Source organism: Sorex araneus, chromosome 5 (assembly GCF_027595985.1).
Source record: "Sorex araneus isolate mSorAra2 chromosome 5, mSorAra2.pri, whole genome shotgun sequence".
In the NCBI taxonomy this organism is placed as follows: domain Eukaryota; kingdom Metazoa; phylum Chordata; class Mammalia; order Eulipotyphla; family Soricidae; genus Sorex; species Sorex araneus.
In genome coordinates, this window is record NC_073306.1 from 188,824,752 (window position 1) to 189,099,499 (window position 274,748).

The 274,748-nt window shown below is 37.2% G+C and overlaps 1 protein-coding gene and 1 pseudogene across 1 annotated transcript in view; both read left to right on the top strand.

Annotated features, from left to right (window-relative positions):
* Positions 1-24,133, top strand: part of ADGRL3 (adhesion G protein-coupled receptor L3) — a 988,077-nt gene extending 963,944 nt beyond the window's left edge. The window contains exon 27 of the mRNA XM_055139577.1: positions 23,985-24,133. Coding sequence (XP_054995552.1) covers positions 23,985-24,064 — 80 coding nt within the window. The 3' untranslated portion in view covers positions 24,065-24,133. The remainder of the gene's footprint in view (positions 1-23,984) is intronic.
* Positions 24,134-115,175: 91,042 nt separating this feature from the next.
* On the top strand, positions 115,176-221,916 carry LOC101554420 (protein lin-7 homolog A-like; annotated as a pseudogene).
* Positions 221,917-274,748: the final 52,832 nt, after the last annotated feature.

The window sequence follows — 274,748 nt, forward strand, 5'->3', positions numbered from 1 at the left end:
GGCTAGTTCTGATTCAGATCTTGAAGGTTGCTCATGGGTATTTGTGGTCCATGAGCTTTCAGGAATTGAGTATATACTGTATACTAAATTAAACAGACCAAACACTGGAAAATAAAATTATTGAGCTGAGGATTTATTCCCTTTAGTCTCCCCCCCCAACGTAGTGTATATCTTTTTAGAAATAAATGATCAATTTACTATGTTATAAAAACCACTTGAATAGCTGGAGAGATATTTCAGTGGTTAACGCATATGAGTTGCATGCAGCCAACCCAAGTACAATTACTTTACTGGTGTCACAGTGACCCACGAGCATTGCTGGGGTCAGGAGACTTGAGGGCCCTGGTAATTCTTAGAGAACTGGGCCAAAAGTTGAATGTAAGGGCTGTTCAGTCCATGTAATACCCTGTAATACTTAGGAGCACCTAGGGTTCCACCCACCAGTGCTTGATGGCTTTTAGGATTGTGGTGCAGGGGATTTGATCTGGGTCAGCTTCATGCAAGGCAAGTCTAACTCCTGTATTATATCTTTGGCTCCTTTTTTGTTAGTTTATTTGTTTTGGGGCCACACTTAGCTATTCTCAGGCTTACTTCTAGCTGTACTCAGGGATCATTCCCAGAGGGGCTCAGGGGGCCATCTGGGGTGCTAGCCAATGAACCCAAGTCAACCACATACAAGGCAAGAAAGCAAGAACCCTGCCCACTGTACTCTTGCTCTGGCCCCCTTACCATTTATTTTTAACAGTGAATAAAATGAGCTTAAAAACATGGTCTATTAAGAATAATATACTGATTCTCCACATTAACATAATATTGCTTTAATCTTTGAGAGCAACTTCTCTTCGTTTTCTATTTTAGAGAACATTAATCATCCTGGTATTTATGCACTTATAATCTCCTCCTACACTATATCCAGCTGTATTTGTAAACTTTCAACTATTATTTTTCATTGATGTTATCGCTTCTTATAGTTTTCCCATATATAGCTCACTGTCAGATATATGACATTAAAATGAAGATAATATTTACTAGGATTCTTGGCATAATAATCATCTGAAGAAATGTAGTTAATGGATGATTTATGATACTTTCCAAGTGAGTAGTCATGTTTGGAAATGTGTCAAGGTTTGGGAGCAATGTAATGAAAGATGAGAGGTGTGACAATATGGTAGTGGGGAAAAAGTGGAAGGAAAAGGAAAATTTTACTGCAAGAGAGTTCTTAAAAAACTACTTATCAGTATAATGGCAAAGCTATGTGATGTTGACCATACTTTCAAGAGAATCCACTATGAAAATTTTCCTAACTGGCTAGTGTTTAAGAATTTGGCCTTTCTTTGAGATAAATTTCTTTGTAGTAAATCTAGGTTTAGACATCTGAAGTCTGTCTGCCTAGTTTGACATTGATTATATCTATTATTTTATCTCTTTTCTCCCCTGAGTTCTTCGTTATTTATCATTTCCACAGTCCAAATCTATTTCCCTGACTCTGTATCACTGCATGGAAATACTATCCAATTTATGACTCATGATAGAATCAAGAGTCATACTTAACATTTGCCTGTTCCCTAATTTTTATAATCAAAGAAGCTTTGTCAAGATTCTTTCTGAAATCTCTCTCAAATTTATCCTCTGTGATCACAATCCTATTGAAATTGCTTTAAATTGGAAAATAAACATCTATATCCTGAACTATGAAACCCCATTCTGACCCTGCCTATCTCCAGAATCTGTCTTGCTGCAATCTATTCATTTTTTTTCCACATTCAAAATCAGAAATGCTTCTGTCACATCTAGACAGACACCTTGAATGACACTGAATTGCTAACTTAAAATTGTTTTTTTTTCTTTTTTTTTCCTCTTTGGATCACACCCGGTGATGTATAGGGGTTACTCCTGGCTGATACACTCAGGAATTACTCCTGGCAGTGCTCGGGGGACCATATGGGATGCTGGGAATCGAACCTGGGTCAGCTGAGTACAAGGCAAACGCCCTATCTGCTGTGCTATCACTCCAGGCCCAGCCAACTCAAAATTTGGATACTTCTGGAGGCACATAAAGCTCATATTGTTACCTAATTTATTGTTGTGGTTTGCACTATGATCCAAAAGAATTCACTTAACTGTGAGGAGAATATAATGTTAAAGGTCTTGGCAGGACTTGGTTGGTCCGGGGGTGGCAAAGAAAATTGTAAGGATTTGGGCCTAGAGGAATAGGAAAGAGTCTTAGAACACCTGGCTCTTCAACCTATAGCCACAAGTTCAAATCTCTGTCCAGGCGGTTACGAACAGTGTCTACAGCTAGGTAGTTTGAGCATGACATTGCAATTATCTTCAGTCTGGCATTTATATTCATTTTTCTGGCTTCACACAGCCAAGTGTGTGTAAGCACCAGAAAGGCGTAAAGCTCCAAGGGAGCACGAGCACCACCACTAAAAGGATCATGCCCGGGATATGTAATTTTGATTTCAGGTGAGTATGTGTGTGAATATCACAACAAATCATCCTAACGGTACAACCGTATCTCAGATAAATTATCCAGCCTCCAGTGAGCATGTGTGCTAGCAGTGCAACTAAAGGTGTGCAAACCTTAGTGAGTGTTGTGATGGATTGTCTGGGCTCTGGAACCTGATGCGTAATCCCAGGTGAGCACCACATCTAAAAGACACTAGCACTGGAGCCAGACATGTGCGCAACCCCAGGTCATTGCAACAATGGCCACCACAATCATGGGAAGGGGTGGGGAGAAAAGATTTCAGAAAAGAATGAGAAGTGAAAAACCTATTTGGGCATAGGGGTGGAGACTGGGAGAAATTTGGAGTTGGGAAACACATATAGAGGGAAAAATAGATCCCGTAATTTTGTCTGAAGTTTGATCTCTCTTCAATTGCTAGACCTCCTTCAGAGTCCTTTATTGGGGAAGGGAGGTGGGAAATTTTCATGGGGTGCTCAGCCCTGGAGACTCTCCCAATGATTCTTGGGTCGTGGATCAGCAATGAGGACATAGGATTAAGAGTTGCTCTGGCAATGTGTTTCTGGGGGTTATCTGGGTTACCTTGGTCATGTTTGGGATCATCCAGGAGACATGCATGCACCAGTGATGACTGGAGAACCCCGTGGTAAGGCTCAAACCTGGGTTAACTATGTACAAGACACGTCCCCCAATCTCTGTATTATCACTCTAGTTCCCTTATTCAAATTAAGTTTTTGTTTGTTTTATGTCCATGTCCTTTGGTTTCCAGGGGATATTCCCCAAACCCTGCTCAGGAATCACACCCAGTAATGCCTGGGAGACCATGTAGTGATCTGCATTGAGTCAAGTCATCCCACATGCAAAACATTCATGTCTGCCCTTTGTGTCATCTTAGTGGTCCTTTTATGTAAAGGACCACTAAGGGCTGTTTACATAAAAGGCTGTTTACATAAAGGGCTGTTTGTAGTGATATTCCTTGGTTCACGAGGCATGAGTGGAATAAAGTAGTTTTGTTGAAAAATTTATTTAAATAGATTATTCGAAAGAAGAAGTTATGATAAATGGGGAGAATAAACTCCTCTGGATTAAGGAAACTTTCTTGTTGCTGATTTTCTGATACTTGGAATTTTATTTGTATAAAGATAACTAAAGTCTATAAATTTATATGTTTTTGTATAAATAAAAGTAATTCTGATTACTAAGGAAGAGGGATATTTTATTAAAAATTAAAAAAGCACATTTAAATAATTGATCATTTGTAATTTGTTTGATCTATACAGAAAGCCGCTAATATATTTTGCAATATTAAACATTGAACCTAGATAAGAAACAAAACAGAATATTAACACTATAATTTAGTATGATTCATTTGCCTGACTTTAGTTTATTTGAAATCTCAGTATCTGCCATTAGTTTAGAAAAAAAAAATAGCATCTGCATGTAGTACCTAATATCTAAGTGAATTGAGATACATTTTCTCAGGAAGTTTTGAAATAAGGAAACCTATGTCCTGTATCATATGTATAGCTCATGTATTCATGATTACAAATGTTTCTTATTAAAATATTATATCAGTGTAAATTATGTGCAATTCCTCTGTTGCCTCATGACTAAATGTGAGGGTTAAATCTGAAGATAAAACAGTTCAAAGTTTCTTCTTCTTCTCCTTCTTTTTTTCCCACTTCTCCTTCTCCTTCTCCTGCCTCTAGTCCTCCTCCTCTTCCTCTTCCTTTTTTCTTTTTCTTCCTTCTCGCCCCACCTTCTCTTCCTCTTTTTCTTCCTCCTCCTCTTCCTCCTCCTCCTTCTTTTCTTCTCCCTCCTCTTCCTCCTCCTCCTGCTTCTGCTTCCTCTTCTTCTTCCTCTCCTGATTCTCTTTCTTTGGCTTCTTTTTTTTTAATATGCTTCTCCTGTTCCTCCTCCTACCCCTTGTCTTCTTTTTTTAAAACAAGATTATTATTAACTAAATATAGAATTATCACTTTTTAGGCTCCAAATTATGGACTTTCACACAATCTTGGCATGTTTCCTATATTGGCTGTACTGTATTAGAGACTAATAGAAATGTATAATTAGTGATTTAAGAAAGGTAATTTCTGAGAGCAACATATGTTTTAAAAGGCATGGGACAGAATGCAAGTGGTGTAAGGACTTTGGATAGGACACTCAGCAAAGGATTTCTAAAAGATAGCATAGGGCTAAGATCTGAATTATCTGAAGGATTCAGCTACATGAACACTGAAAGCAAAAGTATATCTCCCCAAAGGAAAAACAATTGCAAGAAATAGATAGTCTGAGTGATTAAGGGAAAGGAGAAGGCCAATGAGTACCTGAAGGTAGCATGAATTTTAATGTCTGTCTAAGGGTTGGATTGATAGCGCAGCGTGTCGGGCGTTCACCTTACACACTGTCGACCTGGGTTCGATTCCTCTGTCCCTCTCAGAGAGCCCAGCAGGCTACTGAGAGTATCCCGCCCACATAGCAGAGCCTGGCAAGCTACCCATGGCATATTCAATACGCCAAAAACAGTAACAATAAGTGTCACAATAGAGATGTTACTGGTGCCCTCTCGAGCAAATCGATGAGCAACGGGATGACGGTGACTGACAGTGACTGTCTAAGTATAATATAAAATATAAAAAGTATAGTATAAAATAAGTAATGAAACTCATAATTTTAATACTTAGTAAAATACAAATATTCCATTCCATTTTTTATTTGTTTGAATTTTTGAATAGAAAACAATGATCCTCAGATACTCATTGCAAGATCAAGTCATACGCTTATGTAGAATGAGTTTTGTTTTCTCATAAACAAACTTTCATTATAGACACTAACACCAAGGAATTAAATATAAAATTTGATAAGCATAATGAAGTAAGAAATTCCAGTGAGTATTATTTAAGTATTTTTGTTTGGTTACAAATGGAAATACTTTCATTCTGCATCAGTTTACTTAGATAACGAAACTTGCTCACCTGTCTAATGTGACCATTATCTGATGTGTATGTTTTCAAATTTCTTTACTTAGAAGTGTCATTCGTTTTGGCAATCTTTACTTTCAGATCTTAACTGTATCATCAGTAATTAATGGATTACCTTGGCAATTTCAATCCATTAATAACTTGTGCAAGCTTACTGTAGTTTACCAGTGCAGCGTCTAAAGGCAGCAGAAATTGATTTGCAGGCATAGGTGTACTTCAGTCCTGTAGTTATTAGTTCCATTTGTCAGTACAGAGAAATGAAGACTAAGAAAGATTAATTAGGTTTGCCCAGTTACAAAACTTTGGCATGACAGAATCAGAAAAGCAGCCTATGTTTCTTGACACCCAAATCTTAGTTCAGAGTTCTACATAATAGTGCCTTCAGCTAAATGCTAACAGTTTGGTGGATAACAGACTCAATGCAGTGCTTTTTATTGCAACTTTTTAGTAATTAATGACTAGGGAAGCCTACTCTGTTCTTTCTAAGATGTTAAACTGTTTCTCAGTGAGTTCTCAGTCATGAATCTTTGTTCTGTACTTGCCTATATTTCTCGCCCCATTGACTTCACAGCAAGATGGAATACGGGAAAGATGTAAAGCCTCTGCCCTTTTTTCCATTAGTGACAATATTTTTCCAGTTCAGTTGCAGGTTTAAGCATAGGCTCTTTGTTAGCTAATTCATCTAATACCTTACACACAGCCCAAAACATACAAATGCTCCTTAAATCTTCATGTTCTTATTCTATTAATTTCAGAGACAAAGCAATGTGATACTTTTGCCTTTTTTACCTTATATCTTGTTATCAAGAAATATATATGAGGTCTGTAATAACTTACTGGTTGGCTATGTTAGCATGGATTATTGATTAAATTCTGCTCTTTTGTGGGCAACTACTTTTAACACTATTTCTTTCTAGGATTGGATTAGGATTGTTTCATAAATCACATTTGTCTTTGTAATGTGCAGCAATATTTTAAGAAATATAAATAATGGCATTGAAGTCTTTCAGCCAATAATATATAATACACCTAATTAATTTTCTTGCCACATTCCAAAGACAAGTGAAAACTAAAGACTTTTCTTTAAAAAAGTGTATTGAGTATACATGCCATTGTATGTAATTTTTAAAAGGTGCAAGGTGCAAAGTAAAAAAGAAATGTAATAAAATATGTTTTCCTTCGAAAGCAAAAGGATTTTGATAATCAGTTATGAGCCAATTGATACTTCATCTAAATAAGCAATACTTAACATGGGGACAATGTACTGAAGTTTTAATTTAGTATGTGACCTTAAAAATATTAGGTGATTTAATTTTCACAGCAGTTTAAATTTAAATACATGCATTGTGGTTTAACTATATAAAAAATTAGAACGGTCAAGGTTTATTTATTTTCAAAATTTTCACAAATTTGCCATTGTTTTTAACCATGAATTTAAATTATAGTTTTCCATACATGTTTTTGTGCAGCTTTATTTTTTCATGTGATTAAATCATTTCACAATATTTCAGAAAATGAATCAAGCTCATTATATTTTTCAGAACAAACTCTCCTGAATATTATAACCTCTGGTCTTCTTTTGCTTGAAGAACACTTAGTATAACCGTACGCATCTGTTAGAAGGGTGAACATCTAATCTAAGGCATTTTTTCCTCTTTTGATTGATGAACAATTTTTAAAGAATGTAGTTTGTCAAGAAATCATTCTTTTTTCCCTTCCTGAAATCCCTGTTTCAAACCAGTGCAAGCAATTTCCTGCCTGTGATGGCATTTGAGACATGAGATATCCTTGTCTTTGACAGCAAAGGACATTTGTTTTGTTTGAACTGCACTCTTATCACTGACAACAATAAAATTGTCAAGAGTGTTATTTGAAGCATCAAATTCAATAAGAACCGTTGTGTAAGTAAGGGACATTGAAAATAATTTTTTTTCTTAAACAGTGAAACATTTGCTAGAATTTGGGATAGTTATATGTGACATGTTGATTATGGTATAATTACAGCAATATTATTAAAAAAGCCAAGAAGAATATTTTTGTAAATGATGGAGTAGGAAATAAGCTGTTTATGAAGTTATACACCAGGAATCAAAAGAATCATAATAATAGTTTCAAAATGCAATCAAATTTTCATTGAAGCCAAAGTTTAAAATTAAGTATCTGAGGCATCACTGAAAAAAATGATAAAAATTTAGATGATGTAAGATTTCTCTTTTATATGTATATAGTTTTAGAAAATACTGTAAATTGGAAATGATATTGATTAACTCATTTTTTAAAATTTTGGTTGAAGCTTTTATTTTTTTTTCACCTAAGCTAATTTAATAATTCAGTTTTTGTCAGTGAGAGGAAATTTACCTAAATGAGATTTGCTGAAATTTTGTGAAAAGAAGTTTTTCTTTTTTTTTTTTTTTTTTTTGGCGACACAGAGAAGTGCTCAGGGATTACTCTTGGGTCTGCACTCAGGAATCGTTCTGGGAGGGTTTTCGGGACCACATGGGATGGAAGGCATCAAACCAGGTCAGCCCGTGTGCAAAGTAAACACTTGTACTATCATTTGTACTATCACTCTGGTTGCCATAAAAGAAAAGGTTTTTAAGATTCACAACTCTTAAGATTTACAACACACCTGTAATAGCAAAAACTAAAATGGCACATAACCTTAGAGTTTCAGCTGCAATGAAACCCATGGACCTACGAATGAGTTGCTTCATTTAATTAAAATAGTAGTAAATGTGCCATAATATAAGATCCTACACTCAGTGTAGTAGCTGAGTTATTAAAAGAGTCGCATTTTTTTTTACAGCTCATAGAAAAATTCTATCTGGTATTAGTAGTTATAATTAGATTATATTTACTTTACAAGCACACCCACATCACAGTATGTATTTTTCTGGTTTCTTGTTTTGCAAGTTTCCTAAAACATAAGTTTAAAAAACATATCTTGAAATATATAATTAGTAAGCACATGTGATTGACATGAGGCCATATTAAAAAATCTTATTTTAAATACACCACGTGTTCTTGGTATACCATTTAACCAAAGTCAGAGAATTTACACAATATTGCAGTCTTTACAAACACAATTTTAGGTAAGAATTGTTATAGACTTTTTCTTAAACAACTAGAAAATCTCCTGTGAAGTTCAATTTCTTCTGGAGTAATATGTGATTACATGGATTCAAGAATTTTGTTGTTCTGGGGCGACACCCACTAGTGTTCAGGGAATACACCAGCTCTGTGTTCAGGGATCACTCATGGTAGAGCACAGGGACTATATGGTGTGTCAGGGATTGAACTTGGATTGGCCACATGCAAGGCAAACAACATGCTTGCTATACTGTTGCTCTGGTTTCAGAAAAGATAATTCTTAAGAGAAGTGGTATATAATATATTAATTTATTTTCTCTTTGTTCACACACCTAAAATAATACCCAGAGTGGAGCTCATTAATCTTAAAAATCTGCCCAGAGTTACTTTGATGTCTACACTGGAGAAAGGAGAGGAGGGAGACTGTTTAGATTTATCATTACCATTCTCTTACAATTTATACTTTCCTCTTTTTTTCCCCTTATTAGTTCATCTATAAAGAGCATTAGCTCAAGAATAATGGTCAGATTCTTTCATTAATTTTCTAATAAGTTTGAATCAGTTTCCTTGCCATAGACTGAGAAAATTATAGGAGAACATGTAAACCTTTTGGAAATAAAAACTTTACTTTTAAAAATCTTACTGAAAGATATGTTCACTCTAAACTGAAGAAATTTAAAAATTGAAAATTAATAGGTAAATGCATAATTTAGTGTGAAAAACTATAATTTCCCTATAAATTTTAAACAAATGAAATATTAAACTGTTAAAATGTACCTAAAGGAAAATAAATCTTAGACCCATGTACCCTTTGAATCTTTATTTCTCATGTATACACTGGACCGGAGCAATAGCACAGCAGTTAGGGTGTTTGCCTTGCATGCGGTCGACCTGAGTTTGACTTCTCTGTCCTCGGAGAGCCCTCGGAGACACTTGGAGAGCCCTTGGAGAGCCCTTGGAGAGCCTCGAAGAGCCTGGCAAGCTACTGAAAGTATCCCGCCCACACGGCAAAGCCTGGCAAGCTACCTGGGGCGTATTTGATATGCCAAAAACAGTAACAAGAAGTCTCACAATGAGACTTTACTGGTGCCCACTCAGGCAAATCAATGAACCATGGGACGACAGTGCTACAATAAAATAGCACTGATTACATTTGTAGTCACTAACCTAATAATATTGTTTACCAAATATCCCAGATTTCACATGACTTTTCTTTTAAAACAGTATGTACCTGAATCGCCCCATCACCCTATTTATATGTAGAATCAGTCAGCAAAATCTAGAAGCCAAATTATAGAAACACTTCTGCGTATCCAATGAGAATGATGTTGCTTCCCCCAAGCCCCCAGCTCCAGTGGAAGGAAGGAGGCTCCTTGTTGCTCAGTAACAGATCAAGCCTATCAGAGAATATCAGAAATCAACAAATAAGAAGCCATCGTTTACCAAACTTCCAACATTTGAAATAAGATTTTTAGGTGCAATAGAAATATCTATTAAAAACTGATAGGAGTTAATTTGGACTTTTGTCCTTGCAAATGTACCCATATCTTACATCTTACATGAGACTACTTTTCTAAACTGACTTTCTGTGGTTCCCGAATAACCCATTGTGTGTGTGTGTATGTGTGTGTGTGTGTGTGTGTGTGTGTGTGTGTGTGAAATAATGCTGCTTTTTTATGAGGTCAACAGTATATCATGTCTAAGTTTTTCACCAACCTACACGACTTCAGAACTTCTAGAAATCTCCAGGGGCTGCACATACATCTGTTCTGGTCACATCAAGCAGCCATCTGGCTCTAGAATCCTGCTTTCCATTGTGCTCACAGCTTACCATATGTTCTATAGCATGTCATTTCATCCTTTGTCTTAAGACTAAATTTTCTCAAGTGGTTGTTGCTGATTCAAATTGCTTCATTTTAAGTTTGGGCAGAAAGCCAACTTTTCACTTCCTTGTAGAACTTGCTAAGAACAGGTTTTAATGTTTAATAAGATTTTACTGAAAGCTTGGGAACAATAGAAGAGAGAGAGAAAGAACCTTTTTAAGGATGCTCAATAGAGCCACACTCAGCACTAGCCTGCACTGAACAGTTCTTCCTTGTGACTCCTAGATTCTGAAACTTAAAGGTTTTTTGTTGCTGTTGTTGTTGCTATTGTTGTGTGAATTAATGGAATTAAATTCTAATAGAATCTACACATACATAATGTACTCAGGGTTTTCAAATTAAGAGTCTAGACCACCAACCTGTCAACTTGCATCAAGATCCAGTTCATCTTCTTTCAAAGAGAGCAGCTTTGAATAAATTCTAAGCTTATATAGTTTGTACTGATTTTAAATAAATTTATAGTATGTACTGATTTTAAATAAATTTAATATTTATTTTAAATTTAAAATCAGTACAAACTAAGTCAGATATATTCATTTTCCAAGTTTTACAGATTATTTCTCAAAAAGTGTTTACTATAGAGAAAAGTGCTTTCATTCTAGTATTCCCTCTATCATGCATGCTACTTTAAAAGTAAAAAATAACAAAACAGAGTTTTGGTTGGTATGTTATAAGTAGTGACTCCATTCAATTTATCCCTCTTGTGTCTTTTCTAAATTCCTTACCTGGAAACATTGTACACTCACTGCAAGGCCATTTTTCACACATTTATTTTCAGTATCTGCAAATTTCTTTCCATATTCCACTTCTTAATGATCCTTCCTCCTCTTCTCTGGTAATTCCACCAACTCTCCAAGTTCATCTTTTATCTGAAGAAAAGGAGAAGTGACATCAATACTTTTAGTCTATGCTTTGGGGTACATAGATGAAAATCAAAGCAATGAACCTGTAGCAGCAATGGATTTAAATTTAGCTAATAATAATGACACATAGGCATAATTTATCTACTGTAGTGCTTTAAGGCCAAGTTATTTGTGTTTTTATAATTTCTAACAGTTAAAATATATGGTGAAATGCTAGCAATTTTCCTTATTAAATCATTTTTAAGATGCTTTGAACTTATTTAAGATTTCATTTTATAGACTATTTTATGTTTTAATATACTTATAATATTTACATACTAAGTCTTGATTTGCTTTTACTTTACTAATTGAAGTAGCATCTTAATTGCATATGTGTAATATTAAAAAGGACTCTCTAAGTTCCTAGAGAAAGGTAGCTATGATATTTTTATTTTTTTATTTTTATTTTATTTTTTAATTGAATCACCATGTGGAAAATTACAGTCTCAGTTATACAATGCTGAAACAAACATCCCTTCATCAGTACACATATTCCACCACCAAAAAAAATCCCAGTATACCTCCCATTTCCCCCCCACTCCCCCACCCCCCGCCTGTGTAACTGATAAATTTCACTTTACTTTCTCTTTTACTTTGGTTACATTCAATATTTCAAAAAAAAAAACTCACTATTACTGTTAGGAGTTCCCCACTAGAGTCAGACCTGCCGTGAAGAGATATGAGGTTTTGGATTTCTGTATTTTAGCAACTAAGTTCAGGGAAATTTCTTCCAGAAATTGGATCATTGCAAGCGTGGATCTCTCATTAGTGGTCCTCATAATATGGCGGTCGCCACACCCCTCCCCGCCCTGCAAGGAAAAGGCGAGAGAGAAAAACCTTTCCCCTCCTGGGCAGGCATGGGGCCGTGGCTTAGTTCTCAGTCTGGAGACATTCTGCAAGGAGCTGCCAGTACCAAAAGTAGTTTAGCTGGCCTCTGGAATCATGCTCCTGCAGCTGCAGAGAGGCCGCACACGTGCGGGCGCCAGGATCCCATCTCAACAGAGAGCAGAGCCGATATTTTTAAGATATTTTTAAAATGAAGTGGAATACTGGTTAATATCAAAGATTGAGCCCACATGGCAGAGCCTGGCAAGCTCCCCATGGCATATTCAATATGCCAAAAACAGTAACAACAAGTCTCACAATGGAGATGTTACTGATGCCTGCTCGAGCAAAAAGATGAGCAACGGGATGACAGTGATACAGTGACAGTGATCAGAGATTGAAGAGAACCTATTTTGGTGAAAGCAAGGTAAAACTTTTAGACCAAGACAAGACAGTAGTGGGTTTTGGAGAGTACTGGAAGATTATTTGGGAGGTGACAATAATTTATATTTTAAATTTCACTAAGAAATAATGTATTGAAAGAAAAAAAACAGTAAATTCAAAATTTTACTTTGTTATATATAGTATAACTTTTCATTTTATGTATTGATGCTATGGATGGCTTTATCAAGTAAAACAACATAATGTATAAGTTATTCTTTTATAAATTAAGAAATAAAATATATATCGTTGACAATTCTAGAGCTGAAATAGTAGAACTCATGCTGCCACTCATCTAAAATCCAGTGATTCTCCTAGGTTGTCAAAAAAGTTGTTTTGCAAAAGTCATTCAAATTTCTGAAGTAAAACCCAAAGGACAATTACTTAGGAAGTAAATGTACAAGTTTAAGATGTTCTTGTGTAAGAAAATGTTCTGAATAGTTTTTAAATATTTGATGGAAGCTGTAAACCTGTTATGTGAATATTTGAGAAACATTCCTAATTAGTGAAAAAAAAAGCATCAACTTAGAAAAACCAAAAATGATCCTTTACATGGATTGTGAGTGCATGTGTGTGGGGGGGGGGGCAGAAAAGGGGGTGCATGCACATGTTCTTGATCTTGCATTGATTATTTTTCTACTAATGTAGTAGATACCATAAACACAAATACTCTTTACAACTCAGAGAATAACAAACTGGGAGCATATTGTTATTTAAACTTTGTGGCAAATGTTGTTGCAGGTGCCAAGATAGGTGCAAAATTCCCAAATTATCACCTGGTTTGTTTGCAAGAAGCAAAGGTGTCATTCATGTTGCTTAGCGGAAATGTTGTAGCATTGTGATTCTAACACCTACTCTCTGTGCAAGACAAACTCTTAAACTCTTCCATCTGTGCTGATGCTCCATTTCATCGAGAAGGATTTATACCAATTGTACATCTGTGTGGCAGGAGCTAAAAATAGAGGGCTTTTGTAGTTCAGAGATTACAGCCTATTAATATACCCTAATTTAAAAAAAATTAGGAATTATTTTTTCTTTTAGGAGGGACTGGAGAGATTGTATAATGGGTAAGGAATTTGCCATACATCTACCACACCAGTAGTATCATGAGTGATCCCTAAGTGTAACCTATGAGTAAGTCCTGAACACCAACTGGTGTGGCCCCAAGGCACTAAAAAAATAACTTAAATTTAAAACACCCTGCAACTGAATTAATGAAAAATATTCAACTTCATAATTAGACTTAACAAATCATTAATGTGAATACATATACAACAATAAAATTAGACTGTTATTGACATGTTACTGTTTTGCTGACTTACCCTAATACTCAAATTATGGTAATTGGCTATTACCCCTAAGTACTGCCATTCATTTCATACTGAAAGTATTATCTATTGCCTTTTACATGTGTGCCATTTCCTTGGGAAACAAGAAACACAGTGCCTTTCAACATTGGAAAATATTGAACAATATGTAATATCTATGTATATCAATGTGAGTGCTTATTACAGGAACTCTGTATTTGATTGCTCTAACAGCATACGGCTAAAACGGTATATTCATTTCACATCAATATCAAGCCTTTTAAAATTATTTAGATTAAATAAAAATAGCCTATAAATTTACCTACTAGATAACATATTTTTAGATCATTGGGAGAGGAAGTGTTTGGTATTTAAAAACCAACATAATCTGGGCCAGAGCGATAGTACAGTAGGTAGGGCATTTGCTTGCATTCGGTCAATCTGGGTTCAATCCCGGGCACCTGTATGGTCCCCTAAGCACTCCCAGGAGTAATTCCTGATTGTAGAGACAGGAGTAACCCTAAACATTGCTGGGTGTGACCCAAAAAGTAAAAAAGAAAAAAAGAAAAGCACAACAAAAATTAAACCCTCCACATAATTTGTAGGTTGACCATTACAGTCAGCATGAACATATAAATATGTTAATATATTAATTAACATGACACTATGGATTGTGTTGTAAGTTTACAAAAACCTACTTGTTCACAATAGTAACTGAATACTATGACATCACTATAGTCGTGCAATCTTTTAAACGTTTTTTAACCATGATTTGACCGTTTCCTGAGATCTTTTTTCTTCCCCATGAAATCCTTTTTCTTCCCCATGAAAAACTGGCTTTGTAAGTTTCCTGTGTTTTCCTCATTGTTATCCTTCTAATATTCCGTTTCATGCAAGCTCTGTCTCTTGCTATATTTTATGCATTATCTATTTTCAATTGATTATGTAGAACAAAATACATCAATTGTCTGGGTATATAAGAGACAAATATGAAAGTCAGTTCTCTTACTTAAGATCTAAATTTTGTCAGTCCAAACATTTTGAAGCTCCTGGTTTGATTTACATGCTGTTTACATATTTTAGGTCTATAATTTTTTTGTGTTGAAGATGTTAGCACGCATGTGCCATATTAACAGTAAAATATGGCTGTGCCTTTGATTTTTGTCTTGTGACTCATTTCCACTCTGTTGCCACTATGAATGTGTGTAGAAATGTGCTCATGCGTGCTCAAACACACACACACACACACACACACACACAAATAACTCTGGAGTAGGCATGGAGATACCTCTTTTGTCATTCAATATAGAAGAAAACAAAAAAATTATTACTTTCATTAAGGAGCAGTTTGAAGTATGAATTTATTTTCTATGATTTTTTTGGACAACTAATTTGGGAAAGATTGCATTTCTTTATGCTAGCATTTTTCAACCGGTTTTCCTTAGACTTTTGGAATTTTACATTTTCTTTTATAGTAGTTTTATAAATTGATCCCAGTGGAGCTATCTTTTCTAAAGGTAGTCTGCTTCCTTTCAAGCCTGGATCAATGCCACTGAATTCATCCTTTGATGTTAATAATTAAAAAAGAATAAAAGGTCCTTGTGGATTTTTTTAAATATAATTTAAGATTAGTTCCTTTCTTAGTATTAGTAATCTGATAAGATTTACATCAATTATGAAGACAGTTGGAGACTATGTTTCATTTTTTACAGAAATATTACTAAAATTTTCTGTTATCTTTTTGGGCTCAACAGGCACTGTTAAAAAAAGTGGTTGTGGGGAGTTGAGGAGATATATGTGTGTGTGTGTGTGTGTGTGTGTGTATGTGTGTTGGTGCCTTCAATTTAAATTAGAAATGGATATTTACAAAAGATGTTTCAAATAATATTACATAGAAATTAAAACAGAATAAATACATGAGATAATTCTTCAAGTTACTAAAATACAACAAGGATTATGAAAATTAAAATAATTAAATTTAAAATATATGGTATAGTTTAAAAATAGTAACACATAGGTATTTATACATAAAATTTAAACAATTTTATTTTAAATATATAAATGTATACACACATATACAATATTTGTATTTTTTTCGCATCCTACTGATCAGTGCTTTAGGGCAGCTTCTTGCTCATTGCATTGAGGTCACTCCTGGCAGTGTGTGGGGAACCATTTGGTGATTGCGATCAAACTCAGGTCTTGTATATGCAAAGCGTGTGCTTAACCATTTGAGTTATACTTCCAACTCCTGGAAGAAAATTTATTTCATTTGTTTTCTTTTTCTTCATATTATTGTCAAAGTAACCCTAAAATATTTAAGGTTATACTATAACAATGTATCTTAGAAGCAGTGTCTTCAAATTGTACAAATTTTATTGATTATTTTTTGCACATATTATTGAATAAAGGACATCTAAAAAATCAGTGCTTCTAATTTGAGAGTGCATAATAATTACATCAATTCAATATTAGTAAATGATATAAATAATGAAAATGCTAGCATATATAATTAGTTGAAGAAAAAATTCTAATACATATTTTAATCCTACATAAATTTCTGTGAATTTGTTAAGATCGAAATTACTGGTATAAATTAATTTAACCCATTTTTACCTTTAAGTAAGGTAACCATCCTTACAATAATTTGAGCCATTTGTTCAATTTTAGAAAAACAAAATTGAACAGTTCTGAAACCAAGTATTGCTGCTTTGACAGTTATAAGAAAACCATGAAAAGGTTTTAAGTTTGAAGGAAATCAATTCAATTAATATTAAAATTCTTAGTCCCAGAAATTGGGTTGGAAGATGGTTTAGTAGGTATACTACAGGGCTGTGTTTATTTAGGCAGTGCATTGTTTTATTCTTAGAGTATAGGTTTGTTGAAGTGTTTAAGATGGCTGACAAAGATGAGGGATGTTCTATGTCATAACCACTGCCTACAGTCATTAATTAAAATGTGTTTTTTTTTAATTCTGTTAAATTGGGGCTGGAGCGATAGTACAGCAGGTAGAGTATTTGCCTTGCATGCGGCAGACCTGGGTTCGATCCTCTGCATCCCATATGGTACCCCAAATACTGCCAGGAGTAATTCCTGAGTCTAAAGCCAGGAGTAACCCCTGAGCATCACTGGGTGTGACCCCAAAAGCAAATTAATTAATTAATTAATAAAAATTCTGTGAAATTGCCTATGATTGCATTTTAGGACTACTTCCATTCAACCTAAATAAATTTTTGAATGATATTAACTAAGAAAAATAACCCCAGTTGTGTTCCAGGAGTCACCTGCCATGCAAGAGGTGAGTTTGAGCAATGAGCTCAAGACTTTGAGTACACAGCACCTGTACTCTGTGACTTGAACTACCTCCCTAACCCAATAGTTGCGATTCTAAATTTCTTTGATGGTTTTTGGGCCACACCCAGTGCTGCTCAGAAATCGCTCCTGTCTTTACACCAATAATTTCTCTGGGGACCATATGGGATACGGGGGAATTCAACCAAGGCCAGCTGTGTGCGAGGCGAGTTCCTGCCTCATGTTTAATCTCCATTCTCTCCAGTTGTGTTTTTAAGTGCAGTCTAAACTTGGACTTTAGCATGATCTCTGTATATCTGGTATGTTTATGGTGAGACTGCTCTTCAGATGAATTCTGGTTTGGAGGATGTATTCATTTTTTGGGAATGCTATAACCAAATCCTACAAACTGATTTAAACCACGGAAAATTCATCTTCTCCCGGTCTTGGAGCGTGAAAGTGCAAGATTAAGACGCCAGCAAGATTTGTTTTCTCTGAGACATTTCTTCTTGGCTGGCAAATGCCCATCTTATCACTCTGTCCTCATATAGCCTTTTCTCTGGTAACTTTTTGCACATCCTAATTTCCTTGTAGGAACTGCAGTTATATTAAATTAGTTCTTCAACTTATGATCTCATTTAACTGCAACTGTCTCTCTAAATGTAGTCACATTAGGGGTTATAGCTTCATGCATTAATTTAGGAGGACACAGTTCAATCCAGAACAGAGAGTTATGGAGGCTAGATATTTTGAGCAATGAGAAGCACTAAAAACTGTACATAATAGCTGGAGAAACACTATGTAAGAGGCTTTGTGTGGTACTTAAGTCTGCTTGTGATACCTATCAGGAATGGCAGCACCAGCTTAAGTCAGGAATCTGGGAATCATTCTCAACCCTTCACTCTTCAGATATATGATGGATTATCCAATGGATTACCTGGGAGAATAAAATTTCTTCTCTCTGCTTAATATCTGTCTGATCTATCAACTCCTCTTCAGTCTCAGTAGTAATATGCTAATTTATCTCTTGGCTAGATCACTATGGAAACTTTTTAATTAATATTTCTGCCATTCTATCAGTTTTAACTCCTTTAAATTCATTACTACTTTGACATCCAGAATTATCTTTTACATCAATTCTTTGGAGTTCCATTGACCACACGATGGAGTGAAATTATCTGCATGAACAAATTTTGCTTTTGTCTACCCCTATGTCTTGACCTACACCTATTGCTTCACAATTTTCTAGCTAACCTTTAAAACTTTATGTTTTACCAGACTAAACTCGAATTTTCTTTTTTTTTTTTCTGATTGAGTCACACCGGGCGATGCACAGGGGTTACTCCTGGCTCTGCACTCAGGAATTACCACTGGCAGTGCTCAGGGGACCATATGGGATGCTGGGAATTGAATCCGGGTTGGCTGTGTGCATGTGTGCAAGCAAACGCCCTCCCCGCTGTGCTATTGCTCCATTCCCCAAACATGAATTTTCTGAGAAAGATTCTGTTCCCTCATCTCCTGGTACTTTGTACATGCAAAAAATTTTTCCTGGAATCTTCTTTGCCAAGACTCTTAATTATACTTAAAATCTTAATTATTCTGAATTTAAAAGTTTTCCTTAATTTTATTTCATTGAATGTCTTCAATATTTTGATCTTTCGTTATTTTTTCATACTGAAGAATTCGCTAAATTTTTGATTCTGAGAATCAGGTAATCACTTATCATTTTTCTAACTCTGCATCATATGAGAAGATTGAAAAAGGCTGATATAATGTGTATGTTGAATATTTAGATGAGGTGAAAGATTGGTAACCAAAATAACCAAGAAAAGAGAATAAAGGATAGTCTCTGTGACACAGGAAATGCTTGAGGGCTTTGAGGCTGTTTCTATCAAGGTTTTTTTTTTTCTTTTTGGGTCACAGCTGATAATGCACAGGGGTCATTCCTGGCTCTGCACTCAGGAATTACCCCTGGCGGTGCTCAGGGGACCATATGGCATGCTGGGAATCTAACCTGGGTCGGCTGCGTGCAAGGCAAACACACCCGATCCACTATGCTATGGCTCCAGCCCCATCTATCAAGGTTTTTGACTGATACTGCACCTGGTAGCTCTGATGACTAGACTGGGTAGTAGTAGTAGGGTTCTGCAGTAATCTGAGTATGTGCATTTTTATGGAAGAAATGTCTTCCCAAACAGCCATGTTGAAATTCTGTGGAGCTATGAATTAGGACTTTGTTCTCCAAACAAAGAAACTGCAATATGAAAATGAGTGAAGTATGAAAAAGGAACTCACATATAAACACATAGAAAACAGTCCCAGAAAGCCTGTGTTGTGACTGTGTGTCGAAAACAACATTGCTAAGTATATGTTGTTGCTTTCACCAGGATTTGGGACCAACTTTGTAAACACTTAGTTAAAGAGCAAATTTTGGAATAAAAATCCTTTAGCTTAAGATAAGGGCTTTGACAATCTGTACTTCAACACATTCTTGTAGTCTAGCATTTGTTTCTCATGTCTCGTGTTTGCTCAGTTCCTTTATTTATTCGTTTTTAAATAGGGCCCACACACTGTGGTGCTCATCCCTGTCGTAGGAATCAGTTTGGTGCTCAGTCTAGCAGTGCTCTGGGAGCACTCTGATGTACTGGTGTAGCAGGTCATGTGATTCCACAGGTTCTACTCTGGTGCCTAATATACTCGGCATGTTCTTTGCGACTTAAATCATATGCCAGGGTCCATGCTCAGTACTTTAGAAATCTTTATAATATGTTGTTATTGTATCCCTTTTAATATCAGTTGAGCATGTCAAATCCTGGGGGAACTGTATATAAAAGTACTAGGGATAAATAATACAAATTAAGGTTCTTTGATGAGATTTAAGGAACTGCCTTGTTATCCTAAAGGTTAAGTTTATGCTTTGGGCTGTGGGCTAAGATTATGCCCTGTTACTTGAATTTCACTCCTAAAGAGTAAAATCTTTGGTAAACAAAAGATACCTGCCTAGAAGTTATACCTGCCTAGTTAGGAAGAATAGTTTAAATCTTCCTCAAAAAAAAAAAATTAGAGGATCAGGAGCACATTTTAAGTTTCTGTCTTTGTATTACTTTTATAACTACTTTGAAATAAGTAATAAAACATGCATTTTTTAAATAGCCGTTATATAGGGCAATTGGAAATAAGAAAAAAAAATTCTGGATATTATTCTTGTCAACATGCTCACATTTCCTTGAAATGCTCATAATGTGATTTATAAAATGTTAAATCTTACCATGATACTTCTTCTGTTAGAACTGTCACTGTTTTCTCTTTATACCTCGAATAAACTGAAATTAGAAACATGGCTCAAAAGACATTAACTGACTTGGTATTGTATTAAGTCTCCTCTTCCCTCATTGTCCCTCTTTCCTGAAACTTCACTCTTCCAGATATTTGCATGGCTCACACCTTGTATTTACTTTTCTGTTCTTATGTCACTTATTCATAGCTGTTTTCCTTGATCCTGAGATTTAAAACTCATTTTTCTTGTACATGGAAGCCCTGGGTTTAATACCCAGCACTGCACATAGACACACAAATCACTTCTCACTCCGTACACCTAAGTCCATCTCTATCCTTTTCCACTGCCTAATATTTGCAATAGCTCTTATTAATATCAAAACAATTGACTACATTAAAAAATATCCTAACAGAACTCCATAGAAAGACTGCATTTGTTAACGACTCTATCTATATAATATAAACTCAAATATATGGCCAATGAAAGTGTCTCATGTGTTATTTGAATGAATAAAGTTCCAGAGAGACTGCCTGAGAGGTTCATCTCTGATGCCTCAGTCCTCTACATACTAGTAGTTTCTGCACAACAAGAACTGTGTGGATTGACTCAGAAGTCAATTAAAACACTTCTGCAAAATTGTCTTATTCAGATTCCCATTAAATGTATAATTGTTAAAATATCAGTTTTTGTCTTGACAGAAGAAATCTCCCATTGAGCAAGTGAAAGACTCATGTAAACATGTTAATCTCCCAATTTACACATTAAATTCGATCATTAATATTATTTTCTTGAAAATGAATGGATCTTGAATACTTGGGTATAAAATCCATTTTTATACAAACGTTTTGAAATAAATAGAAAGGTTTAATATACATGTGCAAAGCTGTATTTTCATGAAGGATTTCCTAAAATAGAACAGTATACAAAAGGGGCCTATTTGTGCTAAAATACTTCTGATTATCTTAAAGCATGTTTCAAACTTTACAAATACTTTGTCCAGTGTGCCAAGAAAGACAGCCAATTTCAAAAAATAGTTTGAACTAAATGCATACATATGTTAGGTACTACATCACACATTGTTTAAATTGCTTAAACCACATCCCTCTTATTTTAAAGATTGCAAATACTAAGGGAGCATTGAGAATGTTTATTATTTAACAATTCTCTTTTTATCTTGAGAGACAGTACTCAGTATGATGAATTACCTTCTTTATAGAAAATCCATTGCAGAAAAACTCTCTGCAGTAAATACCTGTTAAACTAGAAGGTCTTTAAAATGAATACATGCTGTAATGAGAAAAAGGAATTGAAAGGTGAAACACGGAAAAGTAAAATGCCTGAAACTTGTAAAACCCGATTGACATGTAAAATGTACTTTTTAACTATGTCTGGTTAAAAAAAAAACAAAGATTTAACAGTTGCAATAACATGAAATGCAAATGTCACACTCAGGATGCTTTTGCTGCATGCAATTTAAAAGATTTTAATTCATATGGATAAACTGCAGTTTTCTTAATTGCTTTAAAGAAACCTTAAAGAGCTGATACTGTAAAATTAGTTTGCGGGAAGACAGGATTTATGGATTAGAAATTTTGTGCTGTACCACCAAGCAGTGTTCAAATTGAGTTCTTCCATTTTCCATCCACCCCTCAGAGCAAGTATTATTGAAGAACATGACTCAGAAATATTTCCTTAGTCACCCAGATGCTTCTGGGTGAAAAAATATGTTCTACCGATGCCACTTAAATAAGTTGGTCTTGTGTAAATCTCCTTATTCCTTTGTCCCCTTTCCTTCCCTCCCTCTTCCTTTTTTTTTTTTTTTTTTTTTTTTTTGTGCTCTCTGTTTGTCTGTGTCTGGGACTTGTCTGCCTCCCAGGGAAATGTTCAGATGAGTTACCTCTAAAGTGACTCAGTGACTGTTTTCTTATTCGTCTCAAGTCAGAAGCAGTGGAGTTTGTCAGAGGAAGATGCTGGTGAACTGCTGTAATAAGAGAAGCTCTCCTAACGTGAAGTTTGCAACATAAAAGCACTCCAGGAAGAATGAAATGGCAGCTGGGAACAGCACTTTAGGCCCTGGAAGCAATATAGCAGCTGTTAGTGGACAGCATTCCTCTTAGAGCCGGCTCTGTGATTTTCTTAGCCAGGGACACATCTGCGGGGCATTATGAATCTGCCAGAAGATTAAAAAATTCATTTACACTTATCGAAATGTCTGAAGGAACTATTTGAAGTGTGAGAGTTCTTCGCAAGCTTTTATGAGGAGCCCTTTCGGAAGCAAGAAAAGTCATGTTTTGGGAAGACTGGTTTTAAATTTAAGTTAATTTTTTTTCTCTTTTTTTAGTGCCAGAATAGTAGCATGAATTTTGGCACATTGAAACAGAATTGTAAGATGCAGAATATAGCTTAACAGCATGATGCAGCATTGTTAAAATACATAAATATACTGAAAAAAAATTCTGCATGTGGCTTTTAATCAACTATAAAGGGACATACTCTGCTTTGGGGGCAGGATAAAAATGTAACTAATAGATTAGGATTACACACATATAAATAATCAAGAATCAAGAATTCAGGTCAGAGAGATAGTACAGCAGGTAAGGAACTTGTCTTGCTTGCAGCCAACCTGGTTCAATCCTGGCACCCCATAAGGTCCCGGGGCCACTCCAGGAATGATCCCTGAGCCCAGTCAGGAGTGAGTAAGGCCCTCTTTGTCCCCCTACACACACACACACACACACACACACACACACACACACACACACACACAGACACACACACACATACAGGAGAATGACTAAACAGAAGTGGAGGCCACCTATACCTTTGGGAAATCAGATCCCTTGCTTCGTTCCGACCCATTCACTTGTGACGGTCTGAACAGCAGTGATATTCACTACTGCTTTCCCAAAGAATCTGTCACCGTGGTATTTGGGTACCTATTCACCAGGGAAAGGGCAGTGCTAGATCTTTAGAAGAGTCTTGGATCAAGCTGGGAGTTGACCCTGATACCTGATATCTGGAACCACAAATATTGTCAAGGTCTGTCTCTGAGAGGAGGGATGTCCCCACAACCCGGCAGGCAGGCAGAAAGGGAAGTCCCCGCCCCCTGTGTCCCCCCCCTCACCTTCCCATGGCAATTGAATTCCAGGGGTGTGGTTCAGGCTTTGATGCGGGTTCTTGGGTTGGTGCCTCGTCTTCATAAGGTAAACAGGAAAGAAATGCTAGAATCCAGAAAGTCTTTTTGTTGCTGTTACCGCTGCTGGTCTATTATACTCAACTGTTCACATCTTTTGTTGTTCCCAGCCAGGTACCAGGCGAAAGCGCCAAGGGCTCTTTGCCGCACCAAACTGTTGTTGTTCTTGCTGCTTTTGCAGCCAAGCCAAACTGCTTTAGCTGCATTTGAGAGACAAAAGGATCCATTTTATAATCTTAATCGCTTCTCCTCCCATTTAGGGCTGGAAACTGAACCTGGAGTCTTGAATTTTAACAATTCTTGTCTTATTCTCTTACCCTACAGGACGTGAAGGCCTGCAGAAGTTTTATGCCAGTCACCACGTGGCCAGGCCTAGATCTGAGAAGTACAGACCTGTGCAGTAACGCCACTTAGAAAGGCTTGCTCCCGAATTTCACTGCTGGCTGTCTACTCCTCCTGCACTTGTATTCCCTTGACTAAGAGAATTAAAACTGGCTTTTGGCAAGTGTGTTGTCGTCCTGTTTTTTTTTTTTTTATGCATCAAGATCAAGAACCCACCAACTGAAGAATTTCCCTGCTAACCTTTGTTCAATTTCTTGTCATGTGGGAGTAGTGGAAAGGAGGGAGGAGTGGAGAAGCCGCACATCTGTCTCCTGACTGCAGTTGGGCACTGTAGGGCAGAAGCAGCCTGAACAAGATGTCTGAACTGGCAGGATAAATGACAATAGATTTTCAGACATATCAATGATGCAGGCCAAGGAGATGTTTCACAGGGCACATGCTTTGCATGTGGGAAGCCCTGGTTCTATCCCCAGTACTAAGTTGTTCTGGAAAGAACCTCCTAGCACTAGTAATCTGCCTCCCCCCATCCTCAGTGAATAATAATAACACTAGAACAGATGCTGTATTTGTTGGCGCACGATCTGTGACGCAGCTCTTGAATGTTTACTAAAGAAGGCAGTGACTCGCCAGTAGGAAGGTGGGAACAAATGCAGGACAAAGTCCCAACATCCCAATGAGTTCAGAAGCCATTCTCTGGCTATTAGCACATTAATTCATCCTCTTATGGTTTTGCTTTTCGGGTTATATCTGATGGTGTCAGAGATTGAAGCAAAAACTCCTGCATCAAATCAAGCACTCAGCCTATTGAGTTATCTCCCCCTGCTTTAAAACCACATCCTTTTTCTTTCTTTCTTTCTTTCTTTCTTTCTTTCTTTCTTTCTTTCTTTCTTTCTTTCTTTCTTTCTTTCTTTCTTTCTTTCTTTCTTTCTTTCTTTCTTTCTTTCTTTCTTTCTTTCTTTCTTTCTTTCTTTCTTTCTTTCTTCCTTCCTTCCTTCCTTTCTTTCTCTCTCTCTTTCTTTCTCTCTTTCTCTTTCTTTCTTTCCTCCTTCCCTCCCTCTCTCCCTCTCTTCCTCCCTCCCTCCCTCCTTCCTTCCCTCCCTCCCTCCTTCCTTCCTTCATTCCTTCCTACCTTTCTTTCTTCCTACCTTCCTGCCTTCCTTCCTTTCTTGTAGGATAACATCGCTTCAGGTAGTTTAGGTTTATTGCGTTGTTCTCATCACAGTGCTCCCTTTCCTCTGTGCTTATTTGTAACTTCTTTCTTTGTGCTCTATTGACTTGTGAATATTGTTTTTCTCCTTTCCTCAGTCCAAAAACTCAATCAACATCTAAATATCAGTTGTTTTTTTATGAACACAGTAAGAGATACTGCCTCTGTGGGAGGGCATTCCCTTTTGTTCTCTCTCCTGTTGGATGTTGTAGTTTGCAATAGAGGTATTGAGTGGCCATTATGTTCAGTCTATAGTCTACTTTTGCTACGCAGCTTTCAACCCGAGTGTGTCCCCCCAACATTCTATACTAGGTGTTCCCTTCTCAGTCTCTGCTGCCTAAAAAACCTTATTTATTTTTTATTGAATCAACATGACTAACAAAGTTACAAAGATATTGGTGTCTGCATTTCAACTATATAACGTTTCAACATGAATCCCTTCACCTGTGTCTACCACCCTCCACCAATGCGCCTAGTTTCCCTCCTGGCACTGTCTGCCTGTGGCAGGCACATTTCTCTTCTATGATTGTCTGGGAAGAGAACGCTCTTAAGATCTCTTGGGCACGAAAAGGAAACAGAGACTGGTGGGGCCAGAGCACCTGGTCTGGCCTGTTCTCTTCAGGAACTGGATATGAGGAAGCATGGAGTGGAGGCTGGTGGCTTCCTGTCTCGAGATGGGCCATCAGTCCTGTCTTCCACATGGTGGGGGAGGGGCGGGGAAGTGTGGAGCAGGGTGATCTTTGGTTCCAGGGATTTTGCTATCTCATCAGCTGGTCACCATTTGGTCCTGAGCAAACCTTACATTCCTGCTCTTCATTTCCATTATTTTTGGAAATTTGTTATTTCCCTAAGAAGTGTTCTGTGTATGTATTCCACATATATGATGAAAACATTCTGAGTCTGTTCCTCTACTTTTGACTAATTTTACTCAACAAGATACTCTCCGGATACATCCATGTAGCAGGAAATTGCATGACTTAGTCTTTTCTTATGACCAAGTAGTATTCCATGAGCTTCCGAATGACTTAGGAATGCTATTTCTGGGTCTGGAACCAGAGGGTGCAGAAGCACAATGCAGAAAAGATATCTACATGCCTATGTTCATTGCAGCACTATTCACAATAGGCAAAATCTGGAAATAACACAAATGTCCAAGAGCAGAAGAACATATAAAGAAACCATAGAATATAAGATCACATTCTTGTTATGCTTGTAACTCCATTCTCCACACATCAGATCTTCCCTGTATCCCAAGAACACTTCTCTGATAAGATATTTGAACATTAATCTCCAATATAGGCTCTCCTCCAGGGCATTGGACTGACATGCCACATTTAAGATGGTACCTCCACTCTGTCAGCTTTCACTTACTATTTGCACCCATTTTTATTTATATTGATTTATTATTATTTATTTGCAGTGCTAAAAATGAATTCACATTATTGTTCTCATTCTCCTTATCAGATACTTAGATAATTCAGATAATTTATATAATTCCTTATTCTGATTATAGATAGGTGGTGTGGCTTACTATATTAGCCAGATAGAATAGGTCCCGATCAATAATAGCTACTGCAAAAATGAGCCAATTGGGGTAGGAGAGATAGTACAGAAGATAGGTTGCTTGCTTTGGTCTTGAACATGGTCACCTTGGTTCAATTCACAGCATCTTATCTGGTCTCTAAGCCCAGGCAGGAATGATCCCTGAGTGCAGAGTAAGCCCTGAATCATGCCAATTATGCCCCCTCCCCAACACACACATAAACTAAAGCAAAATAAAATAAAGGTTCGGGGCTGAAGTTATAGTGCAGTAGGTAAGTCTCACATGTAGCTGACCTGGGTTTGATCCCTGGCTCCCATATGGTCCTTTGAGTCCATAAGAATAATCTATGAGCACAGAGAAAGGAGTAAGTTCTAAAAGCTATTGGGTATGTCCCCCAAACCAAATGATAATAAAATGAAAAATAAAAAAATACCAAAAAATCTGGCTGGAGTGATAGCACAGCAGGTAGGGCATTTGCCTTGCACGCAGCCGACCTGGGTTCAATTCCCCCACCCCTCTTGGAGAGCCTGGCAAGCTACCAAGATTATCTTGCTCACATGGCAGAGCCTGGTAACCTACCCATAGCATATCCGATATGCCAAAAACAGTAAAACAGGTCTCACAATGGAGACGTTACTGGGCCTGATCGAGCAAATCGATAACAACAGGATGACAGTGACAGTGACAATGACCAAATAAATGAAGATAAAATATATAAATGAATTTGAAATAGTAAATTTTTTATTTGTTCTATTCAGTTTGTGTTCTTCTATAGATAGGTTGCTTATTCCTTAAAGGGAAATTTAGCTGTTAAATTGCATGTGTGTTTCTTTTTCCCTATCTACTTGGTGTACAGATTTATACAGGATCAAGAAAATGTTTTGAATAATATTAAATAAATTCACAAATAAGAATTTAAGATTATAAAAAGCAGTTTAATCAAGTATTAGACTACTTTTACAATTTACAAAATAAATTATTTTCGATTATGTTACTAATCTGTATTTTCAGTATTCTGGTCTTCCATGCTAGAATTTACTTATACTTTGAAACATAGCATGTTCCCAATTGCTCCCTGGTGGTTAGTGATCATTTTAGAAATGGGCAATGTAATTTTTAACTATCCCAAGATGACATCAATTCAAAATTTTTCTACCTTTTTCACCTTTAAGCATCTTAATAAAACACAGTGTAAGTAGACAGTTATATTTTACTCTACTATGTTATAAAACCCCTAATAATTTTTGGAGTCAAGTAGATTTTTGAAATCATCATAGTGTCTATAGCAATATTAGCATCCATAAAAGTTTTCTTTTTTCACTTAAACTAATTGAACTATTTCACTATATTATATAGACACATTTAAAATACTCTAAAATAACTAAATAATTTAAAATGTAGGACATTAAATCATGAAGTTGGCAGAAAGAAAAAGTAGACACTGGATTTATCTTAAGCTGCTGTGAGTATTACATAAAAGAGATTTAAAAGCTTGAAATAATATTATCTGATCAGAATTGGATGCAACAGCATGAATTAAGACAACTGTGTTATTTTAAATGCATCATCAAAAATTAAGTGAAAGGATGCAATAAGAAAATTAATTTGTCATATTTTTGCCACTGTAGCAATGTGATCTGAAACTTAGGCCATATTATCAAGAAAACGCTCTTAGTAGATCAAAGTTGAGTGAATTAAAGTCGAAATTATTAAAGTGTTACTGTACTCTACCTTATTTTTCCCTTGGATCCAACATAAGAGCTCATTTGAGCTTCAAGATCACTATTAATGGTCATGGTTGTCAACCCAATAACTAGAAACTATATAAGCTTGACTTTAAAATCATGGTTCTTTGGTGAGATTAAGAAATCTGCAAGAATACCTCATTGGTGTTACAGATTAAAGAATTATGTCCCCCAAAGTGCTATGTTCTATTTAAAATCCAATCTGCGATGGAATGGTACCTGATGGTATGGCCTCTGGGAATAATTAAGCCCCAAGAGTTGAACCCTCATATCCTTACGCATGGGATTACTGTCTTTATAAGGGAAACACCAGCAAACTCTCTTGGCCTCCTTTCATGCAAGATTACTCTTAGGAAGAGCTCTCTGTGAATCAGAAAGAAGGCTCCCACCAGACACAAAACCTTTGATGGTGGACATTTTAACCTCTTGATCTGTGAGCAATAAATTCCTGTTTTTTTTTTTTATAAACCACCACTCTGCAGTATTTGTTGCAGTCTATGAGGTCCTCTAAGACACAGCATCAGTTGTTCCCACACTAGAGTTTGCATTCTGTGCTGCATTTTAGATAATAATGGGAAGTGAAAAGTAGATTCTAATGAAGGAAGAGGCTCTGTGCTCTAACCCCTTAACCCCTGAGTGTTAGCATTCAAGACTGGAATAATAAAGCTGACAGATAAGTTTGGGCCACTGAGAATTTAAAGGAGCCATTCTTTCCAAAATTCTGTGTAAAACCTGGCAAAATGCAGCCTTGCAGAGTTCAGTGTGCCATTATGGCATGAGAACAAGAGAAGATAGATGGTTATCAGAGTTGGACATAGGATAATTACAGAGTAAAATTTGCCCAGGACAACCCTGATTTACATCTGCTTTTCAGTAGTGTTTGTCTCCGACAGCATGTCCCAGTTTTGGATGATAAATTAGATGATAACTCTAGCTGTGAGTGGCAAATAGGGTTTGAAGTCGCCCTACCAACATTCCCACAGCAGTAGATGAGATAAGATTGCAGCTGCATTCTACGGTGTTTCAGTCAATTTGAGACACCAGTTGAAGGGCACATATATATGTAGACTGCATTTAACTTGGGACACATAGGTGAAAGGAAAGATGCTGCTGACAACATAAGTTACGCTACATCTCACACAAATGGCAGCATGGTAAACAATGTGACTGTATGTTATGACCTCGATCAAGTGGTTGTCACTTTGGCACTTCCGAATCCCTGGGTGAAAGGAGCAAGGAGAGGCCCTAAAGTGACAGATGATAGCCTGAAATGAATGATTATCTGAGGCTGAATATGACTTACGACTTTGGAAATCACCCAGAATGAAAGTTTGAAACAAGTCCAAACTAAGTGATACTTTAAAAGAAAACAAAAGATATATAGAGATTCAGAATGTACCTACCGCAAGTCACTCTATTCTCGGAGAAATCCTACAGGTCCTCAGAATGACACTGAGATCAAAGGGGTCACTTGCTTAAAGGATCAGAGCTCACTACCATGCATTCATCAGTTTGACACTTTTCCTACTTGTTAAAAGTATTTTATTTGAAGAAAAGACTTTACTATTAAAATAATGGTATCAGAACTTTCTTTATTCCTCTGTTTTTCTCACAACCCATATCTGACTCAAGTCTTACTGTTTCTATTTTCAAATTCTGACATTACCTACTATCCCCACTGTTAGCCATGTTCAAAACCACTATCATTCTCAACTATATGATAGCATTACCTCCAAGTGGTTTCCTTTTGCTCACCTTATTACCTTCTAGTCTATTCTTAACGGAGCAGCTGGAATAATTCTTTAAAGATGATGCATAAAATCAGGTCACTTCAGTGCCCATGACTCTTCAATGGTATCCCAAATAAGTTAGGTCCTATGTTATCGGCCCCATATGGTAACTTATGTCAGTAGGCCCTACATGATCTTTCCCTCTTCCACACTTTCCCTCTGAATTTAATCCATTCTATTCTTTTCTTGTTCTTTCTCTTCAATTTGGCCTCTTGACATCTTTGCTTGTGTAAAATTCTTAATATTTCACTTCATATTTGTAAGTTTTCCATTCACTATGTATCAACCCACTCCCCAAAGCAAATAATAAAGAATTTTAATAAACATAGATCAACAATTTCTAAGAGCATTTTATGACTTTATTTCTGTAATTGTAGGATATTCTCACATGGATGCTTTAAATTCAATTAAATATCTTTTCTAAATGCTGTAAAGACATGAGCAAACTCTTTCCGAAACAATGTCAATTTCTAAAATAACTATTTTGCCTCTTGAACAGGGAAATTTTGGACCATTGATGCCAATACCAGGAAATAGCTAATAAATAACACACACACACATATATATATGTATATATATAAATATTCAACTATCTATGTGTAGAAGAAAAGGATATTATACCATGTAGCACTGTAGCACTGTTGTCCCACTGTTCATCAATTTGCTCAATCGGGCACTAGTAACATCTCCATTGTGAGACTTGTTACTGTTTTTGGCATATTGAATGCGCCGCGGGTAGCTTATCAGGCTCTTCTGTGTGGGCGGGATACTCTCAGTAGCTTACTGGGTTCTTCGAAAGAGACAGAGGAATCAAACACGAGTCGGTTGTGTGCATGGTAAATGCCCTACCTGTTGTGCTATCGCTCTGGTCCTATTTTACCATGTAGCAAAAAATAATAATAATTTTGATGCTGTAAGGGCAATTTTTATTCTCCTATAATCCTGTTCTTATGACTATGACGTGGACGTAAATTCATTCATTTCTAATGAACAGTACATAGGAAATAGAGGGCAATTATTTATTAGACTGCTTATACCAAGTCTATGGCTTCTGCCTTGGGTGCTTTCTCTCTAGACTGCATTGTTCAGTTTGAGGCAAATCCATATAGTGAAACAGAATTTGGGGGGATCATTCATAAGTGAGGCTGGAAGAAATTCCTTTGAGCCCTGCCAACAGCTTTTTGAGTGAGATTGGTCCCAGATCTGAGGACAAAAGACAGCTCTGTGAGTTGGCTCTGAGGTGATGATGGCCCCGGATACTGCATCAGTTGCAGCTTTGATGCAGAGCCCTAAACACCCAGTTATGCTTCCTTAGTCTCTAATCCAGAAACTAAGTATTTACACCCAAGTAGGCAGTTACTAGTAACTATTAGATAATTAATGTTTATGTCATATGATATAATTTTATAGAAATGTTCTATCTAGGGTTAGACTAAATGTAACATTTTTGTTTGTTTGCTTGTCGGGTTTATAGGTTATATCTGGCTTTGCCTAGGGCTCTCCTGGCTTTAGCTTCAGGGATAATTCCTGGTGATGCTGAGGGGACCACGTGTTATGCTGGGAATGGAATCCAGGTCAGCTGCTTGCTTTACTGGTTGTATCATCTTTCTGGCCCACAAAATAAGGCATTATTGCACAAACTATTGCCTGTGTCTTTTAAACTGTTCCCTGTTTTCTAGGTATACATAACATTTTCGTCGGGTATACTAGACTGTTTTGTGCTAACCAGAGAGAAAGAATAATGATCTTGAGAAGAAATGTTATTTTGCGCTGATGTAAATCTGTTAACTGTCGAATTTGGCACATAAAACAAGCATTTGAAGGATGTCAATTAAAAATATGGGCTTTCAGAAAAATAAGTTTCCTCAGTAATTCGCTCAACTTTACTTTGAGTGATAACCTAGAGACAACCAGAGTAAATGATCTAGCCCCTTTTCTAGCATAAGAGAGGTCACTTAGAGGAGATTTTGTTCTGCTCAGATGTGGGATGCTTCAAACCGACAGCCTCAGACAGGCCGGTCAGAAGGCAGCAGCATTGATCTTCATGACTCCCGTTCTTACATTCGAAGCTTACACCAATGCCCTTTGAAATAACATATTTTGATCATTTTGGGCCATCCATGTTGCTGGAGTTGTAATTGGTCCAAGTCCATTGATATCAATCCATCACTTGTGGCCTTGCTAGACTATGTCTCTGGAACATGGAACCTCTAACATCACTGATCTTTTTATTTGTAGAAAGGGACAACTCTTTCAACATTATTTATATAACCAATATCCTTCTGTGGCTCAAAGTAGCAGCTTGTGGCCTCAGCTTGCCTCCAATCTTTTCAGCTTTGCTGTGTATACAGGAGCTTCAGTATTTTTAGTTTGACTATGCTCTCATAGATAAATGTCAAAGTACATTTATATATAGATACACAAGCAGATAAATATATTTAATCATACACACATAGACACAATAGCTTTTTCAACTAAAGGCAGTTTTAACAATTCCATAAGTTAGTAAACTAAATCAAATTATAATTATGATAGACATTTATGTGGCAGAACAATTTATAAGAACATTTGTATAACACCTTAATTTTAAGCTAAAATCAATCTGTTTTGTGACTGCATTAAAATACTGATTAGAAAGTCACCTATTATACATCTAGACACACACAAAAAGGTATACACACCCCTTTTATCTTCAGAAAATGTTTAGGAGTAATATACTGCAAGTTATTCAGGTATTTTATTAAGCATATAATCTTCTAGAATATTTGGTAATAGTTCCCACTTATGGTTATTAGATTATTTCTAATTAGGTGTTGACATATTATTTATACTTACTGTTCTTAGGTTGAGCATTATTGTAATTTCTAGTTTAAACAATGTGTGATAAATCCTCTTGCTTCAAAAAATAGAAGCACTGTGGGGCCAAAGTAGCCAAATAAGGAGAACATACGACTTCATCCTTCTGTTCATTGTAAAATCCACACCCAAACTTGGATTAACCCCAGATATGAACTTAACACCTAAATGAACAAGGGCAGAGGCTTCCCAGGTAAGTTGGAGACTGAGGTTCTGCCTTTCCAAGAAAGAAACACGCTGCAGAACAATAAGACACATAATGAGGAGGAGATTTCTAAGATGCTGTGGATCTTTGTCCTGGGAAGCACGGAAGGTTGTATTGAATACCTTGGACCCGAATCCTAAATCTTATATTTGTAACACGGGAGTAGATGGGAGAAAGGAAAATACAAGAAATAAAAGACAGAATCACCTGCAGGTATCATCTTTCACAACAGTATTTGGGGAAGACTGGATCAGATTTCCAGTTGTCATAAAAGTATAAAAATAAAAGGTTTTGTATAAAAATATAAAATACTTTAGAAATAATATAAAAAGATGATCCAGGATTTTCACTTTTCTGCTCCTATCCAAAGCAACTGAGGATGTGATCTTAAAAAAAAATAGACATATGCAAAATTATGGTCTTTACACTGCTATTTAGAATAGCCAAGATCTGCACATAGCTTAAGTGTTCAACAACAGAGGAAAGGATTAAGAATTGTGATATGTATACATAATAGAATAAAACTCAACTATATAAAATGATGAACTCTTTGTTTTTTGAGAATGAAACTGATGGGGTCATGCTAAATATGTCAGAGGAAGAAACTTAAATGCTGAGTTATGTGTCTGTGTATGCGTGTTGGTATTGTTGTCGTTTAGGTTTTTTTGTTTTGGGGTCACACTGGCTGTGCTCAGGAATTACTCCTGGCTTTGCATTCAGAGATCACTGCTGGCGAGCTCAGTGGACCATATTTCAGGTCAGCAGATGCAAGAGAAGTGCCCTACTATTGCTCTGGTCCCGGTATGGTTATAAGGAACAAAACAATGGTTTATACACTATTCAGTAAAAAAAAAAGCCTTAGACTTGGATTAGAACAGAGGTTTGGGCATATGGTGCCACCAACAGGTCAGCCTGTACCTGTGAGGAAAGCGCACCAGCAGCCTGATGGTGCCTTCAGGCTTCCTGTTACCCCAAAATTGCCACTGTGCCTTTGGCCGGACCCCAACAATTTGGGGCCAAATTTATCAGGAAATTAAATGGCCAAAATGTGGGAGCAACACCCACAAACCATCTCTGGCTCAGCTATATAAGATCATTTATTGGCTTTATTTCAGAGACCCATAAATAAATCTGGAAAAAGATCAAAAACCGCAGTAAATCTCTGACCAGTGCATGCTGAACAGACCGGGCCCACCCAAGAAGAGTCTGCCTGTTTCCACAACCCCAAATCACTGCCATACCCCTGGCCTGACTCTATAGTCTCAGGACAGACCTCACCAAGATATAATCTGCTGAAAATTCAAGTATGAAGTGAATTGTGACTGAAATCTCAAGGCTTCCTCGGGGTCAGAATGGGCTACTCTCCCCACCTCCCTGTAATTTCAGAGTCACATCCACACCCCAAAGCAGCTACTCAATTGAAAAGCTACTCCAGCCTTACTGTCCTGATAAAAATACTGAATGCGCTGAACAAACGGCATGTCCTCTTAGCACCTGTACTGCAAACCATAATGCACAAAAGGAAAAGGAGAGAGAGAGCAAGAAGGAAAGTGCGTCCCATAGAGGGGGCTGTGAGTGGGGCCATGGGGTGGATGTTGGGGGATGGTGGCAGGGAAACAGGGAATATTGGTGGTGGGAAATGTACACTGGTTGAGGGATGGGTGCTGGATCATTTTATAACTGAAACCCAATTGTGAACAGCTTTGTAATGGTCTATCTCACGGATATTCAATTAAATTTTTTTTTTAAAAAGTAATGTGGCGTTCATGCCCAATTCAATCAGCTTAATCAATGGCTGAATAAATAACAGTACTCCTTCATTAAATAAAGAAAAGAAAAAAAGAACAGAGGTTACTGATATGAGGGTCAGAATATTCAATGGAGTTTGGTTGAGAAATTTAGATACTTTGTGGTGGCATGATATGATAACATGGTATGATAACATTGTGCCCTCCAAAATGGAATATATAAACATTTACATTCTTATAAATCAACATTGTTGCTAATAAATAGGTTCAATTTTAATGTATTTATATGCATTATGGTAAATCACTCTAGGACTATATGACTCAACATTCCTGTCACTGTCACTGTCACCGTCAGCTGGTTGCTCATCGATTTGTTTGAGCGGGCACCAGTAATGTCTCTCATTGAGAGACTTATTGTTACTGTTTTTGGCATATCCAATACGCACAGGTAGCTTGCCAGGCTTTGTCACGCGGGCTCAATACTCTCGGATAGCTTGCCGGGCTCTCCGAGAGGGGCGGAGGAATCGAACACGGGTCGGCCCCGTGAAAGGTGAAAGCCCAACCACTGTGCTATGGCTCCAGCCCAACATTCCTAAGATAACTAATTTTTAAAGTATAATGAAACCTATTTGGGAATGAAGAAAGGGAAAAGAAAGAAGTAAAAAGATAAAATGGAAACATACTATTTCATTTATTTAAAAGAAAATTTAAAAATATGTTCATTCTGTCTGGTGTCTATCTAGTAAACTGTTGTGGCTTTTTTGTTTGTTTGTTTTGCTTATAGTATACCTGGCAGTGCTCAGGGCTTACTTCTGTTTCTGCTCTAAGGATCACTCCTTTAGGGCTCAGGGGAAATATGGGTGTCAGGGATAAAATTTGTTCAGCCCTTTGTGGGGTATGTGCCCTACCTGATGGCTTTGTTCTTTCCTGATGACCTGGTGTTCTAGCCCCAACTGTTTTGTTTTTGCAGTTAGTATATACATAATATACCATAGTAATAGCAATTGGTCCCAGAGAGATATATAACTTTGAGAGAGAGGAAAGCAGGACAAAGAGATGACAGAGGGATGGAGAGATTAGATGAAGCATCAGGAGAACTAGAAAATTATCATAAAGAAGTAATATAGCCTAGTCATAGAGCTCTTATTGCTATCAACTAGGAGAAAGACTTTGTGAGATGTTGCAATGAGCATTTGTTCAGTCTTGGAATGGGAGTAAGATGTAAGAACACAGAACACATTCCCTCTTCTAGGACATTTTATTTAGGCCATTTAAAATAAAACTTTACTTTTATCTAATAAAAATTAGATACATTTTAACATCCCTTTTTCATATTAAGTAGTGTTTATATATTAAAATTCACTTGATGACATTAGACTCCTTGTCAGTTGATGTGCATGGTTGAATATAGGCACACAAAAACTAGTAAATAGCTGTTAAATAAAAATAGAGAATCCAAGAAGTATTCCTATATCACCTTTTCCACTGCTCTGTTTATTAAAGCTTTCTTCTGTGTAAGGGCATCTCCATTTGCTAATCTCATGGATTCTTTATCTCCCACTTATAGAGTTGCCTCTATCTCATCTTCCTTCATGTATTCTTCTAAAATCTCTTTTTATACTATTTCCTATATATTTATGCATATATATTTTTTTCAAAATTGAAACCATATAATTTTCCTTCATACTTCAGTGTTGGAATACAGCTCTAAATATTTTAAGCCTAACATTGGTTTGTCCTTTCTCCCTTGCCACAGGGAGCTGAGGTATATTGAGTCACACCCATCACAGTGCTCCCAGTCACTCCCATTCCTTTATCTGTAACCGCTTCTATGCTCTCTTCCCTAACCAGTTAATCAGCTTTTCCCCTAGTCAGATTCTGTTAATTTGTAAGGTCAGATCCTTCTAGAACACTGAACTTGTATTGTAAATTAATATTGCCTTTCTCCTCTCCTTATATCTTTTGAATAGTTTACTTAAAAGAAATGTCATTTTTGTATGGACAAAGGAAGAGAGTGAATATTATGCTTTTGTAACTTGGGAGTAAATTGTCTCCAAACAATCCACACTCTGGAGCATCTTCTTCCTCGACTTAAGCCTCCATTGCCCTTAGTTTCTAGCATCCAAAAATAGGATCCCGACGAGGGACTGAATGGACCCAGGGCAAACTGTGAGCTACCCTGGCATAGAAATGGGCCAGGACAAAGTGCCACGATACTCAACTATAAGTTGAAAAGCATGGTCATGGACAATTGCTTTGATGATCCAAAAGTAGTGACAAGATTAGGACCGTGCTAGGAATAGGAAAGACTAATCTGTAGCCTGAGATTGAGATGACCCTAGGAGAGCAATTCTATAAGCTTAATGTATCTCTTACTCTGTGCATACAAAATGATTATTGTTATGAATGCCTGTATGTTTGTTGGACAAGGAGAGGAGAAACACACCCAGGGGATTCCGCCCTTGGGTGGGTCATCCTGCCGAATGAGTATCTGTCCTAGAAGAAGCATCCCCAGAGGGAAAGACTTTACTCTTATTGATGGCTACCACATCTATGTGTAAGCCCCAACCCCTCATGCTTTGGGATTTAACTAGACTGTAAGAGTGGGCTGGGGATTCTAGAGCCAGGAGGAGAAGGAGAATGAGAGGGCCAGAAGGAGACTGAGGTGGAATTGAGACCAAGAATGATGTAGCATGGGGGAGGAAGAAGCAGAGGAGAATGGATATGGGAATGAAATAAACTGCAGCCGATACCAACCAGCCTGGCCCTCATTTCCTCCTTCATCCTCCCTTCGCCATCAATCTCCTGGGGTGGGGGAAGTGGCATGAGTCTACCGAATGCAGGTGGAGGTGAGAAAGAGAGAGCCACCTAGCTAGGTCCCCTCCTATTTTACTTTTAGTGAATATACACTTCAGTGGCTCCATTTTATCTACAAAGTAAAGTCACTGTATTATGTACACATCTAAGTAGTTGAACTGTGTAAGTCTTGAGGTTCTTGTGTCTTTACAACTGCTCTTTCCTCACTGAGCTTTACATTTTGGCCTATTGATATATTTTTTATACAACTTTAAAACCCAGGAATTTTGAGAAACATAGTGAGGATAATTTCTTTAAGATTGTAGTTAGCTTCCCCCCCCCCCCGCTCCCGTGTGAGTATTTTCAACATGAATGTTTATTTCAGTTTTCATTATATCTATTTGTAGGGGTCACCCTAGTGGTGTGGGGAACAGCATGATTCCTGGCGATGCTTGGTGGTAGTTTGGAGGTCGCTGACCTAGTTCTCGGGGTCAGGGGTTTCTCTCAGGGTCACACTCAATGGGTTCAACGGTACAGGCATGTTTTACCAGCGCTCAAACTCAAGACTTTACATGTGCAAACCTGGTCTACTGTGTATTAATCTAAACTCCTAGGCCGCCTTATTTATGTTTTAACAGTTAATTTCTTTCCATTTTATTTTTTTTGGTTTTTGGATAAACTATTAAGTCACTCAAATAATCTTAAATTTTAATATTTCTATGCACCCAGTAAGTAGAATGAAAACTATGATTGCCAATCTTCTCATCTTAGAGACATAGGCAAGTCAGAAAGGGCTGTGTTTAATGAAGCTATGAAATGTGAAGTAATAAGTTAAGTAGTTCTTAATAATAATTATGACCTACACAGTATGTTACCAATTGGTATTTTATTGTGCTATAAATCTTATAACCAGTTTCCTGCATAAATATAAGTGTGCTATTTAACCCATTTGCTAAAAGCACTTTTCAGATCTGAAGCTAGAGTGAGCAGTTACCGTATCAATCAGAAAACAAAAACACAAAAGCAAACACCCAAACAATGACTTTTATAGTCAGAGGACTTCCTTTTTATACCTCATTTCCTTATTTTATTTGGAGCCAAGATTCAGTTTTTTTTTTCCTGAGCTGATTAAAATATATGTGTACAGATTATATGAATCAAGAGGCGGGGTAAATGCACACGAAGATATAGTATTTGGTATTATATGAATTTAGATCTTTTGAGACACTACAAAGACTTACATGATAGCAAATAGACAATAAGAAACAGAATTAAATTTGTTGACAATGGACATCTCTATGATTTTCTCTTGTAAGTTAAGAGCATGATTTTATTTCAAAATTCTTCCTTGGCTTACCTTCTGTAGCATTTTTTCATGACATTTACATGAACTATGTCTCAAAATTATAGTAAAAAAAGGTTATTTTCATATGGATTAAAAATTGATTTTCTATCTATGGAGATCTTTTGTAAATCAGAATGTCTGCCAAAATCATAAAATGAAAAAGGAGAGGGCCCTGTTGTGTTTGTTTTCATTTCAGTCACTTACTAACCTTGAAATTGCTTGTTGGGTCACGTGCATGTAATGCTATGGTATTCTAGAATATTATTCTGTAACTATTCAACAGAGAATGGGCTGGAGCACAGCAGGTAGAGTGTTTGCCTTGCGTGCAGCCAACCCGGGTTTGATTCCTCCGCCCCTCTTAGAGAGCCTGGCAAGCTATTGAGTGTATCTCGCCACATGGCAGAGCCTGGCAAGCTTCCTGTGGTGTATTCCATATGCCAAAAACAATAACAAGTCTACAATGGAGACGTTACTGGTGCCCACTTGAGCAAATCGATGAGATCTGACAGTGACAGTGACAGTGATTCAAGAGAGTCAGCATAATTCAAACAGCAATGCTCCATAAATGTTACCATGACAAAATTGGAAGAGGGAACAATATTATTCAGCATGCTGTGGACTTTGTTGTAAATAAAGATAAGTTCTTGTCTAGAGAAGCAATGTATGTATTGCACACAAATGCTCTCTAAGCCAACTGAATTAGCTTCCTGATACTTTTGAAGGGAAATTGAGTCTAAAAGGAAAAAAACAACAACTAAAAATGAGTGCACTTGAGTACAATTGAAGTACCTTCTTGCTCCACTCAGAAGATCATGCCTGAACAACTAGATCCCATTCTTTTTCAATTCCTGATATAAAAGCACAAAATAAAGGCCTAGAACAAAATTTAGGCCTGCTTCCTTTCTTAATTGAATAGAAATGTGGTATTGTTTTCTCCAAAGAAGTTAAACATTGAATCCTACTTCATCTGGAGATGCATTTATTATTAAGATTTGTGGAAAAAAAGTTTGAACTAATCTCCCATTTTCATAAAACAGTATGAGTCAAATATTCATCTGAATTTCTATTAAACCACCATGAAAACAGTGTGTTAAATGGGGCAGATATAGATTTCTTCAGATCATTTTGTCTTCCATATTTATAGGAAGATAGCCTTTGTCAGCTCTTCTAGGTTATTTTCCTTTTTATTTTCATTATTTTTTATTAAAATCCATTTTCCCCATCAAACTTTCCTTTCTTTAGTTTTCTTTAGATAAGAATTGATTCTATACCATTTACCCACCGTGAGGTAAAAAATAAGTAAACATAATTAGAAATAATAAAAAGACAAATTAGAAAGTTAGGGGCAGGGATAAAGAAGAAAAATTTTAATGGGGATCCAAAATTGTATAGATTCAGAAATTGCTTTGCTTTCTAAAGGAAACAAAATTCAGTTTACTAATTAATAAATTGTTTTCTCTTCTGCTTGTTTTACTCTTTTAAATTGACTGCCTAGTTATTTCTTATGAATTAAAAATGACTTATATATTACTTTGAGGGTCTTTTATTAACCTCCCAATATATAATAGTGTCCCTTGCAGTTTACACACCCCACCATGTTTTAATTTTTGTGTGTCACCAATGACAATCTGAATATATTTTATTTAAATAAATGTATTCTTTTAACTAATAGAAAAATCTACTTGGACAAGGCTTTTATTTGTGCTTGAATTTTATGTCTCTAATACCAAAGCAATATATGTGTGTGTTTGTGTGTGTGTATGTATTTTTTCCCTCTTCATTGAAAGTTATAATTTAATTAGAGAGTGGAATGAAGTCAGACTGAATAGTGTAATGTAGCTTGTGGGCCATAAATCCAGGTTCAAGGATGACAGAAATTAATATGGCTAAAAATGTTTGGGGGAAGTATCATAGAAGATGTGGGTTTTAAATCTCCTCTGAAGAATAAGCAATGAAAGAAGAGGCATTTTCAGGCTGTGGATCAGAGTGTGCAGAGATACTGGAGTAAGAATTATTTTTAAATGCTATTAAATACTTTATTTCACACCACCCACTCCTAATTTCCTTCATGCAAGAGTGCTGCTTGAAATTGCACTCCTGAAATTTTTATAAACGTGAACGTGAGATCAGACACTTACCACAACGGCTTCCTGAAGATGCTGAGTATAAATGCATCTCTTGTACTCAAGTAAGCACTTAATAAATAGGCCTATGTTCAAAGAAGCCCTGTTTTATTATCAAGACATATTAAGGTAAAAACATTGTGAACAGCATTTGTGGTCTGTGTGGGTTAAAGCTTTCACAGTAGGTAATTTTGACTTCTCTGGATTTTTTCTGGGAAACCTTAAGCACATTTTCATGATATTGTGTCCACAAACTGGCCTAAAAGATTCAGACTACTGATCAGCAGATAGACATTGCCTTTGCTGACCTATAACTTAAAAGCTGATTATCCACTCATAATTTTTTCCATCTGATAAAAATGTTGCATAAAAATGTTTTTTGTCTGATGGGATATTTAATGGCAAGGAGGCCATTAAGAATGAAATTTTTAATATTGGGAATTGACATGTGGCACACCATTTTTTTTTCCTTCTTTGTGAACACCTCAAATAATTTGTCTTGTGTGTTTGTGACTTTGTATGAATTTGTGTAATTAAGTGTATATATTTCTATGTGTGCATGCCTGTTCTTTATCTTCATTCTATTGCCCTATTGATAAGAATCTGTCCTTCTGGGCTTCATAATGTCAAAATAGAATTGGCTGTCTTTATGAACAACTGGCAGAAATGGAAGTCACTAATAAATAAAATGGTGGGACCGAAGCCATAGTACAGCGGTTAGGGCGTTTGCTTTTGCTTTGCACACGGCTGTCGCCAGTTAGATCAATTATCAGTATCCCATATGGTTCCTCCCCTCACCCCACCCGCATAACCTCCAAAACAAAAAAAAAAGAAAAAAAAAAAGAAAGGAACTATTTCTTTCTTCCAGGTCTATTTATAACTCTCAGTTATAAATATAAAAGTTATAAAAGTTATAAATATTGAGCTTGTTGAGATATGTGGATGAGACTTGACTTCTGATAAGATCATGCATATAGCCAAAGATTAAATACACAAGTTGAAGACACCACTTATAGTTCAGATAGATAATCCCACCTTAAGATGTTCTGTGAATGACTATGTATGATGGCAAAATCTATATGCAATTGTATCTAATATAAAAAGGGTATGTTTTATCATGCAGATCAGATGATTTATTAGAAGAAATAAAAAATAGCAAGTTTGCTAGTGTTTAAGACTTATCAGACATATTTTAACAGGAATGTAGTAATTAGTTATACTAGTTGTAAATGATAAAGCAGGATAAATCAAATAACTGATCTAATTATTTTAATTTAGCAAAAAAATTGAAAATGTGTCCATTTTTCTTTCAAAATTAAATTTGTGTAAAATTACACAAATTTAATAAAATTACAAAATAATTATAAATTAAAAATTAGGCCATACCATGAACATTATGTAATTATTTACTGTCTATTGTACTCCTAAAAGATGAGAAATACTATTAGTATTTTTAATATTTAGGCATAAACATAGCATACTTTCTAAATTGTGCTAAAAGATTTACAGACTAAAATATAGAACTGTATTTAATCATCTATTTCTTTATTCATTTATCAATATTTCATTCATTTACAATTTTATTGTGCTTGTTAACAGACCGTTTGGTTAGCTGATTAAATCCATTAGTTTATTTAATCTAAGATACAAATTTCCTAACTGCTTCAGTTGGATTTCTTCAACACTTTCCATCTGTCATTTTTTAATAATGTTATTTTATATTTAATAAAAATATTTAATACTTTTTAAAGATCTAATATAATGGAAATACATAGCACAGATAGGATTACATTGTTGGTTACTAGCTTAAGATCATCTAATACTAGCTTATGAAAAATAAGTTCTCTGTAACTCCATTTCACTTTATGAATGCTTTTTCTACTTTGCTCATATTTCATTTGTTTACTGGCACATTTGTATCATCAAATTCCATATATTGTATTATTCTTTAGTCACTTCTTCTGAAGCAAATATTTAATATTAAAAAATGTAACTATGGTTATTACTATTACTATGTTGCACATCTTTTCATATTAAGAGAAAGACAGTCGTTAGATATTTGGGGTATTTTCAGTGGATAATATAAAATAATTTTATGTAAAATAGAATATAGAAAAGTTGTTTGACATTATTAGGTTAAAATCAATAAACTTTATTATATACTACTTGCATTTTACATTCATTTATAAATTTAGTATCTAAATATATATTCCTGTAGTTTTAAATTATAGCATAAACAGAAGTTATCCTTTTAAAATATTTCTGAAGCTTAAAATTTTAGACCATGTAATTTAACAGATATGGTATAATAATATTTTCGCTTAACTTTATTAACTAGAAAGAATCTTAAATTTAACTTTAATCATGAACGATACTAAATCCTTAGTATAATTATGTTTTGGAAAACATTTGACACCAGCCCACCTAATCTACTCATACTTTGAAAAATTGAAATAATACTGTGTTACAACATTATGTAAGTTTCAGGTGTGCACTGAAGTTAACATGTATATACTCTGCATTAAATTTTCCACTAAAAGTCTAATTGGGACCAACTTGGCTTCTCCCAATTTACTCATCCCCCTCTCCGTTTCCTTTCTGATAACCATTGATTAATATCATTGTCCTGACATTTAATTTCATTTAGTTTATCTATGTGTGAGTGGATAGAATTTCATTTTTGAGTGAAATTAGTGTTTGTCATGGGTTCTATGAAATGTCCAGAGATAACGTCAAATTAGAACATCTATCTACTGGGGCAAGAATGGTGCTGTACAACAAAAGCAGCACAACAATTCATGAGAACTGTTTCACATACAGTCATATTTGGTGCTTTGTAACATCAGTCTAAATAAAGACACTATGATTCTACTCTTTAGCATACCTCAGAATATCTAATTCATATGAAAAATGCCAGTCTAGAGATTCTAATTTAGTTAAGAGATCCAGAATTCTGGATGTGAGGGCGATCTGGCTGCGACATCTGTCACCCCATTGATCGCCAGGGTTGATTCCGCTAATCTGGCTGACTAGGCGGGTGTCCCCTTCCTCCCTCACCGCTCCACGTGTGTCCCTTCCGAAGCTGCGCGCTCGGTCGAAGAGGACGGCCTTCCCCGAATAGAGACGGACTGGTCTTCGGTCGAGGGTATACGAGTAGCTGCGCTCCCCTGCTAGAACCTCCAAACAAGCTCTCAAGGTCCATTTGTAGGAGAACGCAGGGTAGTCAAGCTTCCAAGACTCCAGGCACATCCAAATGAGGCGCTGCACGTGGCAGTATGCCTTTCTTTAAAAAAAGAAAAGAAAAAAAAAAGAAAAAAAGAGATCCAGAATTCCTTAAAGAGGGTTATAGTGCTCTAAATAATAAAAAAAAATGAAAGGAAGGAAGGAAGGAAGGAAGGAAGGAAGGAAGGAAGGAAGGAAGGAAGGAAGGAAGGAAGGAAGGAAGGAAGGAAGGAAGGAAGGAAGGAAGGAAGGGAGAGAAAGAGAGAGAAAGAAAGAGAGAGAGAGAGGAAGAGAGACAGAGAGAGAGTGAAAGGAAGAAAGAAAGGAAGAAAGGAAGAAAGGAAGGAAGGAAGAAAGAAAGAAAGAAAGAAAGAAAGAAAGAAAGAAAGAAAGAAAGAAAGAAAGAAAGAAAGAAAGAAAGAAAGAAAGAAAGAAAGAAAGAAAGGGTAGAAAAGCAACATATTACAAGTTTTCTTTCACAGAAGAACTTGATGTTTTTCATCACAGTAATGCTGGTTTGAAGCCTGACATTTTCATAACTATGAATCTTGGTTTAAATCATTTCATATTTAGGTAACTAAGTGTTATATTATCCTCATGAATTTGTATATTCAGTTTCTCCCCTGAGTTTGGGAAGTTTTCCATTTCTTTAATAAGCTCTCTGGTCAATTTGTTCTTTCCTTTTCTGGAGTACTCATTATCCTTGTCCCTATATTGTCTTGCTAAAAGATTCAGACAGTTTTTATAATGGTTATTTGTTTTACATTTTCCTTATTCTTCCATCTAGTCATTTTTATACATTTTCTCCTAATTTGGTCCATTATGTTTTTCTAATTTTGTTTGATAGTCCTTATATTATTTGCTATTCTGTTCAAATCCCAAATTTTATTATTTCCTTATTTAGAAATTTAACTTCTAACTTGTTTATTTAATTTATGAGGTAATTTATATGTTTTCTAAATTTTCTTATATCTTTGGCTAGTTACTTTCTCCTGTCACTTTAATTTGTTTCATGAATTTTCTTCTACTTTCTTAGTTTCTTAATTAATAGTACTTTGAATTCTGATAGGAAGATATAATCTATCATAGCTTTATAGTTGAATTCTAGAAAATTGTTTCTTGCTTGGGAAGATTGTATCTTTGGGTCTCGAAGAGCCATGTGTTATGTCTTTCATCTGCTCTTTTAAATTAAAATATCTTTTGTGTTTTTACAAGGCTGTATCAGCACCTTAGACAGTTGAATATCTTAAAGTTTTATAGCTGATGCTGTGACTTTATATCGGCTAATTTTTTTCTTTTTGGTCTGTGCTAGCTTTAGCAGATACTTAGACCTAGTGGTAGCTATGTCAGCAGGGTGAGAGGGGCACAGAAGTTTCATCTTTTCAGTAATTTGTCAAGGAGAAGAAATAGTTTGTGTTTGAGGCATGACATATTCCTCTGTGGAAGCCCAGATCTGAGACTTAGTATTCTCTCTACTGTCAGGGAATTTGACTAAGTCAATCCTAAAATTGTCTAGAGCATCCTTTTTTCAGTTGCCCTCCTTACCAGGAACTCTGTGGTGTACTGATGTTTTTTCTATACGGGTTATATCAGCACCAAGGGGATGTTCTTTTGGTCTGTTTCCTGTCCCTCCTCCTTAGGGACCCTGGTTGACCATCATCCTAATTATCTATGTGACCCTTTGGGGATGGCAATCTTCAGGAGTGTTTTTGCTACCAGCAAAATAGACTCTATAGTGTGAGGGGCTATTCAGCTTCACCCTGAGTTGTAGCACTATCTCAGCACTGCATCTTTCTGGACAATGGTTAGTTGTTCCTCTGGGGATCGAAGCAAGAAACCTCATCCATCACAATCTCGGTGACCTTTCTCTAGGGGAGGCCCTTATACTTATCCCCACTAGAATTTTTACTTTCTCTCTCATGTTCTATTTCTGCTTTATAACTAGTCTCAGAAAATTTCCTTGGAGCTATTTTCTTTGTTTTTTAACATGGCTGACTTCAGATCAATTTGGGGAGGCAGTAATTTAATCTTTTAAAATTTTTGTTTCTAATGAAGCAAGCCAATTTATTAGAGTGAGGAAAAACTAAAAGAACCAAGATTCTTTGTCTTATAGTGTTATATTATTTCCCTGCAGACAACATCAGAAAAAAAATCATCTAACAAGATTTTGAGGTGGGAAAGAATGAGAACAAATTATATTAATGATATGATGTTTATTAGCATCTGATTTAAAAAATACCACCCAATTCATTGATATCTTTGGCCTCTGATACGGGTCAACATATCATTTACATCATTGGTTTAAGTCTATCTAATGGTTTCATTTTTCAGGATAACTTCTTTAATTTTAGAATTAGAAAAAATTTTAACGAGATATTAGGGAAAGCAGACTAAGGGTTTCAGAAATACTGAGGGTATTGCTTTGAGTTGACATTTGAAGATGTCTATAAATGTGGTTCCTATCTACAACCATATGAAAAATTAGCCTAAAGACAAGGCCAAAAAGATTATCTTATTGCAAGGTGGAAAAATTTAATAAACAAAAACTTTAAATCCTTATTCTGTAAACTGTACACATATAAATCTCCCAAACTTGCATTTTATATAATTCTTTTCTGTCTTCCTTTCCTGGCAGAGGCTGAGGATGGTAATGTGTTGAAATAATTTTGAGCTGAAGGCAGCACTACATGGGCACTTATTTCTTATCACAGGTCTCATTAATTTTTAGCCTACTTTAATTCTCTCACAGTTGAGAGGAGAGAAATCAATTTCCCTAATTTATGTATGATCACTGTTTCTTTCTTTTTATTCTGTCTGGCACTAGGTAAGGGATTATATGAATATTGTAGCTTACAATGTATGCTTCTTTCCTCTCCAATGTATAAATGAAAGATAGAGGAAAAGCATAGAATGGCAATAAAAATGAGCCTGTTTTTCACATTACACTTTTTAACTGCTAAGAATTAATACTTCCAGAACTATATTTCTATTTGTATATTTAGAAATTACATTTTCTTAGTAGCTATAGTATTTTAGTCACTTTGCTCCAATTATATATTTAAATATTACTGTTTTGTGTAGTTGTTAGTTCTTGGAAATTTTATCATGCTTCTTTACTTTTGATAAAATGATAAACTTTCATCCCGTTGCTCATCAATTTGTTCAAGCGGGCACCAGTGACGTCTCTCATTATTGTTACTGTTTTTGGCATATCCAATACACACGGGTAGCTTGCTGGGCTCTCTGAGAGGGGCGGAGGAATCGGACACGGGTTGGCTGCGTGAAAAGCCAAAGCCCAACCATTGTGCTATCGCTCCAGCCCAAAATGATAAACACATTATTTAATAGTAAGTTGATTGAGTTTTAATCTATAAGCTACTGTAACTGATATTTTTTGATATCACCAGTCTCAATGGACTTTTAGAATAGTTTTATTCTGTTTGTACTTCCTATTTTACCGTAATAATCATAGGAGATCTTACATATAAAATAATTTTTCCATTTTAGCCCTGCTATGTGCATTGTTCTGTAAGGAATAATTTTATTTTACAATCACAAAAGGGTCTCTAAAGATAGTTTTATACCATTTCATTTGAACAGATCTTTTGAAGCATAATATTTTCACGCCATATATAATTTCCTGAAGTCTTTTTTTAAAAGGCTAAATGCTAGCTTTTATCTCACTTACTTGATACAGTTTCCAACATTTATATCCCAGTTTTTAATTTTCTTTCAGCAAATTTATTTTTGAACTTCAATGGTAGTAGAATTCACGGGGCTCCCTAACCATTGATCAGTCTATCATAAGTAATTCTTCATTCTCCAGCATGAAGCCCCGCCTAATCTTCTTTCACATTGACTGCAGTTTCAAATAGAAGAAGGGTCAAAATGAGATCATCACAAGCACTTTCAGTATGAATGAATAATGACTTTTAAGAGGTAGAATTAAAGCTGGGATTTAGATATGGCAATAACTGTAGGGATCTGTTAATTCTAAGGTTACCACTAGAATATGTGAAATATTGAAGAAAGGGGATAGGTAAGACTCAAATTCTAAACCAAAAATCTAGATCCACAATATTTTTAATATGATCTTTAAACCTGCTTATGTAAGAAAGTTCCATATTATTTATGATAAAACTGTGTGTGGAAAGAGAGGAAGTGGAAGTGGAAGGTTTAGGTGGTGAAGAAGAAAACATAATTAATTACAAGACAGAGAGAGAAGGGCACAGAGATTAAGACTTACGACTTTTACATTGGATATAACAAATATATAATTACAAATTTTCAGAAAGGAGTTCATTTATTTTGCCAAATACAAGCGGAAGTATACTTAGAAGCAGTTAGCCAGGTTATATCAGTGTCTAACTAAAAACATGCACATCTCCAAAAATTAAATATTCAAAGTAAATAAATAAATAACAAATAAAAATGTAAAGCACTATTATCTACATCAGTCAAAAACTTTATTTTAATCTTTTAGGCAGAAACTTTCATCTGAAGGAATAGACTGAAAAGCTCGATGAAATTTTATAACTTTCTTAGTGTTAAAATATCTGTGAACCCCATTTAAACACTCAGAAATGTGTTTAAAATAAAAGTGATGCAGGGGACGTAGAAACATGAATGGAACTAGGCTACTTGACTGTTGGGTGCAAGTTATAGAAATCATTAATGGGAGTAACATTACATTGGTAGCAAAGTATAAATAAGCATTGGAATTTGCAGGAAGGCCTTAATTTCAATTCACTTAGGACTTATCAGGTGTTTACATTTTGGCTGATTTTCTCAAGATAAATACATATCTAATATATGCATAAGTTATCATGTTATAGTATTAAATCACAACTTAAATTTATTTTTAACATTTGTGGGGTGGCGAGAGATCACACCCAGCGGTGTTCAGGGCTTCCTCCTGGCTCTACGCTCAGAGATTACATCTGGCGAATTTAGGGGACCATATGGGATGTCTGGGTTGAACTTGGGTTGGCTGGGTGAAAGGCAAGCACCATATCGCTTCAGTTCACAACTTAAATTTTGAGTTATGCTCTACATATTTGTAGCATCTGTCCTGATATACATAAAAATAAGGCATGTCAACTTATGCATAAACTTTATAACCTCGCAAGTTTGGTTACTATATTTTCCCGATAGTGGAGTTTGGCTTCATACATTTTATTGCTTTGTTGCCATCCAAGGGATTTCTACATTTTCTTCATTCTTGAGTACCTATCTGAACATATTTTATTTTAACAACTACAAAATGTCTGCTAGTTGTTCAAAGATCATTGTATTTTGGGTGAGGAAACTACTTTTATAGCACATTAAATATGCAAAGATCTATAAAAGGTTTCACCTTTCTCATGTTAACTTAACACAGCAATTGATCGTAAGGAGAATCAATTATGATAAAAATCACTAAGTCCAAAAGATTAGTCTTATCTTGGAACTAAAATAATTTCTTTGGATTAAAATATTTATGCTATTAGAAAAATTAAATGCCTTTACCATAGAAAAGATAAAGAATATGTATGAAAATCTGATTCAGCAGTATTACTTTTGTGGTCTTTAATTTCATTGATATTATTTATATAATACATGGTCCCGTATTCCAGAGCCAATTCACTTAAAAATTCTCTAGGAACCAATTTTAAAGAATAATTCTTTATTCTTACTGGGAATATTTAGTAAGAATTTTGTATACTCAAATAGATAGTTGCTTATTTTGGCTAAAGTTAACTCAAGATCTGAAACATTTACATTGCTGTATATACCACTTTTGAATATGATAGAGGATGGAATACTTATTCAGTTATGTGAATACTCGTTGAAATGAATTGTTTATCTAGATTTATTTTTAGTATGTTCTAAAACAGTGGCGACTATTGTGAATCACCATATAATCTTACTTGTTTGAATGTAAATGAAGCATGTGTACACACACTAGATCTTTAAACTGAAACTTTTTTTGATTTATTTCATTCGTAATTAATAATGGATGTTACAAAACAGATTGTGATGCCTGAGAGACTGTGCATCAAGGAATAGAGTATATGCTTAGCATAGACAAGGACCAAAATTCAATCTCTGAAGCCCCATATCTTCCTAAGCATAAGGCGTGTGTCCCTGGGAGACATGAGCAACACGAGACAGCCCCTGTCTCCAACACTGTCTCTGTGGCCCCTATGTAAAAACCCAAATCCTCACTTGACTCAATATTTACATATCACACAATATGTGAGCAGCAATTAAGTAGTAAAAATTTCATTTCCTTGTCCACATTTGTAGTTAAATTTCTACAAATATATTTTAACAGAATTTTAATGGGCATTAACATTTGTTTTTAGATCTGGTTTTATTCGTGGAATATGAAAACACCAGTTCAAGTCAACATTTTATCTCCACTAAAGAGTTACAACAATATTAATTCCAACAGCACAAACATGGGACTGATCTAACTAGTCATTGACATGAAATTGGGTAGAGAAGCTATGGTATTTATTCTCAATTAAATACTACCCTGTAGTGAAAAATAGAAGATAAAATTATTCATCTGGGCATAAAATATATGAATGTTGAGATAATAGAGATAATAATGGTATGCAAAAGTAAGGAAGTGAAAAACAATTACTGTTTTTCACTACAATGTATTTTCTCTAAAATGTAGGTTATAAATTACTAATGCAAATGAGCTGCAAGAAACAACAAATTAACTCATAAACTCAGTGAAAGCTTCTTAGTTACCAAAGGGAAGGGGAATGGAAAGTAGTACTGTAGCACTGTCTTTTGTTGTTCATTGTTTGCTCAAGCGGGCACCAGTAATGTCTCCATTGTGAGATTTGTTGTTACTGTTTTTGGCATATGGAATATGCCATGGGTAGCTTGCCAGGCTCTGCTGTGTGGGCAGGATACTCTTGGTAGCTTGCCGGGCTCTCCAAGAGGAACGGAGGAATCAAACCAGGGTCGGCCACATGCAAGGCAAACACCCTACCCGCTGTGCTAATAAAATAAAGAAGAAAGTTACTGCATTCATGTATATGCACGTACAAGTACATGTGTATGCTTGTGTGTGTGTGGTGCCTGGCCTTACACATATAAGGCATGTACTTGACCACACTCTGCCACTGAGGCACATCTTAGCTAGGGAAGATTGTTTTGGTATTCGAATATCATTCAGAATTTTATTGGAGGGAGTTGGAGGGAGTAGTTACAATTACATGCAGAGCTATGAAATTCAATAAAAATTTCATAATATTTAAGTAAAGCAAATCAATGCAAATAAACTAAATAATTAGTATTCCAGAAAAATACACTTGACCTTTAAAAATAATCACTGTCACTGTCACTATCATTCCATTGCTCATCGATTTGTTCGAGTGGGCACCAGTAACGTCTCTCATTGTGAGACTTATTGTTACTGTTTTTTGAATATCGAATATGCCACAGGTAGCTTGCCAGGCTCTGCTGTGTGGGTGAGATACTCTCGGTAGCTTGCCAGGCTCTCCGAGAGGGGCAGAGGAATCAAACATGGGTAAGGCGAATGCCCTACCACTGTGCTATCGCTCCAGCCCCCTTAAAAATAATACCTTATAATAATGTAATAGCTTCTTATTACATATGGAAAATGTTGATAAGTATCAATTTCTGTGATTCATGGAGTGCTAGCGCTATATGGCAATGAGTTTGAAATGATCAAATTGATCCTGAGTTTCTGTCTTCTTAAGAAAGAAGACAAATTTAGTGAGCATGCAAAGGAAATGTTGTGATGCTGCTTCTTTATAAATATGGCTATGTTTTCAGTTTGTATTATTTTGTCAGGATGTCATAATAAAGTACTAGAGATTGAATGTCTTAAACAACAGAATAAATTTACCTTAATTCTGGAGGCTAGAAATCTATTATCAAGGTGTCAACAGGGATAACTCCTGGAAGTACTCAGTGGGCCATTTGGGATGCTGGGGTTGGAACGAAGGTTGGTCTTATATAAGGCAAGTGCCCTGAATGATGTACTGTTTATCTGTCCCTGGTCTTCCTTTTGAGTTTTTCTGAATCTCTTTATATAAGTAAGCTAGTTATAACAGATTAGGGCCCATTCCAATGATCTCATTTAACTTTAATTTCTTTGAAAAGTTCGTGTTTAAGTGGTCATATTTGAGGAACTCAAAACTAGAATATCAACATAAATTTTGGGGGTGGCGACATACATCTTTCTGCAAACTTCTTTAGACTTTATTATCAATATCGTACTAGGCAAGGGCTAGAGGGTATAACACAGTGGTAGAGCGTTTGCCTTGCATGTGGCTGACCTGGGTTTGATTCCTCTGCCCCTCTTGGAGAGTCCGGCAAACTACCAAGAGTATCTCGCCCGCACGGCAGAGCCTGGCAAACTACCTGTGGCATGTTCGATATGCCAAAAACAGTAACAACAAGTCTCACAATAGAGATTATGGTTACTGGTACCCACTCGAGCAAGTCAATGAGCAATGGGATGACAGTGACAGTGACAGTGATACTAGGCAAAACTGTAATGACGGATTACAAGGGAAGGCAGAGCATACCTTAAAATGAACACAGACAATAAGAATGTTGATGTTCAAGAGGTCATTATTATTTTAATTATTAAACTATTAATATTTTAAAATAATAATAATATTATGAAGACTTTATTAGTTCAATTATTAGACTACTGAGATAAAATTATCTTATAAGAGTAAGTATGTTTTATGGGCTCATGCAAACCACAATCTTTAATATAGTTTTATTCCCTTTCCTTATCGGAAAGACCTCAGTTCTGGGATCAGAGTCTATGGATTTGTTTTCATTGGCTTTGTTTTGTTTTTTTATATCCTAGCTCTGGGTGAGATCATCCAGTATTTTCCTTTGTCCTTTGACCTATTTCACCTAGCATGACCCCTTTATTACGATGTTTTGATATTGGACATTGGTTGTCTTCAGATCTTGGAAACAAACAGCACTACGATAAAATTTCTATGTAAGTACACAAGTTTTCTTTGAATTAATGTTTCTGTGTTTTTTAATTGATATTTATGAATAGAATTTATGTGTCATACGGTTGTCATATTTTTCACTTTTTGAGAAGATTCCACAGTGTTTTACATGGAGGCTAAATCAGTTTACATGCCCACTAACAGTGAGGGCTCATTTTTCTTTTTAAGCAAAGCATTCGATCTCTTGCTAGTTTTGGTTTTCTTGGAATTCTCACTGGTGTAAGATGGTATCTTTTTCTGACTTACATTCTCCTGATAATTAGTGGCCAGGTGTATTCTTTGCATGTGCATATCTGCATGTCTTCTTTGAAGAAATGCTCTTCCCATTTTTGGTTAGGTTCCAGACATTCTGTTCAGCTAACATGAACTATTTTAGATAATATTATTTTAGATGGGCTGGAATGATAGCACAGCGGGTAGGACATTTGCTTTGCATGCAGCCAACCCAGGTTTGATTCCTCCGCCCCTCTCGGAGAGCCTGGCAAGCTACCAAGAGTATCTCGCCTGCACGGCAGAGCCTGGCAAGCAACTCATCGCATACTCGATAAGCCAAAAACAGTAATGATGAATCTCATAATGGAGATGTTACTGGTGCCCGCTTGAGCAAATCAATGAGCTGCAGGGTGACAGTGACAGTGATTATTTTAGATACCATATTTTAGAAAATAGCAGCCACTATCTTAGATACCACTGGAAAGTAACTTATATTATGAGTTTTATCCACTTAATGTGTGAGAAATACTATAGTGTTTTGCTAAGTACTAGAGAATCCAAGGGGTGCCAAAGGGTTAAAAATATAAATGGCAATTGCTCTGAATTTACAAAACAAGGTGGCAGTAATTGTGTTTAGATGGTGAGGTTCAAATTTGCAATCTTCCTCAGCCTCAAAGATTTCACTTGGGGTTTTCTAAGTATTGATTTTAAATGGGTTAGAGAATATTGAGCACTGCATTTTAAAGATTACTGTGGGTGTCTTGATTTATGATCCTTGCAGCTTGGGAGCAGAGTAGACTGGTATTAAATAAACGTCTGAGTAGCATTCTTACTTATATTTTTCTCCCCAAATAGTTTAGGAGTTAGAGCTGGCTAAAAAGGTCTATAATAACAGTAAATAGAGTATGGTATTAGGAAAGTAACTCTATTCCCGTTCTCAAAACAATAGCTCAAGGCTTAGTTACTTGTTGACCAAATCTCAGGCAGTTGCAAAAGTGACAGTGTCTAAGACACTTAGACACTAATCAAGAATATAGTACATCTCAAGAGTTGGGAGACAACACAGAGACCCACTAATACCACTTATGAGAAGAGCGATACCTTTACACCTGATCGAGAATGTGCTGTGGTATTCAGATAGTCAGACCAGATCTTCTTACTTGCTTTATGTCCAGGTTAGAAAAGGAGAGGAGGCACTCAGCAGTGAAGTGTCCGGAGAGTGCTCCGGCCCCAAACCGAGCCAATAACACCAGGGTGCCCCAGATGGAGGAGGTGCAGTCTCCCTGCCTTCTCCAGATGGAACTCCGGTGACACTGAGCTTCTATGGGCATGGGTCCGGTATGTGGGGACCAGGACTAGTTCTCTGAACCTCATGGGGTCACTGGAACAGGGAAGTTCCATCCCGACCTCCAGCCTGACACTGACCCCGGAAGTCAAGCCCTCAACCCGCCCCTGGAGCCATATTGCCTTAATCAGCAGTGAAGAATCCTGGCCCGGCAGGCAAAGTAACACTGGAGCAGGGTCCCAAATCGAGCCAATAACACCAGGGTGCCCCAGATGAAGGAGGTGCAATCTCCCCACCTTCACTAGATGGAATACGGCGACCTTTCTTGATACATAAAGTGAGCAATGGAAAATAAATGATCTAGTATCTGCCCCTAGAAGGCAGGCTTGAATGGTGGTGTTGAATATCCAAGCAAAATATGATGCCCAAAACTATAGAGAGAGCCCCAACCATGATCCCAGAGGCACACAAACCAAATTCAGAACCCAGCGGCTTCTTGCAGAAATGCCTGTAGACTGTGAACTAAGCTACGGCCCCATGCTGCCCTGGGAAGGAAAAGGTTTTTGTCCCTTGGCCTTTCCTTTTGGTGGTGGCGGCATGGCAACTGTCATTATTCAGAGCGCATTGGACAGAGATACAAGTTTGCAGAGATGGGGTGCCTGGGAAATCTAGGGATGGGGGTCGGCACTGGCACTGCTCACCACCCAGACGAGACCCCAAGTGGCCATCCACAAATGTCTCCTCAGCTCCTGAACAACTATGATCCCAGAGGCACACCACAAAAACCAATTTCAGAACCCAGCGGCTTCTGGAAGAAATCACCCTGGACTTAATTACTAAAATACGGCAAATCCAAAATCATATATTCTTCATTACCAGTAATAGAAAATAAATTATCAAATGATGCCTTTTTGGCAGGTCTGATTGTTGGGGCAAAATCCCAAATAATAATAGTGGATTTTCTGTCCAAATATTGAACGTAATCAAAGAAATAGAGAGTAAAGTGAAAATCATCTGCCACACAGGCAGGGTAGGGGGTGGGATGGGGGGGTATACTGGGGTTCTTGGTGGTAGAACATGTGCAGTGGTGAAGGGATGGGTTTTGATCATTGACTGAGACTTAAACCTGAAAGCTTTGTAACTGTTCTCACTAAAAACTGTTCTCAATAAAAAAAATTTAAAAAAAAAGAAAAGGAGAGAAACTTTAACAGGAAAAATAATCCAGAATTTTCCTATTGCTAATAGTCACCTCTGTCCCTCTCAGAGAGTCCAGCAAGCTACTGAGAGTATCCTGCCTGCATGGCAGAGCCTGGCAAGCTACCCGTGGCGTATTTGATATGCCAAAAACAGTAACAACAAGTCTCACAATGGAGACGTTACTGGTGCCTGTTCAAATCGATGAACAATGGGACGACAGTGCTATAGTGCTAATAGTCAACATTTAATTGTATAATAAAATGAAGCTTATAAATGAAAGTGAAATGTAAGCTTTTTTTTTTTTTGCTTTTTGGGTCACACCTGGTGATGTACAGAAGTTACCTCCTGGATTTGCACTCAGGAATTACTCCTGACAGTGCTCAGGGGACCGTTTGGGATTCTGGGAATCAAATCTGGGTTGGCCACGTGCAAGGCAAACATCCTACCCACTGTACTATTTATTGCTCCAGGCCCAGTAGCATTCTTGTAGGACTCCCATCTTGCCAAATAATCAAAAAAATATCTGAAGGATTAATATTTCAAAAGGGATAAGTAAGTTCACCTTTCATATTTGTTTAGATATTTTGGGGGGCTTCAACTATCTCTGAATTCTATCAAATGATTTAAATGACTTGCACCTTTTTCAAAGTTGAAGCTTCATCATCTATAACATAGAAAATTTAGTGTCTTAACTTCTCCAAAGAGCTCTATACTTAGTTGCAATCTACAGTTTCATAAAAATTTTAATAACGATGGAACTAACTTTGTGTACTCTGCTACCTTTTAAGTGCAATATTATAGTGCAGTAAGATGTCCACATTGCTGCCATTCTTCCCAGGGCATAAGACAGGTATCACGTAGTTATTTTTAGAAGTGACAGTCTGTACTCTTGATTCTTTTCTGCTAGGGTACATAAAAGCCAGTATTTTCCTACTTTGCCTATCCTTTCTCATTGCTAGTATATATTTATGCAGAAAGATAAAAAAATGAATGGAATATCTTCTCAGTTGTCAATAAATTATTCTACCACTTCAGCTTTTCAAGAAAGACAATTAGGGACATTGAGTTTCTTCATTTTTTAAATTGTATTAGTTTACAAGTGAGTAAACACTTATATGATTTAAAGGTCCAATATTTTCATGCCAGACTTCCTATCTAAGTCTCTTTCTCATATATATATATATATGTATGTATGTATGTATGTATATATATGATTCTTTTCCCATTTGGGATACAAATGTTTAATTCTGGTGGAGAAATTCCACCTCAATCAAGAATTTATTAAAACATATCATTTAAGAAAGATAAATAGATTTACTGAAATTAACTGAAGTGTCTTTAAGTGCATTAATTCTACCTAGTCTCAATATGATCATAGTTCTAAGTGATGTATATTGTAAACTAGATAAGTTAGTTATAACTGACATATGAGTTTTTGTCTCTTAGTCAAAGATATTTGTAGACAATGTTTCTAGTGCTAGAGCTGGAGATACAGTACAGTGGGTACTGTGCTTGCTTGGGCAAAGCCCCCTGGGGCAGCGTTTGATCCCCAGCACTCTATATAATCCCTGAGCTTCGCTAGGAGTAATCTCTGAGTGCAGATCCAGGTGTTAGCACCGAACTCAGTTCGGAGTGGCCCCAAAACTAAAAGTAATATTTTCAATGTTAAGGAAGACACGTCTATACATGAAGCGATGTCTCATTTTATGGATATTAGATATCTTTCATGAATGAGGTGAATTTACACAATGATCTAATGGATATTGATTGAGCATGCAAAGAACACTGATAGGATTTAGAATTTATTTAAGTAGATCAGTACCTATGCCCATTTTTGCTAATATCTGAAATTTATTTAACTCTCTCATAAGCCAAAATCACATGGAGTGACTATAAAGTTTCTATTAATTTATAAAGAAAATGTTTGAGAATTCCCTGATGCCAAAATATAACCTAACAAATTATACTAAATGAGATTTTAAAAAACTAAAATAACACTATCTTATTCAGTTAAAAAAACAACAAACCCAAAAATGATATAATAATCTTTACAAAACAGTTCCCAGGGAAGAAGCTTGATAGAGTTATTCATGTTGCTCAGGGGACATTCTGTTCTTGAATGACTGCTCTGGAACTGATACTGGATACCATTTACTTTTTTTGTGAAATGGAAAAACTGAAAATTTATGGATTGTTTTCATTTAGTGGAAGGAGTTAATAACATGGGTCTTTTGTGAGAACAAGTAGCATAATGTGAACTTTTGAGAAGCAGGAATACATATATGTATAATATACTGGTAATATTCCCTGAAAAGTGATTACTTCCTTTCTTAGACCTTTTGATATTTGCTATACTATGAACTCAATATGAGAGCTTAGAATAAAAAAAAAAGAAAGGAAGGAAGGAAGGAAGGAAGGAAGGAAGGTAGGAAATCAAGAAAGAAAACTGGAGCTGATAAAACAAAAATTAGTGTAATCAATTTATAAACTATATAGTAATACCTGGACTGCATGTTGAATACTATTTATATATAATAATTTTCTTTGTTGTGTTTGCATAACTTTAAAAATAAAAAACACACTTATTTAGAAAGAGGAAAATCTACAGAATTATTGCAGCATCTGTTTTCTACACTATCAGGTATTTTCCAGAAACAAAATCATAACAAAAACAGTAAAATGCATTTACTAAACTTCAACATGTACTTATAAACATTGGGTTGAGAAAAATGATAAGCAACTAAAATAGAAACATATTAAAGGATGCTATCTTAAAAAAGGGAAATACACAAACTGAATAATATTATAAAAATATTGCATGCCATTGTCACGTATTTTTCTTTCTTAAAAAAATGTGCTCTGAGAACTTCATAACATTTATCACATTAGTTTAATGATGGCAGCAATCTTGTGATCACATTTTGATAGATTTTAGTAACACATAAATAGCATTAACATAAGACCCAAGGTCTAAGGCAGTCAACTATGATGTGCCAGAAAGCATGAATCAATCACCATTTAAGTTTCCTTTATTCTGACAAAGCATCCTAATATTAACCATCAAGACTAGTTTAAAACTTGATAGTTCTGCTGTCCTGTTTTTTTTATAAAAACAGGTATAGACCCAAAAACCAACCAAACAACAACAACAAAAAAACAGGTATAGACCTGAACTGCCATTTTTTCCTTCGTAGAAAATGGACAATGCATTAGAAAATACTTCCTAAAATATTTTTGACTAACTATACAGCATCATATCACTGTATCACTGTCACTGTCATCCCACTGTTCATCGATTTACTTGAGCAGGCACCAGTAACTTCTCCATTCATCCCAGGCCTCGAGATTTTAGCAGCCTCTCCTTACTCATCTTTCCCACTGATTGGAGGCTCTTTCAGAGTCAGAGAAATGAGCCCTATTATTGTTACTGTATTTGGCATGTTGAACACACCATAGAGAGCTTGCCAGGCTCTGCTGTGCGGGTGGGATACTCTTGGTAGCTTGCAGGTCTCTCTGAGATCAAAGTAGAATTAACATATTAAATTATTAAATTGCCCACAGTATTTATATTTTAGTCAATTACCTTTTTCCTACTTCCCCTCCTTCTGATGTGATTGTGCTCACCAGAGAACCCACATCACCACACCTGCCCTGGTGCTCAGCAGGGTTCGGACTCCTTTAATTATAGTGCTCACATGATCAGCAGATCTCACCCCTGATCATGGCACTTGTGTGTCTTTTCTGGTGCAGAGCTAAACAAGCATCAGAAAGTCTCAGTGTTCCCACACACCTGGCTATGGCACACAGGAGTCACTTGCAGCACAGGGGAGTTCACAGACAGCATAAATGTAGTAATCAATGCATATATGTAGTAATACATGTATGTATCACATATTTAGTAATCATATATGTAGTAATAAATGCAAGATGCTATATACTTTGAAAATAAATATACATAAACTCTTAAAAGACAAAAATATAAAACTAAGCCATTGAATTTGAATAAATGGTTTTTTTTTCTTTAATTTTATTTTTGGGTCACACCCAGTTATGCACAGGTGGTATTCCTGGCTTTCCACTCAGAAGTTACTCCTGGTGGGTTCAGGGAACCATTTTAGATGCTGGGAATCGAACCAGGGAGAAAGAAAGAAAGAAAGAAAGAAAGAAAGAAAGAAAGAAAGAAAGAAAGAAAGAAAGAAAGAAAGAAAGAAAGAAAGAAAGAAAGAAAGAAAGAAAGAAAGAAAGAAAGAAAGAAAGAAAGAAAGAAAGAAAGAAAGAAAGAAAGAAAGAAAGAAAGAAAGAAAGAAAGAAAGAAAGAAAGAAAGAAAGAAAGAAAGGAAGGAAGAAAGAAAGAAAGAAAGAAAGAAAGAAAGAAAGAGTGAGAACTAGCTCAAGGGAGAACATGGGCTTCTCTAGAGGGTGGAGAGAAAGCCTGAGTACACATCCCAGCACTGAAGTGTGAAGGTATGAAAGTTACACATCTCAAGAGAGAGGGCACGGAGATGTGGCAACACGTGCTTGAGGGCAGCAGCAACAATGTGCTCTGGCAGCATATGCCATAACTTCCTTGTTCCAGTTGGCTTTTACAGGCTTTCTCCCAGGCTGCCCCTCCACCTGGGGCTTTCTACCTAGGTGAGGGTGTGTTGCTAAGGAAGCTGCCAAGAGGTAGAGCTGGGAGAAGTTGATGGTCTTCTTTGATATTCTTTTCCTGTTGGAACTTGGGAAACAGGTCCAGCCTTCTCTGGGTCTATACTGGTGCCAGATAAAGGGCTTAGAAGGCCTTAGCTCCTGTGTCCACAAGCTGGATTTTTTAGCAGCCTTAGGGCTATTGGTTTTATTAATTTCCAAGTATTCATTGCCATTGGGGCCCTTCCCTATCTACCTGCCTGCCTGCGTCAGATGTTTGCAATTCAAATTTGGATTTCTGACTTCAGTTTGCTTGTTCTCATTTTTTTAGGGTCATAGATTTAGCTTCCTCATGTAATGTAAGAATGATAGGGCCAGGAGATAATACGGGGATGACTGATTTCCGGCATACAAAATCCCTTGAGTAACACTGAGTGGAGCCTGGAGACTCCTGGGCACCAGTGAGCATGGCCCTGGAATCCCCCAACACTGCAGGGATACTGAGAGGAATCTGCTCCACAGCACCACCACATGCTCAGGCCTTAGAACCCGGGTGAGCAAGAATTACCAGCAGGGGTCCATATGCCTCCTAAACATCACTTGAGAACTCTTTCCAATATAAATAATTGTATTTTTATGAATATTATATACCCATATTCACACAAATATTAACTATCTCTGTATGTCTCTTTTTATACTTGTTCTATAGCTATCATATTCTATGGCTTTTTCTTCCTCTAAACTTTTACCACCATGCCTGACCTATTATAGGTTTATAATAAACTTAAACTAGTTTATTTTAAGTTCGAGCAAATCGATGAGCAAAGGGATGACAGTGACAGTGACAGTAAAGTTCATCTTTATTTATGCAACTAGCCTATTCTTCTTGCTTGTCTGTTTTGGGGCCACATCTGGCTTTGTCTGTTTCTGTCTCTATGCTTAGCTATCATGCCTAGTGGGATTTTTCACAAAAGAGACCTATGATTTCCCTCCTGCCTGGGATATGGGATGCTGAGGATCAAACCTGTGTCAGCTGTATGCAAGGCAAGTACTTTACTTGCTGCACTATGGCACCCTACAACTGGACTATTCTAATATTTAACTGAAGCCAGACAACAAATTAAAGAATGTGGACTACATAAATTATAGTTATTTTTGGTTCATTTTGGGTCTTAAAAATTCAATAGAGGGGCTGGAGCGATAGCACAGCAGGTAGGGTGTTTGCCTTGCACGCAGCCGACCCGGGTTTGATTCCCAGCATCCCAAATGGTCCCCCAAGCACCACCAAAAGTACTTCCTGAGTGCAGAGCCAGGAGTAACCCCTGAGCATCGCTGGGTGTGATTCAAAAAGCAAAAAATAAAAAAAAGTTCAATAGATTTACTTAAAAAAAAAAGGGTCCATCCTTTTCTGAGTAGTCACATTACTAGAAATAAAAATGCCATTACCAACTATTGTGAATTTCGTTCATAATAATAATAATAATAATAACCATAATACAGAAACAATTTTATAACTTTTTATTAATAGACAAGGAGATTGAGAGTTAAGTGGAAACAGGTTGAAGGTGTAGTATTGGGATTTTGAACGTAGGAAACCCTATCATGAGCTATATTGCAAATCGTGTTAAGAGTGTTGCTACAAAGCTTATGCTACCTTTATAAATCAGATTACCTTTGTGACTCACACACCCTAGAGTACCCTATGATTTCCCTCCTGCCTGGCTCTAACTTTATCTTTGTTGTCTAGTGGGACTGTGATTTTCTAGTAGCTAATATAGCAGGATAAAGGCTAAGAGAATTTGCAGATGGAATTCAAGTTCTAAACCAGTTGATTTTGTCTTAAACAAAGGACTGCTTATCTTGGGTTGGCTGACTTTTTCCATACAAAAGGCCTTAAAATAGTGATGGGGCCCTCCCTGAGGTACAAGATACAAAGATGCTTCTTGTGGGCTTGATGTGCTAAACACTGGCATTAGAGAAACTCACAGGGCAAAGAACTTGACCTCAAGCTGGGAAAATCAAGGGTAGGGGAAAAATGTGTTCAAGTTGTGTGTAGACTAAGGATAATTGAATGTAATAAAGACAAAAGTGACTTGGCTTTCTTAAGCTGATTAGTTACGTACTGTACTTCTTTCCTAGCTAGGTCAGCGTAGTTGAATGGAACAGGAAACAAGGGTGTATGCTATACAAAGACCTGCAGAGATTTAGCATTTGGGATTGGACAGACTTCTCTGATGATTTCTGAGAACTTATTCCTGTGAGGTTGTGCCTCCTTTATGTACTTGTACTAAAGAAATCCATTTTGTCACTGACATAGTGACTCAATTTTAGTTTCATTCTCCAGTACTAATTTACATGAAATTACATTAGTAAGAATGTTCTTTGGATTCCAATATGGAAATCTGGGAGAAAAAGTTTTGCAAATTCAATTCAAAGTCTTACAATATTATGTAAGTTGTTCTTACCATGATCTAAATTTGTGCTTCCTAAATGCTATAGGATTTCAGTATTGATTTTCATTCCAATTTGTTTGCATACTGTTAAAATCATTTAGGCAGTGTAGGTCATTCTATGTTGTAGGGCATAACAATTTAAACTTAAGAAAAATTGCAGTTCATGTAAACACCTACATAGGAGTGATTTTAAACATTGGACATCCATGAAAGAAAAGTAAAAGAATAGAACATAATAAAATATTTTCTTATACTTTGTTAACTTCAAAACAAATAACCTTGTAAGAGATATCTCATGTTTGTGATTGATTCTAAAATATAGGTAGGTACAATATCTAAGCACGATGAAATCCTGGTATTAGATAATGTGAAACAGTAGTTTGTGCAAATACTTGCAAATTAAATATACTATCATCAGATATTTTTTAAAGCATCTTATCATGCTAAGTGATCAGCAAGAGTTAAAAATCCTGAAATGAAATTGTGTAGTAGTGGGCATATTAAATCCAAGGCCTTAAAGAGATTGAAATTATTTACAGCAAAAATCAACTGATTTTAAATTTGTTCTTTTAAATATTGAAATTTTCTATCAACACCTAACTTCTGTAGTAAAAAAATACTGATTAAAAAACAACTTAAAGGCATATCTTAATATCATTGAAAATATTCTTCCTTAATCATAACTGCTTAAAATATAAATATAAGAGTGTTTTATCTAGCCAATCTTAAAGTTGAAAAAAGTTGCAAAAAAACAAAATACTTAGGCATCAGTATGACCGATCATCTTATATTATTTTCTGAGTCTGTCACGCCTAGAAGTAGCTGTTCGACTTGATTTCCTTCATTAATGTGATCTGTTCAAGAAGAGTATAATTTCCCCAATAACACTCTCAGAGAGCTTTTTGCCTCAACAACCCCAGGATTCTAAATCTCACCGTTGCAGTTTTTATGTGCAAACATGTACCATGGAGAGATTTCATTTCCAATCAGATCCCCTACCAGTAGTGTCTTTAGTCTGGGTTAAGGTAGAAAATTAAATAAAAGAATATACAGGAGGAACTGAAGTAAACTTACTTTTATTTTCAGTTTACATGCATTTGGAAAACACCTCTTTTTCTGTATAAAGCACACAGGAGGAGATAATGGCTGTTTGGACGCTACCTGCATTTCATTATCTTATGGAGTTTTTATTTTTTTCTTACTTTATCTTTGTCATTATGCAAGTTTCACTATGGATCTCTGAGTTACTGTGTTTTGCCAGTAAAATCAATAAAACCCTTTATTTGAAAAGAGAATTACATTAGAGCATGGTCAATAATAAATGGTTATTGCAGGAAGGGGCTCAGAGAAAATAATTAAGAGGTGGAAATCTTTTAAGAAAGTTTTGCAAACCAATTGTAGTTGCAATTTATTTATGGAAATTATGGGCTTGCATTATATAGCACCTTCCGTCTAAAATAGATTACTTAACAACTGTGACTATTATATTCGTGAATGTATAGTGTATTTGTTCTTCTTTTGCAGTTGTTTTCTTGATGAAATGCTGGGTCTGATTAATAAGACTTGGTACCAGTTAGTTAGGCAAGAAATTTAAAAGAATGGATGAACTATACCAGCTAATTAAATTACGTCAGAGTGGTGCATTATGAACATTCAGTGAACATTTATGAACACTGGGATCATCAAAGCCTACAGCTATACTTTAGGGCATAAGCATCTACTTTCCCCATGATTTATTTTGCCTTAAAACTGCTAGTTGTCATATTAACTCACTATCACTACCTTATTTTGCTTTGTGCAGAATTTTCTTTATTAAAAATATTTTTCAATCAGAAATATGAGAACCTTGTATTATATGTTAATTGTAACTATCTCCTCACCAACACCAAATTGCAATCATTTCTAGTCATTTTGGGACCTTATGTCCATATATGTTTTAAAATTCAACTTACCTAAAATACCAATTTGGTTTTCTTTTCACCCTATTCGTAATACCCTATCCTCCTCCTCACTTGTTTTATTTATTTAAGAAAAGTGGTTATCAGTCTGGGGAGAGGGTTTAGAGTGTTAGAGTACATGATGTGCATCGGAAAGCCACATGTTCAATCCCCCTGCTCTGTATAGTCCCCTAGCAAAATATTGCGTCTGACCGCGGGGTACCATTGGATATTGTGCCAAAACAAAAATAGAAGAGGAAGTGGATTGATCTATGTGTCAAATACAGAAATTTCTGCAGTGACCTTACACTGGGCTGGAGCCATAGCGCAGCTGTAGGGCATTCGCCTCTCACTAGGCCGACCCTTTTTCGATTCCTCCACCCCTCTCTGAGAGCCCAGCAAGCTACTGAGAGTATCGCGCCTGCACAGCAGAGCCTGGCAAGCTACCTGTGGAGTATTGGATATAACAAAAACAGTAACAAGTCACATGATGGAGAAATTACTGGTGCCTGCTCAACAAATTGATGAGCAACGGGATGACAGTAACAGTGATGATGACCTTATACTAAAGCAAAGACACATTTCTTATTTATGTAACATCAGGGTGTAATTGGGGGCATGGGTTTGTTAGAAATGGGGGTAGGTAAATAAACTAAACACATTTGACAGGTGTATATTATTCAGAGTATGAATAAGTTCATTGGATTCTCAAAATTCGACCCCAGTAATAGTTTTGTTTGAATACCAATAGAGTTATGGTGTTACTGAGTTATATAAAGGTCTGGTCACTGAAACTGACAATGTTCCAGGAACTCTAGATATAAGAAAGGAATAGGGACAACCTTTTTCCTAATGAATTGGTGCATTTGAATTTATATGGGCCACTGAAATTATAAAAAAAAGAAGAAAATGTTATTCATAATTTGTGGTTCCATAGAATAAAAATCTATTACTGAGAATTTGACCAATTTATAAATGTATTTTGACTTTAAATATATTTTGATGATATGACAGGGGTACCTTTAAGAACTTAGAGGATTCTAGGCAGATTTATTTATTTTTTTTCTGGGCATGGGGGTGGGGATGGAGGCCACACATGGCAGTGCTCAGGGGTTATTCCTGACTCTGCACTCAGGAATTAGAATTAATTCTAGTGGTGCTTGACAGACAGATGCCGGGGATTGAACCTGGGTCAGCCACATGAAAGGTAAGCTCCCTAACCACTATTCTATCTCTCCACTCCCTAGGCAGTTTTCTAAATAAATTTCTCTCATCATCACCATCATCGTCATCATCATCATCATCGTCATCACCATAGTCATCATCATCATCATCATCATCATCATCATCATCATCATCCTCATCATCCCATTGATTGTTAAATTTCTTGAGCAGTCCTAGTAACGTCTCCATTCGTCCTAGCCCTGAGATTTTAGAAGCCTCTTTTTACTCATCCTTTCCAATGGTGCCACATTGAAGGCTCTTTCAGGGTCAGGGGAATGAGACCCATCATTGTTACTGGTTTTGGCATATGAATACACCACAGGGAGTTTTTGAGGCTCTTCCATGGGGAAAGGAAACTCTCGGTAGTTTGCCAGATTCTCCCAGAGGGAGAATTAGGCTATAAGATGCCTCACAGGGAGCTTGTCTGGGAACTTGGTTTTATAGTCTCTGGATGTTGGCCATTGGTGGGATTACACGGCACCGGGGTAATCCCTATGCGTGACCACCTAGCTACTGGAAAATGGGAAATCTGGGCGGAAGAGAACAAGTCCTGATCTGAGCAGGCTTTGAGGTCTCAGCCTCGGGTCCCACACACCTGGGTTCCTCTGCTGGTTCCTTAATGCATGAGGCTTGTCCGAACATGTGGAAAGGGGCTTTGAGCATGGCTGTGGCTAGGGTCCGGAGGTCTTCAGCCTCAGGGGCTCTGCTTGGGGTAAGGAGGGAAACTGAAGCCCATGCCCTCCAAGGGGCCCCGGTGAAGAAAGCCAGGCCCCCCAAAAAATGCAGAACTGTTTTATATTGTATGACTCAAACATTGATTGCACCTTTTGTTTTTGTTTGCTTTTATTTTGAGGGCTATACCTGGTGGTGCCCTCCTGGTACTGCTCGCTCTGGGCAGGGGGATCTGCCTTGTTCTGTGCTCTGGCATCATTTCCTGCAGTGCTTGGGACATCAACCAGTGCTGAAGATCGAACCAGATGTCTTGCATACAAAGCATGTGCTTCAGCCTATTGAGCTATCGTTCCAGCTCCTTAATTGTCTCTCAAAGCATAATGTTGGATTAATCTCATCAGGCTGGTTGAAAGAGATGCTTTAAGAATAGTTTGAAATTACAAAGTGCTTCTCAAATTAAGTGAATTTTCCTTCGCAGTAGATCTTCTGGGAAGGAAAATTTTATCATGTTATATGTGGCTGTTGAAACAAAGATGTAGTTAATAATATGTGTTTAACATAGAATAATAATTAGAGCTAAACATAATTATATTGGACTTGTGAATAAACATCGTAATTTTTTCCAGTGAAAAGCAATACCATTTAGAGTTAAAGCTTTCTTAGAAATTCATTGTCTTAAATATAGCATTGTTTTATATTATTGATGTTCAGGAGTGCTTTTCTGCAACTCTTAAAAAATAAGTTCTGAGCAACCTCAGTTCTGAGTTTTAGGGTTGCTTTTGTCTCTTTCTTTATGTTTTTTTTTTCTTTACATCTAACATGGAGCTGAAGCAATAGCACAGCGGTTGGGTATTTGCCTTTTAGGCGGCCGACCCGAATTAGATTCCTCGCCCCTCTCGGAGAGCCTGGCAAGCTACTGAGAGTATTTCGCCCGCACAGCAGAGCCTGGCAAACTACCCGTGCATATTGGATATGCCAAAAACAGTAACAATAAGTTTCTCAATGAGAGACGTTACTGGTGCCCGCTCAAACAAATCCATGAGCAACGGGATGACAGTGACAGTGACATCTAATATATATGTGAGATCAGCGGTACTTGTCTGATTTTTGACTTTATTTCCTGGTATTATGTATTCTAACTTCATTTATGTTTTCTCAAATGAAATAACAATTCATCTTTTCTTATAACTGTGTTGTTTTCCATTGTATAAACTAACTAAATCTTCTTTATCCACTCACATCTTTGGAAACTAGGTTGTTTACATATCTTGTAAACAGTAGAGTAGATAGATCCTTTTGAGTTAACATTTTTATGTTCTTCGGATAGAAACCTAGAACTAGAATTGTTGTTCTTATGATAAATCAAATTTCAGCATCATTATAAGTCTCCTCACTCATTTCTAAACATACTGCCAATGTACAAGTATTTTTTTTCCTCAACAACCTTGCCAATACTTCCTTCTGGACTATTTTATATGTTACTCTAACAGGAATGAGATTATATCTCACTGTAATTTTTTAAAACAATTCCCTGATAGTTCCCTATGAACATTTTTTATTGTGCTTATTTTTTTTTTAAATTTTATTTTATTGAATAACCGTGATAAGTTACAAAGCTTTCAGGTTTAAGTCTCAGTCATATAATGATCAAACGCCCATTCCTTCACCAGTGCACCTGCTCCCCCACCAAGAACCCCAATAAAGCCCCCTCCCATCCCCCCTTGCACCTGAGTGGCCAATGATCTTCACTTTATTCTCTCTATACTTTGGATACATTCAATGTTTCAACAGAGGATTATTATTATTTGGAATTTCCCCCCAACAATCAAACCTGTGAAACAGGAATCATTTGATAGTTTGTCTTCCATTGCTGTGAACGAAGATTATAGGAGTTCTCGAGGCCAATGCTTTGGCTGCGGGGTTTTGTATTTCTATTGTTTTAGCTCAGTTTACAGTCTAGATGCATTTCTATAAGTGCCAAAATGGGTTAGTAGACCTCCTGGATCATAATCTTTAAAGAGCAGAGGAACTGTGTCGCGCACGGCTGTTCCAGATCTCATCTGGGCTGAGGGCATGCCGGTAACACCCCCTTCCCGTGATCTCTCGTGCGCCATGCCACTACAAGCTGTACCTCTGGGTTGTGAGTCCTAGAAAATAGCGGATGCCACGTGGATGCTGCTACTGCTTCTGCTCTCTTCCCCTTACAAGGAAAGCACTGGGAGAGAAAATTCTTCCCCCTCCCTGGGCGGCATGGGGTCGTAGCTCAGCTCACAATCTAGATGCATTTCTATGAGTCTCTGGGTGCCAAAATGGGTTAGTAGACATCCCGGACCATAGTCTTTAAGGAGCAGAGGAGCTGTGTCTCATGTGGCTGCTCCGGATCTCATCTGGTATTGTGCCTATTTGTATGTGTTCTTTGAAGAAGTATCTATTCATCTCTTTTGTTAATTCTTTTGATATGTTTTTTTGAGTGTCTTTCCTTGTTTTTCTTATGTTAAGAACTTTGTATACATTGAATATACCCTGCTGGGTGTATATTGTGCAATTGTTTTTCCATTTAAGAGGTGTTTTTGCATTTATTATTTTTTTGTTAATATTATACAAAAGGGACTGGAGCAATAGCACAGCAGGTAAGGTATTTGCTTGCACGTGGCCAGCCCAGGTCTGATTCCTCTGTCCCTCTCAGAGACCCTGGCAAGCTACCAAGAGTATCCCGCCCACACAGCAGTGCCTGGCAAGCTACCCGTGGCATATAGGATATGCCAAAAACAGTAACAAGTCTCACAATGGAGACATCAGTGGTGCCCACTCAAGCACATCAATGAGCAACAGGATAACAGTGCTACAGTGCTTTATTATACAAAAGCTTTTACTATGATGTTATCCAAGTTGATTATTTTCACTTTTGTTTTTCTTCTTTTTGGGGGGGGGTCACACCTGGTGATACTCAGGGGTTACTCCTGGCTCTGCACTAAGGAGTTACTCCTGGCAGTGCTCAGGGGGACCATATGGGATGCTGGGAATCAAACCCGGGTCAGCCATGTGCAAGGCAAACGCCCTACCTGCTGTGTTATCACTCCAGCCACATTGTTTTTCTTGCTGTAAGGGTCATACTTGCAAAAACATCTCTAAAGTCAGTATTGTGTATGTATTAAAGCATTCTTCATCTTATCATCACTGTCACTGTATTATCACTGTCATCCTGTTGTTAGTCAATTTACTCTAGTGGGCAACAGTAATGTCTCTATTCCTCCAAACCCTAAGATTTTAGCAGCCTCTTCTTACTCATCTTTCCCAATAATTGGAGGCTCTTTCAGGGTCAGGGGAATGAGACCTATTGTTACTGTTTTTCGCATTTTGAATATGCCATGTGTAGCTTGCCAAGCTCTGCCCGTGGGGGCAAGATATCCTCGGTAGCTTGCTGGTCTCTCTGAGAGGTATATATGTATACATATATACATATACCTACCTTCAGACAGTAGGTATATATATATATATATATATATATAAACCTACCTTCATATATATGTACACCTGTTGCCTACTGTCTGAACTCCATCAAATATATAGTGTGGTAATTATGGAAAATGGATAGGAAGTGTCTTATGTGTCTAGAAAATGACCTGTAATAGCGGTTGGTTAGTGGAGGTTGGCTTCCAGGGCTGGATTCCTTGGGGTGGGGAGGGTTCTTGCCTGGCCCCTTCTGGGGTGCCCCGAGTGAAAACAGCGTGGTGTGGAGTCTTATCATCACCGTAAACAATATGATCATCAAGATTTTCATTATTATTGCTCCGATAGTCATGTTAGTATCTTTCTTTTTTTAATTGAATCACCATAAGAAAAGATACAAAGCTTTCAGGTTTAAGTCTCAATCATACACTGAACGAACACCCATCCCTTCACCAGTGCCCATGTTCCACCACCAAGAACCCCAATATACCTCCCATCCCACACCCACCCCTGCCTGTGTGGCTGATGATTTTCACTTTACTCTCTCTTTACTTTGATTACATTCAATATTTCGACAGAAAACGCACTATTATTATTTGGAATTTCCCACCAATAATCAGACCTGCTGAAAAGGCATCATTTGATAATTTGTTTCCCATTGCTGAAAATGAAGAGCACATGAGGTCATGTGGCCGCTGTGTATTTCTGGTATTTTAGTAATTAAGTTCAAAGAAATTTCTGCCAGAAGTCATGTCATTGCAAGCTCGTACCTCTGTTTAGTGGGCTCTAAAAGATTGTGGTCAACACACCACCACCACTGCCGAAAGGAAAGGCTGAAAGAGAAAAACCTTTCCCCTCCCGGGTCAGCATGGGGCCATAGCTTAGTTCACAGTCTAGAGGCATTTCTGCAAGAAGATGCTGGGTTCCGAAAGTAGTTAGCCTCCAGGATGGGGCCATAGCTTAGTTCACAGTCTAGAGGCATTTCTGCAAGAAGCCGCTGGGTTCCGAAAGTAGTTAGCCTCCAGGATTATGGTCGTTCAGGAACAGAGGAGCCGTTTATGTGGGGCTTCTTGGGGTCTCGTCTGGGTGAAAGCCATGTTAGTATCTTATACTGAAAAACTCTTTAGTGTGTGATATTCTAAATCAATGTATGTGCTACATTAAGCTTATTATTGGCAATACATACTAGATTGGAAAGTTCTAACTATTTGTAGTTAAGATTTTCTCCTTTCTGGTCTATGTTTCAAAGACCCTATTTCAAAGAGTGGCTGGACATATTCTGATTGTTTTGTGGATTTTGAAACTAGGTCTTTGCTGATGCAAGGTAATCCTCTATCACTGTGCTACATCCCCAGTCTTCTCTATGACAATCACTTTAAATTAGAAAATAACTGCTATAAAAATGATATCATTTTAAAAATCCAGATGATACAATTAAAAGAAAAAGATTTTTATCTATTAATATTTTTATCAATATATCCATTCATAGCTATGAATATCTATAAATAGCTATTCATTTTATTAAGAAATCAAACTATGCTATTTTATAATTTAGCTTTAAAATCTACCATTATTTTTGAGTACTTCTGCATGTCAAAAATTCACATTATTGTACTTAAAAATGAAGTCTGGAAGGCAAACAGATTATTCCCTTTAGATTTCTTTCATAATTTAAATTAATTAAGCAGTATGGAAAATAGTCCCTTGCTGAACCCTTTGCTCGATATCCTTTTTCTAAGCTCTCATTTTTCTATTTTCATAAATAGATCTATTTTCATAATTTTTCTTATATTGTTTTACTAAGTGATTTCAGAATTCATTCCAAGTTTGATGCTTTCCTGTCTTTCTTTGTTTCGGGAAGGCTACACCTAGGGATCACTCCTAGCAGTGATTTGGGACCATAAACGGTGCTAGGCATGGAAACTGATTTGACAGTAGTGTGCAAAGCCTAACCCACTGTACTCTCTCTCTCCTGTCCAGTTTTTCCTTTTATATAGAAGTCTTATTATAAATTTGTTAGAACTTTTAATATTTTTAAAATAGGGACCATTCTTACTGTTGTTTGGGCAAGTGGTGTTCAGGGGTCAACCAGTTATTACTTCATTATGTTTTGGGGCCATGCGTGCCAAGAGCAGAACTCAGGGCTCCACACGTGCTATTCATGTGCTCTACTACTGAGCTATCTCCTAGGTCTAAGTGATTTTTGACATACACAACTCACGTAATCTTAAAGAGGCTCTTAATTTTGATGCCTGTAACATGTACCTTTTAGACTTTTGAATTCTTACTTTGAAGGATTAGAAAAACAATTCATTAGATTTACTTATTAGAAATTATTCAGAGAAGGACAATATTTTTCCAAAACTAGCTGCAGTGATAGAACCTTGAGTACTAAGATCATATAACAGTGGAAATTTTACTCTCCTAAACTTTTTCTCATTCTAGAAAAGAATCTAGATAGATAGATAGATAGATAGATAGATAGATAGATAGATAGATAGATGGATAGATAGATTAGATAGATAGATAGATAGATAGATAGATAGATAGATAGATAGATAGATAGATAGATAGACGGATGGACAGACAGACAGACGGAGGACAGATAGATAGATAGATAGATAGATATATTAGATAGATAGATAGATAGATAGATAGATAGATAGATAGATAGATAGATAGATATATGGATGGACAGACAGACAGACGGAGGACAGATAGATAGATAGATAGATAGATAGATAGATAGATAGATGGATAGATAGATATAGAGAGATGGTCATGCTACTTCTTACTATTTGGATAAAAGGGTTTCATTGACATGCAGTGACTTATCCATCAATTATGGCAAACACTTGCTTATGAGGACTTCGGTAAACTTTGATGCATAGGAGGCAAGGATGGATCAAAAACAAGGACCAAAAGCAAAATAAAACTGTGCCAGTTATTCATGATTGTTTTTGTTTGCTTGCTTTTGTGTCATGCCAGGCTTACTCCCTGCTCTGCACACTGAGATCATCCCTGGTGTGGCTCAGATGACCATAGGGGATGCCGGGAATCAAACCCAGCTTGTTACATCCTAATTATTTGTTTATTAACGTTCAACCCTAAATCCATCCCATTTAACTAGGCTTTGTCACATTGGGACTGAACTCTATCAACTCCTTAAGTGCAGAATTTATACTCTATGAACAGAGATCACTGGAGTGACCCTGCAAAGTGATAGCAGTAGAAGGACACTTGCTTCTCACATCAAAAGTTTCTTTTCTATTATTTAGCCTGAGGTAGAAAGGGCTAGGCTGAGAAGATCTAGCTGTGTTCTCAGGCCTTCTGTCTAATCACTGCTTTTGGATTCTCAGATCTATCAATTGTTTTGCCAACTATTGTCAGTACAAGATTGCTGGCAAGTTTCTTTAGTGTGGAGAAGCTGCACATTTCTGTGGCAGCCAAGGTCTCTGCTGAACTCTAAAGCTCTGTGCAGGCTGAGCTGTGGTCACTTCCAGTCTTTATTTCCTTTTGATTTCTCATCCTCAGTCTAGAGCTAGTAGCTGTCTTTTTGCTCCTACAGTTTCCATAGCATTTAAAATCCATCTTACTACTCTAAGTAGTTTAAATTTTAATAATAACAATATTTATAATGAAATTCACCTTTTCAATAAACCATTGTAGTATCCATCTCCTAATTGTCTTGACTGACATCATAAATGAGAAATTAAAGTTTCTGCAAATATTGCTGGCCTTAATTTTTAATCTTAGCTTTATCTACTTATAACTATGCCCTAATTGTATCTGTCTTAATAAAATATAACCATTAAATAATCCAGATAATAAAGCCTATGACCAGCTGTTCAGTCAGAAAATTTCGGAGTCTTACTGACACTTTTTTTTACTCACCCCCAAATTCACCTCACTCTCAAATCCATTCGTTTCTTCCAAATGCACCCCAATTTTTTTCTTTTCCAAATCTCTGCTCTACTATACTACATTACTTTTTTGTTCTTAAGAGGTTCCCCTTCTTATGTGCATAATAGAAAATTCGTAAAAATTTCAGTGAATTTTCACAATGCAGAAAGGTGGATCATTTAGCATACACATTGGATCACGTTAATAACCTGCTTAAACTATTTTTCAATGTTTACCACTGCACTTAGTTCATTGTGAACAAAAATTTACTATTATGGCCATGCGGATAAATGCTATTGTTGTGATCTGATCACTGACTACAATAGCCTAAATAAAAAAAATTATTGTAGTCTAGGTAATAATGTTCTCAAGTTTATGAGATTGATGTACAAAATGACTGCACAACGTTGCCACTGAACCCCCATATCATCTCAAATCTGGCCTTCCTTCCCTCCCACCCACACCCCTTTTTCTGGTAGTTGGCAATTATGATATTGTGCATACTATTATCTCCATAAGCAGTAAACATGTCTTCCAGATGCTCCTCATATGCTCCCGTTATTAACACACTGAATTAATTTTCAAGCTGAATACAATTTCTTCTACTTCATATTTACAACTGGATTATCTTTTTCTCTCTCTTTATCTCCTTCCCTCTCCATATACAAAAAACATATTGAATTTTAGGAAAAATTGACATTATCTTTTGAGGAGACCGAAAGCATCTTGGCAAATGTATATAAAGAATAGAATTTTCAATGATGCACACCTGGATTTTTTTATAATGATAGCATGCAATATTAAGAGAATTTTTAAAAGTTTTTTTAAAAAGCCCCTGAAATTCACCAGTGTATTTTCAGCAATGTACATAAGTCAACCCAAATGACAGCAGTGAACAATTTAAATATTAGCAGTGCTGACCATTTATAGCTAAATGGTCATCATAATTGCACCATCACATTTGTTAGATACTAGAAATGCCACTGGTGGTAAGACAAAATAGACTGATGGAGTAAACTAGCATTTATAAAACCAGTCAAAATATTATATACAATTATTTGTGCATAATTTATTAAATGCCTTCTGTGATGTGCGGGCCATTTAATCCTGGTATCTAATAAAACTTCAGGCTTTTAGGATGGGTTTTATAAGTATCAGAGAAATATGTTTAATATTTCCAACTACTTCATGATAAGAGTCAAGGAAATTTGACAAAGGGAGAGAAAATGCTGGCTTTTTTTTAATCAACATGAATTAAGAGGTAAGCTAAATGTGAATCTCCACAAGCCAACTATTAGAAAACCGAAATTAGACAGCAACTTAGTCTGACTGTAATTTATCTCAAAGGGTATATTATACAGCTCATATACATATAGGATATTAAGAGAACTTTTCCCTCTTGTATCATCAACAAAATTTACAAGCTTTGACTTTAAGCCTCATAGACAAGTTGTATATCACATAGGCTACAAGACGTGAGGTTTTCAACTTGTAATTTTATTCTTAAGCATTAGTTAGCACATTCAATCAGTATCTAAAATCATTGTTAAGCTTTATGTTGCTATTACATGTATTCAGGACCAATGAAAAGTATTGTTGAACTCATAATTTATCATATTTATGTAGCTTGTCCATTAGGTGGAGTACACCAGACCTCTTTCCACTCTCCTCTAAATACAGTTTCAAATCGTGCCTGAGTTATTATTCATTGTTATGAGCCCTGCCTCTGGCCATAGATCTCATAAACCTGTCAGCATACTCACCCATGGAGGAGAGGTGAATTTTTTTTTTTTGCTTTTTGGGTCACACCCAGCGATGCACAGGGGTTACTCCTGGGGACCATATGGGATGCTGGGATTCAAACCCGGGTTGGCCGCGTGCAAGGCAAATGCCCTACCCGTTATGCTATCGCTCCAGCCCCGAAAGGTGAATATTTTTTAATGATCAGATGTTTTAAAATGAGGGTATAGATCCAGGAAGAAAATACAGGGGTCAACCTAGGTTTAATCTTGTATCATAGGACTTCAAAATCTAATCTTGAGGACTTCAAGAAGTTCTGGGCTATCCTGCTTTTATGGCCCTGGACTTTGCAAGACACAAGATGTACCATGTCCTAAGTTCTTAAGATGTAGAAGTAGCATATCCCAGGTACACTTCCCTTGATAATCCACCAACCATTGGTCTGCCTAGGACACAAATATGATATCCAGTGATATCTGGAAGTATACCTGGGCTGCTATGCACCTTAAACAAACATTTCCTACCCCAAACAAATAACACTATCACAATGGCAATATTTCTTTTGAAAGTAGTAGAAGACATTTTGAGCGAGATATCTACACAACCCAAGAACAAAGTTAGTAAAGGGAGTTTGAATATGTGATGCTTTCTTGTAGAGAAACTGTTGGTACTAAATTAGAAAAAGAACTTGAAATATCAGAGAAGATTAAACTTTTAGATGATTGAAACTCAGGAAATTATTTTTACTCTATAAATAGCAGAGATAACACCAGAGAGATAGTAAGGATTAAAGAAGATATACACTTTAAAGGAGGTAAGGTCATGGAAGTCAAACTAGGACTATATGATAGGCTAAAAATAAAGATTTACTTCCTAATTAAAAATAACTTTCCTTAGGGGCCCACAAGATGGTTCCATGGCTTAAAGTCTCGTCTCAGCAAGTGTGAGGCATGACGCCTCCTGCAAGCACTATCTGAGGTGATCTCAGCCTACTTGTGATCCCCAGTGAGAAAAAAAGGGAAAAAAAATCCTCCTTAAGCATTAATATAAAGAATAAAGAATAAAATTCCTGCTCCTTTTATAACTCACATTCTAGCAGATATACTCAGAATTTACTGCTATTAAGGTATTCTATAATGGTGATGGTATGTGATTTATTACCAGTTGTCCCAAATAGAAGAAATGGAGGAGAATTTGCTTGAGTCCATGGGTGGACTAGAGCAATGCTCCTGAGATAGCCTGGGTTCAAGGGGGATTGAGAGGCTCCCTAAACAAGCTTAAACAGAATTAAATCGCTTGGGTCAATCTTCATTTAAGATTGAGATACTTAAAGAAAGAGGAAAAAGAAAGAAAGAGAAAGATTTGAAGGAAGCACAAGAAGTTAATCCTGATCTATTATTAATAGATCAGTTAGTTTTATATTAAATTTTTAAAATTTAGATTGTTGAGCAGAGTTTCTATATGTCATATGGTTATATAGTATACCTGGGAAATGTACATTGTATAGATTCTTGCACATATGTATCATGTCGCATTTGATATGCAATTGCATGAATGTATGTATATGCATATATATTGTTTATATATTACATGTGTGTGAGGCTCTAATCAAAGTCACAGGGAATGTTAAATACTAAAATGAATGCAGAAAGGACTTTATCAGAACAAATGGAATTTAACCTTGTAGTCACTTAATTTATATGGTAACTATTATTTTTAAAAGTTAACATCTAGACCACAAAACAAAGAGAAAATAGAAAATAAATTCATTCAAAGAAAAGATAAAATTGGGGCTGGTGCGATAGCACAGTGGGTAGAGCATTTGCCTTGCACGCGGCCAACCCTGGTTTGATTCCCAGCATCCCATATGGTCCCACCACCTACCCCCATCACAGCCAGGAGTAATTCCTGAGTGCAGAGCCAGGAGTAGTCCCTGTGTATCACCACGTATCACCTGGTGTGACCCAAAAAGAAAAAAAAAAGAAAAGAAAAGATAAAGTTATGGAAAAAATGTTAGCTTAAAAGAAGTAACTACAGAACACAATAGATTATTGAGGGAATATGCCAAAAATTAAAACAAAACAAAATGTTTGTTTCTATTTAAGTATTGAGTATTACTCAAAAGAGGGAAAATGGAAATTTGGTCAAAAGGACAAATCTTAAGATGGGTTTATGAGTCGCTAAGAATTCTGAGGCCGAAATTTGACAAGATTAGTTGCAATTTTGATTGAAGTTCAAACTACAAGATTTTTTAGAAAAGGGCAAAAAAAAACTAATGGTGAGGAACTTCTTTATAGGTAGGCTAAACAGTACTAAGAAATTTGCAGAGAAAGAAAGAACAGGAAGTGAGATACAATTCTAGAAGGAGAAATAGATAACTTGTCATTTAAACCTGAGGGCTATTGCATATCACCATAATAGACATTTTACATGGAAACAGGAGTCAAGAAAAACAAGGAAGTCAGCTAAGAAGGTGGAAAAAAAAAGCTGATTCGATCTCAACTCTCTTCTCTGTTTCCTGAGATGTTGACACAGTGACAAATGAACCATTTGCTCTATCCATTGGTCTGGGGTTTATAAACATTAACTCCATGACTTGTACAAAATGTCTGCTGAAATGAACTAAGAGGATAATTCTTTGGCTACCATAGTATCTTGGTGGCTGAAACCTTCCTTCAGACAATATTTGAAAACATTAGTTTGGAAAATGGATAACATTAAGAATATACTATTGTTTACTATACACAAATTATGAGAGAGGAAATCGACACAAAAAAAGCAATCCCGTTCACAATCATGCCCCAGAAAATTGAGTACCTCAAAATCAGCTTAAATAAGGAGGTAAAGGACCTCTTCAAAGAAAACTAGAAAACGCTTCTCCATGAAGTAAAAGAGGACATGAGGAAATGGAAACATATCTCCTGCTCATGGATAGCGAGGATCAACATTGTCAAAATGGCAATACTCCCCAAGGAATTATACAGATTCAATGCGATCCCTATAAGGATACCCATGAAATTCTTCAAAGAAATGAATCAAGCAATCCTGAAATTCATATGGAACAACAAGTACCCACGAATAGCTAAAGCAATCCTTGGGAAAAAGAAGTTGGGAGGCATCACCTTCCCCAACCTCAAACTCTAATACAAAGCAGTAACAATTAAAACAACATGGTACTGGAACAAAGGCAGAGCCACAGACCAATGGAACAGGGTGGAATATCCCTACACACAACCCCAAATATATGATCATCTAATACTTTGATAAGGGAGCAAGAAATGTGAAGTGGAGCAAGGAAAGCCTCTTTAACAAATGGTGCTGGCACAACTGGACAACCACATGCAAAAAAATGGGCTTAGACCTTGACCTAATACCATGCACAAAAGTCAGATCAAAATGGATTAAAGACCTCAACATCAGGCCACAATCCATAAGGTACATCGAAGGTAAGGTTGGTAAAACCCTCCACAATATTGAAGCTAAAAGTATATTCAAAGATGACATGCCACTGACCAACCAAGTAGAAACAGATATAAATAAATGGCACTATATTAAATTAAGAAGCTTCTGCACTGCAAAAGATAAAGTGACCAAAATACAAAGACAATTTACATAATGGGAAAGGAGATTCACCCAATACCCATCATGGGCTGTTTTTGTATCTTGTTCATTGTTTCTTTTGAGGAGTGGAAGCTTCTTAGTTTAGTGTATTCCCATTTGTTTATGTCTGCTACACTTATTTGGTCAGTGGTATTTCATCCTTAAAGATGCTTTTGCTTTAATATCATGGAAGGTTTTGCCTATATTTTCTTCCAAGTACCTTATGGATTCAGGTTTGATGTTGACGTCTTTAATCCATTTTGATCTGACAATTATGCCTAGTATTAGAAAGAGGGTTGAGTTCTTTTGTTTTTGGCATGTAGCTGCCCAGTTTCCCAGTATCACTTGCTGAAGAGGCTTTCCTTGCTCTACTTCATATTTCTTGCTCCTTTATCAACTATTAAGTGAACACATATTTGATGGTCTACATATATTGTTGTTGCTTTGTGTTGTTTTGGTGAGCCTGGGGAAGTTGGGTGGTGCGTAGGGTTTACATATGGCTCTAAATTTAGGGATTATTCTTTGTGGGGAGCACTATGAGATGCCAGAGATCAAACTGGGGTTGGTCTTGTGTAAAGCAATCACCCTACTCACCATTTTATACCTTTAGCCCCCAACAAAGTAACTTTTAAAAGATTGATACTCGGGTTTAATAAGAACTTCAACTCATTCACAGTACATTATATAATGACTTATTTTGAAAATTAAATAATTCCAATAAGTTATCCATGATCTGGATCCTAACTAATTCTGCAATTTCTATAATTTTATCTCCTTGCCCACTTCCTAAATGCAAAGAACTTCTTGGCTTTTCCAAATATGTTAGTAATTCATTAGATATTTCACATTTGTTTTTCCTTTGACCCATAGTTCATAGATTTGACTCTTTCTTCATTCATAGCTCTGTATTATAATTTTTCTGAATATTTTGTAGTACATTAAAATGGTCAAGCAATAAGAAATGGAGAGCACTTAGGAGACTGTTATTCACAGGATACTTTGTAGTTTTATAGAGTCATGCACATATGATCATACAGTGATGGGAAACAAATGGCATCACTATGTTTGAAAAACTCTGCAATCTCTATCAAAACTAAATATATGCATGCCATAGGATCTGGCTCTTTCACTCTTAATAACTTGTTCAAGAGAAATAAATTTGAACAATGAAAGATATGTAAACTGATGTTATTAAACAGCTTTATTCATAAGAATTTCCAAACTAGAAGTGACCCAATAATCCATCAATATAAAGAACGGAAAATGGTGTATATCCTCAAAGTGAAAATTTGAAATGAAATTTTAGGGAAATACATGAATTACTATTATGCATAGTATGAATGAGGCTTATAATTATCACCTGAGTGAAAGGACTAGTTGAACTTTTCATATTTCAATTATATTGAGTACAAGAATAATAAATTTATTATCTATAACTATATAATATGTATTAAGTTTTGGAGTCAGATGGTATATTGAGGAATTCTGCTAAATTAATAGAAATATTCTATCTTTGATTTGAATAGTATTTATATAGCTAACAAAACAACTATGTAGATTTCTACATAAACTTTTCATATGTAAAATTCATCATGCTTTAAATTTAAATTTATATTTTTATCATGTATAAATACTAAATTATCTGAGAAAGTAAATATAAAACATTTTGTCTTTTGTCAGTGTGATTTTGTTGAGAAGGAACAATGTGGGATTATGTTAAAGATATTTACCAATGACAGTCATTTAATATTTCATTGATTTTGTAAAGGGCGTATTTGTGATCTATGATAGAGATGATTTAGAGCAGTAAAGAAGATACAATAACATTATATTTTGCTTGTAATAAATATGTGTATCTGTTAATTGCACATATGCAGAAGAATACATGAAGTACTAGAAATAGCTATAAATAGATCTCTATATATGCTAAAATGAAAAGAACATCCCTCACACAAATGGTTATTATTCACCCAGATGCAACTAGAGTATCAGGCTATTAATATGGTGAAGAGAATAATAATAATCAGTTATGTCTAATTCAATATGTAGTTTTTAAATCTTATTGTGGTTTGTAAGTAGGAATTCGCTGGACAAGCAATGTTCAATAAATTCTCAACAATAAAATCTTCTATAGTTATATGTTTAAATTGGTAGTATTCATATCATTTGGGGCATTAAGCCATTGGAAAGTGATTGAACTACTTAGAGAATTTTATTAAAATTTTATTTATTGGGGGGTGCTGCAAGATAATATAGTAGATATGACACTTGCCTTGCACATGGTCAACCTGGGTTCAATCCTCAGCATTTCATATGGCTCCCTGAGCTCTCCAGGAATGATCCCTGAGAGACAGCAATAATCTCTGAGAACCACTGGGTGTGGCCCTGAAAACAAAAAATAAATTGTATTATTTATTTTTAATATAAATTTCAAGCAGTTAAACAAATGTGGCTGGTAGTTATTGTACATACTCTCATTGTTATTAACCTATATAATGCAACTGATCCAGATGTTTTTGTTAAAAATGGTAGTGCAAAATCTAAGGTAAATCCGAGTTTATTTTTCTTTATAAAGGTAAGCCATTACTTTTCTTTTGACCTATCACTAGCAAACTTTCTAGATACATGTTACTGTTAGTTTTACTTAGCTTTTTATGAGTCACTTAATTGCTTTCTTAGAATGAACTGTTTGCTTACAACACATCTTCAATTATCTAGTGGAATTTCAGGATTTTGTGTAACAAAAATAACTCTGTGTTACATAATATGAGTCACAAATGCCCTATATTTGCCTGTTTTCCAGTAACAATGCAAAAATAACAACTTAATTCTGAAGACTTAGGCTAATTGCTCTGTTTTGTTCAGTAGGAATTAAAATCAGTGACATCTAGCTATGCTTGCTTTCTACTACTCTTCTACCTATTCTCAAAGTGTCTTGTATACTTGAATATAAAACACAATCTCAGTCCATTGTGTAACATTTTCTAGTTCCTTTTCTAAAGGGTTATTTATGACTCATATTTGAATATACAATTCTCTCATAATAAATATTTGATAAAGAGTAAATAACTGAGTGGTATTTCTATATTATTCAAGCATATTTCTGAATTATTATACAAGTATAGGATTGTGATGTCAAAATCCCAACACCATCCCAATTACTATATTTTGAAATAGGTTAAAAATTTCAAAATAGAAAAATAGGCAGCCACAGAGACGGCAGAAAGTGTTGAAACACATGATCTGCCTGTTGGACTCCTAGATTTAATTCCCAGAACCACCTGCTCTTCAGGAACCGTCAGAAAAGACCCTCGAGGGGGTATGGTGCTGCCCAGTAGGTCAACCTGTACCTGCGGGGCAAGTGCATCAGCAGCCTTCAGGTGTCCTGATTTTTCAAAATTGCCTATGGCCGGACTCCAACAACTTGGGACCAAGTTTACCAAGAAATTAAATGGCCAAAAGTTAGATATGTGGGAGCCACACCCACAAACCTCCTCCGGCTCATCCGTACAAGCTCTTTTATTGGTTTTATTTCAGAGACCCATAGATACATATCAACTGAGATAAAAAGCCACAGTTAATCTCAGACCCAAATGGCTGAACCGATGGGTATATTGAAGGGGGCGAGTTGGCCCAGTGGCCCGCCCAACCAGAGACCCCACAGCTGCTTGCTTCCATAATCCAAAATTGCTGCCATGTCCCCGGCCTGACTCCAAGGTCTCAGGACAGACCTCACCAAGACAACCTGCTGAAAATTCTGGTGTGCGGTTTTGTGACTGAAATCTCCAGGTTTTCTCAGAGTTGGGGTGGGCTACCCCCCAACTTCCAATGCACATGAAGCACTGGCAGTCACCACCCATGAACCAACTTACAGCACCCTGTAAGCTCAACTACCGACCTTGCTTCAAGACCCCTCAATAAATCTCGAAAAAGATCAAAAGCCTCAGAAAAGCTTGGATCCATGCTTTGTTGAGCAGACTGGCATAAATTGCAGGGGGATGGGTTGGACTGTGTCTTCCCACACAGAGAACCCGGCAGCCACTTGCTTCTGCAATCCAAAGTCGCCACCATGCTTCTAACCTGACTCCACCATCTCAGGATGGACCTTACCAAGATATAATCTGCTGAAAATTTTGTAATGTGGATCTTAGCGTGTCAACAGACCTGACCCAGAGACACAGCAGCAAGTCCCAGAAGACATCACAGCACCAGAGATCTCTCTGGGCTCCATACCAGGCCAATTTCACAGGGGAACCCCAGATGGAGCATGTGCACTCTCCCCATCTGCTCCAGATGGGATCTCGGTGACCAAAAGCTTCCACAAGCAAGGCCCAGATATGTGGGTTCCAGGACTGAATCTCCAGGCTGCATGGTGGCAGAGGACCCAGGCTGTCCCTCCCCAAGTCCCTGCCCACCTAGTAGACTGGATGTCACTCTCACAATTTCCCTCTGGTTGCCATCTTAGTGCACCAATAGCCCTAGCCCAGAGACTCCCAGTTGAATCCCAAAATGAATTAGTACCATACAAGAGACATCTCTGGAACCCATCCATTTACAATCTAGGAATTTACATTTACAATCACAGCCGTGAAAACTCTCATGGTATTCAAAATGAGCAATGGAAAATAAATTATATAGTGCCTGCCTCTGGCAGGTAGGCTTGAATGGTGGTAGGAAATTTCGAGCAAAATATAATGCCTCAAATTAGAGAGAGAGTATTGGGGAAATTGTCTGCCATAAAGGCAGGGTGAGGACTGGGATGTGGATGATGGAAAATGTGGACTGGTGGAGGGATGGGTGTTCCATCATTATAGGGCTGAATCTCAAACTTTGAAGCTTTGTAACTCTATCTCAAGGTGATACAATTAAAAAAAAAAGCAATGTAGAGTTCATGCCCAATTCAGTCAGCTTAATCAAAGGCTAAACAAATAGCAGTAGTCCTACATTATTAAAAAAAAAAAAAGAAAAGAAAAGACCCTTGAATTAGGAGTAGGCATCTGGTGAAAATTGTGCAAATCCCCAAAGCAATAAATATAAATGAGATAGTTTTATTTTCTATATATTTAAAATAAGTTTTAAAAGTAAAAGTAATTATATGTTAAAAACAAGTTAATTTTAAAAATAAAAGAAAAAGAAAATAAGCATATATCAAAAAGAAACAAGATTTTTTTTAAACTACAATAAAATTTAAACACAGGTAATATATATATATATATATATATATTGGTTTGGGAGTCATGAGTCATGCTTCCTGTTCTTAGGTCTTATACCTGGTTCTGGGCTCAAGGATCACTCTGGTAGGGTTTGGCAGACCATAGACTTTATGGCAATATAAGGAACCAAACCCTGGTAATTCACATGCAAGGAAAGAGCTCTGTCCACTGTACTATGTCTCTGGTAGGCATACAGATATTATTTAGAAGACAAAATACATGAAATACCCATATTCCCTTTTTAACAATTATGGGAACAAATCTAATCTTGCTCAAAGTTTTGCCCATTCCTTTGTCTCCCACATGATCAATCAAAAGCAAATCCCAGATAATATATCAGTTAATTGCAATTACTTCAGTGTGACCTTCAAATATAATGTTTATAAAATATTTTAAATACCAAATACCCAATGATTTTATCATTTTTAGAAGTACAGTTTGTACTTTAACTCAAGCTCAGAATAACTCTCATATTCATAAGTATGCATGTTTGATGCATTTTTGACTAATAGACTATCATATTTTTTCTTGAAAATATTTGTATTAAAGTGGTTATAATATTTGTCCTATAAGATTGCTTGTAATATGAATTTTATTTATTTCAATCCATATGCATTTTGAATTATAGCCATATTTTATTCAAAATCTCTGCTTTATAAATAGTCTATAGATAGACTTTTAAGTTGTTTTCACTCTGCTTTTTCAATTTTGCTATAACGAACAGATTTTTGTATATGTAATTTGTATTTTTTTGCCAGTGTATATTTTGGATAAATTCAAAGCATGGTATTTTAGGGTCAAAGGATTTAACACATAAAATTTTGCTAGATATTATAAAATTCACTGGCATTAAGGGTTTATATTTTTCATTCCTACTAGCTCAATTTTATTGTGTTCATTTTTCCAATGATTTGCAATGGAGTACATTGTCAAACTTTTGGATTTTTGACTAATAGATGAAAAATGCCAATGTTTATTTCTGCCCTCAGTATAATTTCCTTTGAATGTATCTTATAACTTTGTGCTGTCTGGACCATAAGTAGTTTTTTTTTTATTTAAGAAATTTGTATATTTAACCTCAAAATTTCCTTTCTGTTGCTGCTAAAGGCTAGTCGACTGAGAAACATTATGACAGGTTGAGAAAGAGAAGTGACAAATTGGAAGATGTTATACTCACATTGTCAAAGTACCATAATGCCTGCATGACCACATGGAGAAGTTTTTTACAGGAAATGTGCAAGCATATTTTTAGAAAGGGTGGATTACGAACTTGTCAGCCCTAGGGTGACCAACAAATACATATATGACTTACCTGTAAGGCATACTTCCAAATGCAACTGCAAGAACAGATTTCTGATTAAGGTTTTCTTTCGCTTATCATTTCAGTTAAAAAAAGTGGAAGAGAGGGCTCAACATTATCAGTCATCCCTATGCAAACAAAATTTATTATTTTTAATAAATTCATCTCTTTAATTTTTGGTGAGTTTCATAAATAACCAATGAGTTATTTATGAGCATTTCAGGTACTTACTTTTGGCTCTGTGCTCAGGGATCAATCCTGGCAGTCCTCAAGAGACTGTGTGAGGTGCCAGGATAGGAACTCGGTTGGCCACTTGCAAGGCAAGTGTCTTCCCTCTGATACCATGTCTCCAGGCTCTGTAAACTTATTTTTATTGCTACTGGTTAATCGAAAATGTACTTGTTAAAAGAATTTTGATCAGCAGAATATTAAGGAAATATTCTTAATTTCACAAAAACAGTTTAATTCAATCAACTGCAGTGCATCTGAGAATGCTTTGCACAACAGTATTCACTGTTAAATTCACTGTATCAATGTCACTGTCATCCTGTTGATCATTGATTTGCTCTAGCCGGCCCAGTAACGTCTCCATTTGTCCTACCCCATCCTAGTCTCTCTTTACTCATCCTTTCCAGTGGTGCCACATTAGAGGCTCTTGGGGGTCAGTAGAATGAGACCCATCATTTTTACTGTTTTGGCATATGAATACGCTGCAGGGAGCTGGCCAGGTTCTCCTGAACCCAGAAATCAACCTGCTGAAAATGCAGGTATGTAGGTTTTTGTGACAGATATCGACAGGCTTTCTCTGCGTCTAACTTCCCCTATCACCCTGTAGTTCCAGAAGTCCTGGCAGTGACATCCACACCCCCAAAGCTGCTGCCCAGTCGAAAATTTAACTCCAACTGTGCCATCCAGTTAAAAATTCTGGATTGCCTGGAGCAACATCTCCAAACTCTACAACAATGATAATCCAGTAGTAACACACCAGATTGGATCTTGGCAAACCAAACAGTGAAGACCTAACCTTCACTGTAACAACATCTTAGTAATGTCTCATACAAAGACTTAATGTTTCTAGGGTCACATACAACAATTTACACTAATTTTCTTCTAATGAAATACTTTTTGATCATTCAGTTAGAAATTGATAACAAGCAATATAAAATGAATTTGTGTGGTCCTGCCATGGGGGCAGTTTCTAGGAGTGGTTGGGAAAATTGGAGACAATGATAGAGGAAGGTGATAATGGTGGTGGGATTGGTGTTGGAACATTGAATGCCTATAACAAATCATCATGAAAAATTCTGCAAACCACAGTGTTTAAATATCAATGAAAAAATTGGTAAAGGTAATTTCACATTCTGTGAAATGTGTTCATGTGTTCAAAAAAGTAGAATTTAGACTTTCCATTCTTGTTCTTTTGATATGCTCTGTAACCTCTAATTCAGACACTTTTGTTAGTCATCTAGCAATAATGGATCCAATAATGAATCACTTTAAAAATTAGAAATGTAGAAAACAAAGAATTTCTCCTGTTTCTGTTGTTTCAAGGAAAAAAGACTAAGTAGGTCTAGTAGAGTATTTAGTATACAGAACAGGCCTAAGTTTTAAGAAGTCAGAGGTAAAAGAGAGAAGCTGAGAAGTGAAAGCTCATTTTTGTGAAAGGAATGTCTTTTTGGTATTTCTTTGTCTGAAACACTCTATACTGTTACTATCTTTTGTATTGTTCGCTTCTGTAGTAAGGGTAAACTGACTGTCCTTTGCTAAAATATCCAGTGGTGACCCAAGGAACTAGGGTTAGGTCTATTAGAAGTCATAAACTGAACTGACCACATGAGGAAATTTTACTCAGTGTATTAAGAAACTGTCTTAAATCATTTTACAGTAGTAGAACACAGAACCTGAGTTTGATCTAAAAAACTATTGCTATCTTAAATTTAGACACCTTGGTGAGTGAATAAAAAAGGAATCACCAAGGATCATAAATCTCAGTTAAAATATTTAAACCATTTTTGTGGTCAAATGACAAACCATTCTTGGGGTCAAATGACTACACAGCTGTACCTAAAAATGCATCCATTTTAAGCTTTGTGGTCCACACCCATTTTTTAAAAATTTGTTGAACCACTTTGAGATAGTTACAAGCTTTCAGGTTTGGGTTACAATCACACAATTATCAAACACCCATCCCTCCACCAGTGCACATTCCCGACCACCAATATCCCTGATATATCCCCCCCTTTCCCACCTCTCCCTGCCTCCAAGGCAGAAATATTCCTCATACTCTCTTTCTACTTTTGGGCATTATGGCTTGCAACAGAGACACTGAGAGGTTATCATGTTTGATCCATTATCTACTTTTGGCACACATCTCTCATCCCAACTGATTTTTCCAGCCATCATTTTCTTAGTTATCCCTTCTTTATTCCATCTGCTGTCGCCCCTCTGCTCATGAAGCAGGCTTACAGCTATGGGGCAATCCTCCTTGCCCTTGTATCTACTATCCTTGGGTGTCAGCCTTATGTCATGATATTCTATACACCACAAATGAGTGCAGTCCTTCTATGTCTGCCCTCTCTTTCTGAGACTCATTTCACTTAGCATCATACTCTCTATGTCTATCCATTTATAAGCAAATTTTATGACTTCATCTCTCCTAACAGCTGCATAGTAGGCAATTGTATAGATGTACCAAAGTTTCTTTAACCAGTCATCTATTCTAGGACACTTGGGCTGTTTCCATATTTTGGCTATTGTGAACAGTGCTGCAATGAACATATAGGTACAGATGTCATTTCTACTGTGCTTCTTTGAATCCTCAGGATATATTCCCAGAAGTGGTATGGTTGGGTCATATGGAAGCTCACTTTCTAGTTTTTGAAGGACTGTCCATATTGTTTTCCAGAAAGGCTGGGCCAGTCGGCATTCCCACCAACAGTGAGAGTGTCCCTTTCCCCCCACATCCACGCCAGCACTGGTTGTTTTTGTTCTTTTGAATGTGTGCCAGTCTCTGTGGTGTGAGATGGTATCTTATTGTTGCTTTGATTTGCCTCTCCCTGATGACTAGCGATGTGGAGCTTTTGTTCATGTGCCTTTTGGTCATTTGTATTTCTTTTTTGAGGAAACTTTTGTTCATTTCTTCTCCCCACTTTTTGATGGGGTTGGACATTTTTTTCTTATGCAATTCTACTAGTGTCTTGTATATCCTGAATATTGATCCCTTATCAGATGGATATTGGGTAAATATTATTTCCCATTCTGTGGGGTCTTTCTGTATTTTGGTCACTGTTTCTTTTGAAGCGCAGAATCTTCTTAGTTTGATGTAGTCCCATTTCTTTTTCCACTTGCATGGTCAGTGCTGTTTCATCCTTAAACATGCTTTTAGCTTCAATGTCATGGAGAGTTCTGCCTACATTTTCTTCTTTGTACCTTATAGATTCATGTCTGATATTGAGGTCTTTAATCCACTTTGATCTGACTTTTGTGCCTGGCATTAGGCAGAGGTCAGAGTTCATTTTTTTTTTTTTTGTAGGTAGGTATCCAGTTTTCCCAGCACTACTTTTTGAAGAGTCTTCCCTTGTTCCACTTCACATTTCTTGCTTCTTTGTCAAAGATTAAGTGGCCATATATTTGGGGGTCTGTAACAGAATATGCAACTCTGTTCCATTGGTCTGCAGGTCTGTTTCTAGCCCAATACCATGATGTTTTTAATTACTACTGGTGTGTAATAGAGTTTGAGGTTGGGAAAAGTGATGCCAACCATCTTCTTTTTCCCAAGGATTGCTTTAGCTATTGTTCCATATGAATTTCAGGAGTGTTTTGTCTATTTCCTTGAAAAATGTCATGGGTATCCTGATAGGGACTGCATTAAATTTGCATAGTGTTTTGGACAGTATTGCCATTTTGATTATGTTAATTCTCCCTATCCATGAGCAGAGGATGTGTCTCCATTTCCTAGTGTCCTCTTTTATTTCTTGAAGTAGTGTTTTGTAATTTTCCTTGTATAGTTCCTTCACCTCTTTGGTTAAGCTTATTCTAAGGTACTTGATTTTCTGAGGTACAAGAACAACTGAATGGGCTACTTTAAGACAATACAGGCCCCACAAATACACCAAATTTCAGCAGAAAAATGGGACAAAACCCCATAACAATAAACTCTCTCAACATCACACCAATTAGAAGACAAAGAGTGGCAGGATGGATTAGAAAATTGAACCCCACATTCTGATACCTGCAAGAAACACATCTCAACAGTCAGAGCAGACACAGGTTCAAAGTCAAAAGCTGGAAAACAATTCTATAGGCAAACAAGTCCCATAAAAAAGATAATGTAGGCATCCTAGTATCTGACCACATTGATTTCAGTCTGAAGATGGTGACAAGAGACAGTGAAGGCCATTTCTTACTGATAAAGGGATCTGTACAACAGAAAGAACTTATAAAACTAAATATATATGCACCAATGAGAGACAGCAAAGTACTTTAGACAACTACTCATAGACTTGAAGAAAGACACCAATAACAACACAATACTAGTGGGAGACTTCAATACCGCTTTATCACCTCTTGATGGATCAACCAGACTCAAGCTTAGCAAGGACATACTTCATCTGAGGGGAGAAATGAAATAAAGGGACTTAGTAGATACATACAGGACACTTTATCCTCAAAAAGCTGAATACACATTCGTCTCAAGTGTGCATGGAACAGTCTCCAAGATAGACCACAGGCTGAGCCACAAAACATACATCCATAAAATTAAGAAGATAGAGATTGTAGCAACAATCTTCTCAGACCATGAAGCATTGAAATTAGAAATAAATCACACACACAAACAGAAAAGGAAATCAAACACCTGGAAATTAAACAGCTCATTATTGGACAACAAGTGGCTGAGAAAGGAAATCAAAGAGGAAATCAAAAGATTCCTGGAAATGAACTGAAATGAGAACACAAGTTACCAAATCTTATGGGGCAACAGCAAAATCTGTTTTTCTTTTATTTTTTAAATTTTATTGAATCACCGTGAGATAGTTACAAGCTTTCATGTTTGGGTTACAATCTCACAATGATCAAACACCCATCCCTCCACCAGTGCACATTCCCCACCACCAGCAAAAGCTGTGTTAAGAAGAAAGTTTATAACTCTACAAGCATCCTTCAGGAAGGAGGAGCAAGCCCACATAAGTAACCTAACCTCACATTTTAAGAGCTTGAAGAATGACCAACAAAAGGAGCCCAAACTGAACAGGAGGAAGGAAATAACAAAACTCAGAGCAAAATTAATGAGATGGAAACCCAAAAAACAATCCGAAAGATCAATGAAACCAAGAACTGGTTCTTTGAGAAAACAAACAAGATTGATAAACCTCTAGCAAGACTTACAAAAAAAGGGGAGAAAGAAAACCTTAATAAACCGAATCAGAAATGAAAAGGAGGACATTGCAACAGAAACTACAGAAATTCAAAGGATCCTCGGAGATTACTTTGAGAATCTTTATGCCACGAAACATGAAAACCTTGAGGAAATGGATAAATTCCTAGATTCCTATAGCCTCCCAAGGCTGAAGAAGACCTGGATTACCTGAACAGACCTGTCACCATTAAGGAAATTGAAACGGTAATAAAAAGTCTCCCCAAGCACAGAAGTCCTGGCCCTGATGGATTCATTAGTGAATTCTTCCAAACCTTCAAAGAGGAATTACTCCCAGTTCTCTTTAAGCTTTTCCAGGAAATTGAAGTGTCAAAAAAAACTTCCAAACAGTTTCTATGAAGCAAATATCACCCTGATACCAAAAGCAGAGAGAGATATTCAAAGAAAGAGAATTACAGACCGATATCCCTGATGAACACAGATTCAAAGATCCTCAACAAAATATTAGCAAATATAATCCAATGACTCATCAAAAAGATCATACACCATGACCAAGTAGGATTCATCCCAGGGATGCAAGGATGGTTTAATATTCAAGTCAATCAACATAATTCATCATATCAATAAAAGAAAGAATAAAAACCATATGATCATATCAGTAGATGCAGAGAAAGTATTTGACAAGATCCAGCACCCGTTTATGATGAAAACTCTCAGCAAAATGGGCATCGAAGGAACTTTCCTCAAATTGTCCAAGCTATCTACCAAAACCCCACAACAAGTATCATTCTCAATGGGGAAAAACTAAAAGCCTTCCCCCTAGATTGGATACAAGACAAGGTTTCCTGCTTTCTCCACTCCTACTCAATATACAAACCCCATTGTTTAATGTTTTGTTTGTTTGTTTGTTTTTGTTTTGCTTTTTGGGTCACGCTCTGCAATGCACAGGGGTTATTCCTGGCTCTGCACTTAGGAATTACTCCTGGCGGTGCTCAGTGGACCATATGGGATGCTGAGAATCGAACCCGGGTCCGCTGCATGCAAGGCAAACGCCCTACCCACTGTGCTATTGCTCCAGCCCCAAACCCCATTGTTTTTTAATAGAAACAGAATCCTTAATTTGCAAGCGTCTGTCACATTCTGTGTTGCTAACTAACTTTAAGGGCATACAAGACAAGGCCTCTCTGCTGAATAATACCTAACCAAGGGAAAGAGACTCTGGTATACAATGGTGAAACATGTAAATTGTGAAACTGGACCCTTAAATCCAGGTGACTTTGGGCAAGATATTTAACCTAAATTTCATCTGATAATTATTCATATTAAATGACAATATTTATCAAATTCTTGCATCACCACTTCACAAATTCTAAATACTTAGCATTAGCCATAATTACAGTTATTCAAACATTCTGCCTTTGATTATTCCTTTAATGAATGCATTTACCCTTCCTCTAACATTCTGAGGTCAGTACTGAAAACAAGTTGCAGAAAATCCTCTCTATTTTTTCTAAGGTTCAGAGTCATATGTATTATTTTTTTGTGTGTGTGACTAAAGATGATTCTTCATAGAATAAGCCTTTTTCTAACTATGCAATTTTTTTCTGAACAATTGATTAGCTGTGAATCTAGAATAAATGACTTGCTCTCTAGTAGTTATTTCTTCATTTTCATAATGTGGAAGTTTATTTTTAAAAGCTCATTATGCTTATACACCATCATATATAATATGCAGAATTGATTTAAAATGTGTTTTATGTTTAGTAAAAAGTTAGAAAAAATTGAATAGAGTCAAATATACTCTATTAAAAACACTACTAAAAATCCTGAAGTAGGTTTACTACTATTTCTTGAGATGGTGGAAGTTTTGGATTTCAAGTTTATAGTCCATTGAGCTTAAAGTTAATCACAGAGAATTTAAGATTAAGTGCTATATTTACAGAACTAGTGATTCTCTTTAGAAAACATATCTCAATTGGGTTTGCCACATATGCCAATCACTCCCAGGCAATCAGAGAATTTTTTCTAGAATAAGAGAGGGGAAACTTCAAATCTATCAGATATCACAAATATATCTGAATAGACTATAAGAAAAATTATTTGAGTATAGTATAAAAAGAAAAAGGAATACTTACAAATTTTTCAACATATAAGAAATGTGCCATCCTTCTTCTTCTTCTTCTTCTTCTTCTTCTTCTTCTTCTTCTTCTTCTTCTTCTTCTTCTTCTTCTTCTTCTTCTTCTTCTTCTTCTTCTTCTTCTTCTTCTTCTTCTTCTTCTTCTTCTTCTTCTTCTTCTTCTTCTTCTGTGTCTGTATATATGTATATAGACATTTATACTACATACACAAATAGACATTCATGAGTATGTGCACAAAAATTCACAAATACTTTCTATTTATATATGCATAAAGAACATAAATTGGTGACAATGGTGACTAAGAGAATATGTGTATACCATATATAAATTTATTGTTTAAACACTGAAAAGCCTTTGAATTTTGGCAGGTTTTTAAAGTTCACAATAATTTGTAGAGTACTATTAAAACAAAAAGTTCAAGTGTTATTCAATCCTTTAATTAAATATATTAAACTCTAACATCTATTATCATTATTTATAAAATAAGCAATTAAAATTATTTTGAGCAATTTTTATATAATCTACATTGCTTCCAAATTACAAAGTTAGAATCTAAATTTAAATCTAGAGTTAGAATCTATTTGATCTTAATACCAGCAAAGTGCTTCAGAATTCTAAATATTAAAACACTGAAGAGATTGATTCATAACTGAGAAGAAAAGTTTCCAGCAGAAAATGTATGGCTTGAGGCATATTTGGCATATGATTTAAGGATATGACTCTTGGATTGGGCTGCCTGATCTAAATAAATGACTAATTCTGCCATTTATTAACAGTGCGGTCACGGGCACTATGCCTTCTTATCTGTCAAGTACATGTAAGGTGTGTAAGACAGCGTTTGGCATAGATAAATGACCATAATTCCAGTAAGTTAACCAAGATCATTCTAGTTCTATAATTCTATAAAATACTAATCATATCTATTCAAGAGAAGATACTGAGGTCTTCTTCAATCATAAGAAGAAGATGACATTTCAATGAGATAATTTTTTGTATTAATGTATTTATAATATAAATGATTTTATAGAACTTAGCTTAGGATTTAAACCAGTTGTCAGGGTTCTCTGGAATCAGAGAGAGCTTCGCAGAGACTATGATTATGAGGAAGTGGGCTTCTAGGATTATGAATGTTGAAAATTCTAATTATCTACCACCTGCAAATTGGAATCTCTGGAAATCCAGCTGGGTAATTTAGTAAGTGTGAAGGTCTGAAACCCCAGGTAGCTAATGTTGAAAATCTAAGTTCAAGAACCGGTGTCAATGAGATAATATGTCCTGATATAAGCAGTGATCCAGAAAAAGAATTCTTTCCTCTGCCTCTCCCAGCATTGAGACTTATTTAGATTCTTTAGATATTGATGTTGCCCACCCACATTGGGAAGATCCTCTATGGGGTACACATTTTTTTCTTGCTTTTTGGGTCACACCTGGCAACACACAGTGGTTACTCCTGGCTCTGCACTCAGGAATCACCCCTGGTGGTGCTCATGGGACCATATGGGATGCTGGGAATCGAACCCAAGTCAGCTGCGTGCAAGGCAATTGTCCTACCCGATGTGCTATTGCTCCAGCACCTGAGTACACATATTTAATGCAAATAATTTAATTTACTTTCACAGACAACCAGAAAAAATACCTCATTTAGGCACTCCATTGTTAGTTGTTCTTAGTAGTTTGTTGTTGTTGTTTTATGAGCCTCACCCATTGGACCTGAGGACTACTCCTAAGATGTATTTGGAGCCTGAAATTGAATCCAGGGCTCCTGCATGCAGTGCGTATCTGTTAGCTCATTGAGCTCTCTCTCTCTCTTTAGCCTATCTATGGCCAGTCAAGTTGAGGCATAACATTAATGATGATGTGTGGATATAGTAATTACACTGGTCTATATTTCAAATTCTAACAATTAGGACTCATGCAAATGTCACTCATGGTTGCATTTTTTTACATGGATTTGTACTGAAGTTTAGAGAGTCATTTAATGAGTTGCACAATTTCTTGTTTCATCTATACTGTATAAGGATTGTGAAGTGAAAACTGAGATAGAACAACCAGACTTAAACATGGGTACTAATAAAACATTATATTCAGGAAATGAACTTGCTGGAATAAAAGAAGGCCAAGGATTGACCATCTGGTCTCTGTCTCTCTCGCTTTCCTATGTGGAAAGTTAGACAGTACTCTCATAAATTGCTGGAGAATGGAGATAAATTGATGATTTTAATGTAACTTGCTTTTGCTTCCCCAGAGTAATCCAGTTAAAATTGTCTTATGTTGAGCATCAATAAAACGGTTTCTCTTTTCTCTTAGTTATATTCTATATAGACAACTAAATGGAAAAAAGTACACGTCACATCCTTTCTCTAGGTCAGAATCTCTGACCAATACTTGTACATTGCAAATTTCATAAAAAAAGACTATTCATTTATACAGTGTTCTCCTTTTGGAAATTGCTAATTTCTAGTATTTTGATATCCCAGTCCATAGAATAGGAACAGTTTCCCACTCACTGTTTCAAAATTCCTCTAGAGAGCAGAAATTTTATGTTGTGATAAAATCAATTGAAATTTATAATTTCATTTGCATTACTTCGGTAAAGAAGATGGAAAAATAATAAAATAAACATTGAATAAACATTTAAAATAAGTTCAAATGCTCAGATGTACTCTTTCAATTTTGGTTTGTTTTGGGATTGTGCCTGGCAATGCTCAGGGATTACTCCTGTCTTCGCTCTCAGGAAATACTCCTGGAGGTACTTGGGGGAACATTTGGGATTCTGGGGGTCTAACCCAGCTCTGCTCAATGCAAGGCAAGCACTCTACCTGCTATACTATTGCAACAGCCATCAAATACACTCTATTGAAATTAAACGTGTTTTATCATAGAACTAGTGCATATTTATAACATTACTAATTTACAGATATTAAAAAATGCCATGTTGGGACTAAAAACTTGCCTTGCACATAATTAAACTGAGATGGAAGTTGGGAAAGTCATATGAGAGTTTCCATCCCAATCAACCTTTCCTGAAGTGATTCTTGAGCAAGAGCCAGGAGGAATCGCCAGGCACTCTGGGGGCATGGAATGAGAATTAGAGAAATGAGCTAGTTTAACCAAAGTAGTGGGAAATTAATTAAACAAATATTGGTTTATTTATGCACGAAGTGAAAAATCACATAAATGCAGATTTTTATTTTTGATAAAAAAACTAAAAACAATTCAAAGGATGAAGCGCTTTTCAACAAATTGTACTCAAGTAAAAATAGCTATAAAAATCTTAAGTCTTACAACATACCTCATCTTATATCTAAAAGATAACTCAAAACAATAAGACTTTTGCAGGTAACATGAGAAACACGAACTTGGTCAAGTGCTCTTAGAAATGATGTTAGAGGAAAGTTATGGCCTGTGGCACTTGCCTTTTGGTTCAGGAAGAATTATGTGGTAGGGGCTGAGACCTCACAAAATCTGACTCAACCAACTAATCCAAGAGGAAAGCACATACAGTGAAAGAATGTAGCAAATGCAGATTTAAGCATAGTGAACCTGCAATAGGATTTATTTTATAGTTTGCTGATGTGTTTAGGTTGTAATGTGGGCTCCTGCTTGGCACCTTTAGTTACAAGGGAAACTGGGGACAGGGAGACAACTAGAATTGCAATGTCTGAAAGGCATACACAGAATGAGGACACTCCATGGCAATAAAGAAATGCCTTTCTTATGTTTATGTTTTGGATTTGGGTATAACAACCAATGATTTTCAGGGATTGCATTTGACTCTGTGTCCAAGGATCACTCTTGGTGGTGCCAGAGATCAAACTGAGTTTAGTGGAGTGCAAGGCTAGTGCTTTAACCTTGATATTTTCTCTCCAGTCATGGTTCAAGCTTTGGCTGATGAAATTGGCCCTGAAAAGGATATTGTATTGACTCTAAAATAGGCAAGGAGTATCAGCTAGTAGAAATAATAATTTTGTTACCACTAACAGTTACACAAAAGCATGAGTCACAGAGAAAAATCTGGTAAAGATTTACATTTACTACATAAAGGTACAAAAACTTCCTAAGACTAGCGATAAATAACCAACAAAAGTCCCCAAATCCAAATTAATTTAATCAGAAAGTCAGAGAAAATTTCTGAAAGAATATAGGCATGATAAATATATAAAACAATAAGTCATATGTATTACTAGCCATAAGACATAAAATTCATATTAAAATGGCTTATCCCAAAACACTTATTTGAAAAGATAAAATTAAAAATAAAAGTGATAGAGTAATAGTAATTTAAGAGAGAGACTATAGGTTATATAACAGCATCTTGCATAAGCGAGCACCCAAGTTACAACTTCATGTCCTATGAAGCATTTTGGCTATGGCTCTGGTTGATTCAATACCAACCTAATGATTGACTCCCTGATGTCATTTCATAGTTTTCAATTTACATAATTTTTACCTGCTACATCTTTGGAATATTCTCGGGACACATAAGGGGCCATATGGATTCCAGTTGGGAATAAATGGTTTGTATAACATTTGGGTCATGAGTCATAAAACAAATGGAAACATATACTGTATTGTGTCTGTAAATGCCATAACAAAATAATACGAGTTAGGTGGCTTAAAACATAAAATTCAATTTTCTGACATTTCTGGAGTTAGAAGTCCAAGTTCAAGGTGTCAAACATCATTAGTATCTTTTGTGATCTCATTCCCTGGTTTGGAGATGGTCAGGAACTTCCTTTGTCCTCATGAGGTCTTTGCTCTGTGTTTATCTGTGTTTGAATCTTTTCCTTTAATAAGAACATTGACTTTGGTGTGTTTTATAGTGAACTTACTTTAGTTACCACTTTAAAATTCTTAATGAAGTCACATTTTTTGAGTTACTAGAAATTAGACCTTTATAAACCTGAGAAAGGGCAGATACAATTTTCCCATAACATAAATACATACTTATGCATGCACAGCATAAGGTTTGGTTAATAACTTACTATCCTGAATCACAGATTTTTAGTCAATGAATGTAGTTGTTTTTTTGAGTACTTTTAAGTTCTGACATTGTAAAAACTGATCATTATCTTTTCTCATATATTTGAAACACTCAGATATATGATCACTAGTCTTCCAGTCTTAAATGCTCTTATATAGCTACTTTCCTTTAAACAACCATAGCTCAAAAAAGAATAGAGAACTCTGAACATTACAGAGACTTATGTGAGGCTAAGTAAAATTTGTTATGTAATTGCACTCCACAAGGAGTGCTCCGGATTTTATCTGATTATGCCCCCAGATTAATAAATCTACTTCCCAGCTCAGGTATAGAAATAATTGCAAAGGAGTATGGAGGATCACCACACAGAACTTTCCCAGAAAGTTCTATTCCAGAAAGTTCTATTGTAACAAAACACTGTTTTGTTAGATTACTTTTGGAAACTACTGAGTTAATTTATCAAGGACAAACAGTTTGCTATTGTGTATGAACAGAATTCCTATCAGGAAACTAGAATGATCACTGAAGTCAAGGTCTTAAACCTAAAACTTCAGTCATTAAAACTTCACATCACTGCTTCCACTAATTTTATACTATCATTTAGCAAACTATGTCCGATACTAAGCATATTCTTGTCTTGAGTCCTTAGCCTAGTTTTAAACATATAAATGCCTCTTTCTGTGTTCCTTTTAGTCTACCAGGAAAACGGTCAAAAATGTTGCTCTCCCTTACATTAAAATTCTAATAAATAGAAATTTGTTTGAAGAACTGATTTGTATGGTCTTTGGGAGGATATGAGAATAGATATATTTTATACATAAAATATAAATGCCATGCTAAAATTACTGAGAATAATTATATATTTACAAATGATTTTGAGTTTATTAGTATTATTTCCTCCTAATTCATTTTTATGTTCTAAATAAATTTAAAAATCCTAAGACTCAGAATTTATATTGTGATGATTCAACACTTAATCCATTAAATTCTTTTATTGATTAACCTAAAAGTTTGATTCAATACTGAAATTTAGTGCACTAATGAAATGGTGCCAGACACTGTGTTTTGATGATCTAACCATTTCTTTTCTCCCTTTCTTCCTGCCAAAGTTTCCCTTCATTATAAAGACTGAAAATGTCAGTTTCTCATTTTCCTGCTTCTTCACCAGTAAGGCTAGTGTGTAGCTCTGGCCAAAAAGATAAAAGCAAAACTTCCTTTGGGCACACAGACAAAACATTTGATACTCTCTTGCACAGTACTGTGAGAATAGAATCTTAACTCTCATTCATTGAATGCTGTTGTTTGAGGAGATAAAAAAGATACATCAGTATTGTATCCATGTAGCAACAAGCTGAAAGAAGAACCTAATTTGTTCAGGTTGCTGGTGGAAGATCTCTGTATCTTTGATAACCAAATTCATTTGCAAAGTACCTATGCGGTACTTTGTACACTTATCATTTACAATAAATGTTGAATTATTTGTGAATAGATTATAATAAAGAGTATCTCAATTGCAAACATTGTGCATATGAATTTTTTGAGTCAAAATACTTTGTTAAAAACTACTTTTTATCTAATATGAGAAACATTCATTGAGAGAAAATGATACTATATGCCATCAATCCTGTGTGTTATACTAAAGAGAATACCTTTTTGTCAATTTTTCACAATCATTTAAGAGCAGAAATGCTTCATGATTTGACTTTGAGAAGCCAGTAAAATTACAATAAAAAAAAAACAAAAGAAATTTAAATCCGCTGTGTACAATCACTGTCACTGTCATCCCGTTGTTTGTCAATTTACTCGAGCGGGCACTCAGCCCTGAAATTTTAGCAACCTCTCCTTATTCCTCTTTCCCAACCTCTTTTCCCAATATACAATAAATTACTAAATATTGGCCAGTTAAATAAATCACTTTACATCAAAGCATGTCTAGCAAGTGTTTTAATTATAAAATGGTAACTGAATTTTTCTTATTTATATATTTTTTATTTAATCACCATGTGGAAAGTTACAAAGCTTTCAGGCTTAAGTCTCAGTTATACTATGATAAAACACCCATCTCTTCACCAGTGCACATGTTACACCACCTTGAACCTCAGTATACCTCCCATCCCACTCTCATCCCCCTCCACCTGTGTAGCTGATAATTTTCACTTTACTTTCTCTTTACTTTGATTACATTCAATATTTCAACAAAAAACTCACTATTATTGTTTGGAGTTTCCCTCACAAAATCAGACCTGCTGAAAAGGAAGCATTTGATAATTTGCTTTCTATTGCAGAGAATGAAGAAATACGAGGTCTATATTTTAGTATTTTAGTAACTAAGTCCAGGGAAATTTCTGCCAGAAATTGCATAATTGCAAGCTTGTACCTCTCTTTAGTGGTCCTTATAAGATAGCATAAGATGGCCATCACCACACCACTGCCCCCACACCCCCGAAAGGAAAAGGCGAGAGAGAAAAACCTTTCCCCTCCTGGGGCGGCATGGGGCTGTGGCTTAGTCCACAGTCTAGAGACATTTCTGCAAGAAGCTGCTGATGCCAAAAGTAGATATTTGGCCTCTGGTATCATGGTCATTCAGCAGCGGAGAGGCCGCACATGTGTGGCCGCTTGGGTGAATCTTGGCAGAGGCCTATATTTTTATATTTTATACTTACATTTTTTTATTAGTGAATCACCGTGAGGTACAGTTACATACTCACAAACTTTTGTGTTTGTATTTCAGTCACACAATGATCATTTACCCATCCCTCCACCAGTGCCCAATCTCCTCCACCAATATGCCCAGTATCCCTCCCATAACCCCCACCTCATACCCCGCACCTCACCCCTACTCTGTGGCAGGGGTGAGGTTTTTGTTCTCTTTCCTTTAGGGTGTTGTGGTTTGCAATAGAGGTATTGAGTGGCCATCAAGTTCGGTCCACAGTCTCTTTTCGGCATGCATTTTTCAGCAGGAGCAGGTCCTCCCAACACCCTTTACTTGGTGTTCCCTTTATACCAGATGCCTTTAACCCCTGCTTGTGAGGCTGGTTTGCAAGCCTGTGGAGCTGACCTCCTGGTTCTAATCTCTACTAGTCTTGGGCATTAGTCTCCCATTCTGCTACTTTATATTCCACAGTTGAGTGTGATCTTTCTATGTCTGTTCCACTATTTCTGACTCATTTCACTTAAAATGATACTTTCCATGTTGATCCACTTATATACAAATTTTATGACTTTATCTTTTCTAACAGCTGCTTAGTATCCCATTGTACATATGTACCAAATTTTTTTAACCAGTCATCTGTTCTAGGGCCCTCAGTTTTTTTTTTCCCAAATTTTGGCTAATGTAAACAGTGCTGCAATGAGCATACAAGTGCAGATGTCATTCTGCTATACATTTTTGCCTCTCCGGGATATATTCCCAGGAGTGGTATTGCTGGGTAAAATGGGAGCTCAATTTCTAATTTTTTGAGAATCACCCATACTGTTTTCCAAAAGGGCTGAACCAGTCGGCATTCTGACCAGCAGTGAAGGAGAGTCCCTTTCTCCCCATATCCGTGCCAGCACTACTTGCTTTTGTTTTTTGGATATGAGGCAGTCTTTGTGGTGTGAGATGATATCTCATTGTTGTTTTGATCAGTATCTCCCTGATGATTAGTGATGTATAGCATTTTCTCATGTGCCTTTTAGTCATTCAGATTTCTCCTTTGAGAATTTTTCTGTTAATCTCATCACTCCATTTTCTGACGGGGTTGGATGCTTTCTTCTTGTCGAGTTCAACCAGCGCCTTGTGTATCCTTGATATCAACCCCTTATTGGATAGGTACTGGGTGAATATTTTTTCCCATTCTGTAGACTGTCTTTGTATTTTGGTCACTGTTCCTTTTGAGGTGCAGAAGCTTCTTAGTTTAAGATAGTCTCATTTGTTTATCTCTGTTTCCCCTTACTTGGTCAGCAGCATGTCATCTTTGAAGAAATCTTCAGTTTCAACATCGTAGAGGGTTTTGCCACCCTTGTATTCAATGTATCATATGGATTCTGGTCTGATGTTGAGGTCTTTAATCCATTTTGATCTGACTTTTGTACATGGATTTAGGTAGGGATCTGAGCCCCCCCTTTTTTTTTTTGCATGTAGCTGTCCAGTTTTGCCAGCACTATTTGTTAAAGAGGCTTTCCTTGCTCCACTTCACATATCTTGCTCCCTTATCAAAGATAGATGATCATATAATTGAGGGTGTTTGTCAGGATATTCGACCCTGTTCCATTGGTCTGCGGCTCTGCCTTTGTTCCAGTACTATGCTGTTTTAATTATTACTGCTTTATAGTAGAGTTTGAGGTTGGTGAAGGTGATGCCTCCCATCTTCTTTTTCCCAAGAATTGATGTAGATATTCGTGGGAGCTTATTATTCCATATGAATTTCAGGTTTGTTTGCTCCATATCCTTATAGGGATCACATTGAATTTGTACAATGCTTTGGGGAGCATTGCCATTTTGACAATGTTAATTTTCCCAATCCATGAACGGGGGATCTTTCCATGTCCTCATGTCCTCTTTTATTTCATGAAGTAGCATTTAGTAGTTTTCTTTGTACAAGTCCTTTACCTCCTTAGTTAAGCTGATTCCAAGGTACTTAATTTTCTGAGGCAGATTGTGAGCAGGATTGCTTTTTCGATGTCAGTTTCTTCTCTTTCATTATTTGCATATAGGAAAGCCATGGACTTTTGGGTATTGATTTTATAGCCTGCAAATTTACTATACAAGTCTGTTATTTCTAGAAGCTTCTTGGTAGAGGTTTTAGGATCTCTAAATATAGGATCATATCATCTGCGAATAGTGAGAGCTTGATTTCTTTCTTTCCTACCTGAATGCCCTTAGTATCTTTTTCTTGCCTAACCGCTATTCCAAGTATTTCCAGTACTATATTGAACAGTAGTGGTGAGAGTGGGCATCCTTGTCTTACCCTGAACTTAGAGGGAAGGCTCTTATTTTTTCCCCATTGAGGATGATGCTCGCCATAGGCTTGTGATAAATGGCTTTGACTATATTGAGGAAAGTCCCTTCTATACCCATTTTGGTGAAAGTTTTCCTCATAAACAGGTGCTGGGTCTTGTCAAATGCTTTCTCTGCATATATTGATATGATTATATGGTTTTTATCCTTTCTCTTGTTGATATGATGCATTATGTTGATTGATTTCCGAATGTTAAACCATCCTTGCATCACTGAGATGAATCCTACTTCGTCATGATGTGTGATCTTTTTGATGAGTTGTGAATTATATTTGATTATATTTTGTTGAGAATCTTCGTAGTCTGTGTACATCAAGGATATCAGCTTGTAGTTTTCTTTTTCTGTGGTGTCTTGGTTTGCTTAGGGAGATATGAGCCTCATATAAACTGCTTGGGAGAGTTTCTGTTTCTTCAATTTCCTGGGAAAGCTTGAGAAGTACTGGCAATAGGTTCTCTTTAAATGTCTGGAAAAATTTGCTAGTGAATCCATCTGGACCAGGCTTTTGTTTTTGGGAAAAATTTTGACTACAGTTTCAAATTCTTTGATATTAATAGGACTATCCAGTTATTCCAGATCTTCTTGATTCAGCCTTTGGAGATTATAGGAATCCAGGAACTTATCCATTTCTTCTAGGTTCTCTTGTTTTGTGGCATACAGAATTTCACAGTAGTCTTTGATGATGTCTTGAATTTCTTTGGTTTCTCTTGTGATGTCTCTCTTTTCATTTCTGATTCAGTTTATTAGGGTTCTCTCTCTCTCTTTATTTGTGTGTCTTGCTAGTGGTTTATCAATATGTTTTATCTTCTCAAAGAACCAGCTCTTGGTTTCATTGATCTTTTGGATTGTTTTTTGGGTTTCTGTGTTGTTGATTTCTGCTCTAAGTTTTATTATCTCTTTCCTTCTGCCTGCTTTGGGATCCTTTTGTTGGTCCTTTTCGAAGATCTTGAGCTGTGAAGTCAAATTATTTATGTGGACCTTTTATTCCTTCCTGAGAAATGCTTGCAGAGATATAAATTTTTCCCTTACACGGCGTTAGCTGTGTCCTACAGGTTCTGGCAGTTCGTGTCTTCATTCTCATTTGTTTCCAGGTACCTTTTGATTTCTTTCTTGATTTCCTTCCTGACCCACTCATTGTTCAACATTAAGTTTTTTAATTTCCAGGTGTTTGATTTGGTTTTCTGCGTCTGTACGTGATTAATTTCTATCTTCAGTGCATCATAGTCTAAAAAGATGTTGATACAATGTATATCTTCCTGGTTCTTTTGAGGTATGTTTTGTTGCACAGCACATGGTCTTTTCTGGAAAATGTTCCATGTTCACTGGAAAAGAATGTGTATTCTTTTTTTGACGGATGAAAAGTCCTGTATATATCTATTAGCCCTCTCTCTCTTCTATTTCTTCCTTCAAAGCCAGTATTTCCTTGGTGAGTTTTAATCTTGTTGATCTATTTTGAGGTGATAAGTTGGCGTTGAAGTCTCCAACTACTATTGTGTTGCTTGCAATGTCCTCCTTAAAGCCTGTTGGCAGATGTTGTAAGTATTTAGCTGGTCTCTCATTGGGTGCATATATGTTTAGGAGTGTGATTTCTTCCTGCTGTACATATCCCTTTATTAATAAAAATGGTCTTCATTGTCCCTTCTTATCTTTTTCAAATTGAAATCCATGTTGTCAGATACTAGTAAGGCCACCCCAGCATTTTTGAGGGAGTTGTTTACTTGTAGGATTGTTTTCCATCCTTTGACTTTGAGTCTGGGTTTGCTCTAACTGTTCAGATGTGTTTCTTGTAAGCAGCAGACTATTGGGTTCAATCTCTGAATCCGTTTTGCCACTCTGTGTTCCTTAATTGGTGCATTTAGACCATTGACATTAAGAGAGATTACTGTTGTGGGGTTTTGTGTCATTGTTCTGTAGGGGTTTGTTGTGCTTACAGGGGTTTTTCTTTTCTTACAGTAGCCCCTTTAGTGCTTCTTTCAGGTTTGGTTTTGAGTCTATCAAGTTCCTGAGCTGTTGTTTATCCATAAAATAGTGTATCGTTCCTTCGAATTTGAGTGAGAGTTCAGCCGAATAAGGTATTTTTGGTGAAGTGTTCATTTCACTGATTTTTTTTTTTACTACATCCCACCATTGTCTTCGGGCTTGGAGGGTTTCCTCTGATAGACCTGCTGTGAATCTAAGGGGTGCTCCTCTGTATGTGATTTCCTTCTTTGGCTTTGCTGCTCGCAGTATTGTGTCTCTATCCGTGACATCATCATTCTAAGTATGTTATGTCTTGGAGTCTTTTATTAGGATCTGTTTTAACAGGCACCCTTCGGGCTCCTAGGATCTGCATTCTCCAGCTCTGGGAACTTTAAAGCAATGATTTCTTTAACTGTGGGTTTTTCATTGGGATTGCTTTCCTCTCCTTCTGGGACTCCGATGATTCTTATGTTGTTCCTCTTGAAATCATCCCCTAGGACTCTGATTCACCCTAGAGCTATTTATTATTATTATTATTATTATTATTTTGTTGGTGAATATCTGTGAAGATACAGTTACAGATTTACATACTTTTGTGCTTGTGTTTCAGTCATACAATGCTCGAGTACCCATCCCTCCACCAGTGCCCATTCTCCACCACCGATTATCCCAGTATCCCTCCCACCCCCGTCCCATCCCCCCACCACGCCCCGCTTCTGTGGCAGGATATCCCTTTTGTTCTCTCTCTCCTTTTGGATGTTATGGTTTGCAATAGAGTGGCCATCGTGTTCAATCTATAGTCTACTATTTTGATATCTCTTCCCATTGTTTGTTGTAGCCTGTAAGCTTCCTGCAACTCATCTTCAAGTTCACTGATTTTTTCTTCGTCTATAGCTATTCTACTGTTGAGGGCACCCACCAAGTATTTTATTTCATTTACCAAATCCTTTTTTTGTGACACTTCTTTTTGTAGCTTTTTTATTTCTGCACTCATTTATTCCTGTTTTTTCTCTGCTGTTCGTTCCACCATTTCTTTCATGTCCTCCTTTATTTTTTTTTATTTTTTATTTTTTGCTTTTTTGGTCATACCGGCGGTGCACAGGGGTTACTCCTGGCTCTTGCACTCAGGAATTACCCCTGACGGTGCTCAGGGGACCATATGGGATGCTGGGAATCGAACCCGAGTCGGCTGCGTGCAAGGCAAACGCCCTACCCGCTGTGCTATCACTCCAGCCCCTCATGTCCTCCTTTAATTTATTGGATGCCTGTTCCACCATTTCTTTGAGTTCATTGAACATCTTCAGTATTTAATCTCTGAATTCTTTGTCGGAGAGCTCATTTTGTGGGTAATCCAACTGAGGCTTCTGGACTCTTTTCATTGTCCTCTCCTCGTGGTTGGGATTTGCACTGTTTCTTCAAGTTGTTGTGCTTGTATGGAGGTGTGACCTTCCAGTTCACTATGACTATTCCCTCTTATTACCAGAGAAGATTCTGGATGAGCTCGATCAATGGTGGTTGCCTTTTTTATTTTTTGCTTTATAGAACATGTCCTTCCTCTAAATTGTTCCTCTCTGCCTTATGTGAGACCTCCAGTGAAGCTTCCTGAGAATGTGATCTTTTATGTTGTGCTTGAACAGCTACTTGTGTTCATTAGCAGTTTTAAGAATTTGGAATAAACTAGTGGACTATTGGCCTATTGTGTTTGAAATATACTGCAGAGGCCATGCCCCCTGCACTGTAGTTGGGGAGTAAGCTGGGGGGGGGGTCACACACTTGGGGCAGGGAACAAAGTGGCGGCAATGCTGGTGAATGGCGCATAGACAGCCAGGGCGGCAGTCGGGGTTGGGGCGGGCTGGGATAGTCTGGGTCCTAGAGGATGGCTGGGACACAGGACTGGCGGGTTGGGGAAAACAACACACCTGAAGTGGGGAGCAAAGCAGCAGCAGCAGTGCTGGAGAATGGTGCCCCACTGGTCAGGGCGGCAGCCGGGGGTAAGGTGGTACTGGGACCCTCTGAGTCCCTGTATTTGCATTTTTATGTGATACTTGTAGTACACTTTCTGTAAACTTCTTGATTATCTAGGTGGAAAAAAAACATATTAAAAAAAACAGACATTAACATTTTGGACACTTCACATTTTATTTTTGGCAGAGGAAATCTGGGTCACACCCATCTGTGCTCAGGGACCAAATCTGTTGGTGCTTTGGGGAGCATATGTGGTCCGCACTGTTGAACTGTGGTTGGTCACATGCAAGGCAAGTGCCTTTGCCTCTGTTCTATTTATCTGGCCCGAATGATTTACATTTTAATATAGCCTTTCAAAATCTCTGTCATAGATAATAATTTGATGGGTGAGTGTGTCCAAAGACAAAATATAGATTTTATAAAAATGCATTATGATATAAAATTTTCTGTTTTAGAAAACTGTAATAAAATAAAGGGGGGAAATTTGGAGAAGAGACCTTGCTTCTGCACAAGTCCTGGGATCACTAAAAGAAGATTTAAGATGTCTGGCAATGGAGAAAAAAATGGAAATACCCGTTTCCTTGAGCTTAGAGTGTGGCCCCATATGAGCTATATTCTGCGTTTCTCTCACACTGCTCTAGTATGATGTTCCTAGGAGATATTCCTATTTTGATGCTCTCTAGTGTGATGACCTGATTCAAACACACACACACACACACACACACACACATGCATGGATTTCGATGCGTCTCAGATGTGAAGAAGGTATATATATTAGGTATACTCATCCAATTCTACACGGAAATGCAGTTACAGGAGTCATAGGTGAAAAGAGGACTCAAGGATAAGATTATAATTACAGGTTTTTTGTGGAGAAGGGAGCCCTCCCAAGAGGTGCTGGGAACTGGGGTAGGGGGTGGGCGGGTCACCTATGATTCTCCACCAGTCAAACCAGCAACCGAGTGTGAGGTTTCATAGGATGCAATGCTGCCTGTGAGGCCGTGTGGTGCCAGAGACAGAAACTGAGTAGGACACATGTCAAGCATGCTTAGCCACTGTTTTATCTCCAGACCTTAACTGCATGTTGCAATGTTGAAATTATTTTAAAGCAATTACTAATCCATGACTATATTCTATTTTTTGCATTCATATGAATTGGAAGTTGATGATGAATTCTAATTATAAAAACTTTTTAAAGTAATACTTCTGCATATATCATTCTTTTCTGGAGATAATTACATTAGTTAAAATCTAATATGTGACTATTAGTTTATTAATAATTCCAGTAAATAAGTTTTTTGAAAATTACATAACTAAATATAAATTTAATACTTTAGCAAAAATTCTTATACAAACAAAAACAATAAGTATGTTATATAAATTACAAGAATGTAATATATGAGGAAGCATTTTACATAGTAAAAATGACATGAAATAAAAAATAGGAAGAAAATCTAAGATACAAATACATTCAAATATAAAAGAAAAACTGCAGCAACTCTGACAATAAATATAAATACCTAAACTTATTTGTCAAAAGACTTTCTTGAAATACTTTCCAAACCAAAATTTATTTGTATTGTTTAGTCAACTTATATTTAAAATGCTACAGAAAACAACTAAAATGCAAAGAATGCAAAAAAGCAAACCCCCAATAAAAAATAGTCTCTCAAACGTAAAAAGTGGGTGTCAATGTATACTCTGAAGACTAGAAGGTAAAGTGATAGGCATGGTACCCTTTTGGTAACAGTATTGCAGATCACAGTTCCTAAGAGGAAAACAAGAGAAAGAGATGTATGTGCGGGGGTAGGGAGCAAGAAAAGTGTCTGCCTTAGAGGCAGGCTGCGGGGTTGTGGGGTGGAGGTTCGACATGGGGAGGTGGACAGGAGGGAAACTGGGGACGTTTTTGGTGGGGACTATCCACCGGTGAAGAGATGGTGTTGGAACATTGCATGAGACTTGATCATGTACAACTCTGTAACTGTATATCTCATGGTCATTTGGCTAAAAAAAAGAACAAAGTAGAATTCAAAATCATAAAGTAGAAAGGTGAAAACCATAACATTTTGAAAAGATGATTTATTTATAAGTGGCTATTTTCACATATATTATATTTGCCATAAATTTATTATAACTTGCCTAGATAGCAAATAAGATAATATAAAGTTGTACAAAAGGAAGGAGAAATATTAGGGAAACTTGGTAGTATGACTCTTAAAAACTGTTATTCAATCATATTGATTATGGTGCTAAAACAAACAACTATTAATGAAATCTATATATCATGCACACTTAAATTTTTTTATACATTTGTTTAATCCTGATAATACCTTTAATGAGAACAATATTATCAATTTAATTTTTCATTAAAAGCTAATATAGATAGATATTATAATTTGGACTGGAGTGATAGCACAGTGCGTAGGGCATTTGCCTTGCATATGGCCGACCTGGGTTCGATTCGTCTATCTTTCTTGGAGAGCCTGGCAAGCTACCTAGAGTATCCCACCCACATGGCAGAACCTGGCAAGTTACCCGTGGTGTATTCTATATGCCAAAAACAGTAACAATAAGTCTCACAAGGGAGACGTTACTGGTGCCTGCTCGAGCAAATCTATGCATAACGTGACAACAGTACTACAGTGCTATTATAATTTACTTATTTACAATGTTTACAATGTAAAGTTATGTCATAAATCTAAACTAGATAAAGATTCAAAAATAGAAATAAGAAAAATATGCATTCCATATATTCCAGTTCTCTCAGTTTTGAGTAATTAACTCAAACATAAAAGTATCCCATTGAATTTAAAGGTACTCACTTAAAAAATACACTTCCAGATTTTTTTCAACATCATTCATAAAGCCAAGAATTGGGAAAACCGTAAGTGCCAAGAGACTGACAAATAGATATATAAGACTTAATATATGAAATACTACTCAGCTATTAAAAATAATGAAATTATGCAATTTGTCACAGGGATAGATAAGAGAACATTATGTTTAGAAAAATAAACCAAATGAAAATATACAAAGACCGTATGGTCCACTCACATGTGTTATTTGGAAAAAAACAAACACATTGTCAAAGTAAAACAACAACAATCTTTATTACTTGAGACCTTTTAGTGACTACTAGAAGAGAATGGGGAAAGCAAGCAGATAAATCAGGACAAAGGGAACTGTGTATGTTGAAGGATAGAACGTCATATAGTGTATGTACATGTCTATTTCCACTGATGCTGCCTGAAATATATGATGTTATAATGCGATGTTTCCTTAAGAAAAACAAAACAAGAATTTTTTTTTCATTTTGGGCCACACCTGGTGATGCACAGGGGTTATTCTTGGCTTTGCACTCAGGAATCACTTCTCAGTGGTGTTCAGGGGACCATATGGGATGCTAGGAATTGAACCCGGGCCAGCCACATGCAGGGCAAATGCCCTACCCGCTGTACTATCATTCCAGCCTCCAAGCAAGACATTCTTAAACACAGTTAATCATGGGTGTCAAATTTGCATCTTGATAATTTAACTTTAACAATCATGTTCTCATTTGATACATTGAAATAAATATAGGAGACATCATTTGTATTTATTTAATAATTATCTCAAATGCAATCTTCAGATATTTAAATGTATCATTCAATATCACTGTCACTGTCACTGTCATCCCATTGCTCATCGATTTGTTCGAGCAGAAACCAGTAACGTCTCTAATTGTGAGACTTATTGTTACTGTTTTGGCATATTGAATACGCCACTGGTAGCTTGCCAGGCTCTGCCGTGAGGGCGCAATACTCTCTGAGTCTTACTGGGCTCTTTGAGAGGGGCGGAGGAATCGAACATGGGTCGGCTGCATGAAAGGCAAACGCCCTACCGCTGTGCTATCACTCCAGCCCATCATTCAATATATACATATTTTAAAATTAATTAATTAATTCCAATCCATTGAAAAAGAACCACTAGCTAAGAAAATGTGATGTAGTAAAGAGAGGGATGCCTAGATCAGACTTACCCCCAGATTAAAGGCAGGAGAAGGAAATAGACCAAGGTGGGGATGGGGGAGAGGCAGGGGAGGCAGATGAGAAAGGAAGTAAGCGGGGAACAGGCCTTGATCAAACCAATGATGTGTGACCATAGTATAGCTATATATCCAAAGCACAGACTCAATAACGCTGAAAATGTGAGATCTAAACTACATCCACAGAACTTTGAGATGTGCCTGTCAACATGGCAGGTAGCGGTGAGGGTGGCATGTGGGGGAGCGTGGTTACACTGTTGGAGAGAAGTTGATAGTGATGGTAGGGTTAGTGTTGAAATGTAAATCATGCTTCATTAATTAACTTTTTAAAAAATATTTAAAAAGAACCAACAGAGGTCCCAACAGTATTGGGACTAAGGCTCATGTGGATGACCCCAGTTTATCCCCACAGCTAATGGTGCCCCCAAAACTATATACGTGTGTACCTCTGGAACTTCCAAGCGCTTCCTCTGCAGCCCAGCTGATTGACAGGACCTGAGCAGCACAGCCTACTGGGCTGTCACATTGCACTGCTGGCGCACTTGGCTAAGAATTGAGAGGGTCCTCCATCACTTCGGAGGCCCAGGACTGAATAAAACTAGCAACTTTATTTGCGAAAGGTGAAAGATATTGATAAAAGTTAAAATAACTCACCACCAATGATACATATTCACATTGTAGCATGCAGAGTGGATCAGCTGGCTGATATACCACACAGTCCACAGTTCAGGAAGATTGAAATCTAAGTTATAGCCAGCCTGTCATAGACACAATTAAGATAAAGGAGCAGGAAAAGGGCAGAGGGAGGGCAAAGCAATACATGGAAGAATATGGTCTTGGAAAAACCACAGTGACTGCATCTTGGTTGGTATTGCTGGGATGTCACTGTAAGTTATGAATGTTAAAGTCACAGAATTTAAAAAAAGTAAAGTTAATCCTTTCTATAATAAGTTTAATTCTGACAGATCTGTTTAAGTGTAGCATATTTTTATGAAGACCTATATATCAACTAAAATTAAATACATACTCTGAGGATACTCTGAGGATAATATAAATATGAGAATATCTTTCTACCTTATTTCTTCTGGAGTATCCTATTCTGTGATCTTTTAGTCTTGTTTTATATTTAATAGTTAATTTCTAACTAGATTGTGTATATGATTCTTTAAGTTATTCTTTCTTTTAAAAGTGTATACATTTAATTTGTTGTCAAACTTCAGAAGTGCTTCCTTGAGCTTGAGATGTAATTCCCCCACCTTATCTTAATGAAATAGTCATAAAATTATAAATAATTTTCTAAAGTAATAAATATCTTAAATAAATCTAGGCATTTCCCCATACAAGAAAAGTGGATGGAAATATTAGAAGAATTATTTCTTCTTCTTTTTCTTTTTTCTTTGGTAAGATAATAAAGTAATTATAATGTATTTCTCCTTTTTAATTTTTCAATTTTATTTTCATAAAGTTGTTCCTAATAAAAGATTGCATTCATTATTTCAACACCGATCCCACCACCGTTACACTTTCCCATCCCCATTATTTCAAATTTTCCCACCACCAATCAAGACTGCCCCACAGGCAGATGCTAAATAATTTATTTTATATTGCTGTTATGAATCATATGAGATGTTGTGCAGCCGCTTTCGTGGCCACATGTCCCTGGAATTCTAAAGTTTTTAATACTTGGGGTCTGGAGACAGCTCTGCAGCATGCTGTTCTCTTCCGAGATTCATTTGTGAGTCTCTGCAATTTGTATTTCTTGTAAAATCTAACACAAATTTGCAAGTGCAGTATATTGAATCTGATAATGAGGTTTATGAATAAAGAAAAAGTGCTAAAATATTTATTTTACTTTGGGATTTGTTGTTCTTAACTTTGCTTTGAGGACTTAACAGAGTTTTGAATGCTTATGTCTAGAGTTCACAGTGGATGTCAGGAGGGTTTAAAAGGACTTCTTCAGTACATGCCACATGTTTAAATTTGCAAATCCAAACAAAGATTTCTGGTTAAGATCTCCAATCAATATTTTGTCTTCTTTGTAACAGATTATTGGGTAAATAAGATGAGAAAAACATACTCTCCAATTTAATTGCATTTGCCAAAAAATATTTGCTGTACTTTCAAATTTGAATTGAGTATTTAATTTCTTTTATTCTGGTTCTAAGTCCCACTTTAATTTGTTAAATTCAATAATCTAGTGGAAATCAGGAAACTCTCTCAGATCCGACTATTACCTGTGAAATGCACTCATCGTCAGTGTGTGGTGAAATAGAAAAACTTGATCTGCTGGGAAAAACTATCTCTGGAAGTTGATATCTATATTGTCTTCTCATCTTCTTCCATAAAATACACTTCTTATCCAAGACATTTTATCAGGATGGCAGAATTTTATTTTATTTTTTAATGGTCTTACCTGTGGAACTTGAGAAATTTGGAAATTCAGCAGCTTATTTGTACAATTCTTTTATCTAACCATTCTCAGTTCAGTTAAAGAGGTTTGTCTAAAGGTTATTTTGTTTTTTTGTTTAATACAGAGTAAGACACTGCTATATAAAGACAAAAGTGAAAAGAAGAGGTTAAAACAAAATAAATCAAAAATAAGTTGGGAACTCTGATCACTACCAGTGGAGAATTATCTATAGATAACAATCAAAGTTTCTTAGGATGATAGGTTCTTGGGAGCACTGGAGCGATATACAGTGGGTAGGGTACATACGCTTCATTCTGGGAGTGGCCTCAAAAAAAAACAAACAAGCAAAGGATGTATTCTTCTGGGTTGCAGTGTCTTCAATGCCCTCATATATTTCAAAAAAGAACACAAGGTATGCTACAGAGGTAATCTTTCTATAATCTATATCAAGCTTTCGTATAAGCTTGCCTAATTTTTAGAAAGAGGATATTCACAATTCTAAATCAGAGTAAGTCAACTAGTAAAACTGAAGAAGTAGTTTGGAAAGTCACTGCCAAATATTTAAAAATTCAGAATTCATTCTGTTAGGACCAACATTTTCAAAAATCTTAATTTTCAGTTTTAGTTCTAGTTTTTGAACCATATGGGTTCATAACAGACCATACGGGATGCTGAATAGAACTGCATGGAAGACAAGTACCCTACCTGCTATACTACCTTTCTGGCCCATGAGCAATATTTTAAAAAATTTATTAGCACTGTAGCACTGTCGTCCTGTTGTTCATTGATTTGCTCGAGTGGGCACCAATAACGTCTCCATTGCGAGACTTGCTGTTACAGACATTCACAGCATTAACCATGAAAAGCCGAGCGTTTCGGACCCAGGCAGCATTTGCTCTCTAACGGGGATGGGCGCTGGCCGATGCTGAAGCCGGGCGTCACCTCAGCTCCCTCGGCAGACATGGCGACACTGACAGTGGTCCAGCCGCTCACTCTAGGCAGAGATGTCGCCAGAGCACTTGAATTACTGGAAAATCTACTGGAATCTGGCGAGGTACCAGTGCACAAGTTACAATCCCTCAAAAAAGTGCTTCCGAGTGAGTCTTGTACTGCTGTTGGAGAGCTGTAGCAATATATGCAGGAAACAGTAACTGTCGGTGGCTGTCCTGTGCTAGGGCCACAGCAAAGGCAACAGTTGCAGCTTTTGCAGCTAGTGAAGGCCACTCCCACCCTCATGCAAAGACTGATGAAGGCCTTGGCCTTAAGGTGATGGGAGGAAAGGAGCAAAATTCCCCCATTTATATCTCATGCATCATTCCTGGAGGGGTGGCTGAAGGACACGGAGGCCTCAAAAGAGAGCAGCTGCTCTCCGGGACTGGAGTGAGTGTGGAAGGAGAGCACCACGAAAAAACGGTGGAGCTGCTCAGAGCTGCTAAGAACAGCGTCAAGCTGGTTGTACAATACACCCCAAAAGTCCTTTATCTAAGTCACTGTCACTGTCATCCCGTTGCTCATCGATTTGTTCAAGCGGGCACCAGTAACATCTCTCATTGAGAGACTTATTGTTACTGTTTTTGGCATATCCAATACTCCACGGGTAGCTTGCCAGGCTCTGCTGTGCGGGCACGATACTCTCGGTACCTTGCCAGGCTCTCCGAGAGGGGGTGAAGGAATCGAACTTGGGTCGGCCACTAGAAAGGCGAACGCCCAACCGCTGTGCTATCGCTCCAGCCCCTTTATCTAAGCACAAAACATAATCACATAGATTTCTTTGATTTCCTTTACTACGCTTTTTTATTAAGAAACTTCAGATTTAGTTCTAAATTATTTTCCAACTAAAGAGGCATGGCATTCTTCTTTTTCAAGTGTGGACCGTCAAGATCTACCCACAGCATTTGTATTTTGGAATCAAAATTCTCCATTTGTAAGGTTACTTAAATGCCCTGAAGTTTCTAATTCTGTTTTTTCCTTCTTTGTATCTTTTACTTTTATACTACCTCTTAGGTCTCTCAGCTCCTTTCCTTCTTCCTCCTCTTTCCTCCCTCCCTCCCTCCCTCCATCCCTCCCTCCCTCCCTCCTTCCCTCCCTCCCTCCCCCCCTCCCTTTCTCCATACCTGATGTTGTTTAGGGATGATTTCTGGCTCTCTGCTCAGAGTTTACTTGTGCTCTCTGGCTCTGTGCCCAGCTTGGCAAACTATATGGGGTGCCAAGGATAGAACCTGGGTCTGCTGCATGCAAGATAAGCACCTTACCCACCTTACTATCTGTCCGGCATCTGTAATTCTAAAGAATAAAGTAAAATGATAATTATTTAAAAGTTATTACTTGGAAATCTTGTGGAGATTATACTAGAGTGAGCGAAACAGGAAGAAAGGCATTATTGCAGCAATCAATTGAGAAATGATGATGGCCTCAGTTAAGCCAGTATCAGAGAACCAGAAAAGAGAAGGCGAATTTGAGAATGGTCAAGGAGTAATCATTAATACAAAGGGATATATATATGTATCTTCATATATATCCCTTTATATATGTATATGTATATCTCATATATATCCCAAGTTGTTCACTTGGGATATTCTATTCACATAATATATTATTATGATATATAATATATGATATATATGACATATATGATAATAATATACTATTCACAAAATAATATATTCTATTCGCATCCTGAATAGAATAGGCAGAACACTAGATGAAGGATAACCATGTGAGCAAGTCGGGTTCTGAAAAGGATTCAGCATGATCAACCATATTCACACACTGACCAAACTCATTGAAATTTCGTGAGAATTCAAGATGCTGCTCTGTCTAACGTTCATCGATTTAAAGAAAGCCTTCAATTCTGTTGAGACTGAAGCAGTCATCGAAGCCCTAGTCAAACAGGGCGTTCAAACTCAGTACATCAAGATCCTTCTCGAATTGTATTACGGATTCATCATTCTACAAGGAAATGATCATTGATGTAAAGAGAGGGGTTTTGGCAGGGTGATACCATTTCACCTAAACTCTTCAGTGTCACCCTCGAGAACATCATGTGAGACTGGAATGGGAAGGAATGGGAGTGAAGATAGACGGTCGGCGACTAAACCACCTCTGCTTCACTGATGACATCGTTCTCATAACACTAAACATTAGCCAAGTGTCACAAATGCTGTCCAACTTCAGCTGAGAGTGTGGAAAGATCAGACTGCAGCTGAATCTCAGCAAAACAATGTTCATGAAAAACAAACTAATTCCTGGTGCTTCATTTGCTCTCAATGGAAAGAACATCTTTGAATGCAGCAGCTATGTGTACCTGGGTCAGAGAACTCAACATGAGGAATGACTTGGCTCCAGAACTTCTCAGGAGGAAGAGAGTAGCATGGAATGCCTTCAAGAGCATTGAAGAAGTGGTTAAGAGGGTGAAGAAACTCTGGCTCTGGGCACATCTTTTTGACTCCACTGTTCTTCATTCCCTCAGAGACCTGGGCCCTACACGAACAGGATGAGAACACTATTCGAGTATTCCAAAGAGGAATCAAAAGAGCTATGCTTGGAATATCACATCTCACTCAAGTGAGAGAAGGAATCTGAACTTCCAACCTCTGTCAATGACCAAGAATCAGGGATGCTGTCTCGTTTGCCAAGGTATCAAAAATCAGATGGGCCGGACACGTAATGTGATTTTGAGACGACTGCTGGTCTAGAGCTGCTACCGACTGGTTCCATGAAATGTCAAAAGACCGCATGGCAGCCCACCAACGAGATGGTCAGTCTTCTTTGTAAAAACCCCTGAATGAACGATTTGAGGCTCTTCCTGTTCCTGTAGTGAGCAGATATCAAAGGGCTACACTAGCACTCAACAGGGAAAAATGGAGACGTTACTGGCGCCCGCTAGAGCAAATCGAAGATCAACTGGATGACAAGTGATATACAAAATATATGCCTATATGTCCAATATATGTATATATGTATGCATATATATGTGTATATATATAAAGCAGCTTTTCTTTTGAACTCCAATCATAAGGATATAAGTGGATCATAATTCTGCTAATTAAGATAAAGTGAAGAAGAGCAAATGAGATTTGGTGACAAACTTACTCTGGGCATTCTAAGTTTAAGATGTCTTGATACATCTTATTGGGAATAATGGTGATGATTATCTGTATAAGTGGGTTGAATAAATGCTTGATGCATTCTATGTGTCTTATTTTGTTTCATTACCATTTTCTGTATTACTTAATATGTGTAATCATCATTCTAATTTAGCAATGAGTAACCCAAGGATTAGAAAAATCATATAATTTGCCCAAAGGGTAAGAGTAATTTTGAGAACATAATTTAAGAATAAGTGGTCTGTTTCTAAGCTAGAGTTTTTTTTGTCTCCAAACAATATTTTTCTTCTTTTTTAATATTTAGAAGGAGAAATAAAAATAATGAATAATTTTACCTATAATTTTACCTATGTGCACAAGTAAGAAAACAAAACATATGAATAGAGAAAAAGAGCAAAAATAAACTAGTGGGAATTAATAACAAAACAGATTTTCACAGGAATGAAGGTGGTATGTAAAAGCAAGGATACTCACAGGTCTAACAGATGGTGGTGAGTGTTCAAAATTAAAAATAAATTAGAGCCAGGGGAATAACTTAGAAGATAGAGCACATTATACATATATATATGTATACACATATACATATATACATACACATATATATGTGTGTGTATATATATATGTGTGTGTATATATATATATATATACATATATACACAACACCTAGAGTTCAATCCAGGCATTGCATTGCCCCTATTTCCCAGTACCATCAGGTGTGACCCTGTGGGACCCCAGAACTCCTGGGCCCAAGCCTTACCACATCTTGGACCCTACCATGAAGGAGTGTAACTTATTGCAAAGAGAGTATTACCAGGAATAACCCTTAGATCCTGAACACTTCTAGAATTTGGCCAACAGAAAAGAGAAAGAGGATAAAAATTTAATTAAAAAATGCATGAGTTAAAAACCAACATGAAATATGGGATGCAAAGAGATCAAGTTCAGGATAAAGTCACTTTTCCTTAAATCTTACTGTTGCATACAAGAGAGGTAGGGGTGAAATGGTGGCCCCAAGGGTGGCTTATGTGAGATGGAGAGGAGAGAGATTAGTCACTTTCTCCCGATCTCTCTCTACTGTCCTGTGGCTGACTGGGGAAGTGAGAACTATAAAGATTACACTGAGCCTTTGCCCAGCACAGTCCCGAGTCCTGACAGCCCCTTGAGATGGCCATCAAGCCTCACCTGAAGTCCTCTTTGTCTTCTTGACAGAGTCGATCCCCACTACTTGATTTCTTAGGAAGCCAAAGACTCAGGTTACAGTGAGGATTTGCTCTTTGCAGGAAAGGAAAGTCAGTCCCAGGCCTTACCAGCATCACTGGGTTCTTGTCTTGCCTCACAGAAAAGAATTTTAGGAGTAGACGAGAAGGGAAATAAAAGAGATTTTATTTGGAGACTTTTAGGAAGGGGAAGAAGGGAGGGAAAGTGAGGGACAGAGAGTAACATGCTCAAGAGACAAACTGTTTTCTCCAAAGGAGGAGAGAGCCCCTACACACATCCCAGCATTAGATATAAAAGCGTGTAGAGGATGTTGGGAGGACCCATTCAGGTTGGAAGATGTGAACTAAAAGTAGACTATAGACCGAACATGAAGGCCACTCAATACCTCTATTGCAAACTACAACACCCAAAAGGAGAGAGAAAAAAGGGGAATGCCCTGCCGCAGAGGCAAGGTGGAGTGGTGGGGGATGGGGTGGGGGTGGTGAGAGAGATACTGGGATCATTGGTGGAGGAGAATGGGCACTGGTGGAGGGATGGGTAAACAATCACTGTCTGAGTGAAATGCAAACACAAAAGTTCATAAGTTTGTAACTGTACATCACAGTGATTCTCTAATAAAATTTTTTTTACAAAGCATGAAAGTACACATTCAAGAGGGGAGATGAAGATGACACATGTTCTCAGCCATGTGGGAACAAGCAGCACATGGGTTCAGGCAGCATATGCACGTCCTTCCTTTGTTCAAAGTGACTTCTATAGAGTTGTTCCCAGCCCTCTGAACCATATTCTTAAAAAAGACTAATGATGGTGCTAAGCCAGGACATTAGGATGAGCTTCTGGACGCTGCCCTGCAAGCAGGAGGTAGAACCGAGGCCCCACTTTGAGTTAAGTGGACAAGCTAAGCTTCTGAGCCCAATGATCTGGAAAAGTACAGCATGCTTTCATATGCCCGCCTGGTCATACAGTTCAAAGCAGTACAAAGCAGCAGTTTCACTCTCTCTCACACATCCTTAATCTGGTTTGACCTTCAAGTATCAGTATGAGCCCTCTTTTTTTTTTTGTATTACCAACCACAAGAATATAGGGAACATAAACCATAGAGCCTATGTGTCCAGCTCCAGACCTTCCTCTGTCGTTTTAATCATAACAACATAGCTTTGACAACATAGCTTTGACAAGACAATGTATAACCTGATGTTCTTTTGACGAATGCATATGCTGTAACTGTATTCTCGTTAGCAAGTCTTTTTCTGTGATAAAGTCATTAGGACGTAACGTTAAAAAAATAGAATAAAAGGAGGCCTCTGGAAGTTGCTCTTTGCCTAGAGGCAGATCGATGCCTTGGCCCTCTGTGCTCTCTAACATTCCTCTCGCATGTCTTGCCTCTGCACTTCTGACCGAAAGAATATTCACGCAACAGACTAAGTTGCACAAGAGCATGCTGGAGCATCATTATCAGAAATTCAGATTTTTTGTGTGTTGCCCTAAACATTTTTATAACTAGACAATTCTGGTTCTAATTATATGACTGGGCTAACAGCCTAGAAAATAATTACAGGCATTTAATTTTTTTCTGGTGAATTATTTTACTTTGTGAATAAATTATATGTAAGATACATTGTTGACAGATATAGAAAAAGACAGGCCTAGTGTTGGTGTTAAATTTGATCATTATAGTACAAGCCTCCAGGGTGATGCATTTTACATGCATTTAAGCAGATTATAATCTTGACTGTCTAATACCAACATCTGGGCTAATATGAGGTTATGCAAGATAAGAATCACTTTAACTTAATTATGCTACTGAAGGGCTGGAGGGATAGCACAGCGGTTGGGCGTCCACCTTTCATGCGGCCGACCCATGTTCGGTTCCTCTGCTCCTCTCGGAGAGCCTGGCAAGCTACTGAAAGTATCGAGCCTGCTCGGCAGAGCCTGGCAAGATACCCGTGCGTATTGGATATGCCAAAAACAGTAACAGTAAGTCTCTCAATGAGAGACGTTACTGGTGCCTGCTCGAGCAAATCGATGAGCAACAGGAAGACAGTGATGCTACTGATGGTGAGATTTAACAAAACCAATAATATCTAATAGATTACAAAAGCTTCCCTCCATTTTTCTTACCACCTCCACCATAATACTATCAGAAAAATTGATGAATTTTTTTTTACATTCTAGTTTTATGAAATGTAAACATACAAAGCAGACAGTAGCACAGCAAATACCTGATAATTTTATCCAGCCATTGTTAGGTTTTGTTATATATGCTTATGTGTATGTTCTTATGTATATATGTACACATATGTGTACGCTAATGCAATGTGCGTTACATAAGCGTGCATCTTTAGAGAGATTTTAAATAACATTTCCCAGAAGAAGAGAGAAATTGTGTATTGATTAAGAATACAACAATTAATATTAATGAGTTAACTTTGAGCACTGAGCCTACATCTTGTTGATTTGTAAAATTCACCAACACCTTCTTGCCACCTTGAACAGACATTAAATAATGAAACATTTCTTTTCTACCTGACAGGACTATTTAAAATCAAAAGAGTTTGTGCAGAGTCAATCATTCTAGTGCTTTGTCTGAGTGCTCAGAGACAGTGGAAATATTCCGAGGTGTTCGACATCTCTTCCCACCTTTAATTCATTACTACCTGTTCTTTGTGTCAAATATAATGTGCCCATGGCCAATGTAAAAGCAAACTAAATATGAATATGAATTTGAAGAAAAAAACATAGTTAACACTTATTTAAAACTACTCTCAAAAGAAAAAAAAACTAACATCTCCATCTACCTTACCATATTGTTCTTTGTCAGAATTAACAAATCAGCATTTTCTTCTACTCAAGTTAAGTTTGTACTATTTGGGATTTAGGAAGGCTTTCAAAATATTGGCGGGATAGGGGAACTTTAAATATCTGACCTTTAAGTGAGTTTATAGTCAGGGATCAGTGTTGTCATTAGGAAAAGACGAGACAAAACTTTGTCATTTGGCTATTTTCACCGAGAACTAAATAAGAATTATTGGGATGCAGCTGGGGTCCTTGGATAGCTCTTAAAAAGAAAACAAGCAGGATTCCTTTGGGGTAAGAATTACTAATAACTGTATTTAAAAGAAAGAGCACCTATCTTGGGACTGATTCAGTGCAAATGGCTTTGCCAAGATCCAGTGTAAAGAGGTTGCTGTTTCTTTGTGATGCACTGAGGATAAATTCTTTTCAACCAGAGATTCTGATTCACTAGAACTGGCTTGGGACTGAAAATTAAGAACATATTGCAAATAATATTAATGTTATTGGGCCAAAAACCCCACGAGAGAACCACTTGCATAATGGAAGGCTTACTGATTCTATACTCAGAAGTTTGAGTTGAAATTGGCACGTATTATTTGCTAGTTGTGTGACATTGAGCACAAGATTAAGGGTCTCTACTACTTAGCATTTTTACTTGTACATATGGAAGACGGCAATAAGCACTACTTAGGGTCTTAATGGGATCCAGTTAAAATTAGAAATACACTTACACATGTACAAACACTCGAATACACAACCTCAGCTTACCAGCTAACTGAAAGGAAAATTCTATAGCTCAGTGTGGTCAGTATCATGCATACTGGACTCCAAATGCTAGTCTATTGCATTGGCAGTACTACTTGACAAACACACATTGACAATTTATATGAGGCAAAGCAATAAATAAAGGACATATATTTCCCAACAGATATAAGTCAAATAGAAAAAAATATAGGTGAATAGCTGAAAAACAATCTCAGATATTTGTAGTTCTAGAATTTTAGGAAAAGTGAGTGGGATGTGAGGGCAATCTGGCGGTAACGTCTGTCACCCTGTTGATCTCCAGGGCTGATTCGACTTCATGAAGCAGCTGGCTAGGAGAGTGTCCTCTTCCTCTCTCACAGATCCAGGTGGGTCCCTCTTAAAGCTTCGCTGCTGCTCTTGATCAAGAAGAGAACTTTTTGGCCCTTCTTTGGCCAAGAGTGTACAAGTAGTTGTATTTCCCTGCTGTAGCTCTGTAGCACTGTAGCACTGCCATTACATTGTTCATTGATTTGCTCGAGCGGGCACCAGTAACGTCTCCATTGTGAGACTTTTTACCATTTCTGGCATATCAAATATGCCACGGATAGCTTGCTAAGCTCTGCCATGAGGGCAGGATACTTTTGGTAACTTGCTGGGATCTCTGAGAGAAACAGAGGAATCGAACCCAGGTCAGCCGTGTGTAAGGCATATGACCTAAATGCTGTGCTATCACTCCAGTACTTCCCCACAAGAACCTCAAAATCAGCTCTCAAGGAAAAGATGAGTAATTAAAAAAAATTACACGTACTATCTCCTAACCATAAGATAAAGGAAACAGATAGCAAGAAATAGCCATTTACCACAAATCAATTAAAAATAAATCTGGTAAACAGATGTGACATTACAACTAGAAGTAGAAGCAAAATTTAAAAAAAAAAACGATTTTACTTAAACAAATGAACAGATGGACATTAGAAAACAACACCAGCAAAACAAACAAACATTTGGAACAAAATTTTTCAAATGAAAATTGAAGCAAAAGAATAAATGAAAAAGGAACTCGGGTCCTAAATAGAGATATGTGGTGTTGTTCATTCATTTACTTGGCAAATACAATTTTTTAGGCATCTGTGATAAACCTCAAGTCTATTAGGCTTTCATCTCAGTTTAGTTTTTCTCCCAGTCCAGACCTTGTTCATGTCTCTGTATTGGACGAGCCCTGACACCCATCTCAGGGATTTGGACATTTGGTGTTCAAGATGTCAAATGGATGTAGCAAGGCCTGGAACGTGGCCACTCTGGCCATGTTTGTGGTTCCCACACCCCCAGAGTCTTTAGACTGCCAGAATAAATTTGGCAGTAATGAGGTGACTTCCAGCCAGTACTAGTTTTGAGCTTTGTTTGGGCCAGTTGTCTGAATACATGGTTGATTCATAATTCCTTTCTTATTATTAGAAACTATTTAAGAAAAATGCAGAAATCAATTTAAAAAATTAAAAATATTAAAAGAAAACATGTAGAAAAAAGATTTTCTTACAGGTTGAAAACATGTAGAAAAAAGATTTTCTTACAGGTTTTTCATAAGTATAGTTATCAAGTTAAAGTATGGGATAGACTTCCTCTAAATTTTTTACCATATTTGTACTATTTCTCTATTGTCTGTGATGAGATTTTGACATGGGAAAAGATGAAAATGACACAGACATGGATTTTTATTTTTTAAATAACATCTCCACAAAATTGAATTTTCACTTCTAGACTATAGCTTTTTAGGAAAAAATATTTTAAGAAACACTAAAATGCCATATATAAATACAACCAGGCATTGAAATATAGCAGATATAACATTGGGTTTGTAGCTAAAGGCTCTAATTTTTAAATCTAGTGGGTCATTGTCCCATGTCATGTAGAAAAATAATATAATTCTTCTTTTCTAAAAAATTTTTTATTAGTGAATCACTTTGAGGTATAGTTACAGACTTACAAACGTTCGTGCTTGCATTTCAGTCATGCAATGGTTGAGTGCCCATTCCTCCACCAGTTCCCATTTTTGACCACCAATTGTCCCAGAATCCCTCCCACCATCTTCACCCCACCCCCTCCACCCCACCTTGCCTCTGTGGCAGGGCATTCCATTTTGCTCTCTCTCTCCTTTTGGGTGTTGTGGTTTGCAGTAGAGGTATTAAGTGGCCGTCATGATCGGTCAAGTCTATTTTCAGCTCACATCTCCCATTCCGAATGGGACCTCCTAGCACCCCTTACTTAGTGGTCCCTTTTCTATCTGAGCCACCTTTTCCCCCAGCATGCGAGGCTGGCTTCTAAGCTGTGAAGTAATCCTCTTGGTACTTATCTCTACTGTTCTTGGGTGTTGGTATTCCCAAAATATAATATAATACTTCTTATACAAAGCTTTTCTACTTGTAAAGTCAGATAACAACTACTTTTAACTCACAGAGTGGTTTTGTTACTAATGGAAAAGTAATTAGTGTATTCAACTGGCATTTCCCAATTACTGACTACGTATCTGATAATGTGTTAGAAACTAGAAAAGCATGGGGGTGGGGTAGGAGAAAAAAGTTCTTTTCCCTAATAAATGCTAGTCAATTCTAACAATATGTGTGTACCACTGTGCAGATTAGCTGAAGATATAACCCATTGTTTATATGAAGTAGTGTTCTGTTGCAAAAAAGAAACAAATATTGCAGGAACACAGTAGAGACATTACTGGTACCCACTGGAGGAAATGGGTGAACAATGGGACCCCAGTGCTACAGTGCTACATAATTTCTATAATGGAAGTCAGTGGCGGGTGGAACATTCTAGAGAGCAAGATAACATACAAAAGTTTTAGACAAAGAAAAGCATTGAACATTAATGGTGTAGCAAGTAGTTGATGTGCTAATTAAAGCAAAGGTGGAGGTGAATATGAATATGAAAACAGTTATGAAATCAGTAAAGGCTTTAGCTTTATACACCATTTCCTGTGGAATGCAGAGCCAATCATGAGGAATTTTAAAAAGGCCATCACATACAAAGTTCACATTAAATATACATATATGTGCACATATATGTATATAAATTTGACTGCTTTATATAAAACGTGCATGTTTTATTCAAAGTTACTTTAAGAAGGCAAGAGATCATGATGACATGAAAAGACAATGACAATAAAATAAGGCAACAGAAAGCTTTGGTGTGATAAAGATATAGCTCCAGTGGCATTTGAAAATTGATAAAATTTGATCTTTTCCAGGCTATAGCAATTAGCACAGCGGTTGGACTTTCACCTTTCACTTGGCCAACCCGTGTTTGATTCTTCCACCCGTCTCGGAGAGCCCAGCAAGCTACTGAGAGTATGGAGCCCGCACAGCAGAGCCTGGCAAGCTACCCATGCGAATTGGATATGCCAAAAACAGTAAAAATACGTCTCTCAATGAGAAACGTTACTGGTGCCTGCTCAAGCAATAGATTAATTTACCAAAAGAACATTGAATTTTTCTCAATTCTAGTTGTCCTTATCCTGTATCACTGCCCACTCTTCTTTGAATGGTCAGCAGTATCTAAATTTCCACAGGGAAAATTTACAGTCTCTCTACATGTTAGATTTAACATTTCTCTTCAGCTTTAGAGGGAGAAGGATGCCTTATTCTCGCCTGCAATTAAGGTTGACATATTGGATCACTGGGCTGGAGTGATACAGCTGGTAGGGCATTTGCCTTGCATGCGGCCGACCTGAGTTAGATTCCTCAGTCCCTCTTGGAGAGCCTGGACAGCTACCGAGAGTATACCGCCCGCATGGCAGAGCCTGGCAAGCTATCCGTGGTGTATTTTATATGCCAAAAACAGTAACAACAAATCTCACAACGGAGACATTACTGGTGACTGCTCAAGCAAATTGACGAACAATGGGGTGATGTGCAGACAGTGCAGTGCATATTGTATCATGATTTCTTCCTGGAGACGCAGGGATAATGCCTGTCTCTTTCTTCTCCACCCCGACTTCTGACCCGCCTATGCACTTTGCTTGAGAAACATTTCCATTCACAAATTTTGATCAATATCCTTGACCCCAACATAACATACTCATAAGATACCAGTATATTTCCCAAAGTTTTAGTTTACATTGTCTTAACAAGTACTACCAGTACAGCATGAATAGGCTTACCTTGTGTGTTTTAGGACAAAGTTCTATTCACTGTTAACCTCATTGCACCAAGTATTTAATAATCTTTGTGTTATAACTTGTGATTAATCTTCTTAAATATATATGCATGTGTATGCTTATATAATTTTTAACTGTAATCCACTGCAGAAATATATAGACAATATATTTCTCATACAAAAAAGTGTAAATTATTTTTGAAATTCAGTGAATACTAAAAATCATGTTGCTCCTCATTCAGAATATAATATAAACCCTGGACTTATTTTGATTTTATAAGACTCCAGTAATAGTAATATCTGAAACACAATCTGCTTGTGTTAGCTTTCCTCACTAAGTCACAAAAATCCTAAGCAGACATGATTTTCTTTGGAATTTATCTGATGATAAAGTTTCAGTAATGTGAAATGAAAAGGAAATTATATTTTAGACTATCACTACCAGGCTTCTAGAATATTTTTTATCCCAATTGTAGAGACTCTTTTCCAGAGTTCGAAGACATTTTCTCATGTCCATCACAGCTTGTCAAAATTAGTTCCAAGAAAATAGTGTCTGCCTTTGTATATTGTGAATATATATACATATACAATGATCTCAGAATCTGTACAATATAATTTCTACTTCAGGCTATAGATCAAATAACAATACTACTGGCATGACTAATAGGCATCTATCATAATAATGCAGTTGAAGTACTGAAGAAATTAGACTAAACAATTCACTTCAAGATGGACTCCAGTGCTCACCGATCATTAAATTTCTTTCATTTTTTAACCTACCTCCCTATCTTTCTTTCTTTCTTTCTTTCTTTCTTTCTTTCTTTCTTTCTTTCTTTCTTTCTTTCTTTCTTTCTTTCTTTCTTTCTTTCTTTCTCTTTCTCTCTCTTTCTTCTTTCTTTCTTTCTTTCTTTCTTTCTTTCTTTCTTTCTTTCTTTCTTTCTTTCTTTCTTTCTTTCTTTCTCTTTCTCTCTCTTTCTTTCTTTCTTTCTTTCTTTCTTTCTTTCTTTCTTTCTTCTTTCTTTCTTTCTTTCTTTCTTTCTTTCTTTCTTTCTTTCTTTCTCTCTCTCTCTCTCTCTCTCTTTCTTTCTTTCTTTCTTTCTTTCTTTCTTTCTTTCTTTCTCTTCTTTCTCTTTCTTTCTTTCCTTTCTTTCTTTCTTTCTTTCTTTCTTTCTTTCTTTCTTTCTTTCTTTCTTTCTTTCTTTCTTTCTTTCTTTCTTTCTTTCTTTCTTTCTTTCCTTCCTTCTTTCTTTCATCAGTGTTAAATACAGTTACAAAACTTTCATGTTTGAATTTCAGTCATACAATGATAGAACACCCATCCCTCCATCAGTGCACATTCTCCACCACCAATTGCCCCTCCCCATAGGATAACATTGGTTTGTCCTTTCTCCTTTGCCACAGGGAGCTTAGGTTTAATGGGTTACACCCATCACAGTGCTCCCAAGTTACTCCCATTCCTTTGCTTATCTGTAATTTCTTCTCTGTGCTCTCTTCCCCAACCGCTATATCACCTTTCTCCCCTAATCAGACTCTGTTAATTTGTAAGGTCTGATCCTTCTAAGAATACTTGACTTGTATTCAACAGTGAAAGATTGTCTTTCTCCTCTCCTTATATCTTTTGCATTGTTTGCTTTAAAGCAGTTTCCTTTTTGTATAGACACAGGAATACAGTTAATATTATGCTTTTGCAACTTGGGCGTTAATTAACTCCAAATAATATTTACTCCTGGGCATCTGCTTTCTTGACGTAAGGCTCAGTTGCCCTTAGTTCCTAACACCTCCAAAACACCCCAAAAGCAAGGTCCTGATGAGGTACTGAATGGACCCAGGGCAAACTGTGAGCTACCCTGGCATCAAAATGGGCCAAAGTGCCACAATAATTAACTATAAGTTAATAGCATGGTCATGAACAAATTCTGTCATGATTGAAAAAGTAATGTCGAGATTAGGACCCTACTAGGGATAGGAAAGGCTAATCTGGCCTGAGCATTGTGGTCTGAAATCTATATAGTGAGATGACCCCAGGATAACCATACTATAAGCTTTATGTATCTCTTATGTGTCCAGACAAAATAACTAATATAATGAATGTTGGACTAAGGAGAAGAGAAACACACCCATAGATGGAATTTCACTCTTGGGTGGGTCTTCTTACTGAATGAGAATCCGTCTAGAAGAAGCTTCCCCTGAGGGAAGGACTTTACTTCTATTGATGGTATGACCACACCTACGTGTAATTATTACTCCAAACCCTCATGCTTTGGGGATTTAACGAAGGCTGTAAGAGTGAGCTGGTGGAGATGGAAGCAGAAAGCAGTATGAAGGACAGATGAAGGAGCAGGAGCCAAGAGGAGCAGGATTGAAGGGGGATTCGGAATAGGAGGAGCGTGGAGATCGGAATGGAATAAACTGTAACTAACACCAACCAGCCTGGCTCTCCGTTTCCTCCTTTATCCACCCATCACCATCGGCCTCCCTGGGGTAGGGGTAGCATCCCGAGAGCACCAAATGCAGGCAGCAAGAGAGAGCCGCCGCAGCTTTTTGTAATTTATTTTTTGAATACACACCACTCTCTCCAACCCTCCCCCTTCCTCTGTGGGAGACACCCTTCACTGATTTTCTACCTCATTCTAAATACTAAAAGTCACACCTCCTGTAGGTGTGACATGCTAAAAGAAGCTGTAACATACTAAAATTAAATGTGATGCACATTCTGCCATAATTGCTCACTCAACTTCCTGTGTTGCCTAGTCTTTTCCTGCTTAGCCATCCTTTCTTTCCTGTCTCTACTCCTGTAGATGTAACCTGGTCAGGGCCAGCGAGAGCTTAAAACTGAGTGCACATTTTGCGCATGGATGTCTGGGTTCAATCTATTTACGTGACATAGTCCCCAAAACCTGCTGGGAGGGACCCCAAACAGATCCAGGAACACCATGGGATATGTTTCTCTCAAACAAAATAAACTTACCTGGTCAGCCAAGAAGAATATTCTGTACTGCCTCTCCTGGACTCAAGCAAAACAGCCTTTCCATCCTCATTCCCCCTCAAGCCTCAGAATCATTGTTCCGAGTTCTGTGAGAGCTATGGCTTGGTGGGATCTCTCCATGGCTTACCTGTTGCCCAAGCACCAGTCTCTAACCTTAGTAAAATTATAGTGGAAACAGAGTCCTGGATGCTCATAAATTTCTATTTTCTACACCCAAAAATCTTGGGGTCTAGTCCATAATAATATAAACAGAAAGTGTCATTTATTCATAATGAAGGAATAATAACACGTCGTTAAGAATAGTAGACACTTAAAAAATGAATCTTAGGGAGACTCTGAAGTGGGAAAAGTGATTAAATAAATTATTAACCATAAAGTCCGGAGAGTATTGGAAAGATGGGGATGCTTCTGGACACTATAGAAACAATCCCGTGCACTAGTCCTGCCAGGTCACTATTCTTCAGAGAATGTACTGTTCTCTTCCAAGAGTGATCATTTGCTCCCAGAAAGAAAAATTCTCTTATTCTGTGATTTAAAAAATCTCTTTCTACATTGGCACTCAGCTCAGAAAATGATTCTTTACTGTACTGTAGGACTCGCTGCTTTTGGTGCTCAACTTTCTGCATCTTCATTTGGTAATGTGGACCTTTCTATTTCTATGACTGATTGGTGATGATGTGTATAGGGGAGGTGAGAAATAGTTCTTAGACCACTGGGTAGACTTCAAATAAAATAATTAATAGGCTCCTTTCTAAATCTTTCTTTGAATGTACTTTTGTGGAGATTTGAGCTTTTTTTTTATTCTCTGAGAAATTTTGAATTCATTGCAAACCTGTTTCCTTGGAGATATTCCATATTCTAAAAAATAGGACTTTCCATGGAACCTGATAAAAATTTTCTCTAACTCAAGTAATTCTTGCAGTATGTAAATCTTCTCAAGGTAATTTTTCCTCCTTAACCTCTCTTTATTATCTCATCTCGTTATCTATTGCACATGCCATAATTATCATCAAACTTTGGAATAATCCAAAGTTTCCTCTGGTTACTGAACCAGAGGAAATTTGTAAATAATTAGAAATTATATACATATGGATTGGAGCAATAGCACAGTTGGTAGGGCATTTGCCTTGCATGTGGCCGACCCGAGTTCCATTCCTCTGTCCCTCTCAGACAGCCCGGCAAGCTACCTAGAGTATCCTACCATCAGGGTCCTGGCCAGTCAACCAGGAAAAGTGCAGTATGATGCCCCCAAGCCGCCAGACTTACTCCCTATAGAAGAGGGGGTGGGAAGGGAGAAGCCTCTGCCCTGCCCCTCTGCGCACCATGGACACCCTGCCATCACCAAGAAAGAACCACACAGAGGGGGGAAAGCTGGAGGTCAAGCAGCTCTCATTTTATTAGCTCTCACACAGGGTATTTATACATGAACTTCAGGGCAGCCTACATGCATATTGCGCATACCTGGTTATCACGTTCTTTACGTACACCTTGTCGAGCTCATTACAGATGTTAGCTAATGATTTATATTTCCCCATTCTCAAGGCCTGGTGTGTTAGCTCAGACAAGTGATGACTGTCAGGTCCCTCATCCTGTTATCTCCTCAATCAGAGCACCTTTCTTGGGGGAGTACTGGAACAGAGCTCTGAGCCCCTGTGAATAGAGCCTGCTCCTGTCTCCAGGGGCAGGGGATTTGGCTAGGGTCTCAGACTGGCTCCTGAGACCCCAATATCCCACCCACAAGGCAGAGCCTGGCAAGCTACCCATAGAGTATTTGATATGCCAAAAACAGCAACAAGTCTCACAATGGAGACGTTACTGGTGCTGGCTAGAACAAATCTATGAACAACGGGATGACAGTGCTAAGTGCTTCCTACCACACATATAGTTAGTACAAGCATGGGTAGTGATGTAGCACTATAGTCCAGTTGTTCATCAATTTGCTCGAGCAGGCACCAATAACATCTACATTGTGAGACTTATTGTCACTGCTTTTGGCATACTGAATACGTCATGGGTAGCTTGCCAGGTTCTGCCATGCGGGCATGACACTCTTGGTGGCTTGCTGGGCTCTCTGAGAGGGATGGAGAAATTGCACTCAGGTCGGCCACCTGCAAGGCAAACGCCCCACCTGCTGTGCTATCGCTACAGTCACAAGCATGGGTATACTAAAAAATTATTTGTGTATTAATTTCATTGTGGTAATATTATTTTATAGTGCAATGATTTTTTATATATTCTACAGTTACGAATATTTTCTACCATACCTATCACCAATGTCTCTTTTATAGTTCACTGTAACACCTCCCTTTCAATCCACTCCCCCCAATTTGGTGACCATATTTCTGTGGTCAGAATCTGTCAGTTTTCATGGAGATTGTCTGTACCTTTCTTTGTTTCTTTATTTACCACATATGAGACAGTATGGCATTAGTCTTTCTCCTTTGAACTTATTTCTTTTGACATAATCCCCTCCAGTTTTATCATGTAGTAGCCAAAGACTATATTCCATGTTTCCTTATAGCAAATTAGCAACGCATCTTTACTCATGCAGTTATTGACATGTACTTGGGTTATTTCTGTTGTTTATTATAAATAGCATAATAATAAACATAAACACAGATCAAATTTATGCTTCCTATACTTGGAATAGTTAGGAATACATGTGTTATATCATATGATAGTTCTATTTCTAATTTACTGAGAAGTCTCTATACTGTTTTTCATAAAGAATGGACCAATTTATATCTTCATTTCCCCGAAAGCATATGAGACTTTAATTTCATTTTTCCCACACTGTCACTGGCACTTGTTCCTGCATATGTTTTCAGAGGATATTATTCCTCATTCTTACTATCATCTTTATTTTCCTCATAAATGATAATAGGGATTTTTTATTTTGGGGTTATGGCCACATCCAGTGGTGCTCAAAGCTCACTGCTTATGGGTCTCAGGATACTATTTTCAGTGATGGGGGTTGTACTGTGATTGGTTACATGTGAGGCAAACATTTTAAGTACATTAACCTTTGTACCATCTCTCCATCTGCAAACACTGTTTACTACCTGTATTTTTTTCCTGAGGCAAATTTTCTGTTCATATCTTCTCACCATATTTTAAAGTAGTTGTATTTTGTTGTTGTTGTTGACTTTTGTGAGATTCTTTGGGTATACATGGAATAGTAGATGTTTGTCAGATGTACAGATATTTTATCCCATTCTATAAGATGCCTTTTGTTTCAAGGTTTTTTTCTGATTTCTGCAGAAGATTTTAAATTCTATATAATTCCATTTTTTCATAATTGTTTTTATTGATGATGCATTTGAATCCCCCAAAGAATCCCTGAAGTGTAACAATATTTGCCCTATGTTTTCTTCAATGTGTTTTATGAATTAATGTGTAATATGCAAGCATAGTGCAACATTTTTGTGCTTGGTGAAACAATTTTAATCTTTTGCACGTGGTATTTCTGTTTTACCTAAAACCATTTCTTGAAGAGAATTTTCTGTTCTGCTTTACACTCTTAGTTCCATTGTTTGAAGCCAACTGACCAGATATCACTGTATCACCGTCATCCTGTTGATCATTGATTTGCTCAAGCGGGCACCAGTAACATCTCCATTTGCCCTAGCCCCGAGATTTTAGCAGCCTCTCTTTACTCTTTCTTCCCAGAGGTGCTGCATTGGAGGCTCTTTCATGGTAAGGGAAATGAGATCCATCATTGTTACTGTATTGGGCATATTGAATATGCCATGGAGAGCTTGCAAGGCTCTGCCATGTGTGGGCAGGATGCTCTCGGCACCTTGCCAGGTTTTCCAAGAGGGAGAACGAGGCTATAAGAAGTCATGTGGCCTCGAATGTGGCCTTGCACTTCTGAGAGCTTTGTTTTATAGGCCCTGGATCTTGGCCGTTGATGAGATTACACAATGGGACACACACACACACACACACACACACACACAGAGTTTGTGGGTGTGGCTGCCAAGCTACTGGAAAATTAGGGATCTGGGTGGAGGAGGCCCAGATCCGAGCAGGCTTGGAGATCTCAGCCGCCGGACCCGCACACCTGGGTTCCAGACATATGAGTGTTTATTTCCAGGATTTTTATTGTATTTTATTGGTCTCTTTCTACTTTAATTCTCTTTTCTCTTTCTACTTTCATTCTCTTTTCAGATCATTGATTATTACAGCCATATAATATACCTGGGGTATATGGTGTTATGGTGTCACACATCTTTCCACTTTTTTTCCCCATTCCTCAGGATTTTGTCAGTTATTCAGGGTCTTTTGGGCTTCGATATTTGTCAGTTATTCAGTATTTGTCAGTTACTCAGGGTCTTTTAGTAATTCTTGTTATAGTTGAAGAACGCAATTGGTATTTTTATAGGTACTACATATTTAGGTATATGACCTGTTTTCCCCCCCTTAATCATTGCACTGAATCAAAACAAATTCAATGCTGATAATTGAGTACCTGTCTCTTTTATTTCTTCCATAGTAGTCTCAATCATTTCTTCCATAATAGTCTAATGATTCCTTAAAATGAGAATTCATAATTATCCTGGTAAAACACCTTCAATTTCTCTACTGCAACTAGAAAGCAAAATTAAGTTTTAGAAAAATTTATGACCATTAGCTTCAAGTTATTTTTATTTATAACTACCAACCTGCCTTTCCTGAGCAACCATTATCTAGGAAGTTTCTGCTTTCCAATATTTTTCTTTGTTTACAACCCTTCAAAATTACTATTATCAATGACAAATAGGCACATGGGATGTTTTTAAGTAACAAAATACTGACCATCATGATAGTTCATTCAATATAAGACAGATGCATTAAGCTATGTGAGGAGAAACTTTCTCTTTAGGAGATAAAGTCTTAGGAGGTTAAGTGAGTACAACTTACTTTTATTTTCATCTTCTTTTTAATAGGCATTATTGCACTTTTCTTTTTTCCCAGATGACGCTTTATTAGGCTTATTGTATTTTCTAATTAGGTTAGCAATCACCAATTAAGTTGAATTTCAAAGTACCAATCAAAATTCTTATCTTAATTTGTTACATTGTCACTAATTAGAATAGCAGTTTCTACTTAATGGATTATGTGTAAATTACTACAATTTAGTTCATTTTTCACAGCCTCTGATATCTGCTTTACTAATTGGCATCGCAATTATTAGTTCATATTAAATTTAATATGTTAAGTTTGTAAAGAGCCATGATTGTTCTAGTCAGTGATGGCAAAATTTATTTGAATTATTTTGAAGTAAATAATTAAATAATTGTCTAATTTCTTTCAGGTTAAGATAATAGCTTGAAATCATGAACTTGAAGAAAGATAAATTAAAATATTGAATATGAATAAGATAGCATACAATATTGTATAATACTAAAAATATAATTATGAGGAATATAGGCCTTAATGTGACTGTTACTGATTGTTACTTATCACATATTTTGGTATGATAGTAGTTGAGAATCTGTTGGCTCTGCCTGAGGCAAGAAAAATAAATTTCAATTAAAAACATTTAAGTTACATTTTAGCATATGAACTCTGAAAATTGTTCAAATATGTATATATTGTGTGTAAATTGATTTATTTATTGTTTGTATGCTTACACAAGTACCCTGGTGTTCCTCGGAAGAAACTCACTGGCCTCCAAGTAGATTAATATTTACTTAATTTTAACAAATATTATATGAACTATTCAGTCACATACTTTCTTACATCCAAATTAAACAATCAGTGAAGGACACATAAAGTCTTTCAGCATGATAAAATAAATGTACTTCTGCAGCAATCTAGTCAATATTTTAATAGAAAACTGTTAATTGCTTACTATATTAATACCTTACTATACTTATTATATTAACTGAGTTCAGATACTTTGTTTGATTATATTAACCATATTTAGAGATTATTTCAATTATGCACAAAGGATTATGTTGTCTGGCATATTTTTCTAGCTCCTAGGCCTAAAAGGAGCTTGAATAGTAAGAAATATAAACAGCAAACAGTAAAGGTATGTAAATCTGAAATTGCACGTTGACTCCCAATGCTTTTATTATTAAGGTCTTCCAAATAGTTGATCTTGCTATGACTTCAGTATGGCAAAAGATGATGAAAATTTATGAATACGCAAAAACTTGCATTTTAAATGGAAAGACTCTAAATAGATCTACAAACCAATTTAGGTTCTTTTTGTCTCAAATTAAGTTCTTATAAATATGTATTTCTGAGTGATTGATATATCTTCAATTATCAGAATGTTTTTGTTTTTTGTTTTTTAATATGTCTATTGATCTGGCATGCAAATGTTTAAGCAGTAGAATTTAATTTATTATTTCATTTTTGTAAATGTCATCTGTGATAAAAAAGAAGTTACTCTTGTCTAAATTGTAAATATATTAATGAGAGAACTTTTCATAAACAAACCAATATGTTAATGAGGATCTGAAATACATTTGGCAGGTTGGACCAGGTTGTCTACAATAGCTCCTAATTAGGTGGCTCCCAGTGCAACCTAATGAGCATTTTAACAGATTATTATTTTAAACTATTTTCTCCATTTATGTTGACTTAAAAAGAATCTTATAATTTTCTAATTTTAAAAAATGATATGTAGACATTAGTAATTGTAAAAAGTGATTTTATTGTTTGATTTTTGTTTTGAGGACACACTTGGATCTGCTAATTCTTGGCATTGATTAAGGAGTTAGGGATAACTCCTGGCAAACTCCAGGATCTGTGCTCAAGAATCATTCCTAGTGCTGTTCAGGAGACCAGATGCCATGCAAAGGCAAGATGAGCATTTTACCTGCTGCATTATCTTTCTTGACTACTGACGCAAATAGAGCATCTCCTCTGCAGAGACATAGTTAATTAAATTCTCCAATCAGATTGGTCTGAATTCAGTTCATTTCCAAACCACACTTTGATCCTGGGAGCTCTCATCACCACCCCAGTCTGCTAAAACACTCTGTGGAGAGAAAGGGATGAAAAATACAGAAAAACCTGTATTCACACAACAAAAATTCATCTCCATCACATTCCAGTTTGAATGACAGATAAAATTAGAACTGATTTGCTGTTCTTGGGGAGTGCCTTTCCCTGAAGTGCCACATATCAACACTTTTGAAGGTAATATGTTGACAGGATAGTTATTAAAACTACAAAAGTGGAGGAAGTGTGTAAAAGTTAAACCTTGGGGCTGTCAGAGGACTGCACAGTTCCTACCGGCTTCTTCCTCACAAAATAATCACACAGGCCCTGCTGAGACCTGTTTTTTGTCTTGGCTCCTCTGATGAGGAGACTCTAACACCCCTAAATCTATCCACATTTTTTTACCCAAACAGCAGAAAAGAACCTGAGATTTTATGTGGAATAAAATATTATTTAATCTTTAGACTCAACAGTTTGTTTTTTCTTAATATAGTTTGGAGAAATCTCAGAGTGCAAATGTTTACAAGAAGTCTATTTTCTAACTATGTTTCAATTCATAGGCTCCATTTTTTTGACTAAATTGATAACTAACTTGTCCATTCATTTGCTTATTAATTCAAAATTTTCAGAGTATATTACAGTTCTCTAAATAAACAGAATCAATAGCCCCCTTTCCTTCCAACACACACACACACACACACACACACACACACACACACATTTTAAAGAATTATCTGTTAGAATTTACTTTATTTTTAAGTTTGGAACTGCAGACCTGGCTATGATCAGGACTTACTTCTGGTGTGCTCAGGAATCCCTTCTTAAAGTGCTCAGAGTACTGTTTGCATGTGGTACCAGGAATTGAACCTGTGTTGGTCACATGCAAGGCAAATGCCTTACTCTGTATACTATCTCTCTGGCCCATTTCATAGAACGTAGAACTGTAGGCTAAAGGGAGCTAGCAAGCCCAATTTTTTTTATAGCATCCTTGAGACCAGAGACATGAAAGCATTTTTATAATTCAAATAAGAAGTCAGATTTTTTTATAATTCCTCCTTCAAGTTATTTGCATTTTTCTCTTAAGGCTTTCAACTGATTGAATAAGATTCATCCATTTTATGGAGAGCAATGTACTTTACTCGAAATCTATTGATTCAAAGAATAACATTTGAATTTAAAAATAATGTAGCTGACCCAGTTTCATTCCCACAGAGGATCCCCGGAGCCCTCCCAGAACAGATCTCTTAGCCAGGAATAAACACTGAGAAGCTTCAAGTGGGCCCCAAAACAAATAAATTAAAAAAAAAATAGCCTGTACAGCAACATCCAAATTGGTGTTTGATAAAACTTCTGTGCACTATAATTTAGGTGAATTAATTGAAAGTTCAAATATAATGCCGTGTCAGCTAAAAATATATATCTTTTGAGTAGGTAATCAACTAGTGGTAGCTATGGAAAGTGGGGTGGATGGGATAAAGGAAATCAAAGATAGATTCAAAGTCAACTAACCAGGTTGCAAACAGAGAAGCAAATAAAAGATACTTACAAAGTATCAAGGGAGTTGAGATGAGTAGTCAATCATTTTGCCTCACTGAGAAGAGATACAGTGATTCTCCAGATACCTTCTTCTTGTCCAGAAATTTGGCCCAGTAGAGCCATTGCTCTAGTCAGAAAGAAATTTTAATAGATGTGTGAAGCTCCACCTTGGGACTCGTGCGGAACTTGCTCTAGGCTTGATTCCAAAATACTTGCAAACTTAAGCTGGGATTCAATTTCATTGTAAAACCTAACATGCCTTGGAATCTTCTCTGCTTAAAGAAATAATCTCTTTCCCTTAGATTTTATTTTACAAGATTTTATGTGATTGATTTTTTTTTAATGTGTGGAGGTTTGGGAAACCTGTTTAGACTGTCATCTATGTAGTTTTTTCTGTCTGAAATTTTCATCGTACAACCTTTCCTTCAGAAAATTGCAAAGTTTTTCCTTCTGTGTTGTTGCAGCTTTTGGCAGTGAAACTCACTCTTAGCAAAGCAAGCTCTGTTCTACACCCTGAGGGATTGTGGAGTTTCTTTGTTCAGTCAAGAATTGAATCACAGTCTTGAAAGTGGCTATCTCTCTTTCGATGCTTAGTTTAAGTGATCATTGACAAATCAGGCTAGACACTAATTAGCTCTCCCATTGAAATTAACGTTTTTTAAGTGTATTAATGTGAATATCACTGGAGACAAGCTGTCAATCTAGATTTCATAAAGGAGTGTTATCTACCTTGCAAGTATTTTGTACTGGAAAAGTTTCTAGAATCTTAACTCATGCTAAATTTTTCTCCTTAGTGCTGTTTATAGTTTATCAGACTGGCCTCCTAGTTTCTGAATATTTTCAAAACTTTTACCACATAAAATTCTCTATATTTGTTCCGTTGGATCTAAAAGATTAATAATTTCAAATAATAATTGGGGCTGGAGCAAAGCACTTGCTCTGCTTATAGCCTGCCTGGGTTTGATCTTCAACACTCCAGTGTTCCAGGAACCCTTCCTGGAGTGATCCCAGAGAACAGGGACAGTAGTGAACCGAGAGCACTTCTGTCATGAAAAACAAAGAAAGAAACAACAACAAAAAGCAAAAATTAAAAAAAAAAAAGCAACTTTTTTTCTCTTTTGTCCTATGGCTTATATTTTGTCATCCTACAAATTTTAATTTCTATTTTATCTCCTAAGAAATGGCTATCCGGAGGCTGGAGCTATAGCATAGCAGATAGGGCATTTGCCTTGCACGCAGTCAACCTGGGTTCGATTCCCAACATCCCATATGGTCCCCTGAGCAACGACAGGGGTAAATCCTGAGTGCAGAGTCAGGAGTGACCCCTATGCATAGCCGGGTGTGACCCAAAAAGAAAAAAAAATGAAATGGCTATCCCGTTTAACCCATCTGAAGCAGACTTTGGCACCAACCATTTTCTCCTCTGTGGTTATTGCTATCTATCTCAGAACACTATTTCCATATCACAATACTAAATTGTTTTACTGGTTTTACTTTACTTCTTTAATTTTCTCAAATAGAAGTATACTTTCCATGAGGATGTGTCCTTCGGAAGACTATATAATGTGCCTGTCTTTTCTCATAGCTGCAGACCTTTTCACAAGATAAGAACAGTGTCATGTTTCTTGATGAATTAGTGGCAGGAAAACGACTCGTAAATGACACTCAAAGAAAATGTGAACAACAATTTCTTAGAAAAAGTCAGCATGTAATGAAATTAGTTCCTCCTTTATTTTCAATGAGATGTCAGAATTGATAAACATCAGACTCCAAAAATAAATGTGAGCGATATTTACATGCCAGGAAATATGCATTGCCTAAGAACACCTATTTCTAGGGACTTGGAAGTCATAATCTTCCAGAATTAAAGTAGAGATGCCAACACATAGGTGTAAAAATGATAGACAAGTTCCATACATGGAACTTCCTAAAAGACCCAAGAAAGGGAGAGTGTCAGCTTTAACATGGACCAAACCTGCTGGGTATAGAATCACACATCCAATCCACATGATGGGGAGGAAATAAGAATTGCCTGTTCATCTTCCTCACTCTCCTTTCCCCTTCCCTTTACTGCCTCTTCTTTCAGATTTCGTTCACCCTTAGCTAAGATTCCTGACTTTGGTTAAAAAAATGAAGAGCAAATATACCAGAAAACCTAGGTTAAAATTTAACTCATCCCTTACTTCCTAAGTCAGACAGTATCAATATAAAGATCATAATTCACTGTATCACTATCATCCCATTGTTCTTTGATTTGCTCTAGCAGGCACTAGTAATGTCCCCATTCGTCCCAGCCCTGAGATTTTAGCAGCCTCTCCTTACTCGTCCTTCCTAATGGTGTCATATTGGAGGCTCTTTCAGGGTCAGGGGAATGAGACCCATTATTGTTACTCTTTTTGGCATATCGAATACGCCACAGGGAGTTTGCCAGGCTCTGCCATGCAAAGATCATAATTAATAATGAAATATCAATAATATTACCTCATGTATATATTAGCAGGTGATCAAAAGTTCTAATTTTGAATTGGATAATTGAACAGAAGCAAAGTTATTAACAACTGGAGGAAGATCCATTGACTGAAAGGAAGCAAAGAATTTATGAGATCTTCTTAAATTCACAATCATGGGCAGAAGTTTACTCCCACTACATAAAATGCAAACAAAGGGAGAAATATATAGTGTGTTTAGTTCATCTGATGAATCAAATCCAGTATGATAGAATAAGGAAATTTTGTTCTCACAGGAATTTTTTCTCTTACTTTTTAAGACTATGTGACTGAAACTTGACTCTCTATTCATTCTGATTTAGCAGCTGTGTTTTTAAGGCTCAAATTAGATTATGATAATTCCCTACTTGTATTCCCTAATACTTCAGGTGTACTTTAATTAGCTTTCAGAAAATAATTTAATCTCCTGACCATATCATATGGGATTTGTGGTTGGGCTGTAGTCATTTTATAGCCATGATGCCTTTGACTACTTCTCCAATCTCTGTTTATTATTCATTTATTAATTAATTTACTTTTGGGTTTGGGGCCACAAACAACATTTCTCAGGGAGTATTCTTGGCTCTGACTCAGGGATTCTTTCTGGCTGCACTCAAGGAACTGTAGGCAGTGCTGGGGATTGAAGCCAGGTTGACTGCATGTAAGTCAAGAGCCTTATCTTCAGTTCTATCTCTCAGACTTGAAATTTGACTCTCCACTCATACTGGTTCTTCAATTCTACTTATTCGCTTTGATCTATGTCACTTTCCTAGGACATTTCAGGCTCTTCTCTGATTAAGAGTGCTGTTTTCTCAGCATGTTTTGATTTTCTACCAGCCTTTCATGGCTATTTCCTTCAATACTCAGATCTTTGCACAAATCTTCCCTCTGAAGTGAGACCTTCCCTGATCTAAAAACTCAAATTAGATGCATTATTCTGGCCCCCACTGGGCCACTCACTGCCATCCTATTATTTTCATCAGTGTTATTTTTTTCACATGATTTACCGTTGTGTGAGATTGCTCATTTATTTGCTTGTTGTGGATATTTGCTTTGCTTTGGACTATAAACACATGTAAGAAGTGAATAATTTCACAGTTTACCCTAAATACCCTTGTACATAGACTGTGCTCTATTCATTTTATTTAATACTTGAAAAATACTCTAGTTAAGCATAAAATTATCATATAGCTAAATTCATTTTTGCTTGAAACCATTTGTGATATTATAAAAAAAGTCACATACCTGTAACTCATTTTTGCATACATGCAACTTTAATTTTGAGATAATCCTATTGTTTTTTTTAAGAAAATTCAATTAGCCTAAGCCCCAGGCATATTAGTAAAATACATTTTGGTAACATATATTGGTAAAATTCTCAAGCTTTAAGAATTTTTACACAGTGAAGCATTTAAATATTTTTAGAGCAAACTTACTTTCATCCAAGCTAACAAGATAACTGACTCACAAAATAATTGATGAACTATTATTAGATATAACAGGAATTGATGAATAACTTCTCTGCAATCAGACAGAAGAAACAATGTGTGTTAGTCTGTTGTTGCCATAACTCCAAATGTACTATAGAATTTTGCTGAGTATCATAAAGAAAGCTGTAGGTTCATAGGCATTTTTGCAGGATAGATTTAGAATCCCCTCTGCATCCCCAAAGAATCACTTGCTCCTGATACTCAAAGTTCCAATAAAAAAATAAAATAATACATAGAAGGAATGAAGTTCTACATAGTGTCTTTACAGTGTGCAGAGAGTATATGTACTTGTAGGAAGAAAAAAATAGATAATTTCATGGAGAACATTTATCTCTTCTTGATATCTGAAATTGTTTGATTTTAATTTCCCTTTCCTATATGTACAAATTTCCAGAGCTGGATTAGTCTACTTTGTAACTAAAAGACTCAGAAATGACTATGTCTTGCAGGCAAGCAACTAAGTAGAATTTCTGCTTGATTCCTCCTCACTGGCTTTTGTCATTAGATAAATGCTAATCTCATAAATTGCTATAATTCTAAAATGTCTTCTTAATACAACTCAAATACTGTGACAGAAAACATCATAAAATTTGATAGAGTAGCTATTTATCAATTTATGTTTTTATGATTTAAGTAAGACTTTATCTTATTTTATTTACTATAAAACCATGCAAATGAAAAACAGCAATCTGCAAGGTGATTTTGCATGATGTGCAAATGAGATAATGTGTATAAAAGTGTTTTAATTTCCATAAGATGTTCTACTTTGATTTTATAAGCTCTCTATTGCCTTGACTCTCAATTAATTTATTTTTAAGTTTCTTACAGTGGTAACTGCTAAGTTACTAGGTGAGTTGAAAAGCTTTTATTAATTAATATAAAAGTTTAATAATGAATAAACTGCAGTACTGCATTTGTGTATCTACCTAAATCTTTAGCCGTGATCTTAGCCTTATATTTGAGAGAAGAGATTGAAAGTGTGATGAAAGGAGAATGAAGATGGCAGTTTTAAAATAGTCTGAGAAATAAAAATAAACTGTTTATGGGTGATAACTGTGTCTATGGATGATAAAATACAAGTTAATTAAAATATATATGCATATATATGTACATATATATGCATGTAGTACTGTAGCATTGCCCTCCCGTTGTCATCAATTTGCTCGATTGGGCACTAGTAATGTCTCCATTGTGAAATTTATTGTTACTGTTTTTGGCATATAGAATATGTCACGGGTACCTTGCCAGGTTTTGCTGCACGGGCAGGATACTCTCAGTAGCTTGCCAGGCTCTCTGAGAGGGACGAAGGAATTGAACCTGCAAGGCAAACGCCCTACCTGCTGTGCTATCGCTTCAGTCCATATGTATGTATATACACATATATATGTTTGGGGGCCACACCCAGCTGTGCTCAAGGATCACTCCTGGAGGGGCTCAGTAATCATATGGGGTGTCAGGGACTAAATCTGGGTCAGCTGCAAGTAAGGCAAGCACCACGACTTCTGTTGTAACTTTCTAGTCCTGATGGAAATATTTTTTCAAAGTTGTGTTTTAGGTGACCAGAGAGATAGTACAGAAGGTACGATATTTGCCTTGCATAATACCGGCAGGGTTTTGATCATTACCCTCACATATTCTTCTCCCGAGCACTGCAAGGGGTGTCTCCTGAGCAAAGATCCAGAAATAGCCTCTGAGCACTGCTGAGTGTCACCTCCAACTCTAAGCATCTTTTGTTCCTTTGGAAGTTTCATGGTGAGAAACAATTCTGTCTCTAACGGCCTCTACACGCTCTTTTCAGACAGAATGCCACCACCAGTAGGAAGAGCAGGACTTGGCAAAACATCTTGATCACAAGTGGGAGGAGAGCAGAAAATTTACTTTAACCTCTTAAAATTCTGGCAATGATGTTTGTTTAGAGAGAAAGGAAGAACACAACGAGACACTTTTGTTGAGCTTCTCTGAGTTTCCTTTTATTTCCCATGAGATAAAAAGTCAGCACTCAGTGGAGCTTGTTAGACTCTTGGGTTTTTCATGGCCACCAGCTCCCGTGCCTGTCTGCTGCTCTCCAGCTCCCTGGGGTTCCAGTCGGCTCAAACAGGCCTTCATGCCCAAGGAGACACGAGGCAGAAGTTCAGTGTGGGTGGATGCATTGCCAGCTGGAAACACCAATTGATAGAAAGGAATCGTGTTTTTGAGGCCTATAGAGATAACTAGTTTTGCTTGGAAAAAAAAAAAAAGTAAATGCCCATCGGATCGTTAGTTGTATGTTTCAGCAAGTCAAAGGGGCAAGACAGGCTAACAGCCAGTTGTCCCGAGGCATCAACGATTTTCCTCACTTTTTAATCAGCCTGAGATTTCAGCCTTAGTTGTCATCATTACAGTCAATATTCAGGTGTCAAGATATATCACTGTGGAAATCAGAGAAGCCAGAGCATAGCACCAGTATCAAGGTACAAGATTTAATGAGGGTGGTACCAACACAGAGCTTTATTTAAGATCCTTCTTTTATAACTATGCCCAAATGCCATCTGGAAAGAGTACTTAGGAAAAAAGAAAACCTCAAAGAATAAAATTAATGTTGCATAACAGGACAAGATGTAAATAAGGAAAAAAAGAGAAAAAAAATATTCACAGTGACTTTTTCCCTTATGTGAATGAGGGTTTTTACCAGAGCAGAACATCTATCTGTCTGAATGTAGATATATCTGAATGTGTACTTTGTCTACTTTTCCTATTTTTATTTTTTCTTCATAGTGTCTGATCTTGTTGATCAATAATAGCAAGGAAAAATGTTGTCTTGGATTATCTGAATATTTCCCTGATTATATAGCAGGAAGATTAAAATTATTGTATTCTCCCCAAACACATACAAAAATCCATGTTTTTATAATTAAACATTTTTTTCAAATGAGCTTTAAAACTTCCATATAAAGAAAATTTAAAATTGTCATTATGTGGAGGGAAAAGTAACTGGGAAGCATTTCTTTTAAATATAAAACTTATGTTTAATAACATTTATATTTAATAATAAGTTTTAAAAATAAGTTTTAAATATGAAACTTAAAATTTGAAATGATCTAGCAATTTATGTATTTTTCATAATGTGGAACAATAATGTGCCACAAAGGACCGTATCAGTCCAGTTCATGGGCCACGAACAAACCATGTAATCTTGTCATCTGGCCCTGGTTCATGGTCAGATGGATACATCAGTTTCTAGTCAGCAGCCCACAGCCCATTGGCCTGTATAGTATGATCTGTAAATGATGTTATAATTATCCAAATAATTCTTGGCATAAAAAATGTTTCCTGACCTTTGACCTGTGAACTATGAGGATTGGCTCCAGACTGTTCTTCCAAAGTTATTCTGGGGTTCTCAAGCGTGTGTCTCTGCTTAACAGTGATGTAGGATTTAGCAGTGATAGACTGTATTTTGGCTAGATCTATAAGATAAAGGAATAGCAGGAAACACTAGGTTTTCAAAATTCCTACATCAAGTTTTCACCTCTGGCAAGAGGAAGTGAATGGGTGAAGCTGCTAGAATACGAATGGGTCTCTTTTATCTTGTCCTCCAGCAAAAGATACACTGTTGGCCAAGGGCAGCTTGCTGGTGCTTGAAAAAACAACTGGCACTGCCAAATGACAAGGGATTACAAAATTCATTAGCAACTATAACATAACTGGCATAGTAAACTGATAATAGCACCAACAGCCTGAGGGGCAATCAATCAAGAGTCAAAGTGACAGGCAGAGAAAGAGCTTCATTTAGCAATAGGCTGGAAGATGACACACTCATATCCTAGATGACTATCTTACATGAATGGGCATGAGAATCTGTTTATATTGGGGCTGGGGTGATAGTACAGCGAGTTTGGCACTTGTCTTGCATACACCGAACCCAGGTTCGATCCTCGGCGTCCCTTACAATCTTCTGAGCACCACTCGGAGTAATTTCCGAGTGCAGAGGCAGGAATAACTCCAGAGCATCACCAAGTGTAAACTTGTCCCCAGATAAGCTAAAAAAAATTTTTTTAACTGCATGGAAAAATTAAAAATCCATTTTTTGGAAAGGGCAGATAATGGAGACTTCCATTGTGCGCTGTGGTTCTCTGATAAGATGGCATTCTATTGTATCTGCCAATTCAATCCTGTGGGCAATGTACCTACAAATCTCAATAAAGGCTTCAAGATAGGAATTTGAGCCTGTTGTTATCTTGGGCTCTGGAGGGAAAGACAAGGAAAACATTTTCTACATTTTAGCAATTCTTGGCTGGAGTGATAGCACAGCAGTTGGGCGTTTGCCTTTCACTTGGACGACCCCGAGTTCGATTCCTCCGCCCCTCTCGGAGAGCCCAGCAAGCTACCAACAGTATCGAGCCCGAGTAGCAGAGTCTGGCAAGCTACCCGTGTGTATTGGATATGCCAAAAACAGTAACAATAAGTCTCACAATGAGACATCAGTGGTGCCCGCTCGAACAAATCGATGAGCAATGGGATGACAGTGACAGCAGTTCTTATCCCCCCAAATAGCTATTTATTTAAATACAAAAACTTTTGAATTCCATTTATATTTTGTAGGGGGCTGACTTCAATATCTTCTACTTATATTTCTTATTTTATAATGTCAGTTTAATATTTAAAATTTGCTACAGAATAGAAACTTGTATTTACTATATTCCTTATTGTTATGAAGAAGCATAGAATTTATATTTTACTAAAGTAATTTGTACTCCATGTAGAGTATATCTGATAGTATATAAGCTTATAAATTTATTGGTAAATTTTACAAATTAATATGGTTGGAAAATTAATTTTTCAATTCTTTTCTTGTGTGGATTATTCCTTCAAGAAAAAAAAAAAACCTTCAAGTTTTGTGAATATTTTTTGGGCACCTGGGCAAAAACCTGCTATTTCCCACACCTTACATATTAAAGCATTCATCTGAGAGTCTCAATTCAGCTTTCTGTGGAAACTGGAATAGAGGTATGCATATTTGAAACTGCAGACAAATGAATTAATAGATTTATTCAATAATTCAGTTTCCTCCTTGATTAAGTCATTTGCTCAAGATGCTAATAGAGTAACTATGAATATGTCCTAAGCACCTGTAAGTGATATACGTAAATAAGCAAAAGAGCAGTTCCCCAAGGAGAACACAACAACAGCTGACAGGAAGATGCATACATGCATAATCAAGACATTAGAGAGGAAGTTTCTCATTTTTGCTGGAGGGCATAAAAGTACCCCTTAGGTTTTGAGACTGAGGCAAAGGAAAGGTTAATTTTTCATTAGCTTATCTTCCTACACAGGAGTTGACTAATAATGGGATGCATTGGAATAATTTATTTTATGGGCTGGAGCGATAGCACAGCGGGTAGGGCGTTTGCCTTGCAGGCAGCCGACCCAACTTCCATTCCTCCGCCCCTCTCAGAGAGCCTGGCAAGCTACCAAGAGTATCCCGCCCATACAGCAAAGTATGTCAAGCTACCAGTGGCATATTCAATATGCCAAAAACAGTAACAACAAGTATCACAATGGAGATATTACTGGTGCCCTCTCGAGCAAATTGATGAGCAATGGGATGACAGTGACAGTGATGAATAGAGAAAATTCCACTTTTTCATTTTCCTTTCTTATAATTTCAGAACATCACTATAGATGACATAGAGAAATGTATTCTACAGAATGTATTCTACAGCAACATACTTAAACCAAATTACTTAAATTAAATAAGCTCTACTTAATGACTTTTCTCAAATGTAGATCAGTATTTTAAATGCTTGAAAGCAGAAAACAATGCAGAAAAAAGAAGATCCTGTGAAAGGAACTAAAGAAAATAAAATTATGTGTTTGTTTCAGTGGATTTTGCATAATTGTTATGAAGCCAGGCCATCAATGACTCAACACTATCTATCAAGATTAAGTTGATAGGATTTAATTTTTGTGAAGATAATAGATTCATGGATACAAAAAACATTTATCTAGTAACCATGATGTGCTTCAAATGGGGAAGTGTCATAAATAAAGACAATCTGAATGAGACAAGACAGCAAGTTCAGAGAACTACAGGCAAGCAGGTGAGAAACCCGAATATTTACTGAATATTAGTTATTAGTTATTAGAATATTAATTATTAGAATATTCGAGTTTTATGCTATTTAATTTACTTGAGCAGAACACTTTTATATAAGATAGCTAATTTATGGCACTTTTCCCAATAACTAAACTGCAACATTTATCACTTAGGCTAACTTCTTCAAAGTTGTTATTGTATGATTACTCTGTTCGCTTTAAGAAAATGCTACTCTAGGGAAGGAAAGAACATTTCCTTCTCTCCCCTTTGAGTTATTCTTGAGCGGTTTGAGTTTCTGGAGCGATCAAATTAACCTTAGATAGATAAGTAGCAGAAAGGGTCAGATATAATTACCTACTAAGAAGAATCCACATAGGTATCAGCACCAAAGCCAATGGGACGAAGTGTGAATATATGAGCTAAGGAATGTCATAGGATTCTGGGGATTGAAAAAGAAGAGGGGGCTGTTGGAAAAAGAGTGGGATTTGCATCACAAAGAACAAAGTCTCTGCAATTACATGGTGGTTTTTGTTTGTTTCATTTTGTTTGGGGGCCAGTCCTAGAGGTACTCAGGGATTCCTCCCGGGTGTTCAGGGGTCACTCCTGGCAGGGCTCAGGGCATGATATGGGCTTCTAGGGAACAAACGAAGGTCAGCTGGATGCAGGGCATTTGCCCTATCTCCTGTACTATTGCTCTGTCCTACATACATGTTTGTTAGTTTTCCTGACATAAATAATACTTCTTACAGAAAGCTTGTTTCTTCCAAAAATTATAAAAATCTTCTGGGTAATACCCACAATCTCATATACTTCTAGGTTATTAATGAGTGGTAAAACTTTCTTTTGGTCCTGCTGGATCTCTATTAATCACATTTCTAAACAGTCCACATACCAGAGCCCTTTACTTCACTATTTTATATATATATATACATATATGAAATAATATATGTTCTACATTTATAAATATATGACATTAGATATTATAAAATATATGTAAGCATAAAATATGTTTTGTAAACATGCAAAAATATATATTTTATTTTATATAAATGTATGAATATATACATATGTGTATATATATGCATATATACCAGAACAGTATAATCCTAACAAAATAAAAGCCTATTAGGTCTTATTTGTGCATAGCTTAGTTTGGGCACAGAGGGAAAGCACCTCAATTCCATCTTTTGGGTTCTTTGTGGACTGGACAAGTAATCAAAACGAAATTCGATAGATTAGCAAAAACAAAAAGCAAAACAGAAAATCCCTGAGCCAGAAATGTGAAGTTAAGCAAAGAAAATCCCTTCAACAAGTGTTGCTGGGAAAACTGGGCAGTTATATGTAAAACAATGAGTCCAGATCTCTGTCTAATGCCAGGCACGAAACTCAGATAAAAGTGGATTAAATACCTCAATATCAGACCTGAATCCGTAAGGTACATGGAGAAAAATATAGGAAAAACTCTCTATAACATTGAAGCTAAATGCATATTTAACAATGAAACACCATCTCCCAAGCAATTAGAAATAAACATAAACAAATGCATTAAACAAAGGAGCGTTGGCACCTCAAAAGAAATGGTGACCAAAATACAAAGAGACCCCATGGATTGGGAAAAAATATTTACCCAATACACATTAGATAAGGGGTTAATAACCAGGATATATAAGACACTGGTAGAACTTTATAGAGAAAAATCCTTCAACCCCATCAATAAATGGGCAGAGGAAATGAATAGAAATTCCCACAGAAAAGAAATACAAATAGACAAAAGGCACATGAAAAAATGTTCCACATCACTAATCACCAGGGAGATGCAAATCAAAACAACAATTAAATATCACCTTGCACCACAAAGACTAGCACACATCAAAACGAACAAGAACGTCCAATGTTGGTGTATATGTGGGGAGAAAGGGACTCTCATTCATTGTTGGTGGGAATGCCGACTGGTCCAGCCATTTTGTAAAACAATATGAAAACTCCTCAAAAAAATAGAAATTGAGCTTTCACGAGACCCAGCGATACCTATTCTGGGAATATATCCCAGGGGTGCAAAAAGCACTGTAGAAATGACATCTGCACTTGCACATTCTTTGCAGTACTGTTCACAATAGCCAGAATCTGGAAATAATCCAAGTGCCTGGGAACAGACAACTAGTTAAAGAAATGTTGGTACATCTGTACAATGGAATACTATGCAGCCTTTGGGGAAAATGAAGTCATGAAATTTGCTTATAAATGTATGGACATGAGGAGCATCATCTTGAGTGAAATGAGCCAGAAGGAAAGGGACTGATATAGAAAAATTAGAATAATTGCGCTCATTTTTGGATATAAAAATATACTATGAGACCAACTGCTTGGTTTAAATGCATTGAATCTTCATATTATTTCAAGGTGAGTCTTGCTCTTCTATTCTTCACTGGTGAGAATCCCTGTCACTGTCACTGTCATCTCGTTGTTCATTGATTTGCTTGAGCAGGCGCCAGTAACACCTCCATTTGTCCCAGCCTCTCCTTACTCGTGTTTCTCAAAGACTGGAGGCTCTTTCAGGTTTGGTGGAATGATACCTGTTATGTTACTGTATTTGGCATATCGAATATGCCACGGGGAACTTGCCAGATGAGAATAGATGGTAAAATGTCTAATGGTTCAACAACTCATGATCCCAAAGCACTATCCTAAGATGCTCCAAACAAAGTGGATATGTGAAAATGTCTACTTATCTGACGCTTTCAATACTGAATAGTACCTTGAAGTTCATAATCAAAAATAAAAGAATACATTGTTATTATTTGGGGGATTTTATGATGAGAACATTTGGCCCTGTTTGTGACCTCTCGTAGATGTAGATCTTTGCTAGGGGTCACTCTTGGAAAACTAGGGGACCTTGTGTCGGGAATCACATCTGGACCTCCTGTATGAATGCGGAGGTCGATGTGGAAGTCTCGTTCTGTTCAGCAGGGAGAACCCTTAGTGGGGCTGAGAAGGGGACACAGCTGAATGAGCAGACACACAGCCCAGAGGAGGGAGAAAAGGCATTTATTCTATGGCAGTTACAGTATTTTATACCTCCCTGCTGGGAGGAGGTGGTATAGTATGCACGCCAGGATCCCCAATAGAAATGTAGGGTGTGTCACGGGCTTTAGCTAGTAATAAACAAATGCTGATAGGATAAAATCAGTAAGATTAGGAGTGGCAACATTTGCTAGGTGTGGCATGGGGTTAGCTAGTGATAAACAAATAGTGACAGGATAAGATCAGTAAGGTAAAATGGCTCCCTACATATGAAGAGCATGCTCTCCAGCCCATTGAGTGAACCCTCCTGCCAGGACCATTTTATAGTCAGCAAATCCTCTTCATAGCAAAATCACATCGGCACAACCGGTTTTGGCAGTGGGCCTCCTGAATGAATGAGATGACATGTCAACACTGCAGCGTTTCTTTGTGAAGAAAACATGTTTTATGGCTTGTCAGTCTTATTGCATAGTTCAGTTCAGTTATATTGTTGTTCATGTACATAACTTTTTAAAAATGAATAAAGTGATTTTTCACTCAACTTTGAACTTTAAAATAAAAGTAAAACTTAGGAAACACAAGCACTCTGTGAAATCAACATAATTCAAATTAATACTAATATAGTGTGACAAGATAATATTTTTGATGAGAATAAGCTGAAGCTTCCATTCTGACTATGATTTTGATTACTCTATTACTAGTCTTTTGATTTTTGCATGGCACTTTTGTTCATTGTTTTTTGTGGCTTTAACCTTATGATGCTTTTCTACTTAAATATGTGGAAAATATTTGTTTGTGAAGTGAATCCATTGGCCTTGTCTCAGTTTTGTGAAAAAATAGAGAATTTACATGCAAAATTTGGCTCTGTCTTCAATTATTTTGCCTCTGACATATAAAAGAGAAATGCCCAGAGGCACATTAATAAAACATATAGATGCAGAAAACTAACACTAACAGAATCTAACAGGACTATTTAATGCAGTTAATATCTTTTCAGTATAGAATTTGAAATTTTCTAAGAATAGATAGGCAGATACAGGAATATTTGCACAAAATAATAGGCTATGCTTTGGATGTAGGTTATTTAATGTTAATAAAATATCTTCATGTTTTTCAAAAAAAAATTGGTCAACTTACTCCACAGAAGACAAGGAGAAGGACTCTATTTAGAATCCATTTTTTGGACTCATGGGGTCTGTGTACATTTTCAGCCAACTTGAAATTCAATTCTTCATTTCCCTAATCCTTAATATTTTTTGCACCTAATTTGTAACATGTATTTTAACATAAAAATGCTTTCTGAACTGCATATATAAAGGCCAAAATGTCGGTGACTAGGTGTATACCCTCTGAGGGGCTAGGGAAGTTTCCGCCAGCGCTTCCTCTCTCTGTCCGGGTTGGGTGGGCTCGGGTCGCTCCTCCACCCGGGGCAGCCCAGGCCATGAGGGCAGACGAAGGAGGACGCAAGGGCCAAGCCCATTGATTGATGAATGGCTATTTATTCCATTCTCCCCATGCGCCTGTTCCAGTCTCACTAAGCTCCCCATTCTAGTCTCACACTGGCCCTCGTTCCTGTCTCCTCCCGTCTCTCCTGCTCATCTCTCCGGCTCCATCTCGAAGCCTGGGCTCTGTCTCTCCACGTGCCTGCTCCTTATTCTTCTACATTCTTCTCCCTCTGTCCCCCTTGCTAGTCTCTCTGCGCTCCATCTTGCTGGCTGGTCTCTCTCTCATTTCTCTCCAGCACTGGGAGTAGAAGCTATACTCAGTCTGGTAGCAAAATCAACAGAAGAAAGCCCTTCCTTTGCTCACGGGCAAAATACCACTTAAGGTGTTTTTATTCCTTCCTGCGTCCAATAACTTAACATCTTAATTAACATCTTAATTCTACTTCTTAATACTAGTTATTTTGTATGGACACAGTTACAAGTACATTGAGGCTTGCAGGACAACTCTCCTGGGGACATCTCACCACAGACTCAGACTACAGTGCTCAGTCTGGATTAATCTTTCCTAAATATACCAGGGTCAGTACCTATTTACTGTTTTTTGGATAATGACAGCATTTGTCCATGACCAAGCTCTTAACTTATAGTTAAGCATTATGGCACTTTGGCCAGGCCCATTTTGATGCCAGGGTAGCACATAGCTCACTGCTTGCCCTGGGTCCATCCACTCCCTTGTTGGGACCCTGATTTTGGGGTGCTAGAAAGTAAGGGCAACTGATGCTTAAGTCTAAAGAACAGATGTCCAGGATTCAGAGTCAATCAACTCCCAATTAACTCCCAAATTACAAAACCATAGCATTAATTGTCTTCTTGTGTCCATACAAAAAGAACATTGCTCTCAATTAACTATGCGCAGGTCTTAAGGAGAAGAAAAAAACAATAATTACAAGTCAACAGAGCACAAAGAAAGAAGTTACAAATAAACACAGAGGAATGGGAGCACTGTGATGAGAGTAACCCCCCAAAAATAAGCTACCTGCGGCATGGCTGAAGGAAAACCAATGTTATCCTACAGTTAGGCACAGTTAAATTTATAAATTATAAAGTTAAAACCTGACATTTTGATGGACATCTGGCATAATAGAAATTTCTAGTTTAAGGTGAAGAACTAGGGAGGGTGAGGCATTTGCCTTGCAAAGGGTAGACCCAGTCCAATCCCTGGAACCATATTTAGTTCCCCTGCCCTATCTCCACCCTCTCGGCCCCTCTGTCCCCCCACCTCCGCCCCCAGCAATGATCCGAGAGCTCGGTGCAAGCAGTAAAGCCCTAAGAACTGCCAGCTCTCCCTCTACTTCTAGTTTAATAAAAGGTCAGTCTTTTATTTTTAGATTTAGTGACAGTGACAGTGATGAATATTCTGAATGTAAATGATATATTGTGCCACAAAACAAAAATTCAAGCCCAAGTGGGAACTTAAAGCAAAAACTTCATGTTATTGCTCATTTTCCTTCTACTCTTTCCACTTCGTATATCCCTATCTCCATTGCCTTCTAGCTCTCTTCCTCTTCTTTCATTTGCTCCGTCTGTAAAGAAAGAGTTTGGAATGCAAGCTATTTGTCAGACATTATGCTCAGTACAGGTAATTCACAGATGCATAGGAAGCATCTTCAATTTCAAGGAGAATTCAGCCTCTAAGGGGAAATAGAAAAATAATCACTAAAGTACTGAGGTGATAGCTGAGTACTTATAATCACCAAAGGGAGAAAACAACCAAATCTAGTAGAGAATTAAATGAAGGTGAGGGAAAGTACTGAGTCTAGATGGGGGTCAAAGGGGCTACTAAATATTTCATAGCAGGAGTGTTTAAGAATATGGGTTGCTATCTAGATTATAATGGAACACAGGAGAATGATAACATAGCATACACACAAATCGTAGAATTATATGCATAAAGGGATACTTCTACCTGTATATTTTAAATAGCTTGCCAGTCTATTATTAATATATTGTCATGTCATAGCCGGGCTGGAGTGATAGCACAGTGGTAGGGTGTTCGCCTTGCACGCAGCCGACCCAAGTTCGATTCCTCTGCCCCTCTCAGAGAGCCCGGCAAGCTACCAAGAGTATCACGCCCACACGGCAGAGTCTGGCAAGCTACCCGTGGTGTATTCGATATGCCAAAAATAGTAACAATAAATCTCACAATGGAACGTTACTAGTGCCTGCTCGAGCAAATCGATGAGCAACAGGATGACTGTGACTGACTGTGACTGTCATAGCCAATGAAAGTTCTTTAAATGTTTTCACAAAAAAAGGGAACATTTGTGTTTTCTTTCCAAAGACTATCATTAGATCTGTATCAGGAGTGAGGAATCCAGATTTAAAACAGGTAGTTTGAGACTCTAGTTTTATACTCGGTAGCATTTCATTTGAACCTACAAAGACAGGCTTATCCATTGCAGTTTAACAGCTCTTCAGCAGAAAGAGAAAAACACTGGTGGGAGTATAGCAACTGGCCACTTTCGGAACACATTTGTGAAGAAGCTAGACCTGGGAGGAGGGAGAAATCTCTGGGGCATGAGAAGAGGAAACACTTTCTGGGGTATGTCAAAACTTCACAAATATCTGAAATTAAGCCAATATCACAGAAGTAAAATTAATACAAAATTTTTGTGTATGACAAAAAAATAGCATATAGGGAACATGCACACCAAAACAAGGAATGTGGCTTAGGGACATAGTTTTATAAACTGATTTATACGAAAAAGACAGGAAAAGCTAGGCATTCTTAAGATATGTTACTTCAGCAAATGGATTATTTTGAGCTAAGTTCCCATTAGAGCCATACAGACTCAGAGGAAATCTTAGCCCTCCTGTAACTACCTAGAAGAATAAAAACCTGGGTATTAATCAGATTAAGGGTTGGTTATCTTTTTTTATCTACCTAGTAGGGAGAGAACATAATTATAGAACATCTGTTTTTTGTCATATAAGTTACCCTCTCCTGCTGTTTGAATGACCTTCTTCTGCTTTCTATGAATGCCAGGCCCTAATCTAATTCCTAAACTCAAGGTACATAAACTTTTTTGGGTGCCAATTATTCTGGCATTTACATCTATGTTAATTATCCATATGTATGTATAAAATGTATCCTTTTTTCTGTGATGAATATATCTGATGTTAATTTGAATGCTGGATCCATACAAGAACACAGAGGTGTTCAGGAAAATTATCTTTCCATCCTACAGTTGTAGCTATTTATTCTTCACAGTGATAGATTGCAATATTAGAATTTTCTTAAATGGCAGTCAATTGGCTGGTGATTGTCTTTTATTAGTCATGAGATAATCACTTTGCGATTTCCAGAAACATAAACAGGAAGTGACCCAAATCAAGTTAGTTTCACAAAATAAGCTAAATTAAACTTTAAATGACCAAAATGATTTTGTTTGTTCAGGTAATTCTCAAGACTCTCTCCCTTTTTATAATTTAATAAGTGGGATGTGTGGGAAAGAATTTTGAAAGTCACACTGGAGTGGGAGTAGAAGTATTTCTAAGAGCAGTAATTTATAATGGTTGACCTTACGTTCGGTTTGAGACTCCATTATAAAAAGAAAAAGAACACTCTTTTTGCACCACCAAATCTTCAGTGGAGAAGACTACACAAGTCTCGTCTGCTCTGCTTTTTGGAGCCAGTCTGTACCATCATGGAAAAATCAATTTTTAAAATTTCAGGGAACATGTGAGTAGATTAGACAATGAAATAATTATAGAAATTAAGATATGAGTGCAAGCAATTAAATAACATTTAAAATTGAATACACCCTGAAAACATAATACTTTGCAACTGTTTTATTGAATCACAGTACTATTGCATTTCAGGTTATTAATGTTGATTATATATGTATGGGTATGTATATATCATCTCTTCCTGGGTCTGCCTTCAGGGACCTGATACTTTAAAAATCATTATTCTTGAAAGATTTTCAGCATAAAAATGGTCAGACATTATAAAAAACACTTACTCTTAAAAAGTTATAGGGGGGCTAGAATGATAGCACAGAGGGTAGGGAGCTTGCCTTGCACGTGGCCAACCCGGGTTCAATCACCAGCATCCCATATGATCCCCTGAGCACTGCCAGGGGTAATTCCTGAGTGCAGAGCCAGGAGTAACCCCTGGCCATCTCCAGGTGTGACCCAAAAAGCAAAAAAAAAAAAAGTTATAGGGATTTGTTTATGTTGTCCTCAAAACATATTATCATTTAAACTGGTAGTGTTTATTTTTAACAGAATATTAAAAGAGCAGGCTAATATGAGGACAAATTTGTGGCAAAAACCACCCGCATTTCTTGAAGACCTGTCCAGCATTCCTGAAGGACACACAGTGAGGGATCAAGGTATAGTGGGCCCCACAGTTTGCTGATTTATGAATGTAGTGGCATACTCTTTTTCAAGATTCCCAGTTTAATTTCAGTGGGGCTATAAGTATTAATGTTCAAGAACTTTTGTTTTGGTTTTAGAGAACAAGTTCTTAAACTTTTAGCAACATTCAACAACATTCTTTCAATGCACTATTTTCTGTCAAACTTCCTTCTTTCTCTTTATCTTTCTTTCAGCTTCTTTTCCTTAATTCCATGCCTTTTTTTCCTTCTTCCCTTCCTTTGGTCGATCCAGTGCCCATGTTCTTCTTCTATAATGTTCCCTCTTTGCTTTCCACTAAATCTATTATGGGGGACATGCTTTAGTGGACTATAAGGTTTAGACAAGACCAATCCATATATCTTAAGAGGCTATAACCATTCATAAACCACAGGTGCTGCTTGAAATACAAGGATTTTTGCTAAAAGACCTGGAAAATAATTGATATCATGAATCCTGAGAGATAGTACAGGAATTAAGGTGTCCAACTTCCATGTAACTAATGTTAGATTGACCCCTGGCAACCCATAAGGTCCCCCAGGAATTACCCGTAGTAAACCCTAAGAATAAGCCCTGAGTACTTCGGGATGTGGCCCAAGATCCCTACACCAAAAAACAAACAAAACAAATAAAATAGAACCTTTTATATGTGCCAGTGAGTTAATCCATACACAAGGTACCTATAATCTTGACAGACCAGGTTCTAATAGCAAAAGCACACATATGGAAAAAAGAAAAAAAAAGAAATTTGTATATAATGTAAATAATATTACTAAAATGGAGCCAAAAATCACATCCAATATGAGAACTGGAGAGATGGTATCAAAGGTAGAGCACTTTCTTTGCACTGTCTTGGATTCAATTCTCAGCATCCTGCATATTCCCTCCTGTTGGGAGCACTGAGCTAAGAGTAAGTCCTGAGCTCTACCAGGTGTGGTCTGAAAACCAAACAAAGAAACAAAATGAATAACACCAAATATGTATTTAAATATGGGTTTGTTTGTTTCTTTAGCATCTCTCTAGAATACTAACTCAAGAGTATTTTGATCTTGAAACCAGAAATATACATTGAACCACACATCATTCTGACAGGCTTGGGGATAAATTGGGGAGTGATGATCGCCCTTAAACAGGTCCAGGGCTGTTCCTAGCTGTTCGGTTGCAACAGGGCACTGGAGAATGTGGTGCTTCTCAGCCTTGTGCCAGAGAGGCAGTGCCTCTGTGCTTCTCAGAGGCCTTCAGGCCACACCCAGCATTACTCAGTGCTTAGAAGATCACCAGGTGCTCAGGAGGGGATTGGGACTACTGCATGCAATCCCTGTGCAGTATTCCTATCCACTCCTGGAAATTTTTTTATTTTCATAGACCAAGGTAACCTGCAATATCTATTAAGATGCAAAATATCTGAGTAATGGGTTAGAGATATAATATTAAAATTCAAGTAGTGATCATTCTGGGAAAAAATCTAGCAAATTTCATCTGCAATTTTCTACTGACCCTTTAACATGAAGTCTTTTATAGTTTGCCCTTATAAAAGAATACAAAAAGTTCTCAAATGCATCATTTAATTTAACACTCATTATAAAAGTTGATAGTAGAGCCAGAGAGAGAGAGTACAGGGGTAAAATGCTTACCTTATATGCAGCTGATCTAGGTGTTATCCCTTGTCTTGCATGTGGTCTTCACCCTCACCACCTGATATGCCCCACCACAAAAAAACAGAAATAGCATCAATGAGAAAATAAAAACGAATTTTCAATGGAGTTTTGTTATCTTTCTCATGTCCTTACGGCTTTCTCCCAGTTCCCCATTTTCCTCCCATTATCATTCCAAACCTGAACTTTACAAAGTTGGTCGGATGATGAATAAATAAATGTGTTGTGTGTTATGTGTTTGTGTGTGTGTAATAAAGGTTGTTCCCAGTGGTGCTCCAGGGTTCCGAGCAACTCAGTGATACTGAGCCCAGTGACACTCAGTGAGATTCAGCCTAAGTGATGAAGATTTGCCCATTTGGCACCTGAACCGGGCAGTGCTTAGGAAACTATTCAATGCAAAGATTCATACTCAGGACCTCATTCGTGTGAAACATGTGCTCTGTCTACACTTGAGCTATATCCTCTCCTACTGGTCATTGACTTAATTATAACTGTTCTGTGTCTAAACTTAGAAGTTTGCTGATTTTTTTTGTATCCAAAAATACACTGTAAGAAATTAATTCTTATTTATATCAGGTTACCTGTGGTAAAATTTGCTTCATGTTAGCGTTGATTTGTTTAAAGCTACAGTTTACAACAATCCATCAGCCACTTACCGAGGAATTAGTCTTAGTTTTGCATTACCTTTCAGGGATCCGAGATCTATGGAATTTGTACTGATTATTTCTATTCCCAAATGAAAGTCAGGCAATTAAGTTGCATGCTGTGGGGCATAAGATAATATATTATACATTAAATTTAAGGAATACTTAGGTGAATAAAAGATAATATGAATAGATAATTGGGTTTTTGAAAAGATCAAAATAATTTTGGAAATTATTGACTGATTTTTAGACTGCATATGTAAAAAATATGCATTTAACAGACTGAATAAGGAAAGTATATAAGGAAGTATCAAAAATGGGCTTTTAAAATAGAAGTCATTAAAGTGGTAATTACATACAAAGGCATAAATCTAAGAACATGATAATTCTTGGTATGCACTGAGTTTTCTAATTTCAAAGAGTCTGCTAAACGTACTGAAATCATTAGTATATCATCTATTTGACTTCCTTAATCACTGAATGTTTGGTCTCTTTTTAACAAAAACCAACTGATGTAGTGTGCTCTGATTATACAAATGTTTATACAATTACCCTTGAGTCTTAAATCAAATTGTCGATTCATCTTATACAATGACACTAAGGATATAAAATGATTTAGAGCATAAACTTTGAGATTTTTCCAGAAAATTTCAAGTGACATAGCTTAAATACTTACATGTGTATTTACATGAGAGCTTGTTGACAGAATTACATCATCATCCTTCATCAGTCAGTCATCAACTGTAGTTAATTGAAAAGACAGGGACATAGTCTCAAAACGTAACCAGAAGATTTAATGAAGTCACTCTCCAATACTAAAAGTTACAATGAATTTGGACCTCATCCTCTTCCTAAGTCTTTTGGAGTTTCTAGATATAGGATCATTTGGGGAGAAATTGTGTCTGCAACTGAGCTATCAAGTGAAGCACCCTTTATAGGAGACAACAATGCAAAGAATTTTGACTCCAGTAGTTGGGTAAAATAAGCATTCAAAACATGACACAGAGGGCTATGGTAGAGAATTATTTTCAGTAAAGGCAATGCTGTCGATTAATGCTAATAGAAGCATATGGAATTTGACAATAATGCTTTTAACCATGATTAGAATTTTGTTAACATTAACATGTGCATACTTTATTAAATGCCTAGAATGAAAATAAATGGGAGAAAATTAAATCGGAGCCTCATTATAGAAGTTAATGGAACTTTTAATTGGAATAAACATAACTGAGGTACCTTCATTTTTCCCCTTTTTATACAAATGATTGTGAACGAACAAAAATTTTGAACTCATTAATTTACTAACAATATTACAGATACCTGGGTATGGAGCACTGATACAAAAGAACAACAAATGCAGTGGAGAACATTGTTAATTTTACTCCATGGCAAGTGTAATAGAGGAAAATGACAGGGTGTTAAAGGAACACTTAAGAAAGTCACTTAATCAGGCTTAAAACCAGAAAATGTTACTCAGTGAGATATATTTATATGTTTAGATAGCCCACTGAAGAAAAGCAGAAATACATGAAAAGAGTGGGGTTGATGTGGTCAAAAATTCCAGTACAATTTTAGCATATACAAAGACTTATAGTAAGAACAATCAGTTTAATACTTTACAGAAGGGTGCAAAAGTGATTAGAAATGCATTTAAATTAAATAATAATAGGCACTTAATTTTATTACTAGAACTGAGAGTAGGATTGAATACCAAAGAATGATTGATTCAGATTTAGTTTTAGAGATATTGCTGTGATTCATTTTAATGGCATAGTTGGTGGCTGGGAAGATTCTCAATAGTCCAGAAAAGTCTAGAAAGGGTAGTAAGAAATAAATGTAGGGTGATTTGATAGTTGTCAGGGATATCACTGGCAGAGCTGTGATGAACTGGATGATATTAATGGTGAGGAGATATAAGGGATTAAGAATAATACTCAAGTTTATTCCTATTCCTGGAGCAAGCAGATATCTCTGGGTTACACTAGCATGCGACAGGGACAAATAGGAACATTACTGGTGCCCACTCGAGCAAATTGAAGATCAACGGGAAGACAAGTGATACAAGTGACTCAAGTTTAAGTTTGATTTAGGTAGGACCAAAGAGATAGTTCCATAGGGAAGGCTCTTGCCTTGCAGAAAGTTGACTTGGGTTGGATCACCAGTCCCACGTATTGTATCCTGAGCCTGACGAGGAATGACTCCTGAGCATAGAGCCATGAGTAAGCCCTAAGCACTGCTGTCTGTGGCCCCCAAACCCAAAACATATTGCTTTAGGTAAGCAGAAATGTAGTTTTGTGGTTTCATTGAATGAGGAGGAAATATTTGAAGCAGAAGACTGTAGGAGTCAATAAAAGCACAAGTAGAAGTTAGATGTGAGAGTAGGCAGGCAGTTACACATAGGTGATGACGCTGATGGGACCCTGAGGAGCGCGGATTATTTTTGAGAGTCATTAACATTTCAGTATAAATTGCAATTTTAGGGCTGAGTAAGCAAGGGATAAATTATTAGCACAAAACTTATGTGAACTTTAATAAATAGCAAAGCATGTTTCAAAATGGGAAAGTCAGAAATATTAGAAGATTCTGAAAAATTAAGATGTAGATGGAAATTTTTATTTTATGTTGGGAAAATTCAGAAGCATGTAACAGAAGGGTGGGAACTGTCCTTAGACATGCAGAGAATCTAAGTTGTATCAGATAAATGAGTCTATGTTAAATTAAAGTCAAGATATGAGGTATGTTGAAGTTTCTTGAACTCATTGTTTAAAACAAGTATTTCCACCAGTTCTCTGATAATGAGAGGCTTGATATCTGGTGTCCCACAGATGCTATATATTTTTTTCTTTTTGGGTCACACCCGGCGATGCATAGGAGTTACTCCTGGCTCATGCACTCAGGAATTACGCCTGGCGATGCTCAGGGGACCACATGGGATGCTGGGAATCGAACCTGGGTCGGCCGCTTGAAAGGCAAATGTCCTACCCGCTGTGTTATCACTCCAGCCCCTATTTTTGAAAATTTTTCATAACTTTATTTAATCTGATATATAGTTCTTATATATCAGAATCTCCATTAATATGGTTTTAATATTTAACTTGGCAAAGTTAAAGAATCTATGCCTATATAAATGATGAAACATGAGAGCAAGTCCACAAGGCATCAGATTTCATAGACTTGGTCAGTCATCAATTTTAAATAGAAAGAGTTTAATGGCTATGATAAAAGCTATGGTTGGCAAGCTTTTCCTGTTGTCTGTCCATGATGATGCAAAAACAACAGATGGAAGTTTTGCTTTTTCTTTTAGCAAATTTGTGAAAGTTCATAAAATATGCAATTTCTGAAATCATTTGGGTGTCATATTTGTAAGAAAATTAATAATAATCATCACCACCAAAAGTTTATTTTTAATTTGTTTACTGACAATATGAGGAGCATTAATAGTACTAGAAAACATGTTGGACTCTGGGTTTTCCAATGAAAATCCTATTTTCTAAAGTAATATGCTTGAACATGAACACTGCTTCAATATGAAAATAAAAAAAGAAAAGCAATCTCCCAAATAGTTTTTAAATTATAATTCATTTTGAGCTTACATTTCCAGTTTATCTTTTTCAATGTACACTGTGGTTGACATCAAGCAATACAGCTTACTGTAGCCTAAGTCAAACAACTTATTATTTTTACCATCTGAGGATTAGGCACCGATTCTTCATTTCTTATAATTTTATAATAGGGAGACGAAGATACTCATATTTTCAGATTAGTTGGCACAGCAACAAATACTGGAACTGATCTGTAAAAGTAATGAGATTCTGACAATCATTTTGAGTGAAAATATTTTGTTTGGCTCTTTAGAATTGGCTGTATTTTCACTTCCTTCAACTTGTGAAGGTTTTTTTTTTTAAATTAATTTTTTTAGGCAGTTTTATTGAACAACATAAAAGAATATATGCTCCCACTTTGACCAAACAAAAGTTTAGATCTCCTTTCTTGGAATATAAATTGGGGCAGATGTCTATTCCAGCTATGTCAGGGTCCTGGCCAGTGGACCCCAGCAAACTGGAGTATGACCCCCCCAAGCCACCGGACTTACTCCCTATAGGACAGGGGTTGGGAAGGGGAGAAGCCTCTGCCCTGCCTTTCTGCGCACCTCAGACTCCCCTCTACCACTGAGAAAGAACCACGCAGAGGTGGGGAAAGCTAAAGGTCAAGCAGCTCTCATTTTATTAACTCTCACACGGGGTATTTATACATGGACATCAGGGCAGCCTACATGCATATTGTGCATACCTGGTTATCACATTCATCACATACACCTCGTGGAGCTCATTACACACGTTAGCTAATGATTCATATTTCCTGCTCTCAAGGCCGGGTGTGTTAGCTCAGGCAAGTGATTACTGTTAGATCCCTCATCCCATTATCTCCTCAACCAGAGTGCCTTTCTGGGTGGAGTACTGGCACAAGGTCCTGGGTGTGCCCCTGTGAACAGAGCCTGCTCCTGTTTCCAGGGGCAGGGGATTTGGCCAGGATCTCAGGTTGGCTGCTGAGACCCCAACAAGCTAAGCAAAATAAAAAATTGAACTGCAAATTCCCAGTGAATTCCAATTTTTTCTTATGTAAATTAGATACAACTAAATGATCTTTTTCCCTCTTAATCTGCAGCCCATGTACTCAGATTGTTAAATGAGGAACAAGAGAAACAGGAGTGATGAACTAAAAAGCCTTAGTCAGGAAGGGTTCTCCATTACTTCATAAACGGTCTTTGGGGACTGGACAAGGAGTTGAACACAGGCACGCAGGTGGAGTAGTACACGGACTCAATTGGCTGGGGTGCTTGCCATGCATTCAGGAACCCTGGGGACCATGCAGTCCTCTGAGTACTCTGGGAGCAATCCCTCCAACCACCAAGTGTGGCTCCGAAACATAAATAGATAAATAAATAAGTAAATCAAAGTTCCTTTGCCCATGACAAGCTATATAGCTATAGCTCAGCACAACTATTGAAAACACTAGTGAAAGTCGACTATGTACTTGGACACACTATATGAGGTTTGTGCAAATGGAGAATTATGTCAATGTTCCATGTTCCAGAGCACATGGAAAGGAGCATCAGGAAGGCCAGGTATCTCAGAGTAAGGAACTAGTTCTTTGAAACCAGCCTGTTTTCCTCCCATCTTTGACTTTGTTTGTTTGGATGATTCTCTTGTGTAGTTTGTAAACTATTCCTTTTCCCATGTGATTTACATGTTTTATTACATGAATGAATGTGAAATGTTCTGGGTATAAGAATTATGTTGCCCATACATACTGAGTTCTATGACTTTTGAAACAACTACCTTAATTATTAAATTTGGTGGACTTTTATTTTAAAAAGGGTAATTTTCTTTACTTTTACTATACCCATTTTTTTGTTTGTTTGATTTGTTTTTTGGGCCACATTTGGCAATGCTAAGAAATTACTCCTGGCTCAAGCTCAGGGATCATTCCTGGCAAGGCTCCAAACCACATGCTGGGGATTAAACCCACGGTTGGTTGTACATAAGGCAAGCCTCTATCTCTCCAGCCCCTTAACTAGAACATTTTATATTTCTTAAAATTCACTTATATCACTTGTCATCCCGTTGATCTTTGATTTGCTCAAGTGGGCTCCAGTAATGTCTCCATTTGCACCTATCATATGCTAGTGTAGCCCAGTGGTATCTGCTAGCTGCAGGAACAGAAAGAGCCTCAAACTGTTCATTGAGGGATTTGATGAAGAAGCCTGACCATCTCCTTGGTGGGTGGCCATGCGGTCTTTTGACGTCCTGTGGAATCCAGTCAGTAACATCTCTAGTCCAGCGGTCCTCTCTGAATCACATTATGTGTCTAGCCCATCTGATTTTTGACGCCTTGGCAAACGAGACAGCATCCCTGATTTTTGACCGTTGACAGAGGTCAGAACACCGGATTCCTTCTCTCACTTGAATGAAACGTGATACTCCAAGCATAGCTCTTTCAATTCCTCTTTGGGATATCCTAATAGCGTTCTCCTCCTGTTTTCGTAGGGCCCAGGTCTCTGAGGCATGTATTAGTGCAGGAAGAACAGTGGAGTCGAAAAGATGTGCCCAGAGCCGGAGTTTCTTCGTCCTCTTAACCACTTCTTCAGTGCTCTTGAAGGCGTTCCACAACTGCTCTCTTCCTCCTGTGCAGTTGTGGCACCAAGTCGTTCCTCATGTTGAGTTCTCGACCCAGGTACACATAGCTGCTGCATTCAGAGATGTTAGTTTCATTGAGAGCAAATGGAGCCTCAGGGACTAGTTTGTTTTTCGTGAACATTGTTTTGTTGAGATTCAGCTACAGTCCAACCTTTCCACACTCGAGGTTGAAGTTGGCCAGCATTTGTGCCACTTGGCTAAAGTTTGGTGTTATGAGAACGATGTCATCAGCGAAGCGCAGGTGGTGTAGTTGCTGACCGTCTATCTTCACTCCCATTCCTTCCCATTCCAGTTGTCGCATGACGTTCTCGAGGGTGGCACTGAAGAGTTTAGGTGAAATGGTATCACCCTGCGAAACCCCTCTCTTTACGTCAATGACACGTCCTTGTAATCTTGCAATTACAAAGAAGATCCTTGTTGTGAATCCATAATACAGCTCCTGGAGGATCTTGATGTACTGAGTTTGAACGCCCTGTTTGACTAGGGCTTCGATGACCGCTTCAGTCTCAACAGAATCAAAGGCCTTTAAATCGATGAACGTTATACAGACCAGCATCTTGAACACTCACGAAACTTCAATGAGCTTGTTCACCGTGTGGATATGGTTGATCATGCTGAATCCGTTTTGAAACCCGGCTTGCATGCATGGTTGTCCTTTGTCTAGTGTTCTGCCTATTGGACTCAAGAAGACTCAAGTGAACATCTTGTAGACTATAGACAACAGGCAGATTGGGCCATAGTTGCTGATGTTGTGGATGTCTCCCTTCTTGTACAATAGGATGGTCCTGCTGGTTTTCCATTGGGATGGAACCTTGCATTCAGACAGGTAGCATGTGAAGAGCCGAGCCAGTGTATTGACGGGTACTGGTGGCAGATTCTTCAGGTTTTTGGGTCTGACCTTGTCTGGACTGGGTGCTGTACGTATCTTTACTGAGGAAATGGCGTGTCAAATTTCTGAAGGGAGGACATTGGGAACGACATATCTATGCTTTGGAATTTGTTATGTGGGCTGTCAAAGAGTCCGAGTAGAAGTTGTGAATAATCATCTCCATTGCCCTTCTGGAAGATGTGATAGATGTATCAGGATGTCGGAGGGCAGTCATTTTAAATTATTATTTAAAAATTTTATTTCTACCATCTGTGTGTTCTGTGATGAATTTTAGACACAGTTTTTTTTTGAGTCACACCCAGCTATGCTCAAGGCTTTCTCCTGGTTCTGAGGCAGGGATCACTCTCCTGGGGGAAAACCATATGTGATGCCAGGTATACAACTCGATAAGCAAGCTCCTTGCCTGTTTAATCATTTCCCTGGTCTCTCTGGCATGTATTTTAAAATGTCCTTCATTCATGAAATATGAAGACACTCTTTTATAATATTTCTTGACCCGGGTTCTATTCCTCCACCCCCCTCAGAGATCCTGGCAAGCTACCGAGAGTATCTCGCCTGCATGGCAGAGCCTGGCAAGGTACTTATATGCCAAGGTATTCTATATGCCAAAAATAGTAACAAACAAGCTCACAGTGGAGACGTTACTGGTGCCCGCTCAAGCAAATCGATGAGCAACAGCATGACATGATACAGTGATAATCGACGAGCAACAGAATGACAGTGACACTGATGGTGACAACATGATCCACTAATCACCACTTGGAGTGACCCCTGAGCACAGAGGTAGGAGTATATCTTGAATACTTCTGAGTATGGCCTTCAAAGCAAAGAATAAACAGAAAAAATGAAGGGCAGCAGCAATAGGATAGAAGGTATGGCACTTGCCTTGCAAATGGGTCTAATCACTGTCAACACAGATGGTCCTCTAGTGAAGAGCTAGAAGTTAGACCTGAGAATTACTGGGTGTACCCCAAAAGCCAAAATGAAGAAAGATAGACAGAAAAAAAGAAAGAAAAAAGAAAGAAAGAAAGAAAGAAAGAAAGAAAGAAAGAAAAGGAAGGAAGGAAGAAAGAAAGAAAGAAAGAAAGAAAGAAAGAAAGAAAGAAAGAAAGAAAGAAAGAAAGAAAGAAAGAAAGAAAGAAAGAAAGAAGGAAAGGAAAAAAGAAAGAAAGAAAGAAAGAAAGAAAGAAAGAAAGAAAGAAAGAAAGAAAGAAAGAAAGAAAGAAGGAAAGGAAGAAAGAAAGAAAGAAAGAAAGGAAAGAAAGAAAGAAAGAAAGAAAGAAAGAAAGAAAGAAAGAAAGAAAGCAAGAAAGAAAGGAAGGGAGAAAGAAAGAAAGAAAGGAAGGGAGATAGAAACAAAGGAAGAAGGAAGGAAGAAAGAGAATGAGAGAGAGAGAGAAAAGAAAGACGGAAAGAAAGAAAGAAAGAAAGAAAGAAAGAAAGAAAGAAAGAAAGAAAGAAAAGAAAGAAAGAAAGAAAGAAAGAAAGAAAGAAAGAAAGAGAAAGGAAGGAAGGAAGGAAGGAAGGAAGGAAGGAAGGAAGGAAGGAAGGAAGGAAGGAAGGAAGGAAGGAAGGAAGGAAGGAAAGAAGAAGAGAAAGAATATTGATTAAAATCAAGATGTCTTACTACTGAGTGGAAAAAATTATTCACTTATCACAAATATGACAAAGAACTAATAATCAAGATACTGTGATTAAGAGGGTACACATTGTTTCAGTATGTCAAACTAGAGGCCTGAGATTCAGAAGTCTAAGTGACTTCTCTGGGTCCAGCTACTTAGGAAGAGAATATCTGACCTGCCATCTTGGTAACTTGTGGAAAATACTTTTTGACTATGTTAAGCTAGAAATTCAATTTTTCAATGTCGAATAGTTTTCAAACTATTTGATTGTTATATGATGGTGATGCCAAATTAAAAAAAAAACAGGAAAAAGTGAGTGAGTGCATGATGATGAAACAAAGACTTATTTATGTTTACTTAGAATTGGATCATGAAATTACTAACTTTAGTTTGAGACCAATTTTTTTGTCTCGTCTGTGATTATGTTCCATTTTTGTGAATTGTTCTTACTCATCCACACTTACCTTTAATATTATCTCAAGCGGCATCCATCTTTAAGTAGAATTTTCCTGGGCCCTTCATCTATCTAGCAAGAATGAGTCGTTTTTAGTTTGTTCATGGCAGGTTGAGGACTTGTGGTAGAGTTTAATGCTTGAGGCTCAACAGTGGCAATTGGTGTGAGGAAGTAATACCAACAAACTATATAAAAATCAAAATAGTACTGTGTAATAACTTTGCATTTATCCCTCTGGCAACTTAAGTGATGGAGGAGGACTTTGGAAACAGAATGAGTTTTCATCCATCTTAATCCTCTTTGACAGTATAATATGGATTTCTCTAGGCTGTATACTTACTTACATTACCAAAAGTTGATTTTATGCCAGGAGAAAAGTATATGAACAGAATCAGTGTTTTACTCATTTCATATATTTTATTTAAGAAAATATAATTATATTTCTCAGTGCCATCAAAATAAGTTTGTAAAATTTAAGCCAGTCACTGTAAACTTAAATTTTTTTCCCCCTTCAGAGACTTCTTGATGCAATTGAAATGGTTGTTTCAAGGTGGGAGGTAGTGTAATAGTGTTGCTATCTTCCGCCAGCTGTTTGCAATTATTCTGATTTAAGTCATGATTTTTGACGACTTGGTTTCTATGAAATTAAACATTTATTTTTAAGTTTATAAATCACACTACTATTTGTAGCAAACTTTGTTAGCAAAGAAAAGTAAGGTGAGAAACTTTGGATTGTTTATTTTAGGTACTAAAAATTTTACAAAAAACTCTCTGAGGTCTGCATCCATGTAGGACTGCATCCCTTGAGCTACCTCATTTTGTTATTTTGGGAATTCATTTGTTTGACAACTTCAGGATTCAACCAAGTACATCTCTAGTAAATACCCTTTAGGTGTTGATGTTTTCAGAAACAATAAAATTAATTACTGTGATTTTTAAAATTATTTTAGTTAAAGGAGGACATTTGACATCATTGTATCAATCTGCTTTCCTTTGGCACAAAGTATTAGCTTATTTGATATCACCAAAGTTTTATTAATGATCAATGAAATGTGATTATATTAAGTATTTTTTATTAAACTATGGGGTTGTTCCATATTGTTATTGTTAAATTAGATTTCTTTTATACATGCAAAGTACAAGTCTAGAACTAAACAGTGAACCAAGTGTTTCTAATTTCATTGTTAGGATTATTCTATTAAACATGCCTCATATGGTCCCCTGGGCTCACCAGAATAATCCCTGAGCACAGAGCCAAGAGTAAGCTTTGAGTATAGCTGGCTGTGATGCATGGGGAAAAAAAGAAAAGAAAGAAAAATAGGAGAGGAGAGGAGAGGAGAGGAGAGGAGAGGAGAGGAGAGGAGAGGAGAGGAGAGGAGAGGAGAGGAGAGGAGAGGAGAGGAGAGGAGAGGAGAGGAGAGGAGAGGAGAGGAGAGGAGAGGAGAGGGGAGGGGAGAGGAGAGAGGAGAGGAGAGGAGAGGAGAGGAGAGGAGAGGAGAGGAGAGGAGAGGAGAGGAGAGGAGAGGGGAGGGGAGGGGAGGGGAGGGGAGGGGAGGAGAGGGGAGGGGAGGGAAGGGGAGGGAGGGAGGGGAGGGGAGGGGTGGGGAGAGGAGGAGAGGGGGAGGGATGGGGAGAGGAGGAGAGGGGGAGGGATGGGGAGAGGAGGAGAGGGGAAAGGAGGGGAGGGGAGGGAAGGGGAGGAGAGGAGAGGGGAGGGGAGGAGATGGGGAGGGGAGGGGATGGGGAGGAGAGGGGAAGGGAGGGAGGAGGGGGAAGAAGAAGGAGGGGTAACAGGAGGGGGTGGGGAGGGAAATGAAAAAGAAATGCAAAGAAAAGAAAAAAAATTGGGTTGCAGATAAATACAGACTACTAATATGAACTGACCTTATGATGGAAATACCATATTCTGCAATCCAGGCTAGTATAATATAATTAAAAGAACCCTTAAAAGTGGAAAAGGAAAACAGCCATTATGTCAGAATTGCATCATGTGAGAAACTTTTGACCAGTCATTAATAGTTTTGATGATAGGAGTGGGTCAGGAACAAAAAATTGTGGACAGTTCACTTTTGTAGAGCATAAAGCAAAGAGTGATGACCATGTAATACCTGTAATCATGTGTGGTCACTCCTCGCTCCTGATAAAACCATTTTAGCAATCATTTTAGTATTGAAGCCAATGAGGATTTTAAAATATCCAATGTAACTGACTAATATTCAGTTTTGGAAAGCCTAATCTATATTTTTTAGATAGAAAACATCTTTGTGTGATATCTCTAAGGCTTTGAGATGATAATAATCCTGTGGAGTAGCTTTGTCTCACATATCATATGCACTTAATATTGTGCAGGTTTTTTTTTATTGTAATAAGTTTACCTTGAACTGTATAAAGCCATTTGTTTTTTTTTTATATAAATTTTATTGAATCACCATGTGGAGGGTTACATAGTTCTCAGGATTATGTCAGTTATACAATACTCAAACACCCTTCCCTTCACCAGTGCCCATATTCCATCACCAACTACCCCATTATACCTCCTGCCCCCTCGCGCCTCCCCAGTCCCCGCCCTTGAAAGTGATAAATTTCACTTCGTTTATGCTTTATCTTGGTTACATTCCATGTTTCAACACATAACTCACTATTGTTGCTAGGGTTTCCCCCCAAAAAAGAAAAGACAGTCCTACTGTCAAGGAAGCATTTGATAGCTCTCCATTGCTGAGAATGTAGAGATACTAAGTCCCGCTGTTTGTTACATAACTTTTCTATTCCCCCCCCCTCGTCCCGCGCCACCGAGTTCACGCCTGTTTAGTAATCACCACGCTGCCTGACAAAGGGAAAAAGAAAATGAAAAAGATGGTTATGTTATGTTATTTCCCGTCATCAGCCGGCGTGGGGCTCTGGCTTAGTTGATAGTCTGGTAGAATGTCTGCCAGCAGTTTCTGGAACCAAAAGTAATACGCTGGTATCAGCCCCGGCTCGAGATTCCACCAGCGTCCCGCTGTTCCAAGTACATAATAATTTATTCCCTTGTATCCCATTCCCACGCCACCAGGTTCATGTCAGCTTAATGGACATCATACTATGGTTAACGCCACGCCACGTTTCTTCCCGAGAAAGAAGGATATTTCTTCTCAGCCGGCGTGGAGATATGGCTTAATTCAGTCTATAGAGATGGCTACCACTTTGATTGCCTTCAATATTTCAGCAAAAGACTTACTATTCTTGTTAGGATTTCCCACCAAAGTCCGACCAATTAAAAAGGAACCATTTCATATTGGTTATGATTAAATGACATTAGGTGGCGCGGCCATGGTAGCGGCCTCACAGCTTTGAATTTCTGTATAAAGTCCAGGGAAAGTACAGCCAGAAATTATATGTCACTACAAACTTTAACCCTATTATGGTCCCCCCAAAGTCCAACCCGTTACAAAGGAACCATTTTATATTGCTGATGATTAGATGACATTAGGCTGCCGTGGCCGCGCGGTTTTGGGTTTCTATATAAAGTCCAGGGAAAATTCTGCCTAAAATTCTATCGCTACAATCTTTTACCCTTCAACAAAAAACTCAGTACTATTGTTTGGAGTTTCCCCCCACGGTAAGCCCTGCGAAAAAGGAACATTTACATGTTGCTGACAATCAAGAGATATTAGGTTTTGGATTTCTATATGAAGTCCAGGGAAAATTCTTTTGGTAATTGCATCACTCGCTGGCGGCGCCTGGGCCAGTAGCTCGGAGCACACAGTTTGGAGGCATTTTGGGGGCGCCGCTCGTGTCCAAAGTGGTTCAGTTGCCTCCGGGGTTGATCTTGAGTGGCGGCACTAAGGAGCGTCCCCACATGGCTCTGTGCTTAAATATCATCTGCACAGGCCGGATCCGGAAGTCCCGCCCCATCGGCTTTCCCGGGCTTCCTGCATAGTCTAAAAACCGGCTGTTGCCTCGCTGCGTTCAAAAAGAAAGAGTTGAGAGAGAAAAGACCATACCCCGCTGGCAGCGCCTGGCCAGTAGCTCCGAGCACACAGTTTGGAGGCATTTTGGGGGCGCCGCTCGTGTCCAAAGTGGTTCAGTTGTCTCCGGGGTCGATCTCGCGTGGCGGCACAAAGGATATAAAGCCATTTCTATAGCTTTTACTTATTTTTTATCATGATGCCCAAATGGTCTCATCTGTAAGATTTACTTTCTCAGAGTTTAAAACAGGACTCAGGGGCCGGAGAGATGAATAGTAGGAACGGCACTTTTCTTGAATGACGCTGACATGACTGAGTTCAATCTTTGGCACCACATAAGGTACCTGGAGTCTACCAGGAGTGATTCCTGAGTGCAGAGCCAGAAGTAAGCCCCGAGCATCACCAACTATGGCCCCCAAACAAGCGAGCGAACAAAAAGTATTCAATGTATATTTGGTATGTTTCCTATCTCTCTATCCTTTGCTCTTATTGCTTTCACTAGGAAATAAAAATACACTTGAGAAATGCTAGCATAAATATTTTATGTTCATGTCCAAAAATGAACTACCATTGTGGTTCAGAGAAAATGATCCGGATGTGCAATGTGTGTTCTGAACCCATGGGATGCTTCAATGTTACAAGTGCCTTTAGGAGAGAGACATAAACACCACCTCTCTGTGAAAGTCACGCAGCTTTGAGGAGATGGATGGACTTTTTTATCCTACCATGAGGACTAATATAGGTGTCAATGACATTTTGCAAACAAATGAACAATGCTTCTTCTGAGGCTGTTAAATTTGAAACCAGAAAAGAAATGATAGGTAGCACTCATCATGTAGTTAAATTATGCTTACTAGCTTCTGGATGATAAGATGTAGTTTAGACAATCAATCAATTTCGCAGCATATTTTTAATTTCTCCAGATATTTGTTGGGATTGATTGGTATTGTTCCACGAGGTAACATCATCACATTATTTTAAGGTTGATGTCATTAGCCACAGGCATAAGCAAAATAAAACTAAATATTAAAACAAAAGGTGACCTTCCATCTTAGAGCACAGATAACTAGTAAATGAGCTCTATAGCCGCCGACATTGATGTTTCAAGGTTAATCTAATAACAAGACCCTCAACTAAAATTCGGAAGTGTGCTACTATATATCACACTTAGAGGCATTCACAGCTTTTAAGGACAATTAGTTACAATGAATTTTCCAATCCCACCATACTAAATTCAATTAATCTATTATTGATTGAAAGATACCTTAGTTTTATTAGACATTTTCCAGGCTTTTACAGTCATTAATAATACTTATTTATTCATAGTTATAGCCTGGAGAGATAGGTGTTTATTTTTTTCTAAGACAAAGACTCAGGCATAATATAGTTTTCCAAAGGCAGTCTGTTGGTCAAGGTCAAGTGTGTGTGTGTGTGTGTGTGTGTGTGTGAGAGAGAGAGAGAGAGAGAGAGAGACAGACAGACAGACAGACAGACAGACAGACAGAGAAGGGGAAAGGAGAAAGTTAGAAAGAACACAGAGTGAGAAAGAAAGAGAAAGAAAATAAAGAGGAAAAGGAGGGAGAGAGACTTTTATTTCTAAGACTATTTTGACTTTGAACTAAAATCTGGCATGGCTCACCACCCTGATGGTTTTGTTCACATTAACTTTCTCTCATGAAGATGACAGAAGTGTTTCTAGTTTGTTTTTTTCCCCTTAGTGTTTCTAGTTTGTTTTTTCCCCTATTATTTGTATATCATTATGCTACCATAGAAATTCATTTTGATTCTAAAAGAATAGCTATTGATGTTAAAACTTTTACAAAGTTACAAACTACAAACTACACGAAATAAGAATTCATCTCAATAATTTTAAGTAGCAGTTCTCAAGCGAATTTAGGTAGTGTATCTTCATTGCTAAGAATTGATTGAACTCATTTGTGGAATATAAAGTAACAGAATGGGAGACTAACACCCAAGGATAATAGAGATAAGGGCCAGGAAGATTGCTCCACAGTTTGGAAGCCAGCCTCACAGGCTGAGGGAAAGGGTAGCTGGGATAGAGAAGGGATCACTAAGCAAATGATGCTTGGAGGGCTAGCTTGGCATGGTAGATGTGTGCAGAAAGTAGACTATGGACCAAACATGATGGCTGCTTAGTACCTGTCTTGCAAACCATAACACCCCAAAGGAGAGAAAGAGTAAGAGGGAATGTGCCTGCCACAGAGGCAGGGGGTGAGAAGGGGTGGGGGTGGCTGGAGGGATACTGTGAACATTGGTGGTGGAGGATGGGCACTGGTGGAGGGATGGGTACTTGAACATTGAATGACTGAAAAGTAATCACGAAAGTTTCTAAGTCTATAACTGTATCTCAAAGTGATTTGTTAAAAAAAATCAAAATAAATTAAAAATATAATTTCAACCCTGGAGTCAGAAAAACATTGACTGGAGTTTCATCTGCTCCCTGTTTCTTTGCTGAAATTACTGTTGCTGAGATTGGGCAAGGAGACTAAGCTCTTTAAGTCTGATAGTCCTTACTCATAACTGGGACAGCCAGAGATGCTGCACTGACTTGGTTTTATTATCTTATTATTGCTCTGCATTTGCTTGGGAATGTTTATAGAAGCAATTATATGGGAAATGTATTCCATCCCTAAGATGCTGTAGAACGTATACTGACTGCTCTGTGTTGGCCATGACACTCCGAGATTACTAAAGGAAGAAATCCCACCACTGCTAGTTGCCTACCAATTAGTCAGTCCTCCTTTCATTTCTGCAAACAGAATTTTCATTCTCTGGACAGGACATGACCAGAGATTGATCTAGTCAATTATATTAATCTTCTACCTTCTCACCTGGTTTCAGATTAAGCATCTTCTGGCTACAAAGCCTAAAAGTAACTGCTGAGGGACTTGGGGAAAAGTTTTCTCTCTAATTAAGAGAGAGAGAGATGTGGACTGGGATCCTTCCCTCCTTCCCACCTTTGCCTTTGAACGCTGTTACACGCCACTGTGAGGCTTGCAGCAGCCTCAGGCAATCAAAGGGAGGAGTCAAGAGAATCTTAAATGACAGAAAGGCCTGGCATGGTTGAGCTGCTGAATTAACCTATGAACTGCTTGTCATTCAAGATTTATTAACATGGCCATAAGTTGAAGTCACTGATAATAGGTCTGTTGCTACTGTGGGTCATACATTTTCAGACTGATTCTATAATTAAAATATACTAATTCATACGTTTTTCTTCAGAAAATACCACCTCTTCAAATATAAAGAAATAATTAGTTCCAGTGGATTAAATTTGATAATTGACGTGTTTGGTTTATTCATAAGTTTTTTCATTTAAAAATATTTTAATTAAATCACCGTGAGATACAGTTACAAAGCTTTCGTGATCATATTTTAGTCATACAATGTTCCAACAATCATCCCTTCACCTGTATACATTTTTCACTACCAATATCCCTGGTATCCCTCCTGCCATCCTCCCTCTATGGACTCTTCCTCTTCCTCCTCCTCCTCCTCTTTCTCAATATTCCTTCTCCTCTTTTTTCCTCTTCTTCCTCTTCTTCTTCTTCTTCTTCTTCTTCTTCTTCTTCTTCTTCTTCTCCTCCTTCTCCTTCTCCTTCTCCTTCCCCTTCTCCTTCTCCTTCTCCTTCTTCTTCTTCTTCTTCTTCTTCTTCTTCTTCTTCTTCTTCTTCTTCTTCTTCTTCTTCTTCTTCTTCTTCTTCTTCTTTTTCTTCTTCTTTCTTCTTCTTCTTCTTCCTTCTTCTTCTTAATTATTATTATTATTATTATTATTATTTCTCCTCTCTCTTCTTTTTTGGTCTTACAGTTTGCAATACAGATACTGAAATGCCCATCATATTTGGTCCTTTACATATCTCCCATCCAAGCTATCCCTTCCAACCATCATTGTCATAGTGGTCTCTTCTCTATCCCAACTGCCCTCTCCCCTAGCCCTTGAGGCAGTCTTCCCACCTGGACCATTCATCTTGGCCCTTGTTACTGGGGTGTTAGTCTCATACTATGTATATTTTATATCCCACAAATGAGTGCAGTCATTCTATCCTTCTCCTTCTAACTTATTTCACTCAGCATGATACTCTTCATGTCAATACATTTATAAAACATCTGTATAGTATTCCATTGTGTAGATGTACCATAGTTTCTTTAACCAGTCAACTGCCTCAGGTCATTTCCATATTCTGGCTATCATGAATAGTGTTGCAATGAACATACAAATGCAGATGTCATTTCTGCTGTGTGTTTTTGCACTCCAGAGGACTATTCCCCAAAGTGGGTCATCTGAAAGCTCAACTTCTAGTTTTTATAGGAATGTCCATGTTGTTTTCCAAAGAGTCTGGACAAGTCGGCATCCCCACCAACAATGAATTCCCACCATTCTCCCTGCATCCATACCAACACTAGTTGTTCTTATTTTTGATGTGTGTAGTCTCTGTTATGTAAAGTGGTATCTCACTGTTGTTTTGATTTTCATCTCCCTTACGATTTGCTATGTAGAACATTTTTTATGTGTCCTTTGGCTATATCTATTTCTTCTTTGAGAAAGTTTCTGTATATTTCTTCTCATTTTTTATGTGTTTTGAGGATTTTTTTTCTTTTAAAGTTCTACCTGTGCCTTATTTATCTGAATATTAACACCTTATCTGATGGGAATTGGGTAAATAATTTTTCCCATTCCATGAGCTGTCTCTGTATTTCGGCCACCATTCCTTCTGAGGTGCAGACACTTCCTAGCTTAAAATAGTTCCATTTATTTATCTTTGCTTCCACTTGGTTGGTCAGTAACGTCTCATCTTTAAGTACGCCTTTAGCTTCAATGTCATGGAAGGTTATACCTACATTTTCCACCATCTACCTTATGGATTCATGTCTTATATTGAGGTCTTTATTCCATTGTGGTCTGACTTTTGTGCCTAGCACTAGACAGAGATCAGAGTTCATTTTTTTTGCATGTAACTATCTAGTTTTCCCAGCACCATTTGTTGAAGAGTCTTTCCCTGCTCCACTTCACATTCTTTTGCTCCTTTATCAGTGATTAAGTGACCTATATTTGTGGGTCTGTTTTAGTCTATTCAACTGGATTCCATTAGTCTGTGGGCCTGTCTCTATTTCAATACCATGCCACTTTAATTATTACTACTTTGTAGTACAGTTTGAAGTTGGAGAACTGATGCCTCCCATCTTCTTTTCCCTAAGGATTGCGTTAGTTGTTCGTGGGGGTTTATTGTTCCATATAAATTTCAGGGGTGGTTGATCTATTTATTTGAAAAAATGTCATGCATATCCTTATAGAGACTGTATTAAATCTATATAGTGTTTTGGGGAGTATATCTATTTTGACAATGTTAATTCTTCCAATTCATGAGCAGGGGATGTGTCTCCGTTTCCTCGTGTCCTCTTCTTGAATTAGTGTTTTGTAGTTTTCTTTGTACAAGTCCTTTGTAGGATAATATTGGTTTGTCCTTTCTGCCTTGTCACACGGAGCTTGGGTTAATTGGGTTACTCCCTTCACAGTGCTCCCATCCCTCTGTGTGTATTTGTAACCACTTTCTTTGTACTCTGCCTCCCCAACGGGTCTATTTATCTCCTAATCAGACTCTGTTAGCTTGTAAATATTGATTTTCTCTTCTCCTTAAGTCCTTTGCATAGTTAATTAAGAGCAATGTCCTTTTTGTATAGACACAAGAAGACAGTTATTGCTATGCCTTTGTAACTTGGGAGTTAATTGACTCTGAATGATATTCACTCCTGGGCATCTGTTTTCTCAACTTAAGCCTCAGTTACCCTTACTTCTTAGCACCCCAAAATCAGGGTCCTGATGAGGATTGCTTGGATCCATGTCAAGCACTGAGCTACCCTAGCATCAAAATGGGCCAGGCCAAAGTGCCATAATACTTAACTATAAGTTAAGAGCATGGTCATGGGCAAATTCTATCATGGTCCTATCATGGTCCAAAAAGTAACAACTGGATTAGGACCCTGCTGGAGTTAGGGAAGATTAATATGGCCTGAGCACTGTAATCTGAGATCTATTGTGAGATGCTCCCAGGAGAGCCACCCTACAAGCTTAATGTACTCTTACTGTGTCCATACAAAATAACTAATATTAAGAAGTAGAATTAAGATGTTAATTTAGATGTTAATTAAGTTATTGGAATCAGGAAAGAAGAAAAACCCCTAAATAGTATTTTGCCCTTGAACCTGATCTGGAAGGGCATTCCTATGTTGATTGTATTACCAGACAACCTTAGCTGTAGTTGCTACCCCCAATGCTGGGAGATGGAGAGAGATTAGAGAGAGACCAAGGAAGGAGCATAGAGAGATGAGTGGGAGAGACACGAGGAGACGAGAATGAGAGGCTTAGTGAGATTGGAACAGGTGCGTGGGGAGAATGGAATAAATGGAAACTGATCACCAAGCAGCCTGGCAGCCTCATTTCCTCCTTTGTCCACCCATAGCATTGGCCATCCTGGGTAGGGAAATAGCCCGAGACCGCTGAACACAGGCAGCAAGAGAGGTGCGGATTTCCTAGTCCTTTCATGATTAAACAGTCCTTCACCTCTTTATTGAGATGATTTCTGAGGCACAAATGTGGGATTGTTTTTCAAATATCTATTTCTCCTCTTTCATTATTTATATGTAGAAAATCAATTGAGTATTGATTTTGCAAACTGTCACTTTACTATACAAATCTAATGTTTCTAGGAGCTTTTTGCAGAGACTTGATTTTCTAAGTATAGTGTCAAATCATCTGAAAATAGTAGTACCTTGACTTCTTCTTTTCCTATATAAATGCTCATGATATCTTTTTCTTATCCAACTGCTATGTCAAGTACTTCCAGTAATATACTGTATAGAAGCGGTAAATGGGTAATCTTGTCTTGTCCTCGGTCTTAGAGAAAAGGCTTTATTTTTTTTCCCATTGATAATAATGTTTGCTGTGGGTCTCGTGGTCCATGGCTTTGATTACACTGAGGAAAGTTCTTTCAACTCCCATTTTGTTGAGGTTTTTTTTTCTTTTTTATTATAAATGGGTTATAGGTCTTGTCAAATGCTTCTCTGTGTATATTGATATGATCGTTTTTATCTTTAATTGATAAGTTGTATTATGTTGATTGACTTGCGAGTGTTAAACCATCCTTGCATTCCCAGGATGAATCCTACTTGGTGTATGACCATTTTTTTTGATAAGCTGTTGGATTCTATTTGTTAGTATTTTGTTGAGAACCTTTGTATCTGTGCTCATCAGGGTTATTGGCCTATAATTCTCACTCTCTTTTTTTTTGTGATGTTTGTCTGTTTTTGTTTTGGGGTGATATTTGCCTTATAAAAACTGTTTGGAAGTGTTTCTGTTTCTTCAATTTCCCAGAAAAGCTTGAAAAGTACGGGAGTAGATCCTTTTTTTAAAAAAAATTATTTATTTTATTAAATCACTATGTGGAAAGTTACAAAGTTTTCAGGCTTATGTCTCAGTTATACAATGCTTGAACACCCGTCCCTTCACGGTGCCCATATTCCACCAGCAAAAACCCCAGTATACCTCCCACTCCCCCACCCCCCCACCCCTGCCTGCGTAGCTGATAAATTTCATTTCATTTTCTCTTTACCTTGATTACGTCCTTTTTAAAGGTTTGAAAGAATTGAAAAGTGAATCCATCTGGGCCAGAGCTTTCTTTTCAGGGGAGAAGTTTGATTTCTATTTCAATTTCCTCAATAGTGATAGGTATGTTCAAGTATTTCAAATTTTTTTGGGTCAGCCTTGAGACATTATAGGAGTGCAGGAATTTATCTATTTCTTTGAGATTCTGTTGTTTCGCAGCATGAAGATTCTCAAAGTAATGACTTAAGATCCTTTGAATTTATGTGTTTTCCATTGTGATGTGCCCTCTTTCATTTCTGATGAGGAAGGTTTTTTCTCTCTCTTTTCTTGTGAGTCTTGCTACTGGTTTTTGGATTATGTTGATTTTCTTTTAGATTTTCTTTTAGAACCAACTCTTTTGGAATATTTTTTGGACTGCCAGCTTATTAATTTTGGCTCTAAGTTTTAAAGGGGTGCCATGAAGAGTAGTTCCAGAGGTAAAATGCTGAGGGTCCAGCCTTCCCTTTGTGTGGAGGCCAGACTTTAGAAGGAGAAGGGTAAAGAGCCTGCTGTGGTCACACACCTGATTTTGAGATGTTAGATTGACATCTTGGGGGAGGTGCCCATCAGGGGAGGCAGTTCCTGAGCTAAACGTTGAAGGTTCAGCCTCCCTTTGTGTGGGAGCCAGACTTCAAGCCTGGGGAGGGTGAAGAGCCTACTGTGGTCCCCATGTCTGAGTTTAAGATGTTAGATTGACTTCATAATATCTTTCTTGAGCTTTGAAAGTGAAGGATAGAGCCAGAGATATGGTAGTTGGTTGGGAACCTGTCTTGCACCTGGCCAACCAGGTTTGATCTCAAGCATCCCATGTGGTCCCTCCCTCCCTCCCTCCCTCCCTCCCTCCCTCCCTCCCTCCCTCCCTTCCTCCCTTCTTCCCTCCCTCCCTCCCTTACCTAGCCCTCTTCCTAGCAGACCATGAGTGATCTGAGTGTAGATCCGGAGTAAGCACTTGCGTCTGACTGGGTGTGGCTGAAAATGAAAGCTATTGGTTCTGAGAGAGAGAAGGCTATTTTTCCAAGTCATACCTGGAACAACACGGTTTCCCCAAGCATTCCTAGGAATGCCCCCTAAGTCACTAGGATGTCCTGTCCTCAAATTAAAAATAAAGTTTGGAATGCGAACTGAACACTGATAAGCTATGGGAAGGAAGGAAGTCATATCAAATACATTTGATCAGACACTTATTGATCTGCAACTTCTTTACTAAAAGTCCAAGGGCTTGAAAGAATGCAATCACAGAATTTTCATGTGGGAAGCTCCAAAAGCTAGGTTTCTGCCTTTCAGGAAACTTACTTTCTCAAAGTCTCCAAGATGTGAGACAGTAATCCTTACATCTAATATGTCTTTACATGTTGACAGTTAGTGTTATGATTTACTTTTAGCACTCTGCCTAACACCATTAAATAATATTAGCTTATTGAGTAAATTATTTTTCCATTTGCAATAATAATTATTGTGATGATAATAATAAATTTAATTCTCTAAAAGGAATTCATTTTATAAATATAATCACCTTAAAATCACTTAATGGAAATATACGTAAAGTGTTTTTATGTTTAAGAGCTTAAAGCCTTGGGTAAATGACATTAATGAACTGTTGCTTTTCTTGACAACTTCCTACTGGAAGTATCAGTCACAAATATATTTTATTTGAAATCTTAGGTCAAAATAAAATTAATGTGCATTTACTTTTTTCCCTTGAAAATAACAGTGTAGGATAATCAAATAGTACTTTTTTTGTTTTGAAAGTGTTGGCAACTTTAAATCCTGGTGTTTTTTAATCATATTATCAGACAAAATTTTGTTGACATAAAATTAAATATAATGCTTAGAGTCATTATTTATTTACAAATTCTATTGCAATAGTTGTACACAGAAACATGAGGCAAATTCTCTACCATCAATAATTTGAGCTTTATTACAATCTAAGAATAATATGTATTCTAAAATCATTATAACAATTATTAACAATTAACACATATTGAGTACCTACTATGTGCTTGAAGGCATTTTAAGCATTCTGTGCTACATTGTTGACTCAAAGAAAGTATTTCTTGCTATTATTCATCTTTACACATTGAGAAACTGAGGTGTAGAGAATTTCACTAACTTATTTAGAAGAACGCAGCTGGTAAGGGAAGATCTGAGATAGCATCTAGGCATTTTGCTATATCCTATCATATATTCTGAACTATTACAATTGTTACTTGGAGTAACTGAGATTTACATTACCAAATCATTGGCAAGAGGTAATGGTTCAGTCAGAATTCTGTTCAGTATTCTGACAGAATACTTAGGAATCTTGAGAAAGAAAGAATTGTTAAAAATGTCACTGGCTGTAGGAGAGGCATCTATCTTAAATTCTGGAAAGAGGTGATACCTTGGATAGGGAGTGCATAGTACATGTATATATTCAGACAGGACAAAGACTATGGGAAGAAAACACGAGGAGGGTGATGAGGTACTAATGTATATGGAAATTAAGAACATAGATGAAAATAGTCTCAGTTGTTTCTTCTCTGATAGATATGTGTGTGCTGTATATATATGTTGTATATATATATAAAATGCTATCTATATAGCATTTTCAGTTCTTTGCTATCTTTATATTTTTCTAATCACCTGAGAGCCTTCTCTCAATCAATTGATAAGACAGCCTTAATAGTGATTCATCAGTGATGTTCACAACTTAATTCCTGGAATTTTGACCATATCATTGCTTGTAAAGCTTGTGTAATGGGTACAAATCAATTTTCTATATCAAATTTAGATTTCATTGTATCACTGTATCACTGTCATTCCATTGATCATTGATTTGCTTGAGCAGACTCCAGTAATGTCCCCATTCGTCCTAACCCTGAAATTGTAGCGACCTCTTTTTACTCATTCTTCCCAGTGGTGCCACATTGGAGTCTCTTTCAGGGTCAGGGGAATGAGACCCATCATTGTTACTGTATTTTGCATATCAAATTTGCCACAGAGAGCTTGCCAGACTCTGCTGCGTGGGCAGGATGCTCTTGGTACTTTGCCTGGTTCTCTGAAAGGGAGAACTAAGCTATAAGAGGTCGCACGGCTTCGAATGTGGCCGCACGCTCTGAGAGCTTTGTTTTATGGTCCCAAATTTCGATTTAGAGTTCAAAGATAACAAGATTATCCTGGATTATCTGGGTAATACCAACCTCAGGAGTTTTGGATATCTCTGGCTGAAATCAGAATATGCAGAGGTGGGTAAATTGGAAATCAGAAACACCAGCAAAAAGGTTTTAACATGCCCGCGCCCCGCTTCCCGCCGCCTGGACTCCCCGAGACCTTCCAGCCGCCCCAGCCCGTGTCCTCTGCGCCCCGGCTCCTCCCCGGGCCCCCTAACTGCGGCCCGCCCTCTCAGGTACCTTCCCGGACCCTCGGGCATGCCCTCCCGCGCCCCGCTTCCCGCCGCCTGGACTCCCCGAGACCTTCCACCCGCCCCAGCCCGTGTCCTCTGCGCCCCGGCTCCTCCCCGGGCCCCCTAACTGCGGCCCGCCCTCTCAGGTACCTTCCCGGACCCTCGGGCATGCCCTCCCGCGCCCCGCTTCCCGCCGCCTGGACTCCCCGAGACCTTCCACCCGCCCGAGCCCGTGTCCTCTGCGCCCCGGCTCCTCCCCGGCCCCCTAACTGCGGCCCGCCCTCGCAGGAAGACACTAGGGGCGTGTCCTGTATGTTAGTGGGCGTCGTCTAAAAGTGGGCGTGGCCTCCTCTCAGAGCGGCGGCCGCAGTTATTCTTTGTTACCTCAGCTCAATCAGTACTTGTATGTTTTTGAAAATTCACTTTTGCAATCTCTAACACACAAAATAGCCATTAGCTTAGTCTGACACTATAAAAGCTCTCATTTAATAACGGAAGTTTAGCACGATCAGAAAACCTTCTTTCCACAAGAAGGAAAAAGGAACAAATAACTACAGAGCTCCAACTCTATACTTCCGTAACAATATGAAGAAGCAGCGAAAATCCCCTCCACCAAGAGAGGGAAGAAGAAAAAATTCCAGAAACATCAATGGGGGCTACTCACATCTATGACCTCTCAGATAAACAATTTAGAGAGGAGATTTGGAGGAGAGTCGACCTACTCCAAGCAACCATGGAACAGACATCCAATAAACTAAGGGAGGGGATGAATGAAGCGCTGGAACGGTCTACCAAGAAAATTCAGGAAGAAATGAGAGCAGAAATGAGAGCAGAAATTTCAAATCTTCGAACGGAAATCTCACAAATAAAGGAATCGGTAGATGAAATAAAAATCTCACTAGATGCCCTCAACAGTAGAATGACTACAGCTGAAGAAAGAATCAGCGACCTGGAAGATGAGCTGCAGAAAGCTTATAGACAACAACAAATCATGGCCAAAGACCTCAAAATGGCTATAGAGCGAATCAGAGCCCTGGGGGATGACTTCAAAAGAAACAACATAAGAATCATTGGAGTACCAGAACCACAGGGAAGTAACCCCAATGAAAAAAACACAGTCAAAGACATCATTGCTAAGAAATTCCCAGAGCTGGAGAAGGCAGGCATCCAGATACAAGGAGTCCGAAGAGTACCAGCAAAAAGAGACCCGAATAAAAAGACTCCAAGGCATATCATAGTCAGAATGACGGATGCTATGGATAGAGACACAATTCTGCAAGCAGCAAGGTCAAAGAAGGAAATTACATACAAAGGAGCACCCCTCAGATTTACAGCAGACCTGTCAGAGGAAACCCTCCGAGCCCGAAGACAATGGTGGGACATAGTGAAAAGACTCAACGAAATGAATGCCTCACCAAGAATACTTTATCCGGCTAAACTCTCACTCAAACTCGAAGGAACCATACACTACTTCTCGGATAAACAACAGCTCAGGTCCTTCATAGACTCAAAACCAAACTTGAAAGAAGGTCTCAAGGGGCTACTGTAAGACAAGGTGGAGCCACATAAAAACAACAAATACCACAGAAATATGACACAAAATCCTATCACAATAATCTCTCTCAACGTCAACGGCCTAAATGCACCCATCAAGAGACACAGAGTGGCAAAATGGATCCAGAAATTAAACCCATCATTCTGCTGCCTGCAAGAAACACACCTGAACAAACAGAGTAAACATAGACTCAAAGTCAAAGGATGGAAAACAATCCTGCAAGCAAACAACCCCCGTAAAAAAGCTGGAGTGGCCATCCTAATATCCGACAACATAGATTTCAGGTTGAAAAAGATTAAAAGGGACAGCGAAGGTCATTTTCTGTTTATCAAGGGATATGTTCAACAGGAAGAAATCACACTCTTAAACATATATGCACCTAATGAGCGACCAGCTAAATATTTAAAACAACTCCTAGCAGACTTCAAAGAGGACATCACTAACAGCACAATAGTAGTCGGAGACTTCAATATGGCCTTATCGCCTCTAGATAGATCGACAAGAACAAAACTCAACAAGGAAACACTGACTCTGAAAGAAGAAATTGGAGAGGCCTAATAGACCTATACAGGGCCTTACACCCCCAAAAGAAAGAATACACATTCTTTTCCAGTGCACACGGAACATTTTCTAAAATAGACCATGTACTGGGCCCCAGAACATACCTCAATAGAATCGGAAAAATAGAAATTGTATCAACCATCTTTTCAGACCACGATGCGCTGAAGATAGAAGCTAACCACTCACTGACACGGAGAATCAAGTCAAACACTTGCAAATTAAACAATTCAATGTTGAACAATGAGTGGGTCAGGAAGGAAATCAAGGAAGAAATCAAAAAATACTTAGAAACAAATGAGAATGAAGACACGAGCTGCCAAAACCTATGGGACGCAGCTAAAGCCGTGTTAAGGGGAAAATTTATAGCTCTCCAAGCATTCCTCAGGAAGGAAGAAAGGGCCCACATAGACAGCTTGACTTCACGACTCAAGACCTTAGAAAAGGACCAGAAAAGGGAACCCAAACCAGATTGAAGGAAAGAAATAATAAAAATTAGAGCAGAAATTAATGACATGGAAACCAAAATGACAATCTGAAAGATCAATGAAACAAAGAGCTGGTTCTTCGAGAAAATAAACAAGATTGATAAACCGCTAGCAAGACTCACAAAGAAAGAAAGAGAAAGAACCCTAATAAATCGAATCAGAAATGAAAAGGGGGACATCATAACAGAAACCAGTGAGATTCAAAAGATCATTAGAGACTACTTCGAAAGTCTATATGCCACAAAACAGGAGAACCTAAAAGAAATGGATGGATTCCTCGATTCTTACAATCTCCCAAGACTGAACAAAGAAGACTTGGAATACCTGAATAGACCCATCAATGTTAAGGAAATTGAAGCTGTGATCAAAAACCTCCCCAAAAACAAAAGCCCAGGCCCAGATGGCTTCACTGGCGAATTCTTCCAAACATTTAAAGAAGACCTGCTACCTGATTTCCTCAAAATTTTCCAGGAAATTGAAAAAACAGGAAATCTCCCAAACAGTTTCTATGAAGCACACATCTCCCTAATACCAAAAGCAAACAAAGACATCACTAAGAAAGAAAATTACAGACCAATATCCCTGATGAACACCGATGCGAAGATCCTCAACAAAATACTGGCAAATAGGATCCAACAACTCATCAAAAAGATCATACATCACGACCAAGTGGGATTCATCCCAGGGATGCAAGGATGGTTTAACATTCAGAAATCAATCAACATAATCCAGCATATCAACAAAAGTAAAGATAAAAACCATATGATCATATCAATAGATGCAGAGAAAGCATTTGACAAGATCCAACATCCTTTCATGATGAAAACACTCGCCAAAATGGGGTTTGGAGGAACTTTCCTCAAGATAGTCGAAGCCATCTATCACAAGCCTACGGCAAGCATTATCCTCAATGGGGAAAAACTAAGGGCCTTTCCTCTGAGATCAGGCACAAGACAAGGATGCCCACTCTCACCACTCCTCTTCAATATAGTACTGGAAGTACTTGCGATAGCTATCAGACAAGAAAAAGAGATTAAGGGCATCCAGATAGGAAGGGAAGAAATCAAACTCTCACTATTTGCAGACGACATGATACTATATCTAGAGAAGCCTAAAACCTCTACTAAGAAACTCTTAGAAACAATAGACTTATACAGTAAAGTTGCAGGCTACAAAATCAATACCCAAAAATCCATGGCCTTCATATATGCAAACAATGAGGCAGAGGAAAGGGACATGAAAAAAGCAATCCCATTCACAATCGTGCCCCAGAAAATCAAGTACCTCGGAATCAGCTTAACCAAGGAAGTAAAAGACCTTTACAAAGAAAACTACATAACGCTACTCCATGAAATCAAAGAGGACATGAGGAAATGGAAACATATACCCTGCTCATGGATAGGGAGAATCAATGTTGTCAAAATGGCAATACTCCCTAAAGCATTATACAGATTCAATGCGATCCCTATAAATATACCCATGACACTCTTCAAAGAAATGGATCAAGCAATCCTAAAATTCATATGGAATAACAAACGTCCAAGGATAGCTAAAACAATTCTTGGGAAAAAGATGATGGGAGGCATCACCATCCCCAACCTCAAACTTTACTACAAAGCAGTAACAATTAAAACAGCATGGTACTGGAACAAAGGCAGAGCCGTAGACCAATGGAACAGGGTGGAATATCCCTACACACAACCCCAAATGTATGACCATCTAATCTTTGATAAGGGAGCAAGAGATGTGAAGTGGAGCAAGGAAAGCCTCTTTAACAAATGGTGCTGGCACAACTGGACAACCACATGCAAAAAAATGGGTTTAGACTTTGACCTGACACCATGCACAAAAGTCAGATCAAAATGGATTAAAGACCTCAACATTAGACCACAAACCATAAGGTACATTGAAGACAAGGTCGGCGAAACCCTCCACGATATTGAAGATAAAGGTATCTTCAAAGGTGACACGGAACTAAGCAATCTAGTAAAAACAGAGATCAACAAATGGGACTACATTAAACTTAAAAGCTTCTGCACCGCAAGAGATACAGTGACCAGAATACAAAGACTATCCACAGAATGGGAAAGGATATTTACACAATACCCATCAGATAAGGGGTTGATATCAATGGTATATAAAGCACTGGTTGAACTCTACAAGAAGAAAACATCCAACCCCATCAAAAAATGGGGTGAAGAAATGAACAGAAACTTTACCAAGGAAGAAATACGAATGGCCAAAAGGCACATGAAAAAGTGCTCTGCATCACTAATCATCAGAGAGATGCAGATCAAAACAACCATGAGATACCACCTCACACCACAGAGACTAGCACACATCCAAAAGAACAAAAGCAACCGCTGTTGGAGAGGATGTGGGGAGAAAGGGACCCTTCTTCACTGCTGGTGGGAATGCCGACTGGTTCAGCCCTTCTGGAAAACAATTTGGACGATTCTCAAAAAATTAGATATTGAATTCCCATTTGACCCAGCAATACCACTGCTGGGAATATATCCCAGAGAGGCAAAAAAGTACAATCGAAACAACATCTGCACATGTATGTTCATCGCAGCACTGTTTACAATAGCCAGAATCTGGAAAAAACCCGAATGCCCCAGAACGGATGACTGGTTGAGGAAACTTTGGTACACCTATACAATGGAATACTATGCAGCTGTTAGAAAAAAGGAGGTCAAGAATTTTGTAGTTAAGTGGATGGGCATGAAAAGTTTCATGCTGAGTGAAATGAGTCAGAAAGAGAGAGACAGACATAGAAAGATTGCACTCATCTATGGTATATAGAATAACAGAGTGGGAGACTATCACCTAAGAACTGTAGAAATAAGTACCAGGAGGTTTACTCCATGGCTTCGAGGCTGGCCTCACGTTCCGGGGAAAGGGCAACTCAGAGAAGCGATCACCAACTACATTGTAGTCGAAGGCCATGTGGGGGAAGGGAGTTGCGGGCTGAATGAGGGCTAGAGACTGAGCACAGCGGCCACTCAACACCTTTATTGCAAACCACAACAGCTAATTAGAGAGAGAGAACAGAAGGGAATGCCTTGCCACAGTGGCAGGGTGGGGTGGGGGGGAGATGGGATTGGGGAGGGTGGGAGGGACGCTGGGTTTACGGGTGGTGGAGAATGTGCACTGGTGAAGGGATGGGTTCCCTAACTTTGTATGAGGGAAGTATAAGCACAAAAGTGTATAAATCTGTAACTGTACCCTCACGGTGATTCTCTAATTAAAAATAAATAAAATTAAAAAAAAAAAAGGTTTTAACATGTTATAGCTGATTCTGAGAGGAGAGATTTAAATTAAGGTGACCCTGGCTGACAGCAAGTAAATAAACAAACCAATTCTACAACTTTCTACGACTGAGACCTATCAATCACATGAATGAGTTCAGATGAGTTCTTTCCCAGGATTTTAAAGTGCTCTATTGAAACCTAGTTCCCGCCCCCCCTTTTTTTTAAATCACAAAACTAGGAATAAAATAATTTTATATACCGTAAGTCACCAGATTTGTGGAGGTCTGTTATAACAGGAAAGCTAACACATACGATGTACAAAATATTATATTTGGGCTATGAGGAGGAAAGGACAAGTCTTAGCAAAATTTCTAACCTTTTCTTTACTCTTCATATAAAACATTTACAAGAACATATATAAATTCTCCAAGATTATTTTTTCCAAATCATTTACGAAGGCTGGAACTGGAAATTACATACTTTTTTTAATCTAAAATATCCATCATTCCTTTTGAGTGTTTAAAAAATTGTAAATTTAGTGTATATACTAATAAATTTTCACTCTTGCCACAGCAAGTGTTTCCATTTAATGAGGATTGGTTTTCTTAACAGTGGGACAAGTCTTTCTACTTACATAAACAGCTTTTATAAGAGTAAATTTTTTATGGATTTTTATAGAGAGGGAAGAGAAAAAATATTTTTCCTGGCATTACAGAAAACAAAAAAAGATTAGGTCCTGAGAGATAGTGCAGAAAGAAAGACACTTGCCTTACACATGTCTGACCTGGGTTTGATTAGCAGCATCCCATAAGGTCCCCCAAGAATCACTGGGAGTGATTCTTGAGTGTAGAGCAGGAGTGACCCTTGATATTTCTTGGACATGGCCCAAAATTAATATTAATTTATTTTATTACTTTAAAAATTAATATTAATCATGAGAAAGATATTGGTACTGACATTCATTGTCATTTCTCATATATGACTGTTTCTTGCCAAGGGAAAGAATGAATTCCAGAATCCAGAGTTGAATATGTTGATTTCCTCCTCTTGTAACTTTCTATTCCATTTCTCTTTCAAGTCACTGCTCATGTGGCTCTCTTTGTATGTAGTAAGTACATTTGTTTATAGGACTGGATGGATAGTTCAGTGGTTAAGGTGAGTGCCTTTCATGTGACTGAACCCAGCAGTTTCCCTGAGCACTGCAGCAGTGATCATAGAAAACTGAGCCAGAAGTGTAGCCCAAACATCTTCCCTCCCCTGGAAAGAAAATAACTTAATTAAATAACTTATGATTCCAATGGTCCTGCTGGAAATGTATTATATAGACTCTTTTTACATTAACTACCATTACTCTTCCTGTGTGACTCAAGATTTAGACTGATATAAATAAAATATTTTCACCCATAAAGATATTATAAGCTATAATGATTTAGGTTTTCTGCACGTAAACATCATTTGAACCGGTATATAAGTATACACACACACACACACACACACACACACACACACACACACACACACATATATATATATATATATATATATATATAAAATCACCGTAAAATTCTTTGAGAAATTTTTGTGAAGAGGGCAATAAAATAAACTATCACCAATATTATAGTTTGAAGGGTATTTATTTTGACTCTTTATTATATATAGATAACTTTTTGAAAGTAATTTAATATGATTTATATCTTTCTTATCAGATGATCTTCCTCTTATTTAGCCAAGATATATTTTACTTGGAGAAAATATATGTGTTGTTGCAGAAGATATAAAGAAAGAGAAAGAAGGGAAAACACTGGCAGGTATAACAGGATTTTCTAGAAACTCATCAAAGCCATACTTCATGTAAAAGATTTCATTTTTTTCTAAACTTAGTTTCTCTATTAACCTATTAAAGGACAACTTGTCTTTTATTAACACTTGGGATCTAAAATAGAGAAGAAATGAAGAGAATGGCTTATGAAGGAAGCAGTAGGCAAGACTAGCAGAATCTAGGGTTAATTCTGTCTCATTTCTTTAATGACAATCCAAGCCAAAGACTAAATTCAAAATTAGTGAGTGTGTTGATTCAAAAATAATATAAAATATTAAACATAAAAGTAAAAGCACTAAAGTGAAAAAACGAGTAAGGAGAGGCTGCTAAAATCTCAGGGCTGGACAAATGGAGACATTACTGGCAGCCGCTCAAGTAAATCGATGAACAATGGGATGGCAGTGATACAGTGATACAGTGATAAAGTATGAAAGGCAAATAGAAGTGAACAAAAAGGGTATGCGCATTGAAGGAGAAACTGCTATGAGTTCAGGCAAAGAAAGAAGGGTGGGATATTTGGATGACCGATTTAGTTTCTGTATCGTGCTGTGCGGAACTGAGTGTGAGGATGCAATTGTAGGGAAGCACCTCACTCACTTAGGTGGCCAAGGATAAAACTCCGGGCCTTCACAGAACCGGGACAGGCAGATCCTTTTCCCCATGAAGGCAAAGCAGCCTATGTAGCCACACCCAACACCGTCCAACATAGAAACAGCCCAGAGCCACAAAGGAACTGCATCAGGCTGCCGAGTCACCAAAACTGCTCCATCTCTGATGAAAAAGTTGCCTAGAACCCCACTAAGTTCAGGGATGGTAAACAATAATAACACAGTTAACACCAACCAGCCCAGTAAATCTTCGATGATTTCAGTAACATCTTTGTGAGCGATAATAATTAGCATAAATGGACTCTTATTGATCTAGGTTTTGTTCATTCCATTTTACTTTGTGTTGTAACTAACAATATGAAGTAAATTTGTTTGTGCCTGCAAAAAGTTGGGTTCAGGGTGGGGTGGGGTGTGTGAGGCAGAAGACACGGTTGACGGGAAGGTCACACTGGTGTGGGATTGGTGTTGGAACATTGAAAGGCCAACACAAATGTGGTATGAATGACTTGGTAAATTGCTGTGCTAAAGAAAAAATAGAAGAGAAAAAAATTGATTGGACTAAGGAATAAGTCTGAGTTCAATAGATATATTGAGATATACAAGTAGATAATTTCTCTGCTACTTAAATGGTATGAATGAGGAAAAAACACTCATTAGTTTTTATTTTTTTATTTTTATTTTATTTTCTTTTTTCTTTTTTTTTTTAATTTTTTATTTTTTTTATTGAATCACCAAGTGGAGGGTTACAAAGTTCTCAGGATTATGTCAGTTATACAATATTCAAACACCCCTCCCTTCACCAGTGCCCATCTTCCATCCCCAACCCCCCCAGTATATCTGCCGCCCCCTCCCACCTCCCTAGTCCCCACCCTTGTACGTGATAAGTTTCACTTCATTTGCGCTTATCTCGATTACATCCCATGTTTCAACACACAACTCACTACCGTTGCTGGGGTTTCCCCCCAAAAAGAAAAAGACAGTCCTATTGCCAATGAGGCATTTGATAATTCTCCATTACTAAGCATATAGAGATATTAAGTCCTGCTGTTTGTTACCTAACTTTTCTTTTTCCCCCTTGCCCCGCGCCACCGAGTTCACGCCTGTTTAGTAATCGCCACGCTGTCTGACAAAGGGAAAAAAACCGAAGAGGATGGTTATTTCCCGTCATCAGCCGGCGTGGGGCTCTGGCTTAGTTGATAGTCTAGTAGAGTGTCTGGAAGCAGTTTCTGGAACCAAAGGTCTTGCGCTGATATCGGCTCTGGCTCGAGATACCACCAGCGTCCCGCTGGTCCATGTACCTAATTTTTCCCCTTATTTCCCATTCCCACGCCACCAGGTCTGTTTGCTTAATGGACATCACACTATGTTTGACACCACGCCGCGTTTCTTCCCGAGAAAGAAGGATATTTCTTCTCAGCCGGCATGGGGATATAGCTTAGTTCAGTCTAGAGAGATGGCTACCATTTTGATTGCCTTCAATATTTCAACAAAATACTTACTATTCTTGTTAGGATCACCCACAAAAGTCCGACCCATTAAGAAGGAACCATTACATACTGCTGATACTAAGATGACATTAGGTTGCGCGGCCGCGGCAGCGGCCGCGCGGTTCTGGGTTTCTGTCTAAAGTCCAGGGAAAAAGTTGAAGGAGAGAGAGAGAGAGATTTCCGCACGGGGAACCTGGCGGAGACTCTCAAGTCACATACTGCAGGTTGCTGGTGGGCTGCCGGTGTCCCAAGCAGCTCCATCCTCTTCGTCAGTCATTCTGGGGGTGCGGGCGCGGAGAAATGGGCACTCATTAGTTTTTAAAGATGTGTATTTTTTCTGGTCATTCAAATTTTAGTAAAACTTGGGTTTATTTTTTATTTTATTTTTATTTTATAGTGAAGCTTACTACTACACATATATTAAAAATGGTTATTATATAAATATGCATGAGACACACATATACACATAAACACATGATCAAAGAAAATCCTAATATCCTATCTAAATTGTAGTTATTTGCTCCTTTTAATAAAATATGAACTTATGTTTTTGAAAGTATTGTGTGTGTAATATTGAATATAAGACAAATGATTATAAATGCACATTTGTGAAATGAATTCAGACTATAGAAGCTTCCCATATATTCCTTATTTATTTATTTATTTATTTATTTATTTATTTATTTATTTATTTACCATGAGAAATAATAACAAAAGTTTTATGTTTGAAATTTGATCATATTGTCATCAAACACCCATTCCCTCATCGGTGCACATTTTCCATCACCAAAATCCCCAGTACTTCCCCCCACCCCATTCCACACCTTCCCCTGCCTGTGTGGCAGATATTTTGCCAAGTATTCTTTCTCTACTGTAGTTACCTTCAATATTTCAAGACCAGTCCTACCACCCCTCATACCTGCAGAAAATAAATTGCTAGACAATGTGTTTTGTATTGCTTGTTATGGGTATAGTCTAACGTCTTGCAGCCATGCGATCTAGGAATTCTAAGATTTTAATAATTATGGTCTGAAGAAAGTTGCTGTCAAAAGTTGCTCAGATCCCAGATTCCTGTGTGTGTCCCCGGATCCTGGCCACGTGGAAGCTGGTGCTTCCTGCTGGCTTCTATGAAATGTTGACCGCTGGAGCTCTTAGAGGGCAGGTGGTGAGACGCATCTGCCCCGGTCTGGAGCAGCCCAGCGGAGAAGGCCTATTGCAAAATCCTGGGCCATCTCTGCCGCAAGTTGCTCGAGTCCGAGATTGCCCTGTAGTCACGTGGGAGCTGGTGCTTCTTGATAGCTTCTAGAAAATGGCAATCACTGGAGCTCTTAGAGGACAGGCAATCCTTATTTATTTATTTCTCTATTTATTTTTGTTTCGGGGCCACACCTGGTGGTAATCGGGGTTTACTCGTGGCTCTGTGCTTAGGAATCCCTCCTGGCAGGGCGTGGGAAACCACGTGTGGTAACAGGGATTAAACCTCTGTCGCTGCATGCAAGGCCATGCCCTACTGACTATACTATCTTTCTGATCCTTTATTTTTCTTGTATTCTTCATTATTATAAAAAGTACTTACCAATGTGACTTTATTGACAAGATTCCTGTCTTGTCATGTTGACTTTATCACCTAAACAATATTATAGCTTATTCTTCATGAATTTAAATTCAGGACCATGGTTTACAAAACTGTTTAAATATAGAGTTTCATGCATAAAACATTCCAACAGTATGTTCTCTACCATAGCCCCAATGTCCCTTAACATGCCCCTGTGGTAAGCTATTAAAGGCCAGTTTTCAGGTTCTGTTCTCCTTTGGCGATTGCTGTTCCACTACTATATTTCTTTATATCCTCTACAAATAAAATCTAGCGGACAATAAATTGAAAATAATTCATATGAAAATAAGTAGCAATTGTGAACAAAATCAGTGAAATAAATCAAATGCACACTAACATAGAGTTAAACATCAACTATATAAGGGATTTACCAGACATTGAAACAGTAACAAAAACAACATAAACACTAGATATAAAAATTATAAAAAAATGATAAAAGGTTCTGTATAATGCATAACAAACAGACTCTTTCTCAGAGAAAAAAATAAGTAAAATTGAATATATAACCCAGAAAGAGGAGAGTAAGATGACACAGAAAAATGAAATCCTTCAATAATCATCAGAATTTATATGAAAGAAATATAAAGATGAAGGACAAAGAGGAAAAGAGACATAAAGTATAAATTCTTGTTCAAAGAAATACTAACATTTGATGTATGTTTTGAATTATGTAGGAGCATAAAAAATTACATCTAGATTATTTATATCACTTGTCATCCCGTTGATTTTCGATTTGCTCGAGTGGGCGCCAGTAATGTCTCCATTCATCCCTGTCCCATGCTAGTGTAGCCTAATGGTATCTGCTCGCTCCAGGACACGAAGAACCTCAAACCATTTGTTCACGGTTTTGATGAAAAAATCTGACCATCTTGTAATTGGGCAGCCATGTGGTCTTTTGACGTCCTATGGAATCCAGTCATTGACAGCTCTAGTTCAGCGATCATCTCTAAATCCCATTACGTGTCTGGCCCATTGGATTTTCAATGCCTTGGCAAACAAGGCAGCTTCCCTGATTCTGATCATCAATGGAGGTCGGAACTCCGGATTCCGTCTCTCACTTGAGTGAAATGTGATACTCCAAGCATAGCTCTTTCGATTTCTTTTTGGGATACCCGAATAGCGTTCTCGTCCTGTTTTTTTGGGGACCAGGTCTTTGAGGCATATGTTAGTGCATAATTTATGTTATGTCATAACTGTAGCACTGTCACTGTCATCCCGTTGTTCATTAATTTGCTCGAGCAGGCACCAGTAATGCCTCCATTGTGAGACTTGTTACTGTTTTTGGCATATCAAATACGCCACAGGTAGCTTGCCAGGCTCTTCTGTGTGGGAGGGATACTCTCAGTAGCTTGCTGGGCTCTCCCAGAGGGATGGAGGAATCGAACTCGGGTAGGCCGAGTGCAAGGCAAAAGCAAGGTGTTTGATATACCCAAAACAGTAACAACAAATCTCACAATGGAGATGTTACTGGTGCCTACTAGAACAAATCGATGAGCAAATGGGATGACAGTGCTACAGTGCTATCTTTAGTGATGCTTGTCTCCAATTACATTTTCTGGCTAGAAGTTTCTTGATATCCAGTTATAAACATATCTGTTTTTCTCTTAACCCTAGTTCATGGCACAAATGCATTTTCTTGATGTATTTCTCTTGGTTGTGATACACTTTCACATCTCCATTTGTGAAGGACTTAGAGTTTAGATTAGTTCTCTGGGATATTCGTATTTTTAAATCAAGCGGGCATCTAATCTTTTTGTCTTTGACTGTTTAGAATTTATTGACTTTAATTAGAAATTTTTGTATAGAATCGCCTAGACAAGATAAAGGAAGAAGTCTATGGGTCCCAAAGATTATTCTTTTGAAATTAACCAAAAAATGGTAGAAAGCAAAGCAAAACATACATATGAAATGTTTCTAATTAAGTTTAAGTGAAAGTAAAGTTAAAACTTGCTAAAAAGCAATAAATCATTAATAAATTATTAATAAATCATTAATAAATCCCTGGGAATTCACTAAATAATGCCACATAGGCCACATAAGGTACCGTATAAAATCTATGCATAGATTAGAACATGCAGAACTGGGGGCTGGAATGATAGCACAGCGGGGAGGGCGTTTGCCTTGCCTTTCCGGGTTCTATTCCCAGCACCCCATATGGTCTCCTGAGCACTGCCAGGGGTAATTCCTGAGTGCAGAGCCAGGAGTAACCCCTGTGCATCGCCAGGTGTGACCCAAAAATAAATTAAAAAAACATGCAGAACTGGAGCAAAAGCACAGCACATAGGGCACTTGCCTTGCCTGTGCTGATCTGGATTCAATCTCCAGATCCCATATGGTTTCATGAGCTCCACCAGGAGTAAGGCCTGGAAACTGCTGTGTGGCCCCAAACAAAAATAGTACAAAGCGATATAATCCAATTCGTATTAACAAATGGAGTTTATTTGCTTTAATCAGGGAAAACTCAATGCAAGCTGCTTTGGTTTAATTATATTTTCTGTTTTATTAAATGTTTGAAAGGTGCAGCTATATAACAGATTTGGACCCTCAGGTTAATATTTGCTAAATGAAGCTGACAAATTTTCTTTTGCAGAGTTCTAGCTGGGATTGCCAGTGCCACTTTAATCTCTACTTAATATTTATTTGTAATGGTACAATGCTATTTTTCCTTCAATATATACATCATAGTATTTCATATACAAACATAGGTTTTACAAAATATTTTCTTGTCAATAGCTACAAATATTTTGTTGTCAACCATAATAATGATGTAATTATTGGAACTAATTCTAATGTAAAGACCAAATAAACAACTAAATCTATCACATCCTGATTAACATATATTATGTTGGCTATGTGAGCCAGGGAATATTTAAAAGAAAAGGTTCTAGTATACAAGCAGGAAATAGTAGAGATAGAGAAGAAGTTAGCAAAGCTTTTCTTTGAAGAGAGGGATTATTTTCAGCAGAGAATTTGTGAATGGTGTGGAAATGAAAAAGAAATCAACCAAGGTATATATTCAGTGAATTTTACCACAAGGATATAGTTGATGAACTTAATATACTGTATCTGTATAGCACTCTGAGGATTGAGATGGTTATATAAATCACAGATGTTAAGGTATTAACTATGACACTGATAGTTATTGTATTTGAAAACAAAATAAAGGTGTACATCAGGACAATGCTAAGCATGTCTATATTTTTCATGTCTGGAGAGATGTTAGAGTTGTTTGGCAAGTGTTAGCAAATATTGAAGGCATTGCATAGAGGAGAAGATAATTAATTAGGAAGTGATACTGCTTGAACAAGACACTACAGAGGTGACATGTATTGAATCTGTGGGAGAAATTATAATCAAGTGATAGAACAATGATGGATTGACTTTATAAACAAAATAAACAGAATCAAGAAAATTCAAGTTCTTCAGGGGTGTAAAGGAGTGGTAGAGCCAAATACCTAAGCCACAGAGTCAACAGCCCTGAAATGATAAGACCCAAGCTATAACAACCCAACTTAAAAAGATGCCTGTAAAAATGCAGGCAGGTGGGGGGATGGAGCAATAGCACGGCAGGTAGGGCGTTTGCCTTGCATGTGGCCAACCCAGGTTCGATTCCTGGCATCCCATATGGTGCCCCGGGCACTGCCAGGAGTAATTCCTGAGTGCATGAGCCAAGAGTAACTCTTATGCATTGCTGGGTGTGACCCAAAAAGCAAAAAAAAAAAAGTGCAGGCTGAGGATGAGTTGGAGGAGAGAACCAGCGGACACTGGTCAAGAGGGAAGTAGACACTGATGTTGGATCGATGCTGGAAAACTCTTTCCCCAAAACACTCCACTATGAATAACTTTGTAAATCATAGGGCTTTAATAATTTTTTATTTAAATTGGATAGTGATATTTATGAGAACCTACTTATGGGTGCTTTTGAGATTTTTATCAAACTGAAGTTTTGTTGCATTCAATTTAAAAATATTTTTACTTTGCACTAAATTGTTTGCATCCTTTCTCTGGTGGTAGACGTCCTTGTAGATGCTTCTAACAATTGATAAATAACTAATTGTTTACTTTTATTCCACATACAAATATTAACAATGCATATGGAATTCAGGCAGAAGTCTGAATTCCCTAGGGAAAATAACAATTTTTAAGGAAAGGGAGAAACAAGTATATATTGATTAGATATATAAAATCAATTTTATTTTTCAGAATTGGACAATTATTTGGAAAATAATTACGTTGGTGAATTGTACCCTAATATCAGGGAGTTTTATGATTGTCATCTTTAGCCAACAGTCCTCAGTGTATGTTGTTGCCATACTATTCACTATAACCCTCATAACCAACTGGAAGTAGCACTGTTGTCCCTTTGTTCATTGATTTGCTCAAGCAGGCACCAGTAACTTCTCCATTGTGAGACTTGTTGTTACTGTTTTTGGAATATCAAATATGCCACAGATAGCTTGCCAGACTCTGCTGTGAGGGCGGGATACTCTCGATAACTTGCCAGGCTTTCCGAGAGGGAGGGAGGAATTGAACCCAGGTCAGCTGCATGCAAGGCAAACACCCTACCCACTGTGCTATCACTCCAGCCCAGAGAGCAGAAATAAATTGCAAGATATTATAGACTATCACATTTAAAGTATACTAACTGATGAACCAAACATTTGTTTGTTTATTGGACCACACTCAGTGGTACTCAGTGCTCAGAGATCACTCTTGGTGGTGCGCAGGTGTCCTGGGGATCAAACATGGGTAGGCTACAGGCAAGGTTAGTCCTCTACCCAGTATACTATGGCTCTGACACAAAGGGAACCCTCTAGAGACACGAGTTTCCTGAGATTCATGCAGTTATAAGATTCATAGATGATGCAAGAGACAGTTAGGGAGGAAAACTGAAGAAGAGGGACAAATTTCAGACTGCACAATTTTAGATGCTGAGGTGAAAGTGTTCCACTACAGTCATAGCCTTCATGATTATACTTTAAGTGATGTATCTGGGTAATTTCTCAGGATTGCTCTTGTTTGTTTTCTTGTTTGCTTTGCTGTTGTTCCTTCGTATGACCATACTCATTTACTATAGCTAGACTGGCCTATTATCTTGGACATATATATCCATTTCTTATGTTAAAAATTCCTTTACCAGAAGAAATGTTAAAAGACTTTTGTTGTTAATAAACACTCCTACAATGGAAATATGCAAAGCATAAACAACATTTTTATATAACTCAGTTTCAGCAGCAGCAATAACTGCACATACAACTGGCAGTAGCCTTGCCATTATTTTGGATCTTAAGAAGTTGGAGTAAAGAGCAGATGTATGTTATATTTGTGAATGAGAGGTAACTGCAAAGGAGAAGAGCTGGTGCTCTTAAAAGACAGATTTGTTGCTCAAATGTGTCTGGGCTTTTGTAGGAATTCAACAGATCACTAGAAAGAAAAATTTGAAAATGTGGGGAAAAAAATGACAAAATTTATATAGTCACTATATATTGTGTTGACACCATCACAGAAAAGAATATTTTAGATAAAGAAAATCTGAGAAAAGTCTTCATGATTATCAAAACAAAAATCTAGTAGAGTCTTCTGAAATAAAACATAAATTTTATCCTAAATGTATGTTTCATTGTAAATTAAATCAATATGGATTACCCCCCAAATAAAAATACAGGAACACATAGAAAAGAAACAAGGATCACGATCACGAAATCCCGTTGATCATCGAGTGGCTCGAGCAGTCTCAGTAACCTCTACATTCGTCCTTCCCTGAGATCTTAGAAGCCTCTCTTTTCTTGGCCATCCCAATGATGCCGCATTGGAGGCTCCTTCAGGGTCAGGGGAATGAGATTCAGCTGGTTACTGGCTTTGGCATATGGATACACCATGGGAAGCTTGCAAGGCTGTCCCATGTGGGCAGGAAGCTCTCAGTAATTAGCGAGTTTCTCCCAGAGGGAAAAGTAGGTTATAATATATCGTGTGGCCGCAAAGCGGCCGAGCACTTCTGGGAGCTCGCTTTTAAGTCTCTGGATGTTGGCCATTGATGGGATTGCACATACCTGGGTTCCTCTGCTGGTACCTTCATGCATGAGGTCTGTCCGAACGTGTGGAGAGGGGCCTTGAGCATGGCTGTGGCTAGGTTCCGGTGGTCTTTGGCTGCTGGGAGCTCTGCTCAGGGCAGGGAGGGAAGCTGGAGCCCATCTCCTCCGAGGAGCCCCGGGGAAGACATCCAGGCATGCGGGCAAGAGACGTTGGTAAAAAAGAAACAACAGACGTAAAAAACAATCAGAAAACAAGCTGAATGACAATAATCAACCCCCCAAATCAATACTATTTCTATATGTGAACACATTGAACCAAGCATGCAAAAGTTTTCAAGCAACTGGATACATGAAAATATTTTTCTCTTCTAGAGCATAAAAATTGTTAGAATTGTCTTTTTTAGCCCTTCCTTCCTTCCTTCCTTCCTTCCTTCCTTCCTTCCTTCCTTCCTTCCTTCCTTCCTTCCTTCCTTCCTTCCTTCCTTCCTTCCTTCCTTCCTTCTTCTTTCCTTCCTTCCTTCTTTCCTTCCTTCCTTCCTTCCTTCCTTCCTTCCTTCCTTCCTTCCTTCCTTCCTTCCTTCCTTCCTTCCTTCTTCCTTCCTCCCTCTCTCCCTCCCTCCCTCTCTCTCTCTCTCTTTCTCTCTTTCTTTCTTTCTTTCTTTCTTTCTTTCTTTCTCTCTTTCTCTCTTTCTTTCTTTCTTTCTTTCTTTCTTTCTTTCTTTCTTTCTTTCTTTCTTTCTTTCTTTCTTTCTTTCTTTCTTTCTTTCTTTCTTTCTTTCTTTCTTTCTTTCTTTCTTTCTTTCTTTCTTTCTTTCCCCTTTGCTTGTTACTAGTATCTATATAAAGAGAGTTAAAAACAAGGGATTTGCCAGCATGCAAAAGAATTACTTTCAAGAATCTTGTCCTAAAACCATAATTTGTTTATTATACTTAATGAAGTAAAAGTAAACATAATTATGTGGGTACTTTTGTCCCTCTATCAACATAATAGGGTTTTTATATTGTTTTATCCTTCACACATTGACTGTAATAATAGGTATTTTCAGTTGAAGAAGATCCTATTTCAAGTGATCAGAATTTGAAATGCAAACATAACTTCTTAAAGTGTAATAGCAGATACCTTAGTGGTAGAAAGAGCCTTCTTTGGATTTCATTTCCACCTCTAATCAATTGTGAAACTTTGGATAACTTAAGGATTTTGATCCTTATTTTTCATATTCACTTAGTAACTACTTCAAGTATTTTTAATGAATAATAAATAACCATGCCCCCGGACTCCGAACCAGGCTGTTTTCACTTGGGGTGCCCAGGAGGGGGCGGGGAAGGAGAGTGAGAGCCCTCCCTGCCCCAATGGACCAGCCCCGGCAGCCGACCTCCACAATCCAACTGCCGCCACGCTCCAGTTCGCTTTCCACAAGCTCAGGCTGAGCTACAAGCATGAGTGAACATATGCCTAAACCGACACATCATAAGACACTTCCTACTCATTTTCCTTAATTATCACACCATAGTTGATTGGAGGCAAGATGGTACCAATGCCACCCAAACCCATCGCACTCTCCCAAGCATGGCTCACCATCTTGCCTTAGACAACTCGGGCTCAGCACGCCAGGCATGGAACTCTACGCATGATCCCTACTGGAACTCTATGCCTGATTCCTCATGGACACTGCCTGCTGATTCGCAAAATTAGGACAGAATGGCATTGGAGGCACACGGAGAAACCGAGCCGAGTTGTAGCACTGTCTGAGATAGAGCTGTGGCAGCAGTGCGCACAGTGGCTCATCCACTGTGGGGTGCTGTCAGCCAACCACCAGTTGACCCGGGACTCAGCGCAGGTGTTTGACCTGGCACAGACCCTCTGTGATAGGGTCCTGCTCTGCCAGATGCTCAGCAACCTCTAGGCGCACTCCATCAACCTCAAGGAGATCCACCTGAGGCCACAGATGTCCTAGGTGCTGCCCAGAGATGCAGGCCAGGCCAGTGTGTTTTTGTCAGTGTGCAGATTGTTACAACAGGCCAATCAACCAAAAGCTTATATTCGGTAGACTGGGAACAACTGTAAAGGCAATTAGAGGCTGCCCCTAAAGCCTCCAATCCCTCTCGGAGGGCCCGGCAAGCTACCGAGAATATCCCACCTGCACAGCAGAGCCTGGCAAGTTACCTGTGGCATACTTCATATGCCAAAAACAGTAGCAACAACGGTCCTCATTCTCCTGACCCTGAAAGAGTCCCCAATATGCCACTGGGCTACACTAGCATACAACAGGGACGAATGGAGACGTTACTGGTGCCTGCTCGAGCAAATCAATGAACAATGAGATGACAGTGATGATGACAATGATGACTAAGTAAGATGCATGGATGGTAAATAATAAACTTCAGTAAATTTTGTAATGAAGAATGGATCAAAACAAGAATTGAGTGCTGAAAGTAGATAAAAGGATATACATGATAACCTTATAGTGCCTGTATCACAAACTATAATGCCCAAAATAGAAGAGAGAGACATAGATAGAGACAGAGAGAAAGAAGGAGACACAGAGAGACAGAGAGAGACAGAGAGACAGAGGTAGACAGAGAGGACCATATGAAGTGTCAAAGGTAGACCCGGGATCACTTGCATGAAAGGCAAGAGCCTTACCATGCATCATATATCTGGCCCTTAATAACTTTTCTTATATGAATTATTGTTTATAGCTATTTTTCTTTATCAAGGGAAGTCATTTAAAATAGCTGAATGTGTGTCATAAACACATTTTGGGCAGGGAGTTGGGGATTTTGGGGTTACACTTATTGTTGCTAAAGTCTTAATCCTGGCCCCATGCTCACATTAGGTGCTCAAGGGACTATATGTGGTGCTGGGTATTTGAACTTCGTATAGTAAAATGGGAGGAAAGTGTCTTCCTGTGACATCTCTCCAAACACTTTTTAAAATTAAGAATGTTCCTGGGACAGAGGGTTAAGGCACTTATCTTACATGAAGTAGTCCTGGTTTAATAATGTGCAACACATGGTCCCTTGAACATCACTGGGAGTGACGCCAAGCACAGAGTTAGGAGTAGGTCCAGATAGACCATTATGTGTGGTCTCTAACACTTCTCCCCTTCACGCAAAAGACAGTTTTTATGGATGGATTTTTCAATTTAAACTTTGTTTCCTAATACCAATAATGTATACTGATAGAATACTTCACTGCTCAGCAGCAAAAAAAAATTGTCACAGTAATTAAAAATATAGCTTTGGTATTTTACAGAATTGAATGAATTATCATCAAATAATATCCCAGGTGAAGTACATGGTAAATTTTGGTGTTCTCTTACCTATAAATAAGTACTTCCCATACATATTAGAAAAGAGCAATAAAATACACTGGCTATTATTTTTGTCAAGGGGGAAAAGGTTTTGACTTTATGTCAAAATAATACTTTTTAAAAGTTTGGCTCACTGATCAAAATTCAGCTCTAATTCTTGGACTATAGAGATAGTATAGCTGGCAAAATGCTTGACTTACATGCAGCCTTCCTGAATTTTTGATCCCTGGCACTCCATTTTATCCCCCAAACTCTGACAAGAGTTATCACTGAGCCCAGAAGAAGGAGTAAATCGTGAGCAACTGAGCACTGCCATGTGTGCCTCACCCCCACCCCTTTGCCAAAAAAAAATACTAGTTCAAGTATTAATTTACTTGAAATTAATAATTAATAATTAACAACATCCTGACGGAACAATCATATCTTTGAGAAGGGCAATAGAGACGATTATTCACAACTTCTACTCGGATTTCTTTAACAGCCACGTCCACCTGCTACATCCACCTGAAAAGCCATGTCGACCTGCCCACATACCAAATTCCGCAGGAAGGATATGTCATTCCCAACATCCTCCCGTCAAAATCCGACACGCCATTTCATCAGTAAAGACGCATACAGCACCTGGTTCAGACAAGGTCAGATCTAAACACCTGAAGAATCTGCCGCCAGTACTTGTCAATACACTGGTTCAATTCTTCACACACTACCTATCCGAATGCAAGTTTCCGCCCCAATGAAAAACCAGCAGGACCGTTCTGTTGTACAAGAAGGGAGACATCCACGACATAAGCAACTATCACCCAATCTGCCTGTTGTTTATCGTCTACAAGTTGTTCACTCGAGTCATCCTAAATAGAATAGGCAGAAAACCAGATGGAGAACAACCATGTGAGCAAGCCAGGTTCCGAAAAGGATTCAGCATGATTGACCACATTCACACAGTGACAGTGAGAAGCTTATTTAAGTTTTGCGAGAGTTCAAGATGCTGCTACATCTAAGGGTCATCCATTTAAAGAAGGCCTTTGTTTCTGTTGAGAGTGAAGCTGTCACTGAAGCCCTAGCCAAACCCGGCGTTCAAACTCAGTACATCAAGATCCTCCACGAGCTATATTACAGATTCACCACAAGGATCTCACCATTCTACAAGGAAGTGATCATTGACATAAAGAGAGGGGTTCGGCAGGTTGATACCATTTCACCAAAACTCTTCAGTGCCACCCTCGAGAATGTCATGCAACCACTGGAATGGGAAGGAATGGGAAGGAATGGGAGTGAAGATAGACTGTCAGCAACTACACCACCTCTGCTTCGCTGATGACATCGTTTTCATAACACCAAACATTAGCCAAGTGGCACAAATGCTGGCCTACTTCAACCGTGAGTGCAGAAAGGTCGGACAGCAACTGAATCTCACCAAAATGATGTTCATGAAAACCAAACTAGTCCCTTTTTGCTACTTCCATTTGTTCTCAATGGAACAAACATCTCTGAATGCAGCAGCTATGTGTACCTGGGTCAAGAACTCAACATGAGGAATGATTTGGTGCCAGAACTGCGCAGGAGGAAGAGAGCAGTGTGAAATGTCTTCAAGAGCATCGAAGAAGTGGTTAAGAGGACAAAAAACCTCCGGCTTTGGGCACATCTTTTCAACTCCACCCTTCTTCCTGCACTAACATATGCCTCAGAGACCTGAGTCCTATGAAAACAGGATGAGAACGCTATTCGGGTCTCCCAAAGAGGAATCAAAGAGCTATGCTTGGATTATCACATTTCACTCAAGTGAGAGAAGGAATCGAGAGTTCTGACCTCCGTCGACAGTCAAGAATCAGGGACGCTGTCTCAGTTGCCAAGGCATTCAAAAATCAGATGGGGGTAGGGGGGAAGGGAGGTGTACTGGGTTGTGTGTGTGTGTGTGTGTGTGTGTGTGTGTGTGTGTTGGAACATGGGCACTGGTGAAGGGATGGTTGTTTCAGCACTGTATAACTGAGACTTAAGCCTGAAAGCATTGTAATTTTCCACATGGTGATTCAATAAAATAAAATTTTTATTAAAAAAAATCAGATAGGCTGGACATGTAATGCGATTCAGAGATGACCGCTGGACTAGAGCTGTTACTGACTGGATTCCACGGGACATCAAAAGACTGTGTGGCCACCCACCAATGAGATGGTCAGACTTCTTTTTCAAAACCCTGAATGAATGATTTGAGGCTCTTCCTGTTCCTGCAGCAAGCAGATATCAGTGGGCTACCCTAGCATGTGACAGGTACAAATGGAGACGTTACTGGCGCTCGCTTGAGGAAATCGAAGTTCAACGGGATGACAAGTGATCCAAGTGATATTAATTCAAATACATAATCATTAGTATCACAATATTTATGCAGACTAATTTTATAAATTTATTTTAAAATAAAGTTTTTTTAGTATGGTATCAAGAGTCTTGAACAGGGAGGCATCTTATTACCTAACTTGTAATTATAATATAAAACAATAATGATCAAAACAGCATGGTCTTGATGTAGAACAGACTCCCTGACCACAGGGCTACATAGTATATTCAAGGAAAACCCTCCACACATTTGGTCAATTAATTTTGACAAAGAAGCTGAGAACATTAAATGGAATAAAGACAGCCGCCACCAAATGGTACTGGAAAACCTGGAAAAGCACAGGTAAAAAATTAATGCTGAATTTATACTGTACAGATTACAATAAAAGTCAATTAAAAGTGGAGTGAAGACCTTGAGATTATACTGACATCTATAAAGTACATTGAGGAAAATCTAAGCAGAATGATCCAAGATGTAGATTGCAAGCATGTCTTCAGTGTACAATGCCATTTTCAAGGCAACAGAATAAAAAAGAACAAATGGCACTACATCAAATGAAAGAGTTTCTGTATGGCAAACACAACATAAGCTAAAACTAAAAGACAATAGCTGAATGGGTGAAACTATTTGCATTCAGCACATCCAGATATATAAATTACTCTCAAAGATCAACAACAACAACAACAATAACAACAAAGCCCAAAAGCCCTATCAAACCATAGGCATTGGAAATGAATCAGGACTTCTGTGAGGAAGACAAACAGATGGCCAACAGCTAAATGAAAAAAAGTGTTCATTATTACTTGTCATTAGGGATCTCCAAATCAAGGTGACAATGAAATACTCTCTCATATCAGTGAAAATGGCACATACCAAAAATATTGGAAAACAATTTTATTGGTAGGGATGTAGTGAAAAAATATCCTCTCATCCTCTGTGAAGGAAATGTTTGTCTGGTTCAATCTTTAGGGAAAACAGTATGAAGTTGTCTCAATAAACTAAGAATTGACCTGTAATATGACTCAGCAATTCTATTGAGTTATATGGCAGCTCATGGTCATATGAGCTCAGAATCATTTCTAATGCCCCAGAATTAGTATTGCACTTTGGCTGGTCTTCCAAAATCATAAACCTAAGCACAAAAACACTAATTCAAAATGACTGGTGCGGGGAAATTTATACTGGTGGAAGAATAGGTGTTGGAACACTATATGACTGAAACCTAATCATGAACAACTTTGTAAAAACCTATCTCACAGTGATTAAATAAAAAATTGATAAAAAACAAAATAATCCAAAAAGGACATATGGACATCATTATTCTTTGCAGCTCTTAGTATAATAGCTAATAAATGGAATCAGCCTAGATGTCCAATGATAGAGAATTGGTTTGTGAAGATGTGGTTTAAATATACAATATGCATGTACTTTATTATGGAACAGTTTATTAGTAGACTATTTTTTATAACATGTCACATCATTGTATGTAGAATGTTCCATAACAATATGTCTATAAAGAATTAAAAATATAACTTAGTGTTAAAGTTTAAGATTGTCTTCTTTTACTCCTAGCATTAATCTTCACCCTGAATATATTACTTTTGATGCATTTATAATTTTTCTGGTTGGAAATGAGTCCGGCAAGCTACAAATAGTATCTCGCCCAAAAGGCAGAGCCTGGCAAGCTACCCGTGGTCTACTCAATATGCCAAAAACAGTAACAACAAGTCTTACATTGGAGAAAGTTACTGGTGCCCGCTTGAGCAAATTGATGAGCAACAGGATGACAGTGACAGTGACAGTGACTTCTTTTTCTCAATTATAAGATAAATGACATCATGACAATGACTTGTTTTTATATATTGAATGGGAGAAAGCCTAAAAATTTAATGATAATGACATCTGAGTCTACTGTTATGGCATTTGTTCTTAAGTGATCCGTTAATTAGTGATGTAAAAACTGACTTTATATTTGAGACTGGATTACCTTTCTTGAACAGAATTTAGACTCTCTCGTGATATCTTAGAGATGCAATGTGAGCAAAGGCTGAATAATGCACATTTCTGAAATTTTATTTTATTTTTATTAGTGAATCACCATGAGTTACAGTTACAAACTTGTGAACTTTCATGTTTGCATTTTGTTTATATCCCTCCACCAGTGCCCAGTCCCCTCCACCAATGTTCCCAGTATCCCTCCCACCCTCCCACCCCATCTCCCCCACCCCACAACACCTCTGTGGCAGGGCATTCCCCCTTGTTCTCTCTCTCTCCTTTGGGGTGTTGTGGTTTGCGACAGAGGCACTATGTGGCCATCGTGTTTGGTCTATATTCTATTTTCAGAGTGCAACTCCCATCCCACGTGGGTCCTCAAACCACACTTTACCTGGTGTTCCCTTCTCCATGCCAGCATGTGGGGCCAGCTTCCAAACCTTGGAGCCAACCTCCTGGTACTTATCTCTACTATTCTTGGCTGTTAGTCTCTTATTCTATTATTTTATTTTATATTCCACAGATGAGTGCAATCTTTCTATGTCTCTCTCTCTCTCTCTCTCTCTCTCTCTCTCTCTTTCTGACTCATTTCACTTAGCATGAACTTTCCATGTTGATCCACTTATATGCAAATTTCATGACTTCATCTTTTCTAACAGCAGCGTAGTATTCCACTGTGTAGATATACCAAGGTTTCTTTAACCAGTCATTCGTTCTCGGGCACTCAGGTTTTTTCCAGATTCTGGCTATTGTAAACAGTGCTGCGATGAACATATAAGTGCAGATTGGATTTTGACTGTACTTTTTTGCCTCTCCGGGATATATTCCCAGAAGTGGTATTGCTGGGTCAAATGGGAGCTCAATTTCTAATTTTTTGAGAAGCGACCATACTGTTTTCCAAAAGAGCTGAACCAGTCGGCATTCCCACCATCAGTGTAGGAGGGTCCCTTTTTCCCCACATCCATGCCAACAGCGGTTGCTTTTGTTCTTTTGGATGTGTGCCAGTCTCTGTGGTGTGAGGTGGTATCTCATAGTTGTTTTGATCTGCATCTCTCTGATGATTAGTGATGAAGATCATTTTTTCATGTGCCTTTTTGCTATTCGTATTTCTTCCTTGAGAAAGTTTCTGTTCATTTCCATCCTCCATTTTTTGATGGGGTTGGGGGTTTTCTTATTGTAGATTCCAGCCAGTGCCTTGTATATCCTTGATATCAACCCCTTATCTGATGGGTATTGGGTGAATATTCTTTCCCATTCTGTATATTGTCTTTGTACTTTGGTCACTGTATCTTTTGTGGTGCAGAAGCTTCTTAATTTAATATAGTCCCAGTTATTTATCTCTGTTTCCACTTGGTTGGTCAGTGGCATGTCATCTTTGAATATACCAATAGCTTCAATGTCGTGGAGAGTTTTGCCAACCTTGTATTCAATGTACCTTATGGATTCTGGTCTGATGTTGAGGTCTTTAATCCATTTTGATCTAAATTTTGTGCGTGGTGATAGGTCTAGATCTAAACCCATTTTTTACAAGTGGTTGTCCAGTTATGCCAACACCATTTGTTGAAGAGTCTTTCTTTACTCCCCTTCACATTTCTTGCTCCCTTATCAAAGATTAGATGTTCATGCAATTGGGATTGTGTGTAGGGATATTCCACCCTGTTCCATTGGTCTGCGGATCTGCCTTTGGACTAGTACCATGCTGTTTAGATTATTACTGCTCTATAGTAGAGTTTGAGGTTCGGGAAGGGTGATGCCTCCCATCGTCCTCTTGCCAAGAATTGCTTTAGCTATTCATGGGCGCTTATTTTTCTATATGAATTTCAGAAGTGTTTGCTCCATTTCTTTGAAGTTTTTCATGGGTATCCTTATAGGGATCGCATTGAATCTGTACAATGCTTTGGGGAGTATTGCCATTTGACAATGTTCATTCTTCCTATCCATGAGCAAGGAATACATTTCCATTTCCTTGTGTCCTCTTTTATTTCATTGATTAGTGTTTTGTAGATAATCTGACTTCACAGCTCAAGACCTTAGTAAAAGATCAACAAAGGGAACCCCAGCCCAGCCGAAGGAAAGAAATAATAAAACTTAGAGCAGAAATCAACGACATGGAAACTCAAAAAACAATCGAAAAGTCAATGAAACCAAGAGCTAGTTCTTTGAGAAAAACAAGATTGATATACCACGAGCAAGACTCACAAAGAAAGAGAAAGAGAGAGCCCTAATAAGCTGAATCAGAATGAAAAAGGGGTTATCACAACAGAAACTACTGAAATTCAAAAGATCATCAGTGACTACTTTGAGAGTGTGTATGCCACAAAACAAGAGAACCTAGAAGAAATGGACAATTTCCTGGATTCATAATACCTCCCAAGACTGAACCAAGAAGACTTGGAATACCTGAATAGACCCATTAATATCAAGGAAATTGAAACAGTAATCAAAAGTCTCCCCAAAAACAAAAGCCCAGGCCCAGATGGATTCACTGGCAGTTCTTCCAAACATTTAAAGAAGACTTGTTGCCAGTTCTCCTCAAGCTTTTCCAGGAAACTGAAGAAACAGGAACTCTCCCAAACAGTTTCTATGAGGCACATATCTCCCTAATACCAAAAACAAACAAAGACACCACTAAGAAGGAAAACTACAGACCAATATCCCTAATGAACATGGATGCGAAGATCCTCAACAAAATATTAGCAAATAGAACACAACAACTCATCAAAAAGATCATACACCATGACCAAGTGGTATTCATCCCAAGGATGCAAGGATGGTTTAACATTTGGAAATCAATCAACATAATCCACCATATCAACAAAAGTAAAGATAAAAACTATATGATCATTTAAATAGATGCAAAGAAAGCATTTGACAAGATCCAGCACCCATTTATGATGAAAACTCTCACCAAAATGGTCTTAGAAAGAACTTTCCTCAAGATAGTCAAAACCATCTACCACAAACCTATGGCAAGCATCATCTTCAATGGAGAAAAACTTAGGGCCTTCCCTCTAAGATTAGGGACGAGACAAGGATGTCCACTCTCACCACTGCTGTTTAACATAGTACTGGAGGTTCTTGCAATAGCAATTAGGCAAGAAAAAGATATTAAGGGCATACAGATAGGGAAGGAAGAAATCAAGCTCTCACTATTCGAAGATGATATGATACTATACCTAGAGAAACCCCAAACCTCTACCAATAAACTCTTAGAAACCATAGACTTGTACAGTAAAGTCGCAGGTTATAAAATCAATACCCAAAAATCCATGGCCTTCCTATACGTATGCAAATAAAGAAATAGAGGAAAGTGGCATTAAAAAAAACAATCCCCTTCACAATTGTGCCCCAGAATATCAAGTACCTCAGAATCAGCTTTACCAAGGAAGTAAAGGATCTCTAAAAAAAAAAACTCCAAAACGCTAATTATTTCTGAAATTTAATTATGTGTTCCTTAAAAGGAAAGTCAAGAAACATGAAAATGGCTTAACCGTACGTAGTGTCCTGACTACTGAAAAAGAAAACCAAGTATCCAAAAAGTGAGGAATGCAACTGTTGAATTAATAAGTTATAATTAAGGCAAATTTTAAAAAAGAAAGAAAGAAATGAACAGAAGATAATAATACTGACTTTCACTTGAAAAGAAAATAACATTAAAAACTTACAATTCAAGTGTCCTTTGACCTAAAACCTATACATCCTGAATAGACAGTGAAAAGCATGTGATATTAGAAAACACACATCACGAAAAGTTCAGAACTGATCTCATAAAGGTAAAAAAAAATTAGAATGATTTTTATTTATTTATTTATTTATTTTTTGAATAATTTTATTTTAATTAATCCTTTTATATAAAAAGGCTATTGTGTGAATATGAAAACCAGGTATTTTCGAACAATGCTAATTTATACTAGGAAACAGCCCAACAAATCCAGAAAATATCCAAATATTTTTTCTCATCATGTTAAGAATTGGAAGCATTTTCAGTTAAGGTCTTTGTTTTTAATATAATTTTCAATGTTTAATCTGAAAAACACTGTTTCTGAGGTGGCCTCTGTTTTAATTTTGTCTTCCTTTTCAACTGCATTTTGATGTTCTGATTTTGAAGTATACATTTTTCACACCTGTCATAATGTTTACAATGTTCATAGTTTTACTTTGTTTTTAATGTTGTCTAGCCATTTGACATATTATGCTCCTCAAAACTCTTCTTAATAACATTCTTTTCAGTGTCAGAGTTTTTTTTTTAATTTATTTTTTAACTCTTTAATCAGGTCAGTAACATAAAATTTGGAAAGAGTCCCGACTCATGGAGGAATAGGAGGCCTGAGAGGATGGTGCTGTGGTGGCAGATGTGGTAGAAAAATCAACTGCACTGAGATTTTGCTGCTTGAGTAGCTTCGCTTTTGCTGTCGAATTCCAAGAGGAGCAAGTAGTTTCCAGGGCGCACATCTCTGCAGCGCCTCCTCGATTCACCACAGTTGGTCTTTAGTTAAGGTTCTTTTGGAGATGGGTTTCATGAGGAAAACTGCTTGGACTTTCTCAAAGACGGAAGGCCATCCTGAGGAAACTACTTGGCTCTTTTACTCCACTAAACACTCTCCTTCATTGGCTACCGATCCAACGTCAGCAAAAGAATCCACTGTGCGCTTTCCTAGATGTGTAATGTGCCAGTCATTGCGGAGCTGTTAAGCAAGAACTACTCTCAGACATTGCTGACTCAGACAAATCAGTACCAATTTCCCTCCAATACTTCAAGATAAACCCCATAGGTTTCCAGATGTAAGTACCAATTGCATGCTTACTCTAACTTGTTAAACTACCCTAATTAGACATTTAATCCAGTCAAGCATTCAGATGGCCAAATTCCTCCAAATTTGCATTTCAAGTGACTCCCTCAGGCATATAGAGCAGGGCTTAGTCCCTAAAGCACTTCTGGCTCAGTGGCAACCCGGCAACTAGCTTCACTATTACTTGCTCTAGCAATACCTATTTATCATACCACGTCAAGGGAAAGTCAGAGGGAAAAGGACAAATGCTGGATGATCTCCCTCAATTGTGGTAACAGATTAAACAAGAGAACGGGTAGTATCACATCATGAAAATCCACTGGCCTCTGGTTATGAGTCTTAGATTACTGTACAGTGCACTGAGAGGTGGTAGTGGTGGATTGGGAATATAACGTGGTGTCCTGGAGGTGACACAAATGCAGTGGTGGAGAGTCTTGGGCATTTTGATGGTGGTGAGATTCAGCAATGCCAAAAAAAAAATTAACACTATTAAAATCAAATTATTTAAATATAATAAAAAATATTTGGAATGATAGCACAGCGGTAGGGAATTCGCCTTTCATGCGGCCGACCCGTGTTAGATTCCTCGGCCCCTCTCAGAGAGCCCGGCAAGCTACCAAGAGTATCGAGCCCGCACGGCAGAGCCTGGCAAGCTACCCGTGGTGTATTGGATATGCCAAAAACAGTAACAATAAATCTCACAATTAGAGAGATTACTGGTGCCCGCTCGAACAAATTGATGAGCAACGGGATGACAGTGACAGTGACAGTGACAGTGACAGACATAGGATGTAAAACCAAAGATAAGCATATAACTACTACCATTATTTCTTTAAATATTTAAGAAGTTATTTAACTGGTCAAAAGTCAAGCTTTTTTTTTCCCTCTTATACATTCAATTTACCTATTTCAAAGCAAAACATTGTATTTTTTTCAGACTCACCCTGTGTTTTTCTAGAACTGACTAAATGGTTAAACTAAGAGTCTGTTCATTGTTAATTGCACTTAGTTGTCAAATTCAGGGGCCAGGAAAATATTTTGTTAATTTTCAAAGGTAGACATTTTAGGGGCTGGAGAGATAGCACAGCTGGTAGGGTGTTTGCCTTGCACGCGGCCGACCCGGGTTCGATTCCCAGCATCCCATATGGTCCCCTGAGCACCGCCAGGAGTAATTCCTGAGTGCAGAGCCAGGAGTAACACCTGTGCATCGCCAGGTGTGACCCAAAAAGCAAAAAAAAAAAAAAAAAATAGACATTTTAGACTTTGTTGGCTAGATGATGAGTTTTAAGTATCTAGATCTACTGCTGCAATAAAGCAGGCACAAATAAGGAAACCAAAAATGTGACTGCTCTGATAAAGCATTTTCAAGTACTGATGTGTATAACCTTGGCCTGTGAACTACTGCTAGTTATACTTTTACAAAATTATTGAGATATTACATAGATTTTCGACAAAATAGAAACAATTCACATTTATAATTGTTTATATTATAATCAAATTTGCTAAGGTAGTTAGAGAATATTAAGGCATTTTAATGTAAATATACATAAATGAATATACATATAATGTAAATATACATATGTGTCTTTCCCCACATCACCACTGGCAGCGCATTTGTGTTTTCTTCGTGTCGGTGTACACTAGCTCTTCTTTTCTCCACTTGCTTCTATGAATTTTTTGGGGGGTCACACCCAGTGGTGGTAGGGCTTTACCCCAGCTCTGTGCTCAGGCATCATTCCTGGTGGGGCTCAGGGGCTCTATCGTGCTGGGGATAGAAATTGGGTCTGCCTCCTGCAAGGCAAGTGCCCTCCCCACTGTTCTTTCTCCAGCCATGAACTTGGTTTTAGTTGCTGGCCCACGCCTGGCAGTGCTTGAGGATTGCTTCTGGTGGTATCTGGGGACACCATATACTACTGGGCTCCAAACTCAGGGCTCTGGCACGCGCAGGTCCTGAGCATTCACTCTGGAGGGCCCTTTGTGTCATCTGACTATAGCATTTTCTATTTTGGGGCCATATCCCGCAATGCTTACGCCATACTCCTGGCTTTGCACTCAGGAGTCACCCGTGCCAGCCATAGGGCTCAGGGAACCCTAAGGACTGGCGGCATTGAACTAGGTTGGGAGCATTCATGGTACCAGCCTTATCACTGTATTATCTCTCTGGCCCCTGATCTTTAGCTTTTAAATGGATGTTTTGCATACATGCAGACACATTAATTCTAGCACGCAGAGGGTGACTTTTCTTAGCACAGCGGGTAGGGCCTTTGCCTTGCACGGGGCCGACTTGGGTTCTTTCCTCCACCCCTCTTAGAGTGCCTGGCAAGCTACCAAGAGTATACCGCCTGCACGGCAGAGACTGGCAAGCTACCTGTGGCGTATTCAGTATGCCAAATACAATAACATCAAGTCTCACAATGGAGATGTTACTGGTGCCCACTCGAGTAAATCGATGAGCAATGGGATGACAGTGATACAGTGATACATAAATGAGGGTAATCCTAAATGGGTCAAAACCTTTGAAATATTGTCAAATATTTTGAAAACATTCACAAAGTATATTTTGCTCTTATAAAGAGCCATTGGGTCATTGGGTCTAAAAATTATAAAATAGAAGAATCCCAGCCTTTTAGAAAACTATATGTGGGAAAAATTCATATTTGTAAAGCTATGTTTAGTAGAATTAATGTTGTAATTTTATAAATAATGAATAAAAATAGGATAAACATAATCTTCAAGACATTACTTAAGACTTTTGAAATACATTTTTTAACTGATTTTAGCAGAAGAGGAAGGAGAAACACTATTGAAAATCAGTAGTATAACAACTTTTAAAAAATCTGCCAACAGGCTGCAAAATTCCACTACTACTAAAAATAATTTCCAAGCAAATATTCTCTACATTTAGGATACATTTATTTTCAAAAGGTATATTAATTACCATGCAATCATTTCCTACAACCATTTTTGTGCAAAGCTTTCATGGATAAATTTAATCATTGTATAGTATCCTTTCTCCTAGGTTATATTTGGAGCTTCTACTCACTTTAAGCATGTAATTTTTTATAAGATTGCAGGTATGAAATAGCCTCCTGTTATAAGCAAGTCATAATGATGAAAAATATTCTATTTTTATACATGTATGAAATTATCAGCAATTTTCATATAGATGAAAAATTACACGTTGACATTTAATTCTATAATTTATTATGCCCCACTTTCTGTTTCTGATCTAACAATGTAAACCTTCACATAGCTTTGTTTTTTACCCTACATATTGTAGTAAGAGGGAATAAATTTTGAGGAATAATGTACTTTTTTTTAAAGTTTTATTGGATCATCATGAGATAGTTACAAACTTGCATGATTGTGTTTCAGTCAAACAATGCATGAGCACCCATCCCTCCACCAGTGCACATTTTCCACCACCAGAGGAATGAAATTTTGGGTAGATTTTATGACTGGAAACATCTTCAGGGGAGAATACAAATTTTATTCTCACATAGAAGCACATAGAAAGACACCAGGTTTAATTTGGTCTCAGTTTCTTAATAGATGACCATCTTCAGACAAAAAATTACCCTTTAGGACAAGCTCATAGTATCCTCTCAAATGTGTGTGAAATCAAACTTTGAGTAAATAACAATAGGTATTGTTATATCGATAAGTACTGTTGTTCTGTAAATGTCTAGATGAAATAATTTTTTGGTTTTCCCTCCTTGTGATAAAGAGGCCAACTTTACCTTTAAAGATAACCTTCTGTTTGCCATTCTTGTTCTGTTCCTCTATAGAGTGCTTTGAGTCTGAACTGAATAAAAAGAAACATTATCTTCAATAGAAATTGTGCTTGTGTGTGAAACAAGATAGCCAGTGGAGCTCTGCCTTTTGTTTTCATTATTTACTTATTTATTTATTTATTCATTCCTCTTCAAGGCTGTTGCTGCTGTTTTTTTGCTTTTTTTCCTCTTCCTTTTCCCAAACCCGATTCCTAATTTCTGAAGTAACTTGTGAAAGTTTAATAAGAAGTTTGTAAATCCTCAAGGACTGCAAGCCTTTTTGTGTTTGTCTGTTGAAATATAGAACCGATTCTCACTTGATGCCAGAAGTGCTACCTCTATTAATAAGTTGACAACTGTTCCAAAATACATCTCTTTGGAGAACACGTCTTGAATTGGAGAGACTAGAATAGAAATGTAAACAAACCAAAAATTAGAGCATTCGCCATTTGTGGTTTTTCTGCTTTTTGCCAGTAGCAAATACCACACTAGGAAGCAACTTTGTTTCTTTTGAAAGATCTCTCCAAAACTTTGTAAAATTTCTGACAAAGTTCATTGCTTATGGCAGTTTCAACTGTACAGAGAAAATAAACATAATAGAGCATTTTCTTTTCACTCATTACTTATGGCATCTCCTCAAAGTTTTCTTTATTACATTTTGCATTGCTGTGATACATTTGTTATAATTGATGAATCAGTATGTTGTTTAAGTAATTGAAGTTTATGGTTTGTATTAGTTGTGTATTGGGCATTTCAGTGAATTTTTACAGGCCACAAGTTCATGAGCAAATTGTCTATTTTCTCTTCCAAATATGCCTTTTGTTCCACCTATATATTTGTAGCTTTGTTCCTAGAATTCTTTGAAATTATTGATGTTTTTATTGCTGTTCCTATGATTTTTCCCCCAATATATCATATAGTAAGAATTATATGTAGCGTTTTCAGACCATGATCTTTCACATCTTAAAATTCTTCCATATGCTTTGATAGCTTGATAGATCATTTACTTTTATCACAGAATAATGTACAGATGTACCAGTATTTTTACCCATTCACATATCAATTGATTGTATCTAATTTGACTGGACTAACCTGCTGAACCACTTTCACATTTTCAGTGCTTTGGATTTTACCCATTTATAGTTGTATAGAGATGGAGATCCGTCTCATAGTTTTAACTCATTTATTTTTTGGTGCTGCTGGTTGGGGGCGGACTTCCAAGAGCGCTCAGAAGACCATTTCTCCCATATTTGATTCTCTACCAACCAGGTGGGGGATACCCAGCTGCCTGGGGGCCATCAGGGCTACATCTAGCAGTGCTTATGGCTTCCAGGGTTATACCAATGATGCTGGGGGAACTATGTGATGCCTGGAACGGAACCCAGATGATGTGCATGCCAGTACAGTGGGTAGGGCACTTGCCTCGTATGCAGCTAACCCTGATTCTGTCCTCAGAATCTCATATGTCCCCTGAGTATTGCTAGGAGTGATTGGGTGGCCCCCAAACAAACAAAAATACATTTTAATAAAAATTAATCATGCTGAGCATCTTTTCATAGGTATATTTTACAGACATACATAGATTTTTCCTTTGAAAATATGACTTTCAGGTCTCCTGTACGCTTTTCAAATTCCTTATTTTGGGTTCCAATAGTTCATACAACTTTGAGAATACAAGTCCTTTAACAAATGTCTATTATACATTCTGTGTCTTTGTATGTGACTTTTTTTTTCATTTTCCAAAGTGTTCTTTGGATTACAGAATATTTAGATTTTAATTACGCCCAGCTTATTATTTCATTTTATGGATCAAGCACTTAACTTTATCACTAAAATCTCATTACCTGATAAAGTCACCTTGATTAGCTTCCTAAAGAGTTTCTCAAGAATTTCTTTGTGTTTTGTGCAGAGACATTACGTGATGCTCAGAAAGTATAGCTTTAATCTCTTTCCAAGTAATAAAACCCAACAAAGTAATGGTGCTTATAGTCATGAAAATTTCATGCTTTCTGTCATAAACATGATATAAATAATAGATAGCATCCAGTGATCAAAAACAGAAAACCTCAAATTTTGACTACTAAACTGAAATTACCAAGACTCAGTCTTGAGGGGCAGAGGTTGGAGATGACGAGGGAAGATTTGAAGTGGCATAAGGTACTAGCTGGTGGTGAAAGTGCAGTGACTGTACAACAAGCAGATTAACACCACTGTAGCTTGCCATGCAGTTAAAAAAATCATCTTTATTTCATTTTCTTACCTCATTCCACGTATTAGACCTCCACAATGATCTTGCGTATAAGTTATTACAAAGGATATTTTGCCATTTTCCAGACCTTAAGGAGAAGGCATTTTGCTTTCTATTACTAAGTATGATGTTAAAAGTAGGGTTTTGGTAGATATTTTTATTGATTAGGGACTTTACTTCCACTTTTCCTGGGAGACACTATGTTGGGGATTTCTTTCCTTCCTTTATTTATCGTTCAAGACCCTTCACATATCTTGGCCTTCCTCAATCTTTAAATTGTATATATTAATCCCTATTGCCAAATGCCTTAGCACTGTACTATCTCTACAGCTCTAATATTCTTAAATATAATGCAGGGAATTATAAAATTTCATACACAAACGGAACTTTACCAGAAACAATTATTTTTGTTTTCTGTTTTTTATTGCCATAGTAACAATGCATTTTTTAGTGTGTCCTTATAATATTCACCCATTTTTCATTTTGCTGTCTTTAAAAATAGGAAGAAACACACTGTCCATCTGGAAAGAAATAAAATATAGACATCACATTAAGTAAATTTTAAGATATCAAAAATTAAAAAAAATTAAAGATAGTCAATAGGAGACTTTAATCCAAAATTATGCTAGCCAATATTTATGTGTTTGTTAAAATTTAAAAAGTTTCTGCATTTTAATGACATAATCTAGGAGCATAGAATTTTGTATATGTTGTGATTGACACAGCTCATATTTCATGAAAGAATAAAAGTACAAGAGTTCACATGAGTAGTGAAGACAGGGAACAAATATTGAGTGTACTTTTGTGTGCGCACTTATATAAAATATAAATTGTGCTAAATGGGCTGGAGCGATAGCACAGTGGTTGGGCGTTCACCTTTCACGCGGCTGACCCAAGTTCGATTCCTCCGCCCCTCTCGGAGAGCCTGGTAAGCTACCGAGAGTATCTCTCCCGCATGGCAGAGCCTGGCAAGCTACCCGTGCGTATTGGATATGCCAAAAACAGTAACAATAAGTCTCTCAATGAGAGATGTTACTGGTGCCCGCTGGAACAAATGGATGAGCAACAGGATGACAGTGATACAGTGCTACAAATACATATGCAATTTTAAAAAATCATCTTTGTTTCATTTCCTTATCTTATTCTATGGATAGGACCTCCATAATGATCTTGAGTATAAGTTATTAAAGAGATATTTTGCCATTTTCAGATCTTAAGGAGAAAGCATTTTGCTTTCTATTACTAAATACAATATTAGTGGTAGCACTGTAACATTGTCATCCCATTGTTCATCGATTTGCTCAATTGGGTACCAGTAACATCCCCATTGTGAGACTTGTTACTGTTTTTGGCATATCGAATATGCCATGGGTAGCTTGCCAGGCTCTGTCATGCAGGTGCGATACTCTCAGTAGCTTGCTGGGCTCTCTGAGAGGGATGGAGGAATCAAACGCAGGTCAGCTGTGTGCAAAGTAAACACCCTATCTGCTGTGCTATCATTCTAGCCCATATTAATAATACTATAATATATTATAGTATTTATTATAGAAATAATATTGTTTATATGGAGTGATAGCACAGCTGTTGGGCTTTCGCCTTTCACGTGGCCGACCCAAGTTTGATTCCTCTGCCCCACTTGGATAGCCCGGCAAGCTACCGAGAGTATCTCTCCCGCACGCAGAGCCTGGCAAGCTACCTGTGCATATTGGATATGCCAAAAACAGTAGCAATAAGTCTCTCAATGAGAGACATTACTGGTGCCTGCTTGAACAAATCGATGAGCAATGGGATGACAGTGATATTTTAAATTTTATATATATATAAATTTTCTATATTTTAAATTTTTATGAATGTTATACATTTTATAGATGGCGCTGACACCACCCGAACCCTTCACACTCTCCTGCACTCAGCTCACCATCTTGCCTTAGACAGAGAACAACTCAACACGCCCAGCAGGGAACTCTGTGTGTGACCCCTACTGAACATGGCTGGCTGTTTTGTAAGATTCGGATGGAGTGGCGTCAGTGGTGCATGGAGGGACCATGGCCAGGCCGAGTCACAGCACCAATGGGCATGGAGCCATGGCGCGCACAGTGGATTATCGACTACAGGGTGCTGCCCACTAGCCACCAGGTGACCTGGGTCTCTGCCTGTGTATTTGACCTGACACAGGTCTTTCTTGCTGGGGTCCCACCCTGCCAGCTGCTCAACATCCTCTGGGCGCACTCCATCAATCTTAATGAGGTCAACCCGAGGTTGCAGATGTCTCAAGTGCTGCCCAGAGATTCATGAAGGCAGCTGCGTATTTGTCAGGGTGCAGATCATTACAACATGCCAGCCAACCAAAAGCTTGCTTTTGGTAGACTGGGAACACCCGTAAGGATTAGAGGACACCCCAAAAGCCTCCGTCCCTCTCAAAGAGCCTGGCAAAGTACCGAGGACATCCCCCCCACATGGAAGAGCCTGGTAAGCTACCTGTGATGTATTTGCTATGCCAAAAACAGTAACAGTAACAACAATAGCATGCTCTTCATGTTCCTGGAGCAAGCAGACACAGTTGGGCTGCACTGACACGGACAGGGACGAATGAAGACATTACTGGTGTTCGCTTGAGCAATTGATGAACAACGGGATGATTGTGATAATGATAGTGAATATATAAATTTGATGCTATGGATTTTATGTTACTTTGTTTCCATGCACATTCATAGGACTTATATATGTAAAAACACATGTAAATATTTCTGTATTCAATAAGAAAATCCAAACTTTTTATGTATCACTAAAAGGTTGTGTTGATTTAATTTTGGTGAATTCTTAAGTTTTTAAGTCTATTGTTTTCCATTGATCAAATGAATTGATATTTGCCAAATTTATACATTTGGCAGATATCAAAATCTAGAACCATGTAGACATGATTTTACCTGTATTTGAAGCTCTTTGAAAGAAGCCAAGGAATATATAAGATAATTAGTATCACTGTCACTGTCACTGTCATCCCATTGCTCATCGATTTGTTTGAGCGGGCACCAGTAACGTCTCTTGATTCTGAGACTTATTGTTACTGTTTTTGGCATATCCAATATGCCACGGGTAGCTTGCCAGGCTCTGCTGTGAGGGCGCGATATTCTCTGTAGCTTGCAGGGCTCTCCGAGAGGGAAGGAGGAATCGAACACGGATCGGCCTCATGAAAACGAACGCCCTACCTCTGTGCTATTGTTCCAGCCCAAGATAATTAGAATAATAGTAATAAAACATGTTCAGATAAACTTTACCCATATGCTTAAATTCCCCCCTGTAGTAATAGTATAACATTAGTTTGTGACATCTACACATGCACATGTATGCTCACCTCCCATCAATAATCGGTATTTTTTGTACCATTTTCAAAAATCTTGAGCCACATATTGATTGTGAGAAGTACATAGCATGCAAAGATAATTTAAAAAATTTGGCTCCATTAAGAAAAATTACCTATGGAGTTGGAGTTGATCTGATATATCCAGCAAAATTAGGGATAGCAACTTGAATAATGATCCGGAAGACTGACAGAGTGATCGACAGGCTTCTGTAAACCCATGGGGCTCGTAGAGGATTTCTTCTCTCTCTGTCTGGAGTTGCAGCAACTGGCATGGTTCCTTTAATTTGCAGTTTAAATGTTAACTTATAAGTTGTTATATATTGTTGTTCACTTTTTACTACCATTTTATAAAATGGGAAAAATATATTGCCATATATACATATGTATGCATTAGCAAATTATATCTAATAATTACTCCTTTCCTTTACTTAAAGTTCATATCCCTTCTCATAAGCTTAGTGTTGTTTTGTTCTGCTAAGTGAACAACCACTTGAGAAGTAGTATTTTTTTTTTAATTTATTTTATTGAATCACCAAGTGGAAAGTTACAAAGTTCTCAGGCTTATATCTCAGTTACACAATGCTCAAACACCCATCCCTTCACCAGTGCCCATATTCCACCACCAATAAAAACAAAAACAAAAGCAAAAACAAAACAAACAAACAAAAAAAACAGTATACATCCCACCCCTCACTCCCCAACCCACCCCGTAGGTGAGTGATAATTTCACTTCTTTTTCTCTTTACCTTGATTACATTCCAGATTTCAACACATAACTCACTATTGTTGATAGAGTTTCAAAACAGACTCACTATTTTTGTTGGAATTTATCCCCTAAGAATACAGCTCTATTAACAAGGAAATATTTGATAATAAGTTTTCCACTGATGAGAATGAAGAGATAAAATGTCGCGCGGCCCGGGAGTGGCCGCGCGGTTTACAATTTCTGTATTATAGTAATTAAGTCCGCAAAGATTTATGTTTGAAAATGAATCATTTCCCTTCCTGGAACAGCATGTAGCCAAAGTTAGTTCACATTCTCCATACATGGGTGCAACCACTTGCTGGAACCCCAATTCCTAAAGCTGTCTCTGGTTCCCGCTCGTTCCACATCCACCGGCTCTGCAGAGGCATGGGCACCCGGGCCGAAAACCCGGCCGGCCGGAGCCGAGCACCAGCCCCGGCTGGGGCTCGAAGTAGTATTTTATAGCAAAAGTTAACTTTTGATTCAGACCTCTTTGCATGTCTTACATAAGAAAAAAATGACCATTTCCACATACTGATACTACCATTGCTTCAAATATATGAACATACCTGGATATACTTTGCTCTTTTGTGACCCAAGAGTTGGGTTACATTAACCAAATTACTTACATTTTTCCAGTTATTAAATATTGAAATATCTTATGTGGTACCCTATGGTACCTTATATGGTACTGGAGAGTAAAATCTTTTTGACTGTATGCAAAGCAAGTACCTTAAATGCTGTACTATCTCTCGAGCTAATGGACTGTAGCACTGTAGCACTGTCGTCCCATTGTTCATTGATATGCTTGAGCAGGCATCAGTAACGTCTCCATTGTGAGACTTGTTATTTCTGTTTTTGGCAGATAGAATATGCCATGGTAGCTTGCCAGGCTCTGCTATGTGGGCAGGATACTCTCGGTAGCTTGCCAGACTCTCGGAGAGGGACGGAGGAATCGAACCCAGGTCAGCTGCGTGCAAGGCTAACACCCTTCTGGCTGTGCTATCACTCCAGCTCCCAGCCAATGGACAGAAGTTATTAATGTTACTTCAACAATATGTAAGAAATCCAGAGTATTGACTCTAAATATAAACCATCCTTTTGTCAGCCTATATTTGTCCAATTATGTTATGTATGTATATATGCATATATATTTATACACTATGTTAAGACTCATGACTATTATAAAAAAAAGACCCTTTTCCCCTTATGTGTTATGTTTTAAAAGTTTCAAAAAAGTATTCACCTTTTCAAATCATCACTCTGAACTGACTGCGTTAGAAATCCTCTAGTTCTTCAAAATAATAGCCAAGCAGCTTAAAAATGTCTCTTCACTGTCATGTGAAATATTGTTGTCATAATGACTAACTTTAAACTAGATGACATCATTTTAACCTCACAATAGAACAAAATTCTTAGTTCTGTCAACATGCTAGAATTTGGACCTCAAATATATAAAATTAAATACACTAAAAAACTTTTAACTGATCCTAGGATATATTAAATGACTGTTTTGGGGGGAATTCTTATTTTAGTTATCATGACACCTTGAAGCAATTTGCCTGCCCATAGGCAGAAAAAGGCAAAGGTTTTTGGAAATATTCCGCCATTGAGGTCTGAAGCTATTGGCATTGCTAACCTTTATGTAGCCGCCATAATATTCCTGCTGTAAAGATAACTCTGCAGCATCCTTACTCCTCTCATCAATTCTACGTATGTGATTTATACACTCATAAAGACTACTAGATAAAGTATCTCACTCAGTATGACTTTAAACATTGATGATAAAATATAAGCTGAAATGTTGAGAACTCAGTAAGTACTATCCTTTTCTCTGACTTCTGTATAATTTAGTGCAAGGAATTTTGCAGAAGTGCATGAGTCATAGGGCAGGAAGATAGGACTAATGATGGTTTCTATAGGATGGAACTTGAACATCTTGCTTAATACTTGCCAGCTGAATTAATCCATATATAATCAAAATTTATTAATTTATATGTACTGTCACTGTCATCCAATTGCTCATCGATTTGTTCGAGCAGGCACCAGTAACATCTCTCATTCTAAGACTTATTGTTATTGTTTTTGGCATATCCAATATACCACGGGTAGCTTGCCAGGCTCTGCCATGCGGGCATGATACTCTCATAGCTTGCTGGGCTCTCCGAGAGGGGCGGAAGAATCAAACACGGGTTGGCCTCGTGAAAGCCAAATGCCCTACCGCTGTGCTATACATGTCAACACAACTGAAGGTCCTTGCATATATTCCTATAAATACACATTCCGATACATTTTTGTATGATCAGTTATGAATTTAGAATTTAGAGAAAATTTTTCAACTGATAATTTCATAAAATTTATTTAAAGAGGACAATTTATGTCAAAAATTGTATTTATGTAGCTGGCTTCTGTTTCCAGATTTATTGCATAAAATTTTTACTTAATATAGGAAACAAAGGTGTTAGATTTTATTAGCAAGAAAAATAATATTGAATTTAGTTTGCAGTAATCAGATTTTTGCTTCTAAGGTAAGGAATTTTTAAAACAGATTTTTGTTTAGAAAATTATCAATAATATACACATATGTATACAACATAAAGTGTATGTCAGAAATTAATTTTGAATATTTCCAGAGACTTTATCTTATTGGATATATAATATCATTATTGTTGAAATCAGCAATATTCCTACAGTATCAGTCTTTCCTTCAGATTCTTTGTCCTCAGAGATAGCACAACGTCACTTCAGTAAGAATATGTTCACTGCATATTCTTTGGAGGAGCTGTCAACTGTGGACAAATGAATGATGCTTCTTTGTTTTATATGACTTCTGAAAAATAAGCATTCTAAGGTCCAGATAAGTCTTTATGCTCTTGTGCTCTTTATTAATTGCTTTAAATTATAAAATGTCAAAACATGGAGCTCCTTCTAATTTATTTCCTAATGATTATGTGGGTGAACATATATAATGCCTCTGAAAAAAAGGGCAAAAATAAAAGTAATATATATTGAGTGTGGAGTTAAGAAGTGTGAAAGGAGATATACTTTGATAGCAGAGGATTATTTATTAACCTGTGTTTTATGGCTATGATGGATACAGTTTGTCATTTTGAGAAGGAAACAATTCCAAGCCTGTGAAACTCCTTTGTTTATAGCCTTAAAAAAATCTGAATGAAATATAAGATTTTATTTGCATATAAATCCCATTAGTCATACAATTAACGTTAATGATGTCTTCCAAAGTTATAATATCCTTTTAAGTACCCCATTGGTTTGTTTGTCTGTAAATATTTAGCTAATATAATAGAGTTTGTCTCACCTAATGTATTTTCTCACCATTTTCATGCTAGTGTTTAACATTATTAAATTCATAATTTTGTTTTTATGCTTGTGCTCCCATTTTATTCACCCAATTCTCAAAAATGTACCCATGACTAAAACGCAGTTCACTGAAGCATAAAAAGTGACAGAAAGAATAACAGAAATTGTGTAACCCCAAATAACATCATAAACAAAGAGTGAACTGGTCTCCAGTGGTGAATATGGAATGCAAATCGGTATATGTTGGGACACATAAATCTGCAATTGTCATGATTTCACATATGCTGCAGAAAAAGTAAAGTGCAAATAGGAAGCACATTTATGAATATCTTTAAACATTGAATTATACTTGACTGGAGATTAATTCACCACCATTCCCCAGTTCATTTGTAGTTATAAAACCTTGTCAAGCAGGAGTATAAACGTCTGGCAGGACAATTTCTTGAAGGCTTAATTGATGTCTTTCCTCTGCTTGCTTGTCAAGTCCCCAACTGGTACCTGGAGAAATATTCTCTACTCCAGAAAGTGCATTTCACAAACAACACGTAAGCTCAGGTTGGAAGGAAAGAAAACAGGAGGAGGGCCAGGTGAGATCCCTGAGCATCCCTGAATGTGACACCCAAGCCCAGAACTGGGAGGAGCCCCAGAGCACTGCTGGGGGTTGACCACCAACCAGAACAAACAGAACAGGGAGAGGAAGACAGGCATGGAGAGAAAAGAGAAATAAAAGGAAGGTTAGAACTGGGAAAGAAAAAAAAAGGCAGGAACAAAGGACATAAATATCTGTGAGAAGTAGACAAAAAAGAAACAACAAAAAAATCTTTGATCTAAGGTACCACTAGACTGAATAGATGTCGGCAAACTGAAAGTGTGCGGAATTCTATTTTGTTGTTGCTCGTTTTGGGGACAATGCGCAGAGATCACTCCTTGCAGTGCTGTGAGACCATCTTCCCTTCAAGGATATAGAATAAGCAAGCCTTGAGTGAGGCAATTGATCCTTGATCCCTGTACAATTTTTACCCAAAGTGAGTTTTCTTGTATGGGTGGAATCTTGAAGATTGTATGAAAGCTTTGTGTATAAAGTAGAGAAGCTTATGGGCTTTTCTACTTTATTATATTTTTATTTTTTATTTTATTTTGTTTTTTGCTTTTTGGGTCACACCCGGCGATGCACAGGGGTTACTCCTGGCTCTGCACTCAGAAACTAAACCTGGCAGTGATCAAGGGACCATATGGGATGCTGGGAATTGAACCCGGGTCGGCCGCGTGCAAGGCAAATGCCCTACCCGCTGTACTATCGCTCCAGCCCCTGGACTTCTCTACTTTATACACAAGTGAGAGCACTGCTTGGTAGGGCCCCTGAGCAAAACCAAAACCAAATACAGAGGTAAATGAAGTTAACGATATAGTTTAAGTAGATGGAATCAGGGCTTGCAGTTAAGAGCCTGTGTTCTTCATTGAACGCCTGTTTGCTGTCTTCCTCCACTACCCCCCGCTTTTTCCAGTCCAGAGAAGCCTGTGTTCCCTTTTGCACATGGGTTTCCTTTCTTCTTCTCACATCTTTCAAAATAAATTTTGTTGAATCACGATAGCACAGCGGGTAGGGCGTTTGCCTTGCATGCGGGTTTGATTCCTCCATCCCTCTCGGAGAACCCGGCAAGCTACCTAAAGTATCCCCCACACACACAGCAGATCCTGGCAAGCTACCTGTGGCATATTCAATATGCCAAAAACAGTAAGAAGTCTCACAATGGAGATGTTACTGGTGCCCACTCAAGCAAATCGATGAACAACGGGACGGCAGAGCAGTGTGGTGCTAAAATCTATCATGCTTCATTGAAAAAAAAAAATTAGATAGGACCTTTCTCTCCCAAGTGTCCAGGCCTCTCCCTTAACCCACGTACAAATCACTTTTCCTGCCCCAGGCTGCATGGTCCAAAGGATAACTTCCTAAATCTTGACCCTCACCATTTGCCGGCCTCCTGGTCCAATGGCCTGTCCTTGATCCTAGGCTGCTCTCTTTCCAGTAGACACTTTCCTAATCTGAAACCCTGTTGCTAGCTAGGGCTCTCTTGGACTGTATCCTAGCAGTTTCCTTTCATCCTAAATTTCTCTGCCCGTGGCCACCTGTGCATAGGAGAGATCCTTGTGCTCAATATCGTGTCACTGTCTGGGTGCTCATACTCTGCCCTGCCGGAATCTGCAATTTATCAGGGTGTGTAATAATCTCTACCTGATTCTACTGTTATTCTGTCCCTGCATGAAGAGAGGATAAGAATATATTTCTTGGGAGCTTCCTTAAGCACACTGTGATTTCTCACCCCCAGCATCCCATATGGTTCTCCAAAACCACCAGGTGTGATTCTTGAGTGCAGAGCCAGGAGTAACCTCTGAGTATCACTGAGTGTTCCCCTGCCCCTGGGGGGGAAAAACAACAACATTAAAAAGTTAAATTATGGTATAGAAGAGATAAAAAATTAGGGAAAACATTTAAAGTTTCACACTTTATGACTAGTATAATTTTACAATGGGCTACACTAGCACGCGACAGGGACAAATTTGCCGCCCCCTCGAGCAAATCGAAGATCAACGGGATGACAAGTTACAAGTGACATAACTTTACAAACTGTAAAGTCAGCTGCAATATTAGTGTCGCATATGATGTTCAGAGAAAAGGTAGATGTTATAAAAAAACATTCTATAGGGTGATACATAATATTATGTCTTAAAGGAAGACTAATTAGTATGAATTAAAATACCCTGAATTATTGTAGGTGCCTGTTTATATTTTGCTGAGCAGCTGATTGAAAGAAACTATGCAGACTTTGAATTCTGGCTTACATACAATACCAATGTGAAAGAATTGTATTTGATCATTTTCAATTGTGTCTGTCACTGAAATACCACGCTCAGGATGAGTCTTCATTAGAACATAAATTTGGGGGACTTTGTGAATTTGACTTTACAAGATCAACTGGGGGGAATGAAAGGGTTACTTAGTGAAGCAGTTTGAGAGCACACATACACATTGTATTCATATTAATTTTTTTTAATTTTTATTTTGTTGAATCACTGTGACAAGTTACAACGCTTTCAGGTTTAAGTCTCAGTCATATAATGATCAAACCTCCATCCCTTCACCAGTGCACATGTTCCACCACCAAGAACCACAATATACCCCCCCTCCGGCACCCCCTTACCTGAGTGGCTAATAATCTTCACTTTGTTCTCTCTATACTTTGAATACATTCAATATTTCAACAGAAACCTCACTATTATTATTTGGAATTTCCCCCCAACAATCAAACCTGCTGAAAAAGCATCATTTGATAATTTGTTTTTCATTGCTGAGAATGAAGATTATATAAGATTATAAGATTATATAAGATTTCTCAGCCGCTCGGTTTTAGATTTCTGTTATTTTTGCTCAGTTTACAGTCTAGATGCATTCCTATTAGAAGCCGCAGGGTGACAAAATGGGTCAGTAGACCTCCTGGATCATAGTCTTTAAGGAGCAGAGGCTTAAATATTTTTTAACATGATATGTTTCTGACTTTTATGTCGTCTAAAAAATTGTATAAAATGCTGATTTGGTCTCCTTGTGGCCACAACTTGTCAGTGAAAAAGTTGTCAGGGAATTGAAGAATTTGATTTTAATGGTACTTTCTTATGATGGGTTAAGTCCCTACATGGATCTTAAAAATATACATGGATCTATCTATCTATATATGTGTGGATTTTGTGGCTGTAAATGCAGTCTCTCAACCCACCAAATGCTATTTCTAAATAATATCATTATATTTCAGTTAATTTCCTCAGATACATATCTACCATAAATATTAAGTCTACTAAGTTACTTGAGTTTGTCTTTTATTTATTTATTTATTTATTTATTTTTGGATCATGCCCAGTGGTTCCTAAGGACTCTGCACTCAGGAATTACTCCTGGCGGTGTTCAGGGGACCATATGGGATGTCAGGGATTGAACCCAGGTCGGCCTCGTGCAAGGCGAGTAGCCTACACACTGTACTATCACTCCAGCCCCATGAATTTGTCTTTTAGACCTTAAACAATGCAATGCTTAATTTTCAAATTTAGATGTTAGAAATTCTTAATTGATCATGTGGCAAATTATTTTGATACTTTGATTTTCTTTTCTAGGATTAAGTCATGCATAGAACGGATTAAGAATTTATCCGTTTGCCTTCAAAGATCAAGGGCATATATCACTTTCTTCTATTTAAAATGAATATAAAAGTTAATATTTCTAAGTTGGTTAGTGTGGCTTTAGGCAATTTCACTTAATCATTATTGAAGCCAGAGGTATTTTCAATGTTTAACCATAATTCTGACATCTTATTCACGTCCTGCCTGTGTTCTAAGAACTACACTCTTCATAGAGGGGAATAGCAGGGTGCTCTCTAAACAATAGGAGCCTTCCTTCCACAGGCCAGACTTTCATTTCTGATATAATTTATTACACCGCTTGTCTTTTTTCATGACAGTGAGTCTACTAAGGGTTTGTTGATTTTTTTTTGCTTTTTTGCTTTTTGGGTCACACCCGGCAATGCACAGGGGTTACTCCTGGCTCTGCACTCAGGAATCACTTCCGGCGGTGCTCAGGGGACCATATGAGATGCTGGGATTTGAACCCGGGTCAGCCGTGTGCAAGGCAAACACCCTACCCGCTGTGCTATCACTCCAGCCCCGGGTTTGCTTAACTTGATTTTTGTTTAAAACAAACAACTCTTGGTTTCACTGATCTTTTTGTTTGTTATTTTGACCACAGCTGGCAGTGCTCAGGGCATACTCCTGGCTCTGTGCTCAGGGATCACTCCTGGCAGACTTTGGTGACCCTTTGGATGTGAGAATTGAACACTAGTTGGCCAAGTTCAAGTTTTCTTTGATCGCCTGTTTGTTTCTATATTGTTGATTTTCATTTCACTCATTTTTCTCTTACCATTTTGTAGTAGACAATAATTCCTTTAATCTTTTTTTCTAGTTTCTTAAGATGTTGGGTCCTTCACCTGGACCTCACCTTTAGAACAACTATTCCATATCTCTTGACAACTTCTCTTTTTGTTCTCTTTGTCTCCAGGAATGTCTTAATGTATTCTTTTTTAAATTTTTATATTTTTTGCCAGTTATACGTTATTTATTTTCCAAGTGTTTGAGCAGACATATGTTAATGAGGACTATAATATCTAGATACTTTGATCATTATATAAAGTACATCTCTGGTTCATGATCTTAATTTTCCCCCTCCCCAAATCTCTCAGTTTTAAATCTATTTCTTTTTAGAATAAAATCATGTCTATCTTAAACTTTCATAGGCTTTTTGTATATATAACTGTTTCTAGTCTTTCATTTTCAGCCTGTTCATCAAGATCCAATATATTCCTTTGTGGAAGCCACAATACTGATCAGCCTGCCACATGTTTGCGGCCACTGCTGGGGATGGCAGCTTTCAGCTTCTTTGCTGACCTCCAGGTCATCAAGGTGTACAAGCATTTTCCACTAGCCCTGTGTTCAACCAGGTTAAGGTGTCAACCAGTTTGATGACTTGGTCCTCAGTTCCAGTCCTCAGTAGAGTTTTAGCTCCGGAAGCCTATGTGCCTCTCCATCCCTTCCCGACATTGCACAATTTTGTTGTGTCTTTTGTGATCTTTGGTCCACATTCAACAGCTGTAAATGATTACTGGTCTCAACGTTTATTCTCTCAGTGGGGCCCTGTGCAAATTTCAGTGTCCAATCCTCTTTTTAATATTTTCCCTGTGGTTTGGGGATAGGAATTGTATAATATTACTCCCCACTTTGCCATCTTAGCCACTGACTCTCAGCAATTTAAAAATATTTGTAGGATTTAAACAAACATAGCGGTAATGAGAAGATTTTTCTTCCAGTCATTGCTGGAGGCACAAACTACTCTTTTTGTATTTCATAAAAATATAGAAAATCACCTTCTTTCAAAAGTGGTCTGGATTTTAAGATTTTGTAGGAGTGCATTCTGAAGATAAAGCCAAACTTTATCTTTGGTATAATAAAAAGCCAAACTTTCATGAAGTAATTATGTAGATTAAAGGATGAAGGATTTTTGGTCAGAGTGTAAAGGAACACACTGTTTTCAGTAAAATAAGAGAAAGATTATCAGTGGGAAAAAAGCACTAGTCTAGTAGGATATCCTAGAATGGTAGGATTTATTAATCATTGAAAAGGCAAAACATTAATGCTCACATTATTATTACATAATATAAGATAATCATAATATAACCATAATAAACTATTAATGTGCCAGTAAACTTGCATTCTATTCAAAATTCTTAAATTACTATCTAAACAATTGGTATTTTAGCAAAATTAAAATACTTAATCCTAACATTACAAAATTTTAAGTTTGATAGTTTTGTGTTGTATTTGTTCAACATTTATAATGTTTTAGTTTTTGCATGCAAATAAGTGCAACATAACTTTCAAAGACATAATATCGAAAGGCAAAAGCAAAGTTACAGTATAGGATAACAATTTCAACAACTTTAATGTATTTTAAAATTTAAGAATAATTCTCAGTTATGGATATTCATATTATATACATGAAAAGTTACCTGTAAAAATCTTAAATTATAAAATTTTTAATCTTCATTACAAACAGTAATTCACATGAAAAAAATGTATAAATCTGAAATTATTTTTCTCTAATCAAAAAACAAATTATATGTAATAATATTCTTATGGGATAATTATTTTGAATTGCTACTGTTGAGTGATTAAGGATTAATTTTGAAAAGCAGCTTCAATTTGGATAGGTATTAAGAGTAAAAATCCTGAGATTAACTGAAATTATTTTAAATTTCATCTTCTTTCCAGTTCCAAAATCCTCTCTGATAATGGTTTCTTTACTGCACATTAAAACAAGATATAAACACGATAGATATACTGTATATAAGGCAGGTAACACTGTAATCAATCTCACCGAGATTAAATAGACTAACAAGCAAGAAGTAAGCTCATTTGTCACATTAAGTGTTGGTATGCATGGCATTCATCAAAGTCTTCATAAATGAATTTTACATGGAAGATTGCCATTTCACTAATAACTTTTGTTTTGTTACAGTTTGAAATGACAGAAAGGTAGAAGAGTAAGGGTGATTATCTCTGCAACCAATTTTGAATTGTGGACAACATGTGTGACTCTATTAAATGATTTTTCTTGATCTGTATGATTCTGTTCTTTTTTACATAACTATTTTCATTTTTCATTAATGCAGTATTACATTTCACAGAGCTATCTAACAATGGAATTCAATTGAAAATAATAGAACAAGTTTTTTATTAAATATGTCTTGAAAACCACTATTGTCTTCTTGGATACTAAGTCTTAATTGCAGAGTATTCCCTTGTCCTCCAAACCCACCATCTTTCTAAATTAAAAACCTGAGCTGGTGAGATAGAGCTGCAGATCCGATGCTTGCCTTGCAGTTGGCTGTCCTGGGTTCAGTATCTGGCACCTTACATGGTTTCCTAAGCCCCAAAGAAGTGATTTGAGTTCAGTGCCAAGGCAAAGCCAAGTGTGGTCCTCAAAAACATATATGATTATCACTGTATCATGTCATGCTGTTGCTCATTGATTTGCTTGAGCGGGCACCAGTAACGTCTCCACTGTGAGACTTGTTGTTACTGTTTTTGACATATCGAATATGCCATGGGGAGCTTTGCCAGGCTCTGCCCTGTGGGAGGGATACTCTACGTAGCTTGTCGGGCTTTCTGAGAGAAATGGAAGAATTGAACCTGGGTCAGCCACATGTAAGGCAAATGCCCTACTCACTGTGCTATCGCTCCAATCCATATATTTTATTTATTCATGTCGGAATTTGGTTAATTCCAATATATGAATAAATTAAATAAATTTAAAAAACAATGTCTAATGTTGCAACACAGGTCATTTTAAATTCTGGTTAGTGAATAAAAGTCACTAAGGACTAAAATGAACAAAAATCAACCCTACCTTAAACTTATTTCTCATAACGTTCACATTTCTGGATTACATTACATGTGGTATTTCTCTAACTTGTTTCTTTTCAGAGACAGATTTTAACAGGTGTCACAAACTAGCAAGGTTGAACGTTCTGGGTGTCATAAAGTTTAAAAAATAAACCAAAATGTGTCACTTTTTTCCTTTGAAAATTTTCAGGACTTCAGTACAAAAGTCTTAGTTCTCAAAAATATTCATTCTATTATGCATTGACATATACCTTTTTCATATAGTTGCAAGGAATACAATCAAGGTAAAAGTGTACATATTGGGTAAGTTATCCCTTGTAAGTTGTGCCAGTTCTCTAAAACTATTTATATTTTTAAAATTATTAAAGATTTGGTAACATGGTTACAGTATTATTTGTCTACATAACATTCTATTATTGTCCTTATGTCACCTCTGGTCTGATCTTAATTCCTCTAATGATTCCCCCTCACTGTGTGTTAATCAGTTTTGATATATATATATATATATATATATGTGTATAAAACTTGTCATCCCGTCATCTCATTGCTGATAGATTTACTCGAGTGGGCAGCAGTAACATCTATATTCTTCACTGTTGCATGCTAGTGTGGGCCAATGGCGTCTGCTCGCTCCAGGAACACAAAGGGCCTCAAAGTTCAGGGTCTTGACGAAGAAGTCTGACCATCTTGTAGGTGGGCGGCCAGGTGTTTTTTTTTTTTTTGATGTCCTGTGGAATCCAGTCGGTAACAGCTCTAGTACAGCAGTCATCTCTGAATCACATTACATGTCCAGCCCATCTGATTTTTTTATGCCTTGGCAAACGGGACAGCGTCCCTGATTCTTGATTGTTGATGGAGCTCAGCACTCCAGATTCCTGCCAGCTGTTGCTGCATTCCGAGATTGGTTTGTGAAACCAAGGCTGTTCAGGAGCAGAGGAGCCGTTTATGGGCAGCTGAATGTAATCAAAGTAAAGAGAGAGTAAAGTGAAAATCATCTGCCTCACAGGCAGGCTGGAGGGTGGATGGGTGGTATGCTGGGTTCTTGGTGGTGGAACCATGTCACTGGGTGTTTGATCATTGTGTGACTGAGACTTAAACCTGAAAGCTTTGCAACTTTTCTCACGGTGATTCAATAAAGAAAAAGAAAGAAAGAAAGAAAGAAAAGAAAGAAAGAAAGAAAGAAAGAAAGAAAGAAAGAAAGAAAGAAAGAAAGAAAGAAAGAAAGAAAGAAAGAAAGAAAGAAAGAAAGAAAGAAAGAAAGAGAGAAAGAAAGAGAGAAAGAAAGAGGAGAAAGAAAGAAAGAGAGAGAGAAAAGAAAGAAAGAGAGAGAGAAAGAGAGAGAGAAAGAAAGAAAGAAAGAAAGATCGAAAGAAAAGAAAGAAAGAGGAAGAAAGAGGAAGAAAGAAAGAAAGAAAGAAAGAAAGAAAGAAAGAAAGAAAGAAAGAAAGAAAGAAAGAAAGAAAGAAAGAAAGAAAAGAAAGAAAGAAAGGAAGGAAGAAGAAAGGAAGAAAGAAAGAGAGAGAGAAAGAAAGAAAGAAAGAGAGAAAGAAAGAAAGGAAGAAAGGAAAGAAAGAGAGAGAGAAAGAAAGAAAGAGAGAGAAAGAAAGAGAGAGAAGAAAGAAAGAAAGAAAGAAAGAAAGAAAGAAAGAAAGAAAGAAAGAAAGAAAGAAAGAAAGAAAGAAAGAAAGAAAGAGGAAGAAAGAAAGAGAAAGAAAGAAAGAAAGAAAGAAAGAAAGAAAGAAAGAAAGAAAGAAAGAAAGAAAGAAAGAAAGAAAGAAAGAAAAAGAGAAGAAAGAAAGAAAGAAAGAAAGAAAGAAAGAAAGAAAGAAAGAAAGCAAAGAAAGAAAGAAAGAAAGAAAGAAAGAAAGAAAGAAAGAGGAAGAAAGAAAGAGAGAAAGAAAGAAAGAAAGAAAGAAAGAAAGAAAGAAAGAAAGAAAGAAAGAAAGAAAGAAAGGAAGGAAGGGAAGAAAGAAAGAAACTCCGGATTCTTTCTCTCACTTGAGTGAAACATGATATTCAAGCATAGCTCTTTCGATTCCTCTTTGGGATACACAAATAGCATTCTCATCCTGTTTTCTTAGGGCCAGGTCTCTGAGGCATAAGTTAGTGTAGGAAGAATGGTGGAGTTAAAAAGATGTGCCCGGAGCTGGAGGTTCTTCATCCTCTTAACTTTTTGACACTCTTGAAGGTGTTTCAACTTCCTCCTGTGTAGATCTGGTGCCAAGTTGATCATCATGTTGAGTTCTTGACCCAGGTGCACATAGCTGCTGCATTCGGAGATTTTCGTTCTGTTGAGAGCAAATGGAAAGTCAGGAACTAGTCCATTGTTCATGAACATTGTCTTGGTGATATTCAGCTGTAGTCCGACCTTCCCACACTCATGGCCAAAGTTGGCCAACATTTGTGCCGCTTGGCTAATGTTTGGTGTTATTAGAAAGATGTCATTAGTGAAGCAACTGTGGTGTAGTTGCTGACCGTCTATCTTCACTCCCATTCCTTCCTATTCAGTCGTTGCATGACGTTCTTGAGGAATCTGCCGCCAGTACTCGTCAATACACTGGCTTGGCTCTTCACACGCTACCTCTCTGAATGCAAGGTTCCATCCAATGAAAAACCAGCAGGACCATTTTGTTGTACAAGAAGGGAGACATCCACAACATTGGCAACTACTGCCCAATCTGCCTATTGTCCGTCGTCTACAAGTTGTTCACTCGAGGCATCCTGAATAATATTGGAAGAACCCTAGAACTAAATGTACGTTTACAAGTACATTTATTCTGGAGTTGAGCAATAGCACAGTGGGTAGGGCATTTGCCTTGCACACAGCCAACCTGGGTTCGATTCCTCCATCCCTCTCAGAGAGCCTGACAAGCTACCATGAGTATCCCACCTGCCTGGCAAAGCCTGACAAGTTACCCATACTGGACCTGCATGGTACTTAACCATTAAACTGCATCTGTGGTTTAATTATTTGTTGTCATACTTCTATTGAGAGTCTAGCACATAGTCTGCATTATCGAACTTATACTGTAGCAATACACTAGGAATTTCAAAGTCTTAAAACTTGACAGAACGTTTTTACAACTGTCCCACTTAAATTTGATTTTCATGCTGTTACCCTGGTTAGATAATATATATCTTTTGTCATTTTATACTGGTCTAGGAAAGAACATCTAAATTAGAATCAGACAAAAATGGTGTGCTAATTTCTTTTCAAGTTTTTCTCACATTTTAAAAAATACTTTGCTCTCTGAATCTTGAAGATCCGTGCTGTGATACCTAATGATCTGCTCTTCATTTCTAGAAATTGTCCAGCTAGGTCTGCATTCCTTAATTTCTGAGACTAGGATTTGCTGGAGACAGTACTGTGCATGCTGAAATAGTATGAAAGCACTCTGAAAAATTACAGACATTTTCAGTTTTTAATCATTATCCAAAGCAAATTGATACATCGAGTAGCTCCATGAACTAATAAAAATAACTCAGGGGCAAATCTGCACATTTTAGAGTTTGGAGTCAATACAATATAATAAGTATCTTATAGCCACTAAGCAAATACTTTTGCCCCACTTATTGGCTACACATCCATTTCCATGATTTCTCATACTTTCAAACACATGTAATGCAGAATATTGAGATCTTAACGACTTGACTATTTTAACTGTCATTTAGTTGACTCACATTTCTCACTTAGGTCTTCATAGGTGCTTATCCTTTGTACTTTCTCCTCTACTCCTCTTCCAACAAATTGTGGTATACCTTTTTTGAAATAGTGTGAGCCTTCAGGGCTTCATGTTTATCTATAGAATTTATATACATAACAAAGGAAAATTTGAATAAAAGGTACCATATAAAAGAACCATTTGAATAATGGTAACATTTTCTGAGAATTTCATAACTCAAGTAGTTGAGTCAAATGTACCATAGCAGAAAACAACTATAATAGTCTTAAATTTCAAATATTTTGACAAAATATAGTTGTAAGCATTTATTTGAGTATCAAAAACATTACCTGGGTTCACAACCAAAAGGCAATCTCAATCTCTGTTTAGGGATAGGACTTAGGGAATTGTGAAGGATAAATCAGAGAGTTATAAAACTCAACAGGATATTTTATTGGATGCGTTGAGAAGAAAAATGTGTACTTGTTTTCTGCCTTATTTATATTTCCACTTGATTTGGATACTTATGCTATTGCTTTTTAAATATTTAGGAAGATTAGAAACACTATTAAGACACTAGTGTAAAACTGAAATAGCCTAAAATATATTTACAGAAGTTATTTAAATCATATTAAAGGGCCACTCAACATTGTAACCTTGCAGGATTTCAGGAATGAAGGGCAGGTGGTTTGGTTTTCCCTTGATTTTATAAGGACATCATCATTTTTGGATGAGGTTTCAAAATATCTATGATGTTCCACAAAGGAAGCAGTTGTTATTTATAAATAACTCAAAACTTCCAAATATTTATTGCTTAAAAGATGAGATGCAGAAGTGTATTTTAAGAGGTGAGTAATTAACTATAGAGTACATTAGGGAATAAAAATTCATCAGTGTTCTGAAATGAAAAGGTTGATATTTACCTATATTGAAAATAAATAAAAAGTAAGTAGTAAGTAGTTTGGTAATGAAAAGTTGGGTTCAAGCAACTTATTTTTTTTACTGTCAATGGGAATAATAAAACATTTGAGCAGGAAAAGGGAGAATTTCAGTAGCATTATAGGAGATTAAAACTGGCAAAGAGACATTCTAAACACTAAAATCCAGAGAGATGGACATTAAAGGGAAAATATTAGTTTTTGCTAAATAACAGAGAGCCTCAAAGATAAAATGATTTGTAAAAAATGCACATTTCTAATTCTTTTAAATTTCTAGATATGTTAGAATAGTTTGGTCTTAGACTAAGATGCTCTACAACCATCATTGAAGATTTGAGTGCAATTCTGTCTATATTTTGGTCATCCTTATATCTACTAGGATCATTTATTATTATCTGGTAGAGATAATAATAAATTATCACTAGAGACTCCTGTGTTTTCTCAAAACCTTGCTTCCAAACTATGTAATGATATTTTCTTGCAAAGTCTACTACCAAAAGCAAGTCAATGGTAAGCTCAGTAGTACTTGAACTACTTTGTCTTCTGGTAATACTACAATGTCACATGGCAACGGGATTCCATTGTAATTATGAATCAGAGATGAAGTGAATAATTAAAACCAAGGATAGATCTATAGAAGACTAATTGGGGACCTACTGCAAAAACATAGACTTAAGCAATAAAGACACTGACAGATTTAGTGACAAGAAATTTATGAATAGGAAACAGTTCAATTAACATTATATATGAAGAAGAAAGCAACTTTCCTGTGTAGCCTGATATCAGAGATCCTGGGGAAATTCCATATCAATCTACAACTCCAAGTATAGCAGACTGAATGACAGAGAAAAAATAATTTGTCATTAAGACATTAAGGATGAAAGTTGTGGTAACTCTAAAACTAAAGTACAACCAATTAACTTTTTACAAAAAATATTTACTTTTTAATTAGTGAATCATTGTGAGGGTACAATTACAGATTTACACATTTTCGTGCTTGTGTTTCCCTCATACAATGTTCCAGAACCCATCCCTCCCCCAGTGCCCATTCTCCACCACCAATGAACCCAGTATCTCTCCCACCCCCAATCCCAACACCCAACACCCTCCCCACCGCCCTCGGGCCCTCCCCCCGCCCCAGCCTCTGTGGCAGGGTATTCCCTTTTGTTCTCTTTCTCCTTTTGGTTGCTGTGGTTTGCAATAGGGGTATTGAGTGGCCATCGTGTTCAGTCTCTAGTCTACTTTCAGCACGCATCTCCCTTCCCACGCGAGATCTCCAACCACATTTAACTTGGTGTTCCCTTCTCTATCTGAGCTGCCTTTTCCCCCAGCATGTGAGGCCATCTTCCAAGCCATGGAGCCAAACTACTGGTACTTATTTCTGCAATTCTTGGGTGTTAGTCTCCTACTCTGTTATTTTATATTTCTCAGATAAGTAAAATATTTCTATGTCTGTCTCTCTCTTTCTGCCTCATTTCACTTAGCAAAGTTCATGACTTCATCTTTTCTAACACCTGCATAGTATTCCATTGTATAGATGTACCAAGGTTTCTTTAACCAGTCATCTGTTCTAGGGCACTCTGGCTTTTTCCAGATTCTGGCTATTGTAAACTGTGCTGCTATGAACATATAAGTGCAGATGGCATTTTGACTATACTTTTTTGCTTCTCCGGGATATATTCCCAGCAGTGGTATTGCTGGGTCAAATGGGAGCTCAATTTCTAATTTTTTTTAGAAGCGTCCATATTGTTTTCCAAAAGGGCTGAACCAGTTGGCATTCCCACCAGCAGAAAGTCATACTATCACCCATGATTCTGTCATGTGATCAGCCATATTACTGTCATTTTATAAGCATAGCTGGATAGGGCCACAAAACAAAACAAGCAAAATATCATACATATAAGTATATACAAAAGAACCACACCACAGAGTGGGTGCTGATTAAATTTAGCACCTTTGTATTGGAATAAAAAATGCTTGTATTATTTTACAGCATATATCTACTGATATTTTATATCATTTTTGTCACACTCTTAATTACAAATTATACATTTGCATTTTGTCCTTCAAGAAATTAAAGAAAAATGTAATATTAGAGAAAAACAATGTTGTTTTATTACTTGTCAGAAAACTGTGTTCTTGTATTCTTTCCAACCTTCTTAAAATATATTGCTTCAATATTAGTCAGCTACTAAGGAGATTCAAGATGGAGAATAGCCAATCATTTGAGAGAAATTAAAGTTTAATATTGTCTCTGAGCAAGCTATCAAATGTAAAATGATCTAATGTTACTTTGCTTTTAGCCTTTTATAATATAATCAACCATTCAACATATAAAAATCTTGAAATAAAATCTATACAGAAAGGAAAAAAATTAGATATGAACATTCTACTGTTGTAAGGTAATGCTGTGGGTAGATAGAAGGGCCTTGATAAAGAGTTTTGGGGAAATCATAAAACTTAAGAAGAAAGTTCCCTGAAAGAGTCCAAAGACATGGACTTATTTCAGCCTTCTCTGGTGATGAAATTCTGAGCTCTTTGGAAATGGAGAAACTGAAGTACCACCCAGATGCAGAAAATGAGTCATCACCAGAGAAGGCTGAACCCCTCAGAAAAGGAGAAGCCACAGGACATATTTCCATAATATCATAAGCCACATTATCATATTATATATGATAATTATTATCATATTATGATAAGAATGTGAAAGGAACATCAAGATGCCAGGGAATTCTCTGTAACAACACTCAGATTAATTTTTATATATGGAGAGAGCTCCAGGTCAAGAAAATCTGGAGGAATTATATATACCACTCTCCCAACAGCCATCCTATACTTGTTTTTTTTTTTCTTTTGCTTTGTGAGTCAAACCTGGCGATGCGGAGGGGTTACTCCTGGCTCATGCACTCAGGAATTACTCCTGACTGTGCTAGGGGACCATGTGGGATGCTGAGAATCAAACCCGAGTCGCCGAGTGCAAGGCAAATGCCTTACCCGCTGTGCTATCACTGCAGCCCCCCATCCTCTACTTTTTCCACTTTGGAGAGTGCCTTCTTCTCTATTGAGCATATATCTTTCTTTTTCCCCTAATATTAAAATTTTTTTTCCAACAAAAACATTTTCTTGATTATTTTACCCCCTCCTGAAATTCTTTTCTGTGAGGGATGGCAATGGACCCAGTATGCCTGTGCTGAGGTTAGAACTGACTTTGAAAAAAAAATTGTAAGAAAAGCTTTCCAGCACAGTTGACTAAGGGCAGCAGGTGCACATCTAAAAGAATGTACAATTAAAATGCATGTGAGTCTAATAAAACATTAAAAATTATTAATATTCTACTGTTTTCTTCCTTGACATGATATAAAAGTAAGTTCTGATGCATCATCTTAGAAATTCAGATATTTTGTTATTTCAAAATGCTGGTTTTGTTTTTTGTTTTTTCGTTTTCTCTTCTTCTGTAAGCAAGTATGCAGTTTATAAACATCTTTTTTTCTCTAAACACAGCTTGGAATGGGCCTCAGAGCTCTCATTTCCTCTCTGTTTTCAGCATTTGGTGTAAGTCAAACAGTCAAGCTAAAAAGACACAGCCTGTTTATATATTATTTACTATTCTCATCTTGCTACCCTGTGTTCATATAAAATATAATTATTTTGATGTAAACTGAACATAAAATGATTTTAGAAGAGTTAGAAATATACTTCACAATATTGTCTGATTTTTATGCTGAATTTTCTTATGTTTTATAGCACATACAAAATAGACATATTACCTTCAAATATGATTTATGATTTGAAGTCTATAATACAAAGAATATTATACATTTATATTTATTTACCTATATCCTTCTTCAGCAAGAATTTTGAGTGTTTTTCTTATCTTTATCGTATTCATATTTTATGTAATGAAATTCAGACAAGGAATTTGAAAACAGTGTAATATATATTTTATAAAAGCATATTTTATTGTTTATTTTCCCTTTGGTAGTGGTAACAAACTTAAAAACAGTTTTTATTTTTCTTTCAAAGTATGAAATAGCACAGATTGTGTCTGCCTGGATCAAAAGCAGAATTTGGAAATTTGCTACTTTGGGGATGTGAAGGGTTTAGTTGGACAGTGTTGTGGTTTTCCTAGATAAAAAAGAAAAGTGAAAAAATTAATACCCAAAACCTTGGGGAACATAACTAGAATCTTGCCGGAGGCTCTTCCTGTCTTTCAAATAAAATGGACCCTTGACTAGGCAGAATCTTATAAACTCGCCCAACATATCGATTGTAAAATGCTTCCCTTCCCTGTTTATCTTGGAAAACCACAATACTTTGCACCTAAACCCTTCACACCTGAAACCCTAACCCTAGTCCTGATTCTGAACTCTCTCCTTAACTCCTAGTAGCTCTGATACCTAGTGAGACCCCAAAGTTGCAAATTTCCAAATTTTAATGATCTTTGTGCACTTAACATTTATTTTCCTGAAACAATACAACCAAAAATTAATGCCCAGAATGTCCAGGAACCTAAGGGCACATCTTGCCTCTAATTGACTATTCCCATGTTTCAAATTAGCTGAACGAGTGTAGATATAATCCTAAAACTTTACCTCATCATAGCAATCACAAAACTCTTCATTTCCCTTCTTAGGAAAACACAATCACTTCCACCTTAACCCTCTGCATCCCTAGGATATCATTATTTTCTCAAGAGAAAAGTATCCAATAAGTTCTACGTCCCAAGTAAGAAATTGCTTTTGTATATGAAGGAAAATTTTATTATATAACTTAAAATTTCATTATAAATATGATAAACCGTGATTGTTATTATTACTATTTTAGTTTGCTACTTCATCACACAGCTAATGATACTGAGAAAACCAAAATACAAGCAATATAAATCAGAAAAATCTCTGTGAGAGATTTCTGTTTCTGAGCTGAGAATATAGGTCAATTTTGTTGTGAACATATTCTTACATTTCACCTTTGCCAGTTCTGGTTAATGCATGTACTTAGCTCTACTTTTCTCTCACGGAAACAAATTAATATTTCATAAATTTTTTACTAGTAATTTCATAGTTAACTCTCTTTTGTTGTATTTTTTAAAATATGGGAAAACAAAATAAACTGAGCCTATTATGAATTGGCTTTAAAATATTTCCAGTTCAAAGCGGCAGAACTGATCTTCTTTTCAAATAAACCAGCAAAAAACTAAGTCAATACAAATATATATTATTTTACATAGAAATCTATACACAACTGTTTTTTTTAAAAGTTTCATGACAATTTTAGTGTAGGTATAACTATTGACTATATAAATACATTATGAAATTCATATTTTGAAATATACATTAGCATAAAAATAAAATCTTAAAAACATTGTTAGATACTTTCTGTATATCAGAAAAGGAAATTAATATGCAAATAGTAAATGGACAGAACATAATTTAAGATAACAGCTTAATCCATAAACTTTATAGCTTCCAGTCCACAAAACTGAATCACAATTTCTTTCCTGACCAGCAACAAATGGTCATGACATAATAAATAGAAGCTAGATTCCCTAATTTCCCCCCACTTTCAGCTTAGAAAGTTAGAGAAAGTCAAATGTGCCCACTCAACAATCTCAAAAATGTTCTATGTCTAGTTGTTCACCTCCAACTTTCCCGTTCCAACAATCTCCAATTAGAGCTTCCCATTTTTTATTACAAAACTTTTCTTCTTCCTTACCTGCTTTTGAATTCTGACAAACATAAATGAAGGTAGCAAATTTTTCTACTTAACACCAAGTTCTAAGTGCATAGCATTGTTGCTTTCTGTTAGTCTTCATTCATTTCCGCAAGAGGTGTTGTTTCTTTCATGTTAGAATTATCATTTATTTCTAGGAACAGAAAAAGTAATAAGGAAGTAGAGATTGAAAAATCTCAGTCAATCCCAATATAGCCACTGGGTGATGAAGACACACATGCTCCCTCTTCAGTCTTTATAGTCCCTCCAACTCCTATTTTTGTTAACAGTTTGTCTAACATTATCCACTTCTGGATCACAAATCTATAGTTATACTATTTGCTGATCGAAGGCAGAAGGAACTCCAGCACATAATAACTTAAAGCCATAATAACTTAAAGCGGCAGAACTCAGCTTTTGTTCTTCTTGTTGCTTTTACACATATTATGCGAGCAATAGACTGAAATAAAGGTCAACTGTCATCTTTACAATCTATACATTCTTTTATCTCCTCCTAAGTAATGTCAACCAGAGGTGAGCACTCTGGATGTGCCCCAGGTTGCTCAGGGAACTTTACACCAATGTCTCATAGGGACTGCATTGGGATTTCTTCAGTAAATCTACTGATTTTTGTTCCTTGCATTTATCTCATTTCTTCAGATATAAAAATTCATGTTTTTCTTGCAAACCAGGCTATGAATGGTTGGGGCTTTTTTTCTGTGACCTGTTTTTGATTTTTTTTTTTTTGCTATTGTAGTTTAACTGAGACTTATGTTTGCCAATATGTATTTTGCTCTTTTGCCTGTTTTGTCCTTTCAATAGAAATTTAAACAAGCTTAGTGGAAGGCTTTAGAAAGAAAAAAAGTACTCATTTGTGTTGCTAAAATAAACAAGAGAAAAATGTTGCTGTGAGAAGAATTAGGATAGAATTCACCCATTTAAACTACAGTGCATTTGACCATCCATTTACCAATGTTTAAAGGGAAAACAAAATGACTTGAGAAACAAAGTTGACTATGGTAGAGTATGAACTCCAGAAGTGATTATTTTGATAATCATAATGATAACATGTCAATGATGTCAAAAATCACACAAAAATGCAGCAGTTATTATTATTTACTAAGTGTATGCTATGAATTTTGCTTTCTTTTAAATTCTGCTTCATATTTTTGTCTCACAAACTCGCCATGTCATAGAATTTACCGTTGTCTTTAGAATGAGGAAGTTGAAGAGCCAGAGAGACAGTACAGGAGGGAAGGCCCTGGCCTTGCATATCGCAGATGTATATCTGTGGTGGCTCTGACACTTGTTCAAATCCCCACACCACGTATTTTCCTCTGAGAAGTGCCAGAGATCACTCTTGAGCATTGAGACAGGAACAGTTCCATAGGGCCACAGGATGTCCCCTCCCTTCAATTTTTTTTTTAAATGAGGATGCTGACACTCATGCTCATTTAAAGGGTGTATCAATTACACAATCCAAACAACTAGTAGCAACGTAACTTTCAGTTCAAACTCAGACTTCAGTAACTTAAAACACACTTTTGCTGAGTATTTTGAATATTTTTCAGATCCTTTGAATAATCATCTTGAAAATTAATTAAGAAAAGTTGAGTTAAAAGTAGATTTTTCTAATACCCTCTCTAACAAGATGGTTTGTTTTACTTTCTATTGGTGATAGGTTGGACACTAGGTGCCAACAGTTACTAGATAAGCTATATTGAGTAAGAGTCCATGCGGATTGGCACATGAATAGGTTCAATCTTTGCCATAATAATTTCTCTATGTTATATATTTTGCAAGATGTGTAATAGTGTTCCATGAATGGGGTAGTTAACGTCAGAAGTTGATGTCAACATACTGAGCTGTATTCTACTTGTTTGTTTTTATGATATTCACTTCCAGGCATCACATGCATACAAAACATTAGTCTTATTCCCAGATAATGTATCAGTAATTACATCACATTATGTCCACTGTGTTATGGGAGAAAAGAGATAAGGCCTTTACTGTAGATTCCTGATCACTTGTATTCCATAACCCAGGTATCAAACTAAGGCATGGTCATAATTTTTATATATATATTTTTTTTGCTTTTTGGGTCACACCCAGCGATGCACAGGGGTCACTCCTGGCTCATGCACTCAGGAATCTCCCCTGGCGGTGCTCAGGGGACCATATGGGATGCTGGGATTCGAACCCGGGTCGGCCACGTGCAAGGCAAACGCCCTACCCGCTGTGCTATCACTCCAGCCCCCATAATTTTTATATGTTTACACACATATATGTATATGTACATACATATATTTCAGATATATACATCCAAAATACTATTTTTCTATACTATAGAAAATACTATATCTAGCCCCTCGCTACCCTCCAGCGCCACCACGCACGTTTGCTCCCTCTTGAAGGTTAGTGCACATCCCCCCACCCCTTCACGCCGTGTCCTCTCAGACCCTGACTCCCATCCTGCCTGACCACCACCCATCTAGCCCCAGCCACCCTCCAGCGCCATCACGCCAGTTCGCTAACTCCCTGCGGTCACCCAGCCATATTTTGGTAGTTGGCATGGCCTCAATAAAAGTGTTCGGGGGCCTCAACAAAAGTGGGCATGGCCTCCTCCTGAGCTGGCGAGCCAGTGGCCACTCACGTGGCCGCACATATTTTCAAAATGCCAAGCAATTATTCGGTACATCTCAGTGTTCTTCACCTATGTCCCCGAGTATCATCTTAGCTGTCCCAAAAACAGTTCATCAATAGGTTGCTAGCTAATTCCAGCTTTCAAAAGTACCAATGAATATAAGCAGCTCTTCAAGCCAAAGCTAAAGCAGCCCATTCTCAAAAAGCATCACTTGAAGCCTCACGTAAAGAATAGAGGAACATCAGAGATGGACATGTACTAGAGGGGATACAGAAGAAATTGACAAATTGATGCTCATGGCCAAGTTTGTGTTGACGAGGACACTGACACCACCACAACCTCTACTGTCGCATGTTCAAAGGAACAGTTCTTCTCCAGTGTTGAAAAAAGCATGAGGTGAGCTATTTCTTCTCATCTTGGTCAGTTAAATGACGTTTTACTTGATCTTCTGTGCTTGCCCCATCATGTCCTCAATGGATGCTCCCGATGCCAGTGTACTTGCATTGAAAGTACAGACAGTCATTTTAGTCCTTAATTTTGGCAGCCTAGTTTGGACCTGAGATTTTTGCAGTCTCTCCTTATTTTTCTTTCCCCATGCTGCCATATTGTGGACTCTTTTAGTGCCTGGGGAATGAGGTCCATTATTGTTACTGTTTTTGGCATATAGAATATGCCACGGGTAGCTTGCCAGGCTCTGCATTATGAACAGGGTACCCTTGGTTGCTTGCCCGGCTCTCCGAGAGTGATGGAGGCTTTTGGGGTGGCCTCTAATCATCCTTACAGATGCTTCCAGTCTACCAAATGCAAGCTTTTGGTCGACTGGCATGTTGTAATAATCTTCACACCAACAAACACACACCTGCCTGCGTCTCTGGGCTCAAATGTTGGTTTACTTTTCGCTGGTTGGCAACGTTGCCACCCCACCCCACCACGATGAGGTGGTGAACCATGGGGTGGGGAACCAAAGGAAAAAATTTCCTGGAAGGGGTATGTTGCCTGGATTGAAAGTGCTCACTAGCCATATCAGCTAGAATCAGTTGATAGTGGACAAGTAGATTTTATGGATTGTTTGACATGGGAAATTTATGTGGCCAATGAAAATGAGACTATAAATCAAGCAGCCAGGGAAATATGTATGTATTTTCTTGAAGAACCAGCTCTTGGTTTCACTGATCTTTCAGATTGTCTTTTGGGTTTGCATGTCGTTGATTTCTGCTCTAAGTTTTATTATCTCTTTCCTTCTGCCTGGTTTGGGCTCCTTTTTTGGTCTTTTTCTAAAATCTTAAGCTGTGAAGTCAAGTTATTTATGTGGGCCCTTTCTTCCTTCCTGAGATATGCTTGCAGAGCTATAAATTTTCCCCTTAACACGGCTTTAGCTGCCTCCCACAGGGTCTGGTAGCTCGTGTCTTGATTCTCATTTGTTTCCAGGTACCTTTTGATTTCTTCCTTGATATCCTTCCTGACCCACTCATTGTTCAACATTGAGTTGTTTAATTTCCAGGTGTTTGATTTGATTTCTATGTCTGTACATGATTAACTTCTGTCTTCAGTGCAACACGGTCTGAAAAGATATCTGACACAATGTCTATCTTCCTGATTCTGTTGAGGTATGTTGTGTAGCCCAGCACATGGTCTATTCTGGAAAATGTTCCATGTGCACTGGAAAAGACTGTGTATTCTTTTTTGGGGGGGGGAGGGATATAAAGCCCTGTATAGATCTGTTAGCCCTCTCTCTTCTATTTCTTCCTTCTAAGCCAGTATTTCCTTGGTGATTTTTAATCTTCTTGATTTATCCAGAGGTGATAGGGCAGTGTTGAAGTCTCCAGCTACTAATGTGTTGCTCTCAATGTCCTTCTTAAGGTCTTTTAGCAGTTGTTGTAGGTATTTAGCTTGTCTCTCATATCAGGGAAATATTTGTGGAAACTACCATCTGTGTGAAGGTGATGGCAAAAAGTTTTGACCAGGTTGAGGCTAATTGTGGTTGGTGAAGTTAGCTTCTGGGTAGACTTTCTCCACAGAGCAAGATGGGACTGAAGAAAATTTAGGGATGTGCAATTTCTTTCAGTTTTATTCAAAATAAATTTAAATAGTTTATCCTTCATTTCTGTTTCCATATTGTCACAATTATTCAATAAGCATATTTATAATTACTATGTTTATTGGTTTTTTATTTGTTCAATGAAAATAATACCAGTTTTCTTCTAATCTGCCATAGATTTCTCTCCATTTTCCCTTTGCTATTTATCTTGATGTTTACTCTATAATCTTAGACTCTGTACCTACACTATGTGATAGCTCCATTTTTCTGAATTTTATTATTCACTTTCAAAAAAATCCTTGACTGACTCAGAAATGCTTAACTGATTCATATTCAATTGTCTATATCTCCTTTTGCTATAAATGAATCAGTCTATGAATTATGTCTGCTATCATCTGAGTGTCTTTATGGGGACCCCATGTCAAATTTACTTCAGTGTGTGTGGTATAGAACCCATTTGTTATCAGAAATATTTGGTATAAAAGGGACTTTCGGAAGTTATTAATGTATGTAATGAATTGTATACAATCACTGACTCTATAGATAAATAAGTCTTTTGAGAAAATATAGGTTATAATTGACTAGAGCAATAGCACAGCGGGTAGGGCATTTGCCCTGCACGCACCTGACCCAGGTTTGATTCCTCCATACCTCTTGGAGAGTCTGGCAAGCTACTGAGAATATCCCGCCCTCATGGCAGAGACTTGCAAGCTACCCATGGTGTATTTGACATGCCAAAAACAGTGACAACAAGTCTCACAATGGAGATGTTACAGGTGCCTGCTCGAGCAAATCGATGAACAACAGGATGACAGTGCTACAGTGCTGCCACTGTCAATGTCATCCCATTGCTCATCAATTTGCTCGAGCGGGCATCAGTAACGTCTCCATTGTGAGACTTGTTACTGTTTTTGGCATATTGAATATGCCACGGGTAGCTTGCCAGGCCCTGTTGTGTGGGTGGAATACCCTCGGTAGCTTGCCAGACTCTCCCAGAGGGACAGAGGAATCGAACCTGGATTGGCTGCGGGCAAGATAAACGGCCTACCCACTGTGCTATCGCTCCAGCCCGCTACAGTACTATAATTTTATAATTTATAATTAAAAATTTAATGAACTTTTATTTCAAAGACAAAATATTGTTTTAGGTTCTAACATTGCGGGGAATAACTCTTTACAAGGAAATATATTTGCTTGTACTTTATGTACATCTTCAAAGATTTGAGAAGCCCTGCCTGAGACTGGATGTTGGGATATCATGACAGCAAAGTCCTGAAATGCCAAAGTTTGATTCTCTTTGATATATTCCTATTGAAATTTCAAGTCTATTTCCTATGCTACAGGATGAAGCGTTAAACATTCGTGACACACAAAGTTCATGTTTTGCATTTATATGCACATATGTAGTAATTTTTTGCTACTCAGTCTCAGGCATTTATTAATGTTGGGTATAAATATGTTATTTTTAATAAAGCACTTATACTTACATTGTTATATTTTATACTGCTCCCAGTGGTATTTGTAAGTTTGTAACAAAATTAAGCAATTAACTGCAAATTTAGGCATCAATGAATCACATTGACTATGCATTTGAAAGTATAAATAGTAAAGGACCCAGAGGTATCAATAATATGCAGCAAGCCAGAGTCAAAACTAATATATTTCCTCTTGACAAGTAATTTTAGTGTTTTAAAAGTAAACCATCTTGGTGGACTTGAACACATATGGCGTTTGGCTTCATAATAACTAGATTGCATTATTTTTCCTCATGTCAAACTTTCACATTTGTGTTTTCTGAATGAATATGTATTACTTAAAAATCAGAAACATATTTTTGAAACATTTAGAAAGATGCTATCTAGTGACAGAAAAATTGTTAAGGCTGAAAATTCAGTTTCTCTGAGCTGGAGAAATGAATAGTATAGCTGATTGGACACTTGCCTTGAATGAGGTGAACATGGATTTGATCCCTGCAACCCGTATGGTATTCCAAGCCACACCGGGAAGGATCCCTGAGTGCAGAGCAATGAGTAAACTATGAGCATTTGGGTATGGTCTCCTTGCAGCAAACAAAACAAAACAAAAATTTAATTGCTTTTAAATCATTCTTTTTTCCAGTTCATTATATGTGTGTATAGATATTGATATATTTATGTATATGCATGTATAGATACTGATTTTTTTTTCATTTTCTTTATGCAGAGAACTATTGGAAAATATCTAAGTATCTGGCATTAGAACACTTCTTTTATTAATCTGCAATGTAAGGGGAAGTATCAGAGACCTAACAACTGAATAATTTTGAAGTAATAAGGCGACTAAAGGAATTACAAAGAGCTATTTTAAAAATTCTTAACTGCACATTACAAGTCGTGTTAAGACAGTCACTGCAATTTTAGAACAGTGCAACACTTTATTTTATATGTTCACCTTTATTTAAACACCATGGTTTGCTGTGACATTTTAAATGTGACTGAATAAAACAAAGGTTATACATTTATTGCTTTGTAATTTTTATATTATTTTAGAGGGAGCCCATATTGTACTCAAAGGGGCTCAGGGGTTAGTTCAAGTTATTCTCAACCAACAGGCTTTGTTGATGGCCAGTATGCAGATATTACGTATTATTAAGGAGATGTAAGTCAAAGTAACAGTGACATATCTTCTCACTTCAGTGAAAAGGACATAAAAACATATAGTAAAAAGAATTAGTCTTGGTGGGAATGGGATGAAAGAGGACCCTCTTTAGCTGTTGGTAGAATTGGAATGTTGTCTGATTCCATGGAAATTTCTCAAAAAATGTATGGGAAAATAATGCTCCCATATGACCCAGTGATATCACTTATTGATATCTAGTTCCCAATGCCCCAAAAATTAATCTGAAAAAGTACATTTATACCTTTCCCATTATAGCATCTAATATAATAGTTTGAATAAGGAGATAACATGAATGTCCAATGGCAGTTGATTGGATAAAGAAGCTGTAGCATTTATCCCAAAAGGAATACTATGCAGTTGTAAGAAAAAAATGTAATCCTACAGTTCACAGCAATTTAGATGGAACTGGAAGGCATTGTATTAAGCAAATTAAGCCAGAGTAAGAAAGACAATTATTTGAATAATCTCACTCAATTATTTGAATAATCTCACTGTATCACTGTCTCTGTCATCCTGTTGTTCATCAATTTCTTGAGTGATTTTCTCGAGCAGAAGCCAGTAATATCTTCATTTGTCCCTTCGTGTGCTAGTGTAGCCCAGTGGTATCTGTTCTCTCCAGGAACACAAAGAGCATGTGTTGTTACTGGTTTTGGCATATGAAATATGTGACAGGTAGCTTGCCAGGTTCTGTCGTGCAATAATCTCATTCATCTAGAAATAAGGAAAAAGTAGCAAAGTAACAAATCCATGATCTTGTAAACAGATTACTAAATAAGGTGGTATGGAGTGGAAGAAATGAAGAGATAGAATAGATATTAAACAAGTATATTGGTGAAGAGTTTGGGGCACTTTGGTGGTGTAGAAGAAAAAATGTTTTTCATCTTTTAGTATCTTTTTTTTTTGAGTGACATTCAGTGGTTCTCAGTACTTACTTCCTGGCTCTGTGCTCAGGGATAGCTCCTGGCTGGCTTGTGAAGATGTATGGGGTTCCAGGAATTCAATTCAGGTTCTCTGCATGCAAGGTAATCATTTTACCTGCTGTACTATACCTCTTGTGTCATAAATTTCTTTCTATATGAAGTTGATGAAATTCAAAAGCACTTTCATCCTATTCCTTTTTCTCCCTTCCTTACTTTCTTTTTTCCTTTCCACCAAAACAGAACATCTGCTCTGCTCCTTTCTGTTGTAGTAATATTCCATTATCAGGTTCAATTAACACCACTGGATATTTATGTGAAGTCATGTTGTGTTTTACAGCAAAGATTTTTCTCAATATCCTTAAATACATGTCCGTGGACTGATAATTAATCTCCAAACCAAATTATTATTTTTATCTTCATATTATGAAGCTTCTGTTTATATCTATCTATCTATATCATTCAGTTGTACTTTATAATTTTAATATGAATTTATGTAACCTAGAATTATTTAAATATGTAGTTAGTTGAACATATTTATTTTATCAGTACTCCACAATCTTGTTCACAAAACTAAATTAATGTGGGGGAGGGGTTGGATTAGTTTTCCTCCCAACCCCCAACAAAGCCAGCCCTGGCAGCAGAAAACCTCCAGAACTCAACTGCTGCCATACTCATGGCTGCTTTCCATGTGCTAAGAAGAGCCTCACCAACGAGTGAATCTATTCCTGGACTGAGCAGCATCTCATACTTTACACCACTAATATACCAAGAGTAGCACACCACATTTCATAGGGTTTAGAGTAGAAGGCAACCAATCTTAGGGGAAAAATACACAAACACACACACACACACACACACACACACACACACACAAGGGCTAAATCTTTAACAGCATGTTGCTACTCTCTTATAGAAGGTCTTATTGGCTCCTAGGTGAAATACAACAATCTTCACATATTTTGCTCTAAGAAACCTTTTTGGGATCATTTTCAGCGAATTATTCATAGCAAACAATATAAAATAATTTATTTCGGTTCTGCTTTGGAGGCAGGGTTTGGAGTTCAATGGGAAGGTGTAATGGTGGTGGGATTGGTGTTTGAATATTAAATGTAATCAAATATTGTGTAAAACATTATAAATTTTTTTAAAAACTAAATTAATATTAATGAAGAAGAAACATTACTGGGCTGGAATTATGCATAGAAGCAATGGTAGAATCTCAACTAACATTTCTTTCTCAGCACAGTGGGTAGGGCATTTGCCTTGTATGCAGCCAACCGGGGTTCGATTCCTCCGTTCGTCTCAGAGAGCCAGCAAGCTACTGAGAGTATCCCACCTGCATGGCAGAGCCTGGCAAGCTACCCGTGGCGTATTCGATATGCCAAAAACAGTAACAACAAGTCTCACAATGGAGATGCTACTGGTGCCTGCTCGAGCAAATCGATGAACAACGAGAGGACAGCTACAATAGCTACAAGAGCTAGAGTGCTACAATCTTATGCCAAAAAGGTGGTATGTGTGAAGGTCAAGTTTCTTAAGTGAAGAAACTTGACCTTCACACATACTATTTATGTATGTAGCTAAGTAGCTATTGTAGCCATTGTCCTACTTAGCTTTATGGAAACCTTTATATTTTTCTTCTGAATTCTTATTTCTCCTCCCTTCCACATTCTATTCCCCTTTGTTTTTTTGAGGACCACTACAAGCTATGCTCACAGCTTATTCCAGGCTCTGAAATCAGGGATTACTCCTGTGAATGCTCAGTGGACCATATGTGGTGTATGGGATCAAAGTCTGTTATGCGAGCCTTACTCCTTGCACTACCTATGTCCACTAACTCACTTTTATCTACCTAATAAATTATGTTTTTTTCTTCTACAATACAGCAAGTTATTGTGTCAGTGCTCACTGAAAACTGTATTACTTTTTCATAACCATAGATCAATGGACATCACCTTTTTTTCATTATCTCTCATTAACGAAAGTGGCTGTTAGATAACAGAGTAACATTGTAGATGGTACTGATATTGAGGGAATATAGATTCTGCCAGCTGTTGGACTCTACTATTACAGATATTTTTGAAATCATTTGTATTAGCTGTGAAAATTAGCTTTTTGTTGTTGCTGTAGCTTACAAAAATCTCTTATTAGCAACAACAAGTACTCAGCTGAAAATACAAAGCTAGCTCTTTTTCAATTTGAATCTTTTTAATTCAAGTAGCTCTTATTGCAGGTGGGCATCAAGGGCAGCTCTAGAAATGAAAATAACCCTGTATTGATTGATTGCTTATACTCATAGTCCCTGCCTGTTTTATGTAATCTTTCATCCAAGAAAGAGCCTTCTTGACATTTGACATACTTTTTTTTGCTGGCTATGAGAACTTGCATATATGAGAACCACATACTAAAATTTTTATCAAACTTATTTTTTAAATGTTGTTTTTTGCAGAAAAATAATTGATACTGAGTTCTACATATTCTTTGAAAAATAATAGTTAGAGGACTGGTTCTCCCTGGCAATAGCCCAGTTCCAGAGAAGTTGGGTTCAGGCAAATTCCTTTCAGTTCCAGCGACTTCTAATGGCCCAGGGCTCATGTCAGTGAGAACTCCAATAGCTCAGGGTGATATTAAGGATTCTGAAACATCTCCACCAATTCTAGATATTCAAGACGACCACATTAGCTAAAGGGGAGAAGAAAGTAAGTGCTAAATGCATGATTCATAAGATACTAATACTTGATGGTTAAGCAGCAATGAAACCACTGAAATGACAAAACATGTTATAGTCACAAAGTACGTTATCAATATTGATGCCTCTAACACGTAATTTTCTTTTCTTTATTGACTCTCACAATCACAATCACAATATCCCGTTAATTACTGATTTCTTGGGCGGGCTCAGTAACATCTCATTTCATCCTTTCCCTGAGATCTTAGAAGTCTATTTTGACTTGGCCCTCCTAACGCTGTTGCACTGGGGGCTCTTCAGGGTCAGGGGAATGAGATCCAGCTTGTTACTGGATTTTGCATATGAATACACCGTGGGGAGCTTGCAAAACTGTCCCATGGGGGCAAGAAAGTCTCAGAAGATTGCCAGTTTCTCCTAGAGGGAGAAGTAGGCTAAAGATATCGCTTCTGAGAGCTTGCTTTTAAGTCTCCGGATGTTGACCGTTGATGGGATTACACACACCTGGGTTCCTCTGCCAGTACTTTCATGCATGAGTCCTGTCCGAATGTGTAGAGAGGAGCCTCCAGCATGGCTGCAGCTAGGTTCCGGTGGTCTTCGGCCGCCAGGAGCTCTGCTTGGGGTGGGGAGGGAAGCTGGAGCCCATCCCCTCCGAGGGGCCTCTGGGGAAGACAGCCAGGCGCGCGGGCAAGAGACTCTCTTATTGACTCTATGGGAGAAAAATTTATTATAAATGTACTAGTAGTGGGTCAATAACACAGTTTAAATTTTTCTATATTCATTATCAATTTTGCAGTGTTCAATTTTGGCAAGAGTATATTTCTGAAGTTATAATAAAAGAAACATAATTTATAAATAATTGTACTAACTGAAATATATTAATTAAATTGTGTTTCTCTGCAATAATTCAACATGCAAAATGAATAGGATCTAAAAATGTATTTGATTTCTAATTTTTATTTATTATTCTTGAGGTAGCACTTTTGACCATAATATTAAAACTCGAGCTTTGGGGATATAATATTATTTCACAACAACTACCACCAGAGTGCCCAAACTTTCTGCCATTACTCTTAGATCCCTTCTTATCTACCCTTTCCTCTATTTATTTAATTCTGTTATCAGAGTCTAAGGAATTCTCTCCACTGCTCCCTGCTAATTCCTTTGCGTAGTTTTATAGATAGAGAGATCTTCAATATTGAATCATTCAGAAATTGTCATTTTCTCTGAATTATTCATTTAACATGTTAATTTCTAAATTCATCCATATTGTAGAAAATTCAAGAATTTATCTTTTCTGATAGCTGAATAGCATATTTTTTATAGTCACTCAACTGTATTGGGCACTTAGATTGTCTCTAGTTCCTATTGTAAATGGTGATATAGTGGACATAGGTTTGCATATATCTTTTCAAATTAGTATTTATATGTTTTGAGATAGATGCCAAGGACAGGAAATGCTGGTTCATCTAAGTAATTCACTTTTTAATATTTTTGACAGGGGTACATATTGTATTCCCGAAAGACAGCCAGTTCACAATCCTACCAGTAGAACCAGAGGAATCTTTTTCATTGCATCTTCATCAGCATTTGAGGTTTCTGGTTGTTTTGACAAAGGCCATTCTCACTGGTGTAAGGTAATATTTCATTATCATTTTATCTTTTAAGTTAATTTTAATTAACATGTCAATATTTATAACGTTATTTACAATAGAGTTGATTTACATCTTGTGTTCCAACACCACCCCCCAGCACACGTGTCCCTTGCCTCCCTCAGCATCCCCAGGTTTCCTTGCACCCAGAAGCCTGATCCCTTCACAGATATATAGCACTGTTGACCATTATCAATAGATTTGCTTGAGCGGGCACCGGTAATGTCTCCATTGTGAGACTTGTTGTTACTGTTTTTGGCACATCGACTATGCCACGGGTAGCTTGCCAGGCTCTGCAGTGTGTGGGATACTCTCGGTAGCTTGATGGGCTCTCTGAGAGAGACAGAGGAATCGAACCCGGGTTGGCCTCATGCAAGGCAAATGCCCTACCCGCTGTGCTATCGCTCCAGTCCTTTCACAGATGTATACCAAATTTATTTCATATTACTTACTGTAATAAAACTTAAAGAAATGGCAAATGTATTCATCACAAGAGAAATCAAAGTCATTTTTTGATGATTGCTTATAATTTTATCCTATGTAAATAAAATCAAATGATTTAATACAATATAATATGCTGCCTATTCTCATTGACACTAATTCTCAACTCTGGCATCTCAGATATATTGTATTAATTTTTTTTTTCATTTCGATATTTCTTACTATGTTAATTATTATGTCTTCCTGTCACAAATAAAACTTTTAAAAAATTGGGTCACTGTGAGATACACAGATTTTCACATTGGGTTTCAGTCATACAGTGTTCTAACACACAACACCCATCACTTCACAAGTGTGCATTTTCCACACAATGTCCCCTGTTTCCCTTCCACTACCCACCACCTTGGCCTCCCTCTTTGGCAGACACTTTTCATATCTTCCTCTCTGTCTCTGTCTCTGTCTGTCTCTGTCTCTCTTTTCTCTCTCTCTCTCTCTCTCTCTCTCTCTCTCAGAGATCACTTCTGCTGCCAGTGCTCTAGGGATCCCGACTGCTTCTGGGGGTTGAACTCATATCAGCAGTGTGTAAGACAGGCACTCTATCTGGTGTAATATCTCTCTAGCCCATAAGTGCTTAATAATTCTATAAAATAGTCAGTGTTTACTTAAGGACAAAATAAAAGTTAACACCTAGACCATAATTATGCTGCTAAAGTTATTTTTAAAAAACATTTCTAGTCCTCCTCAATCTTACAGCGTGATTGATAATGCCATCTCAAGGAAAGGAATGCTCATGGTTAGCTTCCTGAATTAGAGTCTAAGTTAAATTTTTGCTCTAAAGAGATTTAAAGATTCATTTATACTAATAGACATTAATTTATCTCTCAATTTTTTCTTTAGTAGGCTGGCAGAAGATTCAGGTTATTAGCTATTCTGACAGAGGGAATATCTATTATTTTAAACATGTCCTTGATTTCTTGATATTTAAGTGGCTTTTCCAATTTCTACTATTTCCCAGCAATTAAGGGAAAAAAGATGAGATGGAGAGAAATAAACTTTCTTTTTCAAGATGTCATTTCTATAGTAGAGCTGATAGCACATGGATAAATGTTATGGGGTGGTTAGTAGTTCCTGCTCCACTGGTCACTTAATTATAAGTGTATATAATTTTTTTCACCATTTCATCTGAAAAGTCAATATAGATTTAAATTTTGAACTTGTTATAGCCACTTTGAACAATATGTAGTCTCTTCTGAGTCTAGATGTTTTTCCTCAGTACCTGGTGATGTATATATATATATTTATAAATATATATAAATAGTAGTATGTATATATATGTATGTATATATATGCCAAATAACACACACACAACATCTCTCTTACATAGTTTAATAGGAAAAGAATATTGCAAATAAAATCTTTCGTTTGATAATACAGTGTAGGATAACATATCCTCAGGTAGTTTAGGTTTATTGGGTTACTCTCATTACAGTGCTCCCATTCCTCTGTATTTATTTGTAGCTTCTTTCTTAGTGTTCTGTTGACTTGTAAATATTGTTTTTCTCTTCTCCTTGAGTCCTTTGCATAGTTTATTCAGAGCAATGTCCTTTTTGTATGGACACAGGAAGATTTAGCAAATGCTATGCTTTTGTAACCTAAAAGTCATTTGACTCTACATGATATTTTCCTCCTGGGAATCTGTTCTCTCGACCTAAGCCTCAGCTGCCCTTACTTCCCAGCATCCCCAAAAGCAGGGTCCCGACTAGGGACGAGAAGGACCCAGGGCAAGTGGTGAGTTGTGTGCTACCCTGGCATGGAGATGGGCCTAGCCAAAGTGCCTAATGCTTAACTATAAGTTAAGAGCTTGGTCGTGGACAAATGCTGTCATGATCCAAACAGTGATAACTAGATTTGGACCCTGCTAGGTTGAGGAATGATTAATCTGGCCTGAGTGCTGTGGTCTGAGTCTGTGGCAAGATGTTGCCAGGAGAGCTGCCTTGCAAGCCTCAATGTATCTCTTGCTATGTCCATACAAAAATAACTAGTATTAAGATGTTAATAAGTGTTTGGACTAAGGAAAGGAAGAAAACCTTAGGAAGAGTCAGGAAGGGTTTTGGAATGCCCTGCCCTCAGGAAGGGCTTTCTTATGTTGATTTTGCTACCTGGCTGGGGGTAGCCTAGAGGGAAGGTGGGAGAGACAAGTAGGAGGAGAGACTAGAGAAGTGAGAGAGGAGAGAGGCTGGAGTAGATCCAGAAAGAGGATGAAGCTGGGAGTGCGGGAGATGAGAAAGTTTGAAGATTGAATAAACGGTAACTAATCAGCAACCAGCTTGGTCCTCGTTCATCCTTCACCTGTCCTTGACCACCGGCCGTCCTGATCCAGTCCACACACTGCGGTTCCAGAGCACCGAACACGGGTGGTGAGACAGAGCCGCCCATAGAGCCCACAAGTGCACACGCCCCTCGGCGTGCTTTGTTTTTTTACAGTACAGAATTGAGAAAACATAGAACAGGCACTAGTATGTAATAATTATGAAGTTCTGCTGAACAAGAATTTGAAAGACTACTTTAAATGCTCATTGCAAAATTTCCTTGTTCCATGACTAATCTGTCTTTTGCCTTTTTTGACCTTTAGTTTTTCTTCTGGAAGATTTCTGCATGTCTATTATGTAGCTGTTGCATTTGATTATTCACATTTTTATTTATTTATCTTATTAGACCCATCATCCTTCTTCATATTATTGGGACTATAGAAAACTACAGAAAATAAAAAGTTTTGGTTAGAAAGTAAATAGCACAACATGATTCTTACTATGGTTTGTAGTGATTAATATTACCAAGATATTATGAATAGATTATTGTTATAAAAATACTCTTATAAACTTTTTCATCTTATTTAAAATGAGTCATGGAGAAAAAAAAATAACATTTTCAATACCATTAGGCCCCTAACACTAGAATTAAGCCAATTCATTTGTAAGCCAAAGGACCAGAAATTTTCCATTGGGAGGATTGTGTGAGTTTGTTCTGATACATCTAGTAATCTGGAACTTGGCTTTTTCTTTCTGGTTTCTTCATGTGTTTCATTCACAATCTTGCTGAAGGCAACAAGAGAGAATCATACAAAATGTGCACACTCATACTTTCAAATCACCTATAAGTTTGGGAACATGTAGTTGTTCTTTCATACTATTGCAGCTGATTGAACAAATATCTTGTTATAGCATGATAAGTCAACAACTTTGAGGACTAAATCTTTGAATTTCTTGATGCACAGAGGCAACCTAAGAAGCCAGTACTTCATGTGAAATTTTTAGTATGATAGTATATAATATGCTAAGTTCCAAGTTAGATATTAATTTTGTAATAATATGTGTAATCTGTTTGACTAGAAGGGTTAGATGCTAAAATATTGTCAAACAGTGATAGTTGAATTTAACTTTTATGTAAAAGTCCAGTATAAAGTTTCCAGGATAGTTAAGGAATTGATCCAGAGGTGATTCAAGATCCAACTGGGAGAATAACTTTACTATCTTTCACATATAGTTCTCATTTCTTGAAGTGTTGCATGTAAATTTTAGAGTTCAGACATGGAGGAAAAAGCACTGTAGCATTGTCATCCCATTGTTCATTGATTTGCTTGAGCAGGCACCAGTAACGTCTCCATTTTGAGACTTGTTATTGTTTTTGGCATATCGAATACACCACAGGTAGCTTGCCAGGCTCTGCCTTGCAGGCAGGATACTCTCAGTGCTTGCCGGGCTCTTCAAGAAATGGATAAAATGCATTATTTTTTAAAAAAATATCACCTGAATTTTATTATTTTTACTTTATTGCTTTTCTGAATCATGCTAGAAATAAGATACACTAGGATCTAGTCTCTATCGAGGCAACCATTCACCTTGATAAAATTCATATTGGAGGAGATAGACTTCCAAAGTTATGACAGTATATATAATATTAAGAGATAATTTAATAGTCTATGCCACAGCTGTCTAGAGTATAGGTGTTTCCTTCTACCGCTCGTGTTTCTTTATCAGAACAAACCAGTATCTGTCTTTTAAGGAGTTCTGAAAGTCAATTTGTTTATACATTGAATAAAAAGATTGGAGTTAGAGGACATTTACATGTTTGGAATGCAAATAGATCCTTTTTTCCTGCGAAACTTAAATATAGGTAAAATGGTGCATGGCATAACTTCTGTGTCATAAAACCAGGTTCTACTCTCCTTTTTCCCCTTTCTCATTCCCCTTACTCTATAACTGGTACTGCTTAACTTGATACTAAACATGTAAATTGTTTGCTTGACAGTAATACTCTTCTATATACAGGTGTTCTTGTGATTTTTGGATCATGGCATGGTCCATAAATTACTCTATTTCTCATTTTATAGCTAAATCCTGTGTCTGAGTTCTTTTCATGTTATGGGTACACTTAGCCTTTGACAGGTCCATGAAAACTTTTCACAAATGCACTGTCTTTCCTTATGCTATGCTATTTTTCACAAAATCTTATAAATTTTAGAAAACATTCTACTATCTCTTACTGTTATTGTTTTTGGGTCACATCTGTGGTGTTTCGGGCTACTTCCAGAAATACTTAGAGAACCATATGGTGCTAGGGGTTGAACCTGGCACTCTTGTATACATAGTATTTGCACCATCTTCTTGGCACATCTTTTATTATCTCTAAAATTATATTTTAAATGCATCTTACATAATATGTTTAGTTCTGTTAACATATGCAAATATGATCTCGACCTCCCTTTCATCACCCAAATATTTAACTATTTTCGAGAATCCAATCTTAAAAAAAAAAGCTATTTTGTTTGTTGTCTTTTTTTTATTTGACAAGAATAAGAGATTTTTGACAGCATGATCATTAATATTTTAGCAACTTGTAACTCCAGATCTCATCATGATATCTGTCTCATTGAGAAAACTTAATGAAAGTGAATGGGTGAATAATAGAAAATTGCTAAGGGGCTAGGAATTGAGAAGTGTGAGGAAGAATTGGAATGGTCACTTGCTAAAAATGTAGAAAACAATTCAAATGGACTTCCAAACAGTGTTTAGTGTCCAAACTAATACAGCAAAATATAAAGGTGCAGAAAACCTTGACATTTCTGTGATGTTTTTTTCTTCAACTGTAACTTAGAAAAAAAAGAAACAAAAGCCAATAAAGAAGATTGGTGCCCATTCAGAATTATTTTGTGTGTGCATATGTTTGAGTGTGTGCGTGTGCGTGTGCGTGTGCATGTGTGTGTGTGTGTGTGTGTGTGTGTGTGTGTATTCTATGTTGCAGATGAGGTGGAAGAAATGAATACAAGGAATTGAAGAATGCAGTACAGATAATTTACAATACAATCCTGACTGGGTAGAGAAGTGTGTTACAAGATGCTGTTGATAGATGAGAAAATAGAAGCATTAAAAGAGGTGAAACCCAAATGTAGTATAATTAAGGTGTCAAAACTATAGAAGTCAGGCCAGTAGTAGCTATACTAAAAGTATAGCATATGGCATTGTAAATGTCCTCAGTCTGAAAAAGATCAAATTATGATAATTTTCAGAATGCAGCCAGGTGTATAAGTTTTGAAATGAAACATGTAAAAATCATATGAGATCAAAGAGAAGCAAAGATTAATTTTAAACATGTTTATTTTAGATTTTAAAACCAGCCAAGAAAAGTTTTGCTCTTTTATTTTCTTAAACTCTTTAATTTTTGAAAATGTAATTAAATTTTGTTCAACAGAAGGTTTTAATACTGTAGTCTATGCTATACCTTTGTACCATTTTTTTAATTGGGTAAAGTTACTCTTATTTGACATAGGAAAGATGCTAAACCCTAAAGAGAAAACTGCTTGAGAAATGAAACATGTGCTGGATTTTAAATCCCATTCTTTCTTTGCACTCACTACTTCGGCAATTGGTACTTCATAAGCAAACCTGTATTTGTGACCCCAAACAAACTTTTGAAAAAACTATGAGGAGAAAATAAAGAAAAGAGTAGATATTCTTTCATGACACCCGAACATGCATTGATCATTTTGCAGAGACTTGTAAAGATATTGTCACTTCTCATGACCTCCTCTGAATATTGACAAAAGTACTATTTCAATATTCCAAGAAAGATCATATATTTTCAATAGTATAAATAACCAGTGTAGGGTTAAATAGTTTTATTACATAGTAGAATTAGAATATCAGTCTTTACAGTTAGGTTAATTCTGCTAAGAGGCCAAAATACATTCCTGAAGGTGAAACATTTTATGTTTCCTTCATAGATCTATGTACTGAAGGGTAGTTACTCAGTGTGGATAAGTCTTGTTAGAAACAGGCTGCATAGTAGGAGAGCTAAATTACATTTTTGGAACAGTTGCTATCTTTGGGATGTTTGGGGGCTACTCTCTGTGTTATTTTTCACTATTTTTGAAGTTTACCCCAGATTCTTCACATAGCGGAGGTTTTTCAACAGCACAAGGTGCATATCATCCAGCACAAAACAAGTTTTACAACTCTACCTTTTATTTTCTGTTGTTCCATTTATTGAAACAAATCATCTGGCAGGTTCCAAATGAAAGACATTTATTCACCTCTAAAAGGAGAGCAGACACTAATTTTGTGCAACAATACCATCAATGATAACATGATTGAAACCATATTACCTAAGCAATAGTAAAAATAAAATAAATAGAATAAGAAAGAGCAAAGTCATACTCAGACATTTAAATGGGAAAGGGAGAAAGCTATGAGACCTTTGAAATCTACTTAAGAACCAAGATTTAAAGGTAAATGCATTTTTTTACCATATCACATGACTACTGACTGTTCTTAAATTTAAGATGACATTAACATTTTAGAAGCCCTCACTAAAATGCCTAACAAGAAGGAAGTAAACATTTATTTTGAACTTGCTGCTTCTAAATACTAGGAACTTCTAAATACTGGGAAGTCCTAGGAACTTCTTGTCAGGGAGATATTAATTTTAGAAAGAATTCATTTATCAGAAAATCTAAAAATCATTAACTATGTTAAATATTTTATTTCAGAAAGTCAAACACAGTACCAGAGAATGCATTTATAAATGACTATAGAGATATATAGATGCATAAATTTGACAAAAACTTTCTATCAGGTAATCGTTTTGGCTGACAACTATCATATAATATACAGTTACTTTTAAGCTATAAAACATGCTCATATTTTATAGAATAGTAAAAAATATTTTTACACTCAAAGTATGTTATATAGGTATAGTATATAAAATAGTAGCACTGTAGCACTGTAGCATTGTTGTCCCGTTGTTCATCAATTTGCATGAGCAAGCACCAGTAACGTCTCCATTGTGTGACTTGTTACTGTATTTGGCATATCGAATACACCACAGGTATTTTGCCAGCCTCTGCCATGGGACAGGATACTCTCGGTGGTTTACTGGGCTCTCTGAGAGGGACAGACCAATCAAACCCCAGTTGGCCTTCTGCAAGGCAAATGCCCTACTCTCTATGCCATCACTCCAGAAAAAAAATTGAAATTATTGATATAATAAGCCATAAACATAAGGAATAGTATTATAGTATATAGTATAACATATAGTATAATATATAATATATATAGTATTACTGTATCACTGTATCACTGTCATCCTATTGCTCATCGATTTGCTCGAGCAGGCACCAGTAACATCTTCATTGTGAGACTTGTTGTTACTGTTTTTGGCATATCGAATACGCCACGAGTAGCTTGCCAGGCTCTGCCATGCAGGCGAGATACTGTCGGTAGCTTGCTGGGCTCTCCGAGAGGGGCGGAGGAATCGAACCCAGGTCCACCGCATGTAAGGCGTATGCCCTACTTGCTGCGCTATTGCCCCAGCCCATATATATAGTATAATATAATATATAGTATAATATATATTATATATGGTATAATATAACATAGAATATTATTATACATAGTAAAATTATAAAATCTACACAGCGACAAATACAATCCATGATATTTGACCAATTACCTATGTGCAAATTGAATTTGTGTGGATGGGTGATTATACTAATCATTTCAAAATTATTTTCAAAATAACCTTGATAGATCTGATAAATATAGTCAGTTTATCTTAGCTGTCACTGCCATTAAAACTGTTGATACCAGTCGCAGTCACTGAATTAGATGCATTCTCATGAATTTTTTCCTTTAATAGTCACAATCATCATCATCATCATCATCCCGTTGATGGTCAAATTTCTCAAGTGGTCTCAGCAATGTCTCCATTTGTCCTAGCCCTGAGATTTTAGAAGCCTCTCTCTACTCCTCTTTCCCTATGATGCTGCATTGGAGGTTCTTTCAGGGTCAGGGGAATGAGACCCAGCTTATTACTGGTTTTGGCATATTAATACACCATGGGGAATTTGCGAGGCTCTCCCATGTGGGCAGGAAACTCTTGGTATTTTGTCAGGTTCTCCTAGAGGGAGAAGTAGGCTATAAGATATCTCACTGCCGCTTTGCGACCGGCTGTGCAGTTCTGGGAGCTTGCTTTTAAGTCTCTGGATGCTGGCCATTGATGGGATTACATGGCGCCAGGGTGAGGGGGCAGCCCCTGGATGTGACCGCCTAGCTACTGGGAAATGGAAAATCTGGGTGGAGGAGGCCCAGTCCTGATCCGAGCAGGTTTGGAGGTCTCAGCTCCGGGTTCCATACACCTGGGGTCCTCTGCTGTACCTTCATTTGTGAGGTTCATCCGAATGTGTGGAGAGAGGCCTTGAGCATGGCTGTGGCTAGGCTCTGGAGATCTTCGGCTGCCAAGAGCTCTGCTCCAGGTGGGTAGAGAAGCTGGAGCCCATCCTCTCTGAGGGGCCCCCGGGGAAAACAACCAGGCGCTCAGGCAAGAGACTCTCTGCCAATAGTCACAAAATAGCTGGAATATTACTCATACCTTATGTATAAGAAAAACTCTTGAAGAGTGGGATTTTCTCGTAGTCCCATACCATAGTTAGTGAAGTTATAAAAATTATGATTTTAGTTTAGTACTCTTATTCAATATTTTAAGCATTTAAGTACTCGGTTTCAAATCGCATGACTAAATTTTAGTTAATAGTCACATCAGGGGCTGGACCGATAGGACAGTGGATAGAGCATTTGCCTTGCACGCGGCCAACCTGGGTTCAATTCCCAGAATCCCATATGGTCCCCCGAGCACCACCAGAGTAATTCCTGAGTGCATTAGCCAGAAGTAACCCCCTGCATCACCGGGTGTGACCCAAAAAGCAAAAAAATAAAAAGTCACACCAATCATATTGAAGTCGATTAAAATTTTGAGTCTAGGTTTCTTATGACTATACCAAGAAGGCCAAGTAAAGGATACTCACTGAAAAAAATCAGAACCTTTCATACAGGGACAAATTAAGTTCAGCCAGTAAGATGCACTTGTGTGAGTTCTGGGAGGTATTAAAAGGAAGAACACTTTTTTCTTTGAGAATTTGGCTATTGCAAACAAATATGGAAAGTACATATATCTGTCATTTGTATTTCTGTACCCATCCCTAATGGCCAGGTTGGATCTGTGACTGTAATAAATGGGACAACAGAAAGTTGAGTCCAGATGTTGTCTTTGCCTATTCTCTGCCTCTTTTGCCTACGAAGCAGTGTTGTGTCAGAGAGAAGGGAACAACAATATTTTCTTGTTTCCTAGTTGTCTCCAAAAGTCTACTCAGAAGTAAAACCTTTCATACTGATAGCTTAACCACATTCAATTGATATAAAAAACCAAAATTTTGAACTAGATGTATAAAATAATTTCTTGTGGAAATAATCTGTGGTATGTACAAATATATGATAATCCTGCAGAACATAAAAATGTATGAGCACACAGAATATTAATTTGATAATTACATTTTCAATTATGGCATGCTTGTACATTATTTTATTATTAAGATATGCCATTAAGAATATGGATATATAGGCATGTCATAAATTTAAATAGCATTAGAGTTGTGCAATGGCTCAGTCACAGTTTAGAATATCTATTTTGCAATAGTAGCTTACCTCTAAATTTTTCATAACTTTGGATCAATTAAAATGGATTGACTAGTAGGAATTTGTTCGCCTTTAATTCATCTTCATAATATATAGAGAGTACTGGTTTTAGTATTTCAATCCAATTTATAGGTCATGCAAAAGTTTGAGAGTTTAAGGAACTTTGTCTGGTAAATACATTTATATGGTGCCAAAATGAGTTGTAACTCTGGAAAGTTGGGTCCAATACTCTGCTAAACATAACAAAAAAATTAGAGTAAATTAAAAACATAGAAAATGAGATTAGCTAAATAGAAATTAAATAGAAATATGTCCAGTTTCGCAGGTGAAATTCTTTTCTAAGCTCTATATAATTCACTTCATACTGGAATAATAGAATTGGAATGTCTGCAAATTAAGACACCTGGGTTGTATGACCACTTAATAACTACTAATTTGGGCGTCAGAGGTACACTTATAGCAGGTAAGAAATTTGCCTTGCATGTGGCTAAACCTGGTTGAGCTCCCAGCATACACAACCCCAAGTATTATCAGAGAACACTAGGCAAAATAAATAAATAAATAAAAACAGAAGTCCCTGAGCACCACTGGGTGTGGCCTCAAACCAAAAATTTAAAAATCTACTAAGAAAAGGATATGTGGTAAAACATCAGGGTATAAAAGTTGCACAATATTTAACTTCTATTTTAGATCTCACATTTATTATTGGTTAGTTTTCTCAGTCCAAGCCAGTGACCAGATTTTATGTTTCTTAATTGACCTAACTTTTCTTTGGGTCCTCTTCAATTGACTCTTAAAATTTAATGTCCTCTCTACAATTATAGTGGTGTTCTCTTCTGGAGTAATTTGATATTGTCTGGGCATATTTTTCATTGCCACACTTATGAGTTTACTACTATTATCTAGTGACAATATTCCTCAAATTTCCCACAGTGCTCAAAACACCTCCACAAAAGATTATCTGGGTCAAAATGTCAAAAATGGTAAAATCGCAGTACCTTGAATTAGGAGTTTATCTGCTTAGTACTTTTTTTTGAGTAATATAATGTAAGAACAGCAAAGCAAGCAATTCCATGGAGTTAATTTCTTAAAGTGATTGCATTTTCCATTAGAGATGTAAAGCCCCAAAGTGAACAGTGAAAGGAACTAGTGTTAACTTCATGTACTTCAAATATTTTACAGAGGACATTGTTCTACCAAAAAGAATCAGACTTTTTTTTTAATAATATAACCTACTTTAGCTAGAGCTATAGCACAGCCTGTAGGGCATTTGTCTTGGATGTGGCTGACCCAGGTTCGATTCCTCCGTCTCTCTTGGAGAGCCCAGCAAGCTACTGAGAGTATCTTGCCCACATGGCAGAGCCTGGCAAGCTACCTATGTTGTATTTGATATGCCAAAAACAGTAACAATAAGTCTCATGATGGAGATTTTACTGGTGCCCGCTCGAACAAATCGATGAGCAACGGGATGACAGTGATGGTGAACCTACTTTAGCAACCAGCAAATCAAATTATGTTTGCCAGGAATATCACTGAGATTTTTAGTTCCTTTTTCAGATGTAGGGAGTAGGAAGGGAAATGCAAAAAATGTGCTTAGTAATAAGCTGTTGAGAAACATAATCCTTACCTCATGTAGAGAGAGAAAAGAATATGTATCTTATGAATCTTGTGAAGGTTGACCTGAATTCGGTAATGCCGTTTTTCAAGCTCTACAGTATGACAACAGAGCTCTTTTAATTGACCTGGATTTTATTTCAATTTTTTAATGCCTGGTACAGAATCAGAGGAAGAAAATGAGATGGGAATTCTGTTTCTCATTATCTCAGTGATTACCAGCTTCTAATGTTTTATTTCACTGTAAGATACTTTATTAAATAGATAAGAAAAAACAAAGAAAGGTAACATGATAAAAATGCAGAGTTATAGACACTACTTATTATTTCTGCAAAATGTGTTGATTTGGTTTTACATTCATAAAAAGATTTTATGCTTGGAACTTTTTAAATTTGAAAAGGCCTTATCTCATGCTTAGCTAATTATTTTGACAGGGGTCTAACAGATGTGTGTGTTTCCATGCAAATGCGTTTGTGGCAAACAAGATGACTGCCATCTACATAAACACTCCATAACTAATTCTTATCTCCACTGAGAGATTAAAGTAGTGAAAGTTAGCAATTAGAATTCAGTGACAATGTTTTTCTGTGCAATTGATTAGTGTACAGAATGTTCATCTAGTAGAAAGGCTATAAACAGTTCCAGCAATTATTTTCTTTTGGAGCCTTAGATAACTTTCTTCTATCTGTGTAAGGACATACATTTTTATTTTCCCTTGAACATGTACTCTACTTAACACGTGATCTTCTTTAGATTGTCATATGCATTTTATTATTTGGTTCTCATAGCCTTATAATGTTTTTGTTTCTTCCTTCACTGTTTTTTTTCTCATCTACCCTTAATGTTCTAATGCCACTCTCTCACACATGACACAATGCCTCAAGGAAACTTATCTTAAAATCTTGCATTAAATTTCAATTTTCTGTCATCAGATGTTCAGTTACTTTCTCTTAGTTTTTCTTAATAAAGTTTTTGTTTTCTTTTTAATCCTTTAGCAGGTGTCCTGTTACATTAACTCATATTTGCTCCAAGAATTTTCATTTTTTTTCAATTTATCTCAATACTTTATATTTTAACCTTTTGTCATCAATATTTTTTTCAAAAAGAAAAAATCAGCTTCTTTCACTTTATGCCTTCTTTGGTCAAAATCATAAGATGATCCCCTACTTTTCTGAAACATGTTTTATAAGTTTGAGAAACTTTATAATCTCCATATGCTCCTAACTTATTCTCCTAAGCCAATCTAAGCACAAGTTTTTTTGAATTTGCTTAAAAAATTTGGTGTTTTAAAAAAAAGTTTTCTCTAGGTTTGTAATGACCATTGTTTACATTTAATTTAATTTTATATTACCATTTTGGGATTCCATAGAGGTTATACTCAATATGCTGATACATCCCCCAAGAAAACATATGAGATACATTATTTAAGTGGTACTTTTCAGGCACTTTATAGAGTATGATATAAATTTTTAGGTTTCTCATATTCTATTTACTATTTTAACTTTTGAAAATCTAATCATGATTGTTCAGAGATTTTATTTACTTGCAAAATGATTTGTAAAGTTTAACAAAATGATGCGTGTCATGAATGTCATGAAGGAAATAAAACAATATTTATATATACATATATTTATATATAATTACAACAGAACCCAAAATAGTTTTATTGTTTTTGTGTCAATTTTGCTAAGCCAAGGAAGCCAAAATAGTTAAGCATTATTTTGAGTGTTTTGAGTGTTCCTGTGAAAGTTAAGAGGAATAAGATTAATATTTATTTTTTAATTTTAATTTTTATTTTTTTGCTTTTTGGGTCACACCTGGTGATGCACAGGGGTTACTCCTGGCTCTGCACTCAGGAATTACCCCTGGTGGTGCTCAGGGGACCATATGGGATGCTGGGAATGGAACCCGGGTCGGCTGCGTGCAAGGCAAACGCCCTACCCGCTGTGCTATTGCTCCAGCCCCAAGATTAATATTTAAATAGTAACCTAAGTAAAGAACTTTTTTCTCCTTAAAGCAAGTGAGTTTCAATCAGTCAACTGAAGTACTGAATAAAAACCAGTAAGTCCAGATAGAAACTTAAAATAATGAACTCCCTAAAGATGAAAATTTTTTTCTTCCTGAGTGATTTAAAGCTGGAACATTGGCTCTTTTCTGCAATTATCGGGGGGAGAGGGCAGCAGGTTGTTGCTGAGGGCTGAGTCCTGGCAGTGCACTCAGGGATGACCCCTAAAGGCTCTGGGGGCCTAGAGGATGGTGGGGACTAACGCTGTGGGGAAGCACATGCAAGACAAGCGTTTTACTAGCTGGACATTCTCTCCGGCCCCTCTACCATGCCTTCTGATGCGAAATAAAGCATTAGCTTTTCTGGGTCTCTAAGCTCCTGGATTTTTTTTTTTTTTTTTGTGCACTAACACAATCAGCACTCCTGATTTTCTTTTTTTTTTTCTTTCTTTTTGGGTCACACCCTGCGATGCTCAGAGATTACTCCTGGCTTTGCACTCAGGAATTACTCCTGGCGGTGCTCGGGGGACCATATGGGATGCTGGGAATTGAACCCGGGTGGGCAGGCCTCCTGCAAGGCAAATGCGCCACCCTCTATGCTATGGCTCTAGCCCTCTCCTGATTTTCAGGGACACTAGTTGTCTAGAACTAAAATTTGCTCTCCTGAGTCTCTATTGTTAATTTTCTCTATAGATCTTGGACTCTCAACATTCATACTCGCTTAAATCACTTAAATATAAGCTTGCTTATATATGAAAATTACTGCTCCTATTGTCCTGGAAGAATCATACTTTTCTTTTTCTTTTGTATGACTGGCTCTTAAGAGATATGAGAAGGAACAGTAAAATGAAAAAAAAAAAACCCACCAATGTTAGACATACCCAAGGGCACACAGTAGGCCCTAGAGAGGCAATGCAGCAGCAGGTCCATCCTTGGTTTGTCCCTTATTGGTTGCACGACCTGTAAATCATTTCAGAGCTTTAAATTTGAGGGTTTTTCTGATCCATAGTCAGATGCGTTATCCATTGTGCCACTGGTCTGCACATAAATTTGAGGTTTTTATTTTTTTTTCATACAAAATTGATATCTACATACTGAGCTCCCGGGTTGACTTTCTGTAAAGATATTCTATGAGGAAACACTTTGATGATGGCTAAATATGGACAAATGGCATTATGTCTATTGCTATAAATATATTTCAGCCACTATTCTACACAGAGAAAGCCTTTCAAAGCATCCAATTGTCAAGCATGCTGACAGTAGGTCAGCAAAATGACAAACCCACAGCAACACTGTTACTCTTTATCATGATAACCATAAAGGAAAGTTGGAAAGTGCTCCTAAAGCAGGTTTGCCTTCTGATATACCAAAAGTAGCACACATTTGTTTGGTTTAGTACACACGCTTTTATTCTCTTATATAAGGGCTTAAATGGCTCCTGGATGAAATACAACAATCTTCACACACATTCTTCTTACGGTGGTGGGAAGGTGCATGGTGGTAGGATTGGTGTTTGAATATTAAATGTAATTAATTATTATGAACAACTATATAAAAGTAAAATTAAATTAAAAAAATTAAAAATAAGGCAGACTTTCCATCAATTGAACAGATTTAGATTTCTTTAAAGGGTGTTTTGAGCTATACTGCAAGGTCTTGCAATAAGGAGGTAGATCGGCTAAACAATATACATTAGATTAAGATTCTTATTGGGATTATAATTTAATGTAATTTTTGGTACTTACAGAAGAAGCAAAAACAGAAAGTATAATATAGTAAGGGTTCTTTCAACAAAATTGAAAAGTACTAATACATGCTAGTTTTAGTATAATAATTACACGCACCAGATATTCTAAAGTATTCACAAAGCAACATATGGCTTAGCTATTCAACCGCAGTAAAAATGTGGATTTTTAAGAATAAAAATTAGTTTGAAAAGCAGCAGGCAACAGTAATCTCAAATCCCCTGTACACCCATAAAGTGAAGAAACCATCTGCCCTGTGTGCAGGCTGATGACCTTGGATTAATTCTAACAATGTCATTACCCAATTAGTTGAGGAAGGAAAGATATTTGGGGATTACAATTAAAGATCCATTAAAATTGTCCAATGCTTTTATTCTCAAATATTTGTTAAATCACATCTGCCTGATAATTATTATAAGACATTTTTCCCTTACCTAACGGATACAGAATTTTCTCTGTAAAATTGTGAGTCAAACTTGAATAATGCATATGCTACTTGAGCATACTTCAAGTATGTCTGTTCTGAAAATATTAAGTAGTGATATTTCCTATTTAATGTCTGATTTCATAGATAACAATTATCTGTTTCTTTTAGTACT